General features: G+C 37.4%; 2 protein-coding genes across 3 annotated transcripts; both read left to right on the top strand.

Annotated features, from left to right (window-relative positions):
* Nucleotides 1-11,801: 11,801 nt before the first annotated feature.
* Nucleotides 11,802-160,183, top strand: PARP8 (poly(ADP-ribose) polymerase family member 8; the record flags this gene model as incomplete). 2 transcript variants are annotated; one of them, XM_084233209.1, is made up of 27 exons in its annotated part: nt 11,802-11,907; nt 11,995-12,096; nt 13,015-13,069; nt 89,369-89,406; nt 97,644-97,733; nt 98,968-99,038; nt 100,490-100,567; nt 101,814-101,908; nt 113,207-113,267; nt 113,679-113,769; nt 119,509-119,575; nt 122,555-122,680; nt 123,166-123,730; nt 125,176-125,226; nt 125,323-125,418; nt 130,536-130,628; nt 132,142-132,267; nt 133,776-133,841; nt 136,389-136,456; nt 141,079-141,127; nt 142,190-142,302; nt 142,520-142,592; nt 144,009-144,078; nt 146,691-146,764; nt 147,817-147,886; nt 149,321-149,405; nt 160,081-160,183. In XM_084233209.1, the coding sequence occupies 27 exons, from the start codon at nt 11,802-11,804 to the stop codon at nt 160,181-160,183; spliced, it is 2,682 nt and encodes an 893-aa protein (XP_084089335.1). The 2 variants fall into 2 exon arrangements, with proteins under 2 accessions (XP_084089335.1, XP_084089336.1); XM_084233210.1 differs by lacking the exon at nt 132,142-132,267 and having other exon boundaries at nt 11,852-12,096.
* Nucleotides 160,184-219,675: 59,492 nt separating this feature from the next.
* LOC311170692 (elongation factor 1-beta) lies at nt 219,676-220,464 on the top strand. Its single transcript, XM_084233072.1, has one exon. The coding sequence runs from the start codon at nt 219,681-219,683 to the stop codon at nt 220,356-220,358; it is 678 nt and encodes a 225-aa protein (XP_084089198.1). The 5' UTR covers nt 219,676-219,680; the 3' UTR covers nt 220,359-220,464.
* Nucleotides 220,465-288,358: the final 67,894 nt, after the last annotated feature.

Here is a 288,358-nt window from a genome sequence, read left to right on the forward strand (position 1 = left end):
GAAAAAGATTGCTTCTTAAAATTTGGTGCCAAGAAAGAGAAATGTGTGAAGTATAAGGAAATATGTGAGATAAGTATATAAATATATCTTATATTTTGTTAAAAATCTGTCTGCTGATAATTCTTGATTGGGTAGAGGGTAGATATCAAGAGATAACTCTTTCCCCCAGAGTATCTGGCACAATTGTAATGCTTTATTATATAAAGTAAAATTCATATTCAATGAAACAACAGAACACATTGCACTTTTCTATTTAAGTTTTAAACAATATGGATATGAAAGCAGTGGTGGAAGAAAAAGGATTTAGACTTGGGTAATGGGGAATTTTAGGTGTTGCAGAAAGGGATGTGGCATGTTTCTGGGAAAGTTGGATTTGGGTTAAGACCAACAAGAAAAAGGGGTCTTCAGTGGAGAAACTGTAAAGAGAGAGGGATTTTTTCATCATGGAAGGAGGAAAGAGAGCTCAATGAGAATACTTTTCAGAGGGCAGAAAGCTGTGAGAGGAATAATTTGAGAAGAAAATCAGGGAGTCATGGAGGAGGCAAGCACACAAGAGGCTGGAGCTTTCGGTTGAACCTGCAGTAAATGGCAGGGTTGTGAGACTTGATGGGAAGTGTTGGATATATATTTCCAAAACAACTAATTCTCGCCATCCTTTCCAGGTGAAAAAAATGGCAGGCTTGAGATAGAAGGCTAGACCTTTCTAGAAGTAGCAAAATACTGTCTTTTAAAACTAGCACAGAAAAAGAATAATTGTGGGAAAACGGTAGCTTATTACTTCATTAAACACATATCTCTACCTATTACCAAAAAATATTTTTACATTTTTTTTCCTCCCTCCCACAGAACCCTTCAAGTACTTTTATACCTCTGTGCACTTGTTGCCTCTGGGAAGTATATGAAAAGAAAACAGAAAAATGTTTCTGACTTCTTTTCTAATGTTCTAAGCTCTAAAGAAAACAGAGGTTTCTGGATTTCACAAGGTATTTGGAAGCAGAAGAGAACTTCTTCCCATCTTCTCATGAAAACAAAACAAAACTAAACAGTTTGGTTGAAATTGAAAAAGAGCGAAGGAAAGATATGCAAGTAGAGAGAAGTGAAAGACAAGGCGAGAAGAGCCACCTTCAGAGTCACCCAGATAGAAATGAGGAACATTGCTGCAGACACTTGCAGTGAGGGGTTGCTGGTGGTGAAGGAAGCTGAACTTGAGTGAGCCAACTCCACCTTCCCTTGCAAAGCCCAGTGAGTTGCCTGGCCACCGGGCTGATGCTCTGCACTTCCCTCTGAGACACACACTGTGCCTGAGAATCACTAGTGACCCCAGTGACATCCCTAAAATGCCAAAAAGGTGGACTAAGGGAAAATGGACAAAGAGGTGTAGGGAGGGCTACCTGGAAGAGGTCACTGCTTCTGAACCCTGGTGAGACACCCTATTACAGAGCCTTCTATTGCCATCAGGTAAACAAACCCTCACCTGGAAATAAGGTTTTACTAAACAAGTTTGTTAGAAAAAGAAATCTTTTAGAGTTGAGAAAAATAGAGTAGAAGTAAAGTAAATCTTGCACTTATTGAATTGTAGCAAACTAGTTTTCCACCTTTTTGTTATTAGTTCTGAAATACCTGTCGGGGAGCAAACAATCATTTCAAATCTCTAATTTGAAAGTCAGGGTAAATTTGTTCCCTTTAAAATATTCACTTCTCCAAAGGAGATATACAGATGGCCAATGGACAAGAGAAAAAAAAAATGTTCAACGTCACTTATCATTAGGGAAATGCAAATCAAACCCACAGTGAGATACCAGCTTGCTCCCCTGAGAATGGCATATATCAAAAAGCCAGAAACAACAAATGTCAGCGAGGAGAAAAAAGAACTCTCATACTCAGTTGGTGGGAATGCAGACTGGCCCAGCGCCTATGGGAAACAATATGGAGGTTTCTCAAAACATTAAAAATTGATATAACATATGATCTAGCAATTCCACTCCTTGGTATTTATCCAAAGAATGCAAAAACCTTAATTTGAAGGTGTAAATGCACTATATTCATGGTAGCACTATTTACAGTAGCCAAGGCATGGAATCAACCTAAGTGCCCAACAACAGATGAGTGGATTAAGATGTGATAAACACCCATGATGGAATACTATTCCACAATTTAAAAAAAAAAAAAAGATGAGCTCTTGCCTTTTGCAACAGCATGGATGGAGCTGGAGAGAATCATGTTAAGTGAAAATAATTTAGGAGAAAGATAGATACTGAATGATTTCAGTCATGTGGAATACAGAGAAACAAAACAAAGGAGCTGACAAAACAAACCCTACAGACATAGCTGCGGAATTGAGGCTACCAGAGGGGGTTGGTTGGAGTGAGAACAAAAGGTGGAGGAGGCCTAATGGTAAAGGGACATGAGTGTTGGTGGTGTGGTGACGTACATCTGAGGAGGTGTAAAATTATTCCCCTAAATCACATACAGTATTCTAAGTTAATGTTACCGCAATGATAAAAATTTTGAGAGACAAATATCTAGAATATTTTAAAATTATACCAATCATCCAATCACTGTTAAAACTTTAAAAATAATAAGAAAAATTATCTATAATGCCACCACTCAGAGGTAATGACTGAGGACTTTAGGATGATTTCCAGGCACACTATGAAACATAACTAATCCTATTTTAAGAATCTGGCTTCAAAGTTTGGTTCAGATTGTCCTTTTGCCTGGGCAGAACATGGCCAATGGAAGTGACTGTGAAAACATGAAGGTATCTTTGTAGGTATAAAGTTGGTGATTGCTGTATTAGCTTTTCTTTCAAAGAAACTGAGTTTTCTAGTTTATACCAGCAATGGTCTAGAGGGCTGTTTGTACTGTTTTTATTGATTTGCATTGTTGAGCATTTGTAGTTTTCCTATAATCATCACAATGGTGCTAAGTTAGAAATCCACTCTAGACTCTATGCTTATGGATTCTGTTATAAATGTTCTTACCAAACTAAGAGTTTAAACAGGTAGAACTATCAATTTCAAAACAAAGGATTTCTGCATTTGCTGGGAGTAAAGCCAGAGACGCCAAGAAAAGAGAGTCAGATTCAAGGAAATAAGGCTCTGTAGACTGACTTTATGGATCAGAAACTAGGGGAATAGGAACAAGAGTCTTTGCTATTATGTCAAGGAAGAATTTGGCAAGAGCCTGTCAAATGATAAAACCTTTGACTTTCATAAAAGCAAAACCCTGAATGAGAAACAACCATGTGACATTGAACAGGGTGCGCCTATGTAGTTCCTCATTTCATCCAATCTGCGTGGGCTGTTGCTACTTGTACCATTTTATAAGTTTCCATCTCAATAACCTTGGAAAGAACCTTTCTTTTTTCAAACAGGCGGAATAAATTCCTCTTTAAAAGCATTAAAATTTCTCTCTCTCTCTGTCTCTCTTTCATGAACTCTTAACTACCTATCTATCTACCTACTTGCCTATATATATTTATGGATTTAGAAGCAATTTGAAAACCCATTTAGCTCATACTGCTGCTTTTAGACAGGACCACACCAAAAATAACCTAGACAGAAAAGAAAAAAAAATATGGCTAGAGTTGGCAACCTTCATGTTGGAAGCTTGCTAATGTCAATATTTCAGGAAACTGGTGTGCCAGGTGGCAGAAAGAAATAGGCTTGTACTATGTGGGGACAGATGAGCTACCGGCACAACCTTGCAGTGGTGCAGCTACTGTGGCAACACCTGGTCCTGATGGAATCCAGCTGCGATTGTGGCTACACCTGGTCCTGGTGACATAGTTGAAATCGATTTGCTAGGAAAGGCACTAATTTTACTAGAACCACAAGCATTTGTTTCAGGGTGACTATTTCTGCCACTTCTGCCAAGCTTGCCATGCAAAACTATTGTTGAAGAACTCTAGCTAGCAGATAATGTGTGTGCCAGGTCCTGTGCTCTCGCTTATAAGGTCTTTCAGTAGCTAAAGAATTGATAGTCTTTACTTCAGATACTCCTTCAGCATTTCATTGCTGACTACCTTTCCAGTCTTATCTAAGTAATACTCCTGTCCCCCTGGTGTTTTCACGCAGTGACCTGGTAACTGTTTAACAACCATATCTCTGGCAAAGAAAAAAAGTAAAATTTTGCTTTACAGTGATTCTTATTTCTCATTAAAACTACAAGCTACCAACATGAAATCATTAAGTATGGAGTAGGGAAAAGTAAATTTTGGGCTGGCAACTTGCACCAGCTGACTCCAGCATGCTACTGCCTCCAGACCTTCCCACTGCCTAGAGTACTATTCTCCTCCTACATACTCTTCCTTCAATATTCAGCATCACTGACTCCTCAAACCTCCATCCCCAGATCAATCTGAGTTGCACACCCCATGACTGCGTTTTCATTTTGTGCTGTGCAAGGGTTCTATCCTTTCTCTTAACAAGTACAAATTGAGTGCTTTCCATTTTACACTTTAGCTTAAGTGCAGGAGATATACTATTGAACAAGGCAAATTATTAGGGGTCTGAAGACATTTACTCAGCCTCTTAAGGAAGACAAACAGTAACGACGATAATCGCTATTACTGGGGTAAACACAGGAATAATGATATGGAGCATAACCTGCAACTATAATTATTACAATGAGACAAGAAAGTGAAGACAAATTCTAACTGAGGAATAAAATAACTCCTTTCGTGACATAATTCATGTGCTAGAAGATGAACGGCCAAGCATAACCAGTCTAGAGAAATAAACTGGTGTAGAAAATGATTTTTTCTTTTTATCAGCCGCACAGGAGACCAGTAGGCAGCATTGCCTTCATTCTTTCCCACACACTCTCTCTTAAACATGGAGTGGTCCTTGACATGCGCCTAACAGACCATAGTACCTCACTTACTTGGTGTAGTGCCAGCAACCTGGTGCAGAGCGGGCAGAGCGGGCAGACGGCAGACGCAGGCCCAGTGGTCAGGAGGCTGGCAAGCTCCCCCTCCCCCGCCTGGCGAATCTTCACTCTCTCTTTGGGGTCTCACTGGTGTCATCTCCTGGTCACTTCCTCTCCCAGCCATTGGTCATTTTCTCGTAGCCATTCTGCGGCCCCAGCATCCTCCGTGTGACCCCACCTTTATATCAGCCTCCAGGCTCAGGCGTGGCCATTACGCATGCCCACACCACACTCCAGGTGTCCACAACCAGGTGGTGCTCACCCCCAGGCACCTCCAGCATTAGCACAATCAATCCCCCAAGCACCTCCTGCATTAGCTCGATCAAGACCTGGGGGACAGCCACAGAGGCCAGCTGCAGGAAAGCCTGACCAGTTTTCATTTACCCTACGCTTGGCAACAGTGGTTGTCCAAAAGATAGGCACTTGACCCAAGTTGAACAGCTAATTATATTATTTTTTCCTCGGATTAATAAATAGTTCTGAAGCCAGTGTGCGCTGTCAGTTCAGCCCTTGAACCACCACACCTCCTTGTCCCACGAAGCCAGAAAAAGGAATTCGCAGACTTTTTAGATAAGTAAGCACAGTGAAGCAAAGTTCGTTCAAGAATGTAAGAACAAGTTTATTTAGAGGAAAAAGAACAAAAGCAAAGACTCCAAGGCAGGGATGCCAAAGAGGGGCAAAAGACACTGTTAATGGGCCTGTTTCCTGGGGATATTTAAACCCTTTTTCTCTGTTCTAAAATCTCATCATCCTATTCTGTGATTGGCTCTTTCTCCTAGTGGCTATACTCCTCTGGGCAGGTGCGCCCATTTTCCCAGCTCTTATCTTAGAGTTTCTCTTTTTACCTCCCCTCTCCTATGTCTCTTAAAATTTATTGTCCCAATTAGACTTAAATCTTAGCACTAAAATTTACTGCCCTCCTAACCCTCTTGAATTTCTCTGCCCTTATCTCAGAAGCCTCTTGTAACTCTTCTGAAGTCCCTTCCTGCACTGTCCCTGAAGCTGCCTAATTAACCCTAACTTGCCCTGGGACTCAGTTCTTGGGGAAAACAAGTTATACTTCCTCCACTGGGCTTATTATTAAGCTGGAATGCTATAAATTTAAGATCATCAGTCAGCAATTCCCTATTATTTGAAAGTATGAAAATGTCAAGCAGAAATGGAAATGGAAGGAGAGAACATTTGGGTTTCACTGAGTTTCCAGATCAATCCCTAGTTGCTCCATCTCTTGCTTTGGTCTTGTGTGCCACTCAAGCATGCTAGTGTTGTAGGTGCCTACAAATCAAAGCTTGCCTTTTTTTGTTTTCAGAGTTCTGTCACACAACCAAATATTTTCTGACAAATTTAGTGCCCCTGGATGTGACTTCAGGGAACAAGACTGCATCATTAGAAATGCAGTTCTACAATCCCTTCAGCTTCTTCCTTTTCCTCTAATCTTTTGGACTGCCAGGTAGTGCCCAGCTCACAGGGTTTACAAATCTATATGAGGGACTCCCTATGCAGAAACTTACAATTTCCTCATCAAAAAAAAAAAAAAAAATCATCCAGCAATCTGGTGACACAGGGAAACAAAGGCAGAATTAGTCAATTGTATTTAAGGGTGAAGGGGAAAATTTTTTTTAAAAAGTAACTCCTTAATTACTATTAATTTTTGCTAAGCAGCTTCTAGATTTCTCTTTGCATATATTTATATCATTTGAGCCTCTTCAACTGTTAAGGCATTGGAGCCAGTGTTCTTCCCATTTTTCAGATGAAAAAATTTTATGTAATAACATGTTGCAATTGTTCATCTTGTCCAAGTGGCATCTCTACTAAGTCAGTCAAAATGTGACCAGAAATGTTTTACTCTTTAATTCTTATTAATAAATAAGCCTTAAATTTCTGTCTAATAAAAACTATTGCTAGCCAGAATATATGAACATTTCCTATGAATAAATATTAAAAATCCAGAAAACCCAGGAGGAAAATAGAGAAATGATATCACAGGCAATCACACTTAATTATGTTTGTATACTCAAAAGACTATACAAATTGCCAATAAACACTTGAAAAAATGCCCAACCTCATTAATAATCAGGAAAATACAAATACAAAACAAGGTGAGTTTTTTCTTCCAACTAATCAGAAAGAGATTTAAGGACTGACAGTACCTGTTGTTGGTAATGTTAAAGAGAATTAGGTAAACTCAAAAACAGTTGGTGGGGTATAAAATAATTTTGAGATTAGTTTGCTTGTACTTATCAAATATTTAAATCACTAGTATCCTATCCATCTCAAACAATCTATCCTAAAGAACTGTACATAAAATGAACATTTATTGCAAAGTGTTTTCATTACAAACTGTTAAAAAAAATGACCAGAGGAAAGATTAAAATAACTTATGGCACACTCATTGAATACAATTCTCTGCCACATCTAAAAGGGATGGGCTAGGTCTCTTTGCATTGACACAGAGTTCTCCAAAACAGTAAAATAATCAACTTGCAATACAACATGTATTAGATAATTCATTTTAAATTAAAATCTATGTGAATAAATTTATGCACATATGTGCCTTTATGTGTAGATATTTTAATGCAAGAGTGGAAGGATTCTTTCATAACCACTAATACTAATTACCTTTGGGATGAGGCGTGGACATAAGGGTTAGGATCGGTGGGGATTTCACAATTTACTTGCTGAATTAATGTATGTCTTAAACACGTTGCACTGAGAATATATATAAATATATAAATAAAATATAAATATTTTATAGTATTTATGCACTTAAAAAGTAAACAGAAGGAGTGGTTTTGAAAACAAAATAGAATTAATATGGGTGAGTGCAAACAGAACAATGAGTTTGTGTGGGCTAGAGGCATATAATCTGAACAGGACAGAGAATGAATCTATGGTAGAAATGGGAATTTAAATTTAATGAGAGACAAATGGAAATAAGTTAAAGAGAAACTTAAAACTATACAGAAGAGCTCAGATTTCACACTATGGTTTTGGTTTCAGTTAAGTTCTTTACAGTTATTAGAAAGAACTATATAAAACCTCCATATGAGCACTGCATTGCTGCATTTGATCTGAGCTTAGGGGGATGGTACAGACCAAACTGAGACAAATTTCACATCAAACCACCTAAAATTCTCTTCCATTTTGTCAAATTAATTGAAAGTTGACTTTGGTGTACTCATATGTTGCTTGCTAGACCTATCAAATGAGGTCAGTTAATTGGATTAGTATCTCCCAAGCAAAAGTAGTAGAAGCTTTATAAAGACAGATTTATCAAAGTCCATTTTATTTAGAAGAATTCAGTTGGGGTTAGCTTAGTGGGCGTTTTGAGTTTTACCAATTCCTTTTCATAACTATTGAAAGAAGTCATAGAAATCTAACAATTGAAAGACTTTTTAGATCACCTTCCTTCCAGTGGTTTCCTAATTCTCTTAAATAAAATCCCACTTCCTCCCTGCTCGAAAAGGCCCTTGATGATCACTTCCTTTTAGTGATTCTTCCCCTTGGCACCCACCCACTCTGATTCTACACAAAGGCACAGTTGTTGTGTCTCCCTCAGTCCAAGGCTGCTGGGCATCCCCTGGGCCTTTTCTAGTGATAACATCATCACCCTTCTGGAAAAAGAGTTGTTTTCTTTGCAAAGCTTACTCCCATTTTCCTAGCACCCTTGGAAGAGCTGTTTTACTTTTACTTTCAGACTCTCACTTTTCTTCAGGTTTTACTAAGGCTTGGGATTCCTTTGGGAAAGGAAAATGAAAGTAGGAAAGGAAAATATAATTGTCAGCAGAAGAGGCTATTTTAAAAGTCCATAAGTTCCAGGCCTCCATCATAGTTCAGTTCATTATGAGACTTATTATTGGCTTAACTCCTGGCCTGTGGTCATTGGTGGGGCCAGTTTACTTTCCAATGAGACAGTTGAACATTTATTTTATTTAAAGTTCAACTCAATATGAAAGGTTTGGAAAGAGGAAAAAGTTCATTGCAGCCTGGATCTCACCTTACACAAGTTAATTAATCCTTAGTTTCTCAGTTTCCACTTTTGTAAAATGTGAAGAATAGGAACAGCTACCATAGGGTTATTGTGAATATTAAATGAGCTAAAATATATAAAGCTCTCAAAGCATTATCATGCTGCTCTGATAAGTTTTTGATAAATGTGTATTATTAACAACCGTATCACACTGTTGAACCTAATTCCACATTTCTATTATCTAATACATTTCCAGTTGGGTTTTTGAGCATAGGTGAGAAATTTACATTTTTCATCTAATAAATTCTAACTATTGGCTTCAGATTGTTTTTTCAAAACTGATGGGACTTACTCACTATACTCAATTATCGAACATACAGTTTATTGTTTATACAGAAATTAACAGATACAGTATACCTATCAATTAACCAACATATAGATGATTATTACTATCTGTTAATTTTGGCATACCCCCCAGAGTTTTCTGTCAATGTGAGTGATTACTTTTATTAATTTAACACGTGGATGTATGTGAGTGTGTGTGTTTGTGTACACTTGAATATTTAAGGAAGGGATATAGCCTCTTCATCTGAAAGCTACATGCAGGTTTAATACGAGCACAGACAATTTAAATGTTGGAATAAGAGTCTGAGAAGGGGCAGGGGACATGGGGCCCTGGCTGTGGGCAGTGTTTGAAAGGTTCATGCCACATGGAGCTAGCATGGAACAGTCATGCTTTGGTGTAGTTGTTATTAGAGAAATCTGCCTGACGGAAATGTGTATTAGATAGAAAGGTTAGTTTTTATTCTTTACCTTAGTCCTTAAAGCTTAAAAATGTTTAGACCGTACCTTAAAGGCATGAATAGTGTGAGGTTAGCTTTATTTAACAAAAACAGGGCAGCCTGCGGAGTTTGAAAAAAGTTAAATATAGGACAAATCACAAGAAGGGCCTATTTTATGGAATGAGTAGTAAAGCAAGAAGGGATCCAGGCCCCAAACAAAACAAAAATACCGTCACCAACAGAATACTTGATAGCTTTTAAAAATACCTCAAATTTATTTGTAGTAAGGGCACTACTTCGAGAATGAAAATTTCATGGATACACAATGATAAGGTAAATTTTTGTGAGTTAACAGAGTTTAAGCTTTTTAAAGAGAAGTCAGAGTACAGAAGGAAAGAAAGAAGTGTGCAAGATACTCAGGGCCAGGTGGAAGAGAAGAAAGTGCTTTTGGCAGCCAGGGAGCCTACAGAAAGCAGCTCACCCAGAATGGACTTGAACCTGACCCTCTCTCCCCCCACAGTGAGAAAACAGCTTGGGAGAGGTGTGAGCTGAAGATGGACTGTGTGATTGTGGATGTGTGACACCAGAAGCAGCAACCCATCCAGGCAATGCAGAGGAACGGTTCTTAGAATTCCCTTTGACTGTGGTTGTTTTGAGGCTGTAAAACAAGTCATATCATGTTTTCTATTCGGCAAGATGAAGGAGATGCAGTCTGTGATTACTTTAGAATCTTAAGAATCCATCAAGGATGACAGTTGTTTCCAAACATCTCAGTACAAGTGTCAGAATTCAAAACCCGCCAAGGGTCGGAGTCAGTTCTACAACTTTTGGGTACTTATGCTAAGGAATTTGGTTGAAAGTGAGGTACCTATAAATAAAAGAGATTGCAGTTAGGCCTCCCTTTTATATTCCAGGCACTGCACCAGGCACTGGGAATGCAGAACCCAAATAAGACAAAGTCTGCTCAGATCTGCCTTCCCAGTGGAGAAAGATCAACAAGAAAAGTGCCTTTGGGGCCTGTTGTAAGGGCACCTGGCCAGAGAAGCAGGCAGCCACAACAGCCCCAGGCATCCTGAGGCTGAGCTGAGTGTGAGGATCAGAGTGCTCGCTCATTTCCAAGCAGGACCACAGGATTGTAGGAGCTTTCCGCTGACTGACCCGCGAGGGGCGACTTTTGAAAACAAGCCAAACAGATATTCAGCTTTTGGGAAGACCCTGGCACGTGCCACTTGATCCTGCCAATTGTTTACAGGCAGAAATACCTCGGAGGGACGAACTGGTGAGTCTTTGGAAGTGGAGGAAGTCCCTCCAAAGGGGCTGCGTTTCCTAAAGGGCGCCCCAAAAGGGGCTGAACTCCTTCTGAAAAGACCCCGTCAGTAAGGGCACGGGAGGGCGCAGGTCTGGAGCAATTTTCAGGGCTTTCCCCTCTGGCCTGATGTGACCAAGAAAAGATTTGCTCCATTTATTTTTTATTTTAAAAGATTTTCTTTGCCCCTGCTCCCCCTTCCAACAGCCCCCCTCGCACCCTCCTCTCCCCGCCCCGCTCTCCCAGCCACTCATTGGGGTTTGGGTTTTTCATATGACTCATAATTCCTTCAGAAAGTGGAGTCGAATTCATAAAAGTGGTGGAGGGGGGCGGGGGGCAGGCCGGGCGCCCCGGGGAGTCTTCACCTACATTGCACTCAGCCCCGGCGCGAGCGGCGCTCGGGGTGGGGACATTCAGGCTGCGCCCGGGATGGCGGAGGCTCCCCGAGCCCGAGCCGCGGGGGCCGGGTGACCGGGCGGCGGGCACGGCGGGCGCGGGAGGGTCTGCGGCGGGCGGCGCTGCAGCAGCAGCCCGGGCACGGCCGCCGCCCGCGGGCGCGAGTGTGCGCGGGTGTGGAAGGCCGCGGGGGGCGTGCGCGCGTGAGGCGGAGCGGGGCTCGCCCCTCGCCGGCGCCCGCCGCCCCGCCGGGGATCGCGCTCCGGCCGCCTCCAGCACCCTCGGCGCCCCGCGGCCGCGGGTCCGGGCGGGGGAGGGAGAAAGTGAGACTCGGTGTCATCACCGTCCATTGTCAGGAGGGAAGGAAACTGGAACCCAGCCGCGGCGAGCGGCAGCTGGGCGGTCACATCTGGGAATGCAAAGCCGACCTCCCCCTCCTGCTCCCCCACCACCTCCTCCTCCTCCCCCAGCCGGGATCACTTCCGAAACCACTTCGCCTTCAGCCCCTGCCTCGGCCAGAGGTTTCATTTTTAACTGAATATTTACGCAAGCTGGAAGCGTGCGAGGGGGGTGGGGTGGGGTGGAAATAGCGGCTGCTTCTTTTCCAGGGATTTATTTCATGGGGATGTGTTCACGGCAAGAGAGAATTCAGAAGGATATCGACGTCGTGATCCAGAAGTCCAGAGCCGAGAAGGACTGCCTGTTTGCAGGTGAGTTCTCCGTCTCCGGCGCCTCGGACCCGGCGCCAGCCTCCTGGCGCGCCCGCCGCCCCCTCCCCAGGTCTCCGCCCGCGCCGTGTGTGGCTGGGGGTGGGGGGTGGGCTGCCCGTCCCGGTTCTGGGGTTCATTTGGCAACCGCCGCTGCAGCCAGAGCTGGAGCCAAAAGGGGGAGGGGGCGCCAGCGTCTCCCCTCTCCTCCTCCCCCCTCCCCCCAGCCTTGGGCAGCCACCAGCTTTGGGGCCAGACCCTGGGCAGCCCGAGCGGGGGGGGCGGGCGGCGCGCTGTATTTCCAGCCCCGGGTGGGTACCCCGGGCGCGCGAGCCCGCCTGGGGTGCAGCCGCGGCGGCCGAGCCGGGGCGCAGCCCCGCCGGCTTTGCGCAACGGGCTGAGCGGCGCGGCCGGGAATGGAGCCCGCGCGCTGCGCCGCGCTGGCCGGCTGCGCTCGGCGCGGAGGCCCCCGGGGGGCAGCGCCAGGTCGGTCTCCCGCCCCTCTAGCTCCCCCTAGTCCCCTCGACTGGCAGTGCGTTGCCCCGGAAAGAGAAGCGATTCCTGGGGTGCCCGAGGCACCCCACTCTCTGGGGGTCGCCTGCGTCCATTTTGCTCCCCTGGGAGAGGGAACCGATTTTTGCTTTCGTAGCCCCGAGCTCCGCGGGGGCCGCTTCCGGCCGCCCCGACTGGGAAATAACCGCCGTTGCCATAGCACCCGGCACTTGTTGCGGGGGGCGGCCTCCAGCCGCACCCCGCCCGCGGGGCGCAGCGTCCCCTCCCGCGCGCGGTGGGGACCTCGCGGCGCTGTGACCCTCCCTTCCCGGCAGGCCTCCCCGGGGCGCCGCGGAATAAGGGGCCCAGGTCAGGAGCAGGGGTAAAAATCCACTCTGGGGTCGCTTTTAACAGGACTTTACGTTTCAGATTTCAGATACTCTGACTCCACCTTTACTTTCACCTACGTTGGCGGCCCCAAAAGGTATTTATGTGTATAGAGTTGCTTCATTTCCTGTTCACACGCTTGTGTTTCCTTTGTTCTGAGCGTGTTCCGTGTTCGGGTATTTTTGTTTGCTTTTCGTTTTCTCACTGGGTTGCTGTCCCATAGCCACATCCCGAGTCTGAGGTCCCCACATTTTAAATAGTGGAGAGACTATGAATACGCTTGATTCAAGTGTTTCCAAAATCACGCCCCAGGCAGGGGCAGAACTCTTACACGCTTGTGTTCCAGCAGTTTTACAGTAATTTTGCCTGTTCTTGAAGCATTCAGAGTTGATATAGTCAAGTGGGTGCAAAGCCGGGTGTGAAGTGAAATGAATAAAAGACATAGATGTTACAAAATAGTTTGATCGCTTGGAATGGTTTGTTTGCCTGGTGAGTTGGAGCCGCACGTTTTCTGAAGGTTGACACAAGCAGGCAGCGTGCCAGTTCTTCATGCTTTTTTTTTTTTTTTTTCCTTAAGGAGTGGTGTTTGGTTTTCACTTTTAGTGGTAGGAAAGAATTTGCAAGTTACATGTGGCTGCAGCCTCAAACTTCATTCTGGAGGAGGAGGAATCGGAACGGCATGTATTAATACTAAATTGTTCATAGTCTGAATGAAGTCCAAATCCAATTTTATATTTAACAGATAAAGTGAAAAATGAAAGGTATCCATTAAAATATGTCTTGCTGTTTTCATTTGTTAGGATTTTCTGTCTTTTAGCCTTTTGGGAACATAGTGGTTTAAAAGAGTGGTGGCCACATAAGAGAACTGTCAGATTTAGTTTTGCTTTAGGACTTGACATTCAATATCATTTGATCACATTCCAAAATATCTCTTAGCTAATGGAAACATTTATGAACATATACATTGCAAAAGAACTATTCTTCTGTAGAAGAATACATTTTTTTAAAAATCTTGGAATTTATGTGAGTCTTTAAAATGTCTAGGATCTATGTTGTAATCTGTATCTCAAGAAAAGCTTTAATTAAAAGTTGTCACGTTTCTTATATGTAGTATTCCTGCCCCTGAGGATTGGTATGTGAACATGGTTTCAGTAGTGGCAAATATAACATTGGATATGAATTTACTGGGAGAGAAGAAAATTATAGTGTTTACTCATTTACTGTAGTACAGTCATTTTTGAAATTATGAATAAAAAGAGTATTTAGAGAAGATTCTACTAAGTGCTGCTTCTACACTCAGTATACTATGGGTGTTGGTATGTGACTATTAACCCCTTGAATTATTTTAAAATATGCCATTGAAAACACTCTCCATGCAGTCAGGTAGCACCTGCTGAAGTTGTCTATTTCACAGTTGTTCCTATTCACTAGTGGACAGTGTGGACTGGGGGGCTTTTCAGCTCTAGCGTTAATGATTGTTTAATAAGATAACTTGCGTTCTTTGGCCTTGGTTTGATTATCTGTATAGTGAAGGCATGAACCAAACACCTCATCTCTAAATTCTGTTAGATACTGCAGCAAAGCTTCCTTATCACCAAACCAAATTACTGAACTACACTGTAGCATCAACATGGCAAGAGGTGGAGAAGGATTCAAAGTCTCTAGGAGCAAGGCCAGGGGGTTGGGTTGAATAATTAACTAATCAAGATAACATCAGTTTTCACTGTAAGAACAAGTACTGTGGTTGCTCTTAAAGTATGAGATGTTTTTCCGTGTAATCCTATTAAGGCATAGTGTTTTCTGTTGCCCCAACTTAAATACTTGGCACTTGTTTAACTAATGTGGAATAGTCTGTTAAAAAGGAAAAATTACTGGTACACAGATGATATGATTGCTTTGTGTTCTCAAAAGCTTGTTCTACAATATAACATATAAAAGTTGGTGTGAGTGTAGTAAAAATAATCTCTTTAATGTACTCCCTTTATGGGTTTGTGCCTAGTGGCAGAGAGTTCTGAAAATAAAAATATATTCTTTCCATTAACTACAGTAGAATCTGATATCTGTCATGTATTTCTGTGTGATGTCAATCAGACTTTAAGAACTAAAATAAATTTAATTATTATGTTCTGTTTTGATTAAATGTGCTTATCAATTTATAATATTCAATAGTGTCATTTCAGGGAAACGAGGCTTATTTCACTGGTAAAGGAAGTGGGAATTTTGGAGAGATAGTGCATCGTTATCTTGAATTATCGTAACTTATCATATCATCTAAACCATTAAGAACATATCTTAAGAATAATTTTCAAGTTGTGGATAAAACTTTATATGCCGTTTCCTCTCTGACGCTTTCCAAGAATGAGTTACACTTTTTTTTTTTTCTGAAAACAAGGTTGATCTAGGGTTTTTTGTTTACTGATACATCTTGTATGTTTTTGTGAAAAAGAGGAAATGCCAGAGGTGACTGTGTGGGGCTGGCCAGTGGTCTAGTAAATTGACCTTTCGTTTGGGGATAATCAGGGGCAAAGTGCTTGTTAACATTCGCTATTCTTGGTGTCTTTAGACAGGGGGGAGCAGATGGTCAGCCAAAGACTGAATTCACATGGAATTGCTGTTATTCTCACTTTTGGATGCACAAAGGGATGCAGAGAGTTGAAGAGACGTGTTCAGATTTACCCATTTAACTGGTGGGGCTGTCGTATTAGTCCACTCTACACACTCCTTAGGCGTGTGCTCATTCCCCTGCACTAGTGTTCCCAACCTTTTTGACTGTGAAGATTCTTTAACATGAACCAATTATGCAGATGTTGAGAATTATAGTTTTAAGGTGTTTGGATTGAGAAATAGTGAAAAGGAAGGGTTAAATGGTATATTCTTTTAGCAATGTTCTTTATGACTCCTGATTCCTGCACCCCTTTAAATAACTTCACAGCCCCCAGAGGTTCAGGGCAACCATAGTCTCCTACTTAGAGCTGCCTCCCAATTTCAGTGCTGTGCCAAGAATGTACGTCAGGGACTTCAACTATATACAGTTTGTAAGTGTATGCAAAAAACCTGCCATTTCTTGTCTATACTTGGTCATGCTTGTTATCTCCTGGCTCTTTTTTTTTTTTTTTTAATAGAGGCATGTTTTATTTATTTGTTTGTTTGTTTGTTTTGTTTATACAAGCACTGGGTACAGTCAGAAGCACAGGAGGGTGAGTGAATTCACCAGAGCCAGAGCAGGGAGCAGAGCAGGCAGCAGGACCGAAGTACACTGCTGAGGGGAGCAGCGGGCGGCAGGAGAGGTCTGCGCGCCATGTGGGACCCTCCTCCGGTGGCCGGGGAGCAGCCGGGGATCGAACCGGCGTTGCAGAGGCCGCGGGCAGCTTCGCAACCCAGCGCTCCTGGCTCTTTCTTTCTGTCTTATTCATTGGTATTAAACCCCTGAAATGCCATAAAGATTGGGGTTCTGGTCCTTCACCTCACTTTTGGGGAATGGGAAATGAGTGGTAGAAGGAACAGAAAGGATAAAGTGGGTAGTGGTGGCAATTGAGGGGACAGGAGGCAGGCTGAGTCCCCTACAACCACGGTGAGCAAAGACAAGGTGAGAGTAAGGGAAGCCCCACAGGCCTGACCATGGACCCTGCAGTATTTCCAGATTGTGAGCTCTCAGCACGAAAAAGCACTGTGAAGGTAGATCTGAGGTTTTTAAAAAGCACAAATAAGAATTACGAAAAAAATAGAAAAAGATAAGCAAAAAAGAAAATAAACAGATGATGCTTTCAACTTCTGGTAACATGTTAGAATTTATTCTTGCAGATTTTTTTGTGTGTCTATAAGCATATAAAATGTATGCATTCTGAGATTGTACAATACTCTTGAGATCTCACTGTTTTTCACCCAAAAATATAGCATTAGTGTCTTTTCCTTTAGAATGAATGTGAGAATAAAGAAATGCTTATTAAATTGGGCATTTTCTAGTTAAAGGGTGTGATTCCACATGATAAGAAATCTAATTTTTGTACTAGGAATTATTAAGACATTGGAAATTTAATATTAGCCAGAATGTTCAAGTAGCCTGTATAAGTACACCCTTTTAGTATGAATAGACATTCTTACATGGTAGTAGGTGGATTGGCATCTTTTGAAATGTGCCCCCCACCCCTTTTTTAGGAATTTCTGTCCACATATATGTTCTGTTGTATCACAAGTGACACACAAGTGTCACAATTGACACTGACATTAGTATTACCTCAAATCCATCTGCATGATACTCTCCTACCTCTTCCCCATCTCACCCGTAGTCAGCCTTCATTGTTGAGATCTTTGCTAAGTCAGAGTCCTTTCCTGGCATCTCCTGTCATGTACGCTTCTGCTGCATGTTTGTAAAATCATGTCACATTAGCCTCTTAGTACTAGTCCTCTGGGTCATCCGTCTGAGGGTGAACTGCTTGGAGGCAGGGTGTGTCCTATGTGTAGTGATTTCTCAGCTCTGAGCTCACTGCCTACTACAGATATTTTCTCAAAAGATAGATGCTGAGTGAACCATTCAATGAATGTTAAACAGTTTTCTGGCAGGTGAGAAGCAATTTCATAACCAAACTGACCAGTTATAGATACACTCAAATACTTACAAGAAGGCCACAATCTAGTGATGTCACATGCAGTGGAATTTCTTATGACTCCAGAGAGACAGAGGTTCCCTATCCATGTTCTTTGGGTCAGATGTTCAAATTCTTTCAGGGAATAGGTAATGAAATTGTTTGGGATAATGGGGAGTTATGGGGATTGTGGCATACTACAGAGTTTGGACTTTAATAAAAGTGTGCAACTTAGTTTAAAAAAAATCAACAGTGTTTTGGTGATGAAGTAAATTTTTTAGGGTCTCTAAGCTACTGGGGCTCCCAATATCTAATTCCGTAATTCATGGGTGCCTTGGAGAGAAGTGTAGGCATGAAGGGGTGGGGGATTTGGGAGACTGGAGAAGAAATCCCATCTAAAAATTTTTTTCATTATGAAGTATATGTTCATTCTGGAAATCCTGAAATTATTTTGAAATCTTAAGGTGTGAGAATGTAAAGAATAACAATTTTTTAAATAAAAAATTAGCATGTTCCTCTTGGCAATGGGGACTTGCTCTCCATAATTTTATTACATCAATTATTGTCCAAATAATGGAATTTTTAAAAAGTGTTCCTTGGAGCCTTGGGAATGGTCCTCGGAAGCTGAGGTGCCAGATGGAAGGGAGTGTGAAGTAAGCTGTGTGAGTGGGTGAGATCTGGACTTTCATATTCCTTTGTAAATTACAGCTGTCTTAGCTTTTTTCTGTTCTGCATAAGATTGTCTTTGAAACAGTTTTCATGATTAAATAAGTTTTAAAACCGCTGACCTAAAGTAGTCACCAGTTTCACACAAGTATAACTTTATTGAAACTTTAAAAATATTAAAAAACTTAAACTTCATCTATTTCATGGATAAAATAATACCAGTAATTATTGAATGTAGTCCCAGCTCTATTTTTCGTTTACCTTACGTCCTATATTTGTAACCAGGACAAATTGGTATTTGTCAGCTATTTTACATTTTATCACTAAGGAAACTGAGGCTGGAGTGATTTAAATGACTTAGAATTATTAAGAAGCAGAGTGTAAGTCGGCATTTGTGTACAAGTTTTACGGGATATTGGTTGAACTGGCATGACTAGAATAGTTGGGTGTGTTTGGGGATGGGGTGGATTGCTAGTGAGATGCCTGCCAGGGGCAGTACTAAAAATCTGCTGGTTGGCAAGGAAGTGCCTGAGTCTGGCGCTAAGCATCAGTAGTTGGAAAATTACGTACATTGGCTGTGGAACCCTTACACAAATATAGGGCCGATTTATTTAAATGCCTCATTATATTTCACTGCAGTATTAAAAAAACAAACAAATGTATAAGTGAAATTTCATACATTTCAACAAATGTATAAGTGAAGAGAATTTGTAATTCTCTGCACAGATTTGCTTTTGGATAGATTGTGCTGTAGTAGATAAATCGTTCTCTAAGACAGCTGTCATTGATGTAGATGGAATTGTAGTCAAGTTATTGACATGTAATCTTTCTCTTTTTCATTCTCCAAATTTTTGAAATACCATCTCCCCTCTCCCCCATGGAAAAACTAGTGAGAAATATGTTCCTATTAATAAGCCATGTCATTTCTGTTTTATTGTGATATAATTTAGGATTTTGGAATGGTCATCTGAATTAAATGCTAAATGTATCAACCCAACCCAACCCACCCAACCCAACCCAACAAAACCACCCATCATTTTCTCTTTAAAAGAAACTTATCTTCCCAGCCTTCCCTGGCCAGTATTTTGTCTTATAAGCTAGGTATGGGCTCACTTTGTCAAGCTTCACATGTCATTTTCCTCTTCATCTCTTTTGAAATTCCACTGCTCCTAATTTGAGATCATGATTGGCATCTTCATGCCACTCTGTGTCCACACTTGGTTCACACCCTGATCATCTTCATATAGGCCAGTCACATTAACTTAGGGTCTTAATTGTTAATTAACATTTTCCCACCCATCCTTTTCACTTATGCTGGAACTCACTAAGCATGAATTTAATCATAACATTCATCTGCTTAGAAACATTCAAATGCAACCTCATTTTTTCCCCTATCAAACTTAACCCCGTGTTCTTGACTTTCAAGAGCCTCCCCCAACTGTTCTTATGTGTTTCTCAGGCTTCCGGATACCAGCTTTCTACTGTATTGACTTCCTTGTCTCTCCACCCAACAGCCATTTGTCTTCATTTTACTACATTAAGCATCCACCGCTGTTCAAGGTTTATTGATTGATAATATCTGTGTCACTTAATAACGCTTGGTTTGGATATCAAGATCATGGTTTTTATGATCACAAAGACCAGTTGATTTAATCTTTTTTTTTTGATCACAAGTGTCATCTCTTGTGAAAATTAATGCTTAAGAAGAGAATAGAATGAGCCCATGAGTAGAACGAAGTGAGAATGAGAAGGCAAAATGAATCTGAGGAAGGGATGAGAATATAAATAGATCACCCTTTATCCATTACAGATAACAACAGTGGCAACGGTCTTGAGTGTAGTTTATTTATATATCGGTGACATCCCTGTTGGTAAATGACATTTTTTGTTGTTGTTACTGAAGTAGTATTGTAGGACATTGATATTAAATAGAAGATTCCAATTTGTTTGGTGTTAAATTTAAAAGGGAGACATCCACTGGAACCTTTGTGTAGTCAGATCATTTTCCCTGCACAGGATTTAGCAGAAAACGAGTTGCTAACTCACCTCCCCCAAGATGATTTCTTTCTAAACATTTTGAAATAGAAATTGAAAAGACTACTCATCGCCTGAAAGTGCCTTAGGATTTGTCAACGAGCTCAGAAGTGCTGTTGTAGTTATTTGAATTTTCATCATTGTCTTGTTTAAAAAACAAGTGTAGGTGGTGGGTGTGGTGTGGTAACATACTTCTGAAGAGGTGTGAACATATATCCTGAAATCATATACTCATACCCTGAAATCATATACGGTGTTGTAAACCAATTTTGCATCAATATAAAATGATATAGTTAAAAACAAAAACAAACTGTAGGTAGGTTGTTATTCAAGAATCACTTAGAGTATTTTTACTGTATTTGAGTAGAAAATTGAGTCAGAATAATATAATTCATTTACATTTGCTCAGCTTTCACATCACTGAAGAAACAAGTCTAGAGAAAATTTGAGAACAAAACACTTAAGAACAGAAGTTGTGTGAAAAAGAGTAAGTCTAGAGAAAATTTGAGAACAAAACACTTAAGAACAGAAGTTGTGTGAAAAAGAGTAAGTCAGACATTGAAAATGTAAGGCATAAAAAATAATATTCAAATAATATTCAAATAAGTCTTCAAATAATATGTTTGAAGACTAAAACTCTAGTTTCTAACAGTGTAAAAAACATAGTTTTTCCTGATGTTTTTTTAAAGATTTATTTATTTTATACAAGAACTGGGGTACAGGTCAGAAGCGTGGAAGGGTGACAGAATCCACCAAAGCCAGAGCAGGAAGCAGAACAGGCAGATGGACCGAAGACACTGCTGAGGGGAGAAGTGGGCGAGGCAGTAGAGGTCTGCTGCGCCATGTGGCGTTCTCCCTGGCCGATGGGGAATCGAACTGGCGCTGCAGAGGCTGCACTCAACTGCCACTGGGGAGGCCCCTCCTGATATTTTTAAAATGACAATATTTTTCCTACATTATATGATAGCATTCCCAAACTGTTAATTAAATGTTAGGTAAATGGCCACATAGGTTTGGGAAATGCTTAAACAATACTAAACACTTTTAATGGTGGACTTTTAAAAACCTTTCATATAAGTTTTCATTTAGTAGTGTCCATTATGCGTATTGGAGAGGTGAGTGAAGTTTTCAGGTTTTTCACACAAATCTGGAACATGGTGAGAGAGTTGTTTTGTGGAAAACATATTGGTAAACTCCAAGTGTTGTTCCTTAAAAAGAGATTTTGAGTAAACAATTTAATAGAAATGGAATTGCCAGTTCAAATGAAGTCCTGCAGAACTTATTTTCAGTAATTTTTATAGAAGTTGCTTTATGACAAAGAAAGCTTTAGTTAAGGCATTTCGAATTTCGCGCTACTAACTTTGCCACATGAGGGTTTCTTTCTGTGGGTCTCTTGCTCTCTCCTCTGTTATGATTAGGACTCTCAGCTATTCATATTCATCAAAGCCCTGAAGTTAGCAGGGCCCTCCCTGCACATGATTAGAAGTCAGTCTCACAAGGAAGTGTTAGAGATAGATAATGATCTTGTGTAGCAGAAGTACTCATTATATCCTCTTAAATTCTGCCATTTAGGCTGCAATGGAGCTGCTGTTTAGTGAGCTATCTTGGATGGAGTATGCTTTCTGGAGAAATTTGTGGTGAGGGAAATCTGGACTATATCTAAATGTTTCATTTAAAAAATCAATGAAGGGCCTCCCTGGTGGCGCAGGTGGTTGAGTGCTGTGCTGTGAGGCTGTTTGCAGCCTGTGCAGTGCCGGTTGGATCCCTGCCAGCCTTGGAGCAACCCACATGGCAAGCAGACCTCTCCTGTCTCGCCCGCTGCTCCCCTCAGCAGTTTATTTCATCAGTCTGCCTGTTCTGTTCCCCGCTCTGTCTCTGGTGAATCCTCTCACCCTCCCGCGTCTCTGGCCTGTGCCCTGGCTCTTGTATGAATAAAATAAATCTTTAAAAAAAAAAAATCAATGAAGGTATCTAGTTTGCAAAATCATTTCCCTCCCGGAAACCAAATGAGAAATTTACCAAAGGAGTTTTAAACCATTTCTCAGAATTTTTTCAGTAATAGTCAGGAAGCAAACTCCCCCCTTTTTAGACAGTGCCAGTCATTAAATTTGAGGAAGCCACATGTTATACTCCTGTTAACACAAGAAGGAAGGAGGCCTCTGCTTTAAATTGTAATCCTGTGGACTCAGCGCCAGGTATATATTTAAAATGATTCATGTTGATAGCAGACACATGCCTGCATGAACTCTGTAGCTTCTGTGCTTCAGGGAAACCATTGGAACATATACTGAGAATCAGGTAAATTCTGTGTTTCTCATTTGGAATTCATTAAGCAAAATCTGAACAGTAAATTTGTGATTTTGTTAGTACATTTATCAATCTAGGTATGCATGTCATTGATCTTCTTAAGAATAAGGTCTGAGCTATTGGTATGTGAGAGTCCTAAGCAGAATGCTAAAATCTGCTTCATGGATAAAAGCTGATGCAGTCATCATTTCTCATTAAAATGCACCACAGCTAGATATGCAGCAAGGAAAAAAAAAAAGTTAGGCCCTCCAGCTGAAAAGCAGTCATTACTTTATTATCACCACAGCATTTGATATGATTTCTTTAGTGCAGGGTCAAATTCGTTTTTAGTTAACAAAGAAAAATGTTGGTTAATTTTGAATAATTCATTGTGAGCTAAATTCTTAATTCTTTCTGTAACAGTCCACCTTATGGGAAAACTAGCCTATAACGGTGATTTCAGTGTGTTTCAATTAAGTGATTTCAATGACGATTGCATATTCTTGGCTGAATTTGGCCCCCAAATGATGAAACTTGGGCCAAGAAAGATTTCAAGCTTAACTTTTTGAAGTCATACTAGTATTATTTGATATTTGGGGAAATGTTACATTTCAAATATTGTTTTAAATAAAAATGCAGGTGCTTACCACCGCAGGCCTACTAGGATGGCCAAAATCCAACACTGGAAAACCAAATACTGGCAAAGTTATGTAGCTACAGGAACGTTCATTTATTGGTGGTGGGAATGCAAAATACAGGTATAGTCACTTGGAAGACAGTTTGGCAGTTTCTTATAGAAACAAACATACTCTTAGCATGCGATCCAGCAGTTATGCTCCTTGTTTGGTATTTATCCAAGGAAATGAACGTAGGTCCACCCAAAACCCTGCATATGATATTGCTAGCAGCTTTATTCAAAACTTCCAAAGCCTGGAAGGAACTAAGATGTCCTTCAGTAGGTGAATGGATAAACTTGTGCATCTAGACAGTGGAAAATTATTCATGCTAAAAAGAAATGAGCTATCAATCCATGAAAAGACATGGAGAAAATTTAAATTCATGTTGCTAAATGAAAGAAACCAATCTGAAAAGCTGTACGATTAGAAGGAGATGATATTCTGGAAAAGGCAAAATTACAGAAACCATAAAAAGATCAGTGGTTGCCAGAAGCTGGGGGGGGGGTGGCGCTGGGGTGGGGTGGAGGCGAAGGGACGAATAGGCAGAGCAGAGAACTTTAAGACATTGAAACTATGGTGATATTGTAACGGTGGATACTTGTCATATACATTTACCCAGATCCACAGAACGCACAACATTGAGCGTGAGCTCTAAGTCAGTGTAAGTTCCTCATTAGTTGGTGGGGGTTTTAGGGGAGGCTGGGCATGTGTAGAGCTAGCTGGTATTTGGAGAGTCTCTACCTCCAGCTTGAATTTGCTGTGAACCCAAAACTGTGCTAAAAAATAGTCTGTGAGAAAAAAAAAGTCAGAAAAAAACTCCAGGTGTTTGTCAAGCGTTTTCAATTCCTAGATAAGTATTCTAGTCTACTGAAAATATAAGAATTTCTTTAACATTTCACAGCCATGTACATTTGAATCAGGGTTAAAAATGTGCCTTGGCACAAAACTAAAATAGATAACGTATTATGATGTTAACATATAACTAATTACATAGGAGAAAACCACAATTTTAACTTAGTAATATAGATTATAAAATGCCATTAAACACTGAGCAATTATTTAGTATGCCAAGAAGTACTAATAACACTTACAGAAATTCTATGCCCACTGATTTTCCAGCCACCATAGAAATACAATATTTAATAATGCCATTGTACTTATCAAATAAAACTAAGTAAGAGTTGGTGTTAATGGGAAACATTTCTGAGGCTAAATACTGAACTTAAACATAAAACATTTGAAATGTGTCTCTTGCACACAATCACGCAAGCATGTGCATGCATTGGCACATACCGATAAAATATATGGATATTATAATGCATTTGAAAATTTCCCCCCAAACATACAAAGATAACATATAAAATACATCTGCAAACATTAAGAGAATAGTGTACCTGTTTCTTCTTATTTAGCACATATACACATGGTTCTCAAAAAGGGAAGCATGAAGAATTGAATTGCTCTGGAAATTTTTTTGCAGGGGTTGAGGGAGGAGTAGGTAAACATGGAACATCTTATAGTTAAAATGATTTCTGACACATCACTGATGGACATAAAATTTTTAATGAATGTAAATTGGATTGTTTTAGAGATAACTAAGTTTTTTTCCCCAGGGTTTATGAAATTGCATTTTATATTTTTCAAAGGAAGTATTAGTTAAGTTTATAAGATTATTTAAAATCCATAACATTTCAGTGTGGTGGGGCAGAATGGACAGGCTGATGTGGATTCCTTTCAACCAGCCAGATAACTTAATTTCCCCATGTGTTGATTTTATTATCTGTGAAGTGGTGGTTACATGGCAGGTGATCAGGACTGAAGGGTATTCTGAAGACTACTGTCAGATTCACTGGAAAGAATCACTGTACTCAGAAAGCTGTTATACTCACAGTTCTATTTTATTTTAACAGAGGATACAGATTAAAATCCGCAAAGGCCAAAGATTCACTGGGAAAAGTCCAGGAGAAACCAGGCACAAGTTTCCAAGTGTCTTATCAGTAGAGTCACATGGATACACTTAATTTTCCCAGCAAGGATGTGTAAAAACACATGCAAGGTGTTGCTAACCAGGGAAGCTTACCTGAGCTATGGTGTCCAAGTTTTCATTAGAGGACAGTCAAGTGCTGCACTTTTGTGACTGGCCCCAGCGCCTCAGACTCCAGCCTTTCAAGGCAAAACACATCACAAATCACATATGTAAAACATTCTTATCAGGCAGAATATCCCAAGGGCTCAGAGTTGGTTTCTTAGCAACTGCCTAGGGTCCGTCTTGAAAACAGCCCTTTCAAGGGAATGTGCAGGGTTTAAGCAACCAAGGCTTGGTGAACCCTTTCTGTATACAGGCTTCCTGTGTCCAGCACAGGTCCTGGCGAGAAGGTAGTACTTGATGTCATTATTTGTAGCACTAGGCCAGCTCTAATTTCTGGCGTCTGGACCTTACAAACAAGCTGAATAAGGAAAAAAGAAAATTGCCCCCCCCCTTTTTTTTGTAGGGCAACTGCCTTGTCTGATTTGCAAAAACAAAAACTTTCTTGATTTAAAAAGGTTAATTTGCATGATGCACCATCATAGAATGACAACTTCTAATGAAAATTACATTAAATGTGCAAAAACCTGAAAAATGCAGCAATAGTATGCACTCACATAATTGCACAGTTTCTTTCAGTTTCACCAAGTCCAAATCTAAAGTGTTGTCATCTCCTTTGTCCACTAGCAGATCCCACAGAATTTCATGATGCTGTTTCTTCCCCACCTTGTGGTTTCTGATCTTCACCTGCAACTTCAGAAGTGTTAGGGTGTTTTATTAATCTGAAAATTTATAGAATTTTGTCTATACCTATCTATTTATAGGTTTTTGTTTTCTATTTTTTGCTTAACCTTGTTTTCCTCTTCCTTTAATTGAATTTTGTAACATTGAAATTGAGTATTTGTTCTGGAAAGTAAACTAAAGTCTGTTTTAGGGTCCCTTTTTTGTGAGCTCCTTCAAGAGCTCCCGCACCAACCTCCATGCTCTTTAGAGTGTCTTCATGTGTTCTGATAGTTCTGGAGCTTTCTGATTTTTCTGAGCTGTCATAACTCTCTTCAGAGCCTCACCCCAACAGGCAAGTGGTGATTCCAATGCGGTTGACAGAGGTAGTACTACAATCAAATGAAGTGAAGTGTTATCTTGAAGGCTAAGTTCTCACTTCCGCTGACGTTGGCAGAGAAATGTCGCAACTTCCTTCTGTATTGTGGTCAGGAAGTTTCTTTATATTTCAGAGATGTGAGTTTTAGGATCCAGAAAGTTTAGTAATACAACAAAGGCAAACTGAATAACTAATATGGGATAGGAAAAGGGGCAATTAATGTGGGGTAGGGAAATAGTTCCTGATTCCTGCTTCTAAAATACTCTGGCATTTTTGTTGCAAGCATATTTCTCATTTACTCTATATAAAGGTTATTTAGAGTAAGCAATGAGAAGGAAAAGCTTTTTACAGACCAATGGCCTCTATTGCTCACATTTTTAATTAATTTAAATTTATCACTAGGCTTGCCACTTTCATTACCCTGAATTAGTACCCTTTATTATTTTCCTCTACCACTGCTCATACTTTACAAGTTCTCTGCAAGCTTCTGGTGGCTCTCCTGGCTGTTGAAGTTGCTACAAAAGGCAACAGGGGAAACAGGAAGTGTGAATGAGCATAGAGGTCATTTGTAAGCTGTCTGTGTGCTTACTGCTCCTTCATGCCCTCTCTCTGCCTTCTGTCTCTTATCTGTGCATACAATATATAATATAAATGCACACAGAAGTTTACAGTTTTATGGGTCAACTATCATTGCAGTTTAAGCCTATGAGAAATGGATTATTTTTACAGAAATGCCAGTTGGCCAGTAAATAAGTTGATTTTTTTGTCCCCTAAAATTTATTTAAATCCATTGATTCTATGCGCACAGCAAAGATAAACTTTACTGTCTCATAAAGTATGTTTCACTTTCATATGCCTGCCATATGCCAGTAACTCAGGCTTCCTCCCTTTAAGGGTTGGTTCCCAAGTAATGTTGGAAGTCATGTAGGAAGAGGGTGGAATTGTACAATCAGATTTAAATGAAAAAATAATCTCTTGATAAATATTTGGTGCAGATTCATCAGACTATATACTTTGTTTAGGACCGTGGGCGTGCCTGATCTTCATAAAAATGATGCATTGCCATTCAAAAAGACAAGCAAAAATTGTTTTTGGTACTACCTTACTTAGAGAGGCTCATGAATACCTTAAGTGCATTAGAACTTTTACAGGTGGTTGAAATTTTATGAAGTGTTGTATTTTACATTTTTTCATGAATTTAAGACCTTAGTTTTTCTAAATTTACATAGTTTCTCGAGTAATAGTACATAAGCAAATTTAAGTGTTAACTAAAAGGATGTAACACCACAGATAGAAGAATAGAAGTGTCATGAATCTACCTGATTCCATTAGAAAATATTACTTAAAATTTTAAATCACAATCATTTAATGACTCAAAAATGTCAAGTTTCATTTAAGAAATTGTTTTAGTAAAATACAATGAAAAATTGAAATTTTTTTTCCCAATATTTGCAAATTTTTTTTTCGGGGCCTGGGGAGGGCATTCGAATTAAATGTATTTGGCTTCGAATCTAGTTCTTTCATTCTGGAAGGTCTGTAGGATCATGTAATCACCCTGGTTGTAGATGGCCACTTTTAAGCATTTTTTTTAGATCCTGAGAGGCATTCTTATTGAAAAACTGAGAAGGAACATTCTTCTTTGATATCCATGGCAGTAAGTCTACAAATTCATTATTCTTACAGCTCTAAATATAAGTATAACCAAAACATTTAATTCAAATTTCAAGCAATTCCAAAATAAGATAAAATTGTTCTTACTTTGAACTTGTAGAGGAGACTCAAATATATCAGGATAGAGTTTCTTTCAGCTGAAGTTCTTTATTCCTTCTGAGAGTTGGAAGGACTATATAACAAAGGGAGCTCTTTAGTGTGCCCTTTAAGGGGGAGCCATTCCAGTGGATCCCGTCACCCGTTAAGGAACAGTCCAACCCTCCATCCTCCATGCTTTATTCTTCTGTCTCCTACACCATTTTTTCCTTTTGCTTATAATATGACGTGATTGGAAACCAAGTAACCAAGCTTTATAATAGTGTCTACAGTGGCACAGACTTTATTCAGGGAACAAAGGGACTTAAGGATATGGGCCTGTGACAAATTTTTTGATTGTTTAAAACCTTGTTTGTTTTCTTCTGTGCTTAATTTTATAGTTATTTTTATTTCATAGCCTTTGACTTAGAACTTTGACTACAAAGCAGCATAAATGTTGCAAATAGTACCATTCCTCATTGGTAGATGGCTGTGTACACAGAGGTTAGGATTTTGCTGCTTGATCAAGGCTCTGCCATTAGAAACTTGTTTTCCTAAGAGTCTGTACCTCCTTTGCTTCTAATTGGAGAATCCTAGCTCTGAGATGAGCATAACTGAATACATGGGGGGGGGGGTGACTCCCATTTGATGCCACTTCCTTTGCTTGTAAATTTTTTATTGCACTTGAATATGAATAAAAAGGTTTTCTGCCAAGAATATGAAACTAACTTTTTGCTAAGCTAAATTTTAATGAAATCATTTGGGCTTATTTATAGTTACTTAACATTTTCCTTTCATGTGTTAATATTAATTCTACTTACTGGAGAAAAAGTACAAAAATGGTATTCCATGTGATAACTACCTTGTTACTGAGGAAATGTAGAAGTTTGGCATTTTAAATAATTAGGTGTTTTAAGTAAAAAAAAAAAAAAAAAAAAGGCAGTGTCCCACAGAACAGAAAGATAATCTATGCTTGCTTGTATTCCTTTATTCTTTCCCTTATAAAATTAAGCCTAGAGGCCTCATACTATTTTAAATTTTCAAAATTAGGTCATGTAAATGTTGTGTCAGACTTCAAATCATATGTAGTATCTTCACGAATAATGAATATGGGATAGATTTACATCCTACTAATTGCTTAGCTGAGAACCAGAGGTGAACATAGAATAATCATATTTTCAAATTACTAAACTTTTTTCTGTAATCTCTTATATACAACTGTGATTTGTTTTTCTCCTGAACTAATATAGGAGTATATGGTCTGATAAGTGTGTGCATTTGGGGAAGGCCATTTGGGGAAGGCAAGGTAGAAATCAGGGTTGATCTGGAAAAGACATGGTCCCAGTGTTGGTGAAAGGGACTGAAAAGTAATTTTTAAAGTTATGGAATGTTTGGGAAAATGGATTAGCAGAAGCAGTCAGCCAAACTTGGGAATCCCAGGGATCTATCTTAAAGAGGGTGAGCAGAGTTCCTGTGGTTAATGCATCAAGGGTTCAAATAGAAAGCTTTCCACGATTATATGCTAGTCCTAGCCCAGTTATGAATACTTTCTTTGCTTTGAGAAAGCTGTTTGACCCTTCTCAGCGATTCTATCAATTTCAGAGGTACTGTAAATAATTTTCCCTTTGGCTATATACAAGGACATTGAGGATTAATTAAATTTAAAAGAAAGTAGTGCATTGAACTCCCAGGAGACAGAAGAGCTGTTTATCATTTTCTCATCTTTCATGCCTTATTCATTCATTTTACAAATATTTGTTGAATACCAATTATAATGAATACACTGTAGCGAGTGCCATAATTGGGAATACAGGGATGAATGATTAGAGTGACTTCTGTCCTCATTATGTTAGTGTTTGTATTTTATTTTTAAAATTCCCATTGTCATATGAGTAATTGTGCAGGGATATATTACCAGTCTCAGCAATACTACTTGATCTTTGACTGACATCAGTGGTGCATTGATTTATCCTTTCTAAATTTAGAACTACTCTTTAAATTCTACACTAAAAGATGAACAAAATGACAGTGTTTCTCCTCTGTATTACAAACAATGCAATATGATCTGTATATTTTTAGTAAAAAAAAAAAAATACAAGTTATAATAGCAAACCAGAACAAAATCCCTACACATTACTTCTTCCATTAAAATAGTTTGGTTTTATTTTAGATGGCACTTTGAGAGTAATTTTAATCTTAAATATTACTTGTGAAAATATTACTAAGATAGCTTAAAAAAGAAAGTCTCTAACATTCATATTCTTTAATTAGCATTAGAGAAACATTTTAATCCACAGTTTGAATTAGAATGTGTTAGCTATTATGGCCTTGAATTTAGGCCTTTGCCTATAAAAATTAACACAGTTTCCCAAAGAGGTTGGTAAAGATTTTTCTAGCTTAGGTGACTTTTTAGCTGGTTGGTTTTTGAAGTTCATTGAATAATGAGTGAAAAATTTTGACTACCATCCTGAAAAATGTTACTTTTTCATTTGAGCAAGTGAAAGTAGTTAAAGCCATAATATGTACCTGATTCTTTCAAAGTTTGAAAAGAAGACCCTACTTCTTCAATGATTATGGAAAGGAGGAAAATTATTGTCCTTGATTATTTCTCACTGGTTTTGTGGTGTTTTTTTTTTTTAATTTTTTTTGGTTTTGTGTTTTTGAAAAAGGATAACAGTAGCGCTAGAATCAGGAGGAGCCTTTGTCAGTGCCAAGTAATGTAGATATTTTGATGTTTTGGCCTGGTTATATGAAGTAACAGCATGTTTAAGACATGTAGTCTCAGATGAACTAACATGAACTTATGAGCTATAAAAAATAGGGAATTGAAAGTAGCAATAAATAACAGCTAAATTTTTGTTTATATTCGTATATTTCCTTCTAACTTACATATATTAAAAACAATAAAGTGGCTAGATGTAGTATTGATAGAGAACTAGCATCCAACTTCTGCATAATTCACGAGTCTACCAGAAGACTTATGAAATAAGACCTAATGCTATTTGTGAACCAATGTCAGGAGTGATTTTCAGGTCTCATTTTACCATACTATTTATAGCATGGACTTTTAAAAGTGATTATGTCAGTATGGCTACTTTGAAAGGCAGAGGGCTTAGTTAAGTATCACAAATGGCATGTGTTTCTATTCCTGCCTCCTGTCCTTCTCCAAAAGCAGGGGGTGTAAGAGGTCTTTATAGGTGGAATGCTCGCCATCAGCAGTCTTGTAGCTTTGTCTTCATCCAGAGAAGATCAAATCATGTAATATCACTGTTGGCTTTAGCTGTCCCACTTAAAACAATTGCCCTGGACTAGTTATCTGTAAGCTTTTTTTTCCCCCCAGATCTTATGATATTCCTGATCATTCTTTTGCATTTAGTTTAAAAACATTTGTTGTTGATTAGAGAATGGGGATCAAAGCAAGTCAGGATTTCTGAAAATCGGCTCTTCATATGCAGAATGCAGAACCACACAAAAAACTGTCTTTAGGCATAGTGTATGTCAGGATACCTTTGTTTGCTAATGAGAATACCCAAGTCAGATTGGCTTAAATGAAAGAGTATTTTCTTGTTTATCTAACTCTATATTCAGTGGTAAATTGGGTTTCCGGGTTGATTGGTTCAGGGCTTAATAATGTCCTCAAAGACTTGGTTTCTTTTCAAAAATAGGCTCTCACCATCCGTCCTTGTCAGCTAGCCTAGCATCCTTTTCTCATGGGATCTCAAGGCAACTACAGACGACAATTCCAGTGGTTTTTCCCATTCCATATCCCAAGAGATGAGTTGCTCTCAGAAACTGATTATTTTAGGTCTAAATTCCATGTTCCATTGCTAGAGTCAGGGGTTAAATTAGCTGTTCCCAAATTAGCTACTCTGAGGGAGATATGAGAGTAATGAATAGTAGGAACGTTGCTAAGAGAAAGGGAATTGATGTTGGTGTGGCAGCCACAAAGTCCACCAGAAAGAGAGTTTTCCATTTCCATTTTATAGTTTTATTTTCCTGTTTTGGCCTAGGAAACAGTTGGACTGATCTTACGCAAATAAGTGTACTATGTGAGAACAGATCGCTCTGATGCACAGCATCTGCAGCGTGAGCTGAATGCACTCCTTATTTGCGTGTGCCCAGGGCCTATAAATACTAAATACTCTATCAGTATTTTACTTCAAAGATCTTGGTCGGCAGTCTTTGCATAAGCACAGGCATCACAGGACATAGATTCATTGGGAAACAGATCAGAATATATCACAATGAACCATCCCATTCCAGTGCAGATGGCAGAGCTAATGATATGTAAATATTTTATTCTTTTTGATAGTCTACTACTCATTTGAACTTATATTAACCATGTGGGTTTTAAACCCACATAGGTGATATAAAGTATGTATTAATATTTTAAACCAATAATGGTAAGAATTGCAAATCAGCTAATTTTCGTCTCTGTTAGGTGTAATTATGAGAGTTTTCAATTAATATATAATGCCTGGTAGTTAATTTTAGCTTGCCTCTTCAAGTACTCTTCAAGTAGAATTTAAATTCTTTACTGGAAGATAACCACTTATATATGATAAGTGGATAGTTACATGCATTTTATTCCTTTTATTCTATAGTGTTGTCTTTTAAGAAATTTAACAATGTCTTAGCATGTTATTGTGGCCCAAGGCACTCCAGTGAGAAAAAGAAGTACTCCACTGGTGTACTTGTTTTTGTCCAGGTGTCATTCAAAATTGCTGCCTTGTTTATGCCAAAAGAATGGGTGGGATTTAGGTAGATGTTTAAATATGAAGTTTTTTTGATGATGTGTACTTCAGGGTATGCTCTGTTGTCTTTGGGGGCTCTTCAACAGCTGTTTTGATCTCTGGTCTTCTGCGGAAGAAATTTATGAATTCACCGGTTACTGAGGTGTGATTTTTCCAGGAGGCTGGACTGCTTCAACTAACACTATCCTTTAATTTCTACTGTATCCACTTTCGTCAGCTCCAATAGTTTTTGATTTTCTTAGCCAAGGCATTAGGTTATTTACGTTTAGTGAGTACAGCCTAAAATGCTGCAGTGACCAAATACTCTGAAGACTGAGCCACTTAACGCTATTGAAGTTTGTCTTTTACTCTATATTCATCTTTAGCTGGTAGGCTCTCTCTATAATCTTACTCCCTAGGGAGTCAGATTGAAAAGTGTCCATCTTGTTTGTGTATTATCTAGAAACACTCCTTCCTTGGTCTCCTTTTCAGGGAAAGAAAGGAACTGGAGAATTCTTCCTGGCCCTTTCTTTAACTCATCCTGAAAGTGACATACATCATTTTTTTAAATATACCTTGGACTTATCGTCCTGCCCAACTGTAAGAGTTATAATGGAGCAAAGCAAAAGGAATATTGGTGAGCACAACCAGACCTGCTTTAATTTTCTGTGATCAGGACAATGTGGCAATTTCTTAACATTTGGTAAAGTTCTTAGGGACTAATCTGTTTCCTCACACACTACTTCACTTGGTGGGAGGGTCTGTTGGAATCCTGGGGGTGTAGATAAGGTATATGCCCTACCACACACCTGGGTTGTTTGTGTTGTTGATAGGAGGATTCTTTTGGAAACATTGTTGTAGCCTGAGGCTGCTGATTTAGACTTAACTAGTTTCTTTCTTTCTCTCTTTCTCTCTTTCTCTCTCTCTCTCTCTCTTTCTTTCTCTCTCTCTCTCTCTCTCTCCTCTCTCTCCTCTCTCTCCTCTCTCTCTCTCTCTCTCTCATACAAGCACTGGGTATAGTCAGAAGCTGAGAGAATTCACAAGAGCCAGAGCAGGGAGCAAAACAGACAGATTGATGAAATACACTGCTGAGGGGAGCAGTGGGCATAGCAGGAGAGGCCTGCACGCCATGTGGGACCCTCCTTGGCCCGCTGGGATCGAACCGGCACTGCAGAGGCTGCGGACAGCTTCACAGCCCATCGCTCAACTGCTGCGCCACCAGGGAGACCCTAGTCTTACTAGTTTCTGTCTCATTAGCTTCGGCCATTCCTGAAGTCTTCTCTTTGCACCCCTCTTTAGAAGGCTGCTTATAGGCTTATAGCAGTGAATAATGGGACCAGTAGATTCTGTATAATGGCAAGAAGATGAAGAGATTCCTGCTTGATGACTTGTTTCTTTCTGAAGGAAGGTAGAGAAATAGAGATGAAGAATGTTGGAGAAAGCTGAAATAACTGCATGAAGAGGTATGGAGTGGGGAAGATAGAGCCTCAGTGTTTTCATTTCCATCCTGCACTTGTAAAACTCAGACTGTTCTGCTATTACCATCTTCTCTTCCCTCTGTGGATCTAAACTGCTAACCTGCTGGACATTCTCCCTCATTTACTGAAGACTTTGGCACCTGATTTGTTGTCTTCCAATCATCCTAAATGCACTCAGAGCAAGAATGACTTCTGGATCCACAGCGATGACCTACTCAATATCCAAGGACACCTTAATTCTTTGACTGTCTTGACACTACAGTTTCACATCCTCACACCTTAGCTGCTCTCCGCATAGCCACACACTGGAACTTGCTGTTTCCTGAAACGGCTTCAATTCTGCCGTCTTTGCCGCACTTACTTCACTCTGACAGCAGCCCTCTCCTTTTCTCTATGTTATCGCTGCCACTTCATTGCACTCACATGGCCCATTTGCTTTCTATTAACTTCCTCCTAATTTTACCCCTTCCCTTTTTAGCTGTGTTTCATAATTCTAAAGATTCATTTGCCATTATCCTCTCAACTGCCTTGTCCTTTTATCTTTTTTTTTTAAAGATTTATTTATTTATACAAGAACTGGGGTACAGATCAGAGGCAGGGGAGGGTGAGAGAATTCACCAGAGAGCACGGGGAGCAGAACAGGGGACGGACCAAAGACACTGCTGAGGGGAGCAGCAGGTGAGGCAGGAGAGGTCTGCCCCGCCGTGTGGGTATCTCCCTGGCTGGCCGGGAATCGAACCCGCACTGTAGAGGCTGCGGACAGCTTCACAGTGCAGTGCTCAACCCGCTGTGCCACCGGGGAGACCCCCTTTTATCTTTTTGTTGTATCCATTTGGCTAAACTACATCTAAAGACCTATCTATTGTTAGGGCACAGGGGAAAGCCCACCACCCCCACCTTTTCCGGGCTCTTAGGGGGCTAGACGGGTGAAGAGGTTAACATCAGACAGATTAGTAGGAGAAAAGGCCAAAATTTAATACCTATATGTGTTTGGAGCATTTACATGGTTGTAAAGTCTAAAGAAAAATGCAGTGAACTAGGGATACTTGTGTTAAGGAAATGGGGGTCAAGGTGGGAGGGCAGCTTCACATTCTGATAAGCAGGTGACCTCATCTTTATGCTCACATTAAAGACAAGCTCAGATATGGGACATGTTCACCTATGCCTGGATAATACCACCCAAGCTATGTTCTTTTTGGTCATAAAAATGAGAGCAGTGATTGTTCTTCAAAAAGCATAAAGGACAGAAAGCTTGCAGGGACTTCATTGCTTTTTCATTTAATATAATCTGCATTCTTTAATGGTAACAGGCTCTCCCGGGTGCACAGAAACTGGCAGAGGCTACGCTGATCCTTTTGGGAAGACTTGTCCCACAGAATCTACTGATTCTATCCCTATGCCTAGGCTTACTAACATTTCAACAGATAGAAACTCAGTAGTGACAATGTGTGTTCCTAAATGTATAATCGCCCATCTCAGCTGAGTCCTCACCTATCAGGTATTACATAAATTGTTGAAAGAAAGTTGAATAGGGAGAAACATGCTCTGCCTATTTCCCTGCTTCTCTCTTTTGTTTTCCGTCAGGCATGCGTGCCCTGCACCCATGCTCCAAAGTGCCTTCCACATTCCAGGCAGTGATAGTCACAGAGGCCAGGCACATAAAAGCCTGAGCAATTCACTTTCCCTACACACACACACACACACACACACACACCATATATGATCATATTACTTCCTACTCTGAAAACCCTTTCTAATTTCTCCACTGACCACAAAGTGAATTATAACCCCTTCGTCATGTTTAGAAGCCGCTTTGTGATAAAGTGATTCTTGACCTTCTTAGACATAACTCACTACTCCCCACCATTTATTTATGATACTGATTTTTATTTTGCACAGTTTACTCCTTTTTAAAAAAAAAAAAAAATTCAACTTAGATGTCATTTCCTCTAAAGTTTTCCCTCAGATCCTGAAAATTAGATTATATGGTCTCCTTGTATCTACCATAGCTAGTCCCTAATACTTACTCTTATGGGAGTAGTGATCGCATAATTAAAATTCCCTATTTATGACTGTCTTTTGTATTCCTTAGGGGCAGAAATGGTTTCTTTTTCACTTAGCACAATGCCTGTGTTAAAGAAGGTAATCAAAACTTTTGAATGAAGCAAAGAATGCTATTAGAACCTAATTAGAAAGGCCTATTGGTGGGAAATTCTCCTTGTCCCCAAGATTACTTCATCTTACTTCTCTGGGAGGGTGAAAACTAATACCCTCTAACCCTCTAATCCATTCACTAAGTCTTACTAGCTGTAAAGATTCAGCTGTACAAACCACAAAGATGTGGTCAGCCCTTGCTGCATCTTAGAGGTACTTACTCTGCACTCCCATGATGCCCTGCACTTACTTGTCCAAGAACCTAAAGCAGTGATAGTTTTCCTGCCTGTATCCAAATCTTGACTTTCAATTCTTTGAAGCAGGATGTTAAGTTCTTATCTGTATCTCTGTATGACTGGTTGAGGAAAAGAGGAACTCTTAAAATTTTTAAGGGTTTTGAGGTCAGCCCTTTGGAACTCTTCATATAAATCATTGTAGGAATTTTTGAGATGATCACCGAACTAAAATGCCATTTGGTTTTAATCAAATTACCAGTTGATAGTAAATAAAGGGAGTATTTTAAATGTTTTTTCTCCTTACATAAATGCATTATTGTATGCATTTAATTAATTACAGCTGAGCATACACTTCCCACATGATTTTTAAATGGCTTATCTCAAAGAAAACTTGAATAATCATGGGAGATAGCTATTAATATTATGGCTGAGTGTTTTCTCATCTTTATTCATTCATTTAACGCTGCCGTTGAAAGTATCACCGGTGTAGGCTAGATTACATTTAGCAGAAATCTTGAATCTAAGCCACCATCTGAATATATTAGGCAATTGTCTATCCAGGTGTTGCTGATTGTGTTGATTTTCTTAGGAAGTCACAACTTAAAAAAAGACATAGCTGTGTTCTGTCTTATAGAAGAAAATGTCAGAGTCTAGGATAAAATGGAATTCTATGCTTCTTTTTCTTTGTTATGCTCACATTTCCATTGCCTGTGATTTTAGAGTCACATACTTATTCCAAAAATTTTGACAATGCAGAAGGGCATGCAGAAGTAAACTTGTCTTAAAATAATAGCACTTGAAGATAAAATATTAAAAGTTTGATGAATTTCCTTTCAGCATTTTTTGGTGCAAACACATTGTAGGATAAGGAAAAATGTCAGGCTTTTCTGCCCTCCGGCCATCAGGATAGATGATGGATCCATGCATGCCTGATGGCGGGCACCTGAAGTAGGGTGTGGGCATAGGTAGATGGGATTTACCTGGGCTGAGACTGGGCTTTTAAGGGTGGCGTCACAGGGACGCCAGCAGAAGCTGAAAGAGAAACCGAGAGAAGCAGCAGAACGAACAGAAGAGCAGAGAGAATGTGAGAGAAGGTCGGAGAGCCCAGAGTGAAGACTTGCTGGGTGCTGGGAGGCTGGTAGGCCTCCCAGACCCCCAGCACCCCTGCCTGCCAAGTACCCGCTAAATCCCAATAAAAACCCTGCAGAAGCCACTGAGGACTCTTACTCCTCCTTTACCCGGTCTGCTGGATCCTAGAAAATGTGCACCGTGTCCAGTCCTGCCTCTGCACACATGCACATACTTATATTTATTTTATTTACATCCTAAATTTCCAAATGGTGTTTTGCAAGTAGCCTTTTTTCAGATAACAGTAGCAGTAAATAATTGTCTGCAATCTCTTTATGAACCATACTTCATGGTACGTATTTTGAAGTAACTGAACATTTTGTTGGCTTTCGTTATTCAGCAATGAACTTTATTTTCTCACATCTGTCCATTTATTCATAACATATTCCTAGGGTGAAAATTAGAAGTCTTTTGACACATGTAGTGAAATAGTTCTTAGGAAAGTAACACCAATTTACAACCCCCCAGCCCCCAGCACTGCCATGACTTGGCTTAAGCAGGATGTTAGAATTCTTTTAAATTTTTGCCAGCTGTGCTCACACGATGAGAGTCTCATGATAGTTTTAATTTGCTTTAACTTCACTGTGAGTTTGAGTATGTTTTCATGTTTAGTTTATTCACCGAGATTTGATAAAAATCCTCTTTGAGGGCCTGCCCGGCGGCGGTGCTGGGGTTAAAGTCTCAGTGCTATCAAACTGTCCCAGCCACTGCAGCATGAGTTCAATCCCTTGCCAGGCAGCTGACCCACATGATGCAGCAGACCTGTCCTGTCTCACTTGCTGCTTCCCTCAGCAGTGTATTTCAGTAGATCTGCCTGTTCTGCTCCCCACTCTGTCTCTGGTGAATCCTCTCAAGCCCAGCACCTCTGGCCTACACACGCATTCTAGTATGCATGAATAATAATAATAAAAAATCCCCTTAGAGAGTGTTGGAATCATGTTTTCTGTGGAGGAGTTGCAGCTCCACTTTCATAAATTTGATGTCTCAGAGGCAATAATGATGAGCTTCTGCTTGAGAGAGTTTCTTCTAGAAACGGGTGCTGCTTATACCTGATTAGGTAGACTCCATGGAACAGTCAGCTCCCAAATACAGAGATGGAGTGAGAATAATGATAGTACATGTGTCTTGCATGAGGTTAAATCGTCAGTGACCTGGTGTCTGGCCCAGGACACTTACACTATGAAAAAGTGACGACCTAGTTCAAGTTCATGTTCCGCCATTCAGACCTGAAGTAATAAAGCAGGTTGTAATTGATTGTTGGAGGTGACCAGTTTAGCTACTTGAGTATTTATTAGACACTTCATAAAAGTAAATGGGTAGGGTCTGTAATCTACACTAGTAATGTGCACTAATTAATTAATAGTTATTATTGTCAAGAAAAGAGTGATATATTTTTATGAACTTTTCTTTTATGTATCTTTAAAAAATGTAGCCACTTTCCTCCTTTGGTTAGTGTTCAGTTTTGTTCTTTTTAATTTTTGTGCCCTTACTCTATAGTATAGTTCAGTGATGGGTTATTTCTAAGCCTTTTGCTTAATAATAAATTATTTTGATTTTAAAAAAGCTTATTACATAAGGAATTATTATTCCAGAAGCACTACAAGTTTATTTACTTTTGAATATGCAAAATTCAAGCTTTGGTGTACTTGGCAATGTTTTTGTGATTTAGAATTGCTGTGGGAATTATAAATTTCAAAAATTTTCACTTGGGTGAATTCAAAATCCTTCTCCATTGTAGCATTATTTTGATATATTTCAATTGAATTTACTGTTTATTTTTGAAGGAAGACATGATTTAGATGAATGAAATACATGCTCCTTATTGTTAGAAATTATGAAAATTGTCTAAATTAAATCTGTACATTAGCACTTAGAGGATATAATTTGATGTTTCTGAAGAAGAGATTAAAGACTTTGTTTTAAATTAGAAAAAGAACAACAGAATTACTCCAGAGTAATTTCAAATAGATAATGCACGAAGGATTGAGGAGAACCAAACTATGCTGTAGCTTTTTTCTGTTGTTTAATCCATCTTTATTAGTTTATAGTCAATTTTTAGGCTACTTTGGGCTGCCTTACAGAAACAATAAACAAAAAATTTAAATCAGAATTGTTTTTTAACTGCACCAGATAAAAGCTAAAAGTTTTATTCACACTTTAAATTGAATAACTTTAAATTTAATAACTGAAAAATTACTTTAAATTTGAATAATTGAAAAATTGTCCCTAATTTTAAATTATATTTGGAATCCAATGGCTATTTGGATACCCATTTTTAATGTGTGTGGGAAACATGTATTGCATTTCCTGAATGATCAGCTCAGAAACTTCAATTTGACATCATGAAAACTGTAAGGCAACCATGAATATATCATCTAAAACAAAGCAATTCTTTTCTTTTTCTTTTTAAAGATTTATTTATTTATTTATACAAGCACTGGGTACAGTCAGAAGCGCGGGAGGGTGAGAAAATTCACCAGAGCCAGAGCGGGGAGCAGAGCAGGCAGACTGAATAAGTACAGTGCTGAGGGGAGCAGCGGGCGGCAGGAGAGGTCTGCGCGCCATGTGGGACCCGCGCTATGTGGGACCCTCGCCATGTGCGACCCTCGCCATGTGGGAAACCTCGCCAGGTGGCCGGGCATGGAACCGGCGCTGCAGGGGCTGCGGGCAGCTTCGCAGCCCAGCGCTCAACCGCTGCGCCACCAGGGGAGGCCCTAAAACAAAGCAATTCTTTTCTACCCATCAGCTACTTCCTTTTCTTTTTCCCCTGTAATAATACTATGTGGTCTTTATTTCCCTCTGGTATCTGCCCTCTTGCCCTCACTAAATTAATTGATAAGCTTCCTTTGCATCTTGTGTGTCTCAAGTCTTTCCCCCTGGACTTTATAAGCATCACTCACCTAGCTTTGTTCTTCTATCACTTCTTAGGCTTCTTCTGTTTTTCTATGGTTGTGTTTCTTTATATGCTTGCCCCTAAATTTCCTTGCTGCTTTTTAAACTCTCTTAAGTGTTTGGAATTTTTTAGCTTTGCCACTGTAACTGTCCCTCAGGACATTAAAAAGTATGGTTCTGAAAAAACACTCAAATTTTTCTGAGTCAGAAATTCCAGAAAATTTTGAAAGTTATTGAATAGAACCCTGGGAGTCTTATCTGGAAATCCTCTCTTTTTTACTTGAAATCTTGGCAGTCAATATTTAAAAGAAGAAAATCAGTTCTTAAATCATGATGTTAATACATTAAAAAGGTTTATGATTTATTGATTCCACAAAAAGATAAATACAGATTATTTGGATCTTTTTTGATAACAGGTTGGGGTGTTGGATAGATGTTGGTGGATACTCAAAGTGATTTCTTTTTGATAAATAATCTCATTTGTCAAAAAATAATGTATTTTAACTGTGGTTTCCTTAACCAGTTTTACTAATAATGGGAATAATCACTGCTTTGAACCAGTGTCACTATTTCCTCTTTAATCTCCTTTCTAGCTTTCAGGTTACTGCTTAAATATCATGTAGGAAAGACTTCCCTCCATCTCGTTTATTAAGTTAAATCCTCCTGTTGGAGGTTTCTCATATACTTCAACTGCATGTTTACACATTTGATGTGATTATTTGATCAAAATTTGATTTTTTCCGCTGGACTATGAACTCCACAAGGGCTACTGGTGTCATGTCTGTGACTCATCATTCCCTAGGACCTAGCACGGTGCTGAGTATGCAACAGGTGCTCAGTACCTTTCCTCAGTTGAATACATGAGTAAATAAATGAATGAGTTGGTGCTTCATGAGTAAATGGGAGGTTTTGATAAGAACACCTCTGAGAACAAAATGTGTACTGATTGATTTGCTCATCCACTGTTCTAACAGACACAGGCACCAGGGAAACAGAGATAAATTCAGCACCACCCTTGCATTTAGGTGTTCATATTAGTCTAAAGATTCTCTTGTTTTCAGACATTCCTGAGAATCCTGGAGCATCTATGTGTGTTATAATTGAAATGTTCTCAAATGAATTGCTCCCAGCAGGTTCTTCATATCCCCTTCTTATTCCTTAGCATCTTTTCACCTCTTACTACTGTGATAAAATGATACTGTGATAATGTGAAGTCAGAAATTATCTCTGAGAGTTTTATATGCAGCAGAATATCAGTGAAAATGAGATTCTTCCTTCCTATAGCACAAAGGAGAGCATGTAAGAGATCAGTGACCATTACCCAGTCAGAGAATAATCAGTCCCTTATCCTGATAAGATACTACTTTACCCCCTTTCTGAATGGGAGGGAACAAAAGGGAGACATTGGAAAAATAAAAGGGAAACAAACAGTTCTGAAAAGAAGCCATGGGTAAAGACTATGAAAGGGCTTAGGGAACGAAAGGAATTTTAAAACTAGGTGTTATATAAGATGCGCTAGCCAGAGTGATTTTGAGCTCCTAAGTAAATGTACCAAGTAAATCTGTTCAAGATAAGTCATTCCCTCCAGCCACTGGAAAAGCTTAGAACAGAATTTTACGTAGTTTCCAAGTTCCTTACCTTGCCTCCTTGGAACTATAGTGAAAAGATCCACATCCCTCTTTTAGGAATGAAGGACACCGAGGTGTCATTAGATCTTGGATTTCTTGTTGGAAAGGGTGATTCCTGTCCCTGGAACCCTGATTGTGTCATGTGGACTAAGTCACGTCTGTCTTACTCTCTGCTGTCTGTATCCTCACCCATTAAGTGCATGATACAGGCAGTGTTGACCACTGTTGAATGACTGAGAAAACACTGGCATGGAAAGAAGCCCTGGGTTTCTCGGTCCTTTGAGTTCTTCCTTTGCCAGGTTCATTACGCGAGAAACATAGATTTGGGCAGAACTGGAATCTCCAGAAAATAATCACAGCCAAAACAGTTCTTGAAGACTTTGCCATTTATAAATATTTCTATATATGTTTTCCATATAAGGTTATTTCCATAGCTGCCTCAGTTTCCTACTTGGCTTGAGCGCAAGTATAGAGAAGTAGTCCCCTCGGAGGAAGTGTGTCTTTACTCAGCCATGTTCAGTTTACATCGAGCCTGAATGTGCTCCTGGACAAATTCCTGTGGGTCAGCCTAATTACTTAGGAAAAAAGTGTGCTATGAATTAAATCTCAGACTTTGAATGCAATAGGAATCACTTGAGTCTCTGTAGAATCAGATTTACTAGGGCTGAAATGGGTCATGATGTGGGATTTTTAATAAGTTCATAGGTGAGCTGCTCCTGCTAAACTGTAGACCATATTCTAAGGTAGCCAGTTGCTAGGACATGAGAGGTGTTTGGATACAGCTAGCTAGAGCCTCTCATTATTTTTTCACTAGCTGGTACATTCTTGATAGGATAACCAAGCCTATTGTATAAATAAAAGTTATGTTAACAGAGCACAGACTTATAGAATCTATCTTCATTGAAACTGAGTGAATTAAAGCTTAGATTAAGCACATACTCAATCCTGAAAGTTCAACTGTAGGCATTTTGGTGAGAAAAATACTTCGGTGATTTAAGGTCTAGAAAACAGTAGATTTAAATCATCATTTGCCTTTTTCCTACTTTATCAAGGACCAGGCATGCCAGAATCATTTACCAGAAAAAAAAAAAAGAATCACACTGGCTGAGGAGTGAAAAAAGCTGGTATTTTTTTTTTTTTAAATCTCTTACCACTGTGCTGAAAAAAGAACTTATCTTAAATGATTTTCCTTTTTCAAATTCCCTGAGATGATAAAGTCCCTCTGCAGGGAAAGCCAAGTTCCATCTAAACTATTGATTATTTTGTAGGTAACTTCATTCAGGGCTGGAAGGCAAGATAGTAAGTTTGCACATAGAAACCTTTTTTTTCTTGAGTAGCTTGTGGTTTCCAAAGGTAAATTTTTGTTTTGATTTTCTGTAATGCAATGAAATTGGGAACCTAATTTGATCAACAACAGGAAAGGAACCTAATGTGACCCAAACAGTGTGTTAAGGAAAATATTTAAATTAGTAAGAATTGGAATATATTGGGCCTCCCTGGTGGCACATCGGGTTGAGCGCCCTGCTGTGAAGCCGTCTGCAGCCCCCACGGCGATGGTTCGATTCCCGGCCGGCCAGGGATATTCCCACATGGCGTTGCAGACCTCTCTTGTCTCTCCTGCTGCTCCCCTCAGCAGCGTATTTCAGTAGATCTGCCTGTTCTGCTCCCTGCTCTGTCTCTGGTGAGTTCTCTCACCCTCCTGCGACCCTGGACCGTACCCCAGCTCTTGTATTAATTAATTAATTTTAAAAAAGTATTGGAATATATGTTTGGTTTTCTCTTTTTTAGACTCTTTGTAGTCTCATGACTTACTTATGCTTCATTTGAGTTGGGGCATCGTTTCTTAATGATTACAGTATGAAATTATGATTACAGTACAAAAGTAATAAAATAGTGCTTCATTCAGCTACTCTTTCATAAGCTTGTATGCCTTATTTTTTCTTTTAATCTGACAGAAGCCTTCTCTCAAGTTAATCATTATATTTAGTAACCCTCATTCTCATACTTTAAGTAGTTACTCCTCCAAGTATTCTTCAGATCCATATGAGTATTCAGTAAAACATGTTTTTAATGTTATTGAAGTTTTTGAATTTCTGTATCAGATTGAGACAATGGAAATCCTCCAGATTATACCATGGAGAATTTTTTATATTACAATTTATATTTAAGTCTTAACATTGAATACCCACTGTGTGATTGTAAGTGTGATTTATTTTAATTGACTTGAATTCAAGTTAGAGATTTGAACTTTCAGCTTTCCGCTAACTTCAAACAGAATGAAGATTTGAGAACCTGTGTCATTTTTTTCCCCCTTTTCACCTATCTTTTCCTTAGGAAGGTGATTAAAAGAAAGGTGTTTTACAGTTATCTATAATTATAAGAGGCTGTAATAGTAGTGACCATACAGATATGGGGATGGATGAACTGATGAGAGTTAATGGGAGCGGAGCTTTAGCAGGATTTGGTGTTGATTGGATGTGTGGAGTGTGGATAGAGGGAAATCATTAAAACAGAGTTGAAAACACAGCGAATTTTGTTATCTGGGGAAAAAACTTTACTTCCTCAAACAAAAAGAATGTTTCCTCTCTGAATCCTTTTCATAAATACTTGTTTTCCTTGACATTGTAATTAAGTAATACATTTACAATTTGAATAATCATTTTTGAAGCGACTTTGGTTAATAAGGTTCACTCTTTTGAAATATGGAAAATTCGTAACTCTGCTAAAGAGATAGTTTACTTGAAAAGACCATTTAAAGTATGTGTTAATTAGTGACTCCAAAATAAACTGCTGACTCTTAAGCACAGATGATGATCACATATAGCCAAGGGCTGCAGATAGGGTATGAGATGAGAAAAAAAATTCTTTATTTTTGTTCAGTAACACAGTTACACACAGCATTTAGAACTTAGTCTTTTCTTATTTAGAACCTTGGCATCTTTTATGTCAATATAATTTTTTAAAAAAATTTAGAAATTTGGGGCTTGGTGGCTCAAGGGGTTAAGTTGCAACACTATGAAGCTATGTGCAGCCACTGCAGCATGAGTTCGATCCCTGGCCAGGGAGCTACCCACACGGCGCAGCAGACCTCTCCTGTCTCTCCGCTGCTCCCCTCAGCACTGTATTTCAGTCAGTCTGCCTGTTCTGTTCCCCACTCTGTCTCTGTTGAATCCTCTCCCGTACCTCTGGCCTGTACCCCAGTTCTTGTATGCATAAATAAATAAATCTTTAAAAATATTTAGAAATTTGAGTTTGTTCTTATAGCTCAGAATCATAAAAATAATGACTAATTGTGGAGTTGTGATTGTTCTAGCTTATGCAGATACAAACTAGTCCTTTTTTCCTGTTTTGACAACTGGCCTTTTAAGTAAAATGACATGCAATTTTCTTGCATTTTGGGGCTGATTTGCAACATATTGGGACTGATTTGAAATCTGATGAAATGTATTCATCTTTAGTTGGGCAGTTTATGTTAGTGTTCTTAAATTTGGGTCCTTTTAGAAGTAAAAGGTGCATCTTTCTTTAAATCTAACTTTTTTTAAAACATATATTTATTTATACAAGGGGGTACAGGTGAGAGGTATGGGAGGGTGAGAGAATTCACCAGAGACAGAGTGGGGAGCAGAACAAGCAGATGGACCTAAGACACTGCTGAGGGGAGCAGCAGCGAGGCAGGAGAGGTCAGCCACACCATGTGGGTTTCTCCCTGGCCGGCCGGCAATTGAACCCGTGCTGCAGAGGCTGCGGACAGCTTCACTGCGTGGTGGCGCTCAACCTACTGCGTCACGGGGGAGGCTCCAAATCTAACTTTTATTTAATTTCCCTTTTTTTAAATTTAGGACAAAGTATTTTTTAAAAGTAGATATTATACCAACTTAATCATACACTTGTTGTAATTCCACCTAATCTTGTTTACAATAAATGATTTGTGATCATTGATAAAGCATGAAAGAAAGTAAAATAATCATTTAACTAGATAAATAAATAGTAATTTATTACCTAGATAAATAAACAGTAATTTATTATTTAGTTATCTAGGGGCAGCTAGAACAATACCAGCCTTGAAATTCATACCTGCCTATTTAAGAGAAAGTATATTTTGTTATATGATTTTCTAACACATTTTCTCAATGTGTTTTAAATTCATTCTCCTTCAAAAAACCCCAGTTCACTAAGAACTAAGAATCTAGCAAATAACATCCTTGCTGTTGACATCTCACTTTTAGCACTGTAAAGATATAGGTGTGTGCTTAAATTTGGGGTCATATATAAATATTTAAATAATATAAATTATATATATATTATATATAGAGAGTTCCAAATCCCTTTGATATAGCACTGCTCTTTTCCTCCACCCAGATTCTCTCGTCATTCTATTTAACAAAAGTACTAGAAATTGTTTCTTTTATTTAGTATCAGACATCTTTAATCCTCCTATAGAAGTAATTGAAGCACCAAATACTTAGTGCAAAAGCAAGGATTAGGTGAGCATATCAATTACACAAAAGAGGAAACAATAAGGAAAATATGTCTTTCATTCTTGGAGTTGTTGCTGAGTGCTTCCTCTCTGCTTGAAACAGTGGGGATTGTGGTGTTGGCACTGATTGGGATCCTGCTCTCACGGGCTCACACTCAGGCATGCATATAACTGAACCAGGTAATTATGGATGATAGTGTAGAGAGTGTTACAAAAAACAGATTAACAGAATGACAGATGATCACTGGGAAATGCTATTTCTGCTTATGAAAATACTTAGTTTTCTCTGTTTATTCTAAGTAGGGATGAATCTTGCATTTGAGTAGTCCTCCACAGTCAGTGCATTTTTTGGAGATCTGTGCACTTGATTTGCCCCTTGAAGAATTTATGGTATTACCAACACGACTGCTTCTTCATCAATTCATGAGTATTTAGGGAGTATCTCTTGTAAATATTTCAGGCTCTGTTCTTGCTATGGAGAACAAAATGGTCAAATCCTTCCCCTCCTGTCCCATTCTTCTCCCACCCCCCTTCTCCGTGCACTTACCATCTGGTCTCTACCCCTTTGTTAAAACCCTAGGGGACCACTGCCTGGAAATTCCTTCCTTGCAGAAGAAAACATCAAGGGGAAGATGCCCTCCTCAGTGTTGTTAAAGTATTCAATGCTTGTATTCAACATTTCACTCTCTCTCCCTGTTTTCTTACCACTCAGACAGTACCTTATTACTTAATCTTTCGCAACCTTAGTCTTCTACCCAGACTATGAAATGGTTGTAGTAGTACCTTTCTTACTTAGGTTGTTGAGAAGGATAAATGACTGTATCGTGAAGGAATGAAAATAACTCAATAATTTTCTTATTGATCACAGAGTAGAATGCAATTTTTGAAAAATTGGGCTCAAAGAAATACAGTTTAAAATTGATCTTATTTCTTTTTTACCCTCACTGTTGCAATTTAAAATTACACATGTGCCTTGCAAATACTTTTTGGGACAGTGCCACATTAACATAGATGTACATGAAGAATGTTTCAGAATGGTTTTGGAAGTCTGGATTTGTTGATCTGTTTGTAGCATTGCAAGAAGGCTGTAAAGCACTGTGATTTTTAAATTTAGAATTGCTCCTGATTGATCATTTGGTTCCTTGTGAAGCAAGTGAAAACGTTGGTGCGGCATATGGGATGGACAAGACATTGTCAGGTGGGCAGACAACACACTCATCACTGCAGTGTCTTTGTTGCCATCCTGATTATCTTCACAATATACACTGAGACGTAAACAGTGGGAAATGTTTTGATGGAAGTTTTTGTCTTAAAATTTTTTTAAAAGTACTGACACAAGCAGTACTGTGCTAGTACTAATAGTGAACTGTGGGCTGACTTTGGGTTTGTCTATGCTTTGGTAAGTTTCCAGACACCAAAGTAAATCAAAGGGTTTACTAGTCGATTTTTATGCGCCTCACTTGATATAATGGAGAGCATCCATGTTAGCTAATTTAGCTTACTTCTTTTTAAATTGCCATTTCCTATTGTATCACATGAGTGAGGAAAAAAATACTAATTCGATGAAGATGTCTGACTTTTTTTTTTAGTTAACTGGGCTCATTTTCTTTCTTTTTTTTTTTTTTAAAGATTTATTTATTTATACAAGCACTGGGGTACGGGCCAGAGGTGCGGTAGGATGAGAGAATCCACCAGAGACAGAGCTGGGAGCAGAACAGGCAGAAGGACCGAAATACACTGCTGAGGGGAGCAGCGGGCCAGATAGGAAAGGTGTTCCGTGCCATGTGGGAATCTCCATGGCCGGCCAGGAATTGAACTGGCGCTGCAGAGGCTGTGGACAACTTCACAGCGCTGTGCTCAACCCACTGCACCACCAAGGAGGCCCTCGTTTTCTTTTTTAACATCAGAAGACTGCAAGGAAGGTTAGAAAAATTGGAACCATAATTACTTGTGTGAGATAAATTGTTGAAAATGAAGTTTTAAAGCAAGTATTTTTATTACTTTCAGTTTACTGATTAAGACACTTGCTGCCTCAGAAAGAATGGCTCAAGAGAACGTGTGATTCAGAAGTAAAAGAGCAAGAGAATATGAAGATGTGGTGTATATATACACATATACGATGGATTATTACGCAGTGATCAAAAAAGATAGAAACTGAGGCCATTTGTGGCAACGTGGATGGAGGTGGAAGGGATAATGCTAAGTAAGTCATAAGGGAAAAGATAAATACCAGATGGTATTACTAATAAGTGGGGTATAAAGTAACTGAACTAAGAGTCAGCTAAAGACAAGCTTAAAAACACCCTTAATAGCTGACTATAGAACTGAAGCACCAAGGTGGGGAACGGTTGGGGTAGGGGTAAGAACAGACAGAGAAGGAAGCACAATGGACTATGGTGGTGAAAAGTTGTGTTTAGCACTATGTGTATAAAAAGGCTGAGTTGTGTTTAGCACTATGTGATGCTACCTGATGGGGGTATGCAAATATAACCTCCATTATAAATAAGTAAGTTAATTAATTAAAAAAGAAAAAGAATAAGGTGATGCCTTTTAGTCAGATATGTGAGGACTATTTTCTGTAGTGTCTGGCTGAGCTATGGAAGGGTAGAGGGAAGTCAGGTAACTGAAAAAGCTGACGGAACAAGACATGGCGATCTAGGTGTGTTACCTCAAAGCACCAAGGTGCAAACCAGATGAAAAATTAAAATAACAGTTTCTGAAGATACAGTGTAAAGGTGGTAAAAAAAAAAGATAATTAATATGGAGCTAGCCATCATAGGAACTAAAAATACCTATGTTTAAAAGGAATTGTTGAGACTGTACTTGGACTTGATTTTCATCATAAGCTGGCTATGTGTATGATTTGATTTGTTCCCATTTGTCTCCATTTCCTTTATACATATAATTTAATTTCATTTCCAGCCCTGTTTCTTAAAATGTGACTCAAGGTTTGACTGCATCAGCATTACTGAAGTGCATGCAAAGTACAAACTCCTAAGTCCCACTGCCTGAAACTGAATACAGTTTTCTGGATGTGATGGCTGGAAGTCTGTTTTTAACTTGATTCCCAGTGGAATCTTGAAGACATTAGAGTGTGAGAACTTCTATAAGGTGTGCCAAGTATTTAGTGAACTTTTTCGATATGTACAGCACTTTAGCAATAACTGAAATTAATGTATCAGTTATTTCAGCAATAACTGAAATTAATAACTGAAATTAATTGTTCAACTAATTGTTGAAATTAGTATAATATATAATTCTGGCTCTTTCTGATGAACAACATAGTATTGGGATTTACAGAGTTCTTTCTTTGGGTCTTAAAATATTTTTCATAATGATTTAAAAAATTATAATGGACAGTTGGTTTATTGGATGCAAAATTTCTCATATCTGGTTATCAGTTTTCTTTTAGTTGAAAAATCATTTACTCTTTTTCTTGTCCCATTTGACTGTTTCTGGGGACTTTTGATTGTGCCCTTCTCATGATGGTTGTCAGGAATAAGTGTACTTGACAATAATTTTAGTGGTAACATCAGGATTCTAAGAGTCCAAAAGTTTCAGTTTGAATTACCCTCTTAATCTTAGGTAGTTACTTAATCTCATTAATTTTTACATACATATCATAAGTTTCTATAATAAACACACAAAACACAAAGATTTAACAGCATCAACAGTTTCAATTTTGTCATGCACCTATGTTTTCAGAGTGCTTTTTACTTAAATAAAACTTGCTTTATCTGAGCATTTCCTAATTCACATTGGAATAGTTATGGTCATCTTAATAGCATACAGTGATTGATTTCTGTAATTTTCATACACTGCTACACACATATCTTGTTTATGAAATCAACACTCAAGGGTTTCATAATTTACACAAAAATCTCTGTAGCTACTTTTTTATTGGGTACTCTTTTCTAAGTGTTAGATTTGCATATATTTATTCAGTTCACTAACTCAATATGTTCTTTGTAAACTGATAGAAAATCTTTTTATACACATTTTTACGATCACTTAATTGATTCAATAAATCAAGATACTTGTCAACCATGCATCAGTGTAAATTATTGTTTATATATAATGTAAGCCTAGTTATATGAGTACATACATAAATCATCATCAATTAACATAAATATATGACCAGTCAGCATTTACCTCCCATGGCCCAAATCCTGCAGCAAAGAAACTTTCTTTGGTACATAGATATTACCATTGCTTATCTGATGGTTCTCCTAAAGTACTTTTGCACTTTCCAATGTTTTAAGTAGATATTTTAAAATTCTCACAGTAACAATTAAATAGACTTGATAGCTATTTAGAATAGCACAGTATTTATCTGACAAAAGAGTATGGAAAAATTTTAAGGTTTGAATTAAAATTCTTGAATTATTAAATCTAACCTTTTAAAATATCTGAATGTAATATTTGAAAGGTCTTAAGATTTAATCTGTGGAAGATACTTCAAAGAGATATTCCAAAGAAATAAGCCAGAGGGGGCCTCCCCAGTGGCGCAGCGGTTAAGCGCTGGGTTTCGAAGCTGCCCACAGCCTCTGCAGCGCTGGTTCGATCCCCGGCCCCTGGGCGAGGGTCCCACATGGTGCGCAGACCTCTCCTGCTGCCCACTGCTCCCCTCAGCAGTGTACTTTGTCCATCTGCCTGTTCTACTCCCCGCTCTATCTCTGGTGAATTCTCTCACCCTCCTGTGCTTCTGACTGTACCCAGTGCTTGTATAAATAAATAAATCTGAAAAAAAAAATTTAAAAAAAAAAAAGAAAGAAGCCAGAGGGATATTAGAGAGGAGGACTGATTGATTGATTGATTGATTGTTGAAGGGTCATTTTCTGCTATTTTCAATGTGGACACTGTATTACTTGCCAAAACTGTCTTTTGAAAACTCACTGTATTGATTAGTTATTTTACATTTGAAAGAAAGCCTGTATTATGTTGCTTCCGTTTGCCCTGATGTCCTCTTCTTATCAGTGTTTTTTTTAAGTTCTGTATTCCTTAAAGTAAATAAAACATGTATAATTACAAAATCAGACAGATTACTGAGCTTATATCAACTGATATTATTTTACATATCTTATGTCTTTCAATACAGCCATTTTACAACTATTGGTTGCATCAAAATCAACATTACATTTATAGAACTGTACGGTTGTATTATTATAGCTATATATTTATTCCTCTTACAATTTTTAATTTTTCCTACAGTTAAATATTGCATGTAATAATTTTTCCACTATTTATTATGTGATATTATTTTTCAGTCATTTTAGAACATTTGTCATGGTTTGCAATAATATTCTGTAATGATCAAACATCACATAAATTATCAGTGACTCATCTCTTCTTCCCCCATCTTGAAGACCTTCCCTGAAACCTCGTTTTATCTTGAGTCGGAACCATAATCTCTGTATGTCTAATGCACATTTGTTATCCTTTCAATATAGTCTTGTGTTCTGATGTCATATTTTTCTTGTTTTATTGTAACATATGCTCTTTTAGCTGCCAATGAAAAGTTGTTAGAGGTCATATTTCCTTTTTTTTAGTCTATGCATGTCTAAAATATTTTTATTTTGATCCTTATTTTAATGATTGCAAAGGTATGGAATTTTGGATTAGAACTCATTATCCCTAATAATTTTGAAAATATGGTTTTTGTTGTACCTGTTCCTATTGAGTAATCCAGTACTCCTCTGATTCTCATTACTTTATATGTAACCTGTCTTGTAATATCTCTCTGGAGACCTTTCAGAGCTTTATCTTTAAAGTTTTGAAATTTTACAATGGTGTGATTTTGTATAGACTTGTTTTTTAAAAGACTGTTAGACTTGGCATTTACAGCAAGGCCTGTTAGTGTGGAGACGCTTATCTTCCTGCCCTTCTAAATTTTCTTTTATCATATCTTTGATAACTTCTCTTATCTCCTTTAATTCTGTTTTTGGGATTTGCTGTTGAACTTCCTGTAGTGATCCTCTGTATGTTTCCTATCTTTATATTCATTCATTCCATGTCTTTGTCTTCATTCTTCTATTTGAACATTTCCTCAATTTTGTCTTTGAAACTTTTTGTTAAATTTTTATCAATATAATATTTTTAAATACCAGGGCTAGGCTTCAGTTTTAATATTTTTTCCTTCATTTTTCTTTTCAACAATACTTTTCAAAACATTTTGTTCTTGTTTCATGTGCTTGATAACTTCTGTATCTCTCTACTAAGTGTTGCTGTTTTCTCCAAATTTCCTGGCTTTTTTTCTACCACATTCACACAAGAATTTTTTCTCAACTATGAAGTGATCTGTCATTACCTGACAGTGGGTAAAATATGTGCTAATATATATGAATGTTGTTGTAGGCAGCAATAATCAGTGAAATGCTAGAGTGCGGTAGCCAAAGATTTAGCATGCCAGCAACCTGAGAGCAGGATTAATTCATCTTAGGATTCATCTAGAAATTTTTTCCTCCCTGCAAAATACACTGTGCCATTAAACTCTAATAGTGGTACAAAATTCAGGAGTGAAAGGGAAAAATAGGAGGGACAGAAAGAGGAAAAGCAACAAGGATATAAAGAGAGAGATGTGTACAAGTTGAGTGGGGTCATAGAAAATAATTGAGAATGACTTTATATTTAGGGATGTTTGTGAAACCAGCAGATTTGGGCCAGAAAAAAAATCATCAAGAGGGAAAATTCACAATAGTTTTCTGGGGTTAATCATATTTTCATTTTATTACGTCATTACTCCTGAAATAGTAAGTTGTCAGTTGTTTAAAAGTGAAAATCCGAGCACCTTCCATCCACTTATTATTTATAGGCACATTTCCGGTTCTGTTGTCAGAGGGAGATCCATTTACATATTCAACCTGAAGTGTAAATTAAATTTTTAAAATAGTTTCATGGATCTTTGCTTAGATTCTTAGAGTGATTTTTACTACATTTTGGGTTGTTGCCTTTGAACTTTATCAGCAGTAGTAATGTCAAAGTACTCACATGGCTTCTTAGTTTCTTTTACAAAGGAAATCTTTCCATTTAGAAGAATAGGAGCTCTCTTGAGTCTTGCTCATTGTCATTTCATGTCTAGTCTTTGTTCTTTTTAGAGTAAGGTTAGAAAAGCTTGGGGCTTGTGTGTGTGCATGCACATAGTCCTTCACAGTAGACTTTTTTTTGGGGGGGGTATTTCATTCTCCCTTTTCAGAGGATCAATATTTAACCCTTTGCACTCCGAACCATTCTGGACATTGGCTACCAATGTCCCCTGAGAGGGGACAGCGGAGTGCAAAGGGTTAAGTGTAACAGATTTAGCAGTGTAACTCTGCTGGTGACTTTTGAAAAAGAACATATTTTGGTTTCCATGTCAATATCCCTCCTATTTACTTAAAAATTATTTTATCTAAGAGGCTCTGGTTTGAATGATTTAACCTAGCCTTGGTGTATCCATCTCTATCTCTGTATATCTGTGTGTGAATGTGGGTCCACCCAAAGACATAGGTGTATAGTCCACCCAAGTATATGTGTCTGTCTGTAGACATAGGTCTGTAGGTATCAATTTGAAACCTTTCCCAGCCCCCAGCATGTATCGCTATATTTGACTACCTTTTGGAACGTGATTTTTTGTTGTTGTTGTTGTTACTGGTCATCTGTAAAATGCCATCTTCATTCCTCTGGTGGTAAACCCAACTATGTCGCTTTGAACCTTTCCTCCCTCATCTCACCTCTCCCTAGCTTGATAATTTGACCAATATTAGAGCTCATGATTCTGTTTCAAACTTCATTGTCATCAGACATCACTTCCTACCGTTTTTCCCTTACAAAGAGAAAACCAACTAATTTTGTTTCGAAAGAACCCTTAGTGAAAATCAGTGATCTTCTTTACATCAGAAGTGAAAGGGAATTGGTCTAATACGATCATGTGCCTTGGTTGCTAGGGGCAGTGGCCACCCTTGATCCCACCCTGACTGATTCAGGCTGGCTTCGGATATATGAGGAGTTTACTGTGTCTTCTGGAACCAACTCTTATAGAAGGAAACACACCGGAAGCCTCTTCTGCTTCAGACATTCTCTCATCTGCGGATGAGGTTGCACTACAACTATTTTCTGTAGACCACACTGGAAGTTACCCCAAAGGTGAAAACTGATACACTGAGAAAGAGAAAGAAAAGATGGGAAAAACTCTGAGTCCTTAGGACGTTGTTGGTTTGCTGAACTAAAAAAACAATCCTGGGGCTTCCCCGGTGGCTCAGCGGTTGAGCGCTGGGTTGCGAAGCTGCCCGCGGCCTCTGCAGCACCGGTTCAATCCCCGGCTGCTCCCCGGCCACCAGAGGAGGGTCCCACATGGCGCGCAGACCTCTCCTGCCACCCGCTGCTCCCCTCAGCAGTGTACTTCGGTCCTGCTGCCTGCTCTGCTCCCTGCTCTGGCTCTGGTGAATTCTCTCACCCTCCCTCGCTTCTGACTGTACCCAGTGCTTGTATAAACAAACAAACAAACAAACAAATAAATAAATAAAAATGCCTCTATTTAAAAAAAAAAAACAATCCTGAAACCTACCTCCCCCCACCCTTCTTCTTTCATTTCTGCACTTTTTCTTTTATTTATTTATTTAAAGAATTATTTATTTATTTATACGAGCACTGGGTACAGTCAGAAGCGCGGGAGGGCGAGAGAATTCACCAGAGCCAGAGCGGGGAGCAGAGCAGGCAGAAGGACCGAAGTACACTGCTGAGGGGAGCAGCGGGCGGCAGGAGAGGTCTGCGCGCCATGTGGGACCCTTATCCGGTGGCCGGGGAGTAGCTGGGGATTGAACTGGCGCTGCAGAGGCCGCGGGCAGCTTCACAACCCAGCGCTCAACCGCTGCGCCGCCGCTGAGGCCCACTTTTTCTTCTATGAATGAGATAATCAGGATATTATTTTAATTTAATTTTCAAGATCTTATTTTTAACTTCAGTTCACTCTGGGCTTTTGACACTTGCAAGCAGAACCATCAGTGGTGAAACATCACTACTTGACCTTTATTTCCATTTTCCATAATGATTATTAACACCTGTTAACCCTTTTTTTGCTTTCAAGCCAGTGGAGTAAATGATGGACGAGATTATTTATATAACATTACTATAATAGTGATAAACTTGCAAAGAAATACAAATCTAAAGGATTTTCCTGCAAAATTGATTTACCTAACTTCCCGAAGGAGCTCATTACCTCTTCAGTCTCTGACAAATATTTATGATACTATATGATTTTCTTCTTTTATCACTTTAAAGAAAAATGCATTTTATTAATCTTCATTTTATTCAAGGTAGTTTGAAATAGATTACAAAGTGAAATGGTAGAAACTCAATTATCTTATGTTTAAAATAATAACAACAGTGTTTGCTGACCTTTGGCTATTGATTACCATTTTGGAAACTTATCACAGAGTTATGTTTAGAAATAGAGTCTTGGTATTTTATTAAACAAATAAGACATTTAGAAAGGGGTCTACTGTTTCTCCCCAGTGAATATGTAGTTTTGTGAAGCCCCCATAAAAGAATAAAATGTTCATGTTTTTCATGTTTTGGTTATTTTTGATTGCAGAAACAATATAAACAAGGAAATTTTAGAATCTGTTCAACTCCCGATTGATTTTATGCTAATACAAGGAGATATTTTACTGTAAGAAATGTACAAAATGTTGGTACATTTTGTTAAGGATTCAGATACAGTTGTTAAAGATTGTTGGCAACACAACTGGCAATGTTTTACAACTTTTGCTGTTTATTACTGTCATTTCTTTACTAGTTCATTCAGTAACCACTGATGACCTGGCCACGCTGAGTATATATAGGAAATTTCCTGTGCTCTGTTGCATCGGGCAACACCACACTGATAAAGAAACAGGAGTCGTGGAGCAGGCTACCTAATGCAGGATGCTGCTGAAGAGCACGATCCTGGCCATTTTTATTGATGGAATAATCATACAGCATCAATTACGTGGGTTAGGAGGACAAGGAGAAGAGAATAGGTAAAACTAAGGAATGTCATCTAGTGCTTTTGGGGTACATGAGTCTGCTGACCAGATAATTATTATCCGCTTGAGGCCCAGTGTTGTAATCAAAACCATACACCAGACCCTGACCATGGACTTAATCTTGTCAACAAGGCATTCCACGGATCAACTTTTGGGGTCCCTTGTCATACATCAGTCCTTGCCCCCCCCCCCCCGGGCATTCCTGGTCATACCTCATGATGTATGAGTCGGGAGTAAGTTTATGCATCTGTCCTCAGCCCCCCCGGGCGTTCCTGGTCATACCTCTTGATGCATACCCTTCCCAGGGCGATCAGGTTTTCTGCTCGTGATTGATTTGAAAGGCACCTTGTAAGGTTTGGCTCCTATGACTGATTGACCGGTTCTGAAGTGCAGTTCTGACCTTGTACAGGAATGCAGAACTGCAGGTAACAATCATGGTGGCTGAACAAGCCGCTTAAGTTTAGCAAAGTGCTCAAAGCCCTCACAGGTCAGGAGACAGATAAAGAGACAGACAGCACAATATAGTCTGATGTTTTAAATGATAGTATAGACAAGTGTAGGCGTAACAGGGTAGTCTCCAGGGAAAGGGGAGGTTCCAGGTTCCTGGCCCCACCCAAGGGATTGTGGAGCTGAGCAGGGAGGAGAAGCTTGAAAGGAGACTGGGGAAAGAAGGAAACAGGATAGAGAGCCAGTGGGAGACCTGGAGGAGGCACATGGGGCAGAGAGTCATGTGAAGAAATTGCACTTGCTTCTTGGTTTTGGACTGGTTGAAACAGATGTGGGTGAAAAACCTGTGGGGAGGTTAATAGTGGCTGCTTTTGTCTTGATTTTGCTCTTTTCTGGCCCAGATATGCTGGGTCCTTTCTACCTCTTTCTTATTGGTCCCCACCAGAAAGTGCTTTAGACTTGTGACAGGCTTTCAGGCCTCAGTGGCCAGCTTTAGGCCAACCTGGTTTGGCTGGGCATTTACCCACATGGGCATGGGGAACTTTGGGTGTTTGATTTGGAAAACTTTATTTTTCCCTTTTCTGTATTGCACATTAATTGTATTATGTTTCCTTTCCATTGAGGGTTTTTGTGCACTAGAGTATGTTTTGTCTTGATGCGGAGATGGCAGAGCCTATTTAGAGCGGGCAGGTTTGGGGGTCCTGGGGTGCCCCTCACTGTGCCCTGTGACATAGGGAGTTATGGGAGCATAGAAGGTGGGGACCAACTGGTATAAGTAATAGTTTTCTGCCAGCATGGGACTTGAAGTTTATCATGCTTTTATGTTTATAGTATAAAGTTTATATCATGAACTCAATGCAGAGATATAATGAAAATGACTAAAAATTATTCAGTGTCTCCCATAGTGGTTAAGAGAATAAGCATGGGCTTTTTGATTTTCTTTCTGTCAAATACTTGATGTGACTTTTCAGGCACAATAATTGTGCTGTTTTCATTCTCGTTTTAGTAAGAACTCACCAGGAAATAGAAATCAGTGGTTAGGGTTAGTCAGCTATGTTTAACCCACACACCATTTAATTTTTGACCCAGGTCAATGCCTCCTCTCTCTTTAATAATCTCAAAAGACTGTAAAGAGTAGCATGAATTCAGCCAAGGCTACCACAGTAAAAATAAGTCTCAGAATTCTATAGGAAATCATCTGCAGTTTTGTACTTTTTAGTAATCTTACCTGAATAGTGATCAGTTAGTAGATCGAAAAAGCCTCCAGGGCCTCCCTGAAGGCACAAGGAGTTACGATGCAACCTGTGAAGCTCAACCTGTGAAGCTAGCCGCAGCCACTGCAGCACGAGTTAGATCCCCAGCCAGGGAGCTACCCACAGGGTGTGGCAGACCTCTCCTGTCTTGCCTGCTGCTCCCTTCAGCAGTGTATTTCAGTCAGTCCACCTGTTCTGTTCCCCACTCTGCCTCTGGTGAATCCTCTCACCTCCTACAACGCTGGCCTGTACCCCAGTTCTTGTATGCATAAATAAATAAATCTTTAAAAAAAAAAAAAAGAAAAAGCCCCCAGTATACCTTGTCACAATATTTATAATGGATTATTTTAGACAAATTTGTATGAATCCATTTATATTTTTATGTATTTTCCAGGATTTACTCATTCTTTTGTGAACTCCTTCCCCATATTTGGGAAAAGGATGAAGTGAGGTGTGTGTATGTGTGTGTGCGCGCACACATGCCAAAGTATCATGATGTTCGTAAAGTTCTATAAAAATGAAATACCGAAAATAAAGATTATCAAGCTTTGTCAGTTAATAGGGAAACAAATATAATTAATGAAAGTTTAAAATGTACATCTTTAAACAATTATTTAGATATCCACATTATAGGCAATAGTAAAAAGGCAAACTTTAGATTTTAAAATATAAAAACTAGTGTTTAAATTATTAGACATGGGGGCCTCCCCGGTGGCGCAGTGGTTGAGTGCTGGGTTGCGAAGCTGCCCACGGCCTCTGTGGCGCCAGTTCGTTCCCCGGCTGCTCCCCGGCTACCGGAGGAGGGTCCCACATGGCGCGCAGACCTCTCCTGCCGCCCGCTGCTCCCCTCAGCAGTGTACTTCGGTCCTTCTGCCTGCTCTGCTCCCCGCTCTGGCTCTGGTGAATTCTCTCACCCTCCCGCGCTTCTGACTGTACCCAGTGCATGTATAAACAAAACAAACAAACAAACAAACAAATAAATAAATAAACATGCCTCTATTTAATAAATAAATAAATAAATAAATTATTAGACATGGTATGTTTACCTTTTAACTTACATTTGCAAATTCCCATGCCTGTATATAATTAAAAATTGTAACTTTTAGGTCTTTACAAATGATTTGTCCAGTGTTTCTTTCTCATTCTGTATAATGTACACAAATAACTCAGCCTTTTTTTCCATCTCTTATTTAAAGATAAAAACTATATTGGATCTTTATTTTCATTTTTTCAGTTCTCAGCTTCTGTAATTTCGTTCTGTATGACATTCACTAGTGAAAACATATTTGAATGATGACACTGACATCATAGCAAGAGCCTCAAATTTATCCTCCTTTATCAAAATGAATAATTCTTTCACAATTTTGCTGTGCTTCAAAATGATCATAACAGACTCTGTAAACACATGGACACTGAGATTGTGAACCCAGATCCTTCTGGGAAGAAAGAAAGAAACTGATATTTCATACATTTGAATTGTTTTAAATTGCAAAGCAGACAACTTGCTGATGTGGCACAGAACTTTATAAGTGGACAATAATTATATGACATAGGGTAGTTCCAGTTTCATAGTTGTGTCAGTACAAGGAATATCATGTTTTTTACTTGCTCATCAAAGGATTTGATGAGTAAATGAATTAATGCCTATATAATATGAAGTCTCAGGTTATAGGAATTTTGGTCAAATAGTTCATTGCTACTAATGAATGTATAGTATGTTTGAATAAACATATTGTAAGTGTAGTACATTCTTATTATTCCATTTATGAATTCATTTAATAAACAGCAGTTGCATAGCTATGATATAATAATCACTGTTCCTGATATTGTGCTGGGAACAGTGAACAAGCCAAGGAGGGAAGGTAGGCAGGGGAAGACCACACAGGTCATTTTGAGAAATTTGGGTTTTATTCTAACTATAATGGAGACCTTTGGAGGATATTTTAAACAGGAAACTTTTAATTTGTCAATATGTATTAAATTATAGTTGGAGCATTTGTATCATCTACATGGAGAAACAGGAAGTTGGAAGGCTGGATCAAGGCTAGATGGTGGTGACTTCTTTTTTTTTTTTTTTTTTTTAAGATTTATTCATGCATACAAGAACCAGAGTACAGGCCAGATGTGCAGGAAGGTGGGAGGATTCACCAGAGACAGAGCGGGGAACAGAACGGGCACATTGACCGAAGTACACTGCTGAGGGAAGCAGCAGGAGAGACAGGAGAGGTCTGCCTTGCTATGTGGGCCACTCTCTTGCTGGCTGGCTGGGGATCAAACTCGCGCTGCTGAGGCTGTGGATTGCCCCATAGTGCAGTGCTCAACCACCTACTCCACAAGGGAGGCCTTGTAGTGACCTCTTGGGCTAAAGAAGCAGAGCAGTGAACAGCATCAGAAAGTGGTGTCAGTATGATTTATGGTGGAAGAGACAACGTTGGAAGTGATGAAGGAAGGAAAGATATTACCATTCCAGAATTTTTGGCCGGAGCAAATAGAAAACCATAGAGAAGTCTGAGCAAAATCTGAATTGGGGCTGGGGTAGGAAATAAATAGTCAAGTCAAATGGGAAGTTAGAATTTCTAGTCTGTAGTTTATAAGCACGATGGTTAAGAAAGGAAGGATGGATGACTCTGGGGTTAGAGATAGGTTTCAAAACCCGGTTGTTGTGGCTGTAACATCTATGCAGGGAAAGAAGGGAAGAGTCTGCAGAACTGAGCCTTGGAACATTCCTGTAATCTAGAGGTCAAGCAAGAAGACAGGATTCATCTATTGAGATGAAGGAGGAACCACAGACATAGAACCAAGAGAGTATAGTGTCATAGATACCAAGATAGCAGTTGTAAGACACCACTTCTTTAACCCTCCAGCCCTGCAGAGAGACAACTGTTATAGGGAAAGAGAAGTGGTTTTTGGGTTTGGAAACATGAAGGTTCATGTTCCCATGTATTAATAGAGAAGTCCAGTTTGATTGGCTTGGAGGGAAAATGGAAGCTAAGAAAATGGAAATAGAAAGTATGGGCAACTCTTTCAAGAAGGGTTTGTTTGCAGTGCAACAGAAATAGAATGGTGGCTTAGGAAAATTAGACGAAAGGATGACTTAGATAAGACGAGAGTATGACTTCTCCTTGTGGGGAAAAGATCTAATGATCTAATTAAAGTCCTTCCCATAAGGGAAACATAATTGTTTTTTTTTTCTACCTTCCACAGGGGCTGTGAAATATTTCTGAGTTAGGATTCAATCATTCCAGTGCTTTAATAACCCTCTGTGTGAAACTTTACAATATCAGCCTCCTTGATCTGAACAGAAGTCATTTGTTAGGAGATGGAAGGCTCCCTCCTGTCTTTTAAAACCTTGTAAGCACCAATGGGTGCAGGAGCCTTTAGGAAAACTTTTTTGGGGGGCGGTTTGGGTAGAGATAGAATTAGCTTTTGCAATGCAGTGATAACTGACAGATGATTTATTGGAATATGAAAATTGCCCAGCCATGTAAGAAGCATTAAGCTAATTTTGACTGTGACATAGTCCATGTACTCAGTAATTTATCTCAGAGTACAGAAACACAGAACTGACATTCTTTTTGTTATTTTTTTTATTGAGGTAACATTGATTTACAACACTATGTTTGGGGGTGTGGAGTCACATCTCTTTGATTTTATGTTACCACATCACACCCACACTAGTGCACCTCTGAATTTGGGCCTCATCCTGCTATGCCCCCACACTCCCTCCCCTCTCCCATAGCCTTAATTCTTCAGAGGACTGATATATTTTTTTTAATTTTATTCATTCATTCATTCATTCATTCATTCATTCATTTGTTTGTTTGTTTATTTATTTATTTATACAAGTACTGGGATACAGGTCAGAGGCGCGGGAGGGTGAGAGAATTCACCAGAGACAGAGGGGAGAGCAGAGCAGGCAGACTGATGAAATACACTACTGAGTGGAGCAGCAGGCACGGCAGGAAAGGTCTGTCGCGCCATGTGGGTTTCTCCCTGGCCAGCTGGGAATCGAACCCGTGCTGCAGAGGCTGTGGACGGCTTCACAGCATGGCGCTCAACCCTGTGTGCCACTGGGGAGGCCCAGGACTGACATTCTTGAGGAATGTTCAGTTCACTGAATCCCTCCCTGCCCATTTTCCAGAAATCCAGTACGGAGATTTCTTTAATAACTTGCTGTGTTGATCTGTGCTTTGCACTGTCTGTGGTTGATTAATTCAGATGGGTGGAGCATAGTTGAAATAGTGTGTACTAATTTTGGAATGAGATTGATGATATTCTGTGGCTGAATTTGTCTTTTCTTTTTGATTATAACTTTTTGACCCATATTTTAAAAAAAATTAGTAATTTATTCAGTAACAAGAGTGAGTGAATTCATAGAAATGTTTTCTCCTTAATGGAAAAAAAGTTATTAATAATAAATTCTGTTTTTGCATGTGCCCCATGTGATACTTTAAGAAAATTACCAAAACTGTATTTTTTTTTTTTCATTTTTAGGGCAGTTCTTAGATTATATTCTTTTTGTATGTTATGTTTTTTCTGTAGTGTGCTGTAAAAATGTTGTTTACCTTTGTTATAGTACTAAGAAATGGGACTAAGATTAATCAGATTTTATTTTTTATACTCAAGCTGTTTTCTTTTCCTTGTGTCCAATTAAATTTTGTGCAAGTTTTCATAGTGAATTCAGTGTAACATTTGAAGGATGAGAGACAGCTGGACTGAACAGTTGTTTTGGGGGGGAAGATTTCAGGATTAATGAAATTTCCTTTGAAATGACCTGTATTTGTTTTTCTCTGACATTGATTTCTAGTCAGAGATTGCCACTAAACACTGAAGTCCTATAGTTAATGAGTTTTCAAGTTAATGGAATACTTCAAATGTGTTAATAATATTGAAACTCCTTCTTTTTTGTAAATCTCTGTGTGCTCACCAAATCCCTTTTTCCTGGCTCATAGCACCGCTATATTGTCTAGCTTCCCTGGCAGTTAGGAATGATCTTGCACTTGAAATCCAGGAAATGGAGCATGGCTGAAATGAGAGATGCTGTTTCAAGTCTTTGCCTGTGGTTTCCATGTTCTGTTTTCTGTGCTGTGATTGAATGCAGAGGAGGATGAAGCTTTAGCAGATGGTTGGGTAAGCAGTCAGTGGCCTGGTGCCCTCAGTGATATGAGGAGGAGAATCTTCCTGTTACCTCCATGTACTGTGATAATATATCAAAGAACAACCTCTACTGTACTGATCTACTGAAATCTCATGTATGAATCGATACCAAAAAGTGTATGCTTTTCAACCCTCTTGGAATCCTGGAATCCAGTTGTAAGCTCAGGAGGAGGAAGTGGGATTTTGGGGACACAGAACATTGTCTCTGCCAGGGAGAATTTCTCAGTTTTTAGGCATGGATGTGTTGTGTGCTGAAAATAAAAATTGTGATTTTTTTTTTCCCCAATAAAAATACATCTTGGCGAGGCAGACCTTTCCTGTCTCACCCGCTGCTCCCCTCAGCAGTGTATTTCTTCAGTCTGCCTGTTCTGTTCCCTGCTCTGTCTCTGGTGAATCCTGTCACCCTCCTGCACATCTGGCCTATACCCCAGTTCTTGTATAAAAATAAATAAATCTTTAAAAAAAAATACATCTTGTATTATCTCAGTTCTTTCTTGCTCCTGTAAAGTGAAGTGAGTTGTGTACTCACTCTGATGTTTGGGATAGTCCAGTATCAATAAAACATTTCACTTCACTTTGAGTCATGCATATTTCTGCATCAGATAATTAACATTGTTAATTGTATTGTTCCATAGCCAACTTACTGGAATGATCTGTAATGAAGGTTGGCAGCAGTCAACAGCTATCACATGCCATTTGAAATAATTACTGATTAGAGATAAATTATTAATTCTTGCTCAGCCTTTTCGCTCTGTGAATGTTAAAGTGTATTCTTACCTCTTAAATATGGTAATAGCTTTTACTTTAAATGCAAGTATTGGTAAGCTAAAAAATTCCTTTCCCTGGAGAATGAATTTTAATGAATGTCTTTAATGGGTGATAATTAAAAGAAATATTTGGTTTCGGATCTGGATTTAGAAATAGATCTGTTTTAATAATGTGTTCATCTTAAATTCCTGAGTGAGTCCTGTCTTTTTTTGTCTGAGGAAGCAATGGAAAGAGTGATTTTCTCCTTGCCTGTTTGCCCAGGTGTTCTCTATTAGGCATAGATTATTTTCTCTTAGTTCCTGAATGTAACAGTTGCCTTTTCAAGATTTTGGTGATGATGAACATAATAATAATAATGATAACAATGTTGAAAAAACCCAATGACTTTCTTTTTTAAAAGGAGTGTGTGTTCTTGGTTGATTTATATTTAATTTCACTTAGGTAGTTTGGGTTTACATGAACATTAGATTCTTGTGCTAATTTTATCCCTTTGTTGCTGTGTATGTAAAATAAATCTCTTAGCCTTTCTTTGTTTTCTGTTCCTTCATATTCTAACATGAAAAGTTAGGAAGTCTTTTAAAGCTCTACAATAGTATGATCCAGTGAATTTTTTGGTTTGTCTTTGCCTGGTAGTACCTGATCCCTTGGGGGGAGTAATCCTACAGTTATAGATAAAATAAGTTCTTGAAGAAGATAAGAAGAAAAATACCAAACAGAAAACATAAGAAAATAAAGGAAACATGCAATAAATATTATCAGTGAGGAATATTTTCATATTTCCCCAAAGAGATCTATTTTTATTCCTTATTGGATCTTAAACAAGTCTTCTTTTAGAAAGAAGGGAGATTTTTTTCAAAGTTTCTTCTCAAAATTTTCAGTCCTAGAGACTTTGGAATGTTTTCTGAAATTTGGATTCCTTTTTGATGTTTAAGTAGAGAATTTGAAATCCTCCAGTTGCAATTAAGCTCTTTGGGTGAATATCCATTTGTTTGGTGTCATAGCCATAAATAAACTTAAGGAACAACTGTAAAAAATCTTGAAACTGTGATTGTCTATTTAGATTACATGCCTTTCCTTTTTGCTTTTCAAATAAACAAACAAATATATAATTCAGTGAAATTATATTTTATGTGTGAAAATTGATTCTCTACTTTTACCTATCTTATTAAGCACGTAAATTGCTAACTTTTCAGTAGATGCATTTAAAATAAATTATAGCTAATCAAGTGTGTTGCTTTTGTTTCGTTTTAAAATGACACAGTATATATGCCATCACAGCACAGGGAAAAAAATTAGTTTGGTTACTCTTTACTGAAAACAGAAGTTGATTGCTCCTGAAATGAATTTTCAGATACATGAATTAATAATGGTGCACTGATGTGCAGATGAATAAGAATTGTGTCCATCAGAAATGATTGCTCATTTTATTTGAATATAATTATTCATAATTTTAATATATATGTAAGAAATTCTTCCCTTTTCTATCCATCTGTCTATGGCTGATTTTTGTGCTAATGGAGAATATTGCAATTACGGGGTTTTTTGTTTGTTTGTTTTTTGGTAAAAGCAATACATGTTACAATTCAGCTATATATGATACTCTTCAATATGTTCTTGTTATAACTTTTCTTGAAATGCCTATTTCTTTTTGTTGTGGTAGGTCAATATCCTGCAAATTTAGTTGCTTTTTATGAACTACCTTTCATAATGTTTTTGTTTTGTGTGTATTAGCTAGCAGTGAATATAAATAATATCTAACTTAAGAAACACTTAATGAACTACTTATATATATATAAGCTATTAACAGAATACTTAACACAGTTTCAAATAAAAATCTTATATTTAAATCTTCACTGTTCACCTGGGAAAGCGTTGTCTAATTATTGCCCTATAACATGAGCCCTGTTTAATAAGACTGTGCCTGCGAACATAATTTCATGTATTTACTGCTAATAACAACTGTTAATTAAAGCAAAATGAATAGACACGAAGGGTAATTTCTTAATTTATAATTGTCTTCCTTGGCAGACATTTCCCTTGTTTGTATAGCACACAACACTGGGGCCAAAAGAAGTGTTTACAGTTCAGTTAAGTTACAAAGGTAGTAGAAGATCTGTCCGGTCTTAACCCAGTCTTAATAAAATATAATAAGTATGTCTTCTCTGGTGTTCACAGTATTTCAAAATAGCACTGCTAATGTTGGCCTTAAAAGTTTGTAAGCAACATTACTTGGATGCTTCTTTGAATTCTGTGCATGTATGCCAGATTTCCTTCTCTTCGTGTCTATGAACGTTCCTCAGAGCCCGAGCTGTTGATGGCTGTTCCTCTCACCCCTGAAGTGTTGTGCTGCTTCCTTTTAGAAAGCTGGATTTGATTGCTTTATGTGTGACGGTCCACAGCTGCGCCAGGCTGATGCAAGTTGTCCCCTTTCAATTAAAACAGACTTTTCTTATTTAGCTGTGTGTCCAGACTGATCTGGATCTGAAGCTTCACTTTTTCCCTTAGTGGGAAAATGACTTTAGCAGTGTTTGTGAACTTGGGAGTCTGTTCCTCTCTTGGTAATAGTGAATTCATGGTGTTTTATCTCATGATGTAATGAGTGGTTGGTGCATAAAAAGTGTTAAGTAAAAGTATGTGAAAACTTTTTCCATTAGTTACCTTCTAAGCCTTATTCCTTTTTCCCACTTTATAAATATGTTTTTTACTGGTATGATTTGATTTGAAAATCTGATGGGGAAGGCTGAATTTTCTTTTTTAACCACATTGATTAGCATCACAAGCCATGGTAAAGCATATTGTTTATCGCCTAAGATATCTCAATTAAAAGGTCCCCTGGCAACAATGCTCCTTTTGAAAGTTGGCTTGGGTACAGTGATGGAGAAACTTCCTTGTCCCCAGTGCAGGAAAACCCACCAGGGATCTGTTTTGCACACTGGTCTCGTGTAGACTTACTGGCTCCTGAATGTTCTCTGAGAAAGGCAGGGTCACCAAGGACTGTGCAGGCTGGTCATGTGCAAGTACAAGAGGCACTGCTCAGGCAGGGCTTGTCCCCACCCCATAGACCATCCCCTGAACAAAGAAGCCTAGTGCCTCTGCTTGGTAAGTCTCCTTTATGTGGAGGGAGAAGGTAGAGAGTCACTGGGGAGGGAATTCACCACCTGGAATAACACATCTTGGTCTGTGTTTTCTACACTTATTTCTTTTTTGTGGAAGTAACCGAGAGAGTACCATTAGATACTATTCCCACTGATGGACAAGGTAATCTTAGTTCTGTGGTAAGGAAGACATTTATAGTCATACATCAAACTCATTTCAAATCTGTCAGGGCCTTTAAAGATTGTGAGGGAGACGTAAGCACTTTCTTTGCTGTAGTTTTTCGTGAGTGAAGGGCAATGTATCACCCCCATTGTCGTTTTGGTAATCACTTTATCCTTAGCTGTCTATCAGCAGGGATATGGTATTTCTATGACCATCTCCCCCACTGTGTAATGAACATTTGGGCTGCTTCCTTGTACAGAGAGCTGTAGGCACATTTGGACATGTTGTGAGTCAGCCCTGGCTTCTGAGTGCCAGATACTCCCTCTGTTGGACTTTGCCCAGTCCCCACGCCTACCTACCTCTCTTGCTACCCATCCGGTTTGGCTTTCTCTGGAGAAGATGGACGCTGATCCACTTCTCTGTTTTCCTCTTTTCATGTAGTTCTTTGTGTACATAGTGTGTCAATTCTAAGTCAAGTACATTGACATCAAACATATGGCAACGATTGATATGGACTGTATTTTTTAAAAGTAAAACACTTCAGGAAATCTTTGTTACTTGTAAACTTGCCTTTAGTTCTTTTCAACAAAATGCCTTAAGACCAATCACGATTTATACCTTCTCCTGTATCACGGGTTATGGGTTCATATAGGAATAAAACACGGTCTGTGCCCAAAAGATCTGAGTCCATGTTTAGTTTGGAAGCTGTAAGATTAAAAGATGAAAGATTTCAAGGGTGACTGTGGTGAATTTAAACTCCGTCCGTCTTTTCTTTTACTTATCTATAAATTTCTGTCCAATTATCACTTTCTCTGGGAAAAGCTTACCCCCCACCTCCACTCTTGGATAGCCACATGCCCTTGTTCTGTGCTCCACTTTAGGGAGCAGTCTTCCTTCAGAGCTTTTGTAATTTTCATTTATTTTGGTGAACTTTTCATTGTATTTTTCTTTACCTGACTTGAAACAGGGATGCTGTTTATTTTCATTCACTAGATTTGGTGCACACAGTAGGTCCTCAACAATTAGTTACCCCGTACTTAATTGAGTGAATATATAAGTTCTAACTTCTAACGAATGCTGAAAAGTAATTATTAAATTCAGTTTCTTATTACTGTATTCACTCTAAATGAGTATCATTTCTCTCAAGGGCCTAATATTTGTCGCATTTTATCAAACCGCTCTTGTACTTTAAAAGCTTTGGTATTATAGCATTTTTAGTCATGATGGGAATAATCATTCACATCACTTCCTTAGCTATGTTCCTGGTGGTTGCAGAGGGTTAAGATGGTGCCTATTTGGGATGGAAGGTTTGGGAATTGGAGCTGGGCATACAAGGAACATTGCCAGCCCTTATTAGCTCCCTGTCGTTTTTCTAGGTGAAAATAAATTAAGGATTAAGTATTTTCCTTTCAATTTTAATGAATATATCTAAGCCATTGTCTTGTTTCCTCTGTTAGCAACAACATCCAGTGAAGAAACTTGACATTTGTCATTTTAGAGATCAGAGTGGGTACAGGTGAGGAAATTATGCTGTTTCCATTAAACTAACTTGAAGAACTAATCTGGATTTTTGAACTAGCTATGAATCAACTCATCAGAAATATTTAAAAATGATTCTGTTGATTTTTGGGTTGTGGGTTCTGAGAAATTCATTATTTTGATATTTTCATACACTCTTCAAATTGATGCCATTCTTATATTATTTTTCCTTCTAAATGTTCCAAGTGCAGTTTGACGATTATCTCAATCTTACCTTTGCTGTTCTTCAAACTATTTCTATCTGGGGCTTTTGTTTTCTTAGAAGTCTCACTTCCCAAATTAAGGTCTAGTGGTTTCCTTACTAGAGAACTTTTATTTTCTTGGAATCCATTTGATTTTGGTTACTCCCCTCCCAGAATTAGTTAACTTCTTTTTTTTTTTGAGACTGCCTGCTAGAGAAATACTTTTAAAAGAGAAAGTAAAATCAGTATTTTAATATCAAAGTTCAATATTTTGGGGTTGACAGTTTCTCTGACAAAGGTAAAAATGTCGCCTAGTTTATAAAGTATGATTTTTATATCACTCCAAATGAAAATTAATGGAAAACAATTTCATTTTTAGCGGTAAACACGGTAACCAATAGCTCTTTTTTATTCACATTGACTTACGGCCTAAACATTTTTTTCTCACAGATCTGTTTAGATCTGTGTGGCAATTTTATGGCCCAGTCATATGGTAATCAGATTAATGTGCACTTGTGGAAAACAGCTCTACTTCTAAAATAAAAATCTCATTCCTTTAACAATGAAATAAGACAATTTTTTGCTATCACTTCTTTAGTAACTCTCAAGTAAATAAAAATAGTTTTCAACAGTCACCTTGTTGTAGAACTTTGATTTGATAACTAATGTTGATTTTCCAGCTTGATTCCAAATAGAGTTAAACATGTCTCATTTCACAAAAATTGCTTTGCTGAGGAAGCATACGGAGAAAAGTATACGGAGGAAAAAAAAAGTATACGGAGAAAAAAAAAATAACTTTTTCTTCACATTTGCCTATTAAAATTTCATGATTGGTTTAAATTGATTGATTTCTGACATGGAGCAAGACCTAGTTTTGTGCTACTTATAAACATTAATAAATATGCTGACCAAACTGAATTAAATAATCCCAAAAATGATAAAATTTAATGAAAGGCATCTGGATCAAAGGAGACCTCTAAGTTCTGGATCAAAGTGCTATGTGCCTTCGAAAAGAGAGGACCAGATAGATGGTCAATTTTATGACTGTAATACTCTGAGTATTAGAGGAGTAAATGTTATTTCTCTTTGCAGTTCAGAAAGCTCTTTTTAATTTTTTTTTTTTTTTGGGTTAAGTATGAACATGTCCTGCAGGCATCTCCCATCCATCTCTTCTAGATTAGCTGTCTCCACTGTTTTTCCTTCTCTTTCTTACCCATAAATTTGGACTCTTTCTTGACACTGATGACAACTCCGGTATCCTTCTTGTCACCTTGCATATTTTAAACATAAAAATATTCAGTGGTTTTAAAAAGGAAAAAAGAAAGTATACATTAGGAATAGGACCATGAAACCTGGCATTGAAACAGTTTTTTTTTTTTTTTTTTTATTGAATGTTCGTTTCTGGAACAGAACTTATTTTAGAATGTAGAAATGTAGACTAAACAAACTGGATGCGTTTGAGAATGCAAACATAGTTAAATAAACAAGGTGAGCACATATAGAAATGTATTAGCTAAGGTACTAATGTTTTTGCCTCTCAACCTACTACTGATGTGGGTAAACAACGGGGCCTATTTCCTCTTCCAAAATTAGAAAAGAATTTTTAAAAGCCAAACTTTGAATCATCAGTTCAGATTGTGGAAGGATTATAACCGGATTTTGTTTTGGTCTTAGTTTCTGCATAACTTCATAAATGTCAACCCTATTTTTGATTTCTTAATAAAAAGTGATATGACAGAGCAGTATCTGTGTGCTGATTAGTAATCAGTTCTTTAAATTATCTATCCATTGCCAAAATTATTGAAATTTTGTTATTTTTAAGTGATTTCTTTTGAAAGCAACTTTATATATTTAGAATATGAATACATTTTTTGTTAATAGTGATCAAAGATGAACTGCAACAGAAATTTATGGAAGAGATAACAGCATAAATGTTGGCATGTTAATTAGCAGAGAAGGAAGTGAGGGAAGGTACACCTGGTGGTGTTTGGCTTATTACTTGTTGTCAGTAACTGCTCTGCTGACTCTTTTCAGATATATTTTGAGGAAGATTAGATCTTGTCACAAAGTAATCAGAAGTTTCTGGCCATAGCAAAGCTCAGTGTGCAAAAGCACAAAAGGCCAAATGACTTAGAGGAAAATGTCAGAAAACCTAGCTCTACTTCTTTCTAGTTCCACAAGGAATTGAATGAATCCCTATAAGTTGGTGTTTCTTCATCTGTAAATTGAGGTTGTGCACTGGGTGATTATTGACTCCTCTCTAACTCTGTGAAATGGAGATCATGTTATGCATATGCTTCTTCCAGTTTCCACAAACTTTCATCCTTTGGTTGGTAGTTAGAGAGTCAAGTCAAACCAAGTCTTTCCATTTTGAATTTCTTTTTTCAATTGATTTCTCTTCTGTGCTTCTGTCCATTCCTGTTCTTCTGTTCTAAAGAATGAGTACGTTGGGGCCTCCCCTGGTGGCGCAGCGGTTGAGCGCTGGGCTGTGAAGCTGCCCGCAGCCTCTGCAGCGCCATTTCAATCCCCAGCCACCAGCGAGGGTTCCACATGGCGCGCAGACCTCTCCTGTTGCGCTCACTGCTCCCCTCAGCAGTGTATTTCGTCAGTCTGCCTGTTCTGTTCCCTGCTCTAGCTCTGGTGAATCCTCTTCCCCTCCCGCGCTTCTGACTGTACCCAGTGCTTGTATAAATAAATAAATAAATAAATAAATAAATAAATAAATAAATAAATCTTAAAAAAAAAAAAAAGAATGAGTACGTTGGTCTCTTGGACTTGAGTCAAATGAAAAAGTAAATTAAGAAATCATGTTTGCTTACATGGGACTGGCTCATAGACATCTGGTAGAATTTCTTAAATGTAAATATGTGTCAATGAGGAGAGGGGTTCTTGTTGAACCCTGAATAAAGTCTCACTGGATAACTTGTTGTACTTTTCTTTATGAAGAAATGTTCCTCCTAATTTTACTATGATGGGAAATGTTAATTTTCCCCTTAAGATATTGAAAAAAAAAATTGTTAGTACAATCATTGTGAATGCATAAAGTATAGGACTTACTGCTATGTATTTATGTATAGGTTCCTTATTATGTATATGCTAAGTTACTGAATTTGATCTCTTGAGTTACCCTTTTAAAAATTAAATGTTGAAATATATAGATTTTATATAATTATCCAGAATTTCTAAATCCAAAAAGATAAGAAAATTATTTTTTTTAATTTTGTCCTGATTTAGTGGCATAAAATTATTTATGCATTCATGCATCTTTCTGAAGATATTTTATTGTTTTTGATGGTAAGGTGTAAAATATGCACTTTGATTTTTTTTTTTCCTGACTTCAAAATATATCTGTGGTATGGGCAATAGGTAGTTTTGTGGTGAGTGTGGTGTGGTAACATGCATCTAAAGAAGTATGAGCCTATACCCCTAAATCATACATAGTGTTGTGAACCAATGTTAGCTCCAAAAAAAAAAAAAGGGTTAACAAAAAATACATCTAACTGCTAGGGCTCAAGATGAAAGATGTGATTTTTGTCGTCATAATATCCCCAATTAGCAAGTGAGCATAAGCATATTGGTGTCTTACTCATTGCTGGCAATCAAAATCTAATGCAATAAGTAGCCAACAATTTAGTGCATTCCCCTAAAAAAAGGCTGGAATGAGAATCTGGAAAAATAAATCACATACAATATGGGAGAGAATCTTGACAAACACAAAACACATGATAGTATTTATCCATAGAAATAAGTATTTGTAATTTTTAAAGCCAGTTTTTTGTTTGCTATTAAATGCAGTGTTTTGTACAGATTTGCTAAACATGGTAAAAAGAAATTCTAAATAGAAATATTTGATATGCAGAATATTTGCATAGCTAATTAACGGACTGCTTTGGAAGCATTCACTACTTCATTGAGTAATTTGGCTTTGAAAACAAAGTAGTAAAATTGTTTTTATAATGCAAATGCAAATGACATGCAACAGCATTGACTCAGCAGATTGTATCTTTTTTATGAAGTAACTATAGGAAATGAAACTGAATAATTTTCACATAACACTGCTTTTTTATTTCTGAACTATGGTCGTAGATGACTGGTTCAAAATGGGCGAAAATTTGCGGGGAGATAACAGATGGTGTCTGTTGGGCTCTGATGGGCAACTTGACTTTTCAAAAAGAACTGAAAATTCGAATTATTGATAACAATACATTTTTAAAACAAATTTCTTCTGCTTAAAAAAAACTTGACATTTAAAAATTCTTGATGAAGTATATATTAAAGTTTTCAAATGATTCCCCAATTGACTTTACTCTAATATTCTTCATATTCTTAAGTCACTTTATGAAAGATCCTATTAAACTGTGGATAATAGTATTATATTTAGATTTCAATTAAACTGTACTCAGGGATAGAAATAGTAGTTGTTATAAAATGGCTTATCAAATTGATTCACAACCTCACAATTTATTTTACATAAAAGGTATTTTGTCAATGTCTAGGGTAGTCTGATGTCTTTATTATCAAATTCAATATCTTACCATCTGAGGCTTTTTTGTATTCATTCGATCACTTATTTTTCCACCAAGTCATTCCATATAATTCCCCACAGATCTGGCTCCTACACTTATTCATCTTTCCCTTAAATCTCCAGTACTCATCCATTTCTGGTGTATTCTCAAATACTACATACTTAGCTTCTAAAACCTTTCTTAAGGTGCTTTGTTTCATGAGGAATATTTTCTGTCTTTCCTCATGCTCTATATAGTAACAAAACTTTACTGATGAGGAAGATAAACTTATGTGATAAACTTTGTTATGAAAAATACTTTTGGAAACATTCAGAAAATCTCAAGGAACCTATTTCAGAATGATAATAAATATAGTAATGTAGATAAGAGGGATATAGATGCTTTTAGCATAGAATTTTATCTTTCTTTTTAATGGAAGTTTTATTTCAGATCTCATATTTGCTATCTATGAAATTAATAATAATTTATAAAGACTTGAGAGTAGAGAGTGAGGTTGGGAAATCTCATGCAGAAAATTTCATTTTCTTCTCACTGATGCCTAAAGAAAAAGAAAGGGGAAAAAAGGAAAAAAAAGACCCTCCTAATGTAGAAGTATTCAGTTCTTAATTTGCTGTGGGCTGTGACTGGATGACTGAAGTAGTGAGTCATACATAGACAGACCTACCTGATGGAGGAGAAGAGCATGTAGTTCAGTTGTTTGCTGACAATCGCATAATCATTTTAAACAAGTTAATTTGTTAGTAATGTATTTACTGTTGGATAAAATTGATTCTCCTTTCCTATTTCATGGCCTTGGAACTGTATAATTCTCAACCAAATTGCCAGTGTCCTCATGATGGTTAGTATTCATATTCATTCTCATTCTCTTTCCCTCTTCATCCTCTCTCCCCCATCCTGTTCCAGCCTCCCCACCCACCGTTTTTTCTGTATTTTGTAACCTGAGAAATTTCTTCATTGACTTCTCTGTAGCCCAAGAGGTGTATCTGTTTTCAGACACAGAGAAATGACATTCCATGGGAGTTGCCCCATTTCTTCAGTGAATTCATAGTGCCAAAATCAACAATGCCAAGACACGTGTTTATCCTTTAACCACACATTGCCTTGAGAGGGCAGCTGAGACAGTGGGGTATTTATGCCGATCCTAAATGCAAATCATAGCAATATTAAATACACCGAACAAAGTGTTAGACAACCTATATTCTAAAGCCTCGGTATCATTAATATCATTATAATCTATTGCTATAATAGAAATTCATCATAAGCAAAAGGATTTTTAGTGGTGAAAGAACATTTTTATAAGCTGAATTGATGGTTGCCTCTCTTGTAGTGCTAGAATGGGATTCCAGTGTACATTTATTTGGCTCCTGGGGAGCTATCAGAACAGAATATTTTCTGTAATTTACTTAGACATATTTGCATGGCCTGCAAATATTGAAGTTTCAAGACCTTCAAGTGCCCTTTGCTGTTTGTTCAGATTCTATAATCAATGTTGCAAATATCAAGTGTAATATTTTTATGATTTTAGGCATGTTGAATTATACATGAATGCACTTGAACCCTCTGCACGTAATGTATAAACACAGACAATGTGACTCCTTTGTTCTCTTCTTCATAACATTATGCAGTACAATAAAATTCTATTACAATGATTTGTTTCATGCAGACACTCCAAGGCTAAATTATTTTCCTTAAAATATTGCATGTATATAAAAACTCCGTTCCACGAGTGAAAGGCAAGTTTTACTCCTCTCTCTTAAAATCAGACTTATAAACAGACTTAAGTTAATGAGATTTAGGTTGTGTGTCTTTGATTAGACATAAAACACTTCTTATTCTACCATAGTTTCAGAGTCAGTGAACCTACATGGCACAGTAACTATAATTACATTTTGAGCACCTCTTATATACTGTATGTATATACACTGAAGACCTGGGGTGCAGCAGTGAGTAAGCTTCATAGAGAAATTAGATCTAGCAGGAGAAAGAAGAATTGACTTGGTATTCACCCAAAATATAACTGTGGCATTTTTTAGGAGAGGTTAGTATAGAACACTATGAAAGTGTTTAGTAAAAAGACTTAACTTGAATGGGTCAGGTTGACCAGAATAAGATGGAAATGGAGCGGGAGTTCTTGTGAAAGCAGATAAGCAAACTAATTCTTGAAGAATCAGAGGATCTAGCCAGCAGGTGGAAGGGTTTCTCTCATTTTGTTAATGCGTAAACATCAATTTGAATTTTGGAGTGTAATATTTAAATCAATTCTAGTTGTTTTCTTCTATGTAAATATAAATGCAATTGATTACTATTAATCAACTTATTCCAGGAAAATTTAAAAAAAGAACTTCATTAGCAATAACAACAGTAAACAACTGATGAGCCAAGAAACTTTCCCTCTCAAAAATATACCCTCCCCACACAAGCCCTTTGCAACTTTTAATACACTTTTAATAACTATATAAACATAAATTTTTAGCAGAAGTGGGGTAACAACTTTATTACATTATGATTTTTGCATGCCTTTTATTAATGGACATAACTTTATTTATTTAACCAGTTCCTATTCATGAATCTTTCTTTTACCGTAACTTTTCAAAAAACCAAAAATGTTTTAAGCAAAGCCTACTGTAAGTATAAAAGTGACTTAATAAGTTTTGCATCTAAATTCATCTGAATACTAAAGATGGTTAAATGAGAATTGGAGGTACAGACTGAGATATATATTCTTTACCAGAAGAAAGCCATGTGCAGTGCCATAGGCAGGAATCATTTGCAATTACAATCCATATTTTATGCAACTCAGCTTTTATTCCTGTGACGTAGAACAATAGCCAAGGCAATCAGAAGCTCCTGGAGATAAGGTGTCATGGCAGGCTCCACTTAATAATGTCCAGCATTCCAATGGAAAATACCCAGATTTTCTTTTTGTCCGCTTTTCAGTTTTTGACATTTTTGCCTCCTCCTGTGAGCATAAGAAGCTATGCAATGGATCTCATCTTTTAATGCCTATATAATTGGGTTAATTTCTGAACCGTTGATGCTCCTAACATTTACTAAGGTTTTCTTATGTCTTGCCAGAAAATGACCTCCTCTCAGCTTTTGTAACTCCTGGAGCCTATAGACCAAAGACTGGGCCAGTTTTCTTGGGAGGATTTGTAGGCATGAGTTCTACTTGTAAAGTCACCTTATCTCTCAATGGTGGTTTGTCATTGATTAAATGAAAGTGATTAAATGAAAATCATTCTTATATAGGATACTCACAGGATGTCTGTGGTTACACAATTAATGTTTCCAATAATATGGTAAAAAGAGAGAACATATTTCTTATTGAATCAATTAAAATAACTAAAAATAAGGACAAAAAATGACACTCATTAGAAATTTCTGAATTATTCAGGGATCACTGAGCATTAGTGTTTCATTTTAGTTTATAAAAACAATGTCTACAAAATTGAAAGTTAGACATAGCAGAAAAAGAAAAATGTAAGTCTTCCTCAAATATCTGTTAGAAAATAGTATATTAAAATAGTAACAACTACATATAAACAAATAGCTATAATCTAAATGTTCCTCGTAAATTAATTCAGTCTCAAGTAATTCTTGTTTCATTGGATCTAGAGTTAGCCTTAATGAAGCCTTCTGTGTTCATAGGAAGAATCTACTTATCAGTGTTCAGTTTAGACATGTATTCAAAACTGGTATTATAATTAATTGTTAATTGTTTTTGTTAAACTGCCATCTTTCCTTTTGTCCAACCAATCACGTGGCTATATTTGTGTTATATTCTTGTAACTTTGAAACTGTCTTTTAGTTACATATTCACTGGCTTAAGAATGAATTGCATTTGTGCCTCCCCTGGTGGCGCAGGCAGTTGAGCGCAGTGCTGTGAAGATGTCCACAGCCTCTGCAGCGCCAGTTCGATCCCAGCCTGCCGGCGAGGGTCCCACATGGCGCGGCAGACCTCTTCTGTTGCGCCCGCTGCTCCCCTCAGCAGTGTATTTTGTCAGTCTGCCTGTTCTGTTCCCCACGCTGTCTCTGGCGGATCCTCTCACCCTACCGCACATCTGGCCTGTACCCCAGTTCTTGTATAAATAAATAAATAAATCTTAAAAAAAAAAGAATGAATTGCATTTGCTAATTGAATACTTAGTAATCAATTAACTTTGTAGTTCAAATATGTCAGATTTAAGTACTGGAGCCTTGTTTTCAAATAATTGTACTTTCCACATTAATCTTATGAAAAGAAATCATTTTCAGAAGCTTAATGAAGAGTTAAAGGCTGATTGATTTCAGCAGGCACTTAGAAAACTGCCTCAGTCTAAAAGTATCACCATTCTCCTGTTTAGTTGCTAACCCTCCCCAAAGGCTGTGGTTCAAAAACAGACAAGAAAAGCATGAAAGGACATTTTCCTTCAACTCATTTCCACAAAAAACTGTGGGACACCTACAATGGGCTACTATCGTAGGTTCTGGAGATAAACTGGTGAAGAAAACAGAGATGTCATCTAATCTTACAGATATGGTGGAGGAAATATGATTACAGTCTGTATGAGGGCTCTATAGCAAGATCTGTCCAAATCTGGGAAGGGTGATCAAAGAGTTTCTTACCAGAAAGACATTCCATTTGAGATCTGGAGGATGAGAATAAGTTAACAAGGCAAAATGGAGTGGGCAGTGAAAGCAAGAGAGAGAATTCCAGGTAGGAACAGGGTAGGCTTCAGATATGTAGGGGGTCCTTTTTGTTGACACCCAGAGAGAACGGTAGGACAATGGTGCAGGAATGGATGAGATGAGTAAAGAGGCCCATCCTGCAAGGCTCTTCAGGAGAAATTAAGAATTGTGTTCAATATTCTACCAGAAATAATCTGAGAACTAATTTTATGCACCATAAAATTTTTGAGAAATTTGTGAGGGTAGCATCTTAGTATCTGTTGGAATCATCTCTTTGAATATTTATAGTGTTTTCTTAAAATATGCCTTCTTGCCTCAACAGAACCTTACTTCAGTTGTAGAATATTCCATATGCAGTGTTTCAGCCTTGGCATGCTGTGTAAATCATTTCTAGAAGCTTTAAACTTTTTTTTTTACAAGCGTGTATAACATGAACTTTGTTGTAAAACAGTGAAGATAAAGGTATCTACATTTTTGTGAATATTTATCAAAAGGATATTGAATGGGTTATAACTGCAAACTGTGCAAATGAAAAAAGTTTGGCAAGTTCAAAGATTAACTTATGGGGAAGAAAATGGAAATAATGTTTTTATATAATTTAATTCAGGTCCCAGTGATTGGTAACTTAGCATGCTCTCTCCTTGTTGGAATTTTGTTCTTATTTCTGTGTATGATTAAAGAACAAGAAGCAGAAGTTTATTTTAAATATACTGTTGACTCTTGCATTTGACTGAGGTAGTATAAGAGAAAAATTTTGCTCATACCTTTGTGTATCTCAATACCATAAATAAAGCATGCAACTTTGTTGTTAGTCAAAGTTGAATTAAGGTTTTTTAGGTTCATTCCTTCGAGAAGATGGCTTACTTAGAAGTCTGAGAATTTGACCTATAGCATATTTAAGCATAGACATGGCTGACTTTTTCACTTCCCTTAAAATCAAGCACTTTTGCCCACTTGATGAACGTGTAACTTAAATATCAAAATAAGCTTAAAAAATAGGAACATAGCCATTATGGGGAAATTGGTGTCTATTGGGTAAGGAAAATATAAATTGTCCTTAATTAGTTAAGGACATTCTAGTCCTTAAACATGATGTGGGCCTATAGGATCGTGTGTTAGGTGTGTCAGTATTTGCTGCTTTTTTTTGTTAGAGATTTATTTATTTATGCATACCAGAGCTGGGGTACAGGCCAGAGATACAGCTGGTGAGAGGATTCACCAGAGACAGAGTGGGAAGCAGAACAGGCAGATCTACTGAAATACACTGCTGAGGGGAGCAGTGGGCAAGACAAGAGAGGTCTTCTGCACCATGGGGGCCACCTCCCTGGCAGGGAATCAAACTTGTGCTGTAGTGGCTGCAGATTGCTTCACAGCGCTGCTTCTTGACTCCTTGCACCACCAGGGAGGCACCAGTATTTGATGCTTTTTATCAACTAATATTGTCAACAATTTATTTCACTGGTGGGGAAGGTATATTTGCTTTCCTGAAATGAAAACTTGGTTCTCTTTCTTCATGTTGAGTGATTCTGAAGAAGGACGGGGCAACTACCTGTGCACAGTGGCCATTAGAGGCCTAGAGTAACGTGTGCTGGGTTATCCCATGCATGCATTATACCATGTAGCAGCATCTTCCTGCTCAAGCATTCCCCTTACCCGTGCCCTTTTCTGTCGAGGTGAACGGACATTCCTCCTGCTGTACTTTCAAGAAAGGAATAGAATTAAATAAATACTTTCATTTGCAGTGCCCTCAGCACTAGTAAAGTAGTAAACTGCGAATCATTTTGAAATGTTACGATTTCTATTCCTTTGTGCTGAAAATAACCGGTACTTCCATTTTTAGAACATTTCAGAGATATTCCCTATTTTGTGTCATTGAATGTCAGCTCATGCTATCAGCAGTGGGTGTCACACAAGTATCACCCTCACTATCTAGAAATCAGAATGAAAAATACAGTGAGTACATATGACCTGGGCATTCAGAATCCGTTCTGCTTGAACATTATAAAAAATCTGTTGGCGGATATGATGTGAGGCCTGGCATGGTGAAGGGGCCCACAGGGTGTTGTGCTGGGTGTCTGTATTTGCTGCTTTTTATCAACTATTTAAGCACTTGCCCAAGCAATAGATATTCTGTCAAGGACTGTCATGCTATGTCCTCAAGTAATTTTGGGAAAGATAATGCTTTTTCATTTATTTAGAAATTATTTACTGAGTATTAAATTACTGCAGAGCACTGGGAATTTGAGGACAAAAATGTTCAGTCTGTTCCTTCTGTCTAGAGGACAGTTAATGAGAAGGTGAAATAGGACAGAGGGGACGGAATACCCAAGTCAACCTGGATGTTTGAAGTGTCTTAGGAGACTGGGCCAGGAGGGCTGAGGCGAGTGTGTCCCAGGGAAGGCATTCTGTGCGTAGGAGTAACAATTCTGATTGTACTGTTCCCAACCAAGCAGTTAATGTTTATTGAATACCTTGTCTTTTCATGGTGTAGTTTTTTCTTCTCAGTGCTTACACATATTAACTACTTTACTCCTTACAACACCCCTAAGAGATACACTACAGATGAGGATACTGGGGCAGAGTGGTTAGCCTTATAGCTGCAGTCCCATAGTTAGCAACGGCAGAGAAGATTTCAAATCTAAACAGTCTGGCAAGTCCCATTCCTTTTTGTGAAATTCCGGAATGATGGAACTTACATGTTGGAGTGAAGGGTACTGGTCAGGGTTTTGACTGGTAGTGATGGGTCAGATCATGAAGAACCTTGAAAGACATCCTATGGAGCTAGAATTTTATTCTGTAGAATCAATCAGTATATGTTTTTTGGAGACCAGATCTAGAACTCACCTGCATTAGAATTATTTGGGGTGCTTTTTAGAAATGCACATTCCCAGGTCCCACTTCAGGTGCACTAAATCAGAATTTACCTGCCCTAGAAGGTGGCCAATGGGCTTATGTACTGATACAGTCAAGTAGTAAGTAGTTCTCTATTTCCTAATAGTGGCTGCTGCTATTTCTTGCCCCAGACTTCTTGGTATTTAATTTGCTGAGTTGAAATTAACATAAAGAAGGCTGAGTTATGTTTTGTTTGTGTTGGGTTTAATTTGCTTGCAAAATAGCTTATTGAAAATATGTAAAAAAGAGAAGCTGCCTGTTTGATTTGGAGATTCAGAATTTTAGAGTCTTCTGCTTATGAGTAGTAGGAGACTCGTGGATGTAGTTGAAATTTCTTAGGATGAAAAATAAAGCAGTCAGCATGGCTGGGAAACATGGAAGCAGCATGAGATACAGAATCGGTGAGGTGAAGAAGAGCATTTTTCCAAGCAAGAGGAGACTCGGGGAAGCGGAGTTAAGGAACGAAAGACAGAGGGTTTCATGAGGTCCTTATTTTCATTAATGCATCTGGAGATAGACCATGGGAGGCCTGTGGTGAGCTGACGAAGCAGAATTTTGGTGGCGTACAGAAGTAGAAGACAGGTGATAATGTGCATGTGCAGCAGGAGGGGATATTTAGAAATTTAGAGCGGGTTAGATTACTCTGTAAAAACTTAACTTGGAAAGAAGAGTAGAGTGATAATTTAAAAAGTCTCCACAAATTGAAGAGAAAGCTAAGCATTGCTAACATTTTTTTTCTTTTTACATAATATAACTTGTTTGAAAGAAGGAAACAATGCAGATACACAAAGAATAGAATTCCCTTTCATCTAATAACCAAGAGCTAACTCTGAAAATTTGTCAATTTTTAAGAAACCGTGTTTCTATCAGTATATATTTGTAGTAAATATGATAATGAAAATCCATTATAGTTCTTTTTAAGTTTTCCTACATGTCTTCATGTATCATAAACACTTACCTCTCATTGCACACCACTTTACACTTTCACATTTGCCTAGTACAATATTGTTTGTATAGTCCTATGGTGGTGCAAGGGGTTAAGACGCAGCACTATGAAGCAATCCATAACCACTGCAGCACTACTTTGATCCCCGGCCAGGGAGGTGACCCACATGGCGCAGCAGACCTCTCCTGTCTCTCCCGCTGCTCCCCTCAGCAGTGTATTTGTCAGTCTGCCTGTTCTGCTCCCCACTGTATCTCTGGTAAATCCTCTTACCCCCCACACCTCTGGCCTGTACCCCAGTTCTTGTATGCATAAATAAATCTTAAAAAAAAACTATAGTTTTTATAGTCCTATTATTGACACTCTTGCTTTTTTTAAGGTACTTTGTCATTTTATATAATACTAGTATCAATAATCTTTGTGGGTGAATCTTTTCACACTTAAAATTCATAATTATAATTTGAAATTATTAATTTCAAACTGTGGAAGGATTAGATTAAATTACTAGGAAAAAAGGGCCCTAATTAGATCATGGTTTTATGTGTTCTATAAATCAAGTAGATGGATTATTCTTAGGTGAATGAACAGGCATTTCCTTCTTAATTGGTGCAAAGAGAGAAGTGTGAGCTTATTAGGTGTTTGATGAGAGGTAGAACAGAGAGGGACCTTGAGGGATTAACCATATGATCACCTTTCTTTTACATTAATGTGGCTAGCAATGGCCAGCACTACATGGAGTGTTGGAAAGTTATGAAGGTTTGAAAAAATAACTGAAAAAGAAGCAAAGGTGTATTTGAGGGGTAGGTAAGCAAAATTGAGCACCGCACTGTGGTATAGTCAGGCCCCATGGCTCCACGATCCTGTCTAAGCAGCAGGCTGCAGAACCAGCTAGAAAAGCCCATAGTGACTTAATCTGCAGTTTTGCTTTTGTAGGTCAGGTAGATAGCCTGCAAGGACAAATAGGGGTGCACAAGGGGGTGGAAGGTGGGAGAGCAGTGAGGTATGTAACATAAAGAAGGAAATAAAGGCAGGAAGGACCCATAAATAACATAAAGAATGAAAACATGGGGCCCCAAGAACGTGAGAGGGTAGAGAAAGGAGTGAGGGCTAAAAAGTGATAACATTGTGGTTAAAAATTAGGGGTTGAGACTTTAGAAGAAGAGCAGTTCTGCTCCACGTCAAGATTGCAGGGTACTGCCATGGGTTTTGTGAGCTAGGCTTCAGGCAAAACGTAACCATGGAACTATGCATCTAACTGTTGTCCTTGTAGATGTTTGGTGGTTGTGATGAGTTTAATGAAGAGGAAATGAGTGCCCTAGAAATCCCCTGTTGTGGACGAGGAGGTTGGTAGCTAGTAGTGGTAAAGAATGACGATGCTGGTAGAACTGGATGTTTAGAAAATGTTTTTGGAAGATAATGATGACTGTTTGGGGAAGTATAGATGAGCTTCTGGCATGCCAGAATTCAGCCAGCCTTTAACTTGAGATGCCAGGGCTGGTTGTGAAGTTGGGTGGTGGAGAAATGTCTCTGTAGATTGGGGAGGATGGAAATTTAAATACTGGAGTGAATTTTTTCCTAATAATCTTCCAGGGGGTCTGGGAGAAGGTAGAATACATGTATTCTCAGGTCTACGCTGCTTTCATGCAAGTGAACATAGAAAGATGAGGTGGAAAAATAGTTTCAGATTTTAGAGAATAAGTAAAAGACTATTTCACAGTTAAAATACTGGATTTTGCTTGGGTGGAGCTGCAAAAGTATGAGCTCAGGCTCCTGGGATTTTGAGTTGCCAAAGGCAGAAAGTCACACCTTGCAAAGTATAGTTGTTCAAGAAAAGGTCATCTGTTTCATCTTCAAGTCTAAGGTCCCTTTTCTCTTATGTTAAAACTGCCATCTCCCATTAGCTCCCTACTATTTTTTTTTTTTTAAGATTTATTTATTTATACAAGCACTGGGTACAGTCAGAAGCGCGGGAGGGTGAGAGAACTCACCAGAGCCAGAGCGGGGAGCAGAGCAGGCAGAAGGACCGAAGCACACTGCTGAGGGGAGCAGCGGGCGGCAGGAGAGGTCTGCGCGCCATGTGGGACCCTCCTCCGGGGGCCGGGGAGCAGCCGGGGATCTAACCGGCGCCGCAGAGTCTGCGGGCAGCTTCGCAACCCAGCGCTCAACCGCTGCGCCACCGGGGAGGCCCAGCTCCCTACTATTCTTAAAGAATTTTATTAGGTCTGTGAATTGGGAATTATGTCTGCAACTCTGATCTACTAATTTTTCGCAGATATTACAAGAGCAGTAGGGTACGATGGAATAAATGGTGGATTTAGAATCAAGAATAAGCTTATAGGGCCTCCCCGGTGGCACAACTGGTTGAGCTGCCCGCAGCCTCTGCAGCGGGGATTCAGTTCCCGGCTGGCCAGGGAGAAACCCACATGGTACAACAGACCTCTCCTGCCTCTCCTACTGCTCCCCTCAGCAGTGTCTTCGGTCTGTCTGCCTGTTCTGCTCCCCGCTCTGTCTCTGGTGAATTCTCTCACCCTTCTGCACCTCCGGTCCATATCCCAGTTCTTGTATAAATAAATAAATCTTAAAAAAAAGGAATAAGCTTATAAACAATTTTAATTAAATGAGTAAACAATTGCATAAACTAAACACAAGGTTAGGTAGATAATGAACATATCTAGAAACACCTTCACAGGAGGATTGAGAGAGATCTTAGTTGGGACAAATGCTTTCAGAGGAATAAGAGGTAGAAACAATCATTTTATTTAAAAAATTATTGAGGTAATAGAAATAATTTGTTAGATTCTAGTTTTAAATTTGTGATGTTCAGAACCGAGTGTTGCGTGGTGCAGACACATATTGACTAACCTGAGTTTCTCTAGCAAAGCACTCAGCATCATTATAGCTTATTCCAGTATTCTGAAGGGATTTTAACCCAAAACAATTCACAGCTTCTTTTGAGTTTTTCTTCATTCTAATGTTTACTGTTTTTCTTTTTACTGAAAAATGTGTATATGTACTTTAGTATTTATTATGTGCAACACTTGCTAACCTTAATCTTAAATCTGAATTTTCTTTTTTATCCTATCTCTTTTTTTCTTGGCTCTACCTATTAGGTCCTTTAGCTTAATCATCCATGTCTCCTTCTACTAGATTGTTTCGCTAAGAACTCTGTAAGGCACACAGTGAAACTGATTCGAATTTTACAGCCCTGGTGATTTTCCTTCTGGTGTACTACCAAGAAAATGCTCTCGCACAACAAGCTGATGAATCATTTTGCAGGGCTATGGTATTTGAAAAATGAGGTAGGATCGTGAACACAGAAATGTTTCCTAAATATCATGAGGATAATACAACCATAAAATAAAATCATCAGTGTTAGCTTTGGTCTCTGATAAAAGTAATATATTTTGATTGTTTTAGCAAATTGAGTTCCCCAGAGCACATTCATTTGTTCTTGTAAATTTTACTTCTGTAAATTTTCATTGCTTGTTCTGAAAGCTGGCTAAAATTGCTCAGCACCTGCTGTTACGTGTCTGGCATTGTCCTGGGGGCCTTACACCTGTTAGGCCATTAAATCATCACAGCAGGCTTGTAAGTAGGTTTAGATTCTCCTATTTTACTAAAAGAGATGGAAGCTGAGTGTATTGAAATAACTTTTCTTGTGCCTCCCAGCTAGTAAGGCTCAAAGCTGGAATTAGACTCCTGTTTGTTCAACTCTAACTATAGCAGGCTTAATTGGAGACAGACATGGGAATGTATTAAGGCTTCATTTTGTATTTAGACATTGATTTGGATGAAAAATGATGCCAACTGCTGTTGGTTGAGTTGGTGGGCTGTAGGGAATTACTTCACTTCAGTACTCAGTGCTGTCTCTGGCCAGGTCCCAGGCTTCTGTCATATAAGTACTGCCAGAGGAAAGGTTGCCTTGATCATCAATAATTTCATTTATGTGTTGTACAGCTCCACTGTATAAGGAATGAATTGTAGGAGAATAAATTCATATGGGGTTGTAGTGCATATTTACCCAGGCTGTTTGAGGCATGGTTATTTTATCTTCTAAATCTTGGCATCTAATTCAGGACTGTGATTCCCAAAGCTGGCTCTTGGCTGGGATCCAACATCTGCCATTTGTCCCTGCCTTCCCTCCTTCCCTCCTCCCCACTGATATTTACTCATATTTTACTACTACAATAGCCTCCTAATCTGATCTGTCCCTTCAGTCTATTCTAAGTGTTGCCAGTCATCGTAATTTTTTTCAAAATGCAATTTCTGCCTTGAAATACTATTATGCTACATATTCTGTGACCCTTTTATATAACATTTGTGAGATGATAAATCTATGGATACGGAAACCATTAGTAGCTGCCTGGGGTTAGCGATATTGGGATGAAGGGAGACAGATAAGATTCTAGAGAAGGTAGTACAAGAGAAATCTTTGAATGATCAAATAGTTCTATTTGCCAAAGTGGATGCATGATAAAGGACATAGAGCAATATCCAAACCTTACACTAATGTCAGTTTACTGGATTTGCTATTGTATCAATAAGTACATAAGGTGTAAACCATGGTGGGGACTGTGTGAAGGATACATGAGACTTCCTGTACTATCTGTGCATTCACATCAACCTACAATTATTTAAAATAAAAGTGAAAGTTCCTTTGTCTGCCATGTTCATTATGTTTCATATTCTTTATTCCTCTTTGAATTAATCAGTCATCTGATTTTTTCCCTACCTAAATTTTATTTACATATATTCAATATTTAGCCTCTATCAGGGTATCAGAAATACTTAATTTCCCATCCTTTGCTTTCTGTTTTCTGTCTTATATTTAATGTGAACTTTGTGAGAACAACATAGCATTGGATCTGGTCTTTTCAATCCATTCTGGCCATTGTACTTTATCTTTTTTTAAAAGCATTTTTCTTGTTACAATATGTATCCTCAATTTTTCCTAAAGTTAGGATTATTTAGGATTAACTTTATACCATGTTGCATAAGATGTAAGGCCCTTATAACTGTCTTGGCCATTTAACCCCTCCCTGACATTATGCTATAATGGCCATGTGTATTACATTTACTTAGGTTATAAATCCCACAATGAGTGTTTGAATCTTTTGCTTTAAAATAGTCATATGTATCAACAACATTAAGGGAAAGTAGCTTTTTTGTATTCACAATTTCTGGTGATCTTCATTCTGGGTGGTTGTGTTTTTGATATTATTCAACCTGGAGATTCTTGTCTGGGATCTTTATACTTAAGATATGGTAAGAAAAAATGTCTACAGTGTACACTTCTCTGAAAGTTCTTTTATTTGTCTTCATTTTTGATAGATTCGAGGCCTGGACATAGTATTGTTGTTTCATGACTCTGTCCCTGGCCCCACCCCCAGCTCTGTCCTTGGGCCTCCATAGTTTCTTATGAAAACTCAGCATTGACTGTCATCATTCTTTCTTTCCCTGTATGTGACGCGTTGTCTTCTCTCCCGATGTCCTTATATTTGGTTTTCAGCATTTTCGCTGCTTTTATCCAGTTTGGGGTTGTCTGAGCATCTTCAGTTTGCACATCTATGTGCTTTCACCCCAAATGGGAAAACTTCATTATTCTTTTTTTCTTCAAATCCTGAAACTCTAATATGCTTCTTCATATTGGCTTTTCCTTTATATCCTTAAGTATATGTATAATAATGTTTAACATCACTGTGGCCTAGTCACTGAGGCCTTACTTTCTCTTTGTATAGATTAGAGCTTTTCTATTAGTTTATGTGTCAGGTAACTTTGGATTATATCAGATTAGGTTTTTGAATAATCGCTCCTTATGTTCCTTCAAAGAGAACTGATTTTTTTGTTGTTGTTTGGGTATTAACAGACAATTAATAGGGCTGAACTCATACCAAATTTTTATTTCTCTGTGGCAGGTCCACTGATTCGTTCAAAAAGCTCATGCTGAATATGTGCTGTATATCATGCATTAAAATAGGAAACTGCACTAAAATTACAAATAGATATGACCCTCACTTCAAGTGACTTGTATTTCAAATGATAGAGATAGGAAAGTGCAGGTAAGTATGACAGATTCCCAAGTGCCATATTAGATAAATGCATAGAGGTGGGTTTCTGAGAAAGGCTTTGTGAAATTGTTAAAATACAACTTTGATTATGATTATTGTTATTAATTAGAATTTTTATTGAGATAACGTTTATTTACAAGTGTATGTGACTTAAAAGCACAGGTTTACAACTTTTCATATGTATGTTACCACACCACACCTGCCACCAAAGCTCCAGTCATCTTCTGTCATAGTCCATTGTAAAAAATTATTTTTGAAACACTCCAACTCTTCTGAAAATAGGACTTATTATATAAATTGTTATATATAGTGTGAAAAGATTGGCTGATGAATAATAGTGACACTGTCATCATTTAGTTAATTCTTTGAAAAGGACATGTTTCAAAAACATAGCATATCGTGGGGAAGCGGCATTGAAAATAAATGTTTAAATTGTTGGCTGCCATTACTCCATAAAAGGAGAAAAGATGATTGCTAAAATCTGAGCAAATAATGAAAATGACAATAAATTAAAGAATTAAACATCACTGAGATAAAAAGACCCATCTATACTAAAAAAATATCACTACCGGAGAGAGATTTCAAAACTCATTTAACATTCATGGCTCTTAATGAGTATAACTTAACAATGTATCTTAAAAATCTGTAAGTTTACTATGTCATATATGTTAAATATCTGTAATTCCCCTGCGTCAAATATCAGAGTGGTTTTATAATCCAAGTTGGATATTACTGGTGTATACTTACATCTGTATAAATGAATGGATAACATAAAGTTGGTTTTTATTTTTCAGAGCATATCTACCCTACCAGTAACTTGAACTGTTTCTCTTTTTTTCCTGTTTTAACAGTGTATCCTATTCAGTACATGTATCTGAAGATTACCCAGGTATGATTTTTTGTTTGCTAAAATAATCATGTTATCACTCCTGTGAATGCTTTTTGCTTTTGGAGATATAAAATATGCATTAGCATATCAAGGAATGGAGCATTGGCAGGGGAACACCTAAAAGACAGAGAAGAACTAACTGTGGATTGTATATGAGGTTCATGTCCTATCCTGAGATACTGTCAAGAATCAAAAATTGTTTCACAGCGAAAAGAATTGCAAATGTTAACTGCTTGTATTTCACATATACATAGTTGACTCCAGTTTTGTTATTCAAATCTATCCCTTTTTTTCACATACTGTGTATAATTGGGGTCATTTTTTTTGTATAAAATGACTAGATTGCTGTAAGTAACTTGGATAATATGTACTTTGAGTATTAAAACAATTAGTCTATAATTAGTCTATAAAAGTTATGTGACCCCACATGATAGTTTCAATCTATATGTGCATATTCCAGTGAAAAATAAAGAATATCTAAAGTTGTTGGTTGTGGAACATTTGGTCTTTCACAATGTAAAATTAATAGGTAAGAATATAACAGTGAAACTTTTTGGAAGGCAAATTTGACAAGAGCAAATGCAAAACAAAAATAATCACAGGGATGTGAAAGATTATCGATGAATACTATAAAAACCTTTTTTTAAAAATTGGACATTTCACCAATATAATGGACTTTCAAGCAGAACACCTTTGAAAAATGACTAAGAAACAGAAAAACAAAAAAGAAAAAAGCATAATCATGGCGACTTTTTTAAGGTTGGTTCTATGGTAAAAGTTTCAAATAACAGTAGTAGCTAAAATAAAGGGCCTTCCTTCATTTTTCAAAGACTATGTATAATGAAACAGTTCCTAAAACAATTCTATGCAGTTGTTACCATAACACCCCCATTTTACAGATGAACAATGTCATTGCTTAGCAAGAGGAAGAGCTGGGATTTGAACCCAATATTGCAGGGCGTGTGGACTATAGCACCTGACACACTAACATCTTGCATGCACACAACTGTCTTTACCACGTGTCCTGAAATATGGTACTAGGTCCACAAACACTTGTGCATAGAAAGCAGAATGCAAGATCACCACCAATCTGTTCTCCTTTAAACAAGGTAAACAAACGCCTTTATTTTGTGCCCTGGTGCAAGTTATCTGGACGCACTATCATCTCATGAGTGCCCAGGACGTGCACGCCAGCATTTAGGCCACGTTAATTTGAAGTTATAAACAAGATATTTATCCCCATGGTTTTTCTTACTGATGATATTGATAATTTTTTCTTGAACAGAAGATCAGATATGACTTGATTTATTTACTCCAGGAAAAAAAGCATAATGCACAAGTTTGTTGTATGTGAAGAATTGCAAATTTTAACTGCTTGAATTTCACAAATATATAGTTGACTCCAGTTTTGTTATTCAAATCTATCCATTTTTTTCACATACTGTGTATAATTGGGGTCATATTTTTTTGTGTAAAATGACTAGATTGCTATAAGTAACTTGGATAATATGTACTTTGAGTATTAAAACAATTAATGTGATAGGCAGATATAAAACTTCTTTAGCATTCAATCTAAGTATTTTTCATGGCAGCTTGCATTACACTTTTAATCTTTTGATAAGATCAAGTGTTATATATTAAAATTTTAAATTTCATAAATTAAAAACTCCCCTACAATTATTTTCTTATGATCTCTGTGTTAGCATAAGTATTCTTACAAAACTATTGGGTGATATTTTTTCTTTTTTTTTTTTTTTATTTAATTATACAAGCACTGGGTACAGTCAGAAGTGTGGAAGGGTGAGAGAATTCACCAGAGCCAGAGTGGGGAGCAGAGCAGGCAGAAGGACCGAAGTACACTGCTGAGGGGAGCAGCGGGCGGCAGGAGAGGTCTGCTCGCCATGTGGGACCCTCCTCCGGTGGCCAGGGAGCAGCCGGGGATCGAACTGGCGCTGCAGAGGCTGCGGGCAGTTTCGCCACCCAGCGCTCAACCGCTGCACTACTGGGGAGGCCCTGGGTGATATTTTTTCAAGGGAGAGTTAATTATCCACTTCAATATATGCCTTATTTTACTAGTAGTATAAAAAGTATCTTAGACAGACTTTATTGGAAGAAACAAGACAAGAAATTTTATAAGGAAATTTTATTTATTAGTAGACAGTTACCCATAGCCTTCCACGTTTGATGCTGAGTGTTTGCTAAGTATGATAAGAAAATAAAAGCCCCACTATTTACTGTACATGTTTTAACTATTGCTCATCTCATTTGAAGCAGATCCTCATGAGGTCAGCCAGTAGAGGTACAGGACTTTAAGCCAGGATGATAGAAATAATGTCACAAATAAAAGCCCAACTTGAAGACCTTGAGTTAGCCTGTAGCTATGGAACTATGGTAAATGCCTTCAGTAAACCAATGAACCATATGTTTAGCTCCCTCTTGTGGCCAAGAGGCATTATTCTGGCTTTTTCTCACAGTTTGGCAACCCCACTTGGAAATATAATATGCAAAAATAGTGATTTTAAGATTAAATATTGGTTCTCATTTGTGCTTTTTTTTAATAAAATAGAACGTCCTTCCTGAAATAAGTTTATAGTGAATTTCCAATATAATTTCATTTCTAGAAAGACGAGTGTGAATAAAACACAAGGATAAGAGAGGGACATTCTGGGATAGACTTTTTAATTGGTTGACAGAACCAATATGCTGTATATTAAGTATTTCCTCATATATAATTGAATTGGTTCTAAATGCCAAACTCCGTACAGACAGAACAGAGGTTATCTTAACATTTTATGCTTGAAGAAATATGCTGAACGAGGTTAAGTAATGTATCCCAAGGACAACTTAGTTTGGTGGTAAAACCAAGTCTTTAATTCAGTTCTGCTTCCTATCATTTCTGGGGAAGAAGCAGTCATAATATTTTTATTGAGCTTTCTTCAAAGTGAATATCACTATGGTAATATTTTCCCCATTATTAAATTTTAATCCACATTTATTTGTACTGAGTTCAGTTAATATGCTTGATTTCTCTGAAGGACATTATTATATAAAAACAATCTGTTTGCTTTTTCTATACCCGTATTCATATCTGTGTTCTATTCTACCCTTACACTGACTAGACCTTCCAAAATAATCTTTAATATAGATATGAAAGTTGGCAGCTTTGACCATTTGCATAAAATAAGTGAGCATGTTTCCAATTGGCTTTCAGAAAAGGAAGTATCATTCGTTTTCTCATTACCAAGCTGCATTTTTGTCTTTTCTAAAGAGTGAGTAATAAATCTTTATCAAATGCTTCTTTTGATATCAGTTGATGTTATGTGCTTCCTGCATATTCTGTGACAAGTTATATTAATAGACATCAAACATCTTTTCTTTTTTTTTTTTTTTTTTTGGTGGGACCCTTGCCAGCGGCCGGATAACGAACCGGCGCAGCAGAGGCTGCGGGCAGCCTCACAGCCCAGTGCTCAACCGCTGCACCACCGGGGAGGCCCATATTAACAGATATCTTAATGTTGAGCTATACAAATTATATATATATATATATATATATATAGTTATATAGTTATATTCTTCATTGGTAGTGACTTCAAGTTGTTGAAGGAATTAAGCTATACCTTTAAGCAAATCATTCTGAACCTGGTGGTTTTTTTTTGTTTTTTTTTTAAGGTTGGTTTGGTTCTATGGTAATTGCCACATTTTTCTGCCATGATCATGCTTTTTTCTTTTTTGTTTTTCTGTTTCTTAGTCATTTTTCAAAGGTGTTCTGCTTGAAAGCCCATTATATTGGTGAACTGTCCAATTTTTAAAAAAAGGTTTTTATAGTATTCACCTATAATCTTTCACATCCCTGTGATTATTTTTGTTTTGCATTTGCTCTTGTCAAATTTGTCTTCCAAAAAGTTTGCCTTATTTAAAAAATTCTTTCAATTAGCTCTTTTTTATGCCTGTAATGTCTAAATGCAGTAATCTTGGTAGTACCTTTATTAATTCCTTCTGCTAATGGTCCTTAAACTTCCCCTACCCATTCCTTTTCCTGGAGTAGCTAGTATAACTTAGTGATTAGCTTGTCATCTAAGTTTGAGAATATGGGGTTTTCTTTGCCCTGTGGAAATGTATCATCTTAATCCTCCAAATTCAGGGTTATGTCCTTCCTGTTTTATTTCCCTGGGAACAAATTTATAATTTAAATCTATTAAATAACATTGAAATTCCTTTCATAATTTATTATTGTGAAAATGAAAATTTAGAGGGTCTTTATGGAGTGCTAGATATATAATTTACATAATATCATGAATATTAATAAAATATTAAATGCACCATTGACACTCCAAATAAAGTGACAAAATAACAGGAACCTTTTGGGTTACTGGTACTTCTTAGTGGGTTTTATATTGTACACAGTTTTTTGTTTATTAGAGGTAAGGGATCCGAGAATAGGTGTGTGGTTTTTACAAGGTATTTGTAATAGTTGAGTGACAGGTTTTTTTTGTATAAAGAAATAATACAGCATTAAGGTTTGGATTCAGACATTTTCACTACTTACTACCTCTGTAGTTACTTAAACAAGAAATTACTTGATTTCTCTGAGCCTTGGCTTCCTCATCTTTAAAAAGAGGGACAGTAATTGCTTGGCTTGGGGGTGCCACGAATGGCGTGTATACATTAGTGTGACTAACCAGAATACAATACAAAACCAATATTATTTATCAATGTAATTTTTGTTAAATTTCACACTCATGAACACTGGAATGATTTGGCTTAATTTTGTTCCATTTGATAGATAGAATAAAAGTAACAATTTAAGAAATGATTTTTCAGAACTCTTCTCCCCAGTTTTCCACGAAAGTCCTGCTAATGCTTACAAGCCTGGTAGGGATGGGAAGAGAAAGTACTGATATTGTTAATGGCCTTTAACAAAGACCTAGAGGTCTCTATTAACACCTGCTTGTTAAATACTCTAAATATCCACGGAAGTTTAGAGAAAAATTGGCACTCTAGAATCAAGTGGGAGCCTTCCAGTGAATTTGAATTTGAACACATTCTATTCTGTCACTGACTCATTGTGTTACCTTAAATGCATCTTACTCTTTTTATGCCCTACTGTCCCATCTTTAACATGGATGATGTTATGATTACAAAATAGTTTGAGGAAGATTTAGAATTAATTATTTAAACAATGAAGTAAAAAAAAAAATCCCATAGAATCTATTCGTACAACTGAGATGATCCTCAGAGATCTTCAGCACAGAGCCTGGCTTAGGGTAAAAGGAATCAACAGCTATTTGGTAGCAGGGTCTAGATTGGATATGCTTTCTCTACACTCTTATATTTCTATTCTTTGCTTGGGTATACCTTTATGCTCTGGCCTATTATATTGTAATGAGAATTTAATAGATGTTGTCATGATACCTGAAAAATGTTTGGCTTGGATAAATTCAGCCAAAAGAAATTAAAAGTATTCTAATACCTAAATACTAATCAAACATAAGCTGTAAAAAAATTTCATAGAAAATGTGAAGTTTGAATGCATAGTGCTATTTTTTTAACATTATGCAACATGCGTTCACCAAATTATATTCCTTTGAATCAAATCTCACTGCCTTCTAGTATCAACACTTTCAGTACACCATTTGACCTTTAATTTGAGTTTTTCACTTTCCTGTTACCTTAAACATTAAGTCCAATTTATTTGCCTCTTGATGCGTTAGTGAAATCCTCACCATTCTATGACACTGAGCAATTGCATGAAACTCTGTCGATTCATGGATTTTTCTGGATCACCCATACCAGTTAGCTGGTGGGCAGCTGTTACTTCTTTTGCTTTTAATGCTCTCTTTGAGTACACCATTATTCCAGAAGTTTTCTTAAAGGAATCGCTGTGGACAGGGAAATTAACCTGATTCACTAGCAAAGATCTTTGAATCAATAAGAATCTGACTGAGGGTTTAAGAAATTAAAACACTGGCTTTATATTGTTTATTTATTCAATTAAAATTAGGTAACTTTGGTTTATAACACTGTATGTGATTCAGAGTTAGAGGAACACACTTCTTCAGATGTATGTCACCACAGCACACCCGCCATCAAGGCACCCCAGCCTTCTACCATATCCATCGGTAGGAGTTGCTTCCGCACTTTGCTCTTCACCTCACACTCCCCCTCCTTCACTGGTAGCCTCAATTCTACAGTCAGATTTCTAGGGTTTGTTAATTGTTTTTGTCTGATTCTTTGTTTTGTTTCTCTATATTCCATATCTAAGCAAAACCAATGAACAGAGGAGTGCAAATATTACTTTGAATTAGCGTTTTCTCATTCTTCTGGTAGATACCTGGGAGTGGAGTTGCAGAATCATAAGGTAGATCTATTTTTAATATTTTGAGAAACCCCCACACTATTTTCCATAAGGGTTGGACTAGTTCGCGTTCCCACTGGAAAGTTTCCTTTTTCTCCACACCCTGGCTGAGAGTTGTTGTTTCTTGACTTTTTGATATGGGTCATTCTCACAGGTGTGAGATGATATCTCACTGTGGTTTTGATTTGTTCTTCCCTCATGATAGGTGGCACTGAACTTTTTTTCACATACCTGTTGGCCACCTGTGTGTCTTTTTTAGAGAAGTATCTATTTAGCACTTCTGCCCAGTTTGTAATTAGGTTATTGTTGTCATTTTGTTGAGTTGTATGAGTTCTTTATAGGTCTTGAAATAACGGTTTCTTGCCAGATACATGCTATTTTTCTCAGATATTTTCTCTCACCCAGTAGGTATGTGTTTGTTTTCTTTTACTGTGCAGAAGCTGTTTAGTTTGATGTGGTATTATTAGTTTATATTCACTTTTAAAACACTGACTTTAATAGGGGGGTTGGAACCTTACATGAAAGGTTGTGGTCAAAGTTTCAACTGATCTGGGGAGGCAGAAATTAAAATAAATTTACATTATATCTGTGTCTTAATCTGTGGTCTCAATTGGTAAACATGAAATCTCACATACTCCTTGATGTTACTTAAAAAGTAAATGAGGCACATTTGTAATTAAAACAAAGTAATGAGGCAAATCCATTTTGCTTCAAATTTAATACCCCACACCCTCCTCCACTCTCTATTCCTGCAGACATACCCACCTTCCTTAATAACTTTTAAAACCTTCTATCTATTGAAGGTCTTTTGAGGCTGCACTGTAAATACTTATCACTATCATTTACTTATTATTCTGGGTCTAAAAAACAATGCAGATGTTTCTTTGGAAATTAAATAATGACTTAGATATCTATCAATTACAGTGTGTCACTGTACTGACACAATATTATGAAAACTTGCCTCAAGATCTTTTATTGTGTGTTCAATCAGTTGCCTGAACATTAACTTCCCTTAGCAGAAACTCATATAATGTTCTATTATTTGTTGGAACTGTTTCATACTTTATTTTTACATCATGGATGAGTGTATTTTAGGGCCATTGTTAATGAATTGGTGTTTGTGGAGTAGCTGTCTCACAGATGCCCTGTAATCATCGGTGAGAATAAACAGCTTTGTGTTGTATTACCATATACTTGAAGATACATAGTGATCAGGGGAAAAAAATCCTAAATTTAATAAAATATTGTAGTTTTTTCCAGGGGTGACAAATAATGAATAAGTAACATAAAAAAAAATCTACAGGATAGTTTATTGTTCTGTGCATACATATAGTATTGTTTAGATGAAATGAAATCATGGAGAAAGGACTGTTGTGAAAGTTTATATCAATTAAAATATATATTAGAGAAATAGGGGAGGTATGATTTACAACAAAATCTTCAACCCAGATCCTTGAATGAGTTGACGTTGAATCTTTATTTTGTACCAAGTGCTCTTATTTACCTTTGTCCCTCCATTCACTAACCATACTTCCTGTCATAGGTAATGATAATTGGAAGGACCCTGCTCAGTTAGTTGGTGTTGAGTGATTCTATCCAAATGATTCCTTGCCACATGGGCTTTTAGAGAGGTATTTGGATAATCTCTGTCCAGAGTGTATATTTCTCTAGAAGTTGTAAACATATTCAAAGAAGCCATTTACAATTAACTCACATTATGCATTTCACCATTTTTTCTGAGATTACTCACGACAGTAGTGTATTTCATGAGTGCTGAGGGCAATGTCAATATAACATCATTATTTTTAAAATTATTTTTATTTATGTACATTTATTTTGTTTTCAAGTTACGGTGTCCTTAATTGTCCATATTTCTTTGCAGATAATACATATGTGTCAAGTTCAGAAAATGATGAAGATGTATTAGTTACTACAGAGCCAATTCCAGTTATTTTTCATCGAATAGCAACGGGTAATGAGAATGCAGTGTTTTTTTTATACTTGGTCATTATTTCCGTTTCTTTTTTTTTTTTTAAAGATTTATTTATTTATGCATACAAGAGCTGGAGCACAGGCCAGAGATGCAGGGGAGTGAGAGGATCCACCAGAGACAGAGTGGGGAGCAGAACAGGCAGATCTCCTGAAATACACTGCTGAGGGGAGCAGCGGGCAAGACAGGAGAGGTCTGCTTCACCATGTGGGTTTCTCTCTGGCCGGCCAGGGATTGAACTTGTGCTGCAGAGGCTGCAGATTGCTTCATAGTGCGGTGCTTAACCCCTTGTGTTACCAGGGAGGCCCATTGGTTAATATTTTCTTAATTGTCAGTGAAAGTTCAATTTCAAGCGCATTTACTCAGATATGTTTTTGAAATTTGAAGTCTAAAACAATTTTTTTATACTAGGTTAATATTGTAGGTAGCTTTATTCATTTATTTTTTGTTTCTTTTAGCCTGTATTTATTTTAGCATCAAATCTGGATCTCTATATGTATTTTCAATCTGAAGTGTATTATTTTGTTTTCATCAGTTTTAAAGTGTCTAAATTTAAAGTTTTTTTTTTAAAGTCCAGTTTACATGTAGTATGTTGATATTTGCTGTTGTGAAGGTATTTTCATGCATAGTGACCTGCTAGACAAATTGAATATTTATTTTTTTAAAGATTAATTTTTATTTGTGCATACAATAACTGGGGTGTAGGGCAGAGGTGTGGGGCAGGTGAGAGGATTTACCAGAGACAGAGTGGGGAGAGAACAGGCAGATTTACTGAAATACACAACTGAGGGGAGCAGCGGATGAGACAGGAGAAATTTGCTGAGCCATGCCTCTGGCCCAGGATCGAACTCATGCCACAGTGGCTGGCAATAGCTTGGTAGCGCTGAGACTTTAACCCCTGTGCCACCAGGGAGGCCCCCAAATTGAATATTGAAAAAGCATACTTAAGGCAATGTAGATCCCATGAAATACATAATAAGAGCTGAAGGGATCTGTGTAGTGGCACTTTACTTTGGCCATATTTTTATGAGCAATGAAAAATCAGTTTAGTTTGTATATTATGTAACTACTCAACATAATATGATTTCAAAATATCCCTTAATTCTGTTGCAAAGGAGAGAATTACCCAGAAGGTCTTTTTATGCTAAAACTTATGAATATTTTATAAATAGTATACTAAAAACTAAAATGATTTTTAATTATAACTTTCTTTCAGAATTAAGAAAAACAAATGACATTAACTGTTGCTTATCCATAAAATCCAAATTACAGAAGGAAAATGGGGAGGTATGTAAATTATATTTTATATTTCTTTGAAACAGATAGTTATATTTTACATTTATTATGTATTCGTAGTTAATATCATCAAGGCTATTTAGGTTAAAATTGTATTAGCAAGTGATTGAAGCTCAAGCTACTGACTTAGGGACTAATGTTGAAGGGGTAGTAGCCTGAAATTAACTTTGAGATTGAAACTCCCTTTAAAATAATAGAAAGAGCATCTGGCTTAAATCTAAGTAAACCTAACTTAACATCTGTGCTTTCATCAATTAATGTGGTTGACCGAGTTGGACTTACATAACTCACTGTAACTATACCTGGCTATACATAGTTTTGATGATACCGTCAAAATTTCATTAGTAAAAGATGCTCTCTTTAGCTAAAGTAGCATAGGATGTGGGTATAGTCTTACTATTATTGGCAAGAGTTTAAAAAAACAACTGCAGTGCACTCATCTGCTTTTCTCACCTTTAAAAACATTTACTTGAGTCTATAAATAAATACCAGGCCATTAAACAAACACGGTGAGTGCTGTGGGGCTGATAGTTGCACTCAGTACAACCCTTACTTCCTTTTAGTGTAACATTCATTATCCTCTTTATCCTGAGAAGAGTCTGACTGAGAGTCACTGATTCAGCAGTACTTTTGCCAAAAATCAAAAACGGGTAGCATTTAAAAAAAAACAAATTCCTTTTTCTAAGTTTTTTGTCTTCCTTCAGAATTTGAAATTTGGTCTGTAAATTTTAGGATGATTACAAATGATTGGATTTGTTGATTCCTGTATCTAGAAAGCTATCTAATTATGTCAGAGATAGGAATAAACCACTAAGCTACATTAGATGAATTTTCTTTGTTGCATTTTAGATACATAATGGATATGGTTTAGTGAATTAGAAATGAAATTTCAATTTCAAACATGCTTAATCAAATATCCTTTTGAAATATGAAATCTAAAACAAATAATTTTGTATTCTGAAAGTTCTGTTCATAATGTGATTCATTTTCCTAATTTGATTTTTATTTTGAATTCAGAGTGTCTTTTTTCACATCATTGTGCAGAACAGGCAGTGGAAGTGAGAACAATCTGATACATATGCTAAGGAACTTTTTAATAAAAAATTTAATCAGTATGAGCTTGTCAGAGGTTTCATAGCACAAAAGCAAAGTTGCAATTGATCACACACAGTTTTTTATATACACCAACTGTTAAACTGTATAACTTGCTCAGGATCAGCAAAATGGGGCTTTTAAAAAAGATGTACTTAGACCTGAACTCATCCACAAGCTTGCTTTAACTACCTTTCATTTTTGGTTTGTACTGCACAAAGTGTTTTTTATATATAATCTATATGATGTACACAAGATCTGCCTGGCATGTCATCTTTCTATTTTCCTTTCAAAAGGAGACAAGTTAGTTTCACCATTAAAATGGTTTTCTTACTCTATTTAATTCGAAGGAGTCAAGACAGAATAGCACAGTGGAAGAAGATTCTGAAGGTGATAATGATTCTGAAGAATTTTATTATGGAGGACAGGTAAGTAAACCAGGTTTTCCAAAATACCATTCTAGAAGTTAACAAAGGCTTTATGTGTCTTAGTGGAAATATTGCTTGTGATCTGAGAGAACTAGGTGTTGTTCAAGTCTCTGTACCTGACTAGGAAGCCTATAATTTATCTGTTTTTCTTTTTCTGCATATCAGAAATCAAGGTCACGTTTTTAGTTCTTTAGCTGTAATCACTTATTTACATGAAAGTTGTCATATATCATTACCGAGATTTTGTAAGCATCATTTTATAATGCTTTTGATTTTCACATTTCTTAAGCATATTGTGCTCCAATTAATGTTTGGAAATGATGCCACTTCTAACAAAAGCATGAGTTGTTCATTTTAAATAGAAGGTGATTAACCTTTTTAAAAGTTGAAAGGACCTCATTATTGAGCCTCCTCATTTTTCTATTTGTATTTTTTCCTTCCTTTTCTTGTTATACTAATGTAAAATGTTGAAAAATTGTTATAAAGGAACACCATAATTTAGAAATTATATTTTTAATATTTAATTATAAATTGTTTTTATAACATATACATGAAAACAGCATAGCCATGCATGCATATTTATATAATTATATACAGATGTACACATATATGAAGAATTCATTATATCTTTACATGATAAATCGGAGTTTTAAACTGAACAATTGATTTTTGAGTATAGTTAGATAAGATGACTTTTTCTGTGATCTCCTTGACTTTTTCTGTGAACTCCATGCCTTATAACATGGATGGTATAAAAGAAAGGTACTAAGTTAAGGAGGTATATCAAAATCAAAGTTGCTATGTAAAGAATGAAAGTCAACTTCAAGAAAATCTGTAATTTATCAAACATCTGGAAGGGAGTAGAAATCATCAATATAAATAAAACTAGTAAGTTTCTTCTGTCCAGAAAAAATTTCTAGCAATGTGATGGATATTCTTCCTAATGATTCTTTAACCACTGTAACACTTTACTAGTATGAAGTATAATGCTTCCGGTCTTGATTTAAATCTTACACAGGGGAAGTAAATGCTCTTCTTCAGACTAGATACTCAGTCTAGAAGTTTTTCATATTGTGTGTCTGACGCTTATTTTACTCTTTAACATTTACATTCATCATATCAAAATAACCTGATTTTACTTATTTAAACATAGTAAGTCACACAAGAATTTACAGGCTGATGTATATTTTTAGTTTTTTGATTCACTTCATCCCCCAGCCACATCTAAATCATACCCTTTCAACAGGTGAACTATGATGGGGAGCTGCACAAGCATCCACAGCTAGAAGCTGATCTGTCTGCAGTGAGAGAGATCTATGGGCCACATGCAGTTTCTCTCAGGTAACCGAATACCTTTGATAAATAAAAATTAAAGCTATTTGATAAGTCACTGGAATTTTCTATTGGAGTATGTAAGTGGAGATTTTCTTGGGTTTAATGATATCTGGGAGTATTTGAGAGACATTCTCCTTATACAAAATGGTGTATTTATGGCTCTATCCCTCTATCCCCCACATGTGTTTTAGGATTACATTTGTTGCATTTAAGAAATTAGTTATTTTGTAGAGTTAGTTTAATGAAATGCCATCATCAATATTACCATAATCAATTCCTGTAATAAATTTGGCCATCTGGGCCCATGCTGTTTTCATAAATCATGGGCACATTCATGTGAACATAAGAGCAAGTAATACATTACCACTGATATTCAACCACATTGCAATATATGATCTGCTCCCCCCAAAGAAAAATTTTCAGTGTTTACTCAAATGATAATTTTTTTACAGTTACTTAATATATTATCTGGTGATGAATTTCCAGATCATTTTTTATTATTTTTAGTCATTCAGAAGACTCCGCCATCTTTACTTATCTCCCTAGTCTCACCTAAGTTTAAGAAAAATTCTTTCCTGTCACCGTGCTAATGTCCTAATGAGAGGCTAGAGCTCATTAGTTTAGATTCCTCTTCTTTACCTAAAGGGTAGTTTCCAAGACTCCTTGAAATTCCAGACCCTTCTCACAGCCTGTAGTCAATACCAGCTTATCCTCCACCCAAACCAGCATTGTTCCGGTTATCCAATAGGCCTCCCTCATTCCCTCTTGATTTGAGCATTTTGTATTAGTGGTTCTTATAACCAGGATATGCAGGTCTCCCAACTGTGGCAGCAGATTTACTTGGGCCTGGGTCCAAAAGTCAGTATTTTGCCTTATTGCATCTCCAATGCAGATTTGTTATCCTGCCCTGTGGGCCCCGTCACATTTGCACAATTTTTTTGATTGTTTGCTCTATTTAGTTTTGATTTGGTTTTTAGTCATACTTATATTGAGATATGTAGCATAACGTGGGACATATATGAAATACAAGGTAGTAGATTTTTTTTTAAATAATAAATTTTATTTTTATATTCCCCATACAATTGCAGCCCCCCCCATTCTGACCCCAATCCCTCCCCTCCCGCCCCCACCCCCCTAAAAGTGTCTCTGGTTCATAGTTTTTTGTTGATTTTGATTTTCACTTTCTTATAGTTATTCATTTTCCTGGTCCCTTATTTAAGTTTTCTAGATTCCTGCTTTGAGTGAGACCATCCGGTATTTTTCTTTTTTTTTCTGGCTTATTTCGCTGAGCATGATCCCTTCCAGCACCATCCATGTTGCTGCAAATTGCATGTGTTTATCTTTTTTGACTGCTGAGTAATATTCCATGGTATATATGTACCACATCTTCTTGATCCAGTCATCTATTTTTGGGCATTTGGGCTGTGTCCAAAGCTTAGCTATTGTAAACAGTGCTGCTATAAACATAGGGGTGCAGGTGTTCTTTGGAATTGATGTTTCTGTGTCCTTTGGGTAAATACCTAGGAGTGGAATTGCTGGATCATATGGAAGCTCTATGTTTAGTAGGTCCAGAAATCTCCACACAGCTCTCCACGGTGGTTGGACCAGTTTGCACTCCCACCAACAGTGCAGAAGAGTTCCTTTTTCTCCACACCCTCGCCAACATTTGTTGTTGCTAGTTTTTTTAATATGTGCCATTCTCACTGGTGTAAAATGGTATCTCATGGTAGTTTTGATTTGCATTTCCCTGATGACAAGTGATGTTGAACATTTTTTCATATGCCTGTTGGGTAGATTTTTGATTGATTTCTATGGTAATATCCATGAAAGATGTCCCTATCTAGTTACAGTCCTTTCAGTGGGCATAGCTAAATTTTGAGAGAGCAAATAAAGACTTTTATTTTATTTTATTTTTTCTATTTTTTTAAAAGATTATTTATGCATCCAAAAGCTAGGGTACAGGCCAGAGATGTGGGGTGGGGGGTGGGGTGGGGTGAGAGGTTTCACCAGGAAAGAGTGGGGAATAGAACAGACAGACAGAGTGAAATACACTGCTGAGGGGAGCAGCAGGCGAGACAGGAGCGGTCTGCTGCGCCTTGTGGGTTGCTCCCTGGCCTGCCGGGGATTGAACTCGTGCTGCAGAGGCTTCAGATTGCTTCATAGCGCAGTGCTTTAGAGCTTCCTCACTATAGTTCCTGGATTTGGCAACACACCATAAAAATAAAAAGACTTGTACTCTAAAAAAAAAAACAAAAAGACTTTTTTTTTTTAAGATTTATTTTTATTTATTTACTTATTTGTTTGTTTGTTTGTTTATACAAGCACTGGGTACAGTCAAAAGGAGGGCGAGAGGGGGAGGGCGAGAGAATTCACCAGAGCCAGAGTGGGGAGCAGTGCAGGCAGAAGGACCGAAGTACACTGCTGAGGGAAGCAGCGGGCGGCAGGAGAGGTCTGCGCACCTTGTGGGACCCTCCTCCGGTGGCCGGGGAGCAGCTGGGGATTGAACCGGCGCTGCAGAGGCTGGGGGCAGCTTCGCAACCCAGTGCTCAACCACTGCGCCACCCGGGAGGTCCTCAAAAAGACTTTTAATTGGCAGTACAACACTGTATAATTTATAGTTACCAAATGTTCCATTTTAGCTGCAAAAACAGACACAAACACCTGTACCCTAAATAAACTGGGGGACTTGTGTACTTGACCCTCCCCCTCTCACTTGTAAGAGGTTAATCAGGTGCTATTGTGGGAATTATTGGGATTACACTAACAAAAGCAATTCCTTGCAACTTAAAAATAATTTAGTAAATTAGCTATGATCATTTCACAGTTGATCTCTGTTAAAGCTTCAGGATAGAACGTATATACATTTTCTTCTTCTTTTCAATTATTTCTAATTAAAGTAAGATTTGGATACCCTCATCAGGTATTACCACCATAGTGCACCCACCACCAAATCACAAGCAGCCCACTACTATAGTCCAGAAGGATGGGCATTCAGTGTTTTAGAATGAATAGATGAAGATGAAAATAAAGACTATCAATAAATAACAATGACTAATTTTTAACCAGACTTTGCTTATAAGTTTAAAACTTTCATCATAGTAATTTGACACCTTCTCTCTAAAGAAGTCTTTGAGATAAGGGGCCTCCCAGTGGCGCAGCGGTTGAGCACTGGGTAGCAAAGCTGCCCGCAGCCTTTGCAGTGCCGGTTCGATCCCCAGCCACAGGTGAGGGTCCCACATGGCGCACAGACCTCTCCTGCCACCCGCTGCTCCCCTCAGCAGTGTGTTTCGTCAGTCTCCCTGCTCTGCTCCCCTCTCTGGCTCTGGTGAATTCTCTCACCCTTCCGCGCTTCTGACTGTACCCAGTGCTTCAATCAATCAATCAATCAATCTTTAAAAAAAAAAAAAGAAAGAAGTCTTTGAAATAAAATAAATCATAGAGTACAACATAAAATTCAACTTTTTATTCAAAAATGGATGCTTTTCCTTAGAGAAGTACCTTAGCACATGTTGATGGCTTTAATATTAGAGCTTTTTAAACACATTATTTTCAAGCTGTCAATTCTGCATTCGTACTGTCATTGGTTAAACACCAGAGATCATCTATATTAATATTTTCAATTATTAATTATTGATAATTTATCAACTGTTGAAATTAGATGTTTAGTACTTCATTCAAATAAAGTGTCTAAAAGTGTAAATGTTTGAGTTTTACTCCCCTTGTCTATTTCACTTTGATTCAAGTTCAGTCTTAATGAATGCAAGCCCTATTCCCTCCTGCTCTAGAGTTTCTCTGGTTATAGAGAAACTATTTCCACAATAAGTAACCTCCCAGAGGCCACATAGTATAAAGGTAAATCACAGCAGGAGTAGTTTGATTTACTTAAAATAAATGAGAATGAATTTAGTGTCTAGTCTCAAATGCTCAAGCTTGGACACACGGGGAAAGGGATATTATACATGAGGTCTTGAAATCATCTTCCTTGTAAAGTTCTAAGACTACTGAAAACAGACTGTTCTAATTAGCTGTTCTTTTACTTAATTGAGGTTTATAAGAACTTAATGGAGTTTGAAGAGCAAAAGTACCTCAGTGTGCATAATAGGCTATTTGATGTCATTTTTTTTAAATGTGACATCTAATGAGAAAGGCAGCTAACCACATCTAAGTTCTCAATAAGAGATGAAAATAACTGAGATTATCTTGATTGAGGCTAAACCCTCTTACAGGAGGTTGAAGTAGGATAAGGAAAATGGCCGATGATAGATCTATTATTTAAGTAGGTGAATTCAGCTCTACATGGCTATGTCATCCAAAAAGCAGAGCCCTGGCTCTGTTGACTCATTCTTACAAACACTCTTATGAACTGATTCCTAGGCGCTCATACATGAAGTGATTTAGGTCTCTGATAATTAGCCCTATGAATTTATCTGCATTTATCTCATCTTGAATCATGCAACTAGATGAGGATATTTTTGTTTTTCATTATAAAGTTCACCCTGCAGTCATGTATTTATAAAAAAAATTTTCAGTGCCATCGGAAAACAATTTGAGGTTAATATTTTTAGAAAGGTAAGGAATTACATGTCACAAAAGTCTCATTTGGTTAGAAGTAAAGTGATTCTGATAATTTCCTTGTGATGTTTCCAGCTCCCACCCCATATAAAATATATGTTTTATGATTACGTAAAGTTATGTGAGTAATATCCTAAACCTTTCATTGTGACTAATGTTTCATGTAGGTTGGATGGTTGAAAAATAGTGACTGTTTTGATTGAATCTCCATCATTTTTTGTAGATGAACAATTGTAACAGGGCTCTTTGGAGTTGATGTTCTCAAGGGCAGGATGTACTTAAGATTTTTTGAGACTTGAGAAAGTTATCCTGCCTAACTTAGGCTACGGAGACACACAGCTCCTTTTAAAAATACAAAAATCGGGGGCCTCCCTGGTGGCTCAAGGGTTAAGACGCAACCTATGAAGCTATCCACAGCCACTGCAGCACGAGTTTGATCCCTGGCCAGGGAGGTGACCCACCCACCCACTCTCCTGACTCACCTGCTGCTCCCCTCAGCAGTGTATTTCTGCCTGTTCTGTTCCCCACGCTGTCTCTGGTGAATCCTCTCACTGCCCCACCCCCAACACCTCTGGCCTGTACCCTAGTTCTCGTATGCATAAATAAAAAAAAATTTTAAAAAATATAAAATTCGGGGAAGGGGAAAAGCCAGGGCGGATCACTTTAATTGTCTGGATTTCTGGATTTCCACTTGTGGTGGCCAGAGGAACTTCTTAGATATCTTTTGCTTCTCCTCTGCTGACATTGTAAGGTTACATTTCCGTGCTCCTTTTACTGTTAGGTGTGGACACATAACTTGTTTTGGCCAGTGAAATGTGAGCAGCAGTGCTAGTGTGTGAGTTCCCATATCCCCCTGAACCCTCTTACTCTGGGTCCTTTAGTGGCTATAATGAACAACAGAGCAGTCCCCCATCCACCCTCACCCTTTATTCCATAGCAACCTGGTAGTGTGAGATTTTTGACAGCATCTGTTGCCACAACATAATATAGCCCACGCTAAAGTATGTCTTTCATCAAAAGATTTTGGTTGGATGTTTGTCGTACCCTTTCCAGCATTCGGATTCTCTCCTAGTTGCCTCTATAGCCTAGAAGAAAAACAGCCTGACTCTGGAAACCATGGGAAAGTGATGACAGGAGGCATATAGAAGAAAGGAACCAAGAGGAGAGTGTTTTCCAGAATCATTGGCACATAATCAGAATGTAAACTTCAGGTGCCCAGATTGCAGAGACTCATCTCTACTCCCAAGGCCTTTACTTTCTTCAAGCAAAACTGATTATTTTTAACGTGAGGGCAGAGTTGTAGCAACTGTTTATACTGTGCTTCTTATGTCCTTTATTCTCTATGGGCTTCCTTTCCCAGCTAAGCCCAATTTTTTAATTCTTTTCAGTCCTTTAGAGACATTTTTATCTACCTCAGTACTGTCTTGCCAATGCTTTCATCTGCCAAGATTTCTTCCTGACTCCTGAGTTTACATGTTTCTTGGCCCATTCACAAACATCTGTCCCACACAAGGCAGAAAAGACATGTTAGTTAGGCATGCAGAGATAGACATACAAGCTGTTGAGTTTCAGATGTCATGGAAAGGTGTTTGTTTCTTTACAAAATATACTTCCTTTCAAAATACAACTGACCAGTTTTGGATTTTTTTAAGTAGAAACAATAAAAGTAACAATATAAGACTCATTTTCCAAGGACCTCTGATATCACTTCATTTATGGTATAATTTCCCAGTTAATAAGAAAAAGCTAGGCACCTACATTTTTATAACCAGCACAGTCACTGGTAAATGTTACCACATACCTTTCTAAAACATCACAACACTGTAATGAATAAGCTGTGCCTCGTGCATAGAGAGAGGATCAACATAGGTGGTCTTCATAGTTAACATATTTTGTCTGTGGTGTCTCATTAGAAGAGGATGTTATCTTGATTAGTATGAATTGCCAAGAATTCTAACACATCATGTCCTGAAAAATACATATTTTCTTCATATGTTCTTAATGAACTAGTTAGTTCACATGTAAATATCAAAAATCAAGTGTCCAAATTTCAGGATACATTGATTCAGAGAGGAGTTCACCTGAAATTGGAAATTTCACTAGATGTCTGGACAGAAATTTATGGAGTGGTTCTTTTCCCTCGGCTCCAAAGTGAAACAAATGCATCTGATCATTTTCTGTGTTGTTTCTCTTATCTTCAAAAAAGTATTCAAGTTCAATGTGATGTGATCTTTTCACAGTGTAAATAAAGGCAGTGCATTGAATAATTTTGACTTATTATAAACCCAATACAGCATTCAGAACACAATCAGATATCTAACTACACAATTCCAGTTGCATTCGTATTTCAAGCATTCAACTTGATTCTGCATTTGCTATTCATAAGATCCAAGGCTACTGGAAGTTATTCAGATATAGAAGCAATCCTGATGACTGGGTCGCTGCATCTGGACAAACTGTAATCACGCTTTGTAATCTCACAGCGGGAAATGTGAAATTACTGGCATTATATAAAAAGACCATCACAACGGAAATTGGTTTGCATATATGCAGGGTTGTTGTGAATTCTTTGAAGTGTGGCACAAAAACAAAAGTGTAACTATTTACAGATCTACACCTGCAGATGCAGTTAATTGCAAACCTTTAATGCCTTTTCTCAACATTCTGTATCCGTGCTCTGTTGTGGAAGAAGAGCACTTGTAACTGCACCTCTCCTTTTTTTTTTTTTAAACAAATTGATAGTGTTAGAGATTGGGAAGATACTTTTAATCATCAAAGCCCTGAAGAAATCATATAAAGTCACATATTGAATGTTACATCTGAGATTCCTTTCTCTGCCTCTCTACATACCAAAGTCTTGCAATTACAAATCCTATAAAAGTTATTATCCATATGAAATTAGCAATGAGAGAGAAAAAAGTGCACTTGATGATGAGGAGGACGTGGGAAATTTTCATTGTGATAACCTGGTTGGTGTGATAATAAATTGTTACAACCTTTTAAGATAGAATAATATAATTACACTATTAAATCACTCAGTAATTCTAGAAATTACTCCATCAATATTTATAGTATTCATAAACTAAAAGTAACCAAATGTTTTAATACGTAATTTTATTTAAACAAAAATAACCATTTAAATTTATGATTTTGAAGAACATTCTATAATATGGAAAAACACTCATCATAGAGGCAGTGAAAAAGCAGATCAAAAATCTTTGCATACTATATCATCTATAGATATATATGAAGGACTCTAAAATGAGATATAAGCAAAAAGAAGTATCTCAGAGGTGTGGTATTATGTTACTTTTTGTTAGTTTTTCTCTCATTTAATGAGCCTATATTACCTTGGTAATCAGAAAAGCAGATACTTTTGAACACATTAATAACATTTTTTATAAAATAGGTTTTATCCATAATCTATGGTTAATTACTCTATATACATCTTTGGTTTTCCTATTTTTATTGTACTAAAAACACTTCTGGTAGCCATATTCCTTTGCTCGGTAAACAATTTATTTGAAACAATTCCCCCAAGATACTAAATGATTATCTATGAGCCTTTTTTTAGTAATGGGCGATTTTTTAAAATAATACACATTTGCTGTATTTTATTTCCTTATTTAATATCCATTTCCCCCAAATTTCTTACACAGATACTTCTAGGTAAAAATTTGCACATCATTGTTAGAATTTTCTTGGGAACAGTTATAGTCAAGGTCTACCCCGCTGAAGCTGCTCTTAAACATCATTAGCATTCTACCGTCATCGTTCTATTAAGTAATTCTTTCTTCTAACATGCCTAACAGTGGATATTTCACTCATTTATGAATATTCTTCCAATGTTCAGGGTCAGCCTGTTATGACCACGGAGCCCTGGGCCTGTTTTACAACAGCTCGGTAGCTTTTGCTTCTGCTTGTTGGCTTATGTAAATGGTTGTTAAAAAAAAAAAAAAAAAAAAGGGAGGGAATCAGTGACACAGATTGTATGGGTCCTGAAAAGCCTGAAGTATTTACTATTGTGGTTTATACAAGAAGAGTTGATTGAATCTTGAACTGGAGGGTTAAATGTAGTGCTTCATATATAGCATTATATGAAAAGACCATCACAACGGAAATTGGTTTGCATATATGCAGTGTTGTGAATTCTTTGAAGTGTGGCCCTTACTCTTGTGATAGTGTCTGTAAATTTCATACGTAAATCAACATATTTTTGTATTCATGTTTTAATATCATACCTGAATTTGGATAAGGGTATAAAGGTTCTTTTTTTAAAAAGATTTATTTATTTATTTGCACATACATGCACTGGGTACAGTCAGAAGCGTGGGAGGGTGAGAGAATTCACCAGGCCCAGAGTGGGGAGCAGAGCAGGCAGAAGGACCGAAGTACACTGCTGAGGGGAGCAGCGGGCGGCAGGAGGGGTCTGCGCGCCATGTGGGACCCTCCTCTGGTGGCCGTGGCCGGGGAGCAGCTGGGATCGAACTGGTGCTGCAGAGGCTGTGGGCAGCTTCGCAACCCAGCGCTCAACTGCTGCGCCACCGGGGAGGCCCAAGGGTATAAAGGTTCTTATCCTTTATGAATAGTACAGATGTCTTGATGCATGTAATGAAAAAAATTCCTATGTGAACATTTTTTATCGCCTCTTTATGTAACCTTTAGAATTATTAAGTATAATTTTGTAAATAATGAAAATGTGCTCAGTGTTTTGATTTTTTTTAAGGTGAAAATGGAGAAAAGCATAGAAGCTAAGTTATTCATATGCTGCTCTTTTTGATCATATATGTCAAAAAGCATAAAGACTCTAAACTCATTTATTCATTGCATTGTAAAATACACATTTAGTCATTAAAAATGTCTTCTCTCAACCCAATTAGTGTGCCACCATTTTGTCAATATTTAGTATTATTTGACTATATAATACACAGAAATATTCATTACTCTGTGCTGGACTTTGTACTGAAACTCAGCTTTGCAGAGTTTTGAAATGAACATGAATTCAATACCTCATGGACTTCTTTGGTTTTTTAAATTTACCTATTTATTTTTAGTTGAGGTAATATTAGGATGTCCCTATAAACTATCACCACCTCAGTGCATCTACTGCTAAATCATCCATGACTACCACCATAATCTAATGTGCTCCCTTCCCTCTTTGTTCTAAGCCTCCCCCTACCCCTCCCAGATTTGGATGCTTCACTTCTGTAGTCGGCTTTCCCCAGGGACTCCTAACCTGGCAGTTTGTTTTCACCTCTTTGAATTCAGTGTCCTCATTAGCACATGAGTATCGAAAAAATATCCTGATCATAAGGCCATGGAGACCTATGAGATCATCCAGTAATGGCTGATCTAGTTTCCAACACATAGTGATAGTTTATGGTCTGATTTTGTTTGTTTGTTTTTTTAGGTTTTATTTATTTTTGCATAGAAGAACTGGGATATAGGCCAGAGATGGAGTGGGGGAGTGAGAGGATTCACCAGAGACAGAGTGGGGAACACAGCAGGCAGATTTTCTGAAAACACACTGCTAAGTGGAACAGCCGATGAGACAGGCGAGGTCTGCTGTGCCATATGTGGGTTAGCTCCCTGGCCAGGGATTGAACTCAGGCCATTGAACTGCAATGACAGTGCTGAGACTTAATCCCAAGGCCACCAGGGAGGCCCAGTTTATTGTATGAAACCGATAAGCACCTACATAAATATGTGTATTCATTGTATGTGTATTCACTCTGCTACAGAGTGATAGGTGAGTTTCTTTATGACTCTGGGCTCAGTTAATGCATATATAAAGTGGAGGTGGTAGTAGTTCTATAGTGTGCTACAATCACATGCTTGTAAAGTGCTCAGACTAATTTCTGGCACATAAATGCTCAGTAATATTTGACCAGTAGCTTTCATCATTTTAGTTGTCCTATAGTTTTATCCTATAGGATATACATGTATACATAGATATGTATACATGTATATCCTATATGTGTATAACATTTGTAACTTCAGATATTTATAAAAGTATCAAAATATAAGCATGTATATTTGGAGAATATAAAAATTATTGTTAAAAAATATGGGAGAGGGACACAGATGGGATGGGGTACTGAAGGTTTGGGGGAAAGAAAAAATAAAAATATTAAGATTTAAAAATATTACTCTGGCTTGAGGTACAACCTGAGCTAAGAGAACTTGGGTCTTTATGATGTCATGATGTCTTCATTTGGAACAGACTATGTATGACAACACAGTGATATTTAAGTAGCTGAGCATCTGGAACAGTTTCAGAACTTCTGATATCCAATATGGAAGCAAAACTGTTGAACCTATTATTATCACAGTAAATAATTCCCCTACCCCTTTTCACATGTCAGAAACTCCATTCTTGCCCATAAAAGCTACTCTGCTTCCTCAGCACTATGGAAACAGCAATCTCAGTAGAAGAGTACTCTACCCCAGCGAACCAGGGATGTTTGGAACTACAAACCAAACAACTCTTGAATGTATGTCCATGTGGGCATGCACACAAAGAAAGGCAGATGTGTAGGGTATGGATAGGTGACAGAGACAGCAATCCAACTAGATTGATCTAATTAAGTCATGTCCACAGTCACTTCTGAGCTTTCTGATGAAATCAGAGATGAAAATTAGTGATTGAATTTTCAATTTATCATAAGCTTGCACACACTATCTTGTAAGAAAAATAAAAAAATTGAATTGAATGTTAATCTTTGCTTTCAGGGAATATGGAGCCATTGATGATGTAGATATTGATCTGCATATTGATGTTAGCTTTCTTGATGTAAGTATCTGCAAGAAGATTTTAAAACACTTCTTGGAAGAAATTTAATTTTCATTTCTGTTATCGGTACTATTAGTAATGCATTGTCTTTGGTAGTGATTTATCAAAATAAAGAAATGCTGACTGGTTGAAGAAGTAGAGGTTTTATACATATATATAGTATGTATATATATTTTTATATGGACTCAATTGTACTTCATTATTTCTTAAGTTTTCACTTTAATTTTTATATATGAAAGGCAAAAACTATGAATAGTTAGGCTTTCTTTTCACAAACCAGTATGTGTTGAGGTAATTTGTAGGCCTTAATGATTTATATATTTCTCAAAATAGCTATTTTTATTTTTCATTTTGGGAAAAATTAAGAATTCTGAAAGATGACTAATTCATCTTTTAAATATACTTGCACAGGAGGAGATTGCTGTGGCTTGGGAAGTGATTCGAACAGAACCTATAATTGTCCGACTACACTGTTCACTCACACAGTATTTAAATGGCCCAGGTTAGTTTTATTTCTCTATTATTTTGAGTGTTAATTAGTTATGCATTGTGCATTAAGCAAAATGAATGTTTATTTTGTAATACTGAGCATATGCAGATATCTTAATAATGATACTAAAATATGTTTGCCTCCTAACAAAGACGGTTCCTTGCCAATGTAACTCAAAGAAGCAAACATCTGATGTATATGTAGTTGTATAAATTTCAGAAGTTGACAGGTTGCTGTGAAACAAACAGAATAAAACCTAGAAGAGAACTTTGCTTTAGTAGAAGCTCAGTAAGTATATTTTGGACTGTCTATAGATTTATTTATGTCTCTGATTAAGAGATTTAATTTTAATATTTATTTATTGTACCTTTGGATTAATAGTGGATTTCACCTAAATGTAACATATGTCTATTTTTGAAATTGAAAATTATATTTTGTTTTGCAATACTCTAAGCTATAATGTAGTATCTCAATTGGTAGGTGTTTGTACCTGAGCCTATTTTAAATCTTGTGAAAACTAGGTTCAAATGTTTTCTTCTGTTTACTAACACGTGTGTTAGTAATAATCTGCCTTGGGTTCCTCATCTTTCATAAAATGAGGAGTTTTTTGTTTTGTTTTGTCTTTTAAGATTTATTTATTTGTTTGTTTGTTTGTTTGTTTATACAAGCACTGGGTTCAGGCAGAAGCGTGGGAGGGTGAGAGAATTCACCAGAGCCAGAGCAGGGACCAGAACAGGCAGAAGGATCAAGGTACACTGCTGAGGGGAGCAACGGGCAGCAGGAGAGTTTTGCGAGCCATGTGGGACCCTCACCCAGTGGCTGGGCTGGGAATCACTGGCTGGAATGGTGCTGCAGAGACTACGGGCAACTTCACAGCCCAGTGTTCAACCGCTGCGCCACTGGGGAAGCCCTAAAATGAGGAGTTTTGAGTCAGCCTTATAGGGTCCTTAAAGGCTGGTTCTGTCTACTCTGTTTGTATCAAAATGCACTGGAAGTTTCTCCAAGTATATAGTCCTTTTACTGGTTTCTTCTGTTCTATAATGCAAGGTTTATATTCAGGCTTGTTCAAGAGCATTTACTAACGGTACCATCATGGTAGCAAACTTCCTGAAGGGTTACTTTTTTGTTAGAGAAATTTTGAGGAAAAATGTGACTTAAAATGAGCGGTGATCCATGGACTATGTATGGTGGTCTTTGGGTGGCGTGCTGATGGGTGTGGTGTGGTAACCTACACCTGAAGAGGTATGAACCATGCACAACATTGTAAACCAGTATCACCTCAATTAAAAAAAAAAAAGAAATAAGAAATAAATAAAATAGAAAATAAATTAAAAAAAAGAAAGCAACAACAGTAAATAAAATAGGTTTGAAATTGGTGGCTAAAATTAGAGCTAATACATCTAAAAAGGAAAAAAATAATTTAACCTTCTAGAGGAGATAATTAGGTTTTATCCTAGTGTATGATTTGGATGATTGCAAGCAAATAAAAAGGTGAGAAAATATTTCTTAAAGACTGTTTTGCAATCAACATTTATAGTAAAGTGAACTTGCAAAAAAATATATGACTAATTCATAGTTTAGAATGACCTAGTTAACAGTTTTTTTTGAGAAAGCATTTATTCCTAGGTTTTGGAAATGTATAAATAACACTTGCTTGAACTGTGATACTTAGCAAGGGCTAATCTGACTATATGTCTTCGAGTGAACAGTAATGATAAGATAAAGCACTTTGAAATTAAAGGTAAGGTCATTTTCATTGTACATGGGGAAATAGACTTTAAATAAAGATACACAATTCTTATGATCCTTATGACTATATATATATATATATATATATATATATATATATATATTCAGAATTGCGGGTATCTAGGTCTAGTTTCTGATCCCAAGAATGATTTTAGTTTAAAATAATTAAGATTTAAAAAGTTGTTTTCCTGTGAAACTCATATTAATATCTCTACATTTATATGATCAGAGTGTTAGAATAACTTCTACATATCTGGATAAGCCCTAATTTATTGCTTTCCCAACCTAAGTTATATGACAGACAAGAAAAAGTTAAATAACTTTCACCTTTCTGAAAATACTTCACTAGTCTATTCTGTCAAGTTCTTCCTGCTCTCTTGCCCCCAAAAATAAACTCTGTGGGAAATATGATCATTTGAGGTAAACATTTAAATAAATTCAGAAAGAAGAATAGACATTTCTATAATAGTTTCTATAATAATTTCTCTTTTTAAAAAAGGTTATTTATGCATAAAAGAGCTGGGGTGTAGGCTAGAGATGGTGGGAGGGTGGTTGTGGTATGGTGAGAGGATTCACCAGAGACAGAGTGGGGAGCAGACCAGGCAGACTGACTGAAATACACTGCTGAGGGGAGCAGCAGGCGAGACAGGAGAGGTCTGCTGCGCCATGTGGGTTAGCTGCCTGCCAGGGGTCAAACTCACACTGCAGTGGCTGGCTATAGCTTCATAGAGCTGAGACTTAACTCCTTGTGCCACCAGGGAAGCCATGCCGGGATTTGGTTGCAACCCTAAGTGCTCTTTGGGAAGGAACTGAGATGAAGGAAGTGAAGGCTGAGCCTAAGGGAGGGGAGGAGAATCTTCTCCTCTTCCCTCTATAAAGGAGTATTTACTGGCAGTTTCTAGTTTTATATATCAGTGCAGTTCTGTGTTTTTTGATTTTCTGCCTTAGGGCTCTAATTTCAGCTAAATTCATTCCTATTTGTTTATTGCCTGTTTGCTTTTATATATTTTATTTTATAAAATAAAATTTTATTTTCATTTTATATTTCAGTTTATTTTATATTTAAATTTATATTTTATATTTAAATTTATTTTCTGATTATTGGTTATCGGAAAGCCACTAACTTTTAAAAAATTAAAAATGTATAGATTTACAGAAAAATTTACAGAGATAATAATACAGAATACCCCTACATTCCATCCCAATTCGATTAACATATAAATACATTAAATACAATTAATTATAAGAATTAATTTTATTAATTTTAATAAAATCTGTGTTTTTGTCACTTGGTTTTGAAATATTTTTGGAAGTAACATCTTGTTAGCTCTTTCAGCATATTCCAAAATTTTGTTTTTTCAGATTTTAATGTCAGTCCTAGCGACATATTTGTAACATATTTTCCAGGAAAATGTATCATTTTGATAAAATATTGACACATTCTAATTATTGATAGTGTAAATTTGGTATTATTAACTTAATGGTATTAATTTATATATTTTCAGTAAACATTTATATCTTATATTATTTCCTGCACTGAAGATTTAGGTTTTTCTGGTGCATTTTGGATTTTTCTACATTTTTTTTTTTCTTTTTAAGCCTCATCCCTTTTGTTTCTCTGCCTCCATTTTTTCTTATCTTTGGTGAAGAAACTCTTCATTAGTCTTTCCAGAGACACTGTGTGTTCTAATTTAGTCTTTTCTTTAAAAGATAATTTCACAGAGTTTTCAAGATCTTAGGAGTTTTCATCAGTTTTTCAGTTTCTGTAACCTTTGGTTTGGGACAAATGGCATCGAAGTGATGTGCACTTTCCCCACTATGTGTAAGGATTGGAATAGTTTCAGAAAAGGAATTGACTTATCGGTGATATCAGCAAAAGTTTTCTTTGCTCACAGGACACACGAGCATGAGGCAACTGGGGATATAAACCTGTTGTGGAGTATGGTATATGTGTGGTCTGTCGCTGTCCTGTTAGCAAAACACTCTTTGCTCTAATTATCTGTCATCTGACTGTTGCTGTGAATGGTGCGGTCTGTGTTCCTGTCTAATGTCATCCTAACTGCCATCCCCTTTCACTTTTTTAAGGCACCTGTACTATTCATGTCTCTCTCTTCTAGAGACATCAGTCAACAAATATTTCTCTCATCTTTCAAATAAACCCCTGGTGACCCAGATTGCTCTTTAATTAGTACTCTAATACTCTGTGTCTATGGGCTATTAATTGTCTTCCTTAGCATTTTCTCTATTAGCTTACTTCATTTTCTTCCCTCTTTATTCTTCTTGAGATTTGGGACTCAGCATTTCACAGATGCTGCTCTTGTTATTGTCACCCATGACTTCACTGTTGCCTAGTGACCCCACAACTTACATGACCAGTGTTGAATCCTCATCTTCATTGACTCAGCAGCATTTGCTAACAGTTGTTTACCCTCCCTTGAAAATCTTGTGAATGTGTGTGCAGATCAGCATTCTGGAATCATTCACCCTCCTCACAATTCCTCTTTATGGAGCCTTCTTTGCTGACCACTGGTTGCTGGAGGTCTTAAGGCCTTATCACTAGACTTCTCTCCTTCATCCACATCCACTCAGTGCTTCTCATTTGATGTCATGTCTTTAAAGATATAGCTATTTGGGCTGTCTTAAATTTATATCTTTAGCACATGCTCTCCTGTGAAGGCCTAAAAGCTAGATTTCTCTATCCAGTTGTCCCTTTAACTTTTCCTCTTGTGATAGGTAAGTATCTCAAAGTTGAGTTATCCAAAGTCAAGTTGCTGATCATCCTTACCTCCCCAAAAATGTTCCCCCTGTAGCCTGTCACATATCAGGAGCATTAAGCCCCATCCTGCTTGTTCAGACCCAAGTCCTTAGAGTCAGCCTTGCTGCCTTTATTTCTGATACTTGAAGTCTAGCGCAGCAATGAGATCTCCCAGAAAGTATGAGTCCAAAATGCTCTTCACTTTTACTGGCCCAACCTACTGTATCTCTTCCTCAATCCCTATAAAAAGTTCCTGACTCATTTTCCTACTTCTACCCCTGCTCTTTCCACAGACTTCTGTGCTCCCCACAGTTCTCTGAGCTCATCTCCTAACATGATCTCATCTCCTGTTGTCTTCAACTCCACTGGTCTCCTCTTGTTCCTAGAATATTGAAATCCATTTCTTCCTCAAGGGTGCTGACCTTGTTTTCCCTCTGACTAGGACACTTTCCTGCCTGCCTTTCTTCAATCTAATACTGAAACCTGTGTCTGTATAACCGTGCCCTGCCCCTCCATTTCCCAGGAAACTTTATCACCATGTGGCATTCTGTCTCTTATCTTACTTGTGTTTCGTCTGTCTCCTCCCACTAGAGTCAGGCTTCATGGTGGTAGGGTTATTGGTGTGTGTTTTTTATTAACGGTGGGCACTTACTAAATTCCCTTTAAATCTGTGAATAATGATAATCAATTGACTTGGAGAGATTATTAATTTCATAAATATCATAGTTATTAATTGAAGAAAATGTATATGCTTGGTAAAAATATGAAGCATATGACAGGATATGCAGTGTACAGTAAGTTACCTCTGCTTTACTTTATTCTCATCCCTCATTGTATTCTAAAAAAAAATAGGTAATTATAAAAATGTTCTTCCATTTAAAAAATAGTATGCAAACTGCCCTATAGATTTCCACTTATACTGAATATAAGTGGAAAGTCTTCATCATTGCACACATATGCATTTACATAATATATTGTACATTGTTATGTAATATGTAGTGACCAAGAATGATCTCCAGAGTCTCTCTATGTAAAACATAAATACCCACGTGTAGCACTGTGCGTTTACGCTTTTTAAAATGTGTGTATATTCTATATTATGTGATACATATTTTATAACTATCATATTTATAAAGCATATTACATAAATGCTATATACCTAGTAACATATATTACTTATTAGTCTTTTTTTACAGGGTGATGGTTGATTTTCAACATCTTCACTGACTTTTTTTTTCCCCCTGCAGTGCCCACAGTTGATGTCTTCCAGATTTCCACAAAAGAGCGATTTGGATTGGGACATCAGCTAAAAAAGTAAGTCTTCCAAAGAAGAAAAAGTAAATATCTATTAAAGAGAAGTGAATTCTCATTTTGCTTTTTTTACCCCTGCCATTTTTAGTAAGTGCTTTTTGAAGTGAGTGCGTCAGGAGAGGAATTTACTGTGATGCTAAGAGCAGCATTAGTAATTTTTGAGTTCACTTTTAGAACTGGATCCGTTCCTTCTACTTGCCCTGAGTCCACTCTCCTCCTTCCAACACACCTGGGGTGGCTGACTGTGTGGACAGTCTTCTGTGTGACTGTGGCACAGAGGAGGAAGTGGCAGAAGCAGGGTGTATACTGTCTTTAGCTCTTCACTGTCAAGTGCCCTTGGGCTGAATAGTCCTGTTGTGCTCTTGCTTTGGCCTTTGCATGAATGGATTCTCTGGATGGTTTCCTCTGCTTTTTCTTTGGGGCTGGAGAGGGCAACAGTCAAGCAGCATTGGCTCTAGTTGCTATACTATATCTTGTTTCCACATTTTTACCTTTGAAACCTTCGTTTTATAAATAAACCCTTTATTTCCTGTTTGAACCCTGACAAATATAAGGATCAGTTAATCTTTGACAAACATAAAATTATGTCATTTAAACTGACTTTTCATACTTAGGGGGTGTACCTCAATTAGCCACAGTCAAATAATTACTTACCAAAATATCAGCTTGGAGAATTTGTATTTATAGAGAATTAGGAAGGTTATTTATTCTCCTGAATATGCACATTTTACTTCATTTAGATTTATCAAGAGAGATAATTGCATAATTATGTATACATGGTTTAGCCCTCCACAATGATGTAGTCAGCATGTTCACCTTTGTTGTAATTGGGCATCCTGCATTAGCCTTGTTCTAAGCATGACATTAGCTTAGTTCTAAGAGAACACACTGAAACTTTATTTCATTTACAGAATAGGGAGCTTGTGGTGGTCTTGCCTATAGTTATAAATGTAGCAGGAATCTTCACATGTGGCATCAAAGGTCTTACAGATCACCGAGCTCTGGAATTGTCCTACGTTTTTATGACTTGACATTGAAGCAGCCTTGCTCAAATGTGAGTTAGGTGTGGATCTCATTTGAAAGCAAACTTTCTGGCAGAGCCCCAGTGCTGGATGTAACATATTATACACACACACACACACACACACACATTAGATAACAAAATCTTAATCTCTTGAATCCTCTACCTCTAAAATGGTAATTAATATACAACCTATGCCTACCACTTTACATTATACAGTGTATTTTTTCCAGCTGCTCAGTTTAACATATTTTGAGCCCTTATCAGCAGCAAGGTGCAATGCTAAATGATGGGCATACCAAAAAGGTGTGGAAAGTAGAAGATAGGAGTGACTAACCAGGATCAGAATTGGACACAGAATGCCATATGCATTGAATAGTTTTTATCAACTATTTTTTTGTGATTTGTTATTTGCATATTTTGTGAAATGATCACCATAGTATGATTAATTTACATCCATCTCCATACAGTCACAATTTTATTTTAATTGAGGTAATATTAGGATCCCCCCCCATCAGGTTTTGCCACCACAGTGCACCCACTGGAGTCCACCACCAGAGTCCATTGTGCTTCCTTCCCTGTTACTGTTCCCCTACCCCTTCCCCCTCTCTGGATGCTTCACTTCTATAATCACCAGCTTGCAAGGGTTAGTTTTCAAGCTTGTCTTTATACTGGGTGGTGTCACTAATGTATGTAAGATAAGCATTTTTTTTACTGTGATGCAGAGTTTTAAGAATTACCCCCTTAACAACTTTCACACATACCCTACATTCACAATGCTGCACATTATATTCCCTTGACTTGTTTTTTTTGTTTTTATTTAAAGATTTATTTATTTATTCATACAAGCACTGGGTACAGTCAGAAGCACGGGAGGGTGAGAGAATTCACCAGAGCCAGAGCAGGGAACAGAATAGGCAGACCAGACCAACGAAGTACACTGCTGAGGGGAGCAGCGGGCATGGCAGGAGTAGTCTGCACGCCATGTGGGACCCTCGCCCGGCAGCCCGGGATCGAACTAGTGCTGCAGAGGCTGCTGGGGGTGGGGGGAGGTAGGGGCAGGCAGCTTCGAAGCCCCGGGCTCAACTGCTGCGCCACCAGGGGAGTCCCTTGACTTACTTGTTTTATAGCTGGAAGTTGATAACTTTTGGTCCCCTTTACTCCTTTCTCCCACTTCTCCCCAGCCCCACCTCTGGTCATCCCTAATCTGTTCTCTGTATCTATGAACTTAGTTTTTGTTGTTGCTATTATTAGAATTATTAGATTCTACATATTGGTGAAATCATAGTGTATTTATCTTTCTTTTTGTGACTTATTTCACTTACCTTGATGTATTCAAGGTCTTTCATTGCTGTTGCAAATGAGAAGATTTCTTTGTTTTTTATGAATACGTGATATTCCTGTGTGCGTGTGTGTGTGTGTGTGTGTGTGTGTGTGTGTTTGTAGGTGAGTGGTCTATGCCGAAGATAACATTTGCTGCCCTCATTATTTCTCCAGAATCAGTTTTGCATGGTTTGTTTTTACTTATGATTTTAGTTTTATTTTCTCAGTTTGATGAGGAAAATACATATAAGCAAAATTAAATAAAAGGAAATTGACTTGACTTGTATCAACTAGTTCCAAAAATGTTTTTAAAGTTGCTTCTGGCACCAACAAAGTAATTCAGAATTTTTTTGGCCAATTCAGCTAAAGTCGTTGATCCTAAAAGTTATCCTTATAAATCCTTAGTTTATGAATTCTGTCATTTAATATTATTACTTATAGCATAATAATTCTTAATTACAACAGGTCAGACTTTTTTTAATATTTTCCTACATAAGAAAGCATCTTCTAGATTAGCATCTCACTGATTACTATGCATTTTCTTTCCTTTGATGAGGAGTCCTGTACACAAGAAATGTAGAAATCTTGCACTAAATTGCCTTGGAGTGGTGATAATAGACTTACCTTTGAATTGACAGAATCATGCAGACATTTGTTACCCAGCAGTGGAAACAGAGCAAAGAAAAATCCAATTGCCTGCACAATAAGAAGCTGTCAGAGAAGAAAGTGAAGTCTCCCCTGCATATATTTTCTACCTTGCGCAGGTAACAGATGGTTTCATCATCATCATCATCATCATCATCATCTGACCAGTGCCCAGCTTTGCTACCCCGCTGGTGTTCCATTCAGGGAATTCTTTTCACAGTCTCGGCATGTTTATTTTCCTTATACATCCAAGAATGAACTGTATTAGATGCATTCCATCAAAAACACAGGTGTTCCTTCTATGTTTAGAGTTCTTGTTTTCATAACATGGGTTAAATTTACTAAAGCTTTTCCTACCAAAATGAGTTCATGTAGGGATTGGTAGGGAAGACCTGATCATCTTTTCTTGCTTTTCAGGGAAAATATAATTCAGCCCCTGTGATCATTCTGCACACTCTCTTGATTTCCATTTTAGCAGCATATAGGCGGTGTGAAAGTGAGGTGGTATTTCTAGAGGCGTTGAGATGATTGAGCCTGACGCGTGTTCTCCATGGTCTGCCATACTCATGCTTCGCCCTGTACTAATTGTTGTTCAATTTTGAAGGTCGCCTAGTTATCCTCCTCCTGGTTGTGGTAAAAGCAAATCCAAACTGAAATCTGAGCAAGATGGGATCTCCAAAACACATAAGCTGCTGCGGAGGACTTGCTCCAGCACAGTCAAGGCCGATGACGTGTGCGCCACCAAGTCCCACAGGACCTTTGGTCGCTCCCTGTCCAGCGACCCCAGGACCGAGCAGGCTGTGACGGCAATAAAGTCGCACAAACTCTTGAACCGTCCCTGCCCTGCAGCTGTCAAGCAAGACGACTGCCTCTCTCTCAAGTCACATAAACTCTTGTCTCGGTCTTGTTCTGGAGATCCACGATGTGAGCACAACACCAACTTGAAGCCCCACAAACTGTTAAGCAGGTCTTACTCCAGTAATCTCCGAATGGAAGAATTATATGGACTGAAGAATCACAAGTTGCTCAGCAAGTCTTATTCCAGTGCCCCCAAGTCATCCAAAACAGAGCTTTTCAAGGAACCTTCTGTGGAGGGCAGGAGGCTCTCACTTACCTCAGGGCTTATTGGTATCTTAACACCATCTTCATCTTCATCTTCCCAGCCTGCTGTGCGTAAATATTTCCATCTTGAGTTCTTGATTGTTAACTAAGGTGCAGTAGAGGGTGTGAGTGTGTGTGTGTAAGATCCAGTGGGGGAAAGAATTTTTTTTTTTTAACTTGCTGCTTTTCCTTTCTGGATATTGTCTTGTATTCCAGACATTTGTAGATGGTATTAGAATGTTCGTTTTGATTCTAAGAAAATAGGTGTAGATATTGACTTTCTGTCTGGTCCCAAATTCTTGTCATGGTGAATGCTACCCCAAGATGGAAGGAAGTTAATTAATTGATTTTCCAAAGCCTATCCTTTTAAGAAATCATAGAATTTTAATGTTTGAACGTCGTTTACCTCATCTTTAATTTTCTAGTGCAAGTAGTGGGAAATAAAGCTTATTTGATAACTAAATTAAGGATAATCTGCTTACTGTTTTATATATATGAGAAAAACTTTGCCCATGAACACCATTGCTAGGATTGAGAAGCAACATTTACAGCTGTGTCCTCAGAGCCTCCTTAAAGCTGATCTTATCAAACTTTATAAAACTGAAAACACTTTACCATGAAGCTTCTGGGGGGTCAGGTGGGACTGAGTGGTATTTACTGGAAGTCTTAACAGAATTTACCTCTAGGGTGATTGCTATTGTAGCCACTTTAAAGACAAAGAAACAAGCCTACCTTTTGTATGTTATTTATGTAAAGGAATTGATTAGAAGTTTTATTTGCTTTATTGTGTGTGTGGGCAGGGTGTAGGTATGTATTGGTGGAGGGTCGTATTTAGCTTTTAACCTTTAATATGGACACAACTAGGAATAAATGAAATTGAGAAGTAAGATGCAGTTCTCTGAAAGCTTTGTTGCTCTTATATAGATTTATCTCTAAAATTATTACCATAAAATGCATTTGTGTTAAGAAAATGTATTTGAGTATATGGATAATTTTTTAGGTGGATAACCTTAAAGCCCATTTCTTATCAGCACTAAGCATTACAGACATTTAAAATAATGTCGAAAGGTTACATAAGAGAAAGTGCCCCATAATTGCTTCACCTAAGAAAAAATAATTTCGGATAGTCTAAAAAGAAATGTCTTTACATCTCTTAAGGGTTAAGCCTAGTACAAGACTTCAGTATTATATCCCATTCACTAGCAATCATTCTGATTGTAAAACAAGATTAAAATACTCTAAATAAGGAAGTAGGAACATTTGATGATGAGTAATAGAGGAAATGAGTTTTTCTGATCATGTAAAGATATCCATCATTTTACTAGAAGATCATAAATTAAGAATGCTATTGAAAGATAGCAATAATAAATTCTAAAATCTTGATGTCACAATCAGTGAGTTAATTAACATTACAAGTGATCCTTTAAAAGATCTTGTCTGTAATTCATTGTTGCAAAAAAAGTATGTATTTTCCCAATGAAAAAATTTTCTTCTTTTACTTTGCTTTTTATAGCCAAATGGTGCCAAATGCATTCCAATACGAGACCGTGGCTTCCTAGTGCAGGTATGAACTGCCTTCCCCCATCGTTGCGATATTTTCAAACTGTTCCTGAGTTTGACTTATTTTGTTTTTCTGTGTTTTTCCTTTATTTTTTTACAGACTATTGAGTTTGCTGAACAGCGGATCCCTGTATTGAATGAATATTGTGTGGTTTGTGATGAACCACATGTGTTTCAAAATGGCCCCATGCTTAGAGTAAGTTCTCTTGGTGGATTGTCAATGTTGATTTAGAATATAAATGAAAAGAGTAAGATATAAAACAATTAAGTAAATAACTGCGTTTACAGTAAATACTCTGCATTGAGCAAATTATTTAATATACAAGTGGCATGGTTTTCCTAAAATGAATTACTATTTCAGGAGTTTGTGAAAGAGCAAGTAGTTTCATTTTTGGAAAACATTTCTTACTGTCCTTTTTACATACACCTATATATTATATATATGTCCACCTTTTTATATTTATCCATCTGCATCTGTAGAAATATGCACCCTGAAGTGTTTCTCCAGACTGTATAATTTTAAATGCTTGCTGTAGAAAAGAGAAAGTAATCCTTATTTTATCTTGAAAAGGCACACAGTAGCATACGGATCATCAGAATAAAGATTTCCAAAAATGCCAGCTTACTAACACATGCAGGGCATTATTGAGGGAGTACATGCATTTTGGGGGAAATTATCCAGTTTCAAAAGTCTTTCTTTGCAGTTTCTTTTATTAAGATTAAATTTATAAAACATACAATTTATAATTTTAATGTTATAATTCATTGGTTTTGAGTATATTCACAAAAATGCTATGCAGCCGTTACCAGTAATTCCAGAAAATATCAATCACCTGAACAGAAACTCTGTAACTGTTACAGTCATCCCAAATTTTTCCTTCCTCTTTTCCCCTTTCAATCACTAATCCATTTGTCTGTCTCTGTGAGTTTATTTATTCAGAATATTTTACATAAATAGGATTATAAATTATGTGCCCTTTTGTTTGTGTCTTCTCTCACTCCTATCATTTCAAGGTTCATTCATCTAGCATGTGTCAGTAACAGTATTCTTCTTTATAGTGGAATAATACTCCATTATGCAGATACGTGATCTTTGCCCCCTCATCATTTCATTTTTGAATGGTTAAGACGTTTGTTAGCTCTATTTTATTTTGAGGAACAGCCAAACTTTTTGACAGTGGCTGCACCCATTTTATGTTCCCATTAGCAATGTATATAATGATCTCACTATATCCTTCACTTTACCATTACTTGTGGTTCCCATTTCTTTATCCCCCGAATTTAGGTACCCCTAGTGTGTGTGAAGTAGTATCTCATTGTGGTTTTAATCTGCAATTCCCTAATGACTAATGAGTTTGTGCTTATTGGAAATGTGTATATCTTCTCTGGGAAATATCTTTTCAAATCCATTGCCTGATTTTTAATAAGGTTATTTGTATTTTTTTTATTTTTTAGTTTTTTAAATTTTATTTTGTATATATTTTACATCACATCATTCTTGAGTTTTGCTTTCTCCTCTTAGGTGTAGTACCCATGAAATTCCCACCACCAATTCACCTGTGTCCCATCACCATAGTCCCATGTGTTCTTCCCACCCCTGTTTTGATCCCTCTCCTTCCTCTTCCCCTGTAGAATGTCTCTGATTTATAGTTGCCTATTGATTTTGAGTTTTAATTTATTATAATTACTTTTTTCCCCTGATCCCTTATTTGTTTCCTCTACATCCCTCCTATAAGTGAAATCATTCGTTATTTTTCTTTTTCTTTCTGGCTTATTTCACTGAGCATAATAATTTTTTTGGTTGATTGTGATCTGATTTGCAGATATTTTCTATTATGTGAGTTTTTTTTCACTTTCTTAATAGTTTTCTGTGACACACAAAAATAACGTTTTAATGGAGTCTAAATTTATCAGTTAAACCACTGCCTAGTTTAGGCTCATGAAGATTTACATCTATATTTCCTTCTAAGAGTTTTGTATTTTACATTTAAATCATTAATAGTTTTTGAGTTTTTAAAAAAGAGAAAAAAATAGAGAAGTTTAATAATAACATGTATATTTATATATATGCAAAAGACCCGGTGTGACTGAGTAACTCAAGTTAACTTTTGTGTATGGGTGTGAGGCCAGGTCCAGATTCATTCTGGTTTTTTTTTAAATTTTATTTTATATATTTTTAACATCATTTTTCATTTTTGCACAACGTATGCATTTTCATCTTGGTTATAGTCCCCATACAATTCCATCTCCCTTATTTTGACCCTAATCACTCCCCCAACCGCCCCGTAGTGTGTCTCTGGTTTATAGTTGCTTGTTGATTTTGATTTTTACTTTATTATAATTAGTATTTTTTTTCCTGGTCCCTTATTTAGGTTTTCTAAATTCCTGCTCTGAGTGAGACCCAGATTCATTCTTAACACATTTAGATAAATTTTTCTAGGTGTCTCTTCTTTCTTGAGAAGATTATATTTTTTGTTGAAAGACTTTTTTTAAACTTTCCTCTAAAACTCCTAACTGTATTAGAGAAATGATATTAAAAGCAAAAAAGATTTAAATAACATTTACTCTTTTCTGCTTACTTAAACTAAGATAGTAGTTGAGGCAGGAGGCAACTTTGCATATGCCTGCAAGCCTTCTTGTATTGTAATAAGCTGTTTGCCAGCCAGCTGCCTGTGGTTGAGTGATTCACATGATTATATACACTTTACATGGTAGAACACTTTCAAACATTTTACTATACACAACGACAAAAAGGGGGAAAACAATCATTCTGAGTACACAAAGAGTAGGTAAACAGCTTTAAGAGTCAAAACAGCTTCAACACTTGCAATAAGGAAATTCTTTGCATTCTCCACCAAATACTGTCAATAGTATTAATGTAAAAGAAAACTAAGTTGAAACCAAGTATCTAGTGTGCTAGTTAGCTTTTTAAATCTGTAAGTAACTCTTCCAGGGTGATAAGGCAACTGAGTAATTTCACTATATTAGAATGTATTAAATTAATCATACTTGAATTTTTCAAACAAGTTTGTTTTCACTATTTGGGATCCCTTGCATTTTCCATTTGACACAAATATTACTTGTCCAGTTCTGGAAAAAAATAAAAAGCAGTTGGAATTTTGCTAGGGTTTGTATTGGATCCGTGGGTTAATTTGGGAAATATTACCATCTTAACAATAATAATTCTTCCAAGTCATTTACAGTGGTTGTCTTTCCACTTATTTGTATCATCATTGTTTTATAGTTTTCAGTGTGTAAGACACACATCTTAGTATAAATGTATTTTAAGTGGTTTATTCTTTTTGATGCTATTTCCATGTGTGATCAACATTGTGCTTGCTGGAGGGTCTAGCAAGGCAATTAGATAAGAAAAACTAATAAGAAATACTCAGGTGGGGAAACCTAACATTCTGAACTGCAGGTGACGTCTTCTGTGTGAAGATAATTTGTACAGTGTTTTCTTATTTCATTTTCAAAAAAACTCTTGTGGTTTAGGTATTTTGTAACCATGGTACAAATAAGGGAATTAAGATCGAAAGAGACTAACCAATTTGTTCAACTTTTTCCAAGTAATGTGGGTAGTGACTGGATTTTGAACCTAATTCTCTTTGACATCAAAAATGCTTCATAAAGGCTTCCTGAAGGCACTGCACTAGATTCCGTGTTGCACTGTTGTAAGAGAGGTTTATCCTGTCTTTAGGAATATGTATTTGAAAAGCTACCATGATGCCTAAAAAAAGATAATTTTACCAGAACCTTTTCTTATACTTTGCGCTTTATACTTAAAAAAAAAAAAAAAAACACATGGCAGCAATTTAAGAATTCAATCATTTGTCAGGTTTTGTGATATATTTGTTTTATTTTTTAAGGGAAGCACATTAAAAACAAGTTTTCTTGCTTCCCATGTGCCAATTTTGTAGTCAGATTTTCTCTCAAAGAGGTCTATTTTTATTCTGAAACCCCAATTAACTAAATCAGCTTTTATTTATGAATATTTATGCAAGTTTGCTATTTCTATTTGATATATAAAATGTATAGTCTTGTTGAGAATAGGGAAAATCCTTTGGCCATCTCAATCTATCCCTTTAGGAGGTCAAGTTTTATTTTGTCAATGTCTCTGTTGATCTTTGTCTATGGCAATGCCATTTCCACTGTAGAAGATAATAGTAATGTTATAAATAGCAAATGCCTTTGGCCTGCTTTTTCTGCTTTCCAAAGTTTATCTCTTTATTCTTATTTCTATACAGCTTTATTATACTCAAACTCCAGTGTCATGTTTTGCACTGTAGTAATGGTGCAGTAAATGGTGGTTATTAATATTTCAGACCATACTGTCCTCCCAGAAAATGAACCAAAGATATGTCAGGGGGAAATTGAGGGTGAGACATACATGCACACTCACACGCACAGGAAAATAGAAGATTAAGAATAAGTCAAACAGTCCAATAAACAAAAAAAGTAATAGAAATTGAACAGTCTGCTCGTGTGTGTGTGTGTGTGTGTGTAAAATTCTCTTTAGGGAATGTCAACCAGCATCTTTGTGATTGGCTGTGCTTTGTTCCCACAAAACCACCATAAAGGATGAAGAGAGTGGAGCCATACTTCCCCGCTGGTTAAGTATCGGACCAAGCTGTCCTCTGAAATGAGAGCACATAGGCTCCCTGGCACTAACAAATGCCTTTTGTCTGCGGTGCAGCAGCACCGTGGATTGCATCGTGTTAGGCTTCATCAGCTACCTAATGCAATGTAACTTGGGAGATAAGATAAATCAAAGCGATGACATTATATTAGATTTGAAAGATGAGAGCTCTTCCAAAGCAATTGCAGAGTGTATATTTCAGTGCTGTTGACTTCAGGAGGTTATTGAAGTCAAAGTCTTTGCAACAAAACCAATCTTTCAAGAACTGGGGAGCAAGTAAGCAGAGTTATGCTTGTTTCTTCCAAAGAAAAATAGCTGGGAAAGAGTGCAATTCTCCTTTGTCTATTTGTTTTACAAAGCGATGAAGTTTAACCTTATATTTTTAGTATATTACAAGTATAGCTATTTGCCTTTTTTAATATAGCTCATGTGCAAGTGTATATTAAGCAGGAGAGATGGATTTCTGATTTAAGTCTATTTTCATCTGTTGCTAAATTACTCCAAATACATATGCCTAAAACTGAAAAGGATTTCTTATCATACTTGTGACTATATCAGTAAATGATTATGATTCCTTTTTTAAAAATTCTAAAAATTTGTATCTTCTATTTATCAAATGGAACACCATAAATTTAGGTATTTAGAAATGTTGCAATTGATTCTTTCTTTTGTAGCCTACTGTGTGTGAACGAGAGCTATGTGTATTTGCTTTTCAAACCCTGGGAGTAATGAATGAAGCTGCTGATGAAATAGCAACTGGAGCTCAGGTAGTAACATGATAGTAATTATTCCCTATTTTGACTTGAAAATTTTATTTTGATCCACTACTTATATTCACTGTGCTATTCTTTAAAGTTTGACAGTTTGGAAATCAAACCAGTATTTGACTATTTTTTTAGATAGAAAGTAAATTTTGCTATCTTAATCTGATGTCTATTTTGTCATTTTACAGTTGCCAAGGGAAGAAATTAAACCAACTTTCTATTGCTTGAAAATGGTTGTTATTTTTTCTTATATGCTGAATTTGAGATAGTGAAATCCTTTCACATGTATTATGTAAAATTTATTTGTAAAGTTAGAGTGCCATAAAATGGACACCAATTTGTTTTAAAACGTAGGTGAAAAAATAACGGGCAGACCATATAATAAAAGAGAGCATTTAGTTTTACCATAGCAGTGTTTATGGCAGGGGGAAATGCAAAACATAAACAATATAGAAGAGAAACAACCCATTTTTCTGGAAAGAAATAAATTATAAAAATATAAAAATTTACTTACTCCATGCAAATCCATCAAAATTTCACTTGATTTTTCTTTCATTTTTGGAAGCTGACTAAATCACTAATAAATATATAAGAAAAACTAGAGAAAACTTTTAAAAACTAACTACATATTCATTAGGGCAACTAGACCAACTATAATACAAAAACTTATTGTACAATCCTGTATCTTAACAAAATGCAGTACTAACAAGGAATAGAATCCAGATTGTCCCCCAAACATCATAGTTATAAATATGCCTAATATATGTTCAGGAAGTAGCACATTAAATCATAAAATAAAAGTGATTTAGGAATCATAGAAGAAAATAAGCACGAAGCCATCATATTTTTAACCTATAGATGGTCATTAATGGCCTTTGGCAGAAGAGAGTAGGAAGAAATAAGATGATGTAGGGGTATTTACTGTTCTTGGAGCCTTGCCAAACTCATTTCCTATAATTGCAGTTTCCTTCACCTGGAAAGGTTTCTCCCCAGATAGTCACAAGTCTCCCTTCCTCATGTTGCTCAGGTCTCTGTTGAAAATCACCAACTTCCCTAGCTACTCTAAAATAGGAACCCCCTCTGCCTTTGTCTCTTATGCCTACTTAATTGTTATAGCATTTTATAGCTTTTAACACTACCATAAAATATACTTAAGCATGTACTGTTTAACTATTTTGTTTTTCTGATACACATTCTCCATTAGAATGTAAATTGCATAAGAGCAAGGACATGTCTGTCCCCTTCCTGTCTTGCCCTAGCATCTAGAACAGTGTTAGCACATAGTATCTGTCCATGACAAAGGGGCAGTAAAATGTGAGCAATTGGAAGTAACACATATTTGTATTTTAAACTTGAGGTCAAGTATGGTCAAATTTGTCCTAAAGTTACAAATAACAGATGTGACAGATATACAGCAGTCCTGAGACTTTTATATGCTACCTTGAGAGAGAGAAACCAGAGTAGAGCACTTGATAAATTCTGAAGGATAGTAATTATCTTATGTGTGTATTTCAAGGTGGTAGATCTACTAGTATCCATGTGTAGGTCTGCATTGGAATCTCCTAGAAAAGTTGTCATATTCGAGCCATATCCCTCTGTGGTAGATCCTAATGATCCTCAGATGCTGGCATTCAACCCCAGGGTAAGTAGCCAACTTCAAATGTCAGTCAAACGTTTTCTTTAACAATAGCTTTAGTCTCATGACCACTCTCAGGAAGCATATCCATGACCTGTCACGACCTCTGTTGCCATTGAGTAAATGCGGGTCTTTTCCCTCAAACTTGATTTGCTTCCACTTCACTCTTTCATATTCTCTTACTTCCCCCTTTCTTTTCTTGCTTTGAAATCATTTTCAGAACTTTATTTTCATGAAACTAGGCCCATGCAATTCCCTCACATTCCAATCTTTCCATACCCCATCTACACAGAAAGTTGTGGATGGCTGATTTGAGTTGACTTGTGATGGTTAATATGATTATTTTAATTTTGTTCTATGTTTTGAAATTCTAACTTATGCAACCTCATTTTAATTTTAAAGTTTCTGTGTAAAAGGACAGGTTTCCCTTTTTCTCTTGTGTTTTTACTTCACCCTTCTCTGGTCTCTCCCCGTCCACCCTTCCTTGTGAAGTAAAGGTTAGTGGAAGTTGAATTCATATTGTTGTTCAACTGCAGTTATTGAGAAAGCAATTTTATTTTATTTATTTATTTTAAAAGATTTATTTATTTATGCATACAAGAGATGGGGTACAGGCCAGAAATGCAAGGGGTGGGTGATGAGAGGATTCACCAGAGACAGAGTGGGGAACAGAACAGGCAGGCTGACTGGAATACATTACTGAGGGGAGCAGTGGGTGAGACAGGAGAGGTCTGCTTCACCATGTGGTTTCTTCCTGGCGGGCCGGGGATTGAACTCTTGCTGCAGAGGCTGCAGATTGCTTCATAGTGCAAGGCGCTTAACCCCTTGCGCCACCAGGGAGGCCGAGAAAGCAATTTTATAAATTCATGGAGATAAAGCAGAACCTTCTGAAATATATTTTTCAAATTTCATAATTGCCTTTGCCTCTTTTACTCTTCATCTTGAAATCATTTTACAGACACAATGACTAGATAAACTTTTCTTGGAAAAACCAAGATAAAAACCATCTTTCACAGATGGCAACAGTGCACATATTTGTGCTATGCTTAGGAATTATTAACAGAGTATGTAGCGTCATTTATGCACTTTTATACTCTTTTGGTACCAGTCTTCCAATGAAACAATTAAAAATAAAATTAACTTGTAAGAATTAAAATGGATTTATATTTTGGAAGGATTCTGTGCTTACTTTATTTGTCATGGATTAATCCCTTAATGGAGAAAGCCAGAACTAGAACCCAGGACCATTTTTGTATTGATAGTTTTTTCCCCTGTTTGCTGAACATGATCATATGGACTTGGGACTGTCATTGTTTTCTTCTCTCTGAATTATAAATCCTATTGTCACTGAGCCATCTCATTAAAGTGGTCTCTTTTGTGTATACAACAACACAGACATTGCTGGACCCTGATGGGAAATTCTTGTACAAAAATAATATGTTTCTCCAGCGAATGTGTAGACTCACAAAGGCTTACAGTAAATACTGTTTGTTTTTTTTTTTTTCACTCAACAGAAGAAGAACTATGACCGAGTAATGAAAGCATTGGATAGCATAACTTCTATTAGAGAAATGACACAAGTAAGTACATCATCTTGTGGTCTTGTACAGTTTAGTTTTGTATGAGTAAAATCATATTTTAAAAATGTCTGAGAGGAAAAAAAATAAGAGGATTAACTACGTAGTAAAATGTAAACTTTTTTATTATATAGGAGTAAAATTAAAATGATAACAATTTAAAAAGTGCTGTAGTGGGATGTTTTAATTAATTTACATCACCAGTGTTTGGCAAGCTATCACTGTGATTTTGAGGGTAATTGCATAATTATGTTTTACTCTCGAACTAGGGCAAGAGTTTGAGTACATTGGGATATTTTAAGACAAAGGTTAAAGCCGGTACCATCTTCGTAGATGGTGGTCATTTTAATTAATGGTAGCCATTCCAAAATATCATTTTATGTTAAAATAAAGGCAAATGTTCTGTCAAATGTAATTTATCCATACATTAGATATAATCTCAATGTAATTTTGGAAGACACCAGACTCCTTGTGAAAATGAGTTCATTTATTTATTTACTTATTTATTTTTGGCTATTAGAGATGCTTTGGGGAAAGGTTTGATGAACAAGGATTCAGAGTTTATTATGAAAGTCTAACATATCTGGGCTAGAGTCCAGCACTTGGAAAAGCACATGCTATTGAATTATTGAGGCCTTTCCATTGCCAAAGATTTAGCGAGAGATTTAAAACTCATTTTAAGTCAAAATTAATAATCCTTAATTAACAACACCATTATGTGTTCAGTTTGCATATGGTGGTTTCATGGTTTGCACTGCTCTGGGGGCTCGCAGGCTTACAAACACTTCACCCTGGCCCTTTCCTTTCTCCATGGAGGAAATAGTGGCTTCCTGCTCTCCATGGTGTTGTGATTCTGCTCCCCTCACCTCCTACCCTCATCTCTACTCTGCTTCAAAATGTACTCCAAGTATATTTTTTTACATTCCCGAAGTTAATTCTTGATTCTTTCCATTGTAACTTATTTCCTAGTCAAAATTCATTCATTCATTCAACAGCTAATACGCCAGACAATGGTAAACGGAAGATCCTTTAATTCACATTACATTACTTACTTAAAAGCCGTTATTCTCTCCAGTTTTTCTGTGTCCAAATCTTTCAATAGTTTCTAAATTCTCTTTCAAACAGAACAATAAACAAACAAAACAAGAAAATGCATTTTTATCTACAGGGAATAAAAAGCACCTAATGCAATATCTTACACAAAGTCAGTACACATTTTTTTTTTTCATTTTGAAAAAGACTTTGGTATAGGGTATTTATATTATACCCTAGACCTAGATCATTCTTGGATTTAAAAATAGCTACAAACTGGGATCAGCTCTCTGCCAAAAATTACTTCCTTTATTCTGGGTCATGTGTAAGCTATTTTAATAGAAGGCAATTGAGATGATTGAGTGTCAGCCTGGGAATTTAAAAGATTCACATATAACTTGCTCATCGATGATGTAGCCTATGACCTTGGGCAAGTTGCTTGATTGCTTGCTGCCTCAGTTTCTTCACTGTCAGTACTGTGAATGGGGGCCATCACATGCTGTCAGATTTCACTGCGTCAAAATTCTTAAACCTCTCCAAATAAATACAACATGCTGTCTTGTTTTTTAGATTGTGTTGTGTTTTGGACAAGCTCAGTTACAAAAGATTTGCACTTTGTTCTAAATAAATAATTGTCTAAATAAACCCATTAAATACTTTTTAAAAGAAGGACTGCTCTTAGGTAAATTGTTTGCAGTTTTCTCATGTCAAGATCTATACCTAAGTCAAAACTGTTTGATAAGAGCATGAGTAGTAGCTATTAGAAGTTTAAGCTTACTAATGTTGGTTGAAAGTTAAAAACTCCTTGTCAAAGGGAAAACCCATCCAGACACTTGTTAAAGGTGGTAAGACACGTTTTCTTCAGAGGGCTGCAGTTGGAGCTGAACCCATCTTCAGCTAAGACAGAGCTGACTTAAGTTTTGAAAGTGATAATAGAGAGGAAAGAAAATGGGGTGTGGAGAAGTGAAAATTGGGGCAACAGAAAAGGACTTGGATATAGAAAAATGGAAAATTTCAGCAAGGGGATACGTGAAGAATTGCTGAAAGGTTAGGCACATGGGTTGGTGTAATATACCTTCTATGGTTTGGGGGCATTGGTTTTTCGGAGCAGACTCAGCAGTGGGCTCACCAATGGGGACATGGCCTAGAGCATGGAATTCAGGTTAAAGTTTGGTTGATTCTTTTAGCAAAATATTTAGGGGAGTTTTTTTTAGTCTCAAAAGTTGGAAGTTGATGTCCTCTCAGGAAGAAACAATGAGGGTAACTTACTATTTCGAGGCCATAAACTTTCAGGTTTGACTGGATTAGGCGTACTAACTCAATCTGATTTTCCCTTTTTTTTTTTTTCGCCCGTGGCTGGGGAACAAACCAGCGCTGCAGAGGCTGCAGGCAGCCTCGCAGCCCAGCGCTCAACCAGTGCGCCACCAGGGGAGGCCCTGATTTTCCTTTTGCAAAAAAAAAAAAAAAGAAAGAAAGAAATTTTAAGAAAAATCAAGACGTGTAATTATTTTTTTTCAGGCACCATACCTGGAAATCAAGAAGCAGATGGATAAACAAGATCCCCTTGCTCATCCCTTACTGCAATGGTATGAAACTTTAGATTTCCTCTTAACAAAAACAGCATCAATTTCTACTATCTGATTTAAGGCGGGGGGACCTCTTTTACAAGATCTGCAATGCTACAGTTGCACACGCTTATGAGGCACAGTGATTTTACATTGCAAGGGTCTTTAATGACTCTCATTTAATTAAAACTTGTACATCACAAAGGGAAGCAAATGCCATCTGATGCACTATAGGGGATCTACAATTTATTTGTCAACATTGTTATAAAAAAGGTGATGGATGGGATTACATGGTGGTGAAATCATTTTGTGTCATTTGATTCTCCAGTTAGTTGAGAAGTGATAACATTCATCTAGTCAATGCTTTACTGAAAATCTTTCTAACATCTATGTTTTTTGTAATTGACTCCCTTCACAAGGACAGTATAAATTTGATGAGCTCTTTAATGACTATAGATGATGCTTCAGAGTGAGGCTGGGGCGGGGGTCTAGAACAGGAGTACGTTAGGGACCTTAGGATAATAGGAGAGATAGCTTGAGAATTCAACTTTGATGCTTCCTATAATTTGCCTCTGGTTTTTGATTAGCAAAATGAAATCAATGGGCTCATATCATGCCTACAAGGGTTTTGGGTACTTGTCTCTTTGAAATCACTGAAAATGCAAAGACTATGGAATTTATTACAATCATGCAGAAATACAAATGTAAAGATTATAAGAGATTTGGTCTGAATAAGTACTTATTCTATGCTATAACCAGGAAATTTTTAAAATATGTAATTATATAAAGATGGGCAAAGGGGAAAGAATCTGACTGCCTCAAAATTTGCATTGTATGGCTTTGACTTGGTCAGTTTTAGAATACATGTTTTATTTAGTCTAAAAGACTATGAAAAAAAAATGAGGTTTAGAAGTCTTTTGTATCTTTTGTGATTTATTTTTAAAATTCTGATGAATTAAGTAAAATAACAGTTTTCATTTTAACTTTTTTAATTCTCACATTGAGTCATATTCAAAAGAAGGTAAAAATCTAAACGGTCTCATCTCTTCTCCTGAAATCAACCAAAATGCTAACTTTTAATGATTTGTGATTATTTACTTAAGCTTGTTAATCACTTTTATTTTAAGAAAAAGAAAGTCTACCAAAGTGCTTAATAATTTCCCTACTTATTATTTTATATGCTAAAAAGCATAAAACAATTAGTGTTATCGTACACTGAGTTTAATTTTTTTCAACTTCAGTGTCTAAATATGTTGAATAACAGTTTCTGTATAAATCATTATGTATGTCAGCCCAAAGAGATCCTCAAATATTTAAAGAAAATGATCTTTATAAAAATTTGTTTTTAATTAGATTGTGTAGGGAGGTACAAAGAAAGCAGGTAGATAAAAGCCCTTGAAATTCTTGGGATATAAGGAACATACCTCAACATCATAAAAGCCATCTATGACAAGCCAACAGCCAGTATCATTCTCAATGGTGAAAAGCTGAAAGCAATTCCATTAAGATCTGGAACAAAAAAAAGTTATTAAAAGAATAAATAAATAAAATCAAAGGAAAGACAAACTCAATGGCAAATACAGATGCTAACATATCAATATTAACTCTAAATGTAAATGGACTAAACTCTTCAATAAAAAGACACAGAGTTGCAGCCTGGATTAAGAAACAAAACCCAACCTTTTGCTGTCTCCAGGAAACACATTTAGCTACAAAAGATAAAAATAGGCTCAAAGTTAAAGGATGGAAAACAATCCTACAAGCAAATGGACCAAAAAAGAAAGCAGGAACAGCTATACTTATATCAGATAAAACAGATTTCAAACTCAAAAAGATAAAAAGAGACCCCAATGGTCACTACATTATGATCAAGGGGACAATACTTCAAGAAGAAATAACACTCATTAACATATACTCACCAAACGAAGGAGCACCAAAATATATCAGACAACTGTTGTCCTCTCTGAAAACAGACATCGGAGAAAACACATACGTAGTGGGAGACTTCAACACACCACTATCAACAATGGATAGATCAACAAGACAAAAAATAAGTAAAGAAACCAAAGCTCTAAATAAGGACCTAGAGCAATTGGGCTTAACAGACATCTATAGAACACTAAACCCCAAAAAAACGGAGTACACATTTTTCTCAAGCGCACACGGATCATTCTCCAGGATCGATCACATACTGGGGCACAAGACAAACATCAACAGATACACCAAGATTGAAATCATATCAACCATCTTTTCTGACCATGAAGGCATCAAACTAGAAATAAACCATAAAAAGAAGGCAAGGAACTTTCCTACCTCATGGAGATTAAAAACCACACTACTGGAAGACCATTGGGCTAATGAGGAGATCAAAGAAGAAATTAAAAAATTTTTTGAATTGAACGACAAGGAGGACACCAATATCCTAAATGTATGGGATGCAGCAAAAGCAGTAATAAGAGGAAAATATATAGCAATAGAAGCTCACATCAAGAAACAAGAAAGAACTCAAAGAAACAACCTAATCTCGAAGCTCAAAGATCTAGAAAAAGAACAACAAGAAAACCCCAAAACCAGTAGGAGAAAAGAAATAATAAAAACCAAAGCAGAAATAAATGAAATTGAAACTAAAAAAACAATCCAAAAGATCAATGAAACCAAGAGCTGGTTCTTTGAAATTTTTTAATTTCTTCTTTGATCTCCTCAGACAATAACAAAAACAAAGAGAAACCCCAGAGACTGGGAGAACATTTTTGCACCCAACACTAATGATAAAGGACTGATCACAAAAATCTGCAAAGAGCTGATGAGACTCAACAACAACAAAGAAAATAATCCAGTCAAAAAATGGGCAGAAGAGCTAAAAAGAAACTTCTCTGAAGAGGAAATGCAAATGGCCAACAGGCATATGAAAAAATGTTCAACATCACTTGTCATCAGGGAAATGCAAATCAAAACTACCATGAGATACCATCTTACACCAGTTAGAATGGCACATATTAAAAAAAACTAGCAACAACAAATGTTGGCGAGGGTGTGGAGAAAAAGGAACTCTTCTGCACTGTTGGTGGGAGTGCAAACTGGTCCAACCACTGTGGAGAGCTGTGTGGAGATTTCTGGACCTACTAAACATAGAGCTTCCATATGATCCAGCAATTCCACTCCTAGGTATTTACCCAAAGGACACAGAAACATCAATTCCAAAGAACACCTGCACCCCTATGTTTATAGCAGCACTGTTTACAATAGCTAAGCTTTGGAAACAACCCAAATGCCCAAAAATAGATGACTGGATCAAGAAGATGTGGTACATATATACCATGGAATATTACTCAGCATTCAAAAAAGATAAACACATGCAATTTGCAGCAACATGGATGGCACTGGAAGGGATCATGCTCAGCGAAATAAGCCAAAAAGAAAAAGAAAAATACTGGATGGTCTCACTCATAGCAGGAATTTAGAAAACTTAAATAAGGGACCAGGAAAACGAATAACTATAAGAAAGTGAAAATCAAAATCAACAAAAAACTACGAACCAGAGACACTTTTAGGGGGGCGGGGGTGGGAGGGGAGGGGTTGGGGTCAGAATGGGGGGGCTGCAATTGTATGGGGAATATAAAAATAAAATTTATTATTAAAAAAAAAGATCTGGAACAAGACAAGGATGTCCACTCTCACCACTGCTTTTCAATATAATACTGGAAGTCCTAGCCAGAGCAATAAGACAAGAGAAAGACATCCAAGGAATCCAAATAGGAAAAGAAGAAGTCAAGCTATCACTATTTGCAGATGATATGATAATATACATAGAGAACCCCAAAAACTCCACAGAAAAACTAATTCAGCTCATCAATCAGTTCAGTAAAGTGGCAGGATACAAAATCAACACGCAAAAGTCAGTAGCCTTCCTATACACAAACAATAAATCTGAAGAAGAAGAAATCAAAAAAAACATCCCTTTTTTTATTGAAACAAAAAAAAATCAAATATTTGGGAATAAATCTAACAAAAGAGGTAAAGGACCTATACAAAGAAAACTATAAAACACTGTTAAAAGAAATAGAAGAAGACACAAAGAAATGGAAAGACATCCCCTGCTCATGGATTGGAAGAACAAACATTATTAAAATGGCCATCCTTCCAAAAGTAATATACAGATTCAATGCTATTCCAATCAAAATTTCAATGTCATTCTTCAAAGAAATAGAACAATTATTGATGAAATTCATATGGAATCACAAAAAAACCCGAATAGCCAAAGCTCTCCTGAAAAAAAAAGAAGGGAATGGAGGCATCACACTCCCAGACTTCAAACTATACTATGAATCAGCTTATTATCTTTGTATTGAGACCATCACTACTTCAAAGTCTGTCCAGAAAATCTTTAATTTTGCCAATAATTGATATTGTGACTATTAAAAATTTTATCTTCATGGAATTTAAGGATTAAAATAATATTTTTCATATTATATAAGCTCTTTAAAACATTCCAGGAAGCAAAGCAAAATTCTGTAATTAAAAATTACTATAATTACGATGTGTCACAGCAAAAATAAGTTCCACACACTTGACAACTAAGGGGAAAATCTTTAAATATATTTGGCATTTGTTTGTGACTGATGGGTTATTTTAATTAATTTCAGGGTTATTTCAAGTAATAGGTCACATATTGTGAAACTGCCAGTTAACAGGGTAAGTTATTTTTTTTTTTTTTACATATACATACAAAAGTCACATACTTATTAGTTAGGAGAATTGACCCCTGTGATTTTTAGGAAATTGAAGTACATTCAGGTTAAGCCTAATTTTTTCCATTTGAAAGTGCCGTATGTATACTGGCTTCAGTGTTTTTGAAGATATCAAATCAAATTCAGACTGCTGCTTTGACTTTTTAAGTAAATAAGAGTCAGTAAAATATTTAGTCTACAAGGGATAGAAATATTGTCTGAGTTGACCAGTAGAATGTAACATGCTGCTTCTAACTGTCCGTTTCATGTTGTTACTGCCCCTCTTTCCTATGTGGGAGAAGACACTGCCCCCACATATCTTACTGATCAGTCTAGTTCTCTTGAAAAATAAAGAAAAAGTTAATGGATGCTCATTTCAGTTCTCATCATCCCCTGAGAGCAGTACCTAAAGTCTCAGCTCTCCCATTTATTGTTATAGGATTTATAGGCAAAAGAGCATAAACCAGAAATTTTTTTTCAGGCTCCTTATCCAAAAGGTTCTATTTTAATTATTTCCATGATCAAAGGGGAAAACTATATTTGAACATGGACATTTTCCAATTTTACACACATATGCAAATAAAGCACTATGATAATTTTACCATTTTAATATCTTGAACTAACTTTTCTTTTCTGCTTAGCCAACTCTCAGATTATTTCCCCAGTTGAATTGTTAGTGTTTACTTAGGGAATTCAATAATAAAAGCCTTAAAAAGAAATGTAATTAGAAAGGCAGATCTGCTTGAAGATGATTACTTAGTATATTCCACAGTTAACTATAAGTGACTTTGGATTGTCTGTCTCATATTTCTTTTCCATTAGCCTAAAGAATTATTCTCATATCAAGAATTCCTTATGATTTATCATTTATGCAGTTTTTTTTTAAAAAAATGAATGGTCCTTTTAATGTGATTAGTCTAAAACTACCATGGTTTGAAGGTAGATAATTCTTAACCAAAAAAAAATTTGAAGTCTGATTATATGTTTAATTTGACATGTTTTTATTTGTCGTTATTTTAAATGGCAGCAATTGAAGTTTATGCATACTCCACATCAGTTTCTCCTCCTCAGCAGTCCACCAGCCAAAGAATCCAATTTTAGAACTGCAAAAAAGCTATTTGGAAGCACCTTTGCATTTCAGTGAGTATGACTTAATGCTCAGGGGGATATTTCCACTTCCAGAAATGTATGCGGAGGAAAACATTCACTTTTAGTGGTTGGCTATTAACACCAAATAGTCAACCAAAATCATGCTTGACTTGGGAACTCAGAATTTTCAGGAGACATATATAATGTGACCACTGTAAAAGATCATTGATTTTTGCTTTTGCCTTTTCCTTTCCTTTCTATTTTTTAGTGGCTCACACATTGAAAACTGGCACTCCATCCTGAGGAATGGTCTGGTTGTTGCTTCTAATACAAGGCTGCAGGTAATTTGTTGGAATGCTTTAAGGAGACCTCATTATCCTTCAATATTGGAGACAAGTAAGCTATCCTGGTGTAGCATTTTGACTTGCAAAAAGGAAAGGGTGTGGCTTTTAAAAGTAACATGGAAATTCTAGTTACATAAGTAATTTTCACAAGACAGCTAAAACAGAATCAGTATACAACATAAAAATGCATGCAAGAACAGTAAAATCTCTTTGGACCTAAATAGAAACTTACTTATGTTTCTAAATTTAAACATTAAAAAAAAAACAGGTTTAGGCAAGACATAAAACCACACAAGTGTCTTGTTAATTCAGTACATTTGGACACTGTTTCAGTGAATACTTTAAGAAAAGGTAGGGCAGCGTTTGGCGATAGCAGGGTATTGTGGATTTAATCCTCATCCTTAATAAGCCCTTCATATTGAACTTCCCACGTCACTCTCACACAGTTGGTTTTCTTTTGGCTATTTAAGGAGGTCAGGAAATGAGATGTCCAACCCAATCACCTGCACTAGATCTCAACTGTCTCAGTGACACTTGATATGATGCAATTATCAATGTTCTTAGTTATACATTATTGGGTTAGTATTCGCTTCAAGTTAAATTTGGTGCAGTGTGCCTAGAACATAGAAATAATAGGAGAGAATTTTAATTATACTGCTTAATTTCTCTTTTAAAGATTTTATTGATTTTTGCACAGAAGAATTGGGGTATAGGCCAGAGGTATGGGGGGTTGGGAGGAGGGTGAGAGGATTCACCAGAGACAGAGTGGGGAGCAGAACAGGTGGGTCTACTGAAATACACTGCTGGGGGTAGCAGCAGGCGAGACAGGCGAGGTCTGCTGCGCCACGTGGGTTAGTTCCCTGGCCGGGGTTCAAACTCAGGCCATCTCAGAGGTAGTGCTGAGACTTAACCCCTAGGCCACCAGGGAGGCCCATACTGCTTACTTTTTTATATCAGTAGAAGAGTGTCAGTTAATGAAACTCTATAACTTGAAAAATTTACAGTAGGATATGAATGGGATGACAGTGTTGTATGAAAATCTGATCAGGTTCCTTGTTCATATACTAACTCCTGAGCCCTAATCAAAATTCTGTCACATGTGTTTTAGTCAGTTTTTTCAGAATTGTAGATTCATTAAAACCAGAGTCTACTATAGTACTTTATAATAAGCGGCTCTGTCATTTGGTAGGATACAAAACCTTCCCAAGGATTTTATTCTTTATCATTTTTCATATATCAGCTCACTGAATTTTAAGGACAAGGATATTAGTACTATTTCAAATTAGACTTTGGAATACATTTTTTTATCATTTTTGAAGAGTTAATGCTCCAGTGTGAAACCGGTTGCCTTCTTTTGGGACATTAACATTTGAGACCATTGATGGACTAATTTCTCTTCTCTTCCCGTGTTAGCTCCATGGTGCAATGTATGGAAGTGGAATCTATCTTAGTCCAATGTCAAGCATTTCATTTGGTTACTCAGGTAAGTTTGTATTTCGTGTCTAAACTCAAGTAGGTCTTTATGTTTTGATTTGATATGTCATAGGTACAATTTGATCAAGTAACTGAAGTTTATTTGATTTTTTGAAATTATTTATTTATCCGTACAAGAACCTGGGTACAGGCCAGATGCGTGGGAGGGTGAGAGGCTCCACCAGAGACAAAGCCGGGAACAGAACAGACAGACTGACAAAATACACTGTTGAGGGGAGCAGCAGGGCGAGGCAGGAGAGGTCTGCTGCACCATGTGGGAATTTTCCCGCCTGACCGGAATCAAACCCATGCTGCAGAGGCTGCGGACAGCTTCACAGCACTGCGCTCAACCGCCTGCGCCACCAGGGAGGCCCTTATTTGATTTATTTTTATTAAATTAACTTCATGAATATCATTGATTATTCTGTATTCCATAAAAAAAGTGCTGAACGTTATGGAAAATTTAGGATTAGAAAAACATCCTTAGTATCATCCTACTTATGGGAGCTTTTTATTAACACTTTGGTGAGATTATTTGAAAAAATATAATTTGGAATAAATTTCAAGCATGTGCTGAAGGAGGAGGTAAATTCAGTCTGGAAAGGATGATCATCAGATTGTTAGCATTTATTATCAGGTGGAGGGATTTGGGGTGATTTCTTCTTTGAACTTAAAAAATTTTTGATCAGTATAAATTTTTTTCTAGGACAACAGCATTCTGTTTAATATAAAGTCATTATGCATATTACTCATTATTGAGCATAATTATGCTCACTCAAAGAAATGGAAGCTACACAAAATTATATAATACAACAAATGAAATTTTTTTCCTCTTTCCAAAACCTCAGTTTTCAGTGTATTTCTCTTCAGACTTTTAAATGTTTTTGTAAATTCATTTACATGCATATAAAGTATGTGTGAGAGAGAGAGAGAGAGAAAAAAAAAAGAGAGAGATTAGGTTGGGGAGGAGGGAGAGAGAATCATAATCAACCACTTCAAGAATGTCATTCATCTGGTGTCTGGATAGCAAATCTTAAGCTCCTCATTTTACAGAAAAGGATAGTTAGGTGAACATTACCAAACCTACCTGTCCAGTTTTTTTTCAGGTCCCTGCTCTCTTTGTCGTAACACGTTGTTTTTCAGTGTGCACCCCAACTTTCCCAGAGTACATATCCTGGAAGCAGCAGGCCTCTTTTGGTCCCGGGAGCTCCACGCCCACCACCTGCACGCACTGCTGGTGAAGGCATCCAGTAGGCGAGGACTGGGAAGTGAGACTCCATCTCTTGGTGAAAGAGATAGGAGATTCACAGGGTAGAAAAGCTTATGAGTTGAGAAATATTGTTGCACTGATCTTTGAAAATACAATATTACAAAAAAATATATACCAAGAAGTATAAGATAGTAGGGAGTCAAATAACATAATTCAAAGGAGAAAACAAAATCAGCACGAATCATACTCTGAATCATATTAAAACAATCCAAATAAAGAAGTCAAAACCAGTCTGACTGAAGGAATACGTGCTCAGCAGAGATAAGGACAGACAGTAGCTCCTCCACTACTGTGATTTCCTGTGCTTGTGCTGGTGTGTGAACTCCTAAGACAGGCTCATGGAAAGGATTGTGAGGGATACAAGTAGATTTAGACTGTGTCGGTGTCTGTGAACTTGTCTGCAGAGACAGTCAAAAATTTCTTCAAATTCTCGAAGTGTCCTCAATCTGAAACAATACAAGAACCAGCGCAGTAAGAGGAAGCAGCTTCCCAGTTGGTTTTGAGGGTACACGTCTGGGTGGTCAAGAGCAGAAGAGTCCTAGCTTGTTCTGGCCTTTGCCTTTCTTTCCCTCAGAGCTATGCATCCGTGTCCCAGATCTGCTCTTCAGCCTGCCAGCATTTCCCTGAAATGCCCCATATAGAAAGGGTTACAGCCACACAGGCTTGCCCATTCTCATAAGGCCTTTCACTGAAATGGCAACAAAAAGATGAACACATTTCTCAGCTTTTGGACAGTAGCAGAACATTTTCGAGTAGAGATACAAATCTGCCTATTCCAACACAGATAAAAATTTTAGTTCTCTTTTGTCTAAAGTCTTTCACAGTAAAAATCACAGCATTATCAGAGTGTGCTGATTGGTGAGTACCATAGAAAGATTTAAACAATTTTCCTTCACTAAGAGTACTAGTAAATTCTAATGTAATTGAATATATGTATCAATTGCATAGCAATTGAATATATGTATCACATATATGTATATGTGTTTTTTTCTGACATTGTTCATAGTTCCTACTCTTCTTCTACTGACCAGATGGTAAGACGGAAGGTTAGAGTCTCAAAATCTTTTCAAACCAAGCTTTAAGAATTTTCTAATCATATCAATTTTGTGCAAAGGAACTTCTTATCCCTGTTTTCAGTAAAAAGTACACTTCCAAAACCCGCTAAATTTCCAAAACCCACTAATTTTTCCAGCTGTGATGGGCACAACAGCTGCTCCTGCAGGGTCTCTAACTCCTGTGACCTGATGCAGCTACACCTTTGCCCAAAGTGGAACTTTGCCGTGTATTCAGATTATATTTGAGCAGCGTCACCCAGCTTCTCTCTTAAATTACTCTTTTCCTGATGTTGTCAGGGATGAACAAGAAACAGAAGGTGTCAGCCAAGGATGAGCCGGCTTCAAGCAGTAAAAGCAGCAACGCATTACAGGTGGGGTAGCGACTGGAGTGACTGTGGGCGATGAGTGAACTGTGGCTTTAGCAGCCAGTGGGACTCAATAAAATGCTCAGGCTTTTTAAGTCTTCAAAATTATTTTAAGTAGTCATTACTCATAAAGGACTAAAACTCACCCTAATATGTAATAACTACAATGCATTTATTCAATAAATACTTGAGTATTTATTGAGTGCCTGCTGTAATGCTAGAGACTGTCCTAGGCATTGGACTACAGTTTTGATAAAAAAACAGACAACTCCTCCTATATCCTGCATGTTACCGAGTGCATATAAGTAAATGTATTTAGATAGAAATAATGGTTAATGGTAGTAAATATTATGGGAGGAAATATCAGAATGCCATGGGAGAGACAATGGAACTAGAATGAATGTTAAGTGCTTCGGTCAAGGACAGGAGTCTCCAAGATTATATTTGGGTAAAGGCCTCCAGCCTGTGAGTGCTTGAGCCATATGGCTCTCTGGGAAAAAGAACATTCCAGGTAGAGAGAAGAGCAAGCATAAAACTGTTGTTTCAGAGAAAATAAACATCCAGACAAATTAAAAATCATCTGATGAATAATATGCCTTTAAATTAAAAATAAAGACAAAACCCCAGATTTTCTACATAACATGTTTCTGAAACATCTGTGGCTTAAAGATGCCATAAAAGTGAGTTGGTTTGGGGTTCACTTTAATGTTGTAAAAGATTATGCAACTTTAATTTTGTTTCCCTTGACATAAAGATGTCAGACTTTCCAGTAAAAACAGGCTTGAGTTCTCATTCTTTGTGAGACTATTGAACTTTAACATTTTTTAGTTCACTTATCTTGAGACTAATTTAATAATGATTAGGTACAGAAATTAAATGATATAACAAATAGAGCTTGACATTAAGAAAGAAATCAGGTACATTGCTGCGATCTAGATAGGCCTTTCTAAAAAATCTGGAGCTATCATAGTGACTTTTTTTTTTTTTAGTGATCAGTTTTTATCACTTGTGTGACTGCCCCATTTTTACTCTAATTTTTAAATTCTTTTGGAGTTTAGTCACAGAAAAAAGGACAGCAATCCCAGTTCCTGCAGAGCCGTAACTTAAAATGCATAGCCTTATGTGAAGGTAAGTTGAAAGTTTTACAAACCTCCTAATGTTAAATCTCCATAGTACTTGATTTAAGTATTCAAGTATATTTACAGAATGCTCCTAAGTAATAACACAAGCATTATATTCCCTATGGCCATTGCTAAGGCCACATGTAGAAGATAGGGACAGTAGAGATGATAAAGCTGAAAACCAAAGAGAAGAGGCAAGAATTGAGACAGTCTTATATTTTATTCTTGGCAGATCATTATTTATCTTTCAGAGTGGTAATTATGCTTTATGATCAAGTATTGCATATCTCTTTTGTTACTATGTCACCTTTCTCTTTAAAGATTTCATTTATTTATGCATACAAGAACTGGGGCGTAGGCCAGAGGTGCGGAGGAATGAGAGAATTCATCAGAGACGGAGTGGGGAGCAGAACAGGGAGATGTCCTGAAATACACTGTTGAGAGGAACAGAGGAAGCAAGGCAGGAGAGGTCTGCTGCACCATGTGGCTTAGCTCCCTGGCTGGGGATCCACCTTATGTCACAGTAGCTTCATAGTGCTGAGACTTTAACCCCTGCACCACCACGGAGACCCTTGTCACCTTTCTCTTTAAATTGGTTTTTGAGGGCCTCCCTGGTGGCTCAAGGGGTTAAGCACCGCACTATGAAGCAATCTGCAGCCTCTGCAGCACGAGTTCGATCCCTGGCCAGCCAGAGAGAAACCCACATGGCAAGGCAGACCTCTCCTGTCTCGCCCACTGCTCCCCTCAGCAGTGTATTTCAGTCCGTCTCCCTGTTCTGCTCCGTAGTTTGTCTCTGGTGAATCCTCTCACCGTGCCCCCCTCCCCGCCCCATCTCTGGCATGTACCCCATCTCTTGTATGCATAAATAAATAAATCTTAAAAATAAAATAAAATAAAATGTTTTTGAATATATACCATGAAAAATCTGAAAGATTATCAGGCACCAAAAGGATAGCTCAGTAAGTAGGTCTTTCTGCTTCTATGCTGAAATTATCATTTTATTCTGAACTTTGGGCAGAAAAAATGAAGGGCAAGATCATATATTTTTCTTTGCTATAAAATATGATTTTAACTAAAAATTCACTTCTTGTGCTGGGAGTTTTAGTAACCTTCATTTCCTATTTTGTAAGTTTTCAACAGTGATTTGTCATATAATACATTTAAGTTATGTAAGACATATAATTTACTTTCTACATACTTCCCCAGTCAGGACCTACTTGCTTTTGATAATACACAAGTAATTTCCTTCCTATTATTACCCCAGTGATGTTCAAAACATAAAATTGTTACATGGCCTTTCATTGTTCTTGTTGACAGCTCATGAGGTTAAACATTTTTCATGTTGATTTGTGCATGTGTTTTTGTTCTTTGATTTCTAAGAAAAGGGTAAATTTAGCAAGTTAAAATAAAACAGTTCTTTAATTTCATCCTCTACCCACAGTGATCACCTCGCCTGATCTGCACAAACATGGAGAGATCTGGGTCGTCCCAAACACCGATCATGTCTGCACACGATTCTTTTTTGTGTAAGTGTAAAGGTTCAAATTTGTACATTACTGTCTTCTCCATAAATGAGATAGTAGTGACTACATTATTATTTGGTCATTTTAACCTGCCAATATATAATGGCAGTTATATACTGGCACTTTCTCAACAACTTAATGTTTTGGCTTCATTTCAATAAGTTGTAAGAAGCAAAGTGATATTTAAATGCTGTTGACTTATAAGAAATGAAGAAAAACATTTTGTCTCTTTAACCATCTATCTGTGTGTATACATATATGTATATATGTATACACATATATAAGTATGTATATGTACACACATATATATGTATGTATATGTACACACGTGTGTGTCTATGTTTGGGACAGTCTTAGGTATTTTAAACATTACAACTGGGAGTGAAGAAAATAATAATGATTATGTCATATACCTATAAAAGATGATCTTTATTTCAAATAACATAGATTAACAGTGCAGGGCATATTGATGTGGATTTTTTGACATATCTGTGTCATAAGAACTGTATTAAAATATAAAAGCATTACTTCTCAAATCTAAATAATAATGTCTGTTTTTCACCCACTCTTGCTGGACTCTAAACCCTTTCCCTTGTGCCTGTTCCTTATTTGTGATCTTATCACAGAAACCTTGGGAAGAGTTGCGTATACCTGTTTTGTACTTTAGGTAATTTTTATAAAAGAAGTTGGGAGAAAAGCAGTGGTTTGTTCTAAGCTATGTCAAAATGACCTCATCACAGTTTCCTTAATAGATTGTATGTCCCGATGCTATGCTTACGACAAACTTACCTATTTTTTTAATTATTTTTAAAAAATGTTTACATCATTGTTCATTTTTAAACAATATTGCTTCCCCCCACCCCCTCAGGCATAGTCCCCATAGAGTTTCCTTCACCAGCGCACCTGAGCACCATCACCTCAGTCCCCTGTGCTCCTCCCTCCCTCCCTCTGATCTCTCTCCCTCCTCCTCCCCTGCAGTATGTCTCTGATTTATAATTGTCTGTTTTTGCTTTGTTGTGTTTTGTACTGTTATTATTTTTTTACACTGATGTCTTATTTGGTTCCCCTATATTCCTGCTATAAGTGAAACCGTCCAATATTTTTCTTTTTCCTTCTGGCTTATGAAAAAATGTTCAACATCCCTTATCATCAGGGAAATGCAAATCAAAACCACATTGAGATACCACTTTACACCAGTAAAAATGACATGTATCAAAAAAACAAGCAACAACAAATGTTGGCGAGGATGTCGTGAAAAAGGAACTCTCCTACATTGCTGGTGGGAGTGCAAACTGGTCCAACCACTACGAAAAACTGTCTGGAGCTTCCTCCGTCTACTAAAATTATAGTTACCATATGACCTGGCAATTCCACTCCTAGGGATCTACCCAAAGGACACAAAAACGTTGATTCAAAGGACCACCTGTACACCTATGTTTATTGCAGCGCTATTTACAATAGGTAAAACCTGGAAATAACCCAGATGCCCAAAAAAAGATGACTGGATCAAGAGGATGTGGTGTATATACCCAATGGAATAGTATTTAGCAATCAAAAAAGATAAAATCATGCCATTCACAGCAATGTGGATGGAGCTAGAAGGAATTATGCCCAGTGAAATAAGCCAGAAGGAATCAGTTCATTTATCTTGAGTGTGATTTAATAAAGATTCTATAGTCATAGATAGGCTAGGTGGGTTGGATTAGTTTATTGACCCACTGTATACTGTGAAAATCTCATGAACTGCCTGGTCTTCTTTTAGATGATATAGCTTTCTTATGACAACAGATCTATGTATTGTGTATCTTATGTTTATGATACATATTAATGCATAATATTGTATATCATAAGATATATGCAGTCTATATTTTTCTTAGTGGTCACACAGCAGTCATTACAGTGGGAAAAAAATTTTTCTTTTGATATTTTGTGTCCAGACTCATCAGTAATAAGTCAGGTAACACTGGTCGAGCCTCATGACCTCTGTTAGCTTCACCAATAGATGCATTAACATAATATCATCAATGGAGACAGGAGGACAATATCTCTAGCTGCGTAAGTCAGGATCCCAACAGGAATCTGAAGGCTTTTGAAAAACACAATCATTTGTCACATCTATAAGACTGGTGATAGGGGATTTATAGGTCTAACTAGTAACCTGGATCTGGTAGAACCAGAACTGGTATACATCATCACGTCCAAAAGGAAACAGTTACCAGAATCTGGCAGGAGAGTCCTTCTTAGTTCTATAGCTTTGAAAAGCTTTGAAAAGAGGTGTGGCCTTCAGTTGAGGGACTTGGGTATACCAAAACACTCTTGTAGGGGATGGAACTGAAAGAAATTTTGACCTTGCCCTCCTGCCAGTTCTTACTGGAAGTCCCCATTTATCAAACCCTACCTGAAGCTAGAGAGCAAGGGAGCATGTTGACAGAATCCATACAGTTCAGCCTCCTGGGCAGAGTGCAGGGTAGGTGAGGGTGCCATATGGCCCTGAAGGCTGCTATCACCACTGAAAGGCACACATTAATATTTTTCCTCTTCTCTTTTTTTTTTAAGATTTACTTTATGCATACAAGATCTGGGGTATAGGGCAGAGGTGTTGGGAGTGAGAAGATTCACCAGAGACACACAGTAGAGAACAAAACAGGCAGACTGACTGAAATACACTGATGAGGGAGCAGCGGCTGAGACAGGAGAGGTGTGCTGCGCCATGTGGGTTAGCTCCCTGGCCAGGGATTGAACTCATGCCACAGTGGCTGGCACTAGCTTGATAGCACTGAGACTTTAACCCCTGTGCCAGCAGGGAGGCCCCCCTCTTCTTTTTTTGACCCCCTTGACTACTACTGTCAGAAGATCAGCCTTCCCAGAGACACCTTCAATCACAGTTGTTTCATTTCATCTTGAGATTTGGACAAGAAAGTAGTTCCAAAGTCCTTCCTTAGCTTGGTATTAATCTGTTAATTTGCTCTTTTTAACATCTTAACTAAAATTAAAATTTATTGAGCTAAATTAACAACTTTAGATATTTAGTGTAGGCAATAACATTTTTAAATTATTTCTTGGAAATTGTATGTGAAGTGTACGTAAAATAAATCTGTAGGGATATCTGTGTGGGTGTGTGTTTACTGGAAAAGGATTTCTGTATTCCATAAGAAGAAAAAATTGAGAAAAAAAGCCATCATTTTAGTACCTTCAGATACTTTTCAAATTATACAAAGGAAAAAAAATCTATTAAGGTAATGATTTTCATTTCTTTATAAACAAAAATGAGATTTCATCCTTTTTCTCTGCACCCTCAGGAAAGAAGGGTCTAATTAATGAAAATTGGTAAGATTCAAAACACATCAAAAGAAGAATCCATTCACTAATTAATGTACATTCTAATTAAAACCATCACTTTCTTTATAAAAGATATAATCACAGAGTTCTACTAGTCATGTATTTCCCTAGAAAGTGGTAACATCTAGCAAAAGAATAAGTTGATGAGAAAGAGGTGAGTTACCACAAATATACCATAATCAGACAGAAATGCGGTTTCTATTTTTATTTTATTCTGACTTTTTTACATTGCGTGATCTCTCATGGTAGAAAATTGGCCAGCCAATTATGGTATAAATTTCTCTTTTCATTTCTCATCACTGAAAATATTGAAAGTTAGAATAACTTCCATGTTAATGTGATTTCCAAAGTGAATCACATTCTTTCCAACAAGTAAACAACACAGAATGAGAGAAAAAAAATCAGAAATTTTAGGAAGCAGGCTGTTATATCAGAAAACATTGAAAGTAAAATTTAAAGGGCAAAAATTACTTAAGAAACAGAAGGGAAGAAAAAGTGTGAACTTTTGTGAATAAATTTATTCTCAAAATAACATTAAATGAGTGATTTTTAATCAAATATAAATGCTTCGGGCAGTGTAATAATTCTGATGTTGTGAACAGATTCCAGCCAATTTGGACTGTCCAGGAATTGGTGATAAAGCTTAATTCTGTTACTAACAATGAGACACAAGTGTACAAAGACATTAAAGGTAAATATGTAGAAATAAGTCAGCTATTTTAAAAAGGATCAGAGGCTGGACTTAAAGGAATATGAAAATCATATGGATACATTGTGTTTCAAACACATACAACAAAAATGTTTATTTCACCGTAATTAGAAATTTTAGATCTAAAAAGGAAAATTTACTGTGGATAATTTTCATAATTAAGATTGAATAATAAAATCTTAGAGAAGTAATTGATTATTTGGCAAGTTAACAGAACCAATGTATCTCATCCCAGAGACTCCCCAGGCTATACTGCTCCCCTCGAGACATGGGACTCTGCTTTCTCAGTCTCAACTGTGGGAACCAGGAAAGGGTAAAAGCCATGAGGTTTGCACATCCTACTTATTTGATGTTCTGACCTCCATGTTTATGCTTCCATGTTTCTTTGGTTTAGAGCAAAGGATTTCAGTAAGGTCAGAAATGTAAGGACAGGAAGGCTCAAATAAGACCATCTGCAGAAAACAGATATTTTTAGGTTCTTAAGTCAAGCCACTGTCAGTGCTAAATAAATTTCAGGAGTTCCTATCCAAAATATATTGCATCTTTTAAGTCAAGCTCAAATACCACCTCTTTCTTGGAGCTCTTACTCAAAATTAATTGGCCTTCCTGACATTCCTACAGCTCACTATAGAACTTCCATTTCAAATTCAGTTCATTCATTGTATCTGACTCCCCCACAAGGCTATAAACTCCTAAAATTGCTTTTTATTATGCTGCATGCCTGCATCACCTTGTCCAGTCGCTGACATACACTTGCTTGTCAGTAAATTTTAATGAATGAAAAAAGACAAAGGAAAAACAAAATATTTTGTATCGTTAACGGTTTTTATTTTAGGACAAAGTTGGATACATACCTAAAAAGGCAGATATAAGAAATTCTGAAATAAGAACTGTATAATGGCCACTAAATGAAATACGAGATATCTTTCATCAAGACTTTGAAAATGATAACAGCACGTGAAGGGGAACATAGTCAGGAGACAGCTTATTTGTAAGATAGAACACTCAGAGCTCAGTGAATCCAAGTTGATAGCATCAGGCGCTTTGCTCTGTCCCTAGTCTGTAATAAATCCAGTTTCTCTGTCTCCAACCCAGATCTCTTTCCAAGATTTAAACTGCCACATACCTCCCCTGCTTAAAACTCTTTAGCAACTGCTTATTTCTTTTAAGATGAAGACTAGTGTCCTTTACAAAGTGAACCAACAAACTCCTCAACCCTTTGTCTTCAGTACCCAGTACCTTGGAGGGTCAAGGAGATCCACCCCCAGCCTCATGACTCACCAGAAGATGTCATATCTCATAGCCACACCTCCATGCTTTTGTACCTTTCTTTCTCCCTGGAGCGTGGGTCCCTCTTCTGCTCTTTCCCATCATACTTATTTATCCAACTCCCACTCTTTTAAATCTCCATGCCTGCCTTCTCTCCTCTCAGAAATGTGCCTTGACTCCTTCGTGCTACTCCTCTGCTTTTACTATTTGTGCCCTGGGCGTATTTTTATTGTTGTATTATTCTCTATTACTCTGTTCTGCTTGAGATCAGGGACTGTAGGCCCATTTGTCTTTGTGTACTTAGATGGTGCTTGGCAGGTAAGTAAAAATGAGTGAAATGCGCACCTTTGCCCTCAGAAAGACTGCTAATATTTTAAATCAGTATGTACAAAGTGGAACCCTTGACTGCTAAATCCTCTACCCAACTTCTTTGCTTTCCTAACCTGTGCAGTCATTTTATACAGCAAACAGACTTGAAACCAGCATTGTAGTTTTCAGTTTCTTTTTTTCTTGCTCCTTTTTGTTATCAAATCCCCAGTTTATATTTTTATATGTTTCTCCTATCAATGCCTTTGTTCCATGGAAATGGCATTCTCTTCCCCAGAGTATACCAAATGATGACTAATCACTCTTCATGCTTCTTATTTTTCCACTGTCCCCAGTCTGTTTTGTTCAATGCCAAATTTGTTAAACATTACAATTATTATGCTAGTAATACCTATTAAATATATGGCCAGAAACTGAAATCAAATATAAGTAGAAATGGATAAAATCACCCATAATATCCACATTTAGAGTGAACTATGGTTAGTCCTTTGGTGTATAACCTACATTTCTATGTATATAAAAATTTAAGCCCATACTATTAATACCACACTAATTTTCCTAAAACAGAGTTTTGATTATTTCATGTTCATTCAAACTGGCAGCTTTTAACAAATAAAAAAATGGCATTTGACAACATATAGCCCATTTTACCTTCCTTCAATTTACCCACACAAATCAGTGGTTAAATAAAATGATTATCTGAGCTATCCCTTCAGGAAAAAAAACAAAACAAAACACCAGATTTGGTGTTATTTTCCCCATAACTATACCTTTGCTGAATTGGTCTGAATGATTGGCCTTACCAGCTCGACCTTTTGCTAAATCCTTCAGGGCTTAACTATGTGGTCTTTTCCATGGGCCAGTTTGGATATCTCACCAGATGTGATACCTGTCTTTACTCTGAATTTTGCTTGCCCTTTTTTGGTACCACCCAGCCTTCCTCATCCTATGGTTACTTGCATAATTCTCCTAGTAAAATACAAATTATGTCTCTGTTTGGGAACCTCATATCTTTTGCTGAAACACTTAATACATATTGAATGAAAGAAAGTAATGACAAAAGACCAAGTGGTCTAGCTTAATGAAGAGCTCATACATGGACCCTGAAGTAGACAGTGTACTTAAACCATTAGATTTCTCGTAGGAAATTTGGACAAGTTCTGGATATTATTCAGTTCACAGTAAACTTGCTTTCTCTGTTCTAGTGAAAAAGAGTGCTATAGTTTCTGGGCTCAACATTTAGGGAGACGAAGAACAAGCTTATGTGTGCCAATCTTAAAACTGTCACAAGGCTTCTACATCAATTTGAAAACAAGGTTGCCAATACATTCAGATTTTACCCATGAAATTTACTGACATACCCAGGAGATTTCCAGATAGTAAAATTCCATCTGTTGTCTTGTTTTCTCTCTGATAGCTTTTTTAAGCAGTTTGATTTATTTTTTATTGAAATTTTAGTAATATTTTTACACTACTGAGAATTTAAGTAATTTTTGTCTTTTTTAACAGATTGTTTCAGTTTTTCTTCCTCAGAAAACCCAGTCTTTAAGTTTTGTTGTTTTCTAGACATAAATAAACTTCACTGTCAACATTACCACCTAATGTTTATCTGCAGTACTATTAAGTGTCTGTGATGAGTTCTCTAGGCCATATTGTAATCAATACCCTTATGAATGTGAGTTTAATCTCCTCTCCATTGAGAAAGCTCTTATAAAAGTGTCGGTGAATATGTGATACTTGGTGATAACAAACTATTCCATTCGACTAGAGATAGAGGAGGGGTGATGAAACATGACTAAGACGAAGTTTATGTTTGGATTATGAAGCACCCTTTTATACTAGTCCAGTGATAATGGGTTTTGTTTTGCAAGTGAAACAGAAGCCATTTGATTGACTGTATTCTCTGCAAGGATGAAAGTACTCTTTTAGGAAGGATGATTGGGATTAGTGTGGAATCAGAGAGATCACTATAATGTTATTATTACAGTATTCGAGGTTGCTTTCTCCCAGTAGTAAAATATACGTGTTTGACTTGTGCCTTGGAATAAAGCAATGTTCCATTTGTGTCGTGTGCTCAGTATTCTCTGTCCTCTTCTATTCTAATGTCATTTGGAAATGCTAGCCTGTACAACCTAAATTACTTTCAAAACTTGCTAATTTACATAACCTGGAACCAGAAAATCACTCACAGAGATGGATGATAATGAAGGTAATGGTGCCCAATGGATAAAAGATGCAACTGGGGATAATTAGGAAAGACGAAGTGAGTTAACTTGATGGTTTATTGTATTCACACATGTGGAAGAGTCCAGGTGGGAGTTTCTTGTTTGGCACAGGTGGATTATTGTTCTTTAAACTAAGATATTAACAGTAAAAAGGAATAGTCTTGGGGTGAAAGCTAAGTTCAGTCTTGAATATACCACATTTGTGAATTCTGTGGAAAAGTTATAGTTAGGGAAGCTGTGAGGATTGGAATCAGCATATGAGTGGTAGTGAAAGCGATGGAGGGGACTGAAATGACTGAGAATTTGTATGTCATAAGAAAAGAGAACTTTGATGAGTAAATTGTGGATTAAACTAGCAATGGAATGGGAGGTGGTAAAGAGGGCGTAATGAAAGAGTTAATCAGAGGACTGACTAGAAAGTGAAGAAAGGGAGTCGTATATCAGATATCATGAGAAAGGGAGTCATATATCAGATGCTATAGACATACAGAATAAAATCTTCAGAATTCATCAGTAAGTACTTTTCAGTTAAATAGTTTAGTCTGAAGAATGATTGAAGTGAGTTTAGGAAAAAGTGAGAAGTTAGAATGTATTTCAGACAAATCTTAATCAAAGCCAACTTTAAATTGAAAATAATAGAGAGGCCTCCCCTGGTGGCAAGGTTCAGTTTGAGTGCAGCGATTTGTGACGCTGTCTGCCCCCTCTGCAGCACCGGTTTGGTCCTGGCCAGCCAGCAAGGATCCCACATGGCGCAGCAGACCTTTCCTGTCTCTCCCACTGCTCCCCTCAGCAGTGTATTTTGTCAGTTTGCCTGTTCTGTTCCCCCCTGTGTCTGGTGAATCCTCTCACCCTCCCGTGCATCTGGCCTGTATCCCGGTTCTTGTATAAATTAATAAATAAATCTTTAAAGAAAAAAAGAAAATAATAGAGATGGTAGAATGAAGATTAGATTTCAGTTAAGCGAAACATATCTTACTCATTGGTGTATCCAAAGTATAGAGGACATGGTAGGTGTGTTTGTCTGTACTGTAGAGATAGAACAAACAATTGCCTAGGAAATTTAGAGTAAGGGGTACATTTGGACTGGCCTGTGAAGATGGGAAGCCATCAGGAAGCAAAAACAGTTCTAAGACCTGCCACTCTTCATACTTCACTCAAAGTATCATGGTTTTCTTTGTGTCAGCTCCATTATTTTTTTTGTCAGTCTCTTAATTTTCATCACCTAATTCCTAGAGGAACTAACTTGATTGACTTGGTAAAATACCATTATCTCCTATGGATCAAGTCAGGTTTTCTCACGAACCTTGACTCAGAATTGTGGATTGGCTTATTTTACTCTTATTCCAGTGCAGAAGAGGATTTATACAAAAACCAGGATGTACACATTTTAGTGCCCTGTACAATAGATCTTTACAAAGTCTGCAACAAAGCTCTGATTAGATTCAGTGAATTCCAAAGCATTTTACTTTATACATTCTCAAGTTCTTAGAGCATTTACTGTTTGCTCTCTTGGGAAAATATTTGCTCTCCTGGGAAAATATTTACAAATGAGCTGTGCAGCAAACATAGTTTTTTCCGCATCGTAATGTTTCATAAAAATATATACATATGAAAACACACACACACATATATAAAATATAGCAATGTTTTTAGATATACATACATTTGTAGATATATATATAGTACACATACATACATACATACATACACAAACAAACATTTATATACTTATGTGGTAAGAATTGACCAAGTAGACAGACAACCTTGGCTCATTTCATAGGAGCTTAAACTTGATAAAAGTCCAATTGTCACTGATATCTAAGCAGTAAATTATGTAAGGGCCTAAGTTTTTATTGCTAAATGTCATGTGTTTCATTTTCCTATATTGTGCTATTTCATGAGAATTTAAGTAGGTGAAGAAAAGACAGTGGAGTGCATTAATCTTTGTGACACTGCTTACAACCCCTGTTTATCTATTTTGAAGTAATTACCACTCCTAAATGTTCTGTCTTGAAGTCATTTTTATGAAGTAAAATTAATTCATCACCTGTTCTACTCTGAATATTATCATGGAGGTTAAAATGTTCATTCTTGGGAAATTCTTACTGATTAAGTAAGTTTATTTGAGGAAATGAATTACCATTTAAAATGTAATTATTTCTTTCTAAAGAATTTGGTAATTGCTGTCCTTCAATGTTATATTTTCACTTCTATTGCATAGCTCAAGTTAGCAGACTTGCATTCTTATGTGAAGTACCAGCATAAATAAGAATATGTTATAGTCAGACTAAATAGAGCAACCAGTGATTTAAAAAAAAGAAGCAGCAATGATTACAACAGAATAATAATTAGATGGCAGGATGGCAAAGGAGCAGTGGTAGAAGGGGAAATAATTTCTGAGTGTCACTGATTAGAAAATAAATAAATGAAGTAGGAATAGCATTCAGAAATTTAGAATCTAAGAATATAAAGTTGAAGCTGGTATGTTCTTTCACAGTAGGCTACTGTGAAAATAAGAACTGCTGTGGGTAATATTTGGCCAAAGACACTGGGGTGCTTCCTGAAACTCAGGAAATGCTTTACGTGGGCATAAAATATTAAAATTAAAAGGAAGGCAGGGAAAAAAGAGGGAAGGGCATGGCATAGAATAATCATGGGTTTAGTCATGCAAACATACAATTGATTGTAACTGAGAAATAACTGCCTCATTATTGACTCCCCCGAGCTATGTTTTAGGTATTAGGTGACATTTCTAAACTGTTTCAACATTTTTAAAAAATGTTTTGTGTTTCTGTGTTTTATGTTTCAGCTATGAAGATGGTCAAGTGGGAGATGCAAATATTAACACACAAGAAGGAGGCATTCACAAAGAGATCCTTCGAGTAATTGGTAATCAAACTGCTACTGGTTAAAGGACCACCATTTAATTAACATGATTTGAAAGACTTCCTCGGGTTCAAAGCTGGATTTTGAACTGAAGAAGATGATAAAATAATTTATTGTTATTATAAACAAAATTAACCCTTTGAATACTGATTTTTTTCTTAGTATTTCTAAGTATCTCATTAAATACCTAAGATGGTATAAAATTTATCAACTGTAGGGTTATGGACTCTAGTAATAAAATTACAACAGCACTTAAACTGAAGTTTGGGTTGCTCACACAATAAACAGATTGAAAAAACAGTTTTGTGCTGATATTTTTATATTAAACTATTTAATTGGACATTTGGTATTATATACCGACATTTTAGAGTACCAAAATAGAATTGAGAACATTTTATAATGGCATCTAAATCTATAAGACATTTTGCAATAAGTATGTTTGCACATTCTGATGTGCTATGCTAATTAGAGGTATAAACATTGAATGTTTTGGGGGAGGGATGTTTCCTATTTTCCTGTTATTTTTCCTTATACAAAAGCAATTAGGTCTTAGATACAATGCTTTGCCCAAACATATTTAATATACGTATCTATAGATTCATGCATCAAAATGTGTGATTGTGCATATATGTGTGTATGTACACATATATGTATTTTGACAAGAGAGACAGAGCAGCTCCACTATTCTATTCTCATTCAATGAAAGGAAAATAGTATTTTAGTAAGCAGTGAATCTAAACATAAACCCAAGATATGAGCCAAATTACCGCCATTCACTGAAAATACTTGCAAACAGTTTTTCTATTTGTTTAAAGAATTTTCCCCATCAGTAAAAATTCAACTCTTTCGTAATGTTATCTTCAAGTCATAATTTGGGGAGCATAGATGCACCTGGGGGAATAAATCTATATTCAAATGATCGTATGTTTTAAAAGAAAGGCCTCAAAATGTAAACAGTATCTATTTTTTATTTCTTAAAATGGAGCATTTTTTAAATTTATTTATACCACACCAGCATTTTTATATTTTTTCATCTAATACCTCTGCTTATTTTTTTCATATTGAGAAAGAAGACAAATTTTGAGGTTTCTTTTATATTAAAAGAACACAAATAAGTTTATAGAAAACAATAGCACCAACTCTCAGCGTTCGCCTTTCAAGAGTCACGTGCTCAGCAGAATCATTTCTATTTCTTTGGGTCCTAACGTTCTCCTTATGCATTACAAGTTTTAATGACAGTGTTTGTTTTCCTCCATAATGTCTTTGGAATAAGGCCATTCATGAAAGCAGTTTAATTAGCGAGTCTGCCACTCTATTCAAACCCTGAATCAAGGCTCATATCAGATTCTAATTTGTTTAGGAAGAAAACAATAAAAATGCATAGTCATTTGCAAGTATGATGTTATAACTTTTGTGTTTATTTCCTTTGACGTAAAAGGTGAGAAAAAAGGACATACACACTGTTAAGGGTTGCTATTTAGGACGTGTTTACTAATCATTTGTTTTCTTACAATGTAAATAATTGATAAACCACTTAGTTTTGCAAAAATAGATGTGAAGTGGCTGGGATATTAATCATTGTAATAGGATCCACTTAAAACATTGATCTGTTTTGACTTGTGCCTCGGAACTCAAAGTCAGATTGAGTGATAACGTTAGTATGGTAGGGCCAAGATACAGTATTTATTTACTTTTCTGTAACCAGTTATTTGAATATGTGGGAAAGGAAGACTACGTGCTTTTTTTCTGCTAACACTCCCTAGTCTCCCAAGTCACTTTGACTGTGTTTGAAAACATTTTTAAGCAACAAAATTATTTTTTTCAAATTAATTTTGTGCAACATTCTATATATAACATAAATATGAAGCTGTAATTACATGATTTGGGAGTTCAGGTCTTGAAACCCCTCCTGTTTGGCCAGTGAGGCAACTTCAAAAACTCTTTATCGTGCCTCCAAGCATAATTTAAAAACCTAACCCACCAAGGCTTTACTTAACTTTTGAGTGTAAGGAGTGTGGTATTAGAATCTGAACTGGAAGACTAATTTGGAGGACTCAAGGAAGATGGTTTAGGGGAGAAAAACTGTCATAATATAAACCTCTATAACTAACTTAAAAGATTCACCATTAGAGCAAGGAAAGTAGTTGATAGTTTTAATGTCTAATAAATATCACAAAGCAAAAGACTGTTTATCATAATAAAATAAAATGTCTTTTAATGATAATTAATCTGATGCTATTCCAATGAAGAAGGAAAGACTTTAGGTTTGTTTAAAAAATTGTGTCAGATCCATAGTCATCAAATATTCTAATTAGAGCCAATCTTTTAATCAAACTTTTGATATTGGGAATGCTATAGTAGATTGCTACTTATCTTTATTTCTTAAGACTCTGATTTCAGGACATAAATTTATTTCAGGAAATAAATAGCATATTTCCAAAATCCAAGCAGATCCTTAAAAATTAGAATTTTAAACATTATTATCATGCCTTGATTCAGTCAGCCTATTAAGATATATTAACTATACTTGTTTGATGATTCTAACCATGACATTGTATTGTATTTATATAATCATTTAAGTCTGTTCGCTGATGCTTTGTAATATTTATATTAATTGTGTACCATTGCTACTTAATATTAACTCACTAAACAAAAGCAATCATTTTCATACGTGAGTTAGGGAAGAAAGAACCTTTATTAATTCCACTTATTGCAGCATTACTGACTTTGTAAACATTTCATTATGAATAATTTGTCCTACCATATAAAAAAGGAAAAATGATTGAACGTTCAAAAGGATAAAAAAGTACATATACATATAACCTGATGTTATAGAATGCATGTTGTTTATCCAATCTCAGTCAAATGTTGGATTTGAAGGTGGTTTTTAAATTTAAAATGCCACATCCTTAAACTTTTATCAAATACTATGTGGTATGAGAAACCAACACAAACTATTGTTAATGCTCTAAATATTTCTTTGAAAAACTTAAGAATTTAGAAAAGAATAAATTCCTAATTTATTCTTTCCTTTGCTAAAAAAAATTCTTTAATATGTACGTATGTAAATCTTTAATATCACTGAAAGAATTTTAGCAGTACTTTATACCATAATACCATAACTTGCCTTAGGGCATGGGGCTTCAGAAAGTTTCAAGGAAAAACTCATCATCCTTATTAAAGTCTGGATGACTTCATTACATAGTAATTTGATATGTCATGAAGGATGACTCAATTTTGGATCATTTACCATCTAAATAAGTATGGATTTCAAGGTGGCACTTGAAGCACATTCTAAAAATACTATGATGTTATTCAATTGTCCTGCTGAATTCTTCATTGTAACACTACCTCAAGAAAATAAGAAACTGTTTATGTAAGTTGGGTTTCCAGTGTAAGGAGCAAATACATTTTATAAATAGAAGTCATCAAATAATTCAACAGTCAAAATTGTGCTGAATATAGATATTTCAATCACTGTGAAGAATGACATGGCTAATACCCAATGGATTTTGTGAAGGGGATTTAAATTGCAAAAATTTGAAAATAATCAGTTTTTCTTTAAGACTGGTTTTCTACATGGACCAAAGTTCTGTCCATTTACTTAAAGTCAAAACAATTGCCCACTCTAAACAGTTAAAGGATTAAAATGCCCAACTACCTTGCCAGAATGGCAGAATGAATTGTCAAGTATTTTGGCATTTAATGCCTGCTAAATTTTTTGTCATATTATATATAGATTTGGTGTATATTATTACCCAGCAAATTTTTCTTGAGCATTTTGTATACACTATGATATATTAAGGTAAGTTTTTGTAGGTCAAAAGAAATTCAAGTAGTTTTTAGACAAAACATATCCATGAGTGTGAAAAAGCTGTATTGAAGAATAGATTACATTACACATTTGCCAGCAAGTCAGTAAAAAATAGTGCTTATTTACATAGTCAACATAATTTAATGTTCTAAAAATAATTTCTTCAATCTGCCCAATATTTAATGTATCATTTGAGATTTTAAAAATGCAGCCTCTCCTTATGTAAACATTAAGATATGCCTATGTTTCTTTAACTATACAGCCTTCTTTACAATAAATTTCTTGACTTTTGTGCACAAAATAGTATTGCAACCTGCTATTTAGCCTTTGGTGCCTTAGAGTTATTATAAATATTTAACACTATGTACATAATGTAAATACTGCCAAAAAATCACTAAGGCCAAATATTTTCTCTATTCACTTTTTATTGCATTTGCTTTCTATTGCTACTTAAGCCTCTTTTATCCAGCTTTGTAATAGTTCTAACATTGTAGCCAATGTAAATGTTTACTTTCAATAAATCTGAATTTGTTCAACAAGTATGGTATATGGGCACTATTTTGAAAACTGGGTGAGGCCTTCGATATTCATGATAAATCTTGCTTCTGGGGACTAGATACTTGAAATTCTCAACAAACTCTAAAAATGATGTTGTCTTTTTCACTTATAAGTGAAATCCAACTTTTGCTTTTAAAATAAGAGGGGATAAAATATTCTTGCAGTGTTCCCCAAATAGTTGCAATAGACTTAATTGATTGTGTGAGTGCCATTTTAATTTGAAATTCTGTCAAGAAATATAAGGTTGAAAGAAGATTTTTGTCATTTTGTATGTATGCTCTTTTCATAAACTCCTAGACATAATATCAAAAAGAGCATTTCAAATGAATCTGAATTTTCTATTTCCAACTTGATGAGTATTTGGAAAATGGTTTTAGAAAATCACTTTTTACAAAATACATCTCACTGAGTAAGACATTAGTCTATAAATAAATTCGGTTCTGTAAACACATTAATAGTAAATATTTATGAGGAGCTAAGTTAATATTCTCATAATAAATAACGCTTAGCAAACTTCCGTTTATTAGACTTGATTTCAGTTACTCCAGAAATACTTGTTAAGAATCTAGTCTACATCTTGACAGTCAGTATAAGAAACACAGAGTGTTAGATTTTATGGTGACTTTATGGAGTTTTCGATTTAGTTGGGAAAAGAAAGCAAACATTTGAAAATAATTCATGCATAGCAGGCCAGTGATGCCAGATGGAAAAGACCATAAGTGCAAGCGAGGCTTAGGGAAGGAACAGGCGTCTATGTCGTAACAATATGGGTTATCCCGTGTAGGGTCCTTGGCGTTAACAGGACCTCCTGTTGATCTCCAACCTTAGGACAAGTTCTTTAAAACAAGGATGGAAGGAAAATTGACATCTGAAAGAAAGTAGGCTTACAGATACAGGATCCTGAAAGAACCTGTAAAATCTCTCATAAATACTTCTGCATTTGTTGAAATAAAAACTGCAACCATGACTTTGTACCCTTAAATTAGCAGTTATGAGTGGTGTCTTACTAAGTTCCATTTATATACTCATCAGCCTTTTCATAATCTGTTTGTAATAAAGTTATGCTTATATATCTGTTTTTGTTTTGTTTAGATATATGTATGTTACAAAACACTTAATTTGGGGAATTTTTAGTTTTTCATTTCTAACCAAATATTTGCTAAGATTTATAATAATATGGCTCACTCTTCCTGATGTTGGGGGCTGTCATTCTCTCAGACACTATGTGTGTTCCTTTTCAGAGAAGCTGGCAAGAACATAATTCTACGGCAGGTCAACTTTTTCAAACCCTTTCCTCTTTCAACAACTACTGGCCAAACTGATAAAAAGCATCTATGTGTTTTAAAAGTTACACCAGCTGCTGATTTTCGGAAAGACAATGTTGAGAATTTTTTGAATATTTATTTTGTCTTTATGTTTGTTTCCAAATTCCAGGCCTCTTTATTTTTTCAAATAGTGATTTCTAGCTAAGATCATTGACGTTTTCAGACACTGAATATATATAGATATTTTAGAAATCATATATTACTGAATTTCAGCTATAAGAAAGTTTTGATTAAATAGGATTTATTTTATGTAGTGCTGTATAATTTAGAAAGCACTTTCACTTAGATTATTTCATTTCTCCTTCAAAATAAATTTATGAAATATGTTAACAAGTATAGGTCTATAATTGATGTGAAGTTAAGACCCTTGCCAAAGGGGTCAGTGTGGTCCATACCTAATGTCAGGGTTTCTGAGTCTCATCTCTGTACTCTTTCTAATAAACTCTGCTTATTCTTTCTGAGATGCCAGACTGGCAAAACAGATAGCAAATATAAGAATTACAGCAGACTACTAGGAAGAATTAGTGAAGAGTTACCACTGATTACCTTAAAGGACAGTAGCAGGGAATCTTTAAATACCATTTATAGGATGGGTATGGTTTTATAGAGAGCCTGGAAGGGGGAAAAGTCTGTATTCCATATATTTGGAAATGGAAAAACTGTTGTCAGATCTTGGGTGAGTAACATTGTGAAAGTGGGCTTTGGAAAGCAGGTTTATAGTTTCATTATAAAGATTTCTGAGAGAGGCAGAAAGCAAGATGAAAAGATTTGAAGTGGGTTATAGTAATTCTGACAGGTATGAAGGCCCAGAGCGGAGGAACTGAGGAAAAGAATAAGAACAGACAGAGGATTTAAGGAAAAACAGTAGGTTAGAAAACAACAGACCCAATTTATATGTTAGGGACAACCATATAAATTGAGAATAATTTCCTCCTGGAGTTTCCATTGGATTCCGCTGACTCCCCCGTTTCTTTTAGTATTCAGGAAAGAAAAGGACTAACTCAACCTAGTGATCTAGTGTGTTCTCTCAACACCCAGAAGTCTGGAAGCTATTTGATGGGCAAGTGCAAAAGAAGGATGTTCTAGACAAGGGCCATGTTCTCCAGTGCCCTCCCTTCCACTTACAAAACTGGGCTTTCTAAATACTGAGACCTGTGAAAGAGTGGTTGCAATAGTCTGGTGTCTGTTTCGATGTGATTTATCATTTCCCATACCCACCGAAATGTGTGTATGTGTGTGCATGCGTGTGCGTGTATGCTTGGGGAACACTTCAAACTCACCACCCAAGATTTTTGCATCTTATCCTACATACCCTACTGGCAAGGCACTATCCACTCTGAATGACTTCTGCATTCATTTGTAGTGTGAATACTACATCTCTTCCTGAAGTTCCAAGGAAACCTCAAGCAAGGGTCCCCATTCTATCCTCACACTTGTCTCAGTGAACCACCAAGTGGCCAGATCATCCACCTGTCTGCTCAAGCCAGAGACGGGTCATTTCCTGAATGCCTCCCTTTCACTCAGTCCTCACCATCCTGTCCCTACCCAGGCCATGTTAATTGCCTTGTGTGAGTTCTTTGAGTGTGTTCGTTTTCTTGATCCTTCCTTGGCTTTTTTGTGGATTCTATCAGTATCCTCCAGAGGCTCTCAGATTCTGGTACCCTCTACCCAGAACAGCAATTCAGTTAGCATGTACGAGTGCAGTCTTTTAATTATTAAAATGCTGAATGCCTCTATATGATTGTATATAAACCACTGCCTCAAGTACAACATGCCCAGATGTAGCAATTGATGAGTTAACTTTGGTCCCTGCTGAATAGGTTCCTAGATATTTTTAATATCACAGCTAACAACCTTTTTCATAATACTGATACTGAAGTGATCTTTCTAAACCAAAAATCTGATTCTGTAAACCACATGCTTAAAATCTTCCAATTTACCACTTAATAAAGTAAAAAACTTAAGGCCCCTGCTTCCTTGTTTTTCCTCTTCAACCTCATTTTTTGCACTGCTACTGCTTCCGTAAACTCACATCCTTACTCTCACTGAGAAGGTCATCTGGAATAATTTGCAGTACAGAGAACATCCCTTTGCTATTCAACTCTCACATAGTTTTTCTGTCTGCCTAACACAATATTCCAATATCTATGACTCTTGGCCCTCAATTCATTTTCACTTCCCAGAACTTCCCTCATACTCTCAACATGCACCATATGGTCCTTCTAAATCTCCTGGTATCTGACTGTAGCTGTTCTCTCTCCCCTAGCACACAGCAAATGTTTATTGATTTGCCTGTTTTCCCTGCCACCCTTCCGCCATGCCCCCAGTATCTAGTAAATGTTTTTTATCTGGTGAAGACGGTCCTCAAATAAAGTGATAGTGATATTAAAGTAAAAAGTCTTTAGAATGTGTCTCATAACTGACACACAATACACTCATAAATCCAAACAACTACCCAGTAGCGGGCAGGGGAATGTGATTGATTTAACAAGTCAAAACTATCATCACCATCATCATCTCAGACCCCAGTTCCATCACCTGACGAAAATGTAGGGATTCCTAGTTGGTCACACCTATTCTCTGTCAACCTTGAAGTATGTATGTACTTCTTACTGCTATATGTCTTAGTGATGGGTCAAGTAGTACCTAAATTGGAAGGTCATTTTGAGAATGAAAACTGGTTATCTACAATTTATAATTTAATGTCAGTAATTTGCATAACCAAAGGACCTTTGCTTTGCTAAATAATTATCTTAAATAATGATCTTCCTTAGCAGATTTTAAAAGTTCATTTACAGGTCATTACCTACTTGACATACATGAAGAGAGATACACTAAGTTAAAGTACTAATATTCATTGCTAATAAATATAAATCAATGATGTAATTAAGTACATCAAAGGGAAATAAGTTTCTTTCCGAAGGAATTGCTTTCTTCTCATATGGTATAAATTGTAATGAACCTGAATTTTATTACACATATTACTCCGTGACATCTAACTTAATTTTTGCAGCTGTGTAATTAGAAACATTTCTTTATGTGTTTTTCTGGTTAACTTCTAGGACCCATATTTCTTAATAATTATAGTGTTATAGCATAGTCCATTTTCGAGTCCTAACATGCAGCAACTGTAGAGCAGTATAGCTTTCTGCAATTTATTATCTGTAATCTTTTTCCTTGGATTCTTACCTACTGAAATCTATCATAATTCAAGACCAAGCTTACAAGGCCTCATACACATGAATATTTTCTGCATCAACCAGCCATAAACAATGGCTCCTTGCTCCAAATTCCTGCAATACTTTGTTTTTGTATTGGAGTGCTGACTTACAGTTACACAATTTCTAGGACTATAAGAAAATTATATTCCTGAACATAGACTCTACTACCACTTCAACAATCTCTTTGCTAATGCTATGCTTAATTTTACCAATTTAATCTGTTTGACATTCAGTGTTTAATTTTTTATAACCCTGTAATTAAATATCATTATAATAATACTAATTTTATAATAATACTAATAATAGTATTATTGAAGAAAGTGATAAGAGTCCATCCACTTTGGTTTTTTTTTTTAAGATTTATTTTTATTTATACAAGAGCTGGGGTACAGGCCAGAGTCGCGGGAGGGTGAGAGGATTCACCAGAGACAGAGGGGGAAACAGAACAGGCAGATAGATCGAAAGCACTGCTGAGGGGAGCAGCGGGTGAGACAGAAGTCTGCCTTGCCATGTGGGATTCTCCCTGGCCGGCGGGAATCAAACTGGTGCTGTGGAGGCTGCGGACAGCTTCACAGCGCTGAGCACAACCCGCTGTGCCACCAGGGAGGCCCTGAGTTCATCCACTATGGATTAAAAGTGATAACAGTCTCTCTCCACCTCTTTCTTTCTAGTCACTTCTGCTATCCAATTGGGATATTTGGGAGGAAATAACAGGGGAGATTTGTCATTTCATTATATGACAACTTAATGAATGATAGACCCACCACTCTTTTCTTTTTCTTTTGGAACTTTCCTTAATTTGTTGAGGGTGAATGGGATTGGTCATGCATTGGACATGAGACAAGATATTAGGCTACATTTAGACATTCAGAAAATAACTTACAAATGCATAATTCATTTTTTAATATACAGGAGCCTAAAAAGATGTGTAAGTAAACTTTAGATTTCATAAACATACTTATGTTGTTTTGTAATATTTCCTGATTGACATCTGTTTACAGAGATCAGGAATGCTATTTCAGTTTGCATGGTGCTAAGAATAAAGGTTTGGAAGTGTGACCAGAACACTTCCTCATTAAAATGGCAGTTACTGACATCCTTAATTCTGCTCAAGTTCCCTCCACTCTTAAATTCACTGAGTTGAAAACCATTTCTCTTGCCTTTTGTATCTGCTCAGTCTCTAAGAACTATCAAGTCTTCATCCAAACTATTTCTGATCCTCTGGACTTCTAGAATATTTGTCAGCTTTAGTATTTTCATTTATTTCTTTGAAGTGCTGCTTTTTTTAAGCCTATAGTATGTACAGTTTCTAGGACAGTACTTTCTTGATGCTCAACTCTCACCTTCAAGGAGTAGCACTTGCTTTAAAGCCCACTTTACAGAAGGAGAGGAAAAGGAGGCTGTGGAAGATGGGAAAGGAAGGAAAGAAGGAAAGGAAAATACAACTCGCTAGATACTGTCCTCACACCTGTTTCTCTTCAAGTTCTGGTCAGGATTCATGCGGGTGTTGACAACACTAATTGAAACACACGTGGAGGGTGAACACATAAGACTCTTTTCCTTTCACGCTACGTAACCTCCAGTCTCCTGCTGGTTTCTCATCCTCAGTGGTATTAACTGCCTGTTTCAACCTCAGTTATGAAACTTCCAAGAGACTCACACAGACAAAACTTTCTTTTGACCTGTGAGGTAAGCACTGTCATTTCTTTGAACATCCACATGACTACATTTATTCTGTGAGCAAAGAAAAAGGGCTGGGAAGGGGCCCCTAATAAGCCAAAATGCTCCTACAAGCTGTAAAAGACCTCAGAAAACCTGAAAACATCAGTCCTGTGTTTTCCTTTATAGGTGTGGGGTGAGGAGGTGGGCTCTAGGAGAGAAGTGGGGAGGAAAGGAGCTCAGGTGAAAGTAAACTTCAGGGACAGGGGGGAAGCAAGGAAGCCTTAAGAATAATCTGGAGCTTTCTGAAAGCAAGGAGAATACCAGGAGAAATCTATTTCACAGCCCTTATCTATGAGGCTCATATTAATCCCACCCTTATATCTCAAGCTGCTTTTTATAAACAATAGTCAATTTTTCTTTAAATTCTTAGTAATTCACTTGGTTTTTCTCTATAGCTCTTCCACTGTTGGGTCTTTCAAGTCATCCAGCTATTCAGGTTAAAATATATAAGTATGTATTTGTCTTGTATTTTTCATTTTTTTAAATCTATATAAACAAGCATTTTCTTCAGCATGACTGAAACTGCAATTTTTTTTTGCCCATACCCCCCTCCCACAGCCTTATTCCAAGGCATATGCATTGACATATTTTCAAAAAAGTCAGTATGGAAGGTGAGAAGGTGAAAGGTTGACCTGTATCAGGCTGTGACATTGTTGACAAGGTGTCATCATCTCAGGTCTTGAATACAAAAGGTGAGCACAGTGAGCACAACTAAGGAATCCAGGTAACCACGATGATCCATGTAGCCACCAAGAGGCCTCACAGCCACAAAGAGATCAAAGGGAAAATGTCTGAGGGCAGTGACAGGGACTGACATTCAATAAAGGTGACAAAGGCAAGAAGTTAAATATTAAGTGTGGGCTCTAAGATATCAACTTCTCTTCACAACAGGACTATTTAGTGTGTTCAATATGTCAAAGAAAACCTGTAATTCATTCATTAGCCCTTTGTCTTCCCAGAAAGTGCAGAGTGGGCTCTGGATACAGACTACACTCTGGATGTGCTAATTAATCTTGTTGACTTTTTCCCTAGGATTTTAGATGTTGGATAATTTGACCTCTCCCATCAATCCAATCTTATCTCCTACCATCTCCCCTTCACAAAACCCTGAATTAGGTCTTTCTGTTTTTTCTCATGTCCTTTCAACCCACCATGAGCCATTGCTATGAGAATACCTGGTTTCCTCTTTTTCAGAAATTCCCCTTCCCTAGTTTCCAAGTGCCAGCCTTCCTATATCTGTGGACTCATACTAAGACCCAACCCCTCCATGAACTCTTTTCAGACTATGTTTTGTGTAGAGGTGCTTCACAAGGGTTTTTTTCTTCCTAATATTTTGTAAATTCCCAGGGAAAAGAAAACATCATCGATACTTTAGGTATCTGTAAAGCTCAACAAATAGCAAGTATTCAACAAATAACTATTGAATGCACAAACTGAACTGTGTTAAGAGAATGAAAAAGTTAGGAGGACTAGGTTCCTATCACAAAGAAATCGTAGATTCATATCTTTGGACATTCCTATAAATACTGCTGTTTGAAGCTGTAATCACTAAGAAAACTATTCATTTTCTGTCTTTATGGCTTTTGAGGATTAGACTCTCGAGTTACTCATCTGTCCCCATGCCTTAGCCCAGTATCTATTAAATAATAGACAGTCAACACACCTTAGTAAATGAGCCAGAAAAGACTTAATGAGTGAAAGCAGCAATATCACATTTGGGCTTTTAAGCAGTATCTTCTGAAGCCAATCAGGGAATTGTGTCCAGTGTAGTAATATTCCAATGTGGTCCTTTAGAAATAGTCTTGGAAACAGGAGGGATGGGATTTGGGTGCCTGGAGGAAGGTGGAAATAGACATTCTAAAACAAGGTACCTATCGGAAAGCTTAGAGTATGCAAGATTAGAAGACAGGCGCATACTTTTTCTTTTATTCCCTACTGGTATCTGGATTTGTATCTTACTTTGGCCCAGTCTTCTCATCTTCTTCACTCTCCCTCTTGAGTTCTAATTATCCTGAAACACAAACTGAAGGTGGACAGTAACCATGAGAACCAGGAGGCACACCAGAGGCCGAGATGCTCTCTATAGTGCAGATTTTCCTTTAATGAGTGAGTCAGGGCTGGAATGTGGAATGTTCTAATAGGATGTAGTAAGCAACTTGTGCCACTTAAGTACATTTGAAAGTCACTCAAAAAACCAAAACAAATACTGTGCTCTAGGTTCTGTGCTGGGCACAAGGTATGGACAAAGGTGAAGGCACTTCAATCTTCCTCTGCTAGGAGTATGCAGCCTCTGCAGTGTTTATTAAGAATGATGGTGTTGATGATTACTAACACTATGTGCAAGGTATTATTCTCACCATTCCATTTACTTCACCGAACACAATAACCTTTGAAGTTGATACCAATACTATTTCCATTTTACATTTTAGGACACTGAGGCAGAGAGACGTAGGGATTTGGCCAAGGCCAAATATTCAGTGAATAGCGGAATCAACATCCTCCAACTCGAGTTTTTAACTGTTGTGGAATTTTATCTCTCACCCTCCATCAGCAAAAATTCCCGAAACAGAATCAAGACGCCAAAATATTTGCTGAGCTGAATCATTTTTTTATGTACTGCTTATGAAAGCTCTTTATCCATGCCCTTTGAACTAATTCTGGCATTTATAGTGACCCAGAGAAAGGTCTTAGCCAGTGACAGCATCCTTCTAAGGATGAGAACAGCTGCTAATATAAATGCTACTCACAACACTGGAGAGTTTTGCCATTAAGTTCAGCAGAATTCTGGAATCAGGAGCTTCAGATCACTTGCAATGCCCTTGCTCCTGCCCAGTGCAGGTGAATGCTGAGTGCAGTGTCTGCAGGAAGGGCTGTTGGGCCATGCTTTGTTCTACAAAATATGGGAAAACCAAGCCCAGAAATTGTCACAACCATTCACATTATCACAGTGACCTTACCTTACTACACCTTAGGAATCTGAAGCCTTGGAATGATATCAGATTTATGAGGCCCAGAGCAAAATGCCACAGAAAATGCAGCATGTATATAAGGTTCATGATACCCATGAGTAAAATGGAAGCTCTGCTGTTTATTTGGTATCAAAAGATAAAACTGCAGCCCTAAGTATTTTCTCATGAAGAGGTTTGTCAGAGTCATGGAGGGAATCAGATTATTTATTGCATGTCTTTTTTTTCATTCATCCATTAAGTGTTTGAGATGCCTATTGGCCACCTATCGTATGCAATCACCATGCAAGGAGTTAGGCATCCCAAGATGAAACAGATTGAAATCCTCATATATTTGTTCTCCTCTGTGCCAGTCCTGGGCATTTTTGCTTTCAGTTCCATTCTGCACCTTTCCACTGCTCTGCTCCTACACACAGAGAACTGTACCTATTGAATTTCTCATGTTCCTGCATTAACTGACTTCCAGATAGATCTGGACAATGGAAAGCACTAACAGGAGACTGGGAGAACAGGACAAGGGAGAATATGTGGTATTTCTCTCTGTCGTTCCACTGCTGGCCTCTCCAGCAGAAACATTTTCTTTTCCAATCCAACTGGCATCTGCAAGGCAGTTCTTCCAGTTTTTGAAAGATCAAACCCCACTGGGGCTCTTAAAACTTCTCCCCTCTTCTCTCCAATCCAGGATACTAGTGCCTTCTTGATATTGTTCACTCCTGGAACACTTCCCCATGCACTGTTTAATTTCTAGTTTCCTCCTTCACCTATGCCTTGAATGAAATCCTTTCTGTCAGAAATACTCAAGGTGCTTTCCATTTTAAGCCTTGATTAATGCCAGAGTCATTTCCCCTGTGCCCAGAACAGAGCCTAGAACAAACATATCTATTGCTCGATATTTTTTAAATGAACAGACGAATTATTGGAGGAAGAGAGAAAAGTTACAACTGAATATGACACAAACTGTAGGTATGATAAAATGGGTATACACTACAAAAATACAAAAGTTCTTGGTGTGTTTTGAGAACTTTGAAAGAAAAATTTCCCAGTGAACCAGATTTTTCAAGAATCAGACACTCCATGAATAAAGAAAAGGGGATTCAGAAGGAGAAAGATATGAGTGCTCAGGGACCTACTTTATATGTAGGATATCAGATTCCTTTCTGAGAATTATAGGAATTAAATGAAAAGATAATCAGATCTAAACAAAAAGTCTCACACTAAAACTAAAGAGTTTTGATTTATCCTGCAGAAACATTAAAAAATTAAGTAAGGATTACAAAAGCACACAAACAATAGGCATTTATGATATAGCCATTCCAAAACAGTGCATTTTATGATTACTTAATTTCTAACTTTTATATTTGTTTATTGTTTATTATTGTCATGTAAAAAGCAGCAGCTGGGCCTCCCTGGTGGCACAGCAGTTGAGCACTGGGTTGCGAAGCTGCCCGCAGCCTCTGCAGCGCTGGTTCGATCCCCGGCTGCTCCCCGGCCACCGGAGGAGGGTCCTGCATGGCGCGCAGACCTTTCCTGCCGCCCACTGCTCCCCTCAGCAGTGTACTTCGGTCCTTCTGCCTGCTTTGCTCCCCGCTCTGACTCTGGTGAATTTTCTCACCCTCCCATGCTTCTGACTGTACCCAGTGCTTGTATAAATAAATAAATAAATAAATAAATAAAATAAATCTTTTTAAAAAAAAACTTCCTTGGAAGGTCTTTAAAAAGCAGCAGCTACTAAAATATTTCATGTAGTTAAAAATGATTTTCAATGGCAGTGGAAACTCCATTTTGAAGATGTTTTTGTGAATACTAACTAGGTAAGAACTTCAGCTATGCTGCTCCATTACAGTAAACATCAGCCACCTTTTGTTTTGTTTGTAATCACGGAGGCATCAGATAATGTCAGAGGTGTGCACCTTACCTGCTACCAGATAGCTGCAATGTCCCAGTTGCCTGAAACTCACAAAAATGACATGTACAGACCACAGTTATGTAGAAATTGGAAAAGAAGACTGCAAGGCATCAGAAAATTGTGCTTTTACAACTTTGTTAATCTGACTTCTTTGCTACATATTCTAATGTGAATTTATATCTCCAACTGCTAGAAGCAACACCTGACTCATTCTATGTGTATAGAATCATAAAAGCAAATATTAATGACTTGAATCTGTGTGGCACCCAGTTTCTGTGACAACACCTGCTTTGAAAGGATTTTGACAGATATTTTATTGCCTCTTTATCCCCTTGAACAGTAGATATGATTGGTTTGAATTTGTAGGTCACTCCCTTAGAAACATCCAAAGCCTGATGCAGGATTTCTGCAGAACACGTCACCTTCACCTCCTAGTATTGCTATGTGCTGTGTCTGTGTCATCTGTGTTTGCAGACATATCATGTTCTGTGTCATACACACGTACACATGGAACTCAGCCACTTCATTTTGCACCCGTGCATTGGGCAGATACTGGAGTGCAAAACACAAGTGATTTCTATGTCAGCATTAACAAGCTCTTCAGGCCTTTCAGCTGCTCCATCACTGGTGTTTCCTCATGGTTCTTCATCAATCCCTATGTCACTCTATTTCAATTTTCTCACCAGGATGATTAACAAGAAATTTAAATGCTAAAATTTCTATTATCTTAAATGATTACTTATTTCCCCCTTAACCACAAGTCTTATTTTAACCCCAAGGAGGAGGAAACTTGCTGAAGAAGTAAAACATAAAGAATGAGTAGGAGGGGCCTCCCCAGTGGCGCAGCGGTTGAGCGCTGGGTTGCGAACCTGCCCGCAGCCTCTGCGGCACCGGTTCGATCCCCAGCTGCTCCCCGGCCACCGGAGGAGGGTCCCACATGGCGCGCAAACCTCTCCTGCGGCCCGCTGCTCCCCTCAGCAGTGTACTTCGGTCCTTCTGCCTGCTCTGCTCCCTGCTCTGGCTCTGGTGAATTCTCTCACCCTCCCGTGCTTCTGACTGTACCCAGTGCATGTATAAACAAAACAAAAACAAACAAATAAATAAATATAAATAATAAAACATGCCTCTATAAAATTAAAAAAAAATTAAAACAAACAAACAAACAACAAAAAAAAAAAGAATGAGTAGGAGGATCTTATCCTGGAGGCTATTGCTAGTGTTAACGGGCGGGTGCCTGAAGCCACAGACTGTTAGAGGTGGTGCCCCCTGGAGGGGCTTGCTGGGGAGAATAGATAGCCTGAGGAAAAATTCCAAAAAGTATGGCATTTTGGGGTGGGGCCACTGATAAGTGATGTGAAGGACTGCAGAAGGGGCCAATATTCATTCAGTCTTCAAGATACACGGTCTTTGGATCTTCAGCTTTTGGGGTCGGTGGATTCCGGTCCCCACCACCCTGATCTTCCAGAAGGCTGTTGCAGGGCCCTGAAGGTGGAGGCCTCCAGCAGCCCATCTCAGAGAGGAAAAGTTGGAGTCTTTACAATTAGCTGAGAAACTGAAACTGTTGCCGGTTTTGCTGCAGTTACAGCCTGGCAGAGAAGGCCAAGAGCGGGAACTGGAGCCGGGCTCCTCGCTGAGCTGCGTGAGTGTGGCCATTTGTCCGTTTTGACACTGCAGCTGCTGTCTTAAGTCGCTTGTCTGGTGCTGCGCTGATGCATCCCGGTAGCTCCGAGAGCATCTCTGGTTGTGTTTTCTGTTGTCTTTGGGAGTCAGAAGCTGGCCTAGAGGCAGCAGAACCTGGCCTAACGTCTGCTTGCCACGTGCTTCAGGTTGGCAGAGGCAGGAAGACGCCACCTTGGATGCAAGGCCTTTTCTGTAGAGGAGCTCTGCATCCCCATGTCGGGAAGACATCATTTTAGCGCTTCTGTTTAGGACTGGAAAACACTGGCAGTGCTTCAGGTGAGGTAAAGGCCATTTTTGGCCTCAGTAAGTCTTCGTTTTTCCCCTGGTTTGTTAAATATATATCATTGTTGTTGTTCCCTGAGCCTGAGGTGTCCTGAAATTGTGCGGCGGGTGAAGAACTCAGACAGTGACTGGTAAACTATTTGGGCACTGTCCTAGGCCAGTTTTGGTGCCCCTTGCTGCCCTGTATCACTATGGTTAAAGTTCTTTGGAGCCTGGGTCCCTTGAGAATCTGATAAAACCACTGGATTATCTTCTGTCCATATTTCACAGGCTCCTTTTGTTTATTTTACATAGTGTCTGGGGATTTTTGGGTGTTCTTTGTGGAGGGACAGGGTAAGTATGTCTGTCTGTTTCATCTCTGGGAATCAGAAGTTCATTTGTCTCCCATTTTTGTTTTTATTTTTTCATGATTTTTCTGATCATTACTCATTCAACTATTAAATTGCTGTTGCTATTTTTATTATCTATTTATAGTTTAAACTATTAACCGTGTCATATCATTTGTAAGTATACTGCCAGCTTTTTGATGGACTGTCAATTTTGTTTATGATGTCAAAATACAAAAATTTTAATATTTATGTAATCAAATCCATTGATAGTTTTTCATATGAACTTTCCCTTTCATAAAGTTTGTCTTTCTCCATGCAAATACAGATAAACATTTATACATATTTTCTTTTAGATTTTTCAAACAACTTTATCATTTTCTTTTATTTTTTACTCTTTTATCCACCTAAAATGAATACTGTTCTGTAGTCAGAGAAGTTCCTTGAACTATGTTTTCAGGGAAAGAATTGTTGATTGTGTTGGAAATTTGAAAATATTCCTGAGTGTCCTCAATTCCAATATAACATCTTGCTATAATAACTGCAGAATGTATCTTTTATTTGCTACGTGGAGTAGTAGGACCCATCTTTCCAAACAGAGTGTCTGTATTCACCTCAGTTCATGTTGAGGATAATGGGGAAGGAAACTTATCTGAGCTGTCGCCTCCAGAAAAATGGCCATATTGAGAAGTCTGAAAAGGCAGATAAGGGATGCCTTGATTGGACTGTCAGAGGATATTGGTTGAACTTGTGTTTTGAAAGGCATGCAAATAGGCACTGTGTCTCCTTCAGTTTCCCTGGCACATATTAATCTTTGGTAGGAGCTCTAGGGCTGACCCATGCTCATTTCTTATATTATTTTAGAGGTCAGGGAAGTCTGTGTCACCTCTCACAGTGCATGTGGACCAGGGCCATGCTGCCATTTGAGACCCCAGGGAGGGGATTCTGTAGCAGCAGGCACAACCCTAAAAAAAAAAAAAAAATGTGTTCGTGCTCTTAAGCATTGCTTTTTTGGACCTGTGCTTCTAAGGCTTCATGAAAACCATAGACTGGATAGAACAATAATTCTTCTCTGCTGAATATATCAGGTTAAGGAGAGAGCTTATGATTCCATATTAACTAGGATAACTGAAAAATGGAGTCACAGAAGGAAATCAGATTGTTTAAAGGAGAAAATAATGTGCGATGCTATCAAACATAACAATTATAAAAACTTCATAGAAAAAGATATTTCTGGGGCACACTAAGTGTATAAAAAAGTAAGATGAGAAATAGTATGCTCCACAAATTAGGAAATAACACAAATGATGATAGTAGCAGCTTTTGGGTGGCTTTTCTTTGTTTCAAAACTTTAGGTAATGTTGCACATTTGTATATGTCCAAAAATTTCATTTTTACAGTTTTATTAATTAAGGACAAGAAATTATCTAATAGAGGGAGCTACCTTGGTGCACTTCATTGTTAGTTACCTAAGATACATGGTGCTTTAGATTCGGCCTCACATAGGTTGATTCTACAGCAATAAAAGATTGTTTTATTGACCATTGCTTCATCACTGCCTGTATTTTTATTGCTATAGAACCCAAAGGTGGATTAAAAATAACTCAAATGTTATAGCACTTTATAAATTTCAGCAATATTTTATAAGCCTTGCCCAGAGAGAAGAGAGTACAAGATAAAAAGAGACTTTGCCATTTCCCCTTTTTTGCTGCTCTATGAGCTATGAGGGGTTGTTTAAACCAAGGAAACCAGAAAGTTCCAGCAGAGCAATGTGGTTTCCTTGGGATTTGCTTTCCACAGAGAATCTTTGCCAGGAAAAGCAGGTGACAGAATTTGTTTAAGGCCAACCAGAGCCTTCAGCCATACCAAGAATTACTTGGGAAGAAAATCCCAGAAGCATTCTATTCTCCAGAGGCACGTTTTGGGGCAGACGTGAGGCATGTCTAGGGCCAGGTGTGTGATTCCAGGGAAAGTGAGCCTCATGCTTCACAGAGATGGTTAACAAGGTCCAAGAGTTATTTTCAGGCTGGCCACAGAAACGTACATAGTGGGAAGACAGAAAAATAGGAATTTCATAAGCAAGGAATGGAAAAGAGACGAGCTTAGAGGGGATGACTCTCTGATCTCTACCCCCACACTCATGGTGGCTGCTGTTACAACCATTTGGCAAAGAGAAGAGAAAAGTCCTCTGGAACCAGAAGAGGGTCTAACAATGTATAAAACTGAATGGGAAGTAAAGAGACATGAGGTCCATAGTAGGTCCCAATTGTGCCTCCCCTCCCGTCCCGTCCCCCATGTCTCTGCATAGAGAACATTGATCAGTTCTCTCTGAAACACAAACTAAACAGTGTATTCTTGAAAGGCCTTTATATGTATGTTCTGGAAAGAATCTTAAAGATAAGGATTATATATTTCTTTTTCGCTTATCAAAACAAATCTCTATTTGTTATGTCTTCGTTAAAAATTCTAATCAAGTTCTATAAAATTTTGTGAGTATTGGTGTACCAGCTATCATGTCACTGAGCTAACGTCCAGAGAATACCAGGAGAGCCTTAGAAAAGAAGGGAAGTCAAAAGATTGGCATTTCAGGAAGAAAAGCTTCACATCCCATGCCTTCTCTCTGTGCTGCTGGGTATGTTGTCACATCACAGGTCACAGATCAGACGAGGGGACTCGGACTTGCTTGTGGCCACGCAGCTACAATGACTTCTTGCCACCCCATTAGGTTTCATAGATTTATATTTACTTTTTCTTAATTACTTCCCTACCCCCCAGAAAGACCACTCAGGTGCCCTTGCTGCAGGCTGAAGCCGGGAGCCGCCGGTCCTCTGGTAGCGATCAGTGGGCACCAGTGACAGAACACAGCAAATTCTCACCTCTGCATTATGTCAGCTTCCACTGAGGTCATTTCAACCCCATAGCTGGTCCTTTCTTCTCTGTTCCCTGATGGGTCATTTACATGGCAAGTCAGTGCCTCCTATTAAATATATAGACACAAACTTTTCCAGTAAGACTATACTATGTATTTTCAGTTTAGAAAAATGAAAACAGTAATGTAAATTTTCCAGACTAGTAAGTTTCTAAGACACAGTTACCTAACCTATTTTTTTCTGCTTGCCTCATTACTTTTCCATATTACACTAATCCCTAAATGCCAGCAGTTTTCTGGTGTATGTCACTGTTCACTTGACACGTTCCTCTTGTGGGACATGCTGTTTTCATGCACATGCAGCTCCACTGTTGGTGTCCCTATCAGATCCTGCAAATGTTAATGTTGTATCTGTCACGGTAACATTCAAATCATAAAAATAAATATTGGAGGCTTGAAGCTTCCAAAGTAGTCATAAATGTACTTCTCTTAGAACTTTTCAATTTCACATGCATTCACATTTTTATTGACTGAAGTGGGTTTTACAAAAAGAAAGGGTAGAAGCACAAGGAAAGATTACACTTGAAGATTTTTATCTATGCTGTTTACCCCACTCCTACTTTTATTGCTTCCTTCTTTTCATTTCTAACAAGCTATTATTCATAATATAATGAAATGTATTATTTACAGTATGTAGGAAAGGAAATGTTGAAAAATATGTGTGATTTCATAAGATTGATTTTTTTCTTACCTAAGGTTGCATGAGTTGAATTTCTAATACAGTGTTGTTCCTTATATTTCTCATTCTCTTGGCCATCAGCTCAGGAAAAAAGTATATAGCTGCATTCCAGATTTTAAAATGCATTATGGTTGTTCTCCTGAACCAAGTGGAACTTTGTTAAGTGTTGTTTTCACAAAGATAGAAACTTCCTGAGGCTCAAGTGTCTTTCATTCCCTGTGTGTGTGTGCATGTGCATGCATATGTGTGTGTGGTGTGTAGAGATGGGTCCACCACTCTTGGGCTGCCTTGATCAGAGCCTGCACCCCTGAAGAGACCTCCCTAGGTTATTGTGTGGGCACAGACTTGAGAGTTTGGATGTTGGGGTACACAAAAGAGACATTAAGAGAAATGAGGACAAGTGTTTCAGCTCAACATGCAATCCATTTTTGAAAGGAAGGAGAATAGTAAGTTTAACATTCAGAGTCTACAGAGTCCTTGTGGACAGACTGCTAAGTCATTCCAAAGATGATTATTGAATTCTAAATGCCTGGCATGGAGCACCTAAAAATAATCACACATTGTAACCAATTACAAAAAGCCTTAAAAAGTCTAGTTTCTAAGTAAAACAGATTTCTTACAATGTTGTAGTTGCTCACAGCAATTCCATCTTGCAGAAAAACTCTCTTCTAGGGAACCAAGAACCTCAAGGAATATGAAATCTCTCAGTAGGTGTGTTACTTGTACTTCTTCCAGGTGATAACAACCTTATCTTATATTTTTCAGGTAGAGTGGTGATAATAATTCTTTTTTCCTACTTTGTGTTTGTTGATTGAAATGACATTTATCTCCTATACCTACTCTTCATTCTCTCTACACAGTCAGAAAGTAAATGGACAAACATATGTCTCCTTTTCTTAACACAAATCAAAGGGCCATACTGAATTTCAAATATTGTTTTGGTCTTTGTTACTGTACTTTGATTTATCCTTCTGAGCAGTTTTCAAGAAGCTCTGCCTCTGCTGAAAAGAATGACAGGGAAACAGTATTTTCAAAAGCTCTCTAAGTCACCAGTTCTCAAAGTATGGTCTGGGGCTCTTTCTAGGTTCTGGAGACCCTTTAAGGGGGTCCATGAGGCCAAAACAGTTTCCGTAACAATAAGAGGATTTCACTTGCCTTTTGTATTCTCATACACTCACACACCTACTGTGGCTTTACCAAGGCTGTAAAAAGTATGACAACAAAGCAGCTGAATACAAAAGCTGAATGCAAAAGAGATTTCATAATCCATCTATATTTGATAGAGGTGGACATTTGCAAATGTTTGAAAATATAGTTACTTTTCTTTAAAATATATTACATTTGTTAATATGTAATGGTCTGAATTTAAGTGAATGAATGAATATTTTAAAGTTTATCATTTTTATTTCTTATTAAAGTAGCATGAAGTGATAAAAATTAAAGGAACTGAAGGTTTTTAGAATCCCTAATAACTTTGAATCAGTTGATGTGACAAGAGAAGTTTGAGAACTGTTATTCTGAATTTGTCTACCCCCATTTCAGAGTTTGTTCTGAATTTGTCTACCCCAAATCTTCCTATGATTTACTTTGTGGCTGCAACTTATTTTTTAGGTACACACTTCATTTTTCTATTTTATTTACCAACTCAGTTTCTCCTACACCCAAGTCATCCCAGTAGAGGGCATTAACATTCTTGCCCGTAGAATGATAGAGGAGATAAGTTATTTTCGAAATACATTCCACTAAAGCTTATGTATGTTTCCAGGCAGGAAGTGAGGGGACTGAGTGAGTAAATTCCACCTCCCCTGTCCCAGCCAAGACAGAGCCACTTCTAGACTGTCCTCTAACAAATCAGCATTTAGGTTAAGACTTCATTTGATAAAAGACATTGTATACTAAAAAAATTTGGAAACCACTTGACTAGATGCTCTCTGAAGGTATTTCTTTAAAAAAAAAAAGATTTATTTTTATTTATTTATGCATACAGGAACTGGGGTACAGGCCAGAGGTGTGGGGGATAAAAGGATTCACTAGAGACAGAGTGGGAAGCAGAACAGTCAGATCTACTGAAATACACTGCTGAGGGGAGCAGCGGGCAAGTCAGAAGAGGTCCACTTGGCCATGTGGGGTAGCTCCCTGGCCGGGAATCGAACTCATGTTGCAGTGGCTGCTGATAGAACTAAGACTTAACCCCTTGCGCCACCAGGGAGGCCTTTTCTGAAGGTATTTCTAACCCTAATTTGCTAGAGGACCAGTAGCTCCCCATTACAGAATGTGCCAACCTTAACTAAGATAATGCAATTTTGCTTTTTTGTTCCTTATGAGTTAAAGAGGTGAGTCACCTGCAGTGCAATTGAAATGCCAGCTGTGTACAGGTCCCCATCAAAGGGCTTGTGGAGGGGATTTTCAAATCCTGTGTTTGACTCTTGATCCATCTCTCTCTGACCTCTGCGCACAAGCTGCCCCCTGGAATCTCACTGCAACACTTGGTCACACTCTCTTTCACAGGGCCAGTATCTTCAGAGTAGCCAGTTTACCTGGATTTGGTAGAATAGGCTGAAGTAGAAAATACAGGGACTTCTCAAAGAAGTTTCTTTATTCCATTGCTGTTGATGGAAAATTTGCTTTGCTGTTGAAATGGGGGGAGAAAACCCTGCAATATCTAAATAACTGTTGAAGTTGAGAAAAATTTTATAGATGAATCAGAGCAGTAAAATATTGTAATAAAGCAGTATTCTGTTTTGGTTTAAGATGTCTTTCTTATAGATTATCTCAGCTTTCTTGTTCTCAAATCAATAAACATTTAGACAGAATACTATCTTCATTGGCAACTTACATATTCCTTAGAGATGTGGAACAACTTCAGTGAGTTCACAAACAAGAAACAGAGCTATAATGCAAAGCTTTTGACTCATCAGTGAGTCCCTGTATTACATTGTGGAGGCTGGATCTCTTCTATGATACTAGCTCGACCAATAGTAGGAAGTAGTGGAGAAATATGCTGAAATATATCCCAAGGGACAATCCTTCTGGGCAGTGAAAGCACCTGAAAGTCCAGCCTCCCTTTTTTTGTTAAGAAAGAGCTTATGCATTTTAAGTAAAATAGTTTCAAATAAGTTATAATTACATTTTTATGAAAGGGAGATTATGCTTTTTCACTTCCATTTATAGTTTTAATAACACTTTGAAAAGTTCTAACATTTTCAAATGTTTGTAGTCTAGAATGATTAAAAAAATATGATCTTACTCTCTTAGTTTCCCCATGAAAAAAGGCAAAACATGACACATTTTATATGAATTTCATTTCCAGATAAAATACTGTTTTTATTCAATTTCTGTGGAATTTGGAAAGTTGCTGCTTTAAACTCTTCCTTGAAACCCTTTGAAAAATACATTTTGGCAACTTTGCTAAAAACGAAATCACAAGATTTAAAGATATTGAACAAAAACTGTTTGCAATGAATTTAAGAGACTTTGCTTATTTATCACAGCTGTGTCACTTTCGAGATGTTTTCCAATATTGCTCTCTACAAATTTATGACATGCTCTAGTTTGATTTTCCTCTCACATAATGAGTACTCAATTTTTCTCTTGGATCATGAAAAAAAAAACTTGAAAGATAAACTGCATTATGCAATTCAGATTCTGCACCATTTGCTGTTCCCTAGAGACTATGAATGGGTCAGTCATTTCCTGTAATTGTTAATGACCTTAATGTGATCATTGGATGAAAGTCATCCTATCCTAGTCAGTTATTTTTTAGGTTTGTGGGAGTTTTTGGTTTCTTTGGACCCATTCTCTAGTGAACTAAATTAGTTAATTGATGTCTGCTATTTCAGCTTTAAGTTACATATAACCCACTTTTGTGTGCTTATCTGAGAATGATCCATTATTGACTTAGTTTGGAGTAGACATAATGTACTAATCTTAGTCATCAGAAATGTGCCCTACTTAGAGAAATTTTCCATTCCCTTTATTTCTCAAATGCACAGACCACTTTGAAAAGTCCTTATCTATAAACAACAGAGAGGAGTATTTTCACACTCGAAGAATTCATCATAAGTCACTGGAGAATATCCTTTTGCTTCTAACTAATCTGCCTAAAGAAAGTTTCAGCATAAACTCTTAGATGATTAAATGAAATTCATCCAACCATTTACTTATATAGTGTGACAATCTATAACAAAACTGATGGTGATATTTTGGGAGGAAAAAATATGACCTTAACTACTGGTCTGATACAAAACAAAGAAAAACTACTTCAAATTTTTCAAATATTTAAAAGCCATCTAGATTTAGACTGGATATGAGTTATTACTTTCCTATTCCAGATCTCTCTTAACTTCTCACTTTTATTTTCTCTTTTCACCCCTCATCCTGCTTTCCCTAAATCACATTTCCCTGTGGCCAATTTACTGCTGTATGTAATGTACAATATTTCAGTGGGTGACCTCAAAACTTTTTGGAGCAGGGTATAACTCCCTTCTTTCCACATTGCTCTTCTTCTTCACTGTTCTAAGGAAATGTAATCTAAAGAATGAAAGTTGGAATGTATCTGATTGAATGTTCTATTATCCGAAACGTGTATCAGAAAGACATTGAAACTCGTGTGTGTGTGTGTGTGTGTGTGTGTGTGTGTGTGTGAATTGGGGAGCAAGAGAAGCATTTCTTGCTCTATAGAAGTCAAGTTTTAAATAGGACTTTGATTTCATCTATTAATTTGTTAGGGCTGCCATAAAAACAGTGCAGACTGTGAGTTAAACAACAAATTAATTTTCTTACTGTTCTGAAGTCTAGAAGACTGAGATCAAAGAGTCAGCAGGTTTGAGTTCTCCTGAGACCGCTCTCTTTGGGCTGCTGATAGCCCATGTTTCACCATATTCTTGCTTGGACTGTCCTCTGTGAATATGTGCTCCTGATGTTTCTCTGTCTGTCTAAACTCCCTCTTCTTATAAGGACATCAGTCCAGTTGCTTTATTGCCCCCATGACTTAATTTAACTTTAATCACTCCTTTAAAGATCCTATCTCCAAATACAGTCATATTCTGAAGTACCAGGTGTTAGGGTTTTTACAGATGAATTTTTGTGAAGGTCACAATTGTGCCTCTAACAACTGTGTTTAGTATCCAATAGAATTCTCTTTTGGTAGCCTCGATAACTGCTTTCTAGAATGATTTGGTTTTCTTTCCATATAAACATTAAAATGCCATTATCCTTTTCATGATATCTGAGATGTGATAAGAGTGACATCATTAGAAATTGAGAGAGCATTTCGAATGCAGTGTTACTGATCTGGTTTGTTTTGATTTGTCTTAAGTCATCTACTATAATATTTTAGAATGAAGTAGGAGGACTGCCAAAGACAAATTATGGAAGAATTGTTGGTCTTCTAGTTTCTATATTTAAAAACGAAGATCCACATTTAAGCAGAACGAGAAGTCAGAATAGAAGTAACTAAAAGGTAGATTTGGTGGTATATTAGTCTGTATTAGTCAGAGCCTTCAGAGAAACAGAAGCAATAGAAAATCTATCTATCTATCTATCTATCTATCTATCTATCTATCTATCTATCTATCTATCTATCTATATTTTAAGAGACTGTAGGGGCTTGTAAGTCCAAAATCTGCTTGGCAGGCTATCAAGCTGGAGACCCCCCAAGAAGAGCTAGTGTTGTGGTCTTGAATCCAATGCAGACTAAGGCAGAATTTTTCATTTTCTGGACCTCAGTCTTCTCTCTTAAGACCTTCAATTAACTGGATGAAGTTTATGCACCTGATGAAGGATAATCTGCTTTGTGCAAAGTCTACTGAATTAAATATTAAACACTCTTCACAGCTTCATTTAGAATGTATTTTATCAAACATTTGTTACCATAACTTTGCCAAAACAGCACATAAATTTAGCCATCACAGGTGGATTTTAAAATATAGGGCTGACAACCTATTGTGACACTGTCTTCAGGAGTGTGATTCATGTTCTTGCTGTCAGTCAGCTTCCCTGGGCATTTAATGAAGGTAGTGATGCCACTTGATACATGGTCATGCTAATGTGGAAATGATCAATTCTATAATGATCTCTTCCACATGCACCAGCTGTAGATGGTATGCAGTAAAGTCACCAAAAGAAGGAATAGGTGTTGTGAATATTCACCTTCTTGGACACATAGACCCATACAGCATGCCTCTTGATATTAGTTTGATTTCTGAATACAGTGTATTTCACTGAAGACATGATTTGAGCAGCTCTGCGGTGCTCACAGGTACATACATCCAAACCACAGTATATAATGTTGTTATGTGAGGATGAAATAACAGTTTTCTTCCAGTTTATGTGTGTGTGTATATATATGTGTGTGTGTGTGTGTGTGTGTGTACGTAACCATGTATAAATGTGTGTGTTATTGGAACACAAATGCTTATTAATTTATTTAGATTAGCCTACAGTTAACTCTTGAACAGTAAGCTTAAGCTGTGCAGGTCCACTTATACATGGATTTTTTTTCAATAAATATGTGAATATAATTTGTCTTCCTTCTCATTTTCTTAGTAATATCTTTTCCCTAGCTTACTTTATTGTAAAAAAGAAGTATTAATACACAAAACATACAGAATATGTATTACTCAGGTGTTTATATTATTGGTAAAGTTTTAGTCAATAGTTTTAAATAGTAGTAGTTAAATTTTTGTGAGTCAAGTTATATGTGGCTATTCAGCTGCACAGGGATTGCTGCCCTTAAAGCCTGCATTGTTTAAGGATCAACTGTACTTTGAAAACTGCTAGCTAATTTTTATGACCTTGTTGCTGCCATGAAAAAAAATTACAGCAAGGGCACAATAAATAGAGCTGGCAAACCTGTATGGTAGGGATTATGGCTGCATCGGGCACCTGCTACCAATTAAATAATGGGTTTCAAGGTGTTCTGAATTTGTAGTTTTTCACAGGTATGTGCATGTGAAAGAGAGAAAGTATATGAGGAAAATTATGCATTTTCACTGTACTATGCTTATTTTGCTTTTTAAAAGGGACTATTTAATTTTAAAGCAAGGTGATGTTTAACTCACCTCAAAATCCCCTGCCCGTTTATTTACCTAGTTTCCCCCATTTTGGTAAAATGGTTTTATCATCAAAATCAGAAGCCTAAGCATCATCCACCCTTCCACTCATTTCTGTCTATTACCCTCCACAGTGAATCTGTCTTTGAGTCTTGCCTCTTCCATCTTCCACCTCGATCCCACATCCTTCTGCTTCTCACTGGCCTCGCTACTACCCCTTACTCAAGCCACCCTCTTCTCCTCTTCTAGAGCCCGAGGACTACAACAGCCTCCAGTATCTCTTCCTGCCCTCCTGCCTCTCTTTCTGTCCTTAGCAACACCTCAAACCTCTTGTGAAAATATAAATGGGATCAAGTTATTTCTTTACTTAGAGCCTTCACTGACTTCTCATTTCACTTAAAAAAAAAAAAAATCTTGAATCTACCGACCAGGAGTTAAATCCCACAACACTTATCTTCCCTTTAGCTCCCAGATCTTGTCTCCTTGTGCCCTCAGACTCCAAACTTCAGCACACTGATTTCTTTCATTCTGGCAAAATCACAGAGCCTTTTCCAACTCAAGTGTTTCCTCCCATCACCACTAATATCATGATCTGCTTCATTCATTTGCTGGGCAATAATTCAACTGTGACTTCCTCACCTAGAATGTTCTCTGACCACATGACCTAAGGTAACCACCCCCCACACCATTCTAAACAGCATCCCTTTCATGACCTGAACTGACCAGCTTTAATTTATAGTTGCCAACTGACCTCTTTATTGTCTAACTGCCCCCAGTCAATGTAAGCTCTACTAGGATATATGGTGGGTCTTTGTACTTCTCAGGACATACCTAGTACCTAGCAGTGTTTCTGATATTCAGTAGGTGCCAATTATTGAAATAAATGAATGAAAAGAATGAGAAAATGATAGGATGTATCTACTCCACCACATATGTGGATTGGGAAGAAGTCTCTTTGATCTGTCCTACTCTGCTGGCCATTCCATCTAGTCTGCTCTCCTGCTCTTGATCTTAAAATCACCTCCAGAAGGGAAAGTCAACAGAGTGAAAACTGAAGTCAAATTCAAAGACAGAAGAGAGGAAGCAGAATCCTTTATTCCTCAAATAACTCTTCAACTGTAATATCTTTGTGAGTACAAATAAAGATTTCATGTTTTTTTCTTGGGTCACGATTTCTTGCCTGAAGGACATGGCTATCTTAATTATTCTTAAATGATTTAAATATTTACTATACATAAGATATTTCTTCAGCAACTACTTCCTTTATGCTAAAACTTCTGTCCTGACATTTCTATTTATAGAAGTTCTGGTAGTGACATTCATATGAATGACGTAAGGAAAGTGTTTCTTGGGATGTCTGCTACATGCAGTGTGGAGGATGCTGCAAAGCTTCCTGAAAATAAATCTTATCTCCAACCCTCTACTTTATGAAAAATATTATTATGGCCCAAAATCCTGGGGAAAATATTTTATTTGGCACCTAAAAGTGAGGGGCAACTTTTGGTACACTGTAATGTTCAGATAGAGATTTAGAAATACATTCATTTGCATTGCATTTATTTAAGATGCTGTATTAATTTTCCTTAGCCTTAGTGAAGCTTGTGTGTAGATCATTATTAATTTAACATATTATTAATATATAAATATTTATCTCTTAAATACTAGGCTCTCAACCCTAGAGAGAGAAATCATCTATGATCTGCTTGCTCCCCTGGCAAGTTAACATGATAGCCGAGATTGGTAGACTTGTATATGCCTTACTGTTCTGTGATGTCATTTGTAATAAGATTTATATTGACAGAACTGGTAAGTGTTATAAAAATGTGGGGAAAGGAGAGATTTATTTGAATTCTTTTTTTCAGCTTCATTGAGGTGTAATTGAAAAATAAAAATTATATATATTTAAGGTATACAACATGATGTTTTGATCTACATATGCATTGTGAAATAATTACCAAAATAAGCTGCTTAGCCCATCTGTCCCCTCACTGTGTGCATTAAAAGTTATTTACTCCCGGGCCTCCCTGGTGGCGCAGCAGTTGAGCACTGGGTTGTGAAGCTGCCCGCAGCCTCTGCGACGCCAGATCGATCCCCGGCCGCAGGGCGAGGGTCCCACATGGAGCGCAGACCTCTCCTGCCGCCCGCTGCTCCCCTCAGCAGTGTACTTCGTCTGTCTGCCTGTTCTGCTCTCCGCTCTGGCTCTGGTGAATTCTCTCACCCTCATGACTTCTGACTGTACCCAGTGCTTGTATAAATAAATAAATAAATAAATCTTTTAAAAAAAAAAGTTATTTACTCCCTTAGTCATTCTTCAAGCATATTATAATGCAGCGTACTTAACTATAGTCACCGTGCTGCACATTTGATCTCTAGAACTTATTCATCTTGTAACTGGAAGTTTGTACTCTTTGAACATCTCCCCTTCCTCCCACTTCCCAATCCCTGGACTCTCATCATTCTATTCTCTGTTTTCGAGTTCATCTTTTTTAGATTCCACATATAAGTGAGATCATTAAGAATTTTTCTGGCTTATTTCATTTAACAGTGTTCTCTCACTTCATCTGTGTTATCACAAACGAGACAAGCATTCTTCATTGTATAGAAATACTGTGTTTTCTTTATCCATTGGTTTGTTTATGTAATGGCACTTAGTTTGATCCTGTAACTCTGAATTCTTTAAATTAATGAAAATGCCTTTGGAAAAGGGGCATGCTCACTAGTTATTGAAGGGCAGATTTCTTTGTCAGTAAAATTTTTAAAAGAATGCTGTAAAGAGAAAAATGAGGCTAACTATCTTGGGAAGGTATTAGCAATGGATGAAGAGAGGCAGCAAATTTCAGAGCTCTCTGTTCATGACCTGAGCAGGGGATGGCCAAATAATGAGCAATTATCTCACATCCACCTCAAGTACAGAGGCTCATTCAGTGCCAAAGAAGCCCTGGTAGCCATGACACTCTCATCTTTGCCACTGCTTCAGCAAAGGGACCCCTGGCCATCCCCTACCACTCTATCTTCTCAGGAAAAAACAAAAACAAAAACATGAAGAAGTTGTTGGATAGATGCAGCCTTAATAACTTCCTAGAATGTAAACAATTTTGTTGGACGACACCAGCTCTTCCTTTTGACTCTTCCCTTAGACTGTGATCTGGTCCAGGTTGCTTTGTAGTGATTAAAGACCCAAGAAGTGAATGTCCCTGAGCAGATAACAAGAGTTTCAATGACATAGTATCTACCAAGTGTTTACCTTAATAGCCTTCACCAGAAGAATCCTAGATCAGTATCTCTCAGTGGGAGCTTCCACTTATCCTTTTAGGAGATTGTTCTGATTAAGGAAAATTGTTTCAGAGGAAGGAATAAATATTTTCAGGTGAAGCCAGTGACAGAATCTAAGAGTGCTGACTGCAATTTTTACTGTGGCCTGACATAATTTTGTCTTCTATTTTACTTAAAATATTTTAGATTTAGTAGAAAGCTGGAGGGTTTGCATTTTATAAAGATCATTCAAAATTCAAAATAGACTCTCCACGGTATAAAGAATGGTAAATAGCATTGTGTTTATGCCCATCAGTGTTCGGTTGGAGGATTCAATTTAATCTTAAAAATGCAATTAAAACTAAGTGCTTTGCACCCAGTTTAAGTCGATAAGCAATAGGTGTTACTATGTATAAGGTACCATAAAAATAGCTGTGGAAGATTTGAAAAGTTTAATGCATGGTCTGTGCTGTCTTTGGGAAGAAGAGACATAATCACAGGAAATACAAAATATATACAGCAATATGTAAGCACCAAGTGATTCAGCAATTTAAATTTAAAGACTGAAAGCCTCATTTTAATTGCAAATTACATAATTGCATTTTCATGTTTTACAATAAATGAGATGAATTTCTCTCCAACTTATTCTTCTCTTGGAGAGGCGACTTGGACTGCACAGTTCCCGCTGAAAGTCAGACCGCAGTACCCCTGGCAAAAGCGTTAGTGTTCTGGAGATCCACAGCCCCACTTGTACCTTCTGGGTTGGGTAGACTGAAAAAGCTTGGCCTCAAATAAAAATGTTGAATATGTGAGTTATTATGGATGTCCATTTTTTTTTCTAAAAGTTCCCTTTTTTCTGGTGCATGAAAACAAGTTATGCGCCCCCAGTTTAAAAAAAAAAAAAAACATGAGAATTAATTGATAGGCAGTTACATACAGCTGTTTAAAATTACACTTCAATTTTTGAAGTATTTGGATGTAAAGAGGAACTGTGACTCATATATGGTTCACAGACGAAGAATCTTAGGGTGATGATTATAGGATAACTTTTATAACTTAACATGGATCACTATTAGCTTTGGGTATTTTCTCTGATAAGCAACACAACTAAACCATCCAGTTTAGTTCTATGCTCAAGTTGTTATGCTAGATGAGGTTTTCTGAGTGAACTAAACAGGTAGTTTTTTTTTTTTTTAAGATTTATTTATTTATGCATACAAGAACTGGGATGTAGGTCAGAGGTGTGGGATCTGAGAGGATTCACCAGAGACAGAGAGGGGAGCAGAACAGGCTGATCTACTGAGATACACTGCTGAGGGGAGCAGTAGGCCACACAGTAGAGGTCTGCTGTGCCATATGGGTTAGCTCCCTGGCTGGGGATCGAACTCGTGCTGCAGTGGCTGTAGATAGCTTGATAGTGCTGAGACTTAATCCCTTGTGCCACCAAGGAGGCCCTAAACAGGTATGTTTTTAAACAGTAGGAGGCTAATTAACACAAGTTTGAGTTCAGCTCACTGCTTGGATTCAGAATTGTTGAGGGAAATCTGATAAGTTGGTAAAGTAGGCATACATATACTCATCCACATTCTTTGACTCATATAGGGAAGTGCTTGTGCAGGCAATAATGATGAGGAAAATTGGGATGGGCATCATGGTATTTGACTCTGATAGTGTCCCAGAGTGGACTGATTGGACATCTGTCCAGTCCACTAGCGATGTCCTTGCCTTGAGATTTACTCTTGGTCCCTTCAGACACATTTGTATTATAAAATCCCAGCCATGGCTTATTGAACCCGAGTGACATCCTACTCAAGATAGGTTGCCCTGATTTTCTTTTCTGAAAATCTAGAATTGAAAATCCAGAAGAGCCAGAAAATCTCTCTAGATGACAGAATCATACAAAACACTGAGTTTTAGTAGGAGGAATATATTCTGCCATGCATAAGGAAAAACAAGAAAGTTGGTTGTTAAGAAAAAGAAGAGTGGAGGAATATACCAGACACAAGATCACAAGTTATGTACCTGTGGTTTTTGGTGATGGTGGGAGAGAGGAGAAAGGCATTTTCAGATTAATATGGAAACACCTAGGCATACACACTGGTCCTCTAAAAGAGGAAGCCGTAAACAGTGGCAGTGCAAGAATACTTGTAATTTACTTTGAGGGTCAAAGTACTTGCCAAAAAGGAAAATTGTACTGACAGATTGACTTATAAATCACATCTGGAGGCTTTGGGATATAACAGGGTAAGATTTGCATCCATGAGATGGGGAGGGTAGAAGCCACTGAACTTTGGGTTAATATCTCTAAAGTGACCCATTTAGTGTCATGATTGGTTATGTGTAAGGAACTTGCAACCATAAAAGAGCTAATGTTATAGCCCCAGAGAAAATTTCTTTGCAAACAGTAAATAATATAAGAATCCATAAAATAATAAAGAATAAGATAGTGGTTATTTTTCATCGTAAGCAGATTTGTATCCCTGAATGAGCTGCATTATTCAATGGCTAGGTAGCTTTGGCTACTTGGTTACCTTCTCAGAAACTCACTTACTCATGTGCAACAGAGGCCTCTGAATACGACTACTTATGTAGTTTGGTGTCTGAACCTTGTATTTTTGTGAAGCTGAATCGGATCCAGAGGCCTGGGGGCCACAGGGCACGCCTTGGTTTTTGTCTTCATAAGGAAAGAATTCAATGTGGAGACCAGAGTTGGGCAGCAAAGCAAGAGGTTTATTGATAGATAAGAGGAAGGACAGGAAAGCTCTCTGAGCAGAGAAGGGGTCTGAGTGGGTAGCCTCCGAGGGGGTGAAGAGTATGTGCTTAAATGGATATAGTGAGCAAGGAGTGAAGGTTTGGCTGTTGGGTGTCTAGGTGTTGAGTCTCTTGCTAATTTTTTGAGGCCCGTGGGGCGTCCGAGGTTACTAAGGCCCACTGAGTTTCCCACGTTACCTGGTCTGACTTTCCGGAGTCAACTTTGGTCCGTTGCTTTAGCATTGTATTACTGTGCTGGTATTCTGAACATTCCATTTTCAACTGAGTTGGGGGGTTACCCTGACTCCTATTGCTTGTTCCCCATTCAGTTTGATGAATGTATTTAGGGTACCTGGGCTTGGGGCACCTCATTGGTAACTGACTATCTGTACCTATTTCCTAAATTCCTCATTGAAAGCTGTGAATGTCTTTGAAAGATATTCACAGAAAAAAACATTTTGTGGGTAGCCAATTCATTTTTTGTGTTTCTTCCCTGTGCTTAGAATTTGTTGTTTGTATATATCTTATTATAAAGCAACATTAATTGCAATCTTTCTTAAAAACTCAAATGCAAATAAGAAGTTTTCTGAAGACAAGGCTTCAAAACAGTAGGTTTTTACTGTGGATTTCAAATTACGTAGTGTGCTGAAATGAATTTCTCCTCTGTGAGGTGTGGGATCTAAAAGCCATTTTCCACTTGCCTCTGGTACATGTCAGTGGCTGAGCTTTGGAAAGAAGTAATTTCACTGTTGCTGAAAATCCGATTTGTGTTTGTTGAAGGATTCCAGGAGCCCCTTGAATGGAGACCTCCCTGCAGCTCTTGCCCACAGTAGAAATGCCCTCAGAGAGGCCTGAGAAATGAAAGGCTGGTGGGAGCAGTGGAAGAGAGAGGATATTAAATACACCTAAATCTTTGATTGGCTATGCAAGGTCATGCTGATCATAAATTCTAGCTTGGAAGAGGAGTCAAAGGGAGTAAAAAGAGGAAAGAATACAGAACAAGAGATTTCCACTGGAGAAACAAAGTGAGTCAGAAATAGTGTGAAAGGCTATTCTACATTCTATTCTACACGGAGTTAGCAGGATAGTTAAGAACTAGACCCAGAAAAACCTTGAAGGAGGCAGAGTGTGTTTGGGATTATCACTATGCTCTAAAAACTACAGTTTTTTTCCCCAAGTTGTAAATGTGTTTGTGTGTGTGTGTGTGTGTTTGTAGGGAGGTGCGTGCATATGTTAAAATACATACTGCATGTGGGGTTATGTGGATACCTGAGCTCACCTATCAGTTTGCCTAGGGCTGGGCTTCCTGTAGCTTACCAGTTTCTTTCCATCTGTAATGTGCCCAGTGCCTTTGCATCTCAGAAGCACACAGTGGGAGCTTACCTGGGGCTCTGTGGGGTGGACAGGAGAACCTAACATGGGCAAGCAGGAAGAACAGATTGTGAGTTGGTTTTCTCCCCAGGAAGCTAGGTGAGTTGTAGATATTCTCTTGCTCACCAGTAAAGGAACAGAACTGATTATTCCATCGGTGGCATTATTTTTTGCTGTATCAAACTAATCAATGTCTTGCTGTGATGGGAAGAGATGCTAAATTGCTAAAATGGCTACCTTTCAGAGAGAAAAAAATGAGCACCTGCTCTTAGGTCCACAAATAACTAAGCTGTAAGATGGAGTTGTTGGTTTGAATGTTCCCACCCAATGCTAACCTAGTGATTACACTGGGTGAGTCTAAATTATCAGTGTCATTTCAGGAGAAAAGCTTCAGTTTGGTAAGAGTGAAAATGTATTTTAACAAGCACAAGTTTATATCTGAACCAGGACTTTTGGATGCACACCTCCAAATACATAACCAAAAGAAAATCTTCCTCCAGTTGTTCACCACTTTTTGTACCGGAATATGCCTAACTTCAAGTATTGTTGGTAAAAACCAGTGTAGTTCCAGAATTATTATCAATTTAATTTTATTCATATAAATGTATGGCTATTGAACAGTAGCCATACAACTAAAACCATACTAACAATCATTCCTCTTATACCTGATAGCATTTTGAGAATTAATTTTGTCCATCTCAAACCTACTATTCTAGTGCAACTACCTCTAAGCTGGTACATGAGACGTATTTGGCAAGTCATTTGTATAAATGGAATAATTTTCTTTTCTAAAACCATGAGGAGGTCTCTCTTCTGGTTGGTCTCTGACATAATATTTATGAATCTGTTATTATCATAGGTGTATAAATTTGTTGTCCATTTTTTAGATCTTCCTCAGAAGTTTATTGTCCACAGAAATATTTCACAATTGATTAACACTCTATTTTTCATATAGATATTCCAAAGTCGTAAAGACACACCTGAGACCCTTACTATTGTTCTTCATTTTGAAGTGATCTGACAGTAGCAAGCTGATCCCTTACACCTAGCACTTAGAATCTAGGATTTCTGAGAGCTGCTCCCAGTATCATTCTTTCTTCTTCCACATCCAGTTCAGTTGGGATTTTCCAGTCCTACTATTGCTCTTACCACCCTTTATGTACCTTTTGAAAAAGGCATTTCATGTTGCTCCTGCCTGTCTATCCAATTACATGAAATGTTCTCCAAAAGCAGAATTGTTAATGGCTTCCTCAAACCTTTCGTTCCTCTTCCTAATTCTGCATCTTGGCCCATAAAATCTCCAATTAACTGAATACCACTAAACTATCTTCCACTGTTCCCCAAATAAACCCTTCCTTTTTCATCATTTTAGTTTTCCTATTGCATCTGCCCCCCAAACTCCCAATACATCCATGTAACCCATATTCATTACAGTTGAATAGTATTTCCCTCTACACAATGCACTTTTCCCCTTTATTCCATTATTTCAATTGTTGAACTCCTGTTCATGTTTTGCTAAAGGCCCACAGCCTATATGCAATCTTACTGGATGTGTCAAACCAACATAAATCATAATGGAAAACATAGTGTTTAAGGAAATAGGAAAGAGAAGGAAGCTACTTCTTATCACAGACACAGGAAAAGGTTCATCAAAGTGACACAGCTGATGGCAAGTGGTGGAGGGGGGTGCGGCAAGACACAGTAGGCAGAGCACAGGGATAAGCTTAGATGTTGGCTTGGAGCTCTGTGTGTCCCGTGCCATGTAGCCCATAGTCTTTCCCCGACCCCTGTCAGATGTGGGGGATTCTTAGGAAACTGACCTCAATGGACTTGGAAAATAACAAAGGGGCCCCTGGTATACTGAAAATAAGGACGAGGCACCAAACTAAAAAGGAGAAAATTAATTGAAATTCTATGAAATGAAGTAGACACTTGAACAACCTTGTAAGAACACTGTCAGAGGACTGGAAGATTTTTCTTTGGAGTTTCAAGAAATACTGAAAACCAGGCATATATCCAAGCCATAGGGCTGTAGGATTGTTTCAGTAATCTTAGGGAAAAAAATCTATTGCTACTGATATTTGGAAAATTTCCTGATACCATTCAATTGTTCTATGGTGAAGCCTCCCAGCTGCAGTCTTGCCCAGAACAAAGAGCTCCCAATATTGATATTAGGAAACTTCCCTCTTGAAAGAGATAAAAAAGATTAAAAAAATCTGTAAAGAGGAAAAGGAAATTTGAAGGAAATAGAGGTAATCCTGGGAATATAAGGAAATAGATATAAATGTAATATATGTTATTCTTTATGCTATTGTAATATTATAATCAGAGGCAATAGAAAGTATTACATCTAGTTTATAAAAAAAGACTGTGATAAATAAGAAAATAGTGAAAAAAACTTGAAAAATTATAATTTGTTACCAGCTATCAACAAATTGAATATAATTTTGGGAAATAATACTGAAGATTTATTTTGAAAACCAAAACCAGATATTTAAAATGGAAGAATATGAATAAATGAAAACTTTTTCAATACAAAATCGATCAATTCAGATAATGAGAATAAAAAAATCTCGAGAGCATTAAATGAGAGTAAAAACATTATCTCATAAAAAGGATAAAGAATCAATGACAATAAATTCAGTTGCAGCACTAGGAGCTAGAATGTAATGGAACAAAAGTTTCACACTTTTGAAAGAAAATTAATTCCAAACTAAAATTCTATAAGCAGCCAAGTTATCAGTCAAGTATAAAGTTAAAGAAATAAATTCTATGATAGAAATGGTCTAAAAAAAAAAACTCCCATGAATCCTTCCTTTTGAATATCTGTTAGAAGATTTTTATTCAACACAATAAGAAAATGAACCAAAATAAGAGAAAAATAGCTCCAAGAGCACGGAATGGTGTCTCAGTTTAAAATCTCTTGTTTCAAAAGAACTTCAAGGTAGCCAGATCAAATTAAGATGGAGGATATTTAGGGAGATCTTAAATGCAAAGACCAGTATGCATCTGGCTAACTTTTTCGAAAAGGAAAAATGCACACAAGTAGAGGCAGTTTCTATTTCTTTTTTAAAGACTTATTTTTATTTATGCATACAAGAACTGGGGTGTAGGCCAAAGGTGCAGTGGGTAAGAAGATTCACCTGAGACAGAGCGGGGAACAGAACAGGCAGATCCACTGAAATACACTGCTTAGGGGAGCAGCGAGCAAGACAAGAGAGGTCTGCCACGCAATGTGGGTAGTTCCCTGGCTGGGGATCGAACTTATGCCACAGTGGCTGGGGATAGCTTGGTAACACTGAGACATTAATCCCTGAGCCACCAGGGAAGCCCAGCAGTTTCTATTTCTATTGCTCTATAAACTAGGCTGAGTCTACCCATTCATCACAGGCATGTCTATAGATAAATGACAAGGAAGTAAAGAAGCTGTTGATACTAAGCCAAATGTAAGCTCTCATTTCCTTCCTCTCACTCTCTCCTACTCCTATTGTCAGTGTCTACTGACTGACTTCTCCCTCTATTAAGATCCATCCTCTGTGGTTCCTCTAACACTGGGAAAGACGTCTGGAATGCCAACAATTTAACAACTTGAGGAGCATGGCCTCAACAGGAAGCAGACTATTCTCTCTCCTTCCTTGAAAGAGGACAGACAGTTCCCTCTCAAAACTGACAGCACTTCTTAAAATTTCATCATTTCAATTGTTTCTCCAGCTATTATTCTCTAAACCCTCTGGCAAGCAGAGATGTGAGAGTGATTAGAGATATTGTCAATACAAATTACATCAGTTTCTTTTTAATCTCTTCATCAGAAAAAAACAAACAATGTAAGGCATTGTGGTTCCTTGGTCTCCTGGAGGAGTTAAAGTGGACAGATCTGATTATCTCAAAACCCATTCTTGTCTCTTACTTTATCTGTTAGTGAGTTTGTCATGTTGATCCGTCAGATGAATTCTGCTAAGTGCTGTAGCATCAACTTAATTTCATTTTGCCATACTGTCAGTTTAGGCATGTCTTTACTTTTTAAACAAATCAATATTAGGATGGTTTAATTTTAAAGTTTAATTGGATAAGATCATTTGTAGCTGTTTATGTACCAAGGAAATAGGTACTCATAAATTCTTGCTATATGGGGCACTTTAGGTATAGTGCAATCATTGATTTTCAATTAGTAACTTCAACAAAACCTTCCTTGGTAAAAAATTAAAGTGAAAAAACTTTTGGAAGTCCAATATTAAGTGGTGCAATATAATTCATGTTAGTATTATTTTGAAGAGTTACTGTCTTTTAGTCACTGCTGGGCTAAGTATCAAAAACCTTGGTTTGTTGTGAGCTAATATGCACCATTTAAGAAAACCACTTACCCTTTCTGGATATCAGTTTTCTCATCAGTAAACTGAAAGGGTTGGACAAAATTATCACCTATTTTAGTAATAGGTGATTACATAATTACTATGCTTTTAATAGAAAATAACCAATAAAAATAAGTGAATCCAACTTAAAAAGTTTTACTTGATAACTAAATGTGAGTGACTTCTAGTTGATAATCTGGGTAAAAATTATTTATGTATTGCTTGAGCAAATTATTGCATTGAAGAAGAAAATGTGAAATGTAAATAGATCTAGTTCCAAATTGCTGTATGGTAGTTTTTGTTGTTGCTTTTTTGGAATCACATCACAAGTTTTTATGTTATACTTTTTTATTGCTATCATAATATTGGAATCAGTTATTTAGTTTTCTCAACTCTTACCCATTGCTTAATAATAAGAGTTATCATATGCAGGTTTTTTGTATGAGTTAGGTGTTTATTATGAGAGTTTTATAAACACTTTCTAATTTAGTTCTCACAGTGTGCATCTGAGGTTAGTATTATCACAAGCATATTGAGCAGTAAACTGAAGTGTGGTGAGGATGGATAATGAGTTAATGCAATTAGCAAATGACAATTTTCAACCTGAATAAATATTTTATAATCTTTATAAAATGTGCTCCAACTCTCTCCAATTTCTCGTCACTATGTAAAATGTTGGAAAACATATTTTTTCCCTGAGTAAAATTCACCATCACGAAAAATAAGTGCCCTGACATTTACACATAAATGAAAGCATTAATAGAAAAAAGATGCTTCTTAGCCATTATACGAATCAAGATATCATGAAACACAAGACACTTGTGTCATTGTCTATTTAAAGATTGTTTTCTCATGAATCACATGGAACTACCTTCTCGAGTGCAGACTCAAAGTCAAAGGCATGTTAGAGATGAAGCAAATTTTTAGGAGGTGCACCTTTCCTACTCAACCATATATCATAAGCACTTGATGATTTCACCTGTACCTTTCAAGTGCAAAAAAAATCCCCAATTCTTAGTTTTTGTGCAATTGATGCCTCATGGGTTGAATCATTCTGCCCACAATGGTAAGTTGGAGTGCTAATTCCCAGTGCTTCAGAATGTGAACTTATTTGAAGATAACATCATTGCAGATATAATCAAGTCAAAATGAGGTCAGCAAAGTGGTCCCTAATCCAACATGACTAGTGATTTATATAAAAGAGGGAAATTTGGTCATAGAAACAGAGGCATGTAGAGAACAGGCAATGTGAAGAGACACTTGAAAAGAGGGCCATCTACAAGCCAAAGATTTGGAATAGATCTTTCCCCCGCAGTTCTTAGAAGACCCTATACCTTGAGTTTGGGCTTTAGCTTCCAGACTGTGAGAAAACACATTTCTGTCACTTAAGACATCCGGTTTATGGTATTTCGTTCTAGCAGTCCTAGCAAATGAACACTGTATCAGCAGTGTGTTAAAAAAAACTTTGAGATAACATATCAGTGTTTTTCTGGCTCCCCCTTTTAGAAAACCTAGACCCTTCGTTTCTTTACAAAATAGATACTAATCGTATATGCTCAAAGCCTTTCTTTCTCCTTGAAATTTCACTGTCCATCTGACATGTTCTCCTAGATGTCTCTGTTTTTTGAATCTTGTTCTTGGCTTCTGACATTTCACTGATGGAGACCAAAGTGAGGACTGAGAAAATGAGGGCATAGGACAAGTTACTAAGGGCAGAGAATGTACAAGACTTGGACATGGTCCAACATAATTTATAAGGAGACTACAGTGGGGTAGTTTATCCTTAACACCTTATCCTCAGGATTTATTTCCTTTGGTGATCTTACAAGTAGTAGGTGACTTTCTCAGACTAAGAGACCCTAATCTTGGCCATACTAGTTATTATTACCATGTCATGAAATTAATAAATGGTATTATATATTTGAAAATTCTCAATCTGCAGACTGACATAAAACATCTTGTAATTAATATTCATTGGTTATTATTAGCTAAGTGTAATTATATACTTAACAAATAAGTTTTGAAAAGGCTAAAGTATTTATGTATTCATTTGGCCAATACTTATTGAAATCTTCCTGTGTTTTAGGCATTTAAATTTTGGTAGAAAGTCATGATAGTAAAGGTTTTTTGCCATGAACTTTAGAGTAAGACACATAATCACTTGACTATATTTTCCTATTTGTGTGAAGAGAGTTGTATTATTACCCCCCTAGAGTTCTCCCCAACTCTAAAGTTCCATGACTATTATGATTCCATATTTAAATAATTCCTTGCTTCCAATGTTGGATATTTTTAAATTGCACAGAATTCATTCTCTTGATTAAAAAGTTGAGTGTGTGACTGGTTCTTCAGTTGACCTAAGGATGGTCACAGGTTTCAATCTCTTAAGGTTTTCTAGGTCATAGACTAAATTTAGGAAAATGGCAAAATTTTAAGCAGCTACTACTTTAAGATTTAGTACCATACTTTCTATTATGCCAGAATAGTCCTTCTTAACATTTACTTCACTTTTGAATGTACTGTAAACAGTCCACTTAACTTTTCAAAATTAACAGCTATCGTGAGCACATTAAAAGGGCACCACTGTGAAGTTTGTTTTATGTTTCTTTCCATTAAAATGTATTATTTTCAACATCTCGCTGTTTCACTTCTTTTCCCTGGTGTTGAACACAATTACCACAATATTCTTATGACTCTGCTTTCAAGCTCTCCTCCTCGTTGAAAACCACGCTAGGTTGTTAACTCCACAAGTTCCAATAACATTTTCCCAAACATGTTGTGACTGTCACCACTGGAGAGCAGTGCTTTTAGGGGAATAGGTGGAGTTGGTACATAACACATTCCGTTCTTTCTTTTCTGCGTTCCTAATTTCAGTTAATTATTGAGTTGAAGTTTATTAGCTAATGGCATACATGCTGTGGTATTCAAGTACTTCATTTATGTAGCTGACAGTATGTAACTAGAGTTTTCTTTGATATAGGTATTTTTCTTCAGATTTGGGAGGTGAAACTCCACTCAACTAATTGTGGTGCAGGGAAGCCCAGAAAGGCTCTAACTAGAATTTAATTAGTTGTAGTTATTAGGGAGTTATCCCATGCACCTTGGGGAATTTATGTTAAATTTTTCTCTACCAAGATAGCATCCAAGGGAACTCCACTGAGCTGTCCTCAAACCGTGGGCATTTCTGCAACATGGAGAGAAAGAGTAGGGACTTGAGCCCCTGAATCAAATACACTGAGATTCAATTTCAGTAACATTTTAATGTTTCTAGTTCTCCTATTCTCCATGGCTTCAAAAAACAGACAACTTAAATTTCTTTTTTTTTTTTTTAAAGATTTATTTTACAAGAGCTAGGGTACAGGCCAGAGGTTTATGTGTGTGGAGGATGATTCACCAGAGACAGAGTGGGGAACAGAACAGGCAGATTGACTGAAGTACACTGCTGAGAGGAGCAGCAGGAGATCAGGAGAGGTCTGCTGTGACATGTGGGTTGCTCCCTGCTGGCCAAGGATCGAACTCATGCTGCGGAGGCTGTGGACAGCTTCACAGGCTGCGTCTTAACCCTTGCGCCACCAGAGAGGCCCCCATCTTTAATTTCAATTAGAGTTAATTTATTGGGGATATAGTTGGAAAACCCATTGCTTAGTTTGAGTTGATTTATTGGTTACCATGAAATAAATTTTAAAAATGGAATTTGATTTCATTGCTTCCTTCAGCAAAGCTTCATAGCATACTCTAATTTTGGTTCAAAGTAGCTTTTAATTGAAAGGCCAATATAAAGTTATGTTTGGTAGAGATACAAGTTTAGAGGACATGTTCATCAATTCTGCACACTGTCCCAGGCTCTGTACTTGCCAGTGTTCTTACTGGAATTTTATGAAGGCTGGCTATCTGACATGCCCACAAGCATGTCTCAAAAACTGACGAATGTCAGACATTAAAAAATCCAGTGACTCTGACCAAGGTCAGGAAAGAGAAAGCAGAATGATTTAAAGGCACAAAAGAAATCTGCTGATTGTGGTGATGAGGGTGATTCTTCTTTTTTTTAAGATTTATTAAGAAATAGTTGGTGCATGAAACACTATACATTTTATTTATTTATTAGATTTATTTATTTATTTATACAAGCACTGGGTACAGTCAGAAACATGGGAGGGTGAGAGAATTCACCAGAGCCAGAGTGGGGAGCAGAGCAGGCAGAAGGACCGAAGTACACTGCTGAGGGGAGCAGCGGTGGGGCAGGGGAGGTCTGCGCGCCATGTGGGGCCATCCTCCGGTGGCCGGGGAGCAGCCGGGGATCGAACTGGTGCTGCAGAGGCTGCGGGCAGCTTCGCAACCCAGCGCTCAACCACTGCGCCACCGTGGAGGCCCAACACTATGCATTTTAAAGCTTACAATTTCTTTTTTTTTTTAACCATCCATTGCCTTTTTAAAAAATTAATTAAATTTAATTTATTTTTTTATTTTATTTTTATTTTTATTTATTTATTTATTTATTATAAATTTTATATTCCCCATACAATTGCAACCCCCTTATTTTGACCCCAATCCCTCCCCTCCCCGCACCCCACCCCCCATAGAGTGTCTCTGGTTCATAGTTGTTTGTTGATATTGATTTTTACTTTCTTATAGTTAGTCTTTTTCCTAGTCCCTTATTTAAGTTTTCTAGATTCCTGCTATGAGTGAGACCATCCAGTATTTTTCTTTTTCTTTCTGGCTTATTTCGCTGAGCATGATCCCTTCCAGCGCCATCCATGTTGCTGCAAATTGCATGTGTTTATCTTTTTTGAATGCTGAGTAATATTCCATGGTGTATATGGACCACATCTTCTTGATCCAGTCATCTATTTTTGGGCATGTGGGTTGTTTCCAAAGCTTAGCTATTGTAAACAATGCTGCTATAAACATAGGGGTGCAGGTGCTCTTTGGAATTGATGTTTCTGTGTCATTTGGGTAAATACCTAGGAGTGGAATTGCTGGATCATATGGAAGCTCTATGCTTAGTAGGTCAAGAAATCTCCACACAGCTCTCCATAGTGGTTGTGTTGTAGAGCAACCCCGATACAAAACGGGGTGCCTGACTGTGGGTCCTCACCCGCACGCTTAAAAGGACTTATCAATGCTCTACTGCAGGCACATGTGAAAGGTTAATAAAAGGTTTATTTACAAGGGAAGGGGAAATGAGGAAATGTACAGCTCTGACCAGTTTGCACTCCCATCAGCAGTGCAGGAGAGTTCCTTTTTCTCCACAACCTCGCCAACATTTGTTGTTGCTAGTTTTTTTAATATGTGCCCTTCTCACTGGTGTAAGATGGTATCTCATGGTAGTTTTGATTTGTATTTCCCTGATTACAAGTGATGTTGAACATTTTTTCATATGCCTGTTGGTCATTTGCATTTCCTCTTCAGAGAAGTTTCTTTTTAGCTCTTCTGTCCATTTTTTGACTGGATTATTTTCTTTGTTTTTGTTGAGTCTCATCAGCTTTTTGTAGATTTTTGTGATCAGTCTTTTATCATTAGTGTTGTGTGCAAAAATGTTCTCCCAGTCGGTGGGGTTTCTCTTTGTTTTTGTTATTGTCTCTTTTGCTGTGCAGAAGCTCTTTAATTTGATGTAGTCCCAGCTGTTTATCTTTGCCTTCACTATCACTAGTTTGGGTGATGTGTCTGTAAAGATGTCTTTGATGCGCATATCATGTAGTGTTTCGCCTATATTTCCTTCTATGTATTTTATGGTTTCAGGTCTTATGTCTAGTTCTTTAATCCATTTGAGTTGGTTTTTGTGTGTGGTGTGAGGTAGTGGTCAAGCTTCATTCTTTTGCATGTAGCGACCCAGTTTTTCCAGCACCATTTATTGAACAAACTTTCTTTGTTCCAATGCATATTCTTTGCTCCTTTGTCAAAGATTAGTTGACCATAAATCTGTGGGTTTATTTCTGGATTTTCTATTCTATTCCATTGGTCTGTGTGTCTGTTCTTGTTCCAATACCATGCAGTTTTGATGATTATGGTAAAGCTTACAATTTCATCATGATCCCACCCATTACTCCCCAAAGTTTCCTTATGCTCCTCTAAACCTTTCCTTCCCCTCTCCTTACCTGTTTTCTGCAGAGAGATGGCATTTTCTAGATGTTTATACAAATGGAATTATTCATTATGTATTCCTTTCAGTCTGGATTATTTTCACTGAGAATTAGTTTGAGTTTCTCTTACATTTTGTGTGTACTAATAAGTCATTGTTTAATTGCTGAATTGCATTCAACTGTATAGATAGACCATACTTTGTTTTTCCATTCACTTATAGGTAGCTAGAAAATAGCACCTCAGCCTTACCTCCACAAGGACATAATTTTGCCAGCAACTTGAATGAGCTTGGAATAGGATCTTGATCTTAGACGAGACTGCACATGTAAGTGCCTTGATTTCAGCCTGTGAAATCCTGATCAGAGGACCCAGCTAACTTGACACATGGGGAATGTGAGGTAACAAGTTTTTGTTGTTTAAAGCCTCTGTGGTTATGGCTATTTGTTACACCATGCAGGTCTTGACCATGTTCCCATGAGGAAGTAGCACAAGAAGGAGTCAGTTTTTCCCAAGAGAATGATAGAAAAAGAGAACATTATTGACAGAAGGAATAACCTGCTTAAATGCCTGTGGATGGATGGGAATGTACTGTACTCAAAGAACTGAACAAATGCTATTGGTTAGAGTGTATCTTCCTTCTCCCTTAAGGGCTCACTTTTTCCTTCTTGTTAAGAGCATTGAAACCTCAGGAAGAGTTTTGAATGTATATTGTAAGGTGGAGAAGAGGGTGAGATGTTTCATATGATCAGATTTGTTTTTATGGAAAGATTATTATGGCTGCCATTTGGAGGCAGGCTTGCAGGAAACAGTAAATGTGAAACCAGTTAAGAATTAAATGTTGGGGGCCTCCCTGGTAGCCTAGGCATTAAATCTCAGCACACTAACACCATGAAGGTCCACTGTGATGGCCTGAGTTCCCAGGACATGACACAGTAGACCTTTCTTGTCTCTCCCGCTGCTCCCCTCAGCAGTATATTTCGCCAGTCTGCCTGTTCTGTTCTCCACTCTGTTATTGGTGAATCCTCTCACCCCCTGCACCCCTGGCCTGTACCCCAGTTCTTTTATGAAAAAAATAAATAAACGAAATATTAAAAAAAAATAAAAGAATGCAATGTTGCAGGCAGGGGAGAAGTAGGAAGTGTACAGTTGAATAGTAGCAGTAGATGATAAAAATGAATAAATTTGATGGGCTTCCCCTGGTGGTGCAGTGGTTGAGTGCTGGGCTGCGAAGCTGCCCACAGCCTCTGCAGTGCTGGTTCCATACCCGGCCGGCTGGCATGGGCTCCACATGGCGCACAGACCTCTCCTGCTGCCTGCTGCTCCCCTCAGCAGTGTATTTCGTCAGTCTGCCTGTTCTGTTCCCTGCTCTGGCTCTGGTGAGTTCTCTCACCCTCCCACGTTTCTGACTGTACCCAGTGCTTGTATAAATAAATAAATAAATCTTAAAAAAAAAAAAGAATGAATTTGAGAAATATTTAAGAAAAGGCCTAGAGACTTAATCTCCACAGAGATAGTGGGTAGAAACGTACATGTATTGATTCAAAGCTAAAAAGTTAGGCGGGGAAACTGCTGGAAATAAACTCAATGAACTGCAGAGAGCAATTGAAGCCAGATACAACCTAAAATAGCCGTTATGTCACATTTAGTTTCTGCAAGATAATATTGCAAAAAAGACTTTCAGTCACCAGAGATATAAGAAGTAAAACAGTGAGTAAAGGAGGTCAAGAAAATAGTATTTCGAAAAGAGAATTTTAGAAAGGATGGAATGGTACACAGTCTAAATAATATGAGTCAAATAATATGAGGCCTGATGATATTCATTTTATTTTGAAACCTTTACAAAGAACTGTTTTGGTGAGATAATGGAAATGGAATGGTGAGGAAATGGAAATTTAATGTAGACCACCGTTTGGAAAGTGAAAAAGAGAATGAAGAGGACTCTAAGGATGGAGAAAGGAGGTCAATGAGTCTTTTTGTTTGTTTTGCTTGTTTGTTTAAAAATAGGAAGGATTTAAATACCCAGGGAAAGATCCAGTTAAGGAGTGAGCCATTAAAACATTCATTACTGCTGTGCTTTTATTACTTAGTGTGACTATTTGTTCCATGGAAAATGAGAATGATTTTATTTTAATAGCATAGTCTTCTGAGACATTAGAGTATCCTCTGCCCCCCCCCCTTTTTACCATTAGTATCCTGGTTTTTTTTTTTTTTTTTTTTTTTTTTTAGAGGCATGTTTTTTCTTTCTTTATTTTATTTGTTTGCTTGTTTGTTTTGTTTATACATGCACTGGGTACAGTCAGAAGCGCGGGAGGGTGAGAGAATTCACCAGAGCCAGAGCGGGGAGCAGAACAGGCAGAAGGACCGAAGTACACTGCTGAGGGGAGCAGCGGGCGGCAGGAGAGGTCTGCGCGCCATGTGGGACCCTCCTCCGGTGGCCGGGGAGCAGCCGGGGATTGAACCGGCACCGCAGAGGCCGCGGGCAGCTTCGCAACCCAGCGCTCTACCGCTGCGCCACCGGGGAGGCCCAGTATCCTGGTTTAAATTTGAATTACAAATAACTCCAATGGAAGTTTTGGGTTTTTTGCATTAAGTAAGCAAATACAGGCGCTCATTCAGAGCTTAGTGTTTGTAGTTAAAGCTATTGTATGACATGGGTTAATCAATTAACAGGGCAGTACCTTTAATAGCTGTCTAAGTATCTGTGATAATTATTTAGGCTCTAAAAGACAGGAATACTACTCGCCAGGAGCTCAAATTCTAATGGATGAGCACAGATGAATAAAAACACTGGAAGGTTTGTTTGTAGAATACTAATGGGAAAAGAAACCAGAAAAGAATTCCTGTTTTCTGTAGTATAATTAAATACCACTCTTAAATGCTTGTCCTGAGAAGTCCATGATTTTTCTGATTCATATAAAAGATAGAACCAGTATTCCATCATCGCCTCCTTAAATTCATCTAGTAGCCAAGGAGGCAAGAGCACAATGGACTATGCTGATGGTGCATGAGTGAACTGGTGGTGGCGATTTTACAGGTACTACACCTGAGAGGAGAAAGCATATATTGTACAAAAATGAAGAATTATGCAAAGTATATAAAAATTTTAAAAAAGCTATCCTGTAGCCATGCCACACTACAGATTTTTAACAGTCACCACAGTCATTTGCTGATTAGCAAACTTTATGAAGTCAGTCTTAGCAATCAAACTTTTCTGTTCCAACAGGACATGTTCAATCTCTATTCACCTAAGTTAGGCTTCTATTTTCTTCTTGATATTACTATCACCATTCAGGCAGCAGCCAGAATTTTTTTATATGCCCTGCCCTCAGGGTAAGCTTGATATTGTAAAATTTTTAAGTAATTGCTCACTGTGCATCTCAGAATCAACTTGTGACAAATACAACAAAGTCTACATCTTTGAAATAAATGAATGTGGATATTTTGAGTGCCAAAAGTCTAAAATTTGTGTCATAGAAGAAGGAAATATATGTATATATAGTTTTGGAAATATATATATATGTGTATGTATAGTTCTGGAAATATATAATATATTCTATTCTTGGAAAAATTCTACCTGGTTTTACATTGATATATGTAGTCAATACAGAGGGAGAAGCTGTAATTTCATAATCTTAGAAGATATTTAGGAAACTTGGTAGTAAAGAATGGTTTCATTGAAAATGAATGTCATCTAAAATAATGTAAAAATTTAACTTAATTCAAATAAATATCTATAAATGGATAGTGGTAAAGTTTTGGAAGTGGAATATTATATTTATGTATTGGAAGAGCACCCCAGTAGAGAAAAATTAACTTCAGAAATAGACCTGCTTTTGGGTCTTGTGGTTTTGCCTTGAACAAGTTATTTAACCTCTGGAGGCTTTGGACCTTCTAATTTCTGATGTAGGATTTTCTAATGTTGTGCTCTGTTCATACAAGTCTATTAATCATAGAATGTGTGTATCTTTTCTATACATCATCTCCAAATAAACTCATTTTAGTAGAATGAATGTATTTAGTTTGGTAAATGTTTAGAGCAGTCTGTTTCCATAGAGCCATTTTAGCAATGGGATAGATTGTGCATTTGTGTCTGTATTGGGAATGACAAATCTAATCAATGTTTATTTCACTTTTCATGATTTCCATAATGAGAAATATGATAAAATAGAATATGAGTGTCTTAGATACTCACTGCTTTGCATAAATAGGATTTTTAACTATGGAAGAAAACAAATGATTATTTTATTATTTAAATCTTAGTTTTTGTAATTGCATGTCTTTAAGTCAGATGCTATAAGTTCATGTCTTTAACGTCATTTTAGCTAATCAAATTCTACAAATCATGAAGCAAATACTGCTGAAGAAATCAAGATGTTATTTCAGGGACATTCATTTTTAAGGAACAATTATTATTTAATTAAGTAAAATAAATATTTTTAAAAACCTTTAAAAATATGGACTTAACAAATACCAAATGTAAAGGCAGTACAATATTATTAAGTATAAAGACAGTTATTACTGAATACAAGACAATGCAATAGATATTTTAGGATAAGTCATCATTAACATATATTTACTATTTATTAGTCTCTAGTCTAAATTTATTGGATATACTGGTGAATAAAATAGATCATTCAAAAAATTTATCACCACTACGTTTTGGACATTATTTTTGGCTGTGGGTACAGTAATGAGCTGGGTAGAAAGCAGTTCTAGTCTCATGAAGTCTATATTCTAGCTGATAAAGATAGAAATGAGAGCAATAAATAAACGTATTGTATGTTAGTAGTGATCATTGCTAATAGGAAATAAAAATAAAGCAAAGTTAAGGGTATGAATTCTTTATACAGAGTGTGTATGAAAGTTTAGCTAGGGTGCCAGGGTAAAACTTATTGAGATCATCATCAGTACTTTTTAGTAACCACCTAAAGGGAGCAAACAGATCTAATATCTGGAAATGCGAAGAGGCCAAGGTGGATGCTGAGGAGAGAACAAGACAGAGCAGATATGAGATGAAGTTAAGGAGTCATGAGGCATCAATTACTTTTGTAATTGATTATATCTGGCTTTTATGAGTCATTGTAATGACTTGGGCTTTTACAGTAAAAGAAATGAAAATCATGGAAATTTGGGGGCATTGAGATGACACAACTTGATTTATGTTCCTACAGGATCACTTTGTTGTCTTTAAAATATACTTCAGTATCACAAAGGAAAAAGCAGGAGATTGGTTAAGGAACTATCTCAGTGTCGAAGTTTGTAATATGATCATAGTAGTTAAGTGGTAGACATCAAAACATATACTGATGTTGGAGCCAGCATGATAGTGTTAACAATCCTTATACAGATCATGAAAGAAAGGAGTTAAAAATGACCCCAAGCTTTGTGCTGATCATGTGAAAGTAAGAATTTGTTATTTAACTGAAATAAGAAAAATTACAGCAAGAGCTATTTTCCCTTCCCAGGAAAGGTGGCATGTTTAATTCAGTTTTATGTGTGTTAAATTTGAGATACCTTGGACACTTAAATGAAGATGTTGGGTTATATGGTGAGAGATTCAGACTTCAGAAATAGTTGAACATATTAGCATATAGATGATATTTAATGATGTAAGATGGGATAAGGTCGTTTAGTGAGGATACAATTTAGAGTGCATTCAATAGAAAGAGAGATTGCAGTTGTTGAGCATAAACAACTCTTCCAAGGAGCTTTGCTATAAAGTGAAGGAGAGAATGGATGGTAACTGGAGAAGAAAATGAAGTACAGATAAAAATGTTACTATAAGAATGAGTATAAATAATGTTTGAAAAGTCTGTTTTTGAACTTTTCACTATATCATTTTGATTATAGCATCTTATATAATTGTATTTATATATATAAAAGTGATAACTAAAAAAATTAAGAGTCTCAAGGAGGTCACAGTTGGATCAAGATTTAGAAAGTAGGTGACAATTAGCGAAGAGACTTAATACCTAAGAGGATCACCTGACTTGAGAGTGTAATTCTCACAGTTGTGTTAGGATCTCAGAGAAACACTGATTGTTATGAGCAGTCAATGCTCAGAAATGGTCAAGTGATTTGCTGCACATTTTATAAGAAAATCAGCTATCAAAAAGCCATCATTTTAGGAGGCCATGTTCTTTGTGAAGTGGCAGCAGATGAAAAGTTATAAAATGGTTGTGACTTAAGATGGAATTAGAACTTGAGGGAGAAAATTGCTCTTATGGGAGGAAAGATTTTCCAGAAGAAATTGGATAAAAAAATGTTTGTATTATGAATCCTTACTATTTGTGAAGGAACATTCTTAGAGCAAGAGATGGGTATCATAAAACTTAATTACTTAAGTTATGGGTTTATTACTATCTATTATGGGTTAAATTGTACATTCCTGAAAGATATGTTCAAGTCCTAACCCCCAGGACTCTGAATGTTAGCTTAATTGAAATTAAGGTTTCAGAGGTATAATTAGTTAGGATGAAGTCATATTGGAGCAGTGTATCCCTAACCCAATTTAACTGGTGTTGTTAGAAGAGAAGAGATACCAAGACAGACACCCATAAGGAAAAGGCCATATGACAGTAAAGGCAGAGGTTGAGTGTTGTAGCTGCAAGTCAAGGAACTCCCAGATTGCCAGCAGCCACCAGAGGCCAGGAAGGGGCCAGGGAGAATTCCACAATACAGATTTCAAAGCAGGCTTGGCCCTATTGACACCTTGTTTTTATTTTCTAGAACTATGAGAGAATACAGTTCTGTTGTTTTAAGTCACGTAGTTTGTGGTGATTTGTTACAGTAACCTTAGGAAATGAATGTACCATCCATTCCCAAATATAGGAAAATATAATTTTAAAAGTCTGCCCGGAAGTTTGAATTTTACTTGGGAAAAAAAATTTAAGTGTGGCAACTGAGCAATCGTGGATGAATAACTATAGAAAGTGAAGAATCCGGGCCTCCCTGGTGGTGCAGGGGTTTAAGTCTCAGCACTATCAAGCTATCCGCAGCCACTGCAGCATGAGTTGGATCGCCAGCCAGGGAACTAACCCGCAGGGCGCAGCAGACCTCTCCTGTCTCACTTGCTGCTCCAGTCAGCAGTGTATTTCAGTCGATCAGCAGTAGTTCTGCTCCCCACTATGTCTCTGGTGAATCCTCTCACCCACCCCCCCTCCCCGCACCTCTGGCTTGTACCCCAGTTCTTGTATGCCTAAATAAATAAATCTTTAAAAAAAAAAAGGAAAATGAAGATTCCTTTAGTATAAAGTATTACTAAATATAATTATGAAGCATCAACCACAGAACACTTTACTTACAATATCTCAAGTCTCCAAGTAGTCTGCCTGCAATGTCAGAAGTTCCCATGTTACAGAGGGGTCAAAAGCATAAAGGGGTTAGAAAAGTGAGAGAAGCAGATTTCTGTCAAAGCTGAACCTTTTCTCATTGTTTCTGTGCCTCCCTTCCAGTTGGGCTACAAAAGAAAATAACATATGAAAAAGTTATCAAAAATGAAATAAATATATGCAACTCTCTGTGTGCTTGTGATTTACTAACACTTCATTTTTTTTTTAATGCAGAACTTTTGCTACCTGTTTTATATATTTCAAGAAAAAGCTTCAGCTCCTAGGGTCATTAAATTTCCCACTGTACATGACTAGTATAGATAGATCCCAACACGGAGAGAAACCACTATGTGACTCTAAACATAAGAATTTAAAAAAATAGGTACCGTGATTTATGCAAACTTTGTTCAAAGGAATACAAATCATTTGCCTCCACCAAGGACAAGCAAAGAAAGAAAACAGAAACTTGACAGAGTTCTTTACTACAGCGTATCACCTCAGGTAGGAAAATGTAAACCATGTCAAATCAGAATAAATGAAGATAAACAATGAAAAATATGTACGCTAAACATGATTTTTAATAGGCTTAAGGAGAAAATCTGGAAATAATTGTACTCTAAAACATGAAGGAGAGATAATAGGTATTGTGACTTTCTGTTACTAACTCAGAGGCTTATGTTTTGAAGAAAACATAAAAAAAGCAATAGAAAAATTTTAGGAGAAAATGCACTATTAAAAAGTGAATGGAAAAAACAGAACGTATTTTTTATTTTATGCCAGTTCTGGATATTTTAACAGTTACTGGTGTTTTGCATTGTCTTGTGCATTATCAGTGCTTAGTAAAGAAAAAAGTGTTTTTGAAAAATATTGCTTGAATGGAAAATTGACTCCAGTTTTGATGGGCAAATTTCTTTATCGTCCAGTTCTTTAAGATGGCCTATTTATACTGGTGTTGATGGCTGAGTTCATGACCATCAGCCCATCGAAGTAAAGATTATAGTGTGGATTAGCCTATCAGGACATTTTCCATTTTGGGAGCAAGAACATGGTAAAATTCAGGAGCAGAAGGAGTCTCGGGAAGACTGAGCAGATACAATAAATTCGGAAGAGGAGGCAGGAAAAGAACATGTGAGAATTTCCCAAGATGAACATGGCCAATTTGCCCAGATGATTAAAAGTATTGATGTTACATTATTGTTTCTATCCTTTTGATGCCAATATAACTCCAGAAAGATTTGAGTAAGGGACTAGTAGCAAAATATGACTTATAAAAATTTTCCTCAGAATTCTGCAAGATGGAAAACTCAAGGTAGAGAGTCTTCTCCAGAAACAGTGAAGCAAATGGATGCATTCATTTTTGAATCTTCCATAATGGGAAAAGAGGCTATTGATAAGAAATGGCTGTCTGGTTAGTCCTTTGAGTGATAAAAATGCAATAGAAATTGTGCATAAAGAAAAAAAAAAATTGAAAAGTTCAGGCTTGTGAAGAAAATGTTCTCAGAAAAAAAAATCACTAAATTATAAAATCATTTGCTAACTACAATGAAAGATGGAATTTGAAATTTAGCAAGGGATATATTAAATAAATTGGTTCTAGTGACTTTGCCAGCACCAAATTTATTAAGATCATGAGCAATGTGGTGAATCAGAACTACATAGATAACATTTGTGAACATTTTAGTCAAAAGTATTCCCATCACAAAGACTTTTTGAAGTTGACTAACCTTGGAAGTTCTTTATTGGCACTGGCACAAAATTATCTAGAATGAATTTCTCCATATTTACATTCACCACATAATAAACAATCAAGAGATAATTAACAGTCCTTGAATTCACTTTAAACTTTTTAGACTCAGTCAGAGTAACAGCTATTTCATTTTGCAGGGCTGTGGTCTTTAGAAAAGTGACTGTAGATAATATAATACATAATCAAATTAACATCATTCTGATCAAATCAAAAATAAGTACCTCTTAGGATGAATATACAGGCAAAAGTAGACATGATACTCTATTAGAACACTAGGACCAGGATGAGATAAAGACAAATAATTAGTTACCCCCTTGCCTCTCTCAAGGAGGATTTTGAGGATTCTCAAATAAGGATTTGAGGATTCTCAAATCATAAAGCTGGTGAACCCTAACCAATCTTCGCATCAAGTTACACAATGTCTGAAATTTCTACCATAAAATTACCAGTTTTCAGTTGATAGGCCTGAAGACAGGGTTTATTTAGCTAGAGGTAAATTAGCTGAATGGGATGATAAGGTTATCCCATTTGTTTCTATTAGTTATCAGATAAGTTTGTTGTTCCCAGGTGCAGAGGAGAACTAAGAAGGAAAAGAAGGATCTGCATGGGGAGAAGATGACACAGATCACACAGGGCAAGAGTTTCCTGGTACTTGTTTGAGAAGAAAGCTTTAAAGGTTGGCATGGAAAGTCAGATTGGGGAGTGGGCTGATGCAATTCCCATGGAAATCATCACTGACAATAATTTTTCTTAACCATGTTTCTTTTATAATATTTTCAAGAAACGAATTTTACTGAAATGATAAAATTTGGCTCAAAAATTGTTGAAATCTTTTAACATTACCTAAGGGACTCTGAAGAAAATGTAAAATGCCTGTTTGTAGCTAGTATTGAACACAAAAATTGAGACACAATTGTGTAAGTCTAGAATTAAATCATTATTAACCTCATCTGTAAGGTTAAACAAAACTTTATATTTTTTATACCCAAAGTTCATTTAAGAGTGCTCACAGACATAAATGTAAAATCCAGTACCATAATACATTTAGAAGAAAACTTTGGGGAAATAAAGATTTCTTAGGCAGAACACTAAAAATAATAACCATAAAAGAAATAAAAATTCAAGCTATCAAGATATCATCAAGATATCATCAAAACTATGGGCTCATCAAAGTTATCAAGAGCAAATATTGAAACCAAAGACTGGGAAAAATATCTGCAGTAAATAAACAACACAATAAAGGATTTTTATCTAGACTATATGAAGCTCACCTATAAGTCAACAACAAAAATACACACAACTCAACAGAAGTACAAACAACTCAGTAAAAGGCAATATAGATTCGTCACAAGAGAAAACATGCAGAGTCGATAAGCACATGAGAAGGAGCTTAACATTAAAAGTTGTCAAATGCAGAATAAAAGTACAAAGAGAAACCATTTCACTCCCACTAGAATGGCTAAGATAAAAAAAAGATCGATTTGATACACTAAGTAGTGGCAAAGCTACAGGGCAATTGAAAACTCTCATACATTGCTGATGAGAGTACGCGTGGTCCAAACACTTTTGAGAAATTTGGGTGTTTATTTACAATGAAGCATACATCTATCTTATAACCCAGCACTTCTTCTTCTAAGTATGCATTAAAGAGAAATGAATTTTTAAGTCCACATGCACACAGAAACTTGCACACGAGAACACTATATGAGTGCATTTTCTGCAGAAAGAGGCAGCTCTCCTGCCCTCCTCTGATTATGCAAGTGCCGCTCTTTATCTTTCTTCTTCTAATAAACCTGTCCTTCTAAAATGTGAAGAAAACAAACTTGTATGTGAATAGTCATAACAGTTTTATTCCTAAAACCAAGAACTGATAATTTAAATGTCTGTTAACATGTTGTGAGAAGGTAAAAAAAAAATGTGATATAGCCCTACAACTGTTGCAAATAATATGAATAAAGCTCAAAAAAATGCCACGCAAAGAGAAGACATTACTCTTTAATGAAGTCCAAAATCAGGCAGAAGTATAGAAATCAGAAAGTGATTGCCTAGGTGGATAAAGAGGGAGGGAGGGGAGTGAGATAAGTCGAAAGTAGCTTGAAGGAACTTTCTGGGGTGACAGAAATACTTTACATCTTGTTTTATGTGGTGATTTCATAGATGTACAGAATTATCAAATTCTTAAAATATATGCATTTTAACTCTTTAATTATATATCAATAAAAATAGTTCTCAAATGGATCTTACATGTTGAATTCCTATTATGTACCAGGTGCTGTGCCAGTGACTGCATAAGTAGTATCTATAAACAAACCTGTCAATCCTTATGTGAGAGATCTTTTATCTTATTTTAACATATTAGAAAATTGAAACTTTTTAGATTAATTCCATGAAACATAAAGCTGATAAATGACAGAAATGCTATTTAAGTCAATGTCTGATGGCAAATGCATGCTCTTCCCAACGGGTCATGTTTTTATAGCCAATACTTCATACAGTCTCTCATAACAAAATAAATACTCTTGAAAATTTGTGGATTCATTTGAAATAGATAGTACTACTGAGATGATCACTCAGGAAAAGCTGTGACCCAATGTCTGAAATTTTGTTTGTAAGCACTTATATGTCATAGAGAGAGGCACAAAAGGATTATGTGAATAATATTAAACTCACACAATGCCTATTATCTGAATGATTCCAGGTGATCTCTTTTAAGAAGCTAAAGTCATTTGGTACATGCACCTGTTAGAAAAAAAATCATTTTATAATTTTTTTGTTTTGATAGAATTATAACTGTCAAAAATGTTTAGGCAAAAAAAAAAAAGAAGTATTTTGTTTCTTCCATTCTTCCCTGCTAAAATAGCACTTGACTAGCCAGGGGAAAGCAATGATAGAAACAAATACAACAAGGATAGGTAAGTAATACTGGAATAAAGGATGCAGCTGTACAGCTAGAGAAGCTCTCAAGTTACTTTTCCATAAATGAGCTTCCTTTGCTTTTTGTCACAGTATTCCAATATTTTTCTATTAAGAGATTAGGTTTTTTTAGGGCTTGATGGCATTTTGCTGCTCACAGGTACTTCACTAAATCCAAATATCTCTTGTAAGCAGTGAATCATTAAGCTTAATCAATACAAGTTTGAGTTTATGGATGAATATAAAAGTAGAACGCAAGTATTTTAGTCCCAGCAGCATGTGTTTATAAACAAATCCTGAGACATCATCTGTTTTACCAACCTTATCTGTTTATCCCTGACAAGGTTTCTGATGTAGGTCTGATGACTCTCTGAGCACTGTTTGTCCATGTAGCAATACAAGGAAAAAGTTGTTTCCATTTTATTGTTTTGCCTTTTCCAAAAGGTGCCTTTCATGGTCTCTGCAAAAGGATATAGTGTGTGCACCCATCCTGTTGATCAGAGCTCAGTTTTGCTGTCTGCCTTACGAGGTAATATCCTCCTGAATGTATAGGCACAGGTGATGATGTAATGAACACACAAGCTGTCTGTTCCCAGTAGCGTTATCAAGAGTAGAATAGGTACACAAGGGCTTTCGTGGTGGCACAAGGGGTTAAGCACCTCACTATGAAGCAATCCATAGCCTCCTCAGCAAGAGTTAGATCCCCAGCTGACCAGGGAGCAACCCACATGGAGCAGCAGACTCTCCTAACTCGCCCGCTGCTCCCCTCAGCAGTGTACTTCCATCAATCTGCCTGTTCTGTTCCTCACTCTGTCTCTGGTGAATCCTCTCACACCCCGCATCTCTGGCCTGTACCCCAGTTCTTGTATGCCTAAATAAATAAATCTTAAAAAAAAAAAGAATAGGGACACAGAAGGTGGAGCTAGCAAATTCCAAATGTGAATTTAGTCCATTTCAGGGAACAGCTAGCATGGCCTACCTAATATAAAAAGGTAAAATTTAGAAACCAGTTACCTCATTTCCCATGTATATATTCTATCTACACAGGGACATCACCATGAGGAATATGACAATTGTAGATCCCTTCTTCTTCACATACCTTAGTTCATAGCTGGGATCATGTTAAAGTAAATGGAATTAAGAACATGTCACTTATTTTAAATCTGTAAAAGAAAGAAAAGAGCCTTTTTCCCTCTCAGCGCCGGGCGCTTACTGCCTGCGCGCAGCTTTTCCGCCGCTGCCCAACAGCTTGGATATCGGCCAACACCATGGGTTTTGGAGACTTGAAAAGTCCCGCGGGCCTCCAGGTGCTCAACGATTACCTGGCGGACAAAAGCTACATCGAGGGGTATGTGCCCTCCCAAGCAGATGTGGCAGTATTTGAAGCAGTTTCCGGCCCACCGCCTGCCGACCTGTACCATGCCCTACGTTGGTATAACCACATCAAGTCTTTCGAAAAAGAAAAGGCAAGTCTGCCAGGAGTGAAGAAAGCTTTGGGCAAGTATGGCCCTGCTAATGTGGAAGACACCACAGGAAGTGGAGCTACAGATAGTAAAGATGATGATGACATCGATCTTTTTGGCTCTGATGATGAAGAGGAAAGTGAAGAAGCTAAGAGGCTAAGAGAAGAACGTCTTGCACAGTATGAGTCAAAGAAAGCCAAAAAACCTGCACTTGTTGCCAAGTCTTCCATCTTACTAGATGTGAAACCTTGGGATGATGAGACAGATATGGCAAAACTAGAGGAGTGTGTCAGAAGCATTCAAGCGGACGGCTTGGTTTGGGGCTCGTCTAAACTAGTTCCAGTGGGTTATGGAATTAAGAAACTTCAAATACAGTGTGTGGTTGAAGACGATAAAGTTGGAACAGATATGCTGGAGGAGCAGATCACTGCTTTTGAGGACTATGTGCAGTCCATGGACGTGGCTGCTTTCAACAAGATCTAAAATCCACCATGGGTCATGACCCTTAAATAAAAATTTGAAAGACAAAAAAAAAAAAAAAAGAAAGAAAAGAAAAATCATTTGATTTTCAGACTCTGTATGCTCTATAATTTTCATTCTTATACCAGTTCCTTTGCCAAATGGAGCTGGACTTCCAAGAGAAAGGACAAAATGAAGACAAAGCAGACTGATTATGAATAAATTTTAGCGTTAATTGACATTCACTTTATTTAAATATTCTTTTATAGGAGAGGGATTTTCTAAGTGTTCCCATCAAGATTTGTAGCTAAGATGAAGAAATAACTGAGAAGTGATAGAAAATGAAATTTTGTTTTTATTTGAAAATCATCTTCATAGGTATCATTTTATGATGAAATGAAAGATTTAGCAAGTACCTCTACTTAGTTCTGGAGTTTTCTTTTCATCAAGACAAAAGAGATAAAAAAATAAATTGTTTTTTAAGAACTTATTTCAAAAGACATCACTCTTTTAAGTCAAATACTGTTTAGCATCATCGTATGTACTGAAAATTCTCACCATCTCAATTCAGTAAGAGTTTTGCAATAATAGTTCCTGACACTGTCAGAAAAGTCAATAAGTTAAATAAATATTTTAAATATTAATAAAGAATAAATATAATAGGTGATTTCTCATTTTATTTCTTTGTAATTTTATAAATATAGTAAAATGCCAGATGATAAAATGCCAGTAAAAATGCCAAATAGCAGGGAAAAAATATTTTTTTACAAAATGATTGAATTAATGTCAGTCAAAGAACTAAAAGATCATGTTGGACATATTATATAAATGTAGCAACATTGGTTGTTTTTGAAGTCATGAGATCTTGAGTATGAGGTTTAAATAACTAATGGGTTTTTCGAGAATTAGAGAAAAGTTCTCCAAATGGAAAAGTGAGTTGAGAATACACTGAATAGAAACCAAAGCAAACAGAAAAAACCACCATCATAACAACAGCAACAGTCAACTTTGAGCTTCTTATAATCATCTGCATTTTACCAAGTATTTGGTAGAAATAGAATTTTAGGCCATGTCAATTAGATCAGAAATTCTAGTCACGTTGAGTATTTCTTTCAGGACACATGCTTTTGATGACTTTGATCCCTTTTTTATTTCTTTTTGTCTTGGTGGCCAAGATGCAATAATTTGTAAGAATAGGGAGATGATGAGGCTGAATAGTGCAGCTGTGTGATTGACCATTGCAGTGGTCAGAATCCAGAGAACAGAATCAGCTAACTGGGGTGAGGATTAGCACTGGGGAAACTGCTGATTGACGAGCACCGCCTCTTCTCAGCTCAACACAACACGACGCATCCTCCAGTCAAGGCGTCCGATATGAGCTTGTGGGATGTACTTCACTTGAAGTGAGGGTGCTTTCCTGAGGGAAAGAGAAAATTAGAGGGATAGAAAAAACTGGCTTGATTAGAAGCACTGTGATTAGGACCATGATAACCACAGTTCAAGCTGAAACATAAAAGGCTTTTGGTTTTTTTCTCTTTTTAAACTGACATCGGTGAACATGGCAGTCACGGCTTTGACTAGCCTCATCAATAACCCTTGTTTAGCCTAAATCTAGCCTTCTTATGTTCTTAGTAATTTAAATGTGTTGACTAAGATTTTTTTTAAAGGCTCTATGGTACGTGGAAATAGTAAAGCACATGTCTTCTATATAGAAAAAAATAAAAGATAATATGGCAATATTTTCTGAAATAGTATGCACCTAAATTAAGCTGAATGAAGTTTATCTTTTTGTTAAGAAGCCAAAACTCAGTCAGGAGAAGTTGTTATTTCAGGTCAGCCCTTTCTTGGAAACAATTCTTGCAGCCCCACCCTAAGCACACAAATTTCTCTGTTCACGTATAACATATATTTCATAATTGGAGGATGCTCTTATTTGTGATCAAACCAGTAAATAAAATAGCATTTCTTTCTTTTCTTTTTTTAAGATTTATTTATTTATGCATACAAGAGCTAGGGTACAGGCCAGAGATGCGGGGGGTGAGAGGATTCACCAGAGACAGAGTGGGGAGCAGAACAGGCAGATTGACCAAGGTACCCTGCTGAGGGGAGCAGCGGGTGAGACAGGAGAGGTCTGCTGCGCCATGTGGGTTTCTCCCTGGCTGGCCGGGAATCGAACTCGAGCTGCAGTGGCTGCGGATAGCTTTATAGGTTGCGTCTCAACCTCTGTGCCACCAGGGAGGCCCCCTTCTTTCTTTTCTAATGTTTCTTTCTACTAATTCTTTTCTAGTTTGAGTTTTCATATGTAGGGGAGGAGGAGAGAGATAGAGATTATATGTGAGAGTCAGTTAGGGAGAGAATGGAGCCAGTACAACTAAATTTTGCATTCATTAATTTTTTCTAGGTATATGACTTTTTGGATATTGTTTTAGAAATGCAAAAGACTGATCTCACAAAAGCCTGTTTTAATCCTAAATATTATTTCTGGATCTGGCCAAATTCTGATGTATGTTGGAAACTATACCTAGCATAACGAGGTGAACTCCTCTTGGAGATTAGGATAATCTTAGATGTGATTTCTCCCTTACTTGGAATATTTAAAAGAGGGAGAATTCTTTAATTTACAGAAAAACATATTAGTAGTATGATACTATCATACTATCTGGGCACTGGAAAGCAAATGATGAATAAATTTGGATGAGATATTTGCCTTCATGGAACATTCCATCTAGGGAGGAAACAGACACCAGCATACATATTCTAACTGCCCTGGTGATGAACGCATTGCAGTAATAGCAAGAGGTAGGGCTTGGAGAGCACGCAATACAAGAATCTGTTTTAGTCTGGAATGTCAGGGAAGGAAGGTACAGTAAGTTGAGATGTGAAGGCTAAGGAAGAGTTAGGTACCGAGAAAATGGTAGCAGTAAAATAACAGGTAGGAGCAAGTATGGTGCACTCAAGACACTGAAAGAAATTAATATTCCTCAAGAGGAATGAAGGAGAGCACAGTGAGGAGTGGGAAAGGCAATGAGTTGTGAGGTTTGTATCATTTTAAGACTACATTAAGAATTTTTTTTTTGCTTCTGCTTTCCTTAATTAAAAAAAAAAAATTCTAGCCTTTACTTAGATTTTACCAGCTTTTCCATCTTTGCCCACTTTTTGCCCCAAGCTCTAATCCATTTGTATTTGCTTGTTAAGTTTCCCTAGTCACATTCTGCTCATGATAGTTTCTCAGTCCCCTTTGTCACGACCTTGACAGTCTTGAGGTAGATTGGTCAGAAATTCTTTAAATATCAACCAATCTGGGTTTGTCTGCTGTTTTCCTCCTGATTAAATTGAGGTTATGGATTTTTGGAAAGAGCATCCCAAGGTGAAGTGTTCCTTTTATCACATCATATCAGAATGTACATGAAATCCACATGGCATCTCTGGTGATGTCAACTTACTTCATCTATTTTTCTTTATCACCACAATTTATTTTTTAAATTGAGGTACCATTGATTTATACAACTATATAAATTTCAGGAGTATAACTACACAACCCTATAATTGCATATACCACAATATGTCTACCACCAAATATCTAGTTACAGTCACTGCTGTCCAGCTGACCCCTTCCATCCATACCTCCTAGTAGTTTTTGTTTTTACTCTTTATTCTAAGAACACTGGAACTATATTTTTAAAAAAATGCTTGTTTGTTTTATTTGCTTTTGAATGGAAATATAGTTATCAGATTTGGGTTTTGAGAGGATCACTCTCCTGATGCTCAAGTAGAGAATTTATTGGAAGGGAACAAGAGTGGATATGGTATTTTGGGATACGGTATTTAATTATTAATTATAATAATTAAAGAGGGAGGTGTTGATTATTTGGTCTAGGTGAGTGGTAGAGGAGATGGTGAGAAGAGGATAGATTTGAAAAATACTTGAGAAGTAAATTAATCAGCTCTGGTATCAGAGTGGATATGAGGGTGGAAGGACTTCAGGGTGACTTTCAGGTACTTGTGATTCAGAGGGGAGCTGTGAGATAAGGACTGAAGGTGGGTATGGGGAGAGCAAGTCATGAGTTTTCATGCAGATGTCTTGGTTCTAAGCTGACTTTAAAGGAGCAAAAAAGGGACATAAAGCAAGGATTTGTTTATATTCATCAGGAATTCAAGTAATCTAGACCAAACATATAAAATGTGAATCAAATTATATAGCTTATACTCATTGTAGTTGGTAATGAAAAAAATAGCTTGTGGAGTGAAAGGGAAAAGTACAAAATCTTGCTAATCTTCACTATTTCTTGGCTGGACCGAAAAAGAATAAACTTGTAAAGAAATCAGATGAGAAGCTATCAGAGACAAAGATACAGATGGGGGAAATATTATTTACCAGAAGCCAAGAGGAAAGAGTATTTTGAGATGTGGCAACAAGTCAACAGTGTCAAATGCACGTGAGAAGTTAGGACTCAAATAATGTCCACTGGATTTAGCGACATGTAGGTCATCCATGACCTTGAGGAGGAGAGGTGATTCGTGTGTGATAATTTGTTGGATGAGATAAATTCTAACATTCCTTTCAACTATAAAACTCTTCAGTTTTTTTCTCATGGAAATGTTCTTCTATTTTATAATAAGATCATTACTTCATCTAACTTCTCCCTAAGGTTTTATAAAATTTGGGTAATAGCTGTTGGAAAAGATACAGTACGGATTTGTGTAAGAATATAACTTTTCAGAGACAGTGGTCAAAATGAAAATATCTTTTCTTATAAATAAAAATCTCTTCTGCTGGGCTGCTTCCTGACCTTCCTTGCCACAGAATTCACAAGTGTTCAAATTACAATCTCAAGACAGATTTTAAACATCTTCATTTTTTCCTTAATCAGGGAAACCAATGGGACATATTAAATTCTAGTCACTGTACTAAATTACAGTTCTTCAGAAGTGCAAAATACTTTCCTAGTGATAAATTTTTCTAAAGCTGGGAAAATCCTAATAGCCTTAAGGACTTTGTCCGAGATTGTTTTGCATTGCTAAATGGCAGCTGGGGTCTATTCTTAGCTCCGTAACTGATGCGCTCACTCACTGCCTGATTTGCAATATGGCACCCTCCATGCTCTGTGCTATAATTTTCCTGCCTATAAAATGTGTTACTCACATTGATCTCCATGCAGAGTTCTGTGGTTGTGGTTCTATCAGTGACACAAATCTATCTGTGATACAGATGCAAATTGTTAAAACAATGCGATCTTTCTTAAAATAAAATTATCCATGATCCTCTTTTCCAGGCTGCATTCCTCTCAGCATCCATTAAAAACTCTTATCTCTAAGGATGGCTCAAATTACTTCCAGAATTTCTGGATTCTAGCTCAAGCAGGTATCCTTATAAATAAATTATTGCTCTGTCTTCTTACTCAGTAATACTTTAATATCAGAACCTGTGCTGGCTCTATGAATAGCAAGTAGACCTTGGAGTCACCTTCCACACTTTTCTCTGTCCCTTTGCTAGTTGCCCTTCAAGTAACTGTAACTGAGAGGACATTAAGGGACAATTCATGGTTTCTACTCTCTCGGTGGTCCCTGTGATTCCATCCATCAGTGGTAGCTTTCGCCTACATTTGCAGCAGTTTTTTTCGCCCACAACTTCCAGAGGAGACTCCTGACAATTGTCTGTGCTTTTAGTGACTTCTCAAATTAGTAGTCTACTCCCAGAGTCAGTTTTTCTCAGCAGTGAGATTCAATGACCCTGACTCCTGGGGTCTTCTAGCTTCCTGCAGTTCTTCCAAGTGGGAACTGTTTAAACCTATAATGTTTACTGCTCTTGGCTCCTGACCAGTAACTACTTTTACTGCCAGCCTGTGCATTCTCCAGCATCCCTTGCTCCTTTCTTGGCAATTCTTAGCTAAACTCTTAACCGGTTAGGTAATTCAGGCTCTCTTAGTCATATCTCGAAGTTTTTACCGAAAAAGTCCTTCTAGAGATTTTGAAATGGTTTTGATGGTTACATTTCCAAGTTACGTGTTTAAAATCACCCTAGAGATAAGGAGAAAAAAGTCTTCAATATTTGTCACCTTATCACTCTTTAGATATTCCTTTCCATTGTTTATCTCTGTGTTAAAATGAACATACACAGGACAAAGTTTATTTTCCTTTTTTAATTGATGTAACATCAATTGATATCACTGTACATGTTTTAGGAGTACAGGTTAACACCTCCTCAAATATTTGTTATCACTCCACATCAGGGAAAATTTTCTCAATCACTAATATTTCCTCAAAACCACAGTCCTTACAACTTTCAGATAGGGCCCCCTATTCAGTAGCGAGGAGATTCTTTAAGAGCATCTATTTCATGATAATAAGATTAACAATGGCTTAATAATAGTTCTGGGTACCCCACAGCATATCGCAATATTATGTGGTAGCTGTGAACATGAAATCTGTCTTTAGAATAACTTGTACTAAAGTCCTGCCTCTTCCACTTACTGATCGTGTAACTCTGGACAAGCAAATTTATCTTCCCTCGTCCGACCATCTTCATCTGCAAAATGAAGATGGTAATGACATCTATCTTATCTGGATTCCATGGATGCCTGACCCATTATAAGCAGTCCATAAATTTTAATGTATGTTTTTCTGTACTCCTACAGATATAGAGAGAAAATAGGATTCTTTTCTAAAATTGTTCTAATCTCCTTTATGAGCAAAAACACAAACCTAGTGAACCAACATGGTCACTTTAGTCCAGTGCAAGTGAAATTGTCCCTTTAGATAATGCTTGGGCTCCTTAGATAAAAATAACTAATATCTCAAATTTCCACCCAGCCCCTCCCCCTGCAGCCCTCCAAGGTGGCTTCAGATAAGGAAGGGCAGGTGAAATTGACTGTGCCTTTAATTCAGCAGAAAAGAAAGGGTTCAGAGATCTGTGACAGCTTTTTACTTTTCTCTGGTCTCCATGGTGATGACTTTCTGTACCCTTCTTGCCCTGCTGGCATCCCAGCTCAGGTCTGGGCATCGATTAAAGGCCAGTCTTGGTTTCCTTATTTCCCTGTGGAGTTTCCCAAATGACTCAGCCTTCCCTTGGAGTTTACTGGCACTCTAGATATCCCCTCCACATCTTCCTCTTCTCCAAATTGCCTCTAGGTTTAAATCTGGAAAAGGAATGTTGGCACCTATATGTCTTTTTCCTTCCTGTTATCTTCCAGGATTAGAAAGTATAAGGTCCTCTTTGAATTCACTCTAGCTCCTGTCTTCCTTTATCATCCTTATAACTCAAATTTAAAAGTAGACTGGCTGTAGATATAAAAGTAAAATTTACTTACTGGTAAGGAAGACTGAACTTGGAAGTATTCCAAAATATTATAGCTGCTTCACTCCATCCTATTAAATTTTATACCTTCTTCTCTTTTCCCAGGTTTCCAAGAAGGTGATGTTAGGTCTCTGAATCAGATTTATTTTTTATTCATAGCCAGGCTGTCTGAATTTGATCAGATAATCCTGGATATCAAAAGGCAGATCTTGTCCCTATCATCAGAACTCCCATACCACAGGATCTTACTTCTCTCCCAGCACTGAGACCACTCCTTTATCAGCTGGAAATTATAGCTGAGATTGTTTTATTTCCAGCACAGTTGCAGAGTCTAGAAGAAGTTTCCTATGGGTTGGACATCTCCAATAGAAGGAGAGGGGCATCTCTGTCCACAATTAGTAGACACTGTAATCTGGATCCTGCCAGGCTCTTCTTTCCCCCTTAAATGTGGATTGAGACAGAAGTCACTGAGCTGAGTTGACGACCTCAAGTCCATATGGTTCTGAATTTGATTTCAGAAAAAAATGGGTTTTATTTTTTGGTTTGGCTAAGAAGTCTTTTTAAAAATTTGCTACTCTCAATTTTATGTCTCAGGTTTTCGCTGGTAGAATATGGCTTCCCTCTCATGAGGCAAAGAAGGGAGTGCAAATATAACTTTCATTACCTTTCCTTCAGCTGACAATCTCATATTTACGTGAGAATTATAAATTTTTAGCAGAGTTACTGTCCTGATCTCAAGATGACAAAATATAGATTTGAAATTAACCTGAAGAGCAGATTTTTTTTTTTTTTTGCTACACATATTTTTTTTTTAAAAGAACAGTCCTGACAGGTTTCTCCACTGTGCAATCTCTGTCTTCTGCTAAGTATTGGGCTTTGTCTTCCCTGTTCATCTGTGGTGGTTTTCGCCTTATGTTCAAATGCACACTCTTGGGATCAGAAGTCAAATACTGTTTGCTTAGTACTTGGAAGAATGCGTATTATCTTATTTCATGTCTTAGTGATAATTCACTCAGCTTTGGGATGGAATTTTGAGTGCTGCCTGTTATAAGAATACCCTACTTAACTAGCTCACTTGCAAAAGTTCAAACAGATCCCTAATAAAGAAGTTTAACAAAGCTCTTAAAAATGTGGAAAATTGTTTTTTTAGTAGATATGATGGAGAAATCACTTTGTAGCATTCCCAGTGTCTGCTTACTAAGGCTACCAGAAATGAAGTAATGGCTTTTTTCTCCTTATTTGTTATGTTTGGGAAGGAATATTGTGGGCCCCACATTGGTTGGGTCAAGGAGATGAGATATAATTAACTTTCTTAACTGTATATCTAACCGGGGACCAAGTGATCTTTATGCCAAATTAATGAAAAGTTCAGCTGTTTCTGTGACCCCTTAGCTTACATTTCATCTACAATTGGGGACAGACACAGCAAAGTATGTCTCTTCAAACGAAATGTAGCCTAATACATGGGGAGACTCTTAGAAGGTATGAATTCAGGATCGAAATCTAACTTCCTCTACAAGCCCCACTTCTACCTCCAGGAGAAAGGATTGCAGAAGAAACATGTACCTGGAAGTAAAAGTGCTTTTCAGAAATGTAAAAATTACATTGCTGGGTGTTGCTGCCAGATAATACCTTGCTGTTTAGTCTGTGTGCTCTCCCTGCACACTGTTGTCTGCACTATCCACAATGACCAAAGGAGAAATATACAAAATAAACCTTAAGCTAAATGTTAAAGAATAAAATAACAAGAAATCAATTTTGCTGTGCTTTTCCTTCCTCAAAATATTTTCATTTCCATTTGATCAAAATAATGGGTTAATAGAACAGTCTTCTTAGCTGTTTCCTTACTGGGATGTTGACCTCCCATCTTGTTCACTTATATGTCACCTGGTTGTTTAGCAGTGGGCCAGGTAGATAGTGAGTCCTAGATATTTTCAAACCCAGAATATTCTTTTTTTTAAAAAAAAAATTTATTTACGCTTATAAGAACTGGGGTATAGGCCAGAGGTGCAGGGGGTGGGGGGTGTTTGTATGTGAAAAGATTCACCAGAGACAGAGTGGGGAGCAGAACAGGCAGATCCACTGAAATACACTGCTGAGGGGAGCAGCAGTCGAGTCAGGAAAGGTCTGCTGCACCATGTGGGTAGCTCCCTGGCTGGCTGGGAATCAAATTCATGCTGCTGAGGCTGACGACAGCCTCATAGTGCTCTGCTCAACCCCTTGCATCACCAGGGAGGCCCTCCAGAATATTCTTAAGTCACATCGTCATCAGTGGACACGAGTATCCTTATACCCAAAAGGCTGATGATATCCTGCAGTATCTGATTGACAGGGGACATCAGCTTCCTTGATAAGACAATTACTATGCTATTGAAATTGTCATTGTAGACAAGCAGCACAGTTACCTTAGATGTTGCACCGATGCACACTTTAGAGAAGAATCTAAAATCACCAATTTAATGGTAAATTCTCAAATATTTCAGAGTTCATTCTTTATTTTCTCATTCAATGTAAGTGATAATGGAAATGTGAGTAACAACAAAATTATAGAGAATTATTATTATTTGATATTTCAACAAGACAATTTTAAAATATATTTTAACATCAGATTGATATTTAAACTGATGCCAAAAAATGTAAGCCCCCCCACCAATCTCCCTTAAAATAATATGATACTGATGTATTGATATTGAATAAAAGTATGCTATATCTGTGAACAGAGACTTCAATTTTTGTCAGGTCCGTGGTGCATTAGATCAAAATAAAAACTTTAATAGAAACAAATTTACTTAGTTCAATTGGTAAGGGAGGCAAAGAACCAATTTGCAGATCATGGGAATCGAAGCTAGTATAGTTTGGGAAGTATTTCAGTCAGAAGCAGCTAAAACGTGGTAGGCAACCATTTAAGGCTAGCTGTGAGGAGAATGCCTTTACGTAAGCAAACTGAAGCCCATCTTCTGTGGACCATTCTGTACAAAAGCAAGCACAGCAGCACCGAGTCAGCACACTGGCATCTCAGCACAGGCTGGCGGGCGGCCAAGGCCCAGCCTGCTGAGAGAGAAAATTGAAAGATAAAAAAGAAAGCAGCTGCACAAGGTGAAGTTTGCTGGGTGGATGTGGAGATGCTTCTGGGCAAGCTGGGGAAAGAAGGTCAAGGTTTTGCTTGTCTGGCGCCTTCATAGTGAGACCCACTGCTGGGGCGGCCTAGTTTCACAAAAGGTCAGGTCCTTTTTGTGGTAAAAAATACACACATCTACAAGCTACCTCAGAGAGTGAGCCCTGGAGTGTGCTTTTAGGAACAGGTGTGCTCAAGTGCCACTATTTTGTTTTTAGCATCTGTAAATTGTTGGATATCTTGATTTGAAAGTCTATTTACTGACCTCTGGGTGAGAATCAATGATGTTCCAGAATTAGTCAGTTAGCAGAAGTGCTTTATCCCAAGAAGGGACAGAAAGAAAGCAATATCATAACACTAAGCTTTTTGGTGATGAGTGCTAAAAGGTACTGGGCCTCCTGGCCACAGGCTCCAGGACCTGAGTCTTAGCCAGATGCCTCTTCCAGCCTCATCATGACCAAAGGACTTCTTGGCCAAAGAACACAGGAATCTGTTTTTCTCTGAAGATTCTCCTACCTTTCTAACACAGGAAGACCAGTCTCTTTGACAACTCCCATCTGACAGTTCATTCAACAGCTGATCATTGAATTCCTACATTGTGTCACCAGCCTCATTAGTATTTATTTGCTCTCAGCATGTCATGTAACTATTTGTCATTTTCTTGGCCCACTTCATCTAGGGTCACCAAGTTGCCTAGCTCTAGGTGACACCATGCATGCTGTTTTCCATATAAATGACTCTTTCTGGAGTTATGCTATGCAGAGTCTTTGTCATTTTAATCAAGAGGACTATAGTTCTTGGAGGACAGTAGAAATGTGTGTTGTTTCTTGAAGATATGTTTAGGGTCTACTAAAACATACTGCCCATAGTAGTTGCTCCATTAGTGGAAGTATATTGTTATGACAATGATGGTTTATGGTGAAAGTATCTCTTCTTGGGAAAAAATTGTGGATATGTCTAAGCTATTTAAGTTGTTTGGTCCTTGATTCAGCAGTAAGTGCTTGTTCATGATCACTTTATTCTTATTCCTTATTCTTAGTCCTCACCTTGAGAATGTGAACAGTGATCATTTGGGGGAGAGATTTCATTGCAATATGTACTATTATCAAGGAAAAGAATTGAGTTTAATCAAACACAGGTAAAAATTATGTAGCTATAGTTTCCCATTATTTATTTTAGCCAGAAATAAGAAACATTTTTGCTTTCCCAGCTACCCAGACTTTTACAGTCAATGAAATAGACATATTAACTTCTTTATATCATGCACAATATTGTAGTTCTTTATGTTTTATTAGCCTCAAGATTGCTAAAATTCACTTGGGATTCTTTGAACAAACCTGTGTGCCATTGTTTACTGAGATCACTTGGAAATATGTTAGCCTTTTTATCCTGGTCTCTAAATTGATTCTATATTCCATGATGATATTTTCAGCTATTTCATAATTACATGGCAGTTTCATAACTCCTACTTGGAACCATATATAGTTTTAACAGATTAAATTTTACTCTTTGTTTCCTTTCCAGAAATAGATTTGAACTAGTATAATTGGAAACTATAAGTATAAACAGATGCTGACAAAATGTCAATCAAAGATAAAATTTGCAAGACTATATTACTCAGCAAAGTGTTAGGCAATAGAATGGGACATAGGATTTTTTTTTTTTTTTTTTGGTGAGAATATCATTGTATTTATTGTCACATGGATAATTTTTCCATAGCTTCAAGATTTTTTTCTCTGAAAAATAACTAATGAATCTCGAAGAAAATGTGGAATGCTTCACAAATTTGCATTTCATCTTTGCACAGGGCCATGATAATCTTCTTTGTATTGTTCCAAGTTTAGTATATGTGCTGCCTAAGTGAGCATAGTACACAGAAGATTTTAAACCATGGTTCTTATGCCCAAAGAACACATCAATCTGGAGATTGATGACAACAATTATAAATGGTTAAAACCAACATACGATATAAAAGCTGCATTTTTAATTTAGGATTGCTTTAAGTGTGACAGAAGATCTGAGATCAAAGAGAATGAATTGAAATGTGAACTGGATTTTTTAAATGTGTTGTAATTGAATGCTCAAGGACATATATAACTAACTACTAATCTTAGTCTTGATCATTATTACAATTACCAAATATTTAATAAGCATCAGCATCTGTCTGACTCAGAGCATACACACCTGTTTTTCCCTACTGAAATGTTTTTCCTTAGACCCCAAATTAAATGTCACTTTTTCACCATCTTCCCCCTTCACTTCTGAGTAGATTAATTCTCCATTACACTTCTTCATTACACCCTGTATTTTTCATTTGTTGCATTTATCAAATCTGTGATCCAAACTCATATAATTTATATTTTAATGTTTGTACCCTTGATCAAAAATAATGTAGGTCCCAAAAGGTGAGGATAAGGTATATGTTGTTCATTATCTAACAAATGCCTTTAACCCACCAGGTTCTTGTTGAATGAATGAATGAGCTAAGCTCATAGATATTGTGAGAATAAAGATAAATAAAGCTTAGTGTCAGTGTTGAAGAACACACAATGCATCAAAGAAGAGCAGCATCCATAAAGTGGTTAATATTTTGAGGGCCGACTTTTCTAGAAATGTTTTATAATAAAGAATATTCAGTGTAGAGAGGATTTATAGTGTTCCTGACTTGTGAAGATCACTTTGTACCACAATATATAATTCAAGCTACCTAATGTAAGCCTGAATGGGTACACTACATGATCTACTTGTATATTTTAAAGAATTATGAGACGGATGTCTTTGATAGAGTAAATGCATTTGAAGCACAGTACCCTTAAAATGAATTACAACCTGAAATGGTTCTCCAGGGAGAGTGAAGATATTCAAAATGCTCTTTGTTCTTTGATTTCCCCCTCATTCATATGTAATTCTTCTTTTTTTCTTTGAAATTATTGCTCAATGCTTCAAATTTCAGTTTGTTTATTCTTTGAGAAGATTAATAATTGTCACATAAAAACAACCAGCAATTAAATGCAATTACTAATTTATGAAGAAAAGAGATGATAATTAATAGGTTTTAGAACACTGGAGATTTTATTTTAGGCATATTTTTTTCAAATACCAAACCATATGTTAAACCAATGCATTACTCATTCGCAGTGATTATAATTGTGTATAAATATAAACATCAAACATAAAAATTGACCTTCATGAAGGTTTAGGAGGAATACAACCAATCAAACAAAGCTAAATATTGTAATACAAAGTGAATTAGGAAAATTGATGTTTTCTTGTTTAAAAGAATAATAAAAATTGTACCACTCTGGTAGGTGATGTTGATAATGGAAGAAGCTATAATCTGTGTAGGGGCAGAGGCTATATGGGAACCTCTGATCTTCTCAATTTTGCTATGAACCTAAAACTGCTTTTAAAAAAAAAAGGTCATCAAAAATAAGAAACAGACTGATAGGCTACCTATGATTGTAACAGGAAATACAGATTTGCTCAACAATGACAGTCGTGCTGGAAAATGTAAGGTCAGAAAATACTTGGTTATTTCTATTTTATCAAAAAAGAAGCTTCCTTACCTGTGGATGAGTTTGATGCTAACAATGATATTGCTGATAGAGGAAATGGATCTCAGTCATCAAGTATTTCCCCTGGGCTTTAGGGTCTCAAAAAATTCTTTCTTTCATTTTAGGTCTAAACAAACATCTTTCCTCTTACTTTTAGTTAAAATATGTATTATCACATGTGTGGGTATATGTGGAATGTAATACATAATATTAAGCACAGCTGAATCATTTAAGGATATATTTGCCAATGAATTGCATAATAGCTAATTATGGCTTTTAAAAAATTGAAATGAATTTTCTTATGTAACAATAATTCTGGAGGAAGGCAATGCAGGCCGAGTGTAGCTGCTATGAGCCAGATTGCTTCTCTTTACTGAAGGCATATTATGTGGTTTTCCTTCTCATGGCCTTAAGATGGCTGCCACACCTCCAAGTGACAAACCCGCTTTGCAGGTAAGAGGAAGGGGCAGGGGATAAAGGATGTTCCCCCATTAAACCTTTATTAAGTAGAGGAAGCTCAATCACATTACTGTTGTCTACATTTTATTGATCAGATCTGTGTCACAGGCCACCTCCAAGTAGAAGATAGGCTTAGAATTTGAGAAGAAGAATTAGAATGGGTGCTGACTGAGCCAATTTAACACCGCAAACCACAACTCTGTTAAAGTAGTTCTACTCGCAGGACTTCCGTAGGGATTAAGTCTCAGTGCTATCACCTCCATGACCTGAATTTCAGTAGATCTGCCTGTTCTGCTCCCCACTCTGTCTCTGGTGAATCCTCTCATTCCCTGCATCTCCAGTCTACACCCCAATTCTTCTAGTAAAAAAAAAAAAGCTCTACTCAGAGATCTTACAATACAGTTTCATAAATACATATAAAGGAAACTACCCTAAATTTAATGGAAAACAAGTAACCTTTTTATTATTGTTGATCTTTTATTATAAAATATCAATATATGTTAAAGAAAAATGCAAGAATTACATACACATATACAGGTAGTTATGTAGATATAACTGTCTATTTCCTTATTTTTTTGCTATTCATTTAGTATTTCTTTTGCCTTCCCTGAACAACTAGTTTATTTGGCCTGCTTGTAACATTGTATGAATGAATCATGGCTTTATCCTTTTGAGTCTTGCTTCCTTTTAATCAATGTTATATGTAGTGTGTACTAACATACATTCGTTTTTCGTGCTGTGAACACTCTATTTATTTATTTATTTATTTATTTTTAATATTTTATTTTATTTAATTCTTACATCATTTTTCATTTTTGCACAATATATGCATTTTCATTTTGGTTATATTCCCCATATAATTGTACCCCCCCTTATTTTGACCCTAATCCTTCCTCTTCCCTGCTCCATCGCACCCATAGTCTGTCTCTGGTTTATAGCTGCTTGAACATTCTATTTTTTGAGTTCTTCATCCATTCTACTGTTGATGGATGTTTGGATTACTCAGATTTTTGTTTTTTAATGCAAGCTGCTACTTTAATGATATCACCAAATCACTTCTAATCTCTGTGTAATGCTCAGAGCTCACAGAATTTTACTGTAAAGTGATATCAATTTATAGTGTGTAAAGCAATGTGCAGACTGTGGATATCTTGCAATGCACAAATCTGTGACTTGCTTATAATTATCCCTGTCTAACACACTCCAGACTTCCCCATATGTTCTCTCACGTGGGCCTCCCAATAACCTTGTGAGTCTGCTTCCAGTTTATGGGTGAAGAAGAGGTGGACCCAACAGCTAGATAGGTGGGGCTGGGACAAGAGCTCAGGTCTCCTGGGTGTCTTTGCAATATGTGAGTGGAGTTTTTAATAATAATAATTAACCTCTGAACACTGCCTGACAATTGACAAACACTGTGAATCCATTGTTTCATTTGAAGCCAAGCCTATGAAAAAAGTGTTTGAGTTTGTTCCACTGTTCCTGACTGAGAATATCACCTGATTTGTTATTTCTAAAGTCAAATTAAATCTGACTGTAGGTCCCCTCCTTTCATTGGACTGGGAGAAAATTACATTGTTGCCGATGACTCTATAGTGACAAAAAAAAGATGGAATTGAATTTTGTAATAGATGACATTGTCACATAAATATTATTATTCCTACTTGGCTGGCAATGAAACTAAAATTGAAAAAGCCAATTTGGTGAAGATTACACAGTAAATAGGTAGATGAGGACACAAACTCTAGTCTCAGTATTTAGTAAACTATCTTTAGCTTAATATTTTGTACTTATTTGTATATGAGCAGACTTAAGTCCCATATGCATCCAGAACAGTGTGATATAATTAATAAGCAACCAAATCCTTTGCTATTTCTGAAGCACTGTGCCTCATGAAATTATTCTGAAACCAACCAAGATTATCAAAAACATTCCCTGCTTTCCAATCAACATTTTATTCCACTTGAGATGCAGGAATCATGCATATTTTTTAAGCAACTTTCTCAGGTTGCTCTTTTTTTCCAGAGGTAATAAAAAGCTCTCCCTCTCTAAAAGTGTGTGTGTGTGTGTGTGTGTGTGTGTGTCTCCTTGGAAGTCCAAATACTAGAAGCTGATTAATTTAGCAACAAAGGTGTTTGGTTTTGGTTTGGTTTTTATGCAAACCCAGCCCAACGTAGATTTCACAGCATAGCCTGCAACTATTGGGGGCCCACCTACCCGGTCTGTTGTGTTGCATTAAAACACACCCATCTTCAGTCAGGGATGAGGGTCTGATTAATGGAGAGCCCAGGCCTCTCAGAGTCCGGTGGATTATTTTTATTTATTTATTTTTTTTTTTAAATAAAGATTTATTTATTTATATAAGCACTGGGGTACAGGCCAGATGTGTGGGAGGGTGAGAGAATTCACCAGAGCCAGAGCGGGGAGCAGAACAGGCAGAAGGACCGAAGCACACTGCTGAGGGGAGCAGCGGGCGGCAGGAGAGGTCTGCGCGCCATGTGGGACCCTCGCCGGCGGCCGGGGATCGAACCCGCACTGCAGAGGCTGAGAACGGCTTCATAGTGCGGCGCTCAACCCGCTGTGCCACCGGGGAGGCCCCGGTGGATTATTTTTAAATGCAGCATGTGTTATGCTTTTACTACTATAAAAATTTATGCTTGTTTTAGAAAATGTAGGAAATATTTTGTCTTCCCTTCCAAAAAGAAAAAATATTTCACATTCAATTCTGTTCTCCCAGTACTAATACTCCATTGGTTATAGTAGTTGTTTGTATATTCTTTTTCTTTAAAGATTTATTTATTTAATGCATACAAGAATTGGGGTACAGGCCAGAGGTGCAAGGGGGTGAGAGGATTCACCAGAGACAGAGTGGGGAACAGAACAGGCAGACTAACTGAAATACACTGCTGAGGGGAGCAGTGGGTGAGTCAGGAGAGGTCTGCTGTGCCATGTGGGTAGCTCCCTGGCCAGGGATGGAACTCATGCTGTAGTGGCTGTGAATAGCTTCATAAGTTGCATCTTAATCCCTTGCACTACCAGGGAGGCCCAGTTGTTTGTATATTCTTTCTGCAAAGAAGATGCATAAATGACATAGAACCTGAAGAAAAACTTTTTTATATGTTCTCATGTTCTTTGATCAGTAATTCAGGTAGGGAAAAATGATGTGTTTCTGTTCCATGTATTTGGAGAATCAGCTGATGCGGTGATGCAGAAGGTTGAGGGTGACTTTCATGGGGGATGGAGATCATTGGGAGGCTGCTTCATTGGTGGGCTGCTGAGCTAGGATGGTCTCAGCTCAGCTGAGGGGTCCACCAGACCACCTTGACCTTCTGACGTGGCTTGAACTTCCTTCATCATGGGGACTGAATTCTGAGCAAAAACGTCCCAGGAGCATGTGCACCAAGAGACCCAGGCAGAAAGTATGTAGCCTTGTATGACTTGATCTTGGAAGCCACAAACTCACTTAGACTCCAGGGCAGAGAGTGGACAAAACTGCATCCTCTCTGTGGGAAGAGACCTAAAGAATTGCAGCCTCTGTAACAACCATGAGGCTAAATATTGCACATGATTCTATAAGAATGACTTTTCTTCAATTTTCTTTTCCATCTTTCCCCATTCTTACTGAACACTAAAAAAACAACAGTTTTAGTTCTGTTATGAAAGAGTCCTTCTCCAGGGATTCTGAAGGATGAGTGAGCTGTTTAACCCACAAGGTGTGAGAGAGCACCCAGCTATGAGGCTGCTCCTTCGTGCCGGCTTGCTATGAAGTCTCATTAGGGATCATGTTTGGGAGGATGCTGCAGGCACGTAATTAAGCAATCCCATCTTCACACAAGATGGCTCTTCTGTAAAGTACTGTAGGAGTTCCTCTGTGTGTGAATTTTCTAAGTGTAGAAAATCACTTTTCTATTTTCCATGCAGTTTGTAATGTATGACCTGTGTTTGTGCACAGGCAGTGAGATATAAGGTTAGATCATTGAAAAGGCACAGTGAAGTGGAAACAAAGAAAGCGTCCCTTTATCTGAAGCAAAGAGTGGCATGTTGTTACATTTTTTACAGCATAGGGAAAAACATCACAATAACATTTTTGAGTAAATTAGGTCTGCGAAGAACAATTTCAGGCATTAGATACCATTCCTGGTTTCAAGGCCTTTATAGGAATACTCTGCAGGTAAGTGCAGTGGAATGATTTAATCTTGGCTCTGACACTAATTCTGGGACTCTGGGCAAGTTTGTGAAGCTCTCTTTCAACTTCTTTTTCTCATCTCAGCAAATGGGAATAAAAATGTCTATCTTAAATAGCCACAGAGAGAATGAAATGCGATGGGCAGTCTGCTGGTCTCTGAAGGCTGTCAGCTTCTCTTGGAAACCATCTGTGATGCCATCAAAGACTGGGTCAACTCCCTGCTATGTGTACCCAAAGAGAGGTCTGGGTTTAATGCTGTCAGACTCTACCATTCAACAATTCACTTGACAAATATACCTGAGAAATGGCTATGTACCAGAAACTGTACTAGGATTTGGAGATGCATCAGTGAGCAAAAGTGAGCTGCCTCTGCCCATGTACATACACTCCAGTGATGCAAAAGAGTTTAAAAAAAGGGGGCGGGGAAAGGAGGGATTGGGGACAAAATAAGGGGGTTGCAATTGTATGGGGAATATAAAAATAAAAGTAAAATTTTAAAAAAATTTTAAAAAAGCATGCAAGCAAATAATAAAAATAATTTCACATTGTGATAAGGGCTATAAGCAAAGCCTCGAGGAATGAGTGATGGGAAACTTATAGTAAAAGACTATAGTTGAAATCTAAGTATTGAAAAGTAGCCACGTATGTAAACAGTGTACTAGGTACTCTTGTGAGCATTCTGTATATTAACTAAATTTTAAAAATCTTGGTCTAACTGATATATAACATTATATCGTTTTCCAGTGTACAACATAATGACTCCATATCTTTAAATATTGCAAAATTACCACTACAATCAGTCTAGTTAACATCTATAACTACACATAGTTAATTTTCCCCCTTTAATGTGATCTTTTAAGATCTAGTCTCAGAAACTTTCAAATATGTAATACAATATTATTAAATATAGTCAATATGAATTACACCATCTATTATCTACTTACATACCCAGGACATTTATTTTAGAACTGGAAATCAAAACTTTTGATCCCCTTGGCTTTCCTCTTCCCCACACCCTACCTAGCCCTTTATCCCTCTCCTTCAGTAACCACCAATCTGTTGTCTGTGTCTGTGCATTTAATTGAATTTTCACAGAAAATAGAACAACACTAAAATGTGCATGGAACCACAGATGACCCTGCTTACCAAAACAGTCTTAAGAAAGAGCAAAACTAGCTCCATCATGCTTCCTGGTTTCAAATTATATTAGAAAGATATAGTAATCAAAACAGTATGGTAATATCATAAAAGCAGACACATAGATCAGTGGAACAGTTTAGAGAGTCCATACAGAAACAAACCCATACAGATCTGGCTGATTAGTTTATAACAAAGGAGCCAAAAATATACAATGGGGAAAAGACCATCTCTTTAATGAGAGGTCCTAGATAAATTGGACAGCAAGATACAAAGGAATGAAATAGTATTAATTCGTTTTATTCTCATAAATTCTTGAGGTAGATACTCTTCTAACTCCCACTTTACAGATAAGGAGATCAAGGTGTTAGAAAAAAGTAAATTGCACAAGTAAATGGCAGAGCTTATATTCAAAGTCAGATAATCTACCATTACTCATAAATAGTCTTTTAACTGTCTCAAAAGGCAGTTGAAATTTCATTGACATTGCATTTTACTTGTATATTTTTCCCACTAGACTATGAATAAATTGATTGGTTAGAACTCAGTACTAAGAATAATGGCCAGCTCCCAGTACATTCTTTTTTTTTTTTTTTTTTTAATAGAGGCATGCTTATTTATTTGTTTGTTTGTTTTTGTTTATACATGCACTGGGTACAGTCAGAAGCACGGGAGGGTGAGAGAATTCACCAGAGCCAGAGCGGGGAGCAGAGCAGGCAGAAGGACTGAAGTACACTGCTGAGGGGAGCAGCGGGCGGCAGGAGAGGTCTGCGCGCCATGTGGGACCCTCCTCCGGTGGCCGGGGAGCAGCCGGGGGATCGAACCGGCGCCGCAGACGCTGCGGGCAGCTTCGCAACCCAGCACTCAACCGCTGCGCCACCGGGGAGGCCCTCCCAGTACATTCTTAAGAAATGTTTTTCAAATGAGTGCATGGATGCATGCCTGCAATGTACAGAACTAGATGAAATAGTGTTTCATTCAGTGCTTAGCATTAGATAAGTGATTAAGATACTAGTCCTTCCTCATCCTCCCTTACTCCCTTTGCTGGAGACATAGCCTGCTGTTGAACTTGAAATCACTAAAAGATTTATAGGGAAAAGGAGGGCCACCTTTGCAATGTATCAGAAAAGAAATTAAGAAAACAAAGCCTTTAAATTTGTTAACAAAAGATGAAAAAGAGAAACTTTGGAGAGTTCTGAAGAAAAACATATGGAAGCAAGGAACCTATAAAGTAATAAATTTCCTCCCAACATAAAAATGATGGTCCCTGTGCTTTAAAGAAAAGCAACTTGGAAAATTTCCATACCTCCACATTCAGTGGGGTGGGGGGGGGAGGTAGGGAGAAATATGAGGTTAGTTAAATGTCTTTAATAGGTACTTCAAAGTCCTAGACTATTAAATCATTTCCACAGCTTTTTGACTGTTATCACCCCCCAAACATTACCAAAACTACTCCTTGAAAGGTTGCAATAAATTTGAAAGGCAAATCAGATTTGGAAATTTTGCATAAAAGAGAACTATATCTTGTATTTTAGAAACATTTTTCAATGTCAGCACATAAAGTTGCCTCCTGCCAAAGATGATTCTGGGAGCAGTGACCTTTGCGGATGACTTCTCTTTGTTAGATTTTTGCCCTACAGGATTTTAGAAGCCTGGTCACAGGAACATTTAAGGATACCAGCTGGTTTTGAAATGCTTGGTTGAGCTGGGTGACTTACCCAGGCTGAACTGTAAGAGTTGGAAAATTTTTTTTTTTCCCTGAAGAAAGTGAACATGAATCAGTCACAGTGTTCTTAAGAATAAATTAATGCTTCTGCTGCTGCTGACAAGTTTGATGGAAAAGGATGGTGCTACAGACTGAATGTTTGTATACCTCCCAGATTCATATGTTGCAATCCTAACTCCCAATGTATAAAGATGTGGTAGTTAGGGGGTAATTAAGGTATGAGGGATTGATGCAAAAAAAAAAAAAAAAAACACCAAAACACCAAAAAACCAAGAAAGCTGATTCATAGTGGGGCCTTCATGAATGGGATTCGTGTCCTTATAAAAGTGAACTTGACCTTATAGAGTTCCCTTGTACCTTCTGCCTTGTGAGGTTATGGTCACAAAGACTGCCATCTATGAACCAGAAAGTTAGTCCTCACTAGGCACCCAAGAGTACCTTGATCTTGTACTTCTCAACTTCTAAACTGTAGGAAATAAATATCTGTCCTTTACAAGCTACCCAGTCTATGGTGCTTTTTATAGTAGTCAAATGGACTAAGACAGAAGGTGAACTTGAGAAGGAAACAAGAGATCATTTTCTACATATTTTTAAACCCAGTGTCGTGGAATTTTTTCTAGTTGGAAGTATAAAGTGTCACAGCAAAAGTCATTCAGCCCATGCAATGTCTGCTTCTTTGACAACAAATACTTTGACCCTCGAAGATGCACTAAAAATATTGGTAGATGGTCAAATAATTTTAGCCTCAAGTAATTTTCAAGATATCTCTGTTTCCTAAATTACCTGAGGTGGGAATAATTACAATAAAAAGTTAGTATTTTTATTCATTTAACTACTAACATCCATACAAAAGATTTGAGAACAATGTGTACTTAGTTTCTATTAGCAATCTAATGTGTAACTCCGAAGTTAGAGGTCTGAGACTACTAAACAGTAAAACAGTGCTAAGGGAACAAAATGAACAGTAATGAAGCAATATTAGCTGCATTCCAACATCTGGTTGTACCTGGGGGCAGGTATATAAGCACCCACTGAGTACTAAGTCAAGGTCAGGTGGCTGGATGAAGGGGGAGGGGCGGGGAAGTGGTATATATAAGGCATTCTACTAATTAATCAATGGTTACAGTGACAAATGTCAGTTCTAGATTATAATCTTATAATTCTGGCCTTGCACAGTAGATACTTGAGAAACTTTAAGTTTGCTCGATGTGTCTGAAAGAAATAGGGTTTGTCATATGATTAATTTGGAAGAGAGTGTAACAAAGGAAATCAGCTATTGTGAATATTCAGTGCACTGAAAGATTCAAAGAGCATCTTGAAGTGTGATTATTTGCTAGCGCCCCACCATGAATCAGCTTTCTTACTTTTTTTTTGCATCAGTCCCTCAAGTTAGCAATGCACCATCAATGATGAACAGCATTCACAGCTTTCAGAAATGCAGCTTGAACAGCAGGTGGCAGCAAAGGATACTGAAAGAGAAACTGACTTCCGCAAGAATATTTGGGAGAATTCGAGAATATTTTTTTTCTTTTAATGGGTTAGAGGTAGAGAAGACAACCATGATTGCTGTCTAACCTCTTAGTGAAATACATGATATAAAAAAAGAGATGGGCAGATGATCACAATAACTAAGTGGAAATGCTTTCTGTCATTTTAATCACCTTTGTATGAAATGAAAGAATTGAAAAAGCTTACTGAAAATACAAGTATCCCAGGTAAAGCCCAAATAATTCTCTTATGAAATGGACATTTATGCTGAAGAGAGATTTTTGTAATAAGACATGACATGCAATATTTATTATGAAAATTATCATTCAAGCCAACATGGAAATATGCCAGTTAGAAGGTGATTTGTCTGTTGGCTCAGAAGAATTATTAATGAATATTAACATCCTTCAAAGAAGGGATATCAGTAGAGAAAACATTAAAGCTTCATTAGCTATAAATGGATTCCTTGAGAATGTGACAATGGCCTCAGAAAAAAAAGAGAGCACAGGGCTTTCTCTTAAATATCATGGGAAATACTTGATACATGATCTTCTCATGTCTCCAATATGATGGAAATATTACAAAGGAATGATGGAAATATTACAAAGAGTGGGAGAATGTGCATTAATTTGGTAGAGAGGAGTTTCTAGGGAATGGAGAAATGTGGTGACCTGTAAGTATTCATAACACAGAGGACCTACCTACAAGCGAAACTCAGAGGTAGATCCAGCATTAAAACCTCTTTCTAGGCTCCTGAGAAAACCACAAGACTACACTTCGCTTCTCCACATCTCAGCTGTGATGTACCAATTTTAGTTGGAGTCCTATTAGACTGGTAAGTAAGAGATCAAGTTGAGTATTTCCGATGATATTTAAAACAACTGATAGAAAGACAAAATAGTATTTTTGATTTTGACATCAAACCCCTCCTCCCCCAGGTTCTACCTGCCTTTTCAAAACTAAAATAGCCATTTGATATTGTTTCCATTATGAAATTCCCTGGGTTACAGTTTCCTAAAGGTGAAGTGGGCATGTAAGAAAACCCCTCTTACAGGCCCAAATGCTTGCATTTCCGAAAGTTGAAATTTCCTAAAGTATAAATTACTTCTTTAAAATTATTTCTCTTCTCTAAGAATATTTGCAATGCTGTTGAAGTATTTGGAGGAATATTGTCCAAACCTTTGTCTTACCAAGTCTGTCATGAATTCCTAATTGCAAGGTTCTACCTGCAGAGGGAGCCAGAGTCCCCAGGACATGAGCGCTGCATGGCCAAGGGCAGATGCTAGCAGCTGCATAGGGATGGACTGAAGAGGGCCAAATTGGAGTTTTCCTTTGGCACTGTTCTTTCATTCGAGCCAACAAACTAGTAACTTTATCTGAATTCAGTTTCATAGTCGTGAGAGATAGTCTTTGATTTCTCTCTGGATTCTTGAAAAAGATTCATTTCTTTGGAATCAGTTCTGCTCTTTTGGGTAATTGGGGTGACCATCAGTCACAGAGCTGCTCAGGTCCATGGCAGGAGGCAGAGTTCTCAAAGGGGGTTTTGTGAGGGGGACCACTGCCACTACGGTTATTACACAGACACATCGCACATGCACTCACATTCTCTTGTCATCTCTCATAGTATCATAGAAACACTCCCATAAAGTGACAGCAAATTATTTATGAATACTTCTTATTTTACTTAAACACTGCAGATGAGATTCTTTAAAGTACCCATGAAAGGGCCTCCCCTGGTGGTGCAGTGGTTGAGCGCTGGGCTGCAGAGGCTGCCTGCAGGCAGCCCCGGTTTGTTCCCCAGCCGCCAGGGAGGGGCACACCAAAAAATAAATAAATAAATAAAAATAAAATAAAGTACCCACGAAAAACAAATGTTTTTTGACCCATGTTGTCAAGGATACTGTGAAAATCTTAAATATCAGCAAGACTTCAAAGCAAATCCCATGATCTAACTGGTATTTATTTGCTAGGAAAAAGTTCAGTAGGCTGGCAAGGGAGTCCAGATCATCAATTCTGAAGTTGTTGCCATGAATGAGGTCTGGAGTGTGAACAATTTCAGTGCTATCTTTGACATGTTTGTTCTTATAAAGTCCTTTTTTTTTAACTTATGCATACAAGAACTGGGGTGTAGGCCAGAGGTGGGGGGTGGGGTGGGGGTGGGGCATGAGAGGATTCACCAGAGACAGAATAGGAAGCAGAACCAGCACGTTGACTGAAATATACTGCGGAGGGGAGCAGCGGGTGAGACAGGAGAGGTCTGCTGTGCCATGTGGGTAGCTCCCTGGCTGGCCAGGGATTGAACTCATGCTGCAGATGCTTCATAGTGCTGAGACTTAATCCCTTGTGCCACCAGGGAGGCCCATGTTCTTACAAGGACCTTTAAAATACCTCTGACAATGAAAAAATCTTACAGGGCTGACATTTTCTTTTACTACTTAAATGATTTTGTCATAAGGATTCGTAATGCAACTGTAGCTCACCTAAATAAAACATTACATTGTGATGCTTGGTGAGACTGGATGACAGGAAAACTTCACAAACTGCCATTTACATTTTTCCAGTACCCTTTGTGATGCTTCACATACTTTTTTTTTACCTGGGGTAAAAGGTAAAAAGTATCAGGCTTTTCTTCCCTCTTGCCGTTAAGATTGATGATGGAACCCTGCAGTCCTGAATGCATGCCTGATGGCGGGCACCTGGAGTAGGGTGTGGGCATACCCATCTGGGCTGAGAGACTGAGCTTACAAGGATGGCGCGTAACAGGGATGCCAAGAGAGAGAGAAGGAAGGAGCAGAACAGACCACCACCGGAGAAGCTGAGGCCAGGAGAGATCAGCCCGCTGGAGAGCCCTGAAAGAGTGAAGCCTTGGGCCTCCCCGGTGGCGCAGCGGTAGAGCGCTGGGTTGCGAAGCTGCCCGCGGCCTCTGTGGCGCCGGTTCGATCCCCGGCTGCTCCCCCGCCACCAGAGGAGGGTCCCACATGGCGCGCAGACCTCTCCTGCCGCCCGCTGCTCCCCTCAGCAGTGTACTTCAGTCCTTCTGCCTTCTCTGCTCCCTACTCTGGCTCTGGTGAATTCTTTCACCCTCCCGCGCTTCTGACTGTACCCAGTGCATGTATAAACAAAACAAATAAATAAATAATAAAACATGCCTCTATTAAAAAAAAAAAAAAAAAGAGTGAAGCCTTGCCCAGGGCTCAGTGGCCTACCTGCCAGCCTCCTGCCCCAACCCCAACCTCCTCCCTCCCCCCAAACCCCTGCCTGCCGTTTACCTGGTAAATCCCAATAAAAGCCTGAAAAAGCCACTGAGGGTTCCAGGCCTCTCTCCTCCTTTACCCTGTCTGCCGCTGTGCACTCCAGCACAGCCTTCTGCTGATTCTAATAACTGCCAAATTTCTCTGCTAAAATTTCTCAGTCGCTGATACCAATCTTGAGAATTGAAACCCAGAATAATGTTCAAGCTTTTATGTTGAGGCCCCTCAAATAAAATCACAAACAATGAACAGAGGCTCACTGTTTATGCAGAGGTCAAAACAGCAGCCCTTTATTCCCTTCTCTATATCAATTCATTTATGAAACCATAACAAAACTCAAAAATACTATTCCTAGATAATAGGGTTAGCAAGCAGGTTGTCTTATTTTATAAATGTTTGTCAAAGTTATTGATATATTTCATATATATGAATTTTAATGACAAAAATTTCTAGCTATGCTGTGATACAGAAATGGCCACTTTAAAAAAAAATCTGGATTTATAATAATTGTCACTTAGGAGAATTAACAGAACAAGGAAAAATACATATATCTGCAGCTCTTTCAGCGATATTATCCTGAATTTTTTCTAGTTGTGTTCTAGGTTAATAAATTCACTAAGCCTAGCATGTACTTTAAAATTATCCAATGGGATTATTCCCTTTCGTGAAGAGAAAACTGGAACACAAATCTTGATGCAAAGATTTGCCCAAAGTGAGAGAGAAACTTACTGCAATGAAGACCCTAGAATTCAGTTTCTGGCTTTGAGCCAAATGCTACTTTTAATCTTTCTCATGATTACAATTTCAAAGTTACATTATTTTCATCATTATTCAAGTTTTTTTAACCCCAAGGAACAAAGTCAAAAGGAATCTAGTCTCAGAACATCTTCAATTAATTCAAGATACAATATGACATTAAAATTAAAAAAAAAAAATTCCTATAATCTGAAAAGAACTTTGAAATTAACATCTCCGAGCCAGTGGTTTCATTAAGTAGACTTACTAAACAGCAAAGGAAATACAAAAGTTGAAGGTGAAGCCAATTTTTTCACCTGCATTCTAACCAGTAATTGTTTTTGAAAGTCCCAGAAATTCTCAAGTGTTGGTTCTTTGCTCTGATTGCACATCCAGTTAACGGGAGGGAAACAGGAAACACCCCAGGTGATTCTAGTGAGCGCCAGTAGCGAACCCTCAGCCCTCACGCCTATCTCCTCTCATTCCGCTAGGGGGCAGCACGAGACCGCGCAAACTCACGCGTGCCGCCACCGTGTCCCTTTCCCTTTGGCTGCACTAGGGGGCGCTCCAGCACCGTACTTTTGCCTTGGCAGCTTCTCTAAACCTGGGAACAGCCGCATGGAAAAGGTATTTTCTACACCTTCTCGGGGAAAGACTAGAAATGCACTTTTTTTTTTTTGCATTTATTCAAACAGCAGTATCCCCCAAAGCTGACTTCTTGGAGCTTCTGACTCAAGGGCAGATCCACCTCTTTTCTCTTTTGGACTTGGAAAAATTTGCTTTCCCGCAAAGATAAAGTCGGCGCAGGGCGGCGGGGTGGGATGCTTTACAGCTTTGGATCTTAAGCAGTTCACTGTTCAAATAAATCTTGGTGAGCAATTGAGAACAATGTCCACATTAATCTTGTGTAATTAGCGTTATAACCCGCTGCAGCCTAAGAACCATTAAAGACAAAGCTTTATGCAAATTCCCCCTCCCTCCAGCCTGCCCCTCCCCAGACGCTTCTCCCCTGCGGCCTCGAGCCTCCCTTTGCTGACGCGGTACACCGGGTACCTTAACATTAATTATAAAGTTCTTGACTTGAAAAGATAAAAATAGGAAAGAAGCAGCGCAGCAAACGAAGGCGGGGGGAGGGCCTGAGCAGCTGAGACTACCAGGAGGATTTGCCTCCGGGGAATTGGCACCTGCCCTTGGCGGCAGGTAACGTCCAATTCAAGACAGACTCCAATAAGAAGGGCTATTTAGGAGCTGCCCGGAGGCATTTTCACCAGGCAGCCACTCTCGGGGTGCACACCCTTCCTTAGGTGCTATCCGGTAGGAAGAGGCAGCTATCCGCGTTCCCCACCAGACCCCAACTCTTTCCCCAGAGGGCACATTTCCCAGTCATTAATCTTGAACCGAGCCCTCAGCTGAAAGTCCTCGCTAAGAGGAGCTACGCCGGCCCCAAAGGAGGAGGAGATTGTGGGGAATCTCAACACACAAGTCTTTACTTGCAATGGGGGGTGGAGGGGAAGCGGTGCGCACAGAGGCCAAGCTGCGCGCAGAAGCGAGCGCGCACGCCCGCGCAGACCTCGAGCCAAGGGCGTGCAGATCCCCTGCCTGGCTCTGGATTATCTGCTCTGTGTTTACTGTTTCGAGGGCTTTACGTGAAACGAATAAATTTTTACTTGCTCCCAGGGACCAGCTTGTTGTTTTATGGCATGTACTTATTTAAAGCCTCTTTTGTCGGTGTTGAAATGGTCCTAGCTCCCAAATACTGTGCAGGGCTGTGAGCGTGGCACAAGCTGAAATGCAAAGAGCATCACTGGCGCAGCAACATGCGGTGGAGAAGGAGCCTTATTCTTTACACACACGCACGCACACACACACACAATGCTTGCTTTTCTTTTTCACAAACCAGAACCTAATGTTTTTTAATGTCTTGTGCAGAGGGCTCGGGAAATGCAGTCCAGAGAATTATATCTGAAATACTGCAGGCATTGAAGAATTGCTACAGAAACTGTATTCTGGTTAAAAACAAACCTCAATACAAATCTATTTATCCTCTTTCCATCTGTATCCGCTTAGGGTTTATTCCTCCCTTTTCTAACTCCCCGCCCCCCCCCAAAAGGTAAGCATAATGCCAGACAAAAGCTAAGATTTGCCTCTTTTAACCCGTGATAGCTGTCGTCTCTACACTTTGTTTATGAAATGGAATAAGAATGGGAGGGGGACTTAATTTAAAGGCACAACTGGGCTGTATAAATACAATATTCATTTTTTAAAAGTGAAGTGGATTTGGTTTACTCTGAAGAACAGTAATTCAAACAGCACCTATCTGCTCCAGATAGAGTAGCTATGCACATCTATACAGGCAAGTTTGAAATTTAGAACAAGGCTTTGATTTATTCCCTTTCTATCGGTGATTAATGCCCCTTAATTAGCTAATCTCAAAGCCATTATTTACAACCGGGGCAGACAAAGGGAAAACTGATGATCCAACACTTAAGTCAGTTTGCAATTTTGAAACAACAACTAAAAAGTCCCTCATTCGGAGAGGAATCTGAGCCTCTCAGATGAACCTCCAAATAACAAAGAATCTCAAAAGAAAATACTTAAACCCAAAATAAAATAAGACAATCAAGAAGAATTAAAACTCCAGCCCCGATCCTAACCTCCCCCCCCCTTTAAGCAATTTGACAATATATTCAAACGGAAAAGGAACAAATGCTTTGCATCTTCATTTAAAATCTATGAAAATTATTGATTTTTGTGGTGGTGGGAAAGGAGTTTATGGTTGAGTTTTCCAAAAATCACTTACTGGGAAAGAGTTTTTAGATTTGAAAAGCAAAAACAAAAGTCTTCTCTGTATTTTTCCAAGGCGGCGTTCAGGGTTTGGGGGATGAGATTTGCTTCTCGAAATCGGGTACCTCCGAAACTGTGTGGGGTGAGTTTTTGTAGGATGCTTTTTATCGCTGGGGCAGAGCTGTGGCGTTTGGAAATTTCCCTTTTAACCCTGCTCCCCAAAGCGCCGCCCTCTCAGAGTCTCAATTTCAAGGGACACTTAAAACTCATCTGGGGACATCTGTAGTTTCTTGGTTATTTTTTTGATAGAAAAACAGATAGATCGAGTATCCTGGGAGATTTCGCAGTCTTTTTCTTGGGGGCTCAAGGGGGATCCCCCTTGGGAGCTAAAGAGTGGTGTCCCTGGTTGCAAAAAAAAAAAAAAAGAGGCCAAGAAGAACCGGAAAGGGGCCGGGGCGCTGCGCTGCGGGTCCCCCGCCGCTGGTCACTGGGTCTTCTGGGCTGTGTTATTTTGTGCAACATGCAGAACCCACACCGAGGAGAGCCCCCCACACATCCACACTCTACCCACCACCCTCCAGGAAAAACTGTTCCTTCACTGTATATCGGATCCTGTGCGTGTGCGTGTGTGCGCGCGTGTGTGTGTGTCTGCGTGTCAGAAATAGAAAACATCCACACAAGACCCGGGGAGGTGTTTCTTTGTACTTCGACGTGGGACGCCTGAGGCAGGCGAGGGTGGGTCTGGGGAGGTTCCCAATCTGGGGGGCTGGGAAAGACACTGTAGATGTATTCCTGGACTTGAGACTCGAGGACCTGAGCGGGAACAGCAAAAGGCCTCTGGAAAACCGAGGTGCCCTTCAGGCACCCAGAAAATGGTCTTAGAAATCCCGTCTGGAAAGTAGGCGACTAGCTGGAGGGAACAGGACTGGCTCGCGGGAGGGAAGCCAGGGCCCCGCCGCCCGGGCTGGGGGCTGCGTCGGGGGAGGGCAGGGAGGGAAGGGAGAGGCAGGGGCAGCCGGGGCAGCCAACCAGGAGGAGCGAGGGGACCCCGCATCCTTTGTTTGAATGCACCCGCGTCCTAAATCGAAGGATCGAGGTCGTCATTAGCGATCTGACCCGGAGGAGAGGCGCCTTGGAGAGAGAAAAGCGCAGAGAACCTGCACTTCCCCGCCTAGTTTATTTCGCTTTTCTTGAAATCCTTTGGCCTCGAAGTTCCGGTCGCCTAAGCTTCCCCCGCTCCCTCCCCACCCCTTGCACAAACAATGCGCCTTGGCGAACAGGGGAGGGAAGGAGGGAGTCGGGGAGAGAAAACCTAGGAGCTTTATGAGTAAAAAACAAGCCTGTGCATCCATGTTCCCAGCATGTTTTTTCCATTTGCATCAACTTACTTGAAAACAGTTGTTGGGGTGATCATTTCTCCTGAGAGATTAACTATTAAAGTCACAAAGTTCCAATGATGTGGGGTCCTGTTTGTGAAAATACAGGGTTGTTCTTTTATTTTTTTTTTTAACTGCTGATTTTTTCCTCCTCTTTCCCAAATGAAACCCAGAGAATGCATTTTGGTCTTGGAGACTGAGGGCGTGGTGGGCAGACAGCTGTTGGATCCAAACAAAGACCATAATGGATCCCACAGCCGTGTGGGGTTCCATCTGGGGGGATTTTTGAGCCCCTTCTTCCCATTCCAATGGAAAGGAATGGATTAGGAGTGGGCTAGTCAAAACTATAGGTTTATGGCAGGCAGATGGAACAGGAAAGAATGAATCTTCAGCAACAAAAGGTGGATTGAGATTCGGTTTCTGGTGTGGAAATTTGGAAAGAAAATAACTGAGAAAGCTATAGAGATACCAACATGCAGAGACAGCTACAACCTTTACTCAGTCATGAATCCCCTCTTTGCTTGACTACCTTCCTCTCACCCATCAGGAATTGCAGCAGCTTCTAGCTAGCTGCTTGGAAAGTCAAAACTGTGGGACGTCTTTGAGAAATAAGGCTTCAAATCTGCCTGAAACTAACAAAGCCACTAGCTAGTCAGCCAGAGAGCTTCTCTCTCTCTCTCCCTCCCCTTTCCTCCCCCCACCGCCCTTTTCCTCCCCACCTCTCGGCCTCCTTTCCCTCCCTATTCCCCCATCTGCTTTCCGCTGGTCCTTTTTTCCCTCCCTCTTTTCCATCTGCCTCTGGCTAGCCGCGCCCCAATTAGTGCCAGAGGCAAGTCAGTCTTACACCTGCTGGAGGGATCTTAGTGGCAGTGCTGAGAGGCTGGGTTTGGTTTTCAGCAGAGCACGGTGCAACTTGTCTAGCCAGCCTGCCCCTCTGTAGGATCCTCTTAGGAAATATGTTGGAGGTAGGAGCAGGCAGGCTTTCTGAACCCAAGTCCTTGCCTGTTGCCGCTTTCAGTTTCTCTTACCAGCCAGCTCTGCAATTCCTTTCCTCTGTCCCCTCTCTGCACAATCCCATCCTTTGCAGAGTTTGCAAAGCTCTCCTACTGGTTTAGGGTGTTTGGCTTAAAAGGGGGAGAATAGAGTGGCTTGAAAAGGAAAGGAGGACTCATTGGTTTCTTCTTTTTAAAATTTTAATTTTATTGACACATCTTTGAAAGGTTTGTTTTGGTATAAGGAGAAGCCGCCAATTCCAAATACAAACAGACGGACACACACTGTGTATTACAGATGTTGGGAATAAAAATGGTTTATTGATTGAAATAATAGAGGCATTATTTTGATTTGTCTTGACATCAATGCTGATTTATAGAGCTCTTCCTTCATTGATTTCTTCTTGTAGTCCAGACACATGGAAATGATAAAACTCTCACCAAAGCTCACCTTGGTGCTAATCAAGACTGTTCGATGCATGTTATAAATCTGATATTATATTTATTGCTTATCTTTATTTGAGGGGTTAGTACCCGTCTTAGGATTGTCCCCTTTCGGAAAAAAAAAAATTCAGATGCATCTGTTTTCACTTTGCACTTTCAACGGGCTGGAGCAGACAATAGTGTGAAAAACATCTGAAAATATGAGGCGACAGAGCTGCATGTGTGTTTCATTTCTGCAGTGTTAGGGGGGAAATAACAAAAGGAAAATAACACCACACACAGACACACAGAGACATACACACACTGGCCCAGGACCACAGTATAAAAGGCCCGCTGACCCAGCACTAACATACAAGGCAAATTAAAGAAAGGGGCAATAATAGGCGGGGCTAGGGAGGCGAGGGGCCGGGCAATTTGGGCAAAGATCAAGGACAAATGATTGTTAAATAAGTGGACATGTGCAGAGGCAGATCTGAGGGAGGAAGTCAAGTGTCCAGGACTGGAACTCGTGTCCCTGAGGCTGGGGAGAACAAGTTTTCTTGAGAGTTTTCCTTTATTGCGCGATAAAAGAAAAATAATCACGAAACATACCCAAATCCCCTAAACAAAAGCAATCAGTCACCCCAAACGAAAACCAAAAGCAAGTTGACGGTTTAATTTTTGCAGGGTCACAAGAGATTCCCATCTGGCCTTGAGTGGGGGCAGTTTGGGGGTAGATTAAGGAATGCCTTTCTCGTGAAGGGGCACAAATATTTGAGAGGCTTAAAAGGGCAGGAATACAAAGGCGGCAGTGGATTGTCTGATTATTAATGGATACCGGATATCCTCATTGTTACCCCCCCCCAAAGATGACTAAGTAAAAATAAATACAGACCAGTTGGTAAAGGGGGAAAAAAGAATACCATCGAAAGCATCAGAGGGAATGCGACCCAGAGCGGCCGCTCGGGAGCTGGTGGACAGCTGCGTGGGGCGGCCAATCCCCCGGCCCCGGGAGCGGGGGGCAGAGCCCAGGACCGCGCGAGCGCCTGCAGGAGACTCTGGCCGCAGAGGTGCGAGCTCCTCTGGACCCCAGAGATCCCCTCGGGAGGGCTCGATCTGACCTCGGGGCTGAGGGAGGACTTGGGAGGAAATGGAAGGCCCTTGAGCAGTGAAAGGGATCCTGGATACCTGGATACCTCCGTGCGGAGTCTGTGCCTCTGTTTCCCCACTGTCCGGAGGATGCGCCCTCCGCGCACAGACGTGGCAAGGAGAGGGTCGCAGCTCAGGGGCACTGAACCACCCCTCATTAACCAGCAAACTTGCATTCTGCCTGCCCGGCAGACCCTTTTATTACTCTGTTTTAATTCATTGCTTAGCCTGTTGCTGCCGCTGGAGCCACTTGGGGCTCCCCAGATCCCCTGCAGGATCTTTCCCCCAAGCCCGCCCCCTGACCCGCGGGGGCACGCGCGGGGGTTCGCGCTGAGCGCGGGCCGGGACTTGGCGTGGCGGGTCCCCTCCTGAAGCTCACCTCAGGCGGTCGCAGGAAGTTCCAGTCCAGTAGGTAGCTTTCTTCTGGCAGCACGGGATCTCCTTCCCCTCCCGAGACTGCCTGCTCCGGGCGAGTCCCACGATAATTGCGCATTTCTCTACATTTAGTGCTTTGGAGATTTAGCGAGCACGCTTTCATTTGTACATCGTCTGCCGACCACCCCTTCGCGTTAGGGGATCCTGGGCTCCCTCCCCACACGTACACACACTCATTTTTATTTTTAATAAATGATTTAAAAAATCAAAACAAACCTCTGCATCAGTCCGCCCAATTTTATGCTCCATCTCCTCTGTGTATATGTTGGATTCTCTCTGCCAATCGATGGGAAAGAGTGTTAAGGGGTATTTGCAATTTCCTTTGTCACTTGCCACTCTGTTTAGATTTTTTTACATATCATTTGTTTACCAAATCAGCTCGTATTTTCTCAGCCTAGGATTCAGGCTGGAATTAATTAATAGCCCAGGACGAGAGGGACAGGGCGGCGTTTAGAGGAGCCACCTCATGCGGAAGGGGGTCAGCCCGCATCAGGACCCCACAAGAAGGCTGTTGTGACAGATCGGGCCCTTTGTGGGCTCTCAATTAACTCAGCGTCCTTTGCCTCCTTAGACTTTTAAAAAACATCAAAGTTCGAGGCTGCGGTGGGATGCCTAGTCAGTCCCCTAGCCTCTGCCTCCAGGGGTTAGAAGATACTTGGTACCCAGTTCAGACTGTGTAGTTTCACTCCCTTGCTCTGCCGATATGTATTCTCTTTTCGTTCTTCTGGGTGTAACATACTTGCTTTCTGGTCTTTCTCACTGGTTTTCTTCTTTCTTTCTTTTTTATTTCTTCAACTAGATTAAATAGTAATTCAGTGTGACTGAGTTTGTGGATGATCTTTAATTTGATCACCCACATTGAAATTCACAAAGCAATTTATTTTTAAAATGGAGTTTGATAATGGTCGCTTCCTCAGCAAACATCCTTTAGGGTTTTTGTTTGTTTTATTCCACAAAGTAGCCAATTGCAGGTTTTCATGGCCATGAGATGGCAAACGGGACAAGATGACCACTTGTCCACCTCTGAAGAAAATCTTATAGGAAGAGCATCACAATTTGCCCACCTGTCAAACAATTAGCATCTGAAATGGCAGCAAGAACTTTGTCTAGTTCAGCAGATACCCAATTCTATGGCTTTTGAAATTTATTTTAAAAAATAAGTATGTGATGTATTTTGGAGACATTTAATTTTGCTTGGCCATTTGCTTTATCATTTATAAAAGCATTTTTGAGTATAGTATCTTTTTACACCAAATTTTGAAGCTACTACACCTTGGGGCAGCAAGGTGAGTAGTGATGCTGTCTGAGATGCTAAGGACTACTTTTGGGTAAATCAAAGAAAACCCTAAGGCAACCAACACCCTTACTTCAGAGCACAGCTGTTCAGCCAGTTCAATGTGGTTTCTTCTTGCTCTTGTCTTTATCATTGAACACAATTTGCCCTTATCTAAGATTCTGATAACTACCTTGGCAGATCAGTGATATATCTGATTCAGAAGGTAATCTTTTTCTTTTGGACCCAAAGAAAAATTGAGGGAAACCTGTTTTTCTGTTCCATAATGTGTCTTTGTTATCATGTGAGCAGAAGTAAGTTAATAAGTGGAACTTGGGATAAACAACAAATGATTGCCCTCCAAATACAAAGCTACACATCAATAGATAGTGGATCAGAGGAGAGAGAAAAGAAGAATGACTTTCCAGCTGACAAAAATTAGATTGAAGGGTTGGCAAAAGTGTCAAGGACACATGTGATGGCTTGTCCTCATCCAATGCTCGGCTAGACAAGAAGATATTTGAGCTCAGAAAATTCCAGATCAATTCCTTTTATTATGATTCCATGTTCACGGAACAACTTTCTGTTTATGATTTAACTTGCTGTAAAGAATTCAGAAATGATTAAGAATTATTTTCTAAATGAACAAATGAAAATACCACAAATGTCCCCAGCTTATATCAAAATTTAACTTGTTTAACAACTCTTTTGAATTTAATTATAGCTTTGGTCTCCATTAAATCTTGGAATCATTAAGTTTGATATCCACCACTGTGATGTGCTCTGGCCTTTTATGTTTTATGCTATTTAATTGAACATTTTTTAGAAGCTAAATCCTGCTATTTGGTGAACACATATATTTGATTATTTTATAGTCTTTGTTCCAAAGTCAATTAACCCTTGTCTTCCTTTAGTGAAAGGACCTATCAAATTTATCTCTTGATTGTAAGAGTTGCCTATTTGTTAACACTTTATGTTAAGTTTTTCTAGTATGGGAGACAATATTACATTCACTACTTCATAGATGAATGCACCTAGATTTTGTAAAAGTTTAATTCCTCCCTCTGCAGATGTTTGATGATTAAGTTGGATAAAGCATGTCAAAGATTTAGCTCCATGTCTGGCACTTAGTGCTAAAAATTGTATTAATTGCCACCCTTTTTAGCATGAAAGTCTTCTAGCTGAAACTTTGAAGGGATGGGGTATATTAACATCTGGTTTATTTTTTGGTTTTTTGCTTGTGGCTAAGAGCTTGGAATGTCCTTTTATAAATATTTTTGAAGATTTTTTTTCCTTAAAGTTATGCTCAAAGATTTAATAAAAAATTAAGATTGGTGCTTGCACTGTGCAATTCTTTTTATGAACTCTTTTAAGCAAAGTTGAAGTAGAATCCATCCCTGATCTCTTAGGGACCTCATTTTTTCATACTTTCTCCTCATAGGTAGTTTTACTCACTCTTCTCATTTTTCTGAATTGTGGAGTTCAATTTGTGATCTTCAAGAGAACATTAAAATTAAAGAATTATGGAATCATTGCATTTTCAATCAGAAATGAATTTAGACATATCTGATTTCTAGAATCTAAGCAAATTTTAAAATTTCATCCATGGTAACAAATTTCTTTTTAAATGATCTTGATAATTTCTTTAGCCATCTACTAAATTATGTCCTCTAATTTCCTCTTCACACATTTTCCCGTCCCTTATAAAAATGCTTTCCTGTTAATGGATCAGGATTTCTTCTGATGCCTTTTAAAAATCATATTTTGTAATTAAATAGATTTTTTCCAATTTCTAAGAATTAAAACAAAACTTCCTGGTTCTCTCTAAACATGTGGCACAGATGGCATTTGTGCTAGCAACCTATTAGAACTGTAACTCAGTGGGAATTTGTATGAGAAACTGTATATTATCACCAAATATGTCTCCATTTCACATTTAAGGTTTGGTTTTTTTTTTGTTTTTTTTTTTTTACGCAATTGTTGTCATCCATTCGGGTGATTTATTTATAGCTTACCTGTTAATTAAGTTTGGGCTGTTCTGTCCTGCTATAATGGTGATAACTCTGCTATTCTCCAATGTTTTCAGTAAATTTCAAAGCAAAGAGGACTCCAGTTTTACTGTCATTTTTCTCCCATCTTGAGTATAGTTTTTTGTGGATTACTTTATATATGTAAAAGGATGCCATAAAAGAGTAGTCTGAGGATTTGAACCAGGGTCTGTCATAATTTGTTGTGTGACTATATAGAAACTACCTTGAAAGTTGATCTTTCTTCATTTCTTCATCTGCTGTGGAGGATGGAGGAGGTAATTTTTCTCCCTTATTATAAAAGTTTTGTGGTGTGTGTGTGTGTGTGTGTGTGTGTGTGTGAAAGAGAGAGACAGACAGTCAGACAGAGACAGAGAGATTGATATTCAAGTTACCTCACTAGATGATATAATTTAAGAATCCAAGGAAGAAGAAAACTGTACTATTTTGACTACCTGCTCTAGACCACACCCTATGTTAGAGATGCTATAGGTATTATTCTTTTTAATTGTATTTTCACTCATATTCTTAGACAATATCTTTTGGAAGATCATGGATATCAAATTTCCAGCTTGCTAATTTCTTCTCTATCTGATACCATGTTGCCAATCAGATTCTAAAAACTCAATTTTGTTCTTTTTCATAATAATGTGTTCTTGTTTTAAGAATGTGGTAGCTTCTCTTGCTTTAAGTAGGGAATTGATTACATGTATCTGTTAAGTCTCTATTTGCTCTAGAAACTTTTTTCCATAGATGATAGTTCTTATGAATTTAAAATTGGAAGTTTAGCTTGTAAGATTTTGGCGTTTCTCAAATGTTTATTTGTTGGTCTGAGCATATCTTTGTCCTTGAGTTTTATAGTGGGGCTGATTTTGCCTTCACTGGTTATTAGTAAGGTTCAGGCTATGTTGCATAGAGGCATGTGTATGTAGCCCATCTTTAGAGCTCAAATATCACTGTTTGTCTGGATGCAGCTGCCAACAGAATGGAACACTGTTTTTCCACCTCAAGAATCCACAGGTTCTGGTGACAACTATTTCTGCTGCCCTATTTCTGCATAAAGGGGAGGGAAGGCAGTTCACATTGCCTAGTTATTTGGTTCTCAAATGTCCACGTACAACAAGAAACTCACAGGAATACTGAAAATTTGAATTTTGTGAGAGAAACAGCAATATTCACCATTTGTCAGACACTACTAGGTTAGTGATGGCAGTGCTACCAGGTTACAATTTCAACATGAGGTCATGTTACATTTCTTTAGATGATACTGCATTTTGCGAAGCTGGTATTTTGGAGTTTTCTTTTATTAAAAGCAGATATCATGTGAAAATCAGGGCAAAAGATGGCGGTATTCCAGTATGATTCCAAAATTTGAACATTTTGTAGTGCCCAATACCTATAAATATCCTACTAATAAATATTTATGGATATTTTGGAATAGAAGAAACTACTTTTTTTCTTTCAGTGATAGGCTTTGCCTTTTTTAGAGGCTGTTAAGTTGTTAAAACGCTAATATTTATTCAGTTATTTGTACCTAACACTTTAGATAGGATATTTAGGAATTTTTTTGGCTTTAGGGGAATATGAAAAAAATTTCTGTGACACTAAATGTGGTGTGAACAGAAAAGTTTGGGGAACCTCTGGTCTAAAATTTTCCATTGTGGTTTCCCAATCAATAATTAGGACTGTCCACCCAGGGCTTGACCTGAGTCTTACCTCTCTTTTTCTGAAATTGGAGCAGCCCTAAAACTGTTCTTAATATTTGCAACAGCTTAAAATGCTATTCTTCCCTCTGCTTTCTTCTTCCATCTGCTTTCTGTCTTTCAGAGGTTTCTAAAAATTTCTGTTCCATTAACACCAGTCCTTTGTTTTCCAATGTGAAGTACTTTCAGGGTGGGATGGGGGTGAGATGGTGGGGAGGAAATAAATGCTTTCTGCTTATATACAGCATTTATCCTATAAACCACAGTGGAATCTTTAGGTAGTCTCTGATTTGGATACATTTTTAAAATCTTTTTGTTTGGTTTTTATTCTCTTACTAGGCTCTCCCCTAATTATTTCTAAGCTATCTATCTTTTTTACTGCACCCAATCTGCTATATTTTGGAGAAAATCCTCTGCTCTATTTAGAGATATTAGCTGTTTTACCACAAATATCTTTTTTATAGAATGGATTATTTTTCTTTGCCAGCTAGAAGGGCAGAATTTTATCATGCTTCCTTGAAATTTTACTTTTTTAAAGAAATGTTTTCCACATTATTTTCATAATAATTATTGGCATTGTATTTTAGATCTCTTGGTAAAAATGTAATACTTGCCTGAAGCATTATTTAACTTTGGTCTCTACATTGGCTATTGTAACTCCATTAAATAGTGGTTTCCCATTAATTTAGACCATAATAATAATAATTTAGACCATTAAACTCAGAAGAAATATGAGTTTTTCTCTTCTAGTGTATCTGTAGTAGATATTTGCATTCATAAACATTGATATATGATTAATGTTTTGGCTTGCATGTTTGACATTTTTATGAATTTCTCACTCTTCTGAATTGAACTTCTTAATAACTTTTCCCTTCATAGTTGCTATAGTGCTGAAGATTTCCTTTGGTCACAAAGAGAGAAAAAATAATCCCTTTGTTTTAGTCATTTTAGTCAATTCTAGCAGACTATCATAGACTGTGTGGCTTAGAAAACAAACATTATTTCTCAAGTTCTAGAAATTGTGAAATCCAAGAATAAGGTGCCAGCTGTTGGGAATATTCTTTCTGATTTAGAGGCAATAGTTTTATTGTCATAGACTCACAAGGCAGAGAAAGGAGAAGCAAGCTTGCATCTCTCACCCTATAAGGACACAAATCCCATCTTGAGGTTCTACTCTCAGGACCTAATCAGGACCTCCCAAAGGACCCACTTCTAAATACCATCATATTAGGGGTTAGGATTTCAGTGTATCATTTTGAAGCGTGCATGAACCTTCAGTCCATATCCCTCTCAATCGCTTTTCTTTCTAGAGCCCCTCAATTGGTTAGAAAATACAAAAGAATTCTTCAACCACGTTTATCTGCTTCTGCAGATTGAGTAGTTGAGGGAAGATCAGATGAGGTGGTATTTACACGACATAAAATGGCTGACTAAAAACTTTAACTGGCTTTTGGTCAATACACACATGCACACACATGCATGCACACATTCAGTCGGGGATGGGCGGATATATAAACACAATTCATTCCTAGTTGGGACAAGAGACAAGGACTGTAGGTCATAGTTGCCATAGTATGTGCCACCCAGAAGTTTTCAGTTGATGGTGCTAACCTAGGGACATAGCTCTCTCCTGTCCTTGACTACATCCTCATTCCTCCTGTGATGCTGCTGTGTCACAATTGTCTCCACCTCTCTTGTTAATTGTCTAGCAGTACTATTGATACATTATTTCTCAGGAATCCATTAGTTTAGTTTAGTGGATGAGCTTTAGTAACTAAAGAGCACCCAATAGGTGGGTTTTAGCGGGTGGACCAGATAGCAGAAAGGCATCATGGTTATTTCAGTGTTAAGAAGAGGAGGCATCACCGTCTGTGAACCCTGGAGCATGCAGAGGGTGCAATTAGCCATTGGGCACCTGGAGGTGGGTTTACGGAATGGATGTGCACACGTTAGCCACACCAAGACTTTGCCTCGAGTCAGTCTTGTGTGTCTTTTAGGTTTTTTCCCTCCACTCCACACTCCTTAGCTAATGGTCTACACTGACTAGGCTGAGGGAATCTAAGCCTTTGTCAGTGCAAAGTGAAGGAGCTCTTTACTACCTCTCAGAACATTCAGCAGAATTGCTCCAAACCTTTATATTGGCAATGTAATTATTTTCCACAAGTTTTGCAAAGACAAATAATATATAATCAAACCCCATTACAGAAAGTTTAAACCCACTAACTTGGAATTTGTATTAATAGCTTCGCTGAGTTAAGATGTGTCTCTGAGTTGACCCATTATTAACAGACAATACAATGTAGAAAAATAATCTATAGAAGGTTCCAATGAGAAAACTGTGGAGAACTTAAAAACACTAGGGAATATGCTTGAAATCTTTATTCTGTATTTTGTTGGTCTATTTGGAGTTTACATTCTAATTGGAAAAAAAAACTTTGTAATTAATATTTCAGCTCTTTCCACAAAGGCAGATAGCTGCTCTATTTCTCCAAAATTTGTGAAACATCATGATTGCCGTAGTTTTGTCTACAGCTGCCTTTGAGATGGAAAACTTAAATGCATTTATTTAAGGAATATTTAAATGAAACTTAATTTTGCAGTTCGGGTTGTAGGACTGATCATGCCCATATAAACTGAAAATACAAACCAGTGAAGAATTTTCCAGGTAAGGATAGCTGCAATGTTCCCAAACTGAGATAGTGATCTTGACAATAAGCTCAGCTTAGCAGGTGAGGTTTCATATATCCTATTGCTTGTATAAATATTTGAATTTTTAAAGGATTGCATAAAACTGGGTCACCATAACTTGGGAGAAGAGAAAACACTCACTCAAAATGTAGTCATTAAAAAATCGACAGATTCCTTTGTAAAGAAATCTTGTTTTAGATATGCTTATAGTGGTCAGCAGGTCGAGGTACACTAGAATGAGGTCATCGCTGTGTTTGAGCTTGTGAATCCCCAGTTAGCAGCAAGAAACCGCTTCTCTCTCACTGCAGCACTATGGAAAAATAACTGCACAGAGTGGAGAATAGCCTGTTTTATATTCTCTTCCAGAAACATGGATCTGAATAATAAAAGTAGTGAGTCAGTAACAAATCAAAGATGATTGAAATACTGCTTTGTTTTCCAAAATTGGGTGCATCTTGGTTATCTTTTCTGGGTTTTCTTTAGAACATCTATTTTCTTTGTCACATGCATGCCTTTCTGGTCTCTACAAATGGCAATCCATTCCCATTCCAAGCGATGTTCGTATTTGCCAATGAACAAAAGCACATTCCGTTGGCAAATATTGCTTCAGAGGATGAAACTGAAATTCAGAGAAGGAAAGTAAATTACTCACAGTCACACAGAGTAAGTTGGTTGGAAGCACAAGAAGTCAGTTCTTCTGGCTCCTGACCAAATTCTCTCTGTTGTCTTCAAAGTTCGGTTCCTCCTGATATGATTTCAAAATGCTTAGCTATTGCTTAAGTTTCACTTTCAGCTTTTGATATGATTTGACCCTGGAAGGGCAAGTTAGATTGAGTTGATTCATGAGCAAACATTGTAGAGAAAGTGATAAATGTATTTCAGAGTTAAATATGTGTAATTAGAGAGCAAGTATGAATACCTTTAATAGAACCTCACTCTCTACTTCCAAAAGAAGGTAAAGCTTAAGTGTAATTTTTCATGCCTATTGTTTAGAAAATGAATTATGTATAAATTGTTCCTAAAATAGCAAGGTAATTTATTAACATACTTTCAATGACTTCTGGGAGAATGAGCTAAGACACAAAGGCCATGTCTGTATGTGATCATGGAATTTACCATTTCAATGTGGATTGAGATTTTGGACATCTTAACAGGAAGTTTTGGGATGACAATGCTACAGATGAATTATCTTCTTTATCTGCTATTTTATACTATAGAAACAAAAGTAAAATGAGTAAAAAAGCATTTAATTGACTTCATACAAATGTAATTTAAACATCTGCCATGGAACTGGTTCACCTTTGTTTTTATTTTATTTATTTTTTCAGTCTGCCTCTCTTTCCTTTTTAGTAAATGTGAAACATGACATAGAATGTGAAATTTTTATGAGGTTTCCATTTATGTCAACTCATTCCTATTCATTCATTATTTATTTGACAATTAAGAGAATCTGTACTACTATTCAGTATATGGCGTCAACAAACATTTGTTACAAAGCTACTAATTTTCTTGAGTTCAAAAGAAGTGGAAGTCCTAAAATATTCTGGAGTGCCAAAACATTTAAAAATGCAAAATATTTAGTAAATAATACTCTAAGTTATTTAAATTGCTCTCTGTGTGTGGGAAGGTAGAATTTTATTAGAAATATGAAAATAAAAGAAAGATGGAAGATGAATAAAATATATAATCAATATGCCACAAATTAAACATGGAAAATTTGACTCAAACTATTTTTATATATTTAGTGGATATTTTCAAAGTCAGATGCTGGTCTTCGTTTAGGTGTTAGAATGAAAAATACAATTTTTCACACTGCCGTTTATAAAACACTATATCAGATATGAGTTCATCCATAAAAACCTTAAAATATAAGATTTGATTCATGATTAGAATTGTAAAACTTTACTCATACAAATTAATTTCAAACATATTATTTATGTGTTAAAGCCTTTAATATCTCTAAAGTTATAATAGTCTAAATGTTTATAATAATTTAAATGTTGTTGCAATATCTCTCTAAAACAACTCAGTGTCTTATGTTCAAAGTGACAAGACTAAAGAACATTTGATAAAATAAGTTTTATGTTTTATTTGTGAGAAAGACACTTAAGGATTTAAATAAATCTTTAAAATATTTACATTTTTACTTCTGAATTTTTATTTTACACTTTTTTGCAAAAATGGGTTTTTCTCCTTATATTTGATGTAGATTGCAAACTTTAGATTTATAGTTCAACACCTTGCAACAAATTTTGTAAATATTCGGTGGGGACTTAGTCTTGAAATATAAACACTTCTTGCTATTGAAGCACTGAAGAAAAGCAGAACCCCTCATTTATTATGAGACATCCAGAAGACTAAGAGATTTTGAGCTTTTTTTCTTTTTTCTGGAACATCTTCTTCAACAAGAAAAATGAAATGTCATCATGCTAAGGTGAATCATAATAAATGTTATGTCTTGTCTGACACTGAAAATAAATCCAAGTAAGTTTGGAGAAATATTGGTGGCTTTTTCCCCCACAGAGGTTTAGATCAGCTTTATAAATTAAACAGTATGCGTTGACAGCCGAGGGGGCGTAAGTAAACTATCCAGTAGATAATCTCCATAGAAACCAAAAAAGTTTAACCATCTCAATCCAAAATTGCACTTCTGGGTTCAGCTGTTGGATATAATAAAGGTGGATCCTTCTTTTCTTCAAATTAAAGGTTATTAACAAAAATGGCTACTTAAAATGTTTGCTATAAAATGACTTAGAGGTGACACACACGTATTTGTGGTTGTGGTAGTGATGGCAAGAGGCATGTTTTTCTCTGAAGTTGTCTAGAAATCTTTGCTAATGTGTACAGAATGCTACCTTGTTGGTCAGGCATTTTTCTAAGCATTTCATATATATTACCAACTTAAATCCTATAGCAGGGATTGGAGATTCTGTTATTCTCATTTTACAGATGAGGAAACTGAGGCACAGAGAGTCAATTGCCCAAGATGCAGTTTCAACTTGACCCTGAGCTCTCGATCTGTCCTATCCTCCCAGTTAAACCTCATTGTTTCTATACATGGATACTCTAGCAATTGGTTTGGTGCCAAGAAGAAATATTGTTTTGAGTGATAAAATCTTAAATCAAGTTTGGTGATCCATTATTTTCTGGTGGTGTCATTTGATAGACACTGGAAGGCAGCTTTTTATGATTTTCCTGCTTAGAGTCTGCAAGTACCTTAAATGTATATTATTGCCCCCTCCTTTGGTGATGAAGTCTTGTAAAATATATCAGGATACCTTGGCTATTGTGAAAGCCAATTAATGAGCATAGATTGTGTTTATTTAGCTAGTGTATTTGTTTGATTAGTGTCTCCCCACCACCAATTTATATCTACCTAAAGCCTGTGAATGTGACTTTATTTAGGAATATGTCTGCATTAAATGGGGTCATAGTGGGTTAAGATGGACCCAAAATCCAATATGATGGCTGCGCATATAAGAAGAGGGAAATTTAAGCAGAGACATTGACACAAAGGGGAGAAAGCCATGTGAAGGAAGAAGCAGAGATTGGGGACTGATGTAGCTGCAAAGCAAAGGACCAAGGATTGCTGACAACCATGAGAAGCAGAGGGAAAAAAGGATTCCTCCCTAGAGCCCTTAGGGAAGCAGGGTTGACTATGCTACTGAATTCCAGAAGTTTCACTGTGGTGTTATCTATTCTGAGAGGCATAAGACATTGCTGTCAGTTCTGTAATGTTTTCTCTTTTATTCATTCCTTTTTCTTTCACAGGGTCCACATTTTGTCTAGAATTGTGCCCTTGCCAATCAATAATTATTTTCTTCATAATTAAGCAGCATCTATGATGGTTCATTTTGTTTATCAACTGACTATACTAGAGGATGTCCAGCCCAGATGGCTACTAAAGCATTTGTTTCTGGATGTGTCTGTGAGAGTATTTCTGGAAGGGGCTAGCATTTGAATGGGTAGACTGAGTAAAGGAGATTGCCCCTATCATTGCCGTGAGCATCATCCAAACTGCTGAGGGCCTGACTAGAACTAAATAGTAGGAAAAGGGCACCTTTCTCTCTGCTTGAGTTGGGACATCCATCTTCTCCCACCCTTAGATGTTAGTTCTCGTGGTTCACAGGTATTTGACCTCAAACCAGAACTTAAACAATCTTCCTGGTTCTCAGGCCTTCAAGCTTAAACAATTCCTTTAATCACTCTCTCTTTCTCACTTTCCTCCCCTCCCCACAATATCCTATTGGTTCCATTTCTCTGAAGAACCTTAATAAAGCATCAGAAATATAACAGGCATGGTTTCAATTCTTAGGTTGGCCCATGCTTAGAGCAAACTGATACAGAAATACACAACTATAATTCAGTGGATATGGGGTGGAAAACAGAGAGGGTAGGAGCCACTTGCCTTTTGGAGAAACTGTGTTTTAAATACAAACAAGCCATCTCTGTCTATTTCTATTTCTAAATTACAATAGGTAAGCAAGCACATTAAAGACTTTACAAAGAAATGCAAGTGATTATTAGGCATTGTCTTGTTTCTCCTAAATGTACTATAAATTTAATAAGTATGAGCCCCTAATGATCAAATTTTAGTGTTCATAGCTGGTGATAGGAGATGTAGTTTTTTGAGAAAAGTAACTTTTTTAGTACTCTCAAGTAATGTGAAATCTGTAACATTTTATTTTGCCCTTTGTGTTACCAAAACTTTATCCGCCTCTCGTTCTAAAACTTCTTATTTCCTCCATGAATTTGGCGAGAAGCCATTCTGGTAGAACCTTAGCAAATGTCTACAATCATTCTAGTCAGAATAAGAGAAAGAGGCTGAGAAGAACAAATTTCCTATCCTTCCCACCAGGTTGCTATTTCAGGATAACAAGGGATTGTTTTCACCAAAATTACTAGGGGTCTTCATCCAAAGTACTCCTAAACTTTGCAGAAGAGGATCATCTATGTTGTGGTTATTCTACAATACACATAACAATTTGTTGAAGAGGGAAGCATTTGCTTGTTTTTGTCTATTTAAATTAAACTAGTACTTGGCCTGAAACACTTGTCCTGCCTCCAGCAGAATTTCAAGTAATGGACTTGGTCCAGTTTGTAGATATTTGTATGGTCATAGCTGCATAAAAGAGACCGCCCCCTCCCCATTAAATGCTCAAAAGCATTTAATTACTTTCCTTCGAGACTTTAACTTTAACCCTGTTTATGACTCTTAAACCACTCTAGAGGGCAATATTTTTTATTGGTGACAGATTGCCCAAACTGTTGCCATTGACCTAATCTCCCTGTGCAGACATGACTGCATTCTGCTGAAGAGTATTGTCTAGAATGAGGAGGTGTGTGTGTCCCTATTAAGGCAAGTGCTTTTCTTGTTGCTCCAAATCAGATCTGTTATGCATACATCCCAATTTTCCCTTGAAATCCAGGCATTGGATGGAGTTAAACTGATACAGTTGTATATCTTTAGTCTCTAAAATAGTTTCTCCTTATATAGGTGGAAATTTGGTATTTGGTGTCTCCAGTTTTTCATGACAGGATTTGGGTAGCCTAGGAGGAAAGGTCTGTTGAGGAGGCTGAGATTGAAAACCAAGTGTCAGGAAAATAAGGGCCTATTTTTAACATTGTTAATCAACTTCAGACACATCTCTGACCTTTGTGCCACAGTTTTCACATGTGTGAAATGATTCTATTCGTAGCTGTACCCATGTATGGAGTTCTGATTATTGCTGGCTCATGAAGATAAGGGTTAATTATTTCTGCCAATGGTAGTGTCAGTATCCATTTGTTTAATAATCACATTTCATTATTTCTACCTCTCCCAGTAGTTCACGAAGCAGGATTCATTGGTTTAAATTACTTGAGCCAGAATAAAATCAGTTTAATGTGTTGCATCAGTTAAGGAGCAAGTAATGACAGATTTGGATAAAAAATAATATTAAAGATAATTTGATCTTTTCTGCCTTATCTTATTGTATATAATGTATATATAATCATGTATATGAATGTAAATATATAACCTCTTAATTATTAACATTTCAAAAGATTATTTGGCACTGATATCAATGAGTCCTTGCAGGCACCTGGCACAAGTATGTATATAGAGATAACAGATATTTTGACGAAGCGTTTTTTGAGGTAAAAAATATGTCCAGTTCTGGCATGGAAACTTCAATCAAGCACCTTTTCCCCTATTGCTGGCTATGAATTAATAGGAGGAAAAAGCCAGCTCATTATCGGAACCATTCTAAATTGCAATCCAAAATATTAAGATGTTTCAATGTAATGTTTGATCAGAAAATAATTAGCCTTAAATTATAAGTGTACTTGAACAATTTTAGAGGAACTGTAGAGTTTTTGTAGATAGGTATGGCTTGTAGCACTCTGAAACTATGAAGGCTTACTGACCAAACAGCATGTAAAGGCGAATTCATTTCCTTTATAACTGAGGAACTAATAAGTTAAAGCTACACCAAACTCAATCACATATTTGGAAAAGGTTATATTTTGTGTATGGAATATAATTCTGGACACTATGAGTTTAAGTTGCATCTGTCAGTGCTTGGTTGATATAAACACTTTGGTGGAAGTTCAGCTACAAGAGGCCAGTAGGTTAGGAAAATTTCACATGACATCCAAAGCATAGATGTCTCTCTGTCTTTCTCGATGCATGCATGCTTGTGTGCACACTCACTCCCTCATACAATATTGTATATTTGACATTGTCACAATTAGTGGGTAGGAAGGAATCTTTGCTGCTTTTTAGGAAAAATGTAAAAACTTTTAACACTCACACATATTTAAATAGCAATTCATATATTTAAGGGTTAACTTATGTAAAGGTCTACTAAAATTTTTGATTTTTAAAATCTGTATTTTTATCTACTCAACTTTTGTGCTTTTCAATAATGAAAGATAACAAATATACCTCCCCCTCCATTGACATATCCCTGTAGTATAAAAGAAAACATAATAAAATCTGGGCTCTCACTCTATCTAAACTGAGAATTTATTTACTTAACTTTAGGAACAGATGTGATTCATCACAGTAGCCCATAAATAAGGTGTCAAACTGTTTGGTTGATCAATGGATATAAATTATTGAAAAATAATGTAATTGCAAGGTCACCAAGGAATTGAGCTTAGTGTGATTTTAAAAGGAAGATTTTCCATTCTTAAAATTATACACACACACATATTTAAGAATGAGTGATTCCATTCTAAACGGCATTTCTGGCCTTCAAAGGCAGATTTGAGTTTGCTCATAGAAATAAATAATTCTTAGTCTCGATTTGAGTTTCATCATTGTCCTCATTACAAACAATTCTATTGGATATCTTACATAATACCCCATGGTAATTAAAACATGTCCACAAATCATTTGCTGCTCTTCAAAATTAGTCTTCAAAATTGGAGATTAATTTCCTTTCCCTTAAATGTGGGCCATTTATTACATTCAGTGACTTACTTTTAATAAATAAAATATGGCGGACATGACTGTGTGACTTCTAAGAGTGGCCCTTGGCTCTTTCATGAATTGTATTCTCACAGCTGCCCTGTGGTGAGGACACTTAAGTGGGCTGTGAAGAGATCTGTGTTGGGGGGCAGTGCATTTCCTCAACAACTAGCACAACTCACAGCCATGGAGGGAGCCTGCTAGAAGGTTCTTTATCCTCTGTCAATCTTCAATGACTGTGTCTTGACTGAGGTGTCGACTGTAACCTTGGAGAGACCAAACCAGAACCAGCTAGCTAGTTAAGCTGCTCCTAAATTCCAGACCCATGAAAGCTGGAGAACATATGTTTAGGATGATTTTAAATCTAAAGTTTGGAGAAGTTTATTAATACAGTAATAGATAATAAATATTTATTTATTTAGGTCCACAGGAGGCTGGTCATGGAGACTTTTTTTTTAATCTTTATCAATAATAGAATGACTGAAGTTGGGAAGCCTGTAGAAAACCTATTTTAGGATAGAAAGTTATTTAAATTGCAACTGGATTACTGCCAAATTTGTTGTGTAAAAGAAAAGGATATGACAAAATAGAAATTAGTTGCTAATATTGTGTCTATTATTAGTAAACTGCTACGCAGACATCTCCGGCTACATGTGAATTATACTTAGTGTAGGATGTGGGTGCATAGTCAGAGTTCTGGAGTCTACAGAGGTCTAGACATCTCTGAATTTATTTCCCTGCGGATGTCTCTGGAATAAAAAAGGAATTGCACTTTCTTTATACAAATTGAGGACATTTACTCTTTTTTCTTGGTAGCTGCCAACAGGAATACCCTTTCAGGAAGTGAAACTCAGAATTTATGAATGACAATTTTTAAAATGACTTGTCTATGTATTATAAAAGAAATGTTGAAGGGGAAAAAGGAATTTTAATGAGGCTTAGCAGTTTCTTCTTTCTTCCCTTCCTTCCTGCCCCTTTTCTTTCTTCTTTCTTCTTTAGATGTTTAGGTAAAACATTTTCTCATGTTATTTCTGGAGATACTTTGCAAGGTAAGGTAGAGAAAACTTGAAAGAAAAGTTTGAGCATAGGCAGAAATTTGATAGTTAGGTCTGTTATATTTGAATCTGTTTTATTCATTTTATGACCTTTGGTGAATTTTTTACCTTGTGTAATTTTTCAGATTTCCATTGTAAATAGCAAAAAGTCTGTATTTTTATAAAGTATTATGAATTAATCTTTGTTAGTACCTTTGAAAATATAAAAGTGTCACATAAACACAAAGTGTCTGGATAAGACTATCCCCAAAGAAATTGCTATCTCTGAGGCACACCACAGGGTTTCCTGCTAAGGAATTGGGTGTCATCTAAGTGTCAGATTTACTTGTACTTGACAATGGAGTCCTGTCAAGCTGAGATTTCTTTATATTCTGATCATAGAGAATTGTCTGATTTCAGATACTTTCTTCTTCCTACCCTTCCACAACTGAAATGGACATTCAGGGAAAGACTTGATCAAGAGAAAGAACAATACTGACTGCATTTGGCTTCTGAGAAATATTAAGTAATATATCTTCTGTATCTAAACAGAGTTTGGGGACACCAAAAGTATTTGTGGGGCCATTTAAGAAAAAAATACAAAAAAAATACTTCTGTTCAAAGAGAAAGGGTGTATTACTGAGATACCTTCTATGAGGAATTTGTTGGTTAGCTGTTTTCTGAGGAGTGACAGTTTCAACTTGGGCTATTCACTAAATTTTAGTCTTCTTAATGGTGTATAATGTCAGGGTAGATCTTGGTTTGTAAAAGTTTTCCAATAAATAAGCATCTCTAAGACCATCTATTATAAGCCTACCAGCTGGGATTAGATATCTCAGGTCCTTTCTTGCTCTAAATTTCTTTCCTAACATCATAACACAGCTAAGGGTAAACTCTAATTCTGTAGTTGTTGGAAAGAATCTAAATTGTTGATATTGCTTTTAACTGTTTATTGTATCTTATTTAAAATTGTTAAGTGGAGTACAGAATTTGGGATGATGAACTGAAGTTCAACAAGAGCAACTGAAATAGAGAATTGTGCTATGCACAGGACCTGGAGGAGTACGCGTCATTTCTGGAGGATCACACTGGGCAGAGCGATGAAAGACCTGGGACATATGTTTTTATTAGGGTCCATAGGTTGAGTGCTTTAGGTTAAGGCTGGATTAGTCCATTCAAATAAAAAGAATGGGATTTTGGAAAGTCCCATCAGGTGTTATGTAAGTAGTATGCAAGGCGTGCAAGTGCTGGGTGGCAGGAGGCACATATCACAATGGTCATTTGGGGAAGTGACACCAGGAACTTATGTTTGCTTGTAACTGCTGGCTGCCATCTTGGCATATGCTTTCATGATTGCTTAGACAAACAAAATGATGAGACAGCAATATCGTGGAGTATCTTAGCTAAACACTTAACACTGTGGAGAAGGAAGAATATGGAAGCAATATTTTGAGAAAAGTAACACTAGTATTTTTTTCTAATCACCGTGATTAGAACAGAACATCAACAGATATAATAGAATAAATAAATGAATGAGGAAGAGAAAAAAATTGGTTTTGTTCTGATGCCAGTTTTCAAGATCTAGGACTGTTTCTGGGCTAGGTACAAGACAGTGATGAACTCGGTTATATATGATTTTTTTTATAAAACAGATCCATTTTTTAGTGAAATGAGGTGAAAGAGCAATCAATATACGGTAGGCAGAATTCAAGATGGTCCCCAAGATTTCTGGGTTCCAGCATACACACATCCTGTCAGTGGGTGATTCAGCTTCGAACCTATGTACTACTATGAGACGATTTTGCAGATGTAATTTAGAGTCCAAATCAGTTGACTTTAAGATAAAAAAATCATCAAAGTAGCTTCACCCAATCACAGTAGATTTTTAAATCTGGCTTTAGGGTTCCAAGCCAGAGTCAGAGATTTGAAACATGAGCCCAAACTATTCTAACTTGAAGATGAAGGGGGTGAGGAGTGGGTCATGTGACAAGGTGTAGTGTGGGGTTTTGATCTCAATGTGTTGGATCACCACAATGGAGAGGATTCGCTTACAACTCAAGCTGATCACATAATTATAATATGATTTATTGAGGGAACTCTTTATTATTATAATGCAAACATATAATTGAGTTGGCAGTAAGAAGGGAGTGAGAGAGTTATGAACCACTAGTACATGCATGCGTACCTGCATGGTAATGGCAAAGGGGTCTAGAACTCCCTTGTGATCTTAGTTCTCTTGTGATCTTAGTTGGATGGGATGTCAGTTCATGTTGGTAGATGCCAAATCTGGAGAAGGCTTTGAAGACTTCAGTGGTATGGAGCACAAAGCAACTGGCTTTATTTCAGCTTCTGTGCTTATACTATTGCAGAGATGTACTGTCAGAGCCACCTGTTAGGTGTTTGTTTTTAACTTGGCCTACCAGCACAGCCAGGCTTTTATCTGCCCCTGCCTTGTGTGTCTGTTTATCAATATCCTCATAAATAAGCGATCACTTTCACTTTAGGTGGTTCGCATATGTCCCTCCATTTTAATCACACCCACTCTGATAGTTTGGATCCTTGTAATATCAATACAAGTAACAAAAGGCATGTGGTAGCCTGTAGGAGTCCAGAACAGCTTCTGACTAGCACCCATTAAGGAAAGAGGCACTGCACACCCACCACTAAGAAAAATTCAATTCTGCCAACAACAAAATTGAATGTGGAAATGGGTTTCACCCCTAACACCCCGTAGGAGATCTGCCTGGTTAGTACTTTGTTTTCAGTCCTGTGATGTTCTGAGCAGGGATCCCAGCCCCACTAGATCAACCTTCTGATCTACACATCCAAAGCAATAAATGAGAGTTGTCTTAAGCTGCTGAATTTGTGGGAACTTCTTGAACAATAATTGTAAACTGATACATGATAAAATTTGTGTCATCATTGCATTTTATTTTAGTCCGTGACCCTAGCAAGAATGAACAATGAACTAATTCTTAGCATGGGCTGCTTTTGATATACTATTATGCCTCCACTTTTATTGACACACACGTGTATCAGTCATGTTCCAGCATTTACCAGCACGTGGCATTTTGACTAATACACTAATCTCTTGGCTCCAAGATAGTCCCTAAGTATTGGAATGAAATACAAAACCATTAGGATGTTTTCTTCATAACTGTTTCTATGCTGAGATGCCCCAGGACTGTATATGTGTACTCCTGCTCTGCGGAGCTTAGTAGGGTGGCTTTCCCCTCTCAGAGCCAGGGCACCTTCTTGAAACCTACACTCTACTATTCCATTGCCCATTTACTGCATTGGGATCTTGGATCATGATATCAATTGTTAATTTTGAGTGTGGCCTTCAATTTTCATGTTGCTGACAGGGCACTGTAATGTCTGCTGCTTGTTCAGTACAATGTGCAGACCACATAGGTCGTAGAATCACTGATCAGAGGCATCTACACTGTCATTCTTTCCTCGAGCTCTTGTGCTGAGTCTCTGAATCTCTGCTCTCTGGTCTCTAGGAAACTGCCTATTCCTTTTATGTACAAATCTTTTTGTTTTTGTTTATGATAGGGAGGGCTGGACAAAAGAAGGTGATTAATAATGGAGCTCTGCAGATCTCTACGGAGGAATTCTGGCCATTTCTGGTCAAGCTGACTTTCTCAGAATGATTGATTCTCCAGGAGGGTGGTGAGGGAGGGACTGGGGTGATGGAGAATAACCATAAACCATTACTGTGATCAACTAGGCTAAGCTGCTGAGTCTAGCTCTCATTCGTATTGCATGTTGATTTCATTCTTCCATGCTTTGTTTTCTTTTATGAAATATATTCAGGCATGTTTCTGTGGCTCTACATTTCAATGATGGATACATGTTAGGTTTGTCCATGAGTTCCTGGCTCTACTCAAACTAAGGAGGTGATCTGGCACTTATGTAAGGGTTCTCAAATACTTTTTGATAGAACTCCAATTCACTAAAAACTGAGGAGGGAATCGGGGGAAGTTATTTGAGAGCTGGGTTGGCCTAACTAGTACAGCAAGCAGCCTGGACTTGGGAGCAGTTCAGCTAGAACATTTGCAAGTCTTGCTTTGAAGTCATCTCTCTTCTTTATATATATATCAAAAGTTGCTAAACAAACAAGCAAACAAACACTAGTCTAAGGGCGGTTCCCTGGTGAGGTGTGAAGTACTTTGAAAATTCAAATGTAATTGTGAATTGCAAATGGTATGCATTTACTGGTAACTTCTACCAGATTCCAATTCTTCTTAAAAATATTTATTTTTATTTATTTATGCATACAAGAACTGGGGTGTAGGCCAGAGGTGCAAGGGTGAGAGGAGTCACCAGAGACAGAGTGGGGAGCAGAACAGGTGGATCTACTGAAATACGCTGCTGAGGGGAGCAGCAGGTAAGACAGGAGAGGTCTGCTGCTCCCTGGCCAGGGATCGAACTCATGCTCCAGTGGCTGGTAATAGCTTGATAATACTGAGACTTTAGCCCCTGTGCAACCAGGGAGGCCCCCAGATTGCAATTCTTTTTTTTTTTTTTTTTAAGATTTATTTATTTATTTATACAAGCACTGGGTATAGTCAGAAGTGCATGAGGGTGAGAGAATTCACCAGAGCCAGAGCGGGGAGCAGAATAGGCAGACCAATGAAGTACACTGCTGTGGAGAGCAGCGGGTGTGGCAGGAGAGGTCTGCGTGCCATGTGGGACCCTCACCCAGCAGCCTGGGATCAAACTGGTGCTGCAGAGGCTGCGGGCAGCTTCGCAGCCCAGCGCTCAACCACTGTGCCACTGGGGAGGCCCCAGATGCAATTCTTATCTTATAAATTTAGACTTCCATACAATCAGTGAAAGATAGATCAGCATTTCATTTAGTGTTACTTTCTGTCATGTCCCTTAGCCAGAAGTCAACCATTTTTGTTTTTGAAGAAAAAGGAATTTAGAAATAAGATTTATATTGAGTGGCTATAATTGTTCCACTATCTATCTGCTGTCTTTCTAAATGAAAATAAAGTCCAAGTATTTAGACTTTAAAATTTTACTACAGATGGATTATTTGTCAAACTGGGGGGGAAGGGTCTTAACAATGAAAGAACCAATTTCACCATGATGTACTTCCTAGCTTTTGTGGGGGAAATGAAAATTATAGGAAAAAGAGAAAGAAATGAATTATTATCACACAAGTGACTTCCATTATCAAAATATCTCTGGTTTAAGAAACACATCAAACTATTTGTTTAATGCGTCCACTATCTTGAAAGCATTTTTTTTTTTTAAAGAACACGTTCTATTGAGATGCACTTGATACATTCTTTTGTCTAATTGGACTTAAATTTTACAGGATACCATTAAAAGCAATTAAGACCTCGGCTCTCTGTGTAACTATTTACCTTTTCCTTGGAAGATTATTTTGTGTAAGGATAAGCTTTTGTATCTTGTAACCATATCATTCTCTTAAAAGTGTAGAAGATATTTAAGTAAATATTAATTCCTTAATACAGTTAAGGTAGAAAAAGATCTATATTTTTAATCGTTAAATAGGTTAAATGTTAAAAACTGGGTATTAAATATTTAATGTCATTGTTATTTTTCTATGTTATTACTGGAGACAATCTTGCATGGAGTTTTTCTTGGCTCCTTTTGAGTTTTCATTCTCCCTCAAAATGTATAATTCATGGGCGCCCACATACTCATATATATGTTATCAGTTTGAACTGATTACATAACATACAACCCACAGATTTTGCTGGTCTCGTCATATCACACATACAAGTTTATCTCACTTATTACTCAACATTCTGGCATAAGAAGACTGAATATCACACACATACACACACACGCACGCAAACACACTTTAACAAATGGCTGCCAAAGAGCTAAGAGATGGTGATAAGATTTAGAGTTGTAATTAAACTTCTGCACCCACCATGATAAAGACTGTGCTAACACTTTGAGAAAGCAAAAGTACTGTCTGATGTCTGATTCCTGCTTCAGGGTTGCTCAGTTGGATAAAAATAAGTCATCGCCTCTTCCAGTTCCATTGAAAATCTCTTAGATTTTTTTTCCCATCACTTATGAATCCAAGGATACTAGGGAGCATAGATCGCAGAAAAACCTTTTCTGTCGTAAGCTCCAGATACTGGCCAATGTAAAAATAATTCTGTAAGTCATGTAACTATGTTAGTTTTTTTTCCAAAAAACAAAACAAAACAAAACAGTTACACCAGATTTTTAAATCAATGAAACAAAATAGAATTTATTTTGTGTGGTTTCATACTGCTATTGGCAGTATAACTGGTATTTCGTTACTGAATGGGACCCAAAATGCAAGATTTGCTGCTGTAGTCAGTGTCTAGTCATCAGTCACTTCCCTTGTCCCTTTGTTCCACATCACCACTTCTTGGCAATACCTCAGGGGTTATTCAATCATCTACATCATTTGGAGGATCTCACAACCAAAGGGTTAAAGCTGGATGAGTCCAGGTTCAGGAAAAAAAAAAAAAAAAACTGAAACCAATTTGAGGATTTAATGGACTTTAATGCAGAATTTGGTTGCCAAAACTGAAAACCCACCAGAAACTTTAAGTGAACTCAAGATTAAAAAAAAACGGAGAAGCTACTTTGCCTCTGAATTAGAGAGACAAAGGCAAGAGACCAAATAAAGAGAATGCCTAGGAATAGACTTGAGAACAAAGAGATTTTAAGAGACACAGATACCATTAAAATCTTACGAATAGCAACTGGAACTTCACCTCTTTCATCTTCTATGATCAGTCTCCTCTCATTCTACAGAATGGCTCTTGCAAGTATTCCCCAGTTGTTTAAACCCCCCTACCCTTCACCTGTCCACTCATATATTCAACTGGTTCAACTCTTTGCTGCCACTACGAACTCAGCTGACCTTTCTGTCACCATGAGGGAGTGTCTCTCTCCGAACTATTACACTCTCTGCTCAGTTGGATAAAAATAAGTTTTGAATTCTGTTTCTTTGCCACTCACTAGGGAATTTAGATCCTCATATTAAAATTCTCTGGGCTTTCAATTCAGTCCTTTAGTTGATGACTAGAAGCAGTTTTTCAGCCTGGTACTGCACAGTTGTGACATTGGTACTTGACCAAAAGCCCATCTATGATCAGTGGCAAATTGGTAATGACCAGTCATTGGCAGTGACCAGTCTCAGTGCAGAATAAAGTAGGTTCTTACCACAGAGGCATGAGTAAAATTACAGGACCAAGGCCACCTCCCCTCCACCATGAGGATCCAGCAAACTCTTGCTCACTCCTATACACTAAAGGATAAAAATGGGGAAGGGAGTAATTTGAAAGACTGATAATTGATTTGAAAGGACATTTGCAAAAAGTAAAGAGAAAGTTTGAAATAGAAGAGTTTGCGATAATTGGGTACTCTCAGGAAGGTAAGACTTCTTGGTAGGGTGAGGATTCATGAAGAAATTTAGATTACTGATGGAAAAAAAAAAAGAAGCTATTTTTACTTTGTATACCTGAAGGTCCCAATTCATGGAATTTCTTGAACTGAAATATTTGGGGATGTTGACCTCTGTTATTTTTCATTCTGTCCACCACTCTCTTTCTTAAATGTGCTCCTTACTTGACCTCAACAGCATTATGCTTTCCCTGTCTTCTTCATACCTCTGAGTAGCTTCTTGTCCATTTACATAACAGGTTGGTGTACCTCCAGTCACTGCTAACATGTTTATATTATATAAAATGTTACATTCCCCTCTAGGCAAATTTTAATCCCATTCTTCTTTGATTATCATATTATCATGATCAACAACAAGCATTGACTCAACACCTACCATAAAAGCTGCTGAGCTAGAACATTTGGGAATATTCATTGATTATTTTAAAATTTGTCTTTATATAATATTTATTTATTTATTTATTTTTTAATATTTATTTATTTTTTATTTATTTATACAAGCACTGGGTACAGTCAGAAGCGTGGGAGGGTGAGAGAATTCACCAGAGCCAGAGTGGGGAGCAGAGCAGGCAGAAGGACCGAAGCACACTGCTGAGGGGAGCAGCGGGCGGCAGGAGAGGTCTGCGCGCCATGTGGGACCCTCCTCCGGTGGCCGGGGAGCAGCCGGGGATTGAACCGGTGCTGCAGAGGCCGCGGGCAGCTTCGCAACCCAGTGCTCAACCGCTGCGCCACCGGGGAGGCCCTTTATATAATATTTATGTCTTTATATAGATGTATATATAAATCTATGTATATGCCTAAGTATACTAACATAATATAATAATAATCCAAGATTAAATAACATAGTTCTATGAGTAACAAGACCAAAAATGATGTAGCATGATTCCTATGGGGCAACGGAGAAGGAGGAAGGGAAATAAATTTGATCTAGGATTTGAATGAAATAGAATCATGGTAAATAAGTGTGGAGTAATAGAGTCTGGTGCAAAGTGAGCAAGAATTGTAAGGATATTTATGCATTAGTGCATAAATATATTTAATGCATAAGCATACATATAATTATGTATGATATCTGTAGGAGGGAGGTCTGTGTAAGGCAGTGGTGGAAGATAACAATGGTAGAGACAGATTTGGACATCTTTTCAGAGGGAATGGCTGGGGATTTTGAAGAGAAGTCTACTGAATCAGAATCAACAGTGTTCTGTCCAACATGAGGATTATCTGACTTTATAAGAAACTTTTATGTTTCTTTTAAATCAAACTAAGTTTGATTTCCACATAGCCAGGACTCTAGGATGAATTTAAGCTCAATGGGAGTTTACTTTCTCAGTTTATTTATTTATTTATGTTTTTAAAGATCTTATTTATTTATGCATACAAGAGCTGGGGTACAGGCCAGAGATGCGGGGGGTGAGGATTCACCAGAGACAGAGTGGAGAACAGAACAGGCAGACTACTGAAATACACTGCTGAGGGGAGCAGTGGGTGAGACAGGAGAGATCTGCTGCACCATATGGGTTGCTCCCTGGCCAGCTGGGGATCGAACTCATACTGCAGAGGCTGTGGATTGCTTCATAGTGCTGTCTTAACCCCTTGAGCCACCAGGGAGGCCCCTACTTTCTTAGTTTATTACAAAAAAGTTCCATTTTCACTCTCTTTTAAATTCTATGTCATAAATTTGGAAAGTCAAATTGTTTAATGATTGGGGGTAGGAGGACAGACAAGATTTCTGTCTTATAGGGGAATATCTTTTCAATTTAGATTGGTATGAGGTCTGAAATGTCAGTTCTGGAATAAAAATTAAGACAATAAAGGGGTATCAGAGCCCCAATTTAATTCTGCAAAGTTGTTCATGTTTTTCTTAAAGAAAATTTTATAATCCTATATGGGTATTTTGGCTCCATTGTTTAAAATAATTGGAACATGAAATAATAGAACATGCAGAGATTAATCTTAGCATGGAAGAGCATCTTTAAATTTTTCTTAACAATGTGATTTCCAACTGCCTCAATACTCCAATTATTTTGACACATAAAAAACATAGATAAAGCAAATCTGCTGGTCTACTTATTTGCTGCAGTAAAAAAAAAAAAAAAAAAAAAAAAAAGACCTGTACAAATATGCCCCACTCAGCCTATGTGGGTGGGGAAGAAATAAACAATTGGGCTTATTTGGAATAATAATAATAATAATATTATTATTAATGGAAATGGGACTATTATATTTCTCTTCCAAATGTCTGGTTTTTGCCTGTATTTAAAACAAAGATAAATGGATCCACTCAAGAATCTTGATGGAGTACATAGATGGCCCCATTTAACTGGTAAATAGAGTCCCATCTGTGAATATTCTTGCTTTTAAATTAAATACACACACACACACGTACATGTACACACACACCACTTTCAAGATGAGAAAGTCTATGGATAACTAGTTAGAATTAGGTTTCAGTATGAAATAATTAATAACTATTATCCTTTTCAGTCTGTGAATGAGACCTGTAACTTTTAGCCTTGCATAATACAAACATTTTATAAATCTCTGCTATTCTTCCATAGGTTACAAATGCCTTTATCACTGCATACACATTCATTAACATGCACTTGTTTACACTTGTGTACGTATTCTAGGCATGCATATAGTAATCCTTTCTGACTGAACAAAAAGCACAACACATTTAAATGAAAAGCTCTGCAAGCTTAGATCTACAAAAAATAGCAATGATACATAACACTTTTAAAGAGCATTTCATTAATAGATGGATAAGAATATACTTCTTGCTGTACATCATTTAATTGTTATGTATTTAAAATGAGACATATTTCTAATATTCTTTTCAAGGTTTCACATACTTCAAATTTATTAAGTCAGTTGTTAGTGGCAATGACATCACAAGATGAATTCAAAGCAATGATTGCTTTAACATTTAAAACGCTTAGAGTGTGCTGATTATTCAGGCTGCTAAGTGAAAGTACAAATGTCAGTTTAGCTATCTATAATCTCATACTGTTTAAAGGTTCATGAATTACACATGCTGTGGATAGAAATGGAAGAACTGAATTTGACTAAAAGACCCTTTTCACAAAAAATTTGCTGAAATGGTTTCTTCTAATGTATTTTAGTGATTAATCAATTTGATTTAAACTGTTAGAATTATTTAAGGTCTGTACTTTGGATTTACTGTGAACTCAAAGCATGTTTATATTTATTGCATCAACTAAGTAAACAGCATATGCTTAATGCTTTTAAAATGCTCTCCAGTAAAATTTAGGTCAGTACTTACTTGTTAGCTCTCAGCCACGAAGATATATTGACATATTTGATTAACTGTGTGTTTCCCCTACAGTTCTTTTTGTAATTTCTGCAATTTTGTCATTGGCAAAAATTCAGTGTTGACTGCTATCATATGCTTACAGATCTTTTACTTATTTTTGTACTTTTTTAATATTTACGAACTTAATTCTAAATGATGTTAATCTTTGAAGAACAAAAATATTCTAGTGTATAGATATTCTTTAGAACATAAAAATAGAAATACTCAGGATGCATTGGCTTCTTATTAAAACAATGTGCTGATGAACATGGTTTCAAATATAGTGAGGACCAAAACTGAGTGAAAATTAGGATTATTTGAGATTTTAATCATTAGCTGACCTATTAAAACCTGTAGATGCCTAGTATTATATAACCATATTAGTGAACCGCAAAATCAGATCGTCTAGTAGGAAATATTTTATCTCTTCTATCCACAAGCAATTCCTGTTTTTGATACAGATTATTGCTGGTAAATATGAATGGATCAGTACTATAATGAACACTAGGAAAAATAAGGGAAGGTAATTCAGACATATTAAGAAGAGAAATGGTTTTATTGTATGTTAGCATCCACCAAAACCCACTGTTCTACTGAAGATATTTCGTAGTTATAAATCTTCCCACCCACCCAGGAAAGAAAAGACAAAAGAAAAATTATTAAAACATTTACACTATGAAATAAAAGACTGAATGAATATATAAATAACCATACCACCTGGGGCAATAAAAATTTCTGCTGGTTGCTTTTATCCAGCAAGCAAAATGCCCTGCAGGATGGTGGGCATTTGGTTTAAGGTAACAGTGTGGAACCACACACTGAAAAATAGGAATTACAAGACTAATTTCATTTAGTGAAAACACTGAGGCTACCAGAAATCCCTGGTTGGGTTGTAAATTCCTCCTCAGGGTGAACGGTGTCAGCCTACATTATTGACTGGATGTAACAGGACTTGTATCTAAGGAAAGAGGCCAAGTAGAAATTATCACAGGATTCTTTCATTTGTAGTTTGTGGAAAGGTAGATGAATCAATTGACAGGGTACATTTGCATCTTGGTTGGAAAAAAAGGATGCAGGAGTCAAGGGTTCTGCCCCATGTTTTTATGTGGCCCCTATTGTCCATGTTTCTTGGTGGTTCGTCTTGCTCACTTGTTATCTGGGTCAGAGCATGTCTCAGATATCATCTGTGTATTCCCATATATTTGAAAGTCCTTTGGGTATCTTCTCTTGGAGGTCACTTCAATTCTGGCATATTCGAATCAGAACATCTTGTTTTCTACTCCAAGTCAACCTCCCTTCACAGTTTTGTGATGGTATTTCAGATTTTTTTTTTAATAGAGGCATGTTTTATTTATTTATTTATTTATTTGTTTGTTTGTTTTGTTTATACATGCACTGGGTACAGTCAGAAGCGCGGGAGGGTGAGAGAATTCACCAGAGCCAGAGCGGGGAGCAGAGCAGGAAGAAGGACCGAAGTACACTGCTGAGGGGAGCAGCGGGTGGCAGGAGAGGTCTGCGCGCCATGCGGGACCCTCCTCCAGTGACCGGGGAGCAGCCGGGGATCGAACTGGTGCCGCAGAGGCCGCGGGCAGCTTCGCAACCCAGAGCTCAACCGCTGCGCCACCAGGGAGGCCCGTATTTCAGATTTTTAAGTCATAGAGAGGTTCCCAAAGAAGTCATATCAACATTTACCCCTCCTTGCCATCTTTTCAGCTTGCCATCAGACCAGCAACCTGCTGTCATTTCTACCTTGCCTAGGGTTTTAATATTTTAAATATATTTTTCTAATCAGTCATCTTCATCCAGGCTATTTAGCCAACAGTCTTCAAACTGCCAGACAATTAATATAACTAAAATATTTTCATATTCAGAAGTTGCAATATAGTAACACATGATTGTGTGTAGTTTCAGCAAGTCTAATTTTCCAAGATCTATTCAGTATGATTTCCCTGGCCTCATGTTAGCCTCCTTTGGTGCCAACCAGGTCACTTTCCCTCCCAAGTTCTACGTATGCAATTCCAATTTCTATTGGAATTAAGATTTCACATGTGGGAATAACCCATGTTTTCTTGGCCTATCCCAAATCTATCAAGTCCCCAAACTCATTTAAAAAAAATTGAAGTATTTATTTTATGAATTTAACATTATATAAATTTCAGGAGCACATCACTGGGAATCAACATGTGTATATTCTATGTTAAGGTCACCCCAGTATGTGTAATTCTATTCTCCATACCATTGTCTTCTTGTGAGTAAACACTTCCCTTTCCCTACCCTTGTGGTGACCACCAAATGGTCTTATAGTCCAAAAATTTATTTTTGTATTATTTAGTTTGCCAAGCTCATTTTTGATGGCCTTTAGTCTAGTCTTCAATGTATGTGTATGCACTTGTTTTTGACAACCACTTTCAGAATCACTTTGCCCATCTGAAACCACTGGGAGTATCTGAACCCCTGGTTATGTTTTTTAAACTCCCCTCCCCACATCTCTTAGCAATCCTTTTATCTTGTCCCTTCCAGCCACTAAGCTATGTAGCATCTTTGTTTTCCCAGATCTGATCTTAATGGTCCTTCATTAATTGTTGAGCTTTTCCACATCAGTTGGTGAGAACACTTATATAGTGACTCAGAGGTGCTTCCTGACCTTGAGTTCCATGAAGTTAAAAAAAATTTCCCACAAACTTAGTGGAGGAGCTCTATTTGCTGGAAATCAACCACACTATTTTGGGTGGGCATGAGTATGATAAATTGCAGTACTTTATAATTTCCTAACTTCTCCCAATAATATACAAATGTCCCCAAAAGATACAAAAGATAAAATTTTGGTTCTCCTCACTCCTCCAAAGTACTTGTCAGACAATTACTGAATATTACATTATCGAACTGAACTGAAAACCAGGTAGAGGGAGAGGAATGATGTAATGGGGAATAAGACACTGGATGTTGAGCTGACAGAATACCACAGAGTGGGAGAAGGGATTTAGCAGTTTGCTATAGAATGGGGCAGGTACATGAGGGTCATTTGATTTCACAAACATTTGTCGAGCAGGGGGTAATTTTACCAAGTTTTATTATTTGCTCCACTCACTGCACCCCTCCGCTTTACCTCATTTTCATTTTATTGATCTGAGGTGGAACATTTTATTTTTTAAAAATTCAGGTAATTTTAATATGCAGACAGAGTAAAAAAACATTGATATAGGACTTTGTTACTCAAAATGTGGGAGACTAAATTTCCTGCTATCCCCTAAATCTCCAGAATCAGAATGAATTTTCACAAGCTTTCCCAGGTGATGCAAATGTACAGTGCAGTGTGAGGGACACTTCTCTATGGGGTGCATTCTGATTTCATTTTAAGAAGCCACCTTAATGAGCTGAAAATCTAGTTTAGTATCACCTTGGACACATTCACTGCATCTGAGTAAGACATAGCCAGTAAAACACTAATCATTACTCACATGCTGAATGGGTCTCACAGGCTGAATGGGTCCCTGAAAGCAGGGAGGGAAGAAGAAAGAAAACAAGGCCAATAGAATGACAGGGCTCCCCCAAACCTGGCAATTATTCCAATTAGCCTTGGATCCCTATATTTTTTCAGGATCATTTTCGTGTATAGTGACTCAGCCCCTCCACCTCCTTCCTCTCTACTCTTCTAACAATTTCTCCCTCCCCCAAGAAAATCTATTTCTTTGTTGATCATCCAGAGTTTTAAAGCTACTTATCCAAAGCTTCTTATGGAGAGTATTAATGCTAATGGATTTAGTGCTAACCACGCCAGTCAAGATGGCAACCACATCCATGAAAGGATATTCCTGTTTCCTGCCTCTTTCATGCTGGGGAAGTAATCAATAGGAAATTTGGAAAGGATGTGTGAGTGTGTGGGAGAGAGGACATAATCTTCTAATGTTGACAAGGGCTCTCTGTCTTTCAATAACTGACTCAAAGTTTGTTTTTAAACTTTGAACATTTGAAATATTACCTTTATCTGAGTAGCCCTTGGTTCTACGTCACCTTTGGTTCACATCCAAAGTCATCAGGCAAAAAGGTCTAGAGCTGCATTGTTTAAAATGAGAGGCAGTGGCCACATATGGCTACTGAGTATTTCCAACATAGTCCAGATACTGCACTGTATATACTGCATTGTGAAGACAGTACAAAAAAGAATGTCAAATACGATTAGCAAATTTATATTGATTACCTGTTGAAATCATTATTTTAGGTATATTGAGCTGAATATTATTAAAATTAATTTCAACTACAACTTTTTTATTTCTAAAAATGGAACTACTAAAAAATTGAAAGTACATAAGTGGCTTCCATTATATTTCTAACAGAAAGAACCAATGAAAAAGAACTGAATAGCCTTTCCAGGCAATAGTTTAGGTCCATATTTGTTCTCACTCTAATTTAATTAAAATGCTAATTTATGATGAAGTATTTTTTTAAAGATTTATTTATTTTTATACAAAAGCTGGGGTACAGGCCAGATGTGTGGGAGGGTGAGAGGATTCACCAGAGACAGAGCAGGGAACAGAACAGGCAGACTGACGAAATACCCTGCTGAGATGAGCAGCAGGTGAGACAGGAGAGGTCTGCCGCTCCATGTGGGATACTCACCAGCTGGCAAGCGGGGATCGAACCGGCACTGCAGAGGCTGCAGATAGCCGCACAGTGCGAGGCTCAACCTGCTGCACCACCCGGGAGGCCCTTATGATGCAGTATTTCATTCATAGACTTAAGTGATGGTTTTAGGAAGCACCTAAGACCTGGGTGGCAGGGGCAGAAACAGGAAATGGAGAAACATTACAGATAACAGGATTTGAACCAATTTCTTCCCTCTTTGCATCAGACTATATGTAAAATTCGTAAGCTCTCATAAATCATTTTAGGATGATTTTCAGTCATTCAGGAAAAAATGTGGAGTTAAAAAGTGATGCCATTTAGTGTTTGAGAAGATATTCAGGAGATAAATAATATCTAAATCAAATATTTATTGAACACTAGCTATATGCAAGTCACTGTACTATGTGATGTTCCATGCTGAAAGATTTCATATTTTATAGCGGAGATGAAAAATATAAGGATTTTTTTTAAAGATTTATTTATTTATTTATTTGTTTGTTTGTTTGTTTGTTTGTTTATTTATTTATACAAGCACTGGGTACAGTCAGAAGCGCACAGTCAGAAGCGCGGGAGGGTGAGAGAATTCATCGGAGCCAGAGCAGGAAACAGAACAGGCAGACTGATGAAATACACTGCTGAGGGGAGAAGCGGGTGGCAGGAGAGGCCTGCACACCATGTGGGACCCTCACTGGTGGCTGGGGATTGCACCGGCGCTGCAGAGGCTGCAGACAGCTTCACAGCCCAGCGCGCTCAACCGCTGCACAACCAGGGGAGGCCCAAAAATATAAGGATATTTAACCTGTTAGATATATTACATCCAGACAAAACAGGTGAGTCAATGTCAAGAACATATAAACTACCAAAGCTGTGTTGTTAGGAATTTGGTGTGTTGAATGCTTCTTACCAGCATTCAGTTTATTCTAACTATATCAGTATTTTCAAATCAGTCTTCAATTACTTTTTTTTCTTTTCTCCTTCTATATTACTGAGAGTATTTAGGTGGTCCAAGTATCAATATCAGACATATATTAACTTTATGTTAATTCTCAATAGTTAGAATGGATAAGTTGTCAAAGTTGCAATAGTTATACTATATTTGGTCTTTCATGAGGAAGAATGTGATCATCAAATTGGACTCATTGATTTGTGGTTATCAAATACTAATTTTTAGGGCCTGTCAGGTAGATTTTATTTATCTGTGGATTATGATATGAAATATTTTTCTGGGATATCAACAATTTTTGATATCTAGAACAGATTTTCGTTTGACATTTTAAAAGGAAAATTATAAAACAATATATATAAGGAAATGATACAATGTGAATATAGACTAATGATTGTCAGTCTTAACTTAGAAGTTATAATGCTAACACAGATTAATTCTAAATGGAAAACAAGAAAACCCATCCCATCAAATGTGAATTGATAGACCATAATAACATGCATGGCAAAAGTAAGCAAGTAGGTGATCAGAATCAGTGAGAAACAACACAGTCATATATTCCATTGAGAAGAGGGTGGATATCATTAGTCCAGTGTTTTTCAAATATCAAGATAAACCTACTGGGGTATAATCAGAATTTTTTTAAAAAAAGAATAGCATAGAAAATAACATTATTCATTGCAAGTTGTAGGTATAATTCCTGTATCATGGAAATATTGCATTAGTTGTATGGATGGTGTGTGTGTGTGTGTGTGTGTGTGTGTGTTGTGTCCTGGTTAACCATATAAAATTTACCTCTTATTGTGGACAGTGATTAAAAAATTTAAAACCGATAAAAATAATTTTTTAAATGATAGCCATTAAAATGATGAGTCTGAAATCTACGGAAATTACATATTTCCCCTAAGCCACAGATCAGATTCACAAAAGTTGACATAGAAACTTAGTGACTCTCTAAACTTCACTATGCTGTTACTTTGTTCTCATCTCAAATATTCTATAGTTGAATACAGAAACAAAATTTTGTTTCAACTTCAAAAATATGCCAAGAGCCTATTACATCATTCTCTTACACAGGATCTTACAGGCTCTACAATACTCATATAAAATTTTCTTTTTAGTCATATTTTAGTTTTAAGTAAAAGCAACTATTTTCTCATATAAGAGAAAGGTGACTGTTGATTGTCTCTCTTCTGAATTGATTCTAGGTGGCAAATACAAATGAAAAGACAGTGGTTTATAGATGGCAAGTTATGTGGGAATATTTTCTGCTTTTCTTCCATTTGTTAGAAGTATCTGACCCAGGATAGATAACACCATGAATTTTTACCAACTGCTGAAGGGTTCATTCAATGTATTTGGGTGCAGGATCTTGTATGGTTGGCATGGAAATTGAAAAAGACCAAATAATATTAGCTAAAGAGATTAC

Source organism: Talpa europaea, assembly GCF_964194135.1.
Source record: "Talpa europaea genome assembly, chromosome: 5".
Lineage (NCBI taxonomy): Eukaryota > Metazoa > Chordata > Mammalia > Eulipotyphla > Talpidae > Talpa > Talpa europaea.

What these genes read in the sequence shown, in the direction of transcription:
- LOC311170692 (XM_084233072.1), top strand. Translation starts at nt 219,681, where the DNA reads ATGGGTTTTGGAGACTTGAAAAGTCCCGCGGGCCTCCAGGTGCTCAAC.